This window comes from Zalophus californianus, chromosome 4, assembly GCF_009762305.2.
Source record: "Zalophus californianus isolate mZalCal1 chromosome 4, mZalCal1.pri.v2, whole genome shotgun sequence".
NCBI lineage: Eukaryota > Metazoa > Chordata > Mammalia > Carnivora > Otariidae > Zalophus > Zalophus californianus.
In genome coordinates, this window is record NC_045598.1 from 86,665,610 (window position 1) to 86,953,967 (window position 288,358).

Here is a 288,358-nt window from a genome sequence, read left to right on the forward strand (position 1 = left end):
TATTGATTTTAACTTTTTGCTGTTTTTTTTCATAACTGCTCAGCTGTGCAGATGGATGATTGTTCATTAGTATTCAGTTATTTTTTTCTAATATATCTACTTAAGATATGAATTTCTCTCTAAACATAGCACTAGGTGTATCTCACAAGTTTTGCTGTGTAATATTTTAATCACTTCAATTCAAAATACATTTTATTCCTTATAATTTCTCCTTTGGTCCATGGGTATTTTAGAAGCCTGTTCTGTTTCCAAATATATGATCATTTTCTAGATAATCTTTATATTAATTCCAAGCTAACTTGCATTTTAGTAAGAGAATGTACTCTGTGTGTATGTATCTCATGTATTACTTAAAAATAATGTGCATTCTGAGGTTGTTGGTGTGGTGCTTTATTAGCATCCATTAGGTCAAATTTCTAACGTGTTCAAATCTCTTTACTCTTATTTCTGGAGAGAGCGTTTCACCTTCCAACTATGGATGTGTCCTTTTTTTTCTAATTCTGTCAGATTTTTGCTCTCTGTATTTTGAATTATATAAAAACAAATTTCAAACTATTATTGCTCTGGTGAATTTAAATTTCTGTCATTTTAAAGTAACTCACTTTATCCCTAGGATGCTTTTGGCCTAATTCTATCTTTTCTGATATTAATAAACTAATTTCTACATTTTTTGGTTAGTACTTGAGTGTTTCATATTTTTTCAATCTTCTACTTTCAACCTTATCATTTAAGAGGGCCTGTCATCGCAATATACATCTTCAATTTTTCATTTAGTTTGACTTTTTTTGTTTTATTTATTTATTTTTTTAAGATTTTATTTATTCATTTGAAAGAGGGAGAGAGAAAGAGAGAGAGCGTCGTGGGGGGAAGAACAGAGGGAAAAGCAGGCTCCCTCCTGACCAGGGAGGCTGATGCAGGACTTGATTCGAGGACCTTGGAATCATGACCTGAGCCGAAGGCAGACACTTAACGGACTGAGCCACCCAGGCGCCCTTTTTTGGTTTTTAAATGTAACATTATATCAATTCACACTTGTCATAATGACAAAGGTACTCATATTTTACATTATTCCTTCACATCTTTTCTGTATTTCTCTTCTCTCAGGCTATTTTCCCCCCTGTTCTAACATGGAATTTACATATATTTTTTAAGTTTACCCTAGAAACTAACAAATCACGCTCACCTTATCATGAATGAGATTGTTCTACGATTTTATATCTTTTAATGCTTTTGCCAGGTTTTTATATTAAAGGTGTACAGTCTCATCAAGCAAGTTGGCAGATGTTTTTCTTCCCCCTTCATTTTCTTAAAGCCGTTGTGTAAAAGTTTCTCCAATGTCTGCTAGTGTTCAGCATTAAAAAATATCTGGTTCTTGAGATTTTGTTTGTTTTTATTTTTAAAATAAATTTTCATTGAATTTCTTTAATTAGAGATGAAGAACTCAGGTTTTGATTTATCTTAAGTCTATATTTGTAAGTTTGTTTTTCAAGGAATCTATTTCATAATTTGGTAAATTCATTGGTATAAAGTTGTTCTTATATTCCCTTGCTTTCTTTTTAAATTCTGTAAGATATGTAATGATATTCCATTTAATTTTTCTTTTTTTATTATGTTATTTGATCACCATACATTAAATCATTAGTTTTTGATGTAGTGTTCCATGATTCATTGTTTGCGTATAACACCCAGTGCTCCATGCAGTACGTGCCCTCTTTAATACCCATCACCAGGCTAACCCATCCCCCCACCTCCCTCCCCTCTAGAGCCCTCAGTTTGTTTCTCAGAGTCCATAGTCTCTCATGGTTTGTCTCCCTCTCCAATTTCCCCCCCTTCATTCTTCCCTTCCTGCTATCTTCTTCTTCTTCTTCTTTTTTTTTTTTAACATATAATGTATTATTTGTTTCAGAGGTACAGGTCTGTGATTCAACAGTCTTACACAATTCATAGCGCTCACCATAGCACATTCAATTTTTCTTTTTTTTTTAATTTTTTTATTGTTATGTTAATCACCATATATTACATAATTTGTTTTGGTGTACTGTTCCATGATTCATTGTTTGTTCATAACACCCAGTGCTCCATGCAGAACGTGCCCTCCTCAATACCCATCACCAGGCTAACCCATCCCCCCACTCTCCTCCCCTCCAGAAACCTCAGTTTGTTTTTCAGAGTCCATCATCGCACATTCAATTTTTCTAATGTTTGTAATTTCTTTCTCTACTAAACTTTTGAGATTTGTATTAATATTTTCAAAGAAATAACTTTTTGATATCCTTTTTCCTCCTGTTTTTGTCTTTCTAATTGATTTATATTATAATCTTAATTTTGTCCTTCCTTCTACTTACTTTGGGTTAAATTACTTCCTTTCTTACTACTTTTTAAGGTAGTAAGTATCTCAGGTCATTAATTTTTATAATTTTCTTTTCTATTATAGGTATTTAAAACTACAAATTTCTCTCCAAATCATGCATCCCCAGAACAAATTCCACTTGGTAATGATGTGTATTTTCCATTTCATACATCTCTGGATATTACCTGCTAATATTTTTTGGGATTAAAATGTCTATTTTCATTTCCTTTTACAAAGGGAATACATATATGTAAATGTAAATATATACTTGTTAACTAGGAATGAATTAAAAGGAAATGACAGGCTAGTAATGTTGAAATTTTAGAGTATAGTGGAGAGTAATTGAAGTCTTCATCTTGTGCGAGAAAAACTGATGATAAGAAGTAAGAGTATATTTTGTTTTATATTTCTCTAGGAGTCCCCACTAGTCTTAGATTTCTTCACTTAAAGGGCATTTCCAGTGGTGTCTGGGTGGCTCAGCTGGTTAAGCATCGGACTCTTGGTTTCAGCTCAGGTCATGATCTCAGCGTGGTGAGATCTGAGATCGAGTCCCTTGGACTCAAGAGTCTGCTTGAGATTCTCTCCCTCTCTCTCCTCCTCCACCCCTAACCTCCCCCACTCCAATAAATAAATAAATAAATAAATAAATAAATAAATAAATAAATAAATTCTTTTTAAAAATTTCTATTTATTTATTTGAGAGAGAGTGAGAATGACAGAGATCACAGAAGGAGAGGGAGAAGTAGGCTTCCCGCAGAGCAGGGAGCCCGATGTGGGGCTCGATCCCAAGATCCTGAGATCATGACCTGAGCTGAAGGCAGACGCTTAACCAACTGAGCCATCCAGGTGCCTTTTTTTAGGGCAGAAGTCTTTTTTTAAGGGCATTTCCAATTCTGTCTGCTGCTGGAACCCAGGGTGCACTAGCAAGCTAAAAGTTCCATATATCATCATTCATGTATTTTAGAAATGGGCAAAAGAGGGACAAAAAGAAGAAGTCCTCTTCTACAATAATCTGAGTGTATGAAGTGCTACTCTTCCCAACATTAAAGGGAATATCAAGTTATAAAGCATTCAAATTCTTGCATAATAACAATAATTTTCCATACATATGTTTACATCTTCAGCTTATGATTTCAATCTAAGGTGCCTCTGTGATTCTTTTTGTAGCTAATTTTAACATAATAATTAGAACTGATGTGTAACTACACCAGATCTCAGCTACTCCTACAGGATACACTTGTGTATACTGTAATTACAACTTATACTAAACCTACCAAATGAGAACATGAAAAAATTATTATGTACTTAGTTACACACATGCCATTTAATCATTTTTTTTCTAAAATTAGACAATATCTGTTTCTAAAAAAAATCAGGGAAATAAAACCATCAAATGATACACTGGCAACAAGTGGAATTTTCAATTGTGATTCCTTAATAGTTTTTAAAAAAATAGTATAATATGGTCTTTCATAGTAGTTGTTTTCTCTATCCTCTCACATTCCAGATGTCAAGAAAAGCCTTTAACTATATTTGCATTGTTATCATTGCATTGCAAATATTGGTTACCTAATTATCATGTCAATTAACTATACTGCACTTCTTTAATGTACGGAGCATATTTTTCTCATAATTGAACACCCCTAACCCCCAATGCCCTGCCAAGTGCTGGCAGAAATTAAGTACTGAATAAGAGTATTGTACAAATGGGAAATTAACAAAGTAGGAGAAGGCAGTTAATCATGTTTTGAAAGCTTAGAAGCTCTTCCAGGCAGAGAAATGGACCAAGGGCATTTGAGATAGAGAAAGTTGTTTGCAAAAGCGAGTAGGTTTTATTCATTTATTCACCAAATATTTATTGAGCCCATTATACATGCTAGACTTTGGGATATAATCTAAGGCAATAACATATATGGTCCCAGCTTCCATGAAGCTTATGATTTATGAAAAAAATGTGTTCAGCTAATAAATCACTCAAAAACGTGTTGCTATAAGATGAAATAAGTGTATAAAGCAATATAAGTATATATAATGAACGGAATTAACGCCTTCTCCCGAGTCAATTGAGCATGTTTTATAATCCTAATTTGTCTCTACTGTGGAATTATTTATAACTTAAAAAAATTAGTCATTCTTAGGGTTGAAGCTCTTTCATATAGTGTTACATAATATGTTATGTAACATTAATGCTGTCTACTTATGTATATTATATCACTTAATGTGTAGAGCAAGATGCTCACAGCTAAAAATATCAGTTCTTCCCTCCAAACCCATGTGCTATTTAGGTCATACATTTTACTTTTAACATATGCTTTAAGCATACAATATATCACTATTTATGCTTTAGACAAAACTATCTATTACAGCTCTTAAAAGTAAGGAAAAAAACTGAAATCCCTGCTTTTATTCATTTATTCCATATCAGAGTTCATCCTTTTTAGCTTATCCCCCTTTCTGTCTGGTTTCATAGTCCTTCTGACTGAAGAATTTTCCTTAAGATCTCTTGTGATGCAAGTCTACAAGAAATAAATTGTGAGTAAGTGTGTGTGTGTGTGTGTGTGTGTGTGTGTGTGTGTGTGTATAAAGCAGATATTTTTTCCCTCACTTTGAAAGATATTTGGGGGTGTATAGAATCTTATGTGGGCATTTTTGATTTATTTATTTTGCAACACTAAATATGACAATTCAGTGTATCTGGCTTGCATGACTCCAGATGAGAAGTGTACTGTAGTTCTTTGGTTCACTTTATGTAACGTGTCTTTTTTCTCTGGCTGCCTTCAAGTTTTCCCCATTTTCATATTTTCAGCAGTTTGAATATAACAAGAAGGTGTGAAGCATGTCTGTATGTATGTGTCTGTCACAATTTTGGAAAAATTTTTGCCATTATTTCTTCAATTATTTCTCCTCTCCCTTTTCTTTTTCTTCTCCTTGTGGGATTCCAAGAATACATTTACTAAACCAGTTAATATTGTCCAACAGCCCTTGGATCCTCTGTTTGATTTTCATACTTTTTTTTGTTTTTGTTTTTTACCTACCTATCTTCGAGGTCATTAATTTTTTTCTTTTTTTGTGGGGGGTTACGTTGAGCATAGGGGCTATTTTTAATTGGCTGTATTGGGCATAAACATGTTGAAGGCATTCCTTATCTTTGTTACTGTTTTTGTTTCTAGCTTTTTCATTTGTTTCTTTCTTATAGATTCCACTTCTCTGCTAAATTTACCCGTTTCATCTTGCATGCTGTCCACTTGTTTCATTAGAGATTTTATCATATTACAGTAGAATCTTGAATAAGTTGGGGTCGGGACACCAACCCCCTGTGCAGTCAAAAATCCACATATAACTTTTGACTCCCCCCCAAGAGTCTATTGTAATTTTTTTTGTAAATTCTTTTTTTTTAAGATTTTATTTATTTATTTGACAGAGAGAGACACAGCGAGAGAGGGAACACAAGCAGGGGGAGTGGGAGAGGGAGAAGCTGGCCTCCCACAGATCAGGGAGCCTGATGCGGGGCTCGATTCCAGGATGCTGGGATCCTGACCTGAGCCTAAGGCAGACACTCAATGACTGAGCCAGCCAGGCACCCCTATTTGTAAATTCTTTATTTTGGCTAATATTGACTGCAATCACTACTACCACGGATTTATTATGGCTGAGAGGAGCTATTCACTAGCTATTCCGCTGTTATTAAACACTAAAAATTAGGGAAAAACTGGAGGTTATTTGGAATGGGATAAGGAGAGGAGAGCAGAACCTCAAGGGAGAACATGAAGTCCTACCCAGCCTTGTTATCCGAAATCAGTAACCACGTCAGATCTAACTTAAGTGCCAGCTTCTCCGAAAAGGTTTTCAAAAAAAGGTCGCATAACAGTTATTCACTGGACAAAAAATGTTGATGTTTCTAGAAAAGGTCTTGACATGAAAGACCCAACTTAAGAACAATTATACATAGCACCATGACAGAGCTGGGCTCACGGCAGCCTGGCACCAATTAAAATGCTACTGTGGACACAGAAATCTGTAGGGGCTAGCCTTCACTCACAGATATATGTGATGTTTTACAGCATAGAGATGTAGAAGTCTCTCTTCTGTACGTAGATGTCGTCCGGAGGAGACTTCTTCCTGCTGCCACATTCAAGGAATTTCTTAATTGTAGGGATATTACTTATTTTCACTGTGAACTACTGGGGATGCAGACAGGATAGCGGGGGCTTTTTCTTCTAGAGCCAAAATGATTTGGAGCAGAATCATGTCCACAAGGCTCAGCAGATTACCAATAAGAAATCATTTGCCATGATCCCTTAAAACCTTTTCAGACTCAGACATGCATCTAATTATAGCCTTCTAGGCCATGTTAACTGGTTGTTTTTGTTGATCATCTGGTTTCAGGAAAGGATGCATGATAATCAGTTCCAGCAGATCTAGCATCCCTTCCACGTGCATGTCAATGAGGGTTCTCTCCTTGAGGTCTTCCCCAAAAGAGACGGTGCTTCCCCACTATGTAGTGGAGAATGCTTCCAATCTGCACCAACTTCATTCTATCAATTTCACCCATTGGCATGTGTTGAAACAGCAGGTGGTTACCATCCTGCAACTTCTGCAACTGTTCTTCTGTTTCTAAGAATACTTCATCTGACTCGACTCCAGTGGCAGCTAAAACCCATCTTGTGGATTCCATCAGGTCTCTTCTGTTCGGATAGTGGAGCTTGGGCTTCCCCGCCCTGATGGCTTTTCGGGCTTCCTGGAGTCCACGTAGAGCATCCAGAGCCACCCAATGTGTTCTGCAAGCAGTCTGCTGCCCAATAGCCTATTGTTGACTGGAAGTCTTACCAATTGCATAAATAGCTGATTAACACATATTTTGTATGTTATATGCATTATATACTGTATTAGAATAAAGTAAGCTGGACAAAAGAAAATGATTTAAGAAAATCATAAGGAAGAGAAAATATTTTATAGTACTCTACTGTATTTTTTTTTAAATCCATGTAAATATAGATCCATATAGCTCAAACCCATGCTGTTCAAGGGTAAACTGTATAACATTGATTTTAAATTTCTGCTCATAGCTTTTCAATATATGTCTCAAATATGAGCCCAGTTCTATTGATTATCTTCGTCTTTTGGAAATGCATTGTCCATTTTTTGCTTTTTCATAAACCTTGTAATCTTCTGTAGAAAGAAACTAGACATTCTATATAAGAGAGTAGATGCTGAGGTAAACAATATTTGGGGGGCTAGAAATTAGCATTCCTTTCCTTCTACTAGATCTTTACTGTGTGGATTTGAAGCCATCTAAAGAGAAGTGGTTGCTATTGCTACCCTCAGGGCACCTTGGTCACCTAATTCCTCTGGAGATAATGTGTGTTCAGGGTGGGAGTGGTTTTCTTTATGGTTTTATCCTTTCTGATTCATCCTCAGCTGTAGATCTTCCCCTTGAGGTACGCCTGAAAGAGAGTTCCTCTCCAGTCTTGCTCTATCCTGGTCCTCTTCCAGGAGAACTGTTGATCTGTTACTCATTAACTTTTAGTCTGGTAGTAGAGTGTACTCACCCCTCTCCAGCTATAATTCTGGACAAGCATGTATTCTGATCCTTCCCTTACTGTTTTTTCACTAGTTTTCACTAATGCCCTGAAAGCTGTGGTGTTCACTGCTCTTCTGCCACAGTAAGTTCTGTAGGGGCAGATGGGGAAGGAGTATTCAAATGGGGCTTGTGCTGCTTCTCTTACTGACACTGCCATTCCTCTTCCCTAACCCTGCACCATGAGGGACTCTTCCTCAGAACTTTCACCAGTCTTTTTGTGACTATCTTAAGAGGTGCATGTAGAAAAACCTACAAGTAGGTGTTGACCTTCCCCTATACACACAGCACCTGAGGCCTCCAAACTCAGACTAACCTGCTCTCAGCAGCTAATTTGTTAGCATCTCAAGCTGCGTTCTTCTTATCAGTACTTGGCTACCTCATCCCAGGTGAAGAAGTGCTCATGTCCTGTCTTTTCCCACAGTCTTTGTTCTCTCCTCAGATTTTGCATTAGTTGGTTGTGCCATGACCTCAGTTCTTTGGTTCAGTAAAGTTATGGACTTGCATTTTGCCTGGGTTTTTTGTTTTTGTCAGGGTGATGGCAGCACTCTTTCCACCTCTCTTTAATCCAAGAAGAAACTGGAAAGCCAAAATCATAATTCTTAAGGTGATATTTGAAAGATGAGTAAGAGTTTACTAGTGAAAGGGGGGATGCCAGAAGAGATTTTCCGGTAAAAGAGACATCATGCAGTGTTATGAAAGAGCATGATATTTACAGTGGATGGAAAAGGAGCAATGAGAGCAAGGTGGTTGAGCATAGATAATGAAATAAAGATGGGACTGGGGGAGACTGGAGAAGTCGGGCAGGTCACGCCATGCCCACACCTTGTTTAATCTTTATCCTATGAACAACAGGAGTTCTATAATGTATTGTGAGCAATTTTCAGAGTTCTGTTTTGAAATATTTATCCTGGGTACACCCTGGAAAGCTAATTAAAAATCATGTGGGCAGACCGATGGGAAGATACCACAGGTGTCCAGGTAGAACAAGATGGACCCTTGGAATAGAGAAATAGGAGTGGGTATGGAAGAAAGACCTCTCTTGAAAATAAAAAGAGAAAGAAAGAAAAATGAAAGAAAGGTAGACTTTTTGAAGAGTCTGACACATATGGAGAATGGGGAGTTCAGGGTGGCTATTACACAGGTTTACGATAGGACTTTTAGGAAATTAGGCTGGAAATGAATTAAGATGAAACCGTGAAAGACCATGTAGGCCGCACTATGAAGGCTGTATTGATTTCTTCTATATGTACTAATTGGATCACAATAGGCTTTAAGCTGAGCTGTGACATGATCATATGAGATTTGGAGAGATACAACTTAAATCACTAAGCCATGATCTATGTAGATGGGACATTATTACATTCTGAACAGTAAATGCAACATTATAAGCCTGTGTTCATATGAACATATATTAGAATGGTAAAACTAGACAATAATTGTCTTTACAAACAAATGAATAGGCTTTTAAGACAAAGAAAATTTAGTTTTCTTACCACCATCCACTGAGCAAAATAATCTGCCAGTAAAATATATTACTCATGAAATAGGAATCATATCCAACATAAAAGTTGTTTTGAAGATGATGAAAATGAACCAATTGATAGATCAAAAGTGGTTATATCTGACAATTTACCTTTTCTTTTCATGGTTCAAGAAAGGCGTAATGAAAAATTCATTATATTTTATATCATAGCAAATTTATAAATCCTGGTTTAAAAGGTAAGCATTCATTACATGTCATTTTCCTAGTTTTTAAATGTTATTTTCTTGATAGATTCAACCATCCAGCCACTAACGTATTTAAGCTCTTAATGAGCACATACTGGGCACTGAAAATGTGCTTGGTACTGTGGAGGCAGGGGTTCCAAAAAATTAGATGACATACATTGTGTTTTCAAAGAGTGTCCAAAAAAGAAACAGACATTGCAGCGCACTGGAGTTAGTTACAAGCTGAAAAGTACAAAGTAAGGATGAAGTACCAGTGAGACTGTACGAAGCAGGTTGGGGGCTTTATAATAAAGTAAATGAGGCAAGACTTTTTGATATGAGTCATCATACATTTAGTTCAAATCATTTCAGCAAAACGATAATAATTACTCTGTACCAGGCCCTATGCTCAGTGTTTGGGCTACACATATTGATAAAATCTAGTCAGTGATTTCAAGAAACTAATATTCTAATGAGAAAGACTAACATTGTAACATCCAACTATAGTATCAAATTCTAGTAACAGTATAAACTAATCCAAAATGAGAGTTGGAATGAGGATTCACTGGGGAAGTAATTAGGAATGAGAACTGAAGGGTAAATAACGTCAGGAGGAGTGAAATGTTAGATCGGTACTTCCTGGCAGAGGACAGAGCATGACAAAGGGCAAACAAATAAGCCTCTATTTTGTGCTCCCAGGGACACTCTCTGATGTGTAATTTACATGCACTACCCTGCAATCATTCTAAAGAATAGGCATTACCACTTCCCTTTAGAGGTGTGAAATCTCTGACCCAAAGAGGTAGTAGCTTTTCTAAGATATGTCAGGCGGCTAGGCTGTCTGAGGCTATCTTGTTTAAACACCCATGTTCTCAAACACGTGATAATGAGTGAAATGATATGGTGTATCAGAGAACTGTACGTAGCTTAGCATGGATAAACCCTATGCAAGAATATGCATATTTCTCTTCTCTTCGTATGTTACCATTCCCATTTGGGTTTTGTTTTTGTTTTTTTTTTTTTTTTTGGTTTTGGCTACTTTTTTCAGGCTTGTCATCGGAACCCCATCTCCACCAGCCTGCCACATATTGACAGACAGCAAACCTTACCTAATCTGCCTTACCTGGGGATATGAGTAGCTAGATGGAACACCAAGAAGGACTGCTTTATGGATCCCAAGTACCACAACCATTGCTTCTGGTCCCATCTGAATGTTGTCTCCTCTAGCTCGACTGAAGCTTTGCTCATCAGATTTGGAAATGCCGCTTGCTACAGACTCATGTTCTGGGCCCCAGAACAATTTGGGGAGGTTTGGCAACTTTGCTATGTTGATGTTCCATCCGTGAACACAGTATATCTATTTTTTATACTTTCTTTGATATCTTTCAATGTTGTGTAGTTTTTAGCTTACAAATCCTGTACATATTTTGATAGATTTACACACCTAAGGATTTCATTTTTCAAAAGTGTTAAATGATATTGTATTTTTAATCCCAGGATCCATGTGTTCATTGCTAGTATATAGGAATACAGGTGATTTCTGTATGTTAATTTCATATCTTTCAACTTTACTGAATTAATTTATTAGATCTAGGATTTTTATTTTTATAGATTCTTTTGGAGTTTCTATGTGGACAGTCATCTTATCTTCCTTTTTAATCTGTGTCTCCTTGTATCTGTGTTTGCCCCTTTTCTTGTAGTATACCTAAGTCTTCCTGAATTAAGATCCACCTCAATCTAAGTGAACTCATCTGCTTGGTTATATCTACAAAGACCCTATTTCCAGATAAAGGCATATTCTGAGGTTCTAAGTGAACATGGATTTTATGCAACAGAACTAGATATATCCCCTCCTCAAAAAAAGGAAAAAAAAAAAAAGCTTGCTCTCTCCACCCAAAGGAATATGAAAGGGGAAGTTTAACAAGGCAGAAAACTTTGCAACAATAACTGCTCCAGTCCAACCAAAACATTTTGGCCCTATATCCATTGACACAATGAAAGCCTGAGTAAGGACAAATAAGGTAAACTTCTATCCTTATCAGGTTGTAACAGGCTCCCCATTATCCCTACTGGAATAGTGTCAGAGAGGACAAACTAGAGAACTGGAACTTTTAATCTCTACTGGTTGGTAATGAGGCCCTCCCTGCACCCCCACCTCACCTGTGTTGTCAAGGGAAGCCAATGGGAGCCTGAATTTCCACTTCCCACTGGTAGTAAAGAGGCTCCCATCTGTCTCCACTGGAGGGGTGTCAGAGGTTCAATGGAGAATGAAGACCTTCATCAATGCACAGCAGGAAACCACTTCGCCATATCAGTGGAGACTGAGAGGGAGGGGATCCTGATTTCCCTATGCCTGTAACAAGGTGTCCCCCCCTAGATAATCTGCTCTCTTCTTTTGACCTTTCAGAATCTCCTTATATTTGCTTTACCTAAAATGTATAGGGTTTTTCAGTTGTGCTTAGTGGGAGCAATAGGAAAAAGTAGCTCTACTCCATCTTCCCAGTAGCTCACAAGTCATTCCAAATTGTAAACTACAGAGGAGTTTTAGAAAATTTTGCTGTTTAACCTCCATCTTTAACTTTTTCTTTTCCTCAAGAAATTTTTAGGGAGGACATGGTAAAAAAAAAAGTGAAATTAAGTAAAAATATAACAGACTGCATGATGTGCCCCTTTAGGATGTTCAGCACAGGTGGTCTTTCAGACCATGGTTCCAACCCAGGTGCATAATACTCCATGCCAGTCAATGGTCAATGGAGGGTTTTTTTTTTTAAGATCTTATTTATTTATTTGACAGAAAGAGAGAGCGTGCATAAGCAGGGGGAGTGGCAGAGGGAGAGGGAGAAGCAGGCTCCCCGCTGAGCAGGGAGTCTGATGTGGGCTTAATCCCAGCACCCTAGGATTATGACCTGAGCTGAAGGCAGAGAGTAGTCCAGTCAGTTATATCTAGATTGTTCCAAATTCTTACACAGGAATCCCTGAGAGGATATCTTTGTTTTTTTTTTTCCTAGTCCAGAGTTTTAGATTTCTTAAGTTTCTTTATAAACAGCAGTGATTTTTTTTATTTATACTGATTTAATCTGAGTCTGAAAGAGTAACAGCCATTCAGCAGTCTCACAAAACCCTCTGAAGGACAGACACTCAGGTTACCCCTTATGTGTGAAAGTCATATTTTCTCTTTCATGATATTGTTCTTTGTCTCTGGCAGAAACTCTCCACAAAGTCTTCTTCAGATACTTAATGCAGAGGTAAATAAACTAGGGATGGCCCAATCTTAAATTACTGATCACTTCATTCGCAAAATATGTTTTTGTGATGCTTAATTTTATATGTCAATTTGACTAGATCACAGGTGCCCAGATATCTGGTTAAGCATTATTTCTGGATGTATTTATGAGGATACTTCTGGAAGAGATTAGTATTTGAATACGCAGTAGACTGAGGAAAGCAGATTGACTTCCCCAGTGTGGATTGACTTCATTCAATCTGTTGAGGGCCTGAATAGAACAAGAAAGCAGGGAAGGGAGAATTCTTTCTCTTTGCCTGACTGCATGAGCTGAAACACTGATCTCTTGGCCTTGGGGTAGGACTTAAGACCACCTAAACTCATGCTTCTCAAACCTTTGAACTTGGACTAGAACTTATGCCAATGGTTCTTCTGGTTCTATTCCTCTAGAGAACCCTGACTGATACAGTTTTCATTATAATGCCATTATCATGTGGGGTCAAGTAGGAGAAGATAACTTTGTAAGGGTAGCTTTGATGGAGACTATTACCAACTGAATGGCCCACTCTTTAAATTCATATGCTGAAGTCTCAACGCACCAATGTGTTTTGGGAATGGAACTATTGAGAGGCAACTATGGAGTGCTGAGGTCATGAAGATGGGGCCCTCATGATAGGGCTACTGCCCTAATAAGAACAGACACCAGAGGGCGCCTGGGTGGCTCCATCCCTTAAGCGTCTGCCTTCCCCTCAGCTCATGATTCTGGGGTCCTGGGATGGAGTCCAGTGTTGGGCTCCTTGCTCAGCGGAGAGTCTGCTTCTCCCCATCCCTCTACCCCTCCCCACTGCTCATGCTTCTCTTTCTCATTCTGTCTCCCTCTCATGCGTGCTCTCTCTCTCAAATAAATAATTAAAATATTTTTAAAAAGAGAGACACCTGAGAGCTTCAGCACGTAAGGGCCCAGTGAACAGGCAGCAAGCCAGAAAGAGGGCCCTCACCAGATCATCCCACAGTATAGCCCATTTTATCTCCTTGCCTTATGTCTTACCTCTAATGAGATCTGATTCCCTTTCCTTGATATCCGAGTAATCTTTCCAATTTCTCCTGAATTAATTAATATAATGGCGTTAGGGCCTTTGCTTCTTGTCTGGACAATGAAGTCCCTCTCTGGTCAAAATTTCCTAATCTCCATCCTCTTTTGCCTCTTCTTGTTCAAATTATGGGTAGTAGGTTTAGGACTCAAATGTCTAGGAGGGCCAGCCCACACAAATTCTAACAATGTAGCGCCCTAGCAAATTAGAGAATGTGTGCCCCCATCGAAAAGACGCAGTTGGTAATTATGCGCATTTTGTCAGATCCTCTACATTTTCAAGAGCATACAGAAATTCCAGTTTCCAAAGGTTAGCTACAAATTAAAAAAAAAATTAAAAAGGATGGGTGTGAGCCAGTGTTATTCAAGCCAAACAACACAGGTCTCAGGGCCAGATTTGGCTCTTTGGCCCCCAGTTGAGGACTTCTACCATAATCCCTTTAATGATTTCTCCCAGGGGTGCTAGGGGTTAGTTAGTATACGAATAGTTCTCCTGGTGGCTCCTGTTAATATCCCTTAGCTGCCTCTGGAGATCAGGCCAATTTAAGTCCTGCTTATGGTGGAATCCTGGCGTAGGTCTTTTTTTAGGTCCGTCTGGCAAACAGCCCCCCACCCCCACCCCTACCCCTCCCACCGGCTCAAAGAATCACTGCCCAGCGGACTGCGTGCAGTAGAGCAGGGCTCCTCCCAAGGACAGGACATAGGATAACTGCCCAGATCGCTCTGTCCTGGGGGTGAGTCTGTCCATATTGAATAGTTTATGACGCCGCAAGCTGGTACACGGCTCTGCAGCCTCCTCTGCGCAGCGGGCGAGTGCATCTGTCACGGAGCCTGCAGACATCAATACTATTGTTCTCTTAGGCACCAGGATTTTATTTTCCTTAATACTTTATGTACTTCATTGAACACTATTGAATTTTCTTCTGCCTGAGTTAGGCTCTGAGACGAAATAATCAGCAGGTGCTTTCAATCATTCTCTTGATGATTGCTTGTTCCTATTTCAGGTATCGTTTTATCTCTTTAGTACTGGGTTGGATTTTCAATTTGGGTGGTCAGACCCGTGTTTCTCCTCACTGAAGAAGTTCCAGGAAGTCTCTGAGGCATGTCTTACTATTTTAGTCCGTGTTTCTAGTGGGTGGGTCCAGGCTGGGCAGCAGCCTGCGGGAAGTGCGGCCAGTCTAGCAGAAAGTTGCAGAACCACATGGAAGAACTGGATGGTGTGGGAAAAGGAGGAAGAAACAGAAATCAGTTTAACCATACTACAAAAGAAAAAGAATAATGCTCAGGTGTTTTGGTCTTCCAAGATTTTTCTTTCTTGCCCAGATTCATGATATAATTTCCTTTAGTTAACACAATTTCTCTCTGTCACTGTCATTGAGATGGGCAATTTCTATACATTCTTCGGGTCTCATTTACTCACAGATACTTTCCTGGGGTCCTAATCAGGGTTAGAACCCCTACCGCAGATGGCCTCTCCTCCCTACATTTTGCCTATCACAAAATTAATTGCTCATTATTATTATTATCAATATTTAATTTTGATAATATATGGCATACCTTTAAGGTCTCAAAGGAAAGGAGGTTCTGTCAGTCTCATTCCCTGTAAACCCATGAGAAGAAAGAAGTAGTGTATGTTTCAGCCGAATCTATTCCACGTTCATATAACCTTATTCATATTTAATTTTTAATTTCATACAGCTTAAGAACATTCAGATTCTGTTATTATTTTATAGTTGCACAGAGTAAAACAGCCCACTTTACTTTCCCAATTAATACTTGTTGGTCATCATTACTCTTTCCATCTATATGTGTTTCTTCTCATCTCTAAAATATAAGGTAGAGAATTTAGTTTAACAATCAAAAGTTTAATATTGGATGATGCACTCTGAAAACAAAATCCCTTGTATTGTGTATTGTGAATGTGTGATTCAGAAATGTTAAGGTCCTGGGAATTCAGTCAAAGTGTCTCTTGTCGAAGAAGATAGAACTAATAGTTTATACTTATGAGCCTTTCATCAGATTAATCAGACAGCCTATTTATTTAATACCTCATTTTAGTTTACTAAGCGTATTCTAACAAAGTGCCACAAACTAAGTAGTATAAATGACAAACTTATTTTCTCACAGTTCTGCGGAAGAGAAGTCCAAAATCCAGGTGCGGTGGTTCCTTCTGATAGCTATGACGGAAGGATCTGTTCCAGACCTCCCGCCTTGGCCTGTAGATAGAGGGCTGTCTTCTCCTCTGTGTCTCTTCCACATTGTCTTTCCTCTGTATTTGTTGTCTCTGTGTCCAAGTTTCTCCTTTTTATAAGGACAACGGTGATATTAGATTAAGGCCCACCCTAATAGCTTCATTTCACAACTTGGTCACCTCTGTAAAGACCTTATCTCCAAATAGGATCACATTCTAACGAACTGGGAATCAGGAGTCCAAGGTATGAATTTTTGGAGGACACAATTCAGCCCATAACACACCTATTATATGATTAGAACTAATTTTTAGACTCTAAGGAATATGCATTTCATACTCCTATGGGGTAGACCAAACCAACACTCATTAAGAAAGAGTGTATGATACAAAGAACTATGTAACTGGGGCTAAAATTGTGTGGAAAATATGTTTTATGTTCTAGGAATTCAAAAATAAAAAATAAATAAAATAGTAATGTGTACTGGAGTAATCAGGAAACATCTGAGACTCTGATAACAATAAACAGTAAAAACAAAAAGCTGAACTTTAATATAGAATTTAGAGAAGTATAAGAGATGGAAAATAGCATATAAGGTAGAAGGTAGGGGTGAGAGCACAGAAGTAAGAATGATTAAAAGTGTAAGACATATTCATGTCGCAGTGAGTAGATGAGCTGGTGCAGGTGGAGAAAGCATGTTGAAGAAAAATAGAAAAGAAGGTTAAGTTAGGTGGGAAATGAAGTTTAGGCTAAATGGAAGCACCTAGTGTATTTGAAATCTTGGGAGCAGAGTTTACAATTGATCAGCTATGAAATAGGAAGTCACTGAAAGTTTTTGGGCAGTAGATTGACAGTGATTGTGGTGGAATGCAGAAATCCTCACAATCTTTTACTCCTTCCCGCATTCATGAACTTTCTTATGTAATTGTGCAGGTCCTCGCATTAGGAGGTGAAGACTATTTTCTCTTTGCAGTGAATATGCTGGTCTGTGATTTACTTTCACTAATGGAATGTGGCCCAATCAATACCATAGAAGTTTTGACCCTGGCCTCAAATTAATTGTTGTGTTTTCTTTCTCTCTCTTTTTGTCTCTCTCTGTCCCTCGGTCTCTATCTCTCCCTTGTGATCACCTGTGAAGAAGCCTAGTATAGTGTGCTAGAGGATAAGGTACCATGTGAAGGAAGCCTACCACAGACAAGGTCATTTGTGATCACTAGCCCTCAGAAGACCATTCAGTTGCCTGCAGACACATGCATGACCCCAAGAAAGCAAGATCAGCCTAGCCAGATCTAGCAGGCCAGAAAATCCTCCCATCTAACCTATAGACTCGTGAACAATAATAAATACTTAATAAGTAGAGATGGGCAATTAGAATACAGAGTAAAAATTAAGGAACTGATCTAAGAAGGAGCTCAGACTAGGATACTAATAACAGTTATATAGGTAAGGGAGTCATGAAAAACATTTTGAGGAGAAAACAGGCAAGGTTTGTGAATAAAAAAACAATGAGAGGGAAGAATTAAGGAATTTTATTTGGCTTTCTGCCAAATACTTAGATAAACTTTTGTCTTTCCTTTAAACATAGTTCTAAAGTGATTTTCTGTGGCTCACATGAGAACTTTCCTCAAGCTATTTCTTTTGTCACTTTGTCAAGATAAACCTAGTCATTTTGGGGTTCTAGAAATGATAAACTCTAATCAAATATATGGCCACTGTTAAACATTCCAGAAAAATGAAGTATTTGGTGGGGATGTTGGGTTTAAAATATAAACACCAAAGATATCCTGCTTCTTGGGAGAGAAGCTTGACTTTTTGTTATGGCAAAAGCTAAGAGGTTGCATAAGAAAACTTAGGTCTCTCAGTTTGTAAGATTTCCACATGTTCCAGTCCCAGAGCATGTTCAAAGATAAAGTCAGATGAAACAGTTCTGCTGTCCAGCTGCCAAACTCGTAGGGCTTCTTTACACCTGTCCTAATCTAATCTGCATCCTCGTTTCAAAGGATGTGCCATCCGAGGAGGGAGGGAGCTTTCAAGACAAGCATGGGAAGCACACCCCCACAGATAACAACAATGAAGACATGAGTTACTCTTTGTTCTAACAAGAAGTGAAGATAAAATTTTGAATATTTGATAGCTTAATGGTCACGAATATATTCGTCGAGGACAGAAGAATGGCAATCTTGGGTTATTTAAAAACATCTTTCATCAGATGATTAGTTAATTTTATTTTACATAGGTCTATGTTAATGTGTATAATGTAAACTTTCCTTCACCAAATTTCCTTAGAAAATGATAATTTGCTTATAAAGAACTCTTCTCAGACAAAGCATTCATTAAAAGAGAAGACATTAGGGGCGCCTGGGTGGCTCAGTCGGTTAACGTCTGCAAAAGCTCAGGTCATGATCCCAGGGTCCTGGGATGGAGCCCAGCCCTGCATTGGAACCCTGCTCAGTGGGGAGTCTCCTTCTCCCTCTCATCCCTCTGTGCCTCCACCCTGCCCCCCCCCACCGCTCGTGCTCTCTCTCAAATAAATAAATAAAAATCTTAAAAAAATAAAAAAAATAAGAGAAAACATTACACTTAGGTAAAAATTAGTGAGCGAAGAAGAACAGATAAAGAAGAAATGATGTCTTCATTTCCCTTGGATTCTTCAGTTCCTGGGATTCTCTGAAGATCTACATCCGTGTATCAGCTTTACTTTTGTTTAACAGACGTGTCGCTTAATGGTGGCAACAAAGTGGAGACTTCAGGAAGCCTAGTGTTTCAGATGACGATGCATATGACAGATAGAGATTTGCATCACTGTGAAGGATTCTTGCTGAGAAGGCTTACATCCTTAGTAACAGATGCCAGGGTACAATTAACCTAGCACCGAGCCTGCCTCCACATGCTCTATTTGAATGAAGTCACTAGAATTAGCCTGAAGATCTTCTGTTTTTAATTTTGGTGTCTATGATTCATCTTTCCTTTTTGTTACAAATGAGAATTTCATGTGAAAATAACTAATTGCCATGCCTTTTGCTGGTGACAGGACCAGGGTATCTGTGCAACTTGTTCCCAATATGTGATGGTTAAAAAAGAAACACAGAAAGAGCAGAAGCTCCATTTACCTCCAATATAAGAAAAACCATCTATCAAAGTTGATGCTTTCTAGACTCTTTGATTTTTTTTTTAATTTAGAAACGGGGGCACCTGGGTGGCTCAGTCGATGAAGGGTCTGCCTTCAGCTCAGGTCCTGGGATCGAGGTCCAGGGATCAGGGTCCTGAGATCAAGCCCCATATCGGGCTTCCTGCTCAGTGGGGAGTCTCCTTGTTCCTCTCCCTCTGATCCTCCCTCCACTCATGCTCTCTCTCTCTTTCTCAAATAAATAAATAAAATCTTAAAAAAAAAGTTCCATCTTAAAGGTCAGGCAACAGAGGACATATAGATAAGATTTTTTCATTTGTCTATTTACATGTTTAAATATGTGTGCCTACAATGCCATGATCTTTTTACAGCTAGATAATATTTTTCATATAAATTATATATAATTATTTACATAGATTTGCTTATTCTTTACGTCCCAATTTTTACTTATGAAAATTTCAACATCAGAAGACACAACTATATAATAAGTTTTAGCAGTTGATTTCTCTGTAAATGTGTTTTCTGTGGTTGATAATGTACATGAACTTTTATTTATGTAGGAGACAGGTGCTTGCCCATAGTGATATAACCATGTATTGTTTAAGCAATAACAAGTTGTTTTCATATGTATTCTGCAATACTATATGAGATACAATAGGAGATAGAAAGCCAATTGATAGGGTTGTGCCAGATGTCATTTGTTTCCCTGGGACCCATTAACTCTTCAGATTTTAGTAAATATAACTTTTCTCTGATTTTATGACTTATGTCCTTAAAGGCTAGGCAAGTATAGCTTATTTTAAGATGTATCCAGTCATCAGAAGGAATGAGATCTTGCCATTTGCAATGACATGGATGGAACTGGAGGGTGTTATGCTGAGTGAAATAAGTCAATCAGAGACAGACATGTATCATATGACCTCACTGATATGAGGAATTCTTAATCTCAGGAACAAACTGAGTGTTGCTGGAGTGGTTGGGGGTGGGAGGGATGGGGTGGCTGGGTGATAGACATTGGGGAGGGTATGTGCTACGGTGAGCGCTGTGAATTGTGCAAGACTGTTGAATCACAGATCTGTACCTCTGAAACAAATAACGCAACATATTTTAAGAAAAAAGAAAAAGAAGAAGATAGCAGGAGAGGAAGAATGAAGGGGAGTAAGTCAGAGGGGGACACGAACCAGGAGAGATGATGGACTCTGAAAAACAAACTGAGGGTTCTAGAGGGGAGGAGGGTAGGGGGATGGGTTTGCCTGGTGATGGGTATTAAAGAGGGCACATTCTGCACGGAGCACTGGGTGTTATGAACAAACAATGAATCATGGAACACTACACCAAAACAAATGATGTAATATATGGTGATTAACATAAGAATAAAAAATTTAAAAAAAGATGTATCCAGTAAATGGCTCTAGAATATTTTAAATGATAAAATATAGTACTTTCTTCTTTCCAATTATTTTATACTGGTCCTTCCTTTTAAGTCATGCAGGTGTTATTACTGTAATCCAAATCCTTCTTATTGCTCACTTAAATTTCATCAACAGCCTTATGGCATTGGGTCCTTATCATCTGACCCAACTTATAGATCCATCCAGCAGCATAAGATGCCCACTAGGCAGTTCTGAGAAACTGCCAAGATAGTCATTCTCAACATTACTTTCATTATGACTTTGCTTTACTCAACAACCAACATTCCTTCTTTATTACCTACTGCATAATATCCAGACTCTTTGTATGATTTTTAAGCCATTATAACCCAACCCAAAATATAGGACTTGACATTACACCATGCCATTGGGGCTGTATCAGACTCCTTGTCCTCTTCATGTTCCACACTCACATATGCTTCTGGAATTCTCTCTTGGATTTCCTCCATAAAGTGGTCTTCCTTTTCTCCCTCAGACACTCACATCCAGTTTCTACAGACATTTTGTGGACCTACCATCTTTCTCATGAAACACACTTACAAACCAACATTTATTGTTCCTTCAAGTCCTCCAAAGGTCTCTGTATAGTCAGAACCTTGATAATAAACTGTTCTTTTAGATGTGATGGTTTTCTTTCTCTTATTAAACTATAAATAAGGATACAGTGCAGACACTTTATGACATTATTCTTTTGTAAAGTTGATATATATATCTTTGATAGAGACCTGTCTTCATCATGGTGCTAAATTATATTCTTGGTCATTGATTAATTGATAATTAAATGACTCAAGATTTCTGATATCAATCGGTATTTCATGGTTCAAAACCACTTGACTCTATCTTTAGAAAATATCTACTTACAAATTCTACCCCTCTACCCCTACTTGGCTATCTCCCTCCTACCCTGTCATGTTCCCCCTTCCCTCTCCCACTCTATTCCTGGGTTGCGGGTTGAAGGGCCAGAGTGGGGTGGTCGGGTCTGGAAGTTTGGGGAGGGGAGGCCCCTGCACAGAGAAAAAATTCTGGTAAGATTTTCAACTCTTTCACCAAAAATCTAAAGTAAAATATTAACTTACCTAGTCATATCTATTTTCTACTTTTAGTTAAATAGTTAATACCTTTAGGGTTTGTTGTTGTTATCACTGGTTTTCTTTTTCCACTCTTATTTTTCTCAGTAGTGAGGTAAAAATCTGTACAGCTATGGGGAAATAACTAGGTAATAGTTTATCTAGTATGCAAACTTTGTTTCTATATAGGTAAGAAATTTTACTTACATAAAAATACAATTCAGGGTTTTTAAATTACATTTTACTTTATAGAATATTAGCTATGATTATTTTTACTCGTTAATTTCATTTTCCTGAAATAGATAAGATGCCAAAACTCATGTCATTAAAGAATTGGTTACACAGACCTTTCCACCATGTTGGTCTGAGGAACCTGCAAATCCATCTCTTTCTTAGAGGACTTGTTTGTTTCACTTAATTTAGTCTGGCCATCCCACATAGGGTGGGCACAGAAGTGTATGTTGCTTCAGGAGAAAGTGTCTTTTTGCTTTGGACCTACTCATTTCCCTCAGGGAGTTGAAAAATAGCAGGCAGACATTTTATTTATACCTGAGACCCTAAAGTGATGGTGAATCAAGCTGGAAGACTCAGCTTACTTCGTGCCCTGGGTTGTCCCTAGAATAAGATCTGCTACTAGGACATATGGTCTGCTCTTCAAAATCTTTCCATTATGGAAAAAAAAGGCCTACTTCTTTATTTCTTCATAGACATATATAGGTAATTTAAAAATAGGAATGTATTCCTCAGTGTTTTTGTGTAACTTCATATACATAGTATTTTAGGTAGAAATGCCATCATAAGGTTATTATAAAATAAGTCTTAGTTGTTACATAAAACATTTCTGACGTTATTTCAATTTACTTTTTTAAAAAGGTTTTATTTATTCATTTGAGAGAGAGACAGAGAGAGAGAGAGAGCATGAGCAGGGTAGGAGAGGCAGAGGGAGAGGGAGAAGTAGACTCCCCGCTCAGCCGGAAGCCCAACACAGGGCTCATCCCAGGACCCCGGGATCATGACCTGAGCCGAAGGCAGATGCTTAACTAACTGACCCACCCAGGCGTCCCTCAATTTATATTTTTAGAAAGAAAGCATTAACAGTGGTTCTGTAATTCTTTTCTACCTCTGCTTTGATCTTGACCAATCTCCTTATAAATATTGACTATGGATTTACTAGCTAGAAGGTAAATGGGGATCCTGCAAGGGTTGCTATGTATTGATTTTGAGCATGGAATGCTTCTAGCAGGATACACTTCAGCAAGATTTTCAATTGTAAATAATCCTGTCATCTCTGGATCTCTGAGGGGCAGCTGCATGAGGAATTATTAGTTATATGACCCTTCCATCCATAGAGGCCTAGCAATGGGTAAAATTTGAGAGACTCTAAAGACTACTCAACTCATCCTTCTGGAGAGCAAAACACACGCTGGGAAAATAGGATTTCAGAAGCTGTGTCTGATGGGTGTGCCGTTCCTGGGTATTTACATGGCTTATGCAGCTCCTCCTGTTTTGTATCGTTTGTGACCCATTTGTAAAGCTTGGATTTTATGGGATCCTATTCGCTACTTTGGGCCTCTATGATCATGCAATTTGTATAATGTTTTCCTTTTTTAAAATTAAATCTTTATAAGCGTTCTGTGATGTAAATAGCACATGTGTTCTTAGCTATGGTTTAGAAAGGAACTTTCTAGTAGAGGTAGGAAATCCAGAGCAGTAGCAACTATTTATTCAGCTCTTGGTATTTATCAGTGTGCTAGGCCCTTCATTAATTCACTTATGTCACAATTACTCAGCATAGAGGACTAAGCTTCAGGATCGTTGTCTTTCATGGACACCATCTAAGCCCTTGAGAGATCTGCTAGAAATACGTTCTCATGATCATATAATTTGTAAAAATTTGCCCAAGTAAGATCCTTTAACTGTGATCTGTTAAGAATATTATCTTTCCACTCCAACTTCTCTTTGGCATTTTTTTCTCGTGTTGGGTGGTGTGGAAAGAGGCAGCAAGGGGGAATTCCAATTAGGGACTCATTTATTCAGGATTTATAGGCTAGGTTTACATGGTGAGGTATAATTATATGGCTTATAATTTATATTTATGTAAACTTATTGCCAGTAATCCTAGTGTAGGAATGGCTTTCTGAAATAATCTTATCACCCACTGTGTTATAACACAAAAAGTAGGAAGACAGAATTTGTATCACGACATGCATCTGCCTTGTGGTGCCCAGAGCCTGAAATCTATTGGTAGTAGAAAGAAAACAAGGTATAAAATGTACAGAAATCAGAAGCTAGACTGTGAAAAATTCTCACATATTTATAGTACATATATGAAATAAATGTATAGAGCTTTTCCTAAATTTAAAATAACCTCAAATTTTTAAAATACTTACCAATAACAAGAAGTGAAATTGAAACAGCTCTAAGCGATTGATAAGAAACATTTTTTAATCTAACATGTTAGAAAAACTTATTCTTTCTACTAGAAATTAAATTACAAAATTCTCATATGAAGAGGCACTCAGAGATTGAAGCCAAAAATAAACAAAGAGAATAAAAGTATTACAAACATACTTCAGAGAATTAATGAAAACATTGATTTTTTTTTCCCGATTGTCTGATACTTTTGGTATGGGTCCATTTTTTATAATTAATAATTTGTTGTAAGACCTTCATTCATTTAAAATTATAAATTCTGTAATTTTTTTGTATTTGTAATTTTGTATTTTTTTTTTAAAGAGTAAAGCCAAATTTTGTGTGCATCAGGCCCAGGATCCACCCATGCCAGGATCCATCCAGGATCAACATTATTCTCCAGAGTTTATACATGCTTGGGCCAAGACTAGAATGTCATATAATACGCTTTTTCTTTTCCACTGAGCTTCTTTTTGTTCAGATTAAATCAGGTGTAAGGGAGAGAAAAAAATCCAAAGCAATAAAGAAGACCATCTATATGTGCAAGGAATAAAAAAGGATAGGCAATTCAGTTATTTATTCATTAATTCTATTGAGTGCCAAATTTGAGGCTGTTTTGTTTAAATGGGCAAATAATACAGCTTCCCCAGGACAGGTCAATATGCAAAATATTCTCTCTTATTGCTATATATTCATTAAATTGGCTGATGTATGGAATTTTGCTTGATAAAAAATATTACTTTATGTATAATTTAGAGACTATGTAAAAGTTCTGGAAATATTTCTAGTTCTGAAATTGTGAACATATGTTTGAGACTTTGCAAAATGTTTAATTATGAAAAATATCTTTCTGCAATTTTAAGTATAACCTACTTTAATTTTGTAAATAGAGTATTACCATGTGGTGTTTTTATTTTAGACATGTGGAGAATTTAAACAACTTATCTCTGAAGGAAAATATTCTTTTCCAAAAGTATAAATGATTCTAATCTGGATGGTCAAGAAACAGAATCAAAAGCCTTTTCTGCAATAGAGAGTAATTTGGAACTTATTTAAGAAAGAGAATGACCAATCCAGGTAGACAAGACTTGAGTTTATTTATACGATTCATATCGCCCTTCTTGAAAGGACATTTACAAACTTGATTTCAAAAGTAAAAGAACTTCTGAATGACACGTGTTCACGTTTTAATTCCAGTATTACAGGTATACTCTTTTGTGATAAATTATCAGTTGAAAATGTTCCAGTGAAATCTGGTATCAATTAATTTAATACTCCATATAAGAAATAAAACATTTATTTTTAAGTCTTACATATATTACTTAAAATAGATACAAAGTTCAATTTGTAATTTTAAAATTTTACTGCTATATCAAGCTACCTGGAAGAAAATACCTTAGTGGGAAAAAAAAATGTTTTGATTGCTTTAATAAGTATGACTTTTAAAACAAGCACTGTTAGTAACAATCCACCCATATGCTGTTTAAGAATTAGGCAAGTCAAATAATGTATGATATTATTTTGAAAGAAAAGAAATAGTATTTGTTGGGCAGGTGCAGGTAAAATAATATTTGAAGATTATTATAATATGCAACTTGGAATCAAATTCAAGAAGTTGATCGATTAAAAATTATAACATTGAACAAATTCATAAATAATTGCTTAGTTCCCATCTTTTAATATTAATCTGCATGACTGAAGCACACTGAAAACAATGAGATGAGATAAGATAAGGTAGTAAGAAAATTGTACATCTGATTGTTTGCTTGATGGAGGCATCAGTTTGTTAAAATAGATTCTCATACACATTTTCCTGTCCAAAAATATAAACTTGCTTATTTTCCATATATACAAGGATCCTGTGAAATCCTGGACTCTGAAAAGAAAAAGGCTGAGGTATAGCATTGAATAAAGCATCAAAATGCATGATATTTTTGGCTGAAATTCAGCAAAGTTACTGTCAGTAGAGAAGAGTTGATCCAAGTGTGCTTCCGAGAGTCTTCTAGGTTTTTGCCCCTCTGAGAAATTTGTTGGCGACATCAAATAATTGAACTCTTCAACATCAATATATACAAAGGCATTTTATTATTAATCAAAGAGAGGGAATTAGAGTCATCAGAAATTCAACTTTATTTTTTCATAATATATTTATTGCCATCATAGTTCTTCAATTGTCATAAAATTAGAGTCAGGTGGAATTTAGAGACACGTGCAAGTTTTGGAAATGGACACATAGATAACAGTATAGAACTGTACATAAAATAATTACAATTTATTAAACACACTTTTAGCACATCCTTGATGGATGGGAATGAGCACCATATCTTTTATGAATATATATTGTTCTCTTCTTTTTTCTACAGCACCAAAGAAATCCAAATAGGAAAAGGAGAGATGAAAATTGGGAATCAAGAATAAGACCTGTTTCCATCTCAGCCACACTATCTTGTATTTTTATGATTTTCGAAGCTTTTGTCATGTAAAGATTCTGCCCCCACAAGGGCATCGGTATTTCTAATCAGTACATATATACGTAGCAAGTTGTTTTCTATACCATCCTTATTCAAAAACTTGCATGTGGCATAAAATGGGTTGGTGGCACCAAGGTATTTTTTTCTGTTGATTTCATATGTTCTTTGTCCTAATCTTAGCCAAGGAAACAAACAGGACCAACTTCAAATCCAAACTTCTGATTCTGATCACCAAAGTCATTGATCATTACATCAACGATAGGTACTTGATCAATTTTCGGTGTATTGATTTCAATCACAGTTTTTTCATAGCCTTTTCTGGTCTGTAAAATTGAACAGAAATACAAAGTTACACAATCATTTCATAGTTTTAACATATATGTTATTTTTTTCTTAAGCCTCTGAGTGGAGGTGAGAAGGTAAGAAAGAAGAGAGTAAGAAACAAATTTGCCATTATCTATGTGCAATTAACTCTTGTTGTCATCACTGATGTCATGTGTAGTTTTAAATTTTGAATGCTTAATATTTAGCTGTTATTACCCAACTATAATATTCGGATATATTGCACAGTTGAAGAGAATCTTATTGAATTGATAAATACAGTTTAATATGAAAACTGATGCTAAAATTGGGTCGGGCTCCTTCATAATAATATATTACCATTGTAATCATACTATATAAATATTCAAGGTTTCTTAAGATACAGTATAGAAATTATAGTGGACAAGGTCAAAAGTCAAAGCATTTCTGCTGCTATATATTAATTTTATTAATGATTATCAGTACATAACTATTGGGAAATCCAAACACTTGCTACTTTTAATATGTTTTATTTTCTCTTCTTTGATCTGTGGGTACCCTACTCACTTCGTTGAAGGCATGGGACTATTTCTTCGTAACTGTGACTTCTTCAGTCATCAGCTAAAACAATGACTTTTTTTAGTGTGCTCTCTGGGTCATTTTCTTAAATAGAATTCCCATTTGTGTGAAAAGGATAGTTCCGGAGGATAGAAATAACCAAAAATGATAATAACTGCCTAAACTTGTATAATACAGAACCAACAGACAAGCTCCTTACAAACGAAATACAAGGGCAAGACTTCTCTACGGTATAAATGGTATAATGCTGGTTCCTTTATCTGTCATTTTAGAATCATGGATGAAGGAGACAAATGAAATAAAGTTTTTGATTTATTTTTTTTATTTCAAGAATAAGTAGCTACAATAGTATTCCAGTATCAGGAATAAGTCCATAGAAATAGCATGTGATCTAAGATTACCTTCCGTTACGGCTTTTGGAATATGTGTCTATATGTATGTTTCAGAGTTTGTGTGTGTGTGTGTGTGTGTGTGCGCGCGCATGAGTGTGTGTGTGCATGAGTGCACGCGTGTGTGTGCACATGCGTGCATGAGTGTGTGCGTGTGTGTGTGGATGCGCGTGTGTGTGAATATCAGTGGCTTCTAAGATACTGTATTTTAGTGCCAGTGTTAAGCATCAGATCTTAACAGTTGCCATCCATTCCAGAGAGCAATGTGGCTTAGGGCCAGACTGAGGTGGTTACACACTGCCTCTTACCCTGAGAAAGAAGGCAAAAGCGAGGATACTCACTGCACAGCCATCATACAGTGCTTTGATGTAAGGGTTGTTGTCATAGGACATCTCCTCATCATTTGATCCCAGGAACCGAAGTGCCTTGTCGTAACTTCCCGCTGACGCATCGTACCAGGCGGCTGACTGATGACAGGTGTAGGTGAAATTTTGCCGGGCGGAGGCAGTCAGCAGTTTCAGGAACGTCATTTGCACCATATTAATGGAATTTCCTTCAACATCTAAATAGGAAAGCTGGGAATAAAAGAATAAAAAAGACACGTAAAGATTCTTTTACTCTTTCATGTTATAAAAGGATAAAAATCACTGTTGACAGTGAACTGTGATCCCAGAAGCACGTGGATGAATCCATAGGCACATTTTCACTTAGGGAAAGAAAGTGGGCACAGAGGGTGAGAAGACCCAGAGACAGGATTTTATGAATTGTACGCCCACCCGAGTTACTGTAAGCACTACTTATCTTTGAAAAAAATCACTTTTTTCTATGCTTCATTGTCCTACCCATTAAAAAGTTCCAAAAAAGTGCTTTTGTTTCTAAGAGAGCTTTCATTTTATTTGTGTAGCTTTTTAAATTAATAATTTAAATAAATTTAAATTATAGATTATGAAGTATCTTTCATTATGTTTGTGTACCTTTTTAAATAGTGAAACAGGGGTGCCTGGGGTGGCTCAGTCATTAAGCTTCTGCCTTTGGCTCAGGTCATGATCCCAGGGTCCTGGGATTGAGCCCCACATCAGGCTCCCTGCCCGGCGGGAAGCCTGCTTCTCCCTCTCCCACTCCCCCTGTTTGTGTTCCCTCTCTATGTCAAATAAATAAATCAAATCTTTAAAAAAAAAAAAATAGTGAGACAATGGGGACTGAGGAATCTTGGTGCAATGCAAAGGTTACCTATTTTAATTTTTTTTTTAGAGATAGTGCACATGAGTGGGGGGGAGGAGCAGAGGGGGAAGGGGAGGGAGGGAGAAACAACCTCCAGCAGACTCCCACCTCTGCTGAGCACTGAGCGCAAGGTAGCTAGATCTCTCGACCCTGAGATCTTGACCTGAGCTGAAAGGAAGAGTCCTCGTTTAACCGACTGAGCCACCCAGGCACCCCTTAGTGTTTTTTTTTTTAATCTCACCTACTTCTTTAAAACATTTCATAGTATATCCACTTGGCCCAAAATTTTAAACATGTTCCTGCAGTTTTTATTTTGGGGCCATAGTTTTCTAAGGTGTTTGGGCTTCTATTTACTGCACAGACCTGCCTGTTTGTTCATTCTTAGATGATGTACTTACTCATCACTGTGTCACCAAACATAATGCCCCAGGTGACACAAGTGAATATTTGTTGAGTCAGTAAATACTTATTTTGTGAAAAGTTTTCAATTAGCAATAATCGCACCTTGGATAAACCTCATTGGCTATGATACTGCCACTGTGCAAAGCTAGTAAATACTTATTTTGTATTTAGAGCAGGAAGATAATTGAAAATTACTAAAACTCTTTATTAAATTCATAAATTGTTTTACTGGGTATAATTGAAATACAGGGGTCAGCTGAAACATATAAACCTAGATTTTTTAAAAACGGAGTAGGAAATTTACCTAGACTATAGATTTAGCCGATGTAGAGGTAGTTATCTATGACTTTCTTCCTTACTGTTGAATTTACTTAATCCTTACTGATTAATAGCTTAGATAGTGAGGAACCTTGTTTGGTTGAAGAAAAAAAGGCCACTTGGGAAATGCCCACGAAGGAAAACAAACCAAAACAACAAAAAATAATACCACACACACCGTTCTGTGTATGAATTTTTAACTTCTACACTGGTAAGATGTCCCATGGACATTTAATGTAACTTGAAGACTGCACTGAAGAATTATGTGAACTAGAGAACTTCACTAAAATTGTTAATTAATTTGTGTAGGTTCCCATAGGATGATAACCATAAAACAGCCATCATTGGAAAATAATAGCTTTTTAAAGAACATTAAAAATTGAATAATTACCTGGATAAGTGAGAAACTTTCATTTAAAATACATTCTTATTAATATCTTAACACACATGTATTTTTAAACAGCTTTTATAGTATAAATTTAGTTTTGGTACCTAATCTTAAAATACCTATAACAAATTATTAATAGTGAATTGGTCATTGTATGAAAATATCTAAGTGAACTTGTGCTCTAATCCAAATAAAAGGTCAGGTCAGTCAGTTCACTTTATATCTACATGTAGCAAATAGAAAAAACATTTCACATTCCAAAAGTTGTTATTGAAATAGAGAACAAAAAGTAATTTATCTATTCTCTATACCTGTCATTTCTAACAATCTATTTTTATGACATCTATCAGGTACTTAGTGCAATGCATACTTTATCTGATCACATTATTTTGGTAAGTTCAGCATATTTCCATGTATTTTGATACAAAACATTTAGACTTCTCTAAAATACCACAGTGGTCTAAGAGATATAGATAGAGCAAGCCAGAGAACACATGGAATCCAGGATAGTATAATTTAGACTTTCACAGTCAGGGTCTAGAGATATATAATTTGAGCTTCATTTATTTTATTTTTTTTAAGATTTTATTTATTTATTCATGAGAGACAGAGAGAGAGAGAGAAGCAGAGGGAGAAGCAGGCTCCCCGCTGAGCAGGGAGACCGATGCGGGACTCGATCCCAGGACCCTGGGATCATGACCTGAGCCGAAGGCAGACGCTTAACCATCTGAGCCACCCAGGCACCCTTGAGCTTCATTTATGAAGTGTAAGACAAACCATTTCATGTTGAGGTAATAACATACCAGTTTTCCTCTCTTAAATTCACTAAACCAGCTTCCTGGTTTCTCCTTTGGCCATGATGATATTCTTACCTGTCATAAAGGAACAGGAAAATTAGAGAGTAGGTAAAAGTTAGGAGCAGTATTGTTTACGTACATATCAGTAATTTTCAGTAAGACTAAGATGCCGAAGAAGTTTTAAAACAGTCTATCCTGAACTACGGAAAATGAGATAAAGAGAAAAATTTGAGAGAGAGCCTGTGAATTCCCACTTAGTGAAGACTGAGGCATTTTCTTCCTGTTTTCTTTAATTGCTCAAAAAGAAGGGCGGGTCGGGGGGAATACCCTGCCGATGGCATAATAAGAGCTGTAGGGGACACTGGTGGAACTCTTAGGCAAAACCCCTTGCAAAGGAACCCCTCGTAATACCAGTTGGAATCAGCCATCAAGGCAAGTACCATCAGTATTCCATAGTGAAGGGAAGCATCCTGAAAGCATTCAGCCAGTAACTAAGGGTGCCATGCTATGGAAAAGTCATTGGCAGGAAGCAAGCCTAATCATCTCCTGCTGGGAAGAATGTTTAGAATTTTTAATAGATCTGCATTTATCATTTTGCTTTGTAAACATCAGCAAAATATAAGGGTATCTAAGGCTTCACTGTAGGGAATTTGAGTTATCAGTGTAAGGGGAGGCATTTTCCATGTGCCCTCATTTGTCTGGGGGCTCCAGGAATTTTATTATGCTTCACCACTGGCCACGGAAATGGAAGTTGCTTTGTCTCCTGCCCCTACTACCCACCCTTTTCTCACAAACTTAACCTCTCTCCTAAAGAGATTAGCCACACCTAAAGGACGTTAGCTGCCTTAAGCACTTTCTGTGCCTCTGTATGCCCACACCATTTACTAAGAAGGATGTGATTTATTAAAAGATTACAAACAAAGGCAGCATTTATCACCAGAAACTGGAGAATATAATTATGCTAGTGAGAAATCTTTCCCTGTATTGGTCATTTGTCTTTATAGCTTTAAAGATAGAACTCAAATATATTGATACTGCTGGGTGAAAATCAATAAATGTTTTTGATGAGGCTAAACCTTTAAAAAGCACGCAAAGGCAAACGATGCTCTTATTTTATGTAAAAGATTATAAATTGTGTATTTTGAACATATACAGCTGCGAGTTCTATCACGTGGTAATTGGAATGAAGAATACTATACATGTACTAAAATTTGAGAAATCAGCTGTGCTGTGTCATGGAAAAGCCATAGAACCCGAGAGCACAAGCAGGTGCATAAAGAATACATCTGGGTAAAAGATAAAGGAGGGAAGTATTTGTTAACTCTGTGCACCACATTGGTGTCTTATTCATGTTTATGCAAATGAAATGCTCTAATTACCCTGTAAGAAAAGCAGATAAATGAAAATATGACAGTATAATTTTCCTGTTTATTTCAATATTGCAAAAACATGGCAAGAACTGTCAACAGTCACCACCAAAACAGATTGGTACTTACTCCCTCAGATTTTTTGTCTGGATAAATGCAAGTCTCACCACCAGACGTGAAATTACAGTAAACTTTGAAGGAATCTCCTGAGCATCCTTGGTTAGGATCAATCCAATATTCACCTAGAGGTAGGAAAAAATATGTCATATACAAATACATTTATATAAAAATGGATTGCATTAAATATCAAATTTTATTAGAAAGAGAAATAAAGAAAAATTAATACTGATGGATTTTTTCCTACGAGAATCACTTTTATGCCTTTGGTCATATTGGGGTTTGTGTTTGAATAGTTAAAGAGTGACCCTTTGTCTTGTCTGCATGAAAGCTTTGCCCATACACTCTACCCAGAACACTCTGGTTCCTAGCATGTCTGTTACTTTTAGGTTTCAGCTTAAAGGTCACCTCCTCAAATATTAACATTCAATTTATCCATCGTAATAAGTTGCATGTATATTGGAATCAGATAAGCTTAACTCTAAATCTCATATGTATTATTTACTACTTAAATTGTCTGAGTATAATCACTATATTTTCCTTGGTTTATTCATCTGTAACAATGGAGGTGATAGTATCTACTTAGCCTCAGGGATCATACTTTTGCATTACTTTATAGCATAAACTTCTTGTAGTAAATGTACTCATATCCTAAAAAAAGGTCTATTTTATATATTTAAATGTAGTTTGCTATTAATGTCATTATCTAAATGGTGCAGAACAAATTTTATCATGTGAATGACTGTGACCATTAATTTAGTGCTAGATGAGTAATGATGGTAAGTAGTGGAAATAAAATTATTTTAAAATAATTGACAATATGGTTTTTGTTGGTAACAGCTATTGAGAGACAGCATTGATTTACATGTGACGATACTTTGCTTCCCTCCTACCATTTTCTATGCTGCCACTTCATTTTAAATATTAGTTTGAATTATGTGAATCTACTGATTATTAACTTTTAATATTCTGAAATCTCTAACTGCTTAACTTAGTACTAGAACTCTTAAAAATCCAGTACCAGGGGCGCCTGGGTGGCTCAGTCATTAAGCGTCTTCCTTCGGCTCAGGTCATGATCCCAGGGTCTTGGGATAGAGCCCCGCATGGTGCTCCCTCTCAGTGGGAAGCCTGCTTCTCCCTCTCCCACTCCCCCTGCTTGTGTTCTCTATCTCGCTGTCTCTCTCTCTCTCTGTGTCAAATAAATAAATAAAATCTTTAAAAAAAAAATCCAATACTAGGGGTGCCTGGGTGGCTCAGTCGGTTAAGTGTCTGCCTTCAGCTCAGGTCATGATCCCAGGGTCCTGGGGAGCCTGCTTCTCCCTCTCCCTCTGCCTGATGCTCCACCTACTTGTGATCTCTCTCCTCTCTCTCTCTCTCAAAAATAAATAAATAAAATCTTAAAAAAAAAATCCAATACCAATCTGCTTTATCTTTTACTACTACTGTATATAAACAGGGAAAGTACTCTAATAGTCAATTAGCTTCTACTATATGTCAGATCACTTAAAATATTTATTTAACAAAAACATTTACATTTTTTCTGATTGCACCACTTATAGATTCACATCTGGAACCAACTGAAATCCTTAGAAAAAAAAATACATAAAATAAAGTTAAAAATCATCCAGGATTTTACCAACCAGGATAACCACTCTTAATGGTATATATTATGGTTTTTAGAAATTCTGTGGTATTTTTTATCTTGATTTATTCAGTTAATATTGTCATTAATTTTCTTCAAATAACATAATAATAACTTAATTACTAAGACACCTTTGTTCAATAAATTCAGTATACTATGGATACCATGTACAATTTATCTCTAATTTATTCATCTCCTATTCTTACTATCAGATCCCTAAATCAAGTCACCACAATTTCTTGCCTAGATTAATCCAACAGCTCCTTAACCAGCTTCCTTTGATTCTACTTTGCTTTCTTCCAAATCACTTCAAGTCATTTTCCACTTTGCTCACTATCGTTCAGCCACAGAGACCTTTCGGTTTCTTGAAGACACCAAGATCTTGTCTTCTTCAAAGCTTTCAAGAGACCCATATCCTCTGCCCGGAATACCCTTTTGATTCCTTGCATGATTGGCTACCTCTTGAAAGGTTTCACTTAAAAGTCACCTCCTTAAATATTAACATCCTATTTACCCAAAATCGAATCATCTCTTACTTATATAAATACTCATTTTTTCCACAGTATCTGTCATAATATGTTATTATTAATACTTATGATTTTGCTGTCTCCATTGTTTGATAATAGTAGCTCAAGGGCACTATTCCTTCTGCATATCTATGAATCTCTGTCTGAAGAACAGTGCCTGACCCTGCTAAATTAATTAATATTTAATTGCAATTAATTAATACATTGAAGAATTAATAATGCTAGTTATTATATGGAAACCATAGGGAAATGTAGCCCACAGTGAACTTCCCATTTCCAAAATATACAAAAATTTTCCTTGACTTCTCGGGTTCTAATTAATCATATGTTGTTTTATAACTCAGTACATGTTGTGATCTTTCACATTTGAATTTCAATAATGTATGATTATCTTAGCTAGACCGGGAGTCTGAATCATTCTTATAAATCACTGCATTACTACTGAACTAAACATATCTTTTTCAAATACACATATCATAAATTTGAAGACCTTGGATATCAGTCTGTATGGAACCCTTAATAGCTACCTGTGTTTTAGTTTTAACAGGCTATGCTTGATTAAGATAAGACGATTTTATGACATTCTTCCTTTATAGTGGTGGCTGTTTCTGAATCACATTGAACTTTTCTCTCTGTACTGATTTATTTAGCTCTCAGTTATAGCATTCTTGTATAATTGACAGAGCAAAATAATATTGTCCCAATGGTAAAAAGAGTAACAAAATATTTCCACATAAAGTGGGAAATTTAAGATCACATAAAGATCTGCCTCTTGTTAGTTTAGTAATTATGTGAGTTTATTAACTAACGCAGGATACTTGAAACTGTTGCCTTCTCAGGATGGATATATAAACGTTTATGTTAAATGGTAGATATAATAAATTATCCTGATTACTATTACAAATAAATTGTTCACAGTTCTGATTATTTGTGGAACAATGACATAAAGTTTTGCCCCAAGATATCCGAATTCTTAAATATTCTGTTCACCAAATCATTGCTAAACTGATAGGTCAAATATGATTCAGTTGTGCTATTACTCATGTTAACTCTACTCATATCAATGTAAAATAAGTTAGGTTATAGGATATAAATAATTATATACTAATGTGCACATGCGTGCACACACAAAACCCTTTCTATGATAGTTACTACAGGGAAAATGCATTTATGTTATCTATAGTCAATAAAAAATGATCTTGTCATAATTTAATGAAACCTTATGTAATAGGCAAGGATTCTCCGAAGAGATCTTCAATTGCACAGTGTAAATGACCTTTTCTGTCTACAAGATTGGAAAGAATAATCATTTGCTTTAGTTTTATTTAGGTTCTATATTAAACATTTAACTAGAATTAATGAGCTGACAATGCACCATCATAATTGAGAGGTTCAGTACATTTGCTGTGTCATGTATTATTAACATACCATCTGGGAAGTCAGGATGGCTGAGTTGCAGGTCTTTGCAAGTTCGGGCTGGGTTAGTCTGAGTACCCATTGGAAACTTCATATGTTCGATGTCTTGTTTCAGGGAATTGAGGGAACCAAATATTTCCTCCATTCCATCTGAGTAATCAAGAATATTATCACCTGCATCTGCTTGCATGTTTTCAGCATGTCTTCTTGTTTTTTTGGGTGACAAGATTGGTAAAGGTTGAATGACTTCACCAGGTGGACCCTGTGAAAGAGATAATGTGCATGTAATTGCTTCTGAAGCTAAAAGATTCTGCATAATTATTACTGGTTATGTCATTGTTATAAGAAATTACAGTTGGTTTAGCTTTCCAATGTTTTTCCTATTTTCAAAGTTTTCTCTAATTGCTACTGCATACATATACACATATATAAATATTGGTGTGTAAATTCTGTAAGTTCTTTTAAAAAGAATCTAGTAGGGATACTGAGGTAGACACACAAATCAGATGATTTCTGGACCTTTTTCTACATAAGTAATGTAGCACAGATTTGTGTGGACATATGTGCATTACCTTCTTATTTATTAACTAGTCCTCATTTATGTGTCCTATCTCTGCAACTAGATTTTAGTCTCTGAAGATTAAAACACCATTTTAGGGTTCTTATGCTACTTAATGAGTTGTCTATTGTGCTTGATAATAATTTATATTATGAAACACTAAACTTTGAAAAATACACATTAACTTATTTAAAATATAACTTAAAACTGCATAAATTAAAAAGCTTAAAAAATGCAGCCAGACTTGAATTTGCATATGTGGCAAGAGTAGAACTATACCAAATAGTTAAATCCATATTGGTATGGATCATGTCCCACAAAAACTCATAGGTAGAAGTCCTAAGCGCCCGTACCTTAGAATAAGACCTCATTTTGAAATGGGGTTGCTGTAGATATAATTAGTTAAGTAAATATAAGGGCATTGGGGTGGATCCTGTTCCAATATGACCGGTATCCTTATAAAAAGAGGAAATTTGGGTGCAAAGACACACATAGACAGAAGATGATCGGAAAAGATAGGAGAAGACAGCCATCTAGGAGCCAAGGAGAGGGCCATGGAACAGACCTTCAGCTCCACAGTCCTCAGAAGGAACCGATGCTCCCCATAGTCTGATCTAGGACTTGTGGCCTCTAGAACTGTTAGATAATACATTTCTATTATTTAAGCCACCTTGTTTGTGGTGCTTGTTATGGCAGCCCTAGCAAAGCGGATCTATCACTTAGTAGTTATGTGAAGCCTGGAAAATGTCAGCATTAACAAATGTTACAAATTATTATTGCTTTTATGGTGATCATTATATATAGTAGGAAAACAAATGCCAAGTATCTAAACTTTCGTTTTTATTCCTAGTGTGGTCAGACATATATGTATCTTTGTGGCATACAATTAACTGCTTTCATAAAAATGTGATATAAGCAAGTATATAATTTTCTTGAAAAACAAAAACAAGACTATCATAATACATGGTTAATGGATCCTTATATTCAATTAAAAGAAAAATCTTGGCATGAGAACCTGATTATGTAACTAATATAGTGCTATTTCCTAGAAAAATCAGCACTTTGACAGAATGTCTTTTTTTTTTTCCATCCTTCTTACAAATTCAGAGAAATCACTGGCAGTCTCAGGATGCTAAATGTCAGCACATCAGTCTTGTTATTCTGCACTTACCGGAGGCCCAGGAGGCCCTGGAAGACCACTGTCACCCTTCTGGCCGGCAGGTCCCTGTTTAAAAAAAAGAAAAATAAAAAGGAACAAGATGAATGGGGAATAAGGCATTTGAGTGGACTTCCCTGAAAAACGAAAATCCAAAGGCAAAAGTACTTACAGCAGAGCCTTTGGTGCCCTTTGGTCCTTGAGGGCCCTAGAAAAAAGGCAAAGGTAAAAGTGCAGATTTTACCTTTGTGGAGAATTCATGACTCCTTGGTATATTTTAAAGTTTATTTTATAAAATTCTTTTGTCTTGCACTTACTGGTAAGCCTGGAGGACCAGGTGGACCTATGGGACCAGCAGGACCTGGAATTCCCTATAGAGAGAATCATCCAAATTAGAGTTGTCCTCAGCTATTTTATGCCATGTTTTGCAGAACAAAACACACTGCAAACTTTTGATTATGCAAAATATGTAAGAATAACCTAAAACTTTCCATTGTGAATCTAAGAAATAACTTTAGCAAGATAATCTGTATTTTTTCCCATTTGCTTTAATGTCTATATCTTTATAGATATAAAGCAGCCTTCAGAATAATGATTTGTATATTTTGGGGATTTGATAAATTTTTGTGTAATTAACTACTGAACTGTAATTTTTATGATTTCTAGCTTGTCATATTTTTAATTTATTACTTTAAGGTTAAGTAAATTTCTTTTTGAAAACATCATTGACTTAAAGAGATTAAAGATGGTCTAAATCACCTCCTTGGTCATGTTTAATGGAATGTGCTCAGGTGTGTGTGTGTGTGTGTGTGTGTGTGTGTGTGTGTATACGACTGGAAAGGAGTAGGAGAATAATTTATATCTTTACTCACTCCATCTCCCTTTGCTCCTGGAGATCCTTGAGTTCCGGGGAGTCCTCTGTCACCCTTTTCACCTTGTTCACCTGGAGGACCAATCAGGCCAATTAAACCAGGATGTCCCTTTAGAAGGCAGAGAAAAGAAATTTAACAATACGTGAATTACAACCATCTGTTAAATTATGGTCATAAAATAATGGCACACTAAATTTATGAAACATAAAAGTAAAAAAAAATAGATAAAAACTTTAACACTTTCTGAAGGATATGTAGTATTAAGAACGTGCTTTTCTCTTACCTAACAGGATCATTTACTGCTTACATTAAGTGAGGCTTTTTTGGTGGGGAGGATTATTAGGCAATGAAATGTGTTCTAAAAATAACATCTTTGGTGCTTCATTTACTTAAAATGAATTCCCTCAACTTAGAGACCAATAATGGCCATATGTAATATTGATGAAATAAACAACTGAAAAGTCATTATTTTAATAAGCATCATATTTTATACGAAATGATTTCTACTCTTAAGAGACTCTGTAGTCTTTAAGAGACATTTGGAGATTTAAAAACAATCCAAAAAACATTAATGGTATTCTAAAAAGGCTTATTTTCTTTAATTATTTGTTGCAACTCAGCATACATTCTGGAAGATCAAATTACTATTTCAAAGGTATTTTAGTTTAAATTTTTTATTTTCATGTTTAAAAACATAAAAATGGGCATTTTGTTATTCCATCTGTTTATTTGCTGAAGGGTTATTTTAGTATAACCATATGCTTTCTCCATATGGTTCCTACAAGGGGACATTGAAAAAATATAACACTGAATGCTGATATATTTTTCACTATGACTTTTTATAATTTTCTCTTCTCTAAATTCATCTGGGAAGCAGAGGATTGACAGATTTTTCCTTGGTTAGAAGGACAAAGATATTCTTTGAAATTTCTTTTTGAGTGATTCAATCTGCAAAATTATTGTCTCTGCTATCAGGATGTCAAAATTGTAATAACATGTGCTTTTATTCTCACCTTCTCGCCCTTGGAGCCGGGTTCACCTTTGAGGCCAGGTAAGCCAGGAGGTCCCTAAATAATGAGAAATAATAAACATACATAGAGTAGGTATGAGTTAGAGAATCATATTACTATCCACAGGGCAAATGTGGTTTGGGTAATATGACAGAGTTTGAAAATAATTAATAATGATTAGTGCTTATTTTTCAGGATTCAAAATAAATTTGCTTGTTTAAAACTCCATGGCTTAATACTTAACTATAATTATAAAGCATAATATTGATGTTTGACCACAGAAATATGAAATTAGAAATAAGACATGGTTTATATGGTCTTTAAACTGAAAAAGAAGGATACATTTTTAAATACACTAATTTTAGTATATGTGCTGCCAAAGTGAGCACTAAATACACTAATTTTAGAAGAAGGAATTTCCAAATCATACATCAACTCAATCAGATATTTTGGTGCTAAGCTGAAATACATTACAATGTTTCATGTAAAATTAAAAAAAAAAAACTCAGTAAATTTTTGGCAGTCAAATGACCTTTGATAACCACTTTTTCTAAGCAAACTCCCAAGACAGTATTTTTAACTGTAATTCCTGAAGAATCTTTCATCTAAATGATTTGTAAATTTAATAACAGAACAATTAGCTTTTTCATATAAACATCTCTATTTTACCAATTTAACCTTTTCTTATGTCCAAGGACAAGATATTTATCCATTTATGCTAAATTATATTTTTATGAAAATCGTGGCATGACTTCAACAAGTAACTCTTTGTTTTGACCCCTACCCATGGAATCATTCATATTGATGACTTTGAAACAAATGTTTTTATAGAATAGTGTATTCCATAGTGAAGGCAATACAAAATATGACCCTTGTTCTGAAATTAATGACAAATGAAACTATGCAGGCAAGAGTTTCTGTCAGGAGAAATGTAACTGACACTAAAAGAATGTAAGGATGTGATTGATGAGATCAGAGCCAATATAAGGCTTCAAAATGTTGGTCATTACTACCTGAAATAGTAAGGCAGCCAGAAAAACAAAGCAAAAGATTTCTACAGTATCTCTATGAGTTTGAATTATTTATATCGAATTCAATTTTAGAATTATAGCTTCACTGATGATTTTTAACATGGCACTTAGAAAACAAATTGTTTTAACTTTTACCAAACTATACCATGAGTGTTCACTATTGTATCTTCTTCAAGGCTACCATGAGCAATTTTTTTCCTCTCTACCCAGACACTTAGAATCTTCCATGTGAAAGAGCATGTTAAGTCCCAGTCCGTCATTTCTGTGAATTTAAAGTATTAAGAGCCATGGATGTGATCCAAGTAGCATGATGTAAAATAAAAAGTATGGGCTCAGAATAGGATAGACTTGGGATAGAAGCCAGCCTCTCTTATTAGCAATTTAAATTAGCTAACCAAAAAGAGCTTCAGTTTTCTCATCTATAGATTGAGGATTATAATTCCTGTCTCCTGAGATTGAGTAGATGAGCCTTTTGCACTCCTTAATTTCTCACATCTACACCTTAAACTGAATTCCTGATCATCAGGGGAAAGTAAGAATAGGGTTCGTACAATTAGTACTGTGTAACAATAGTATTTTGGGCTAATATTGTATATATTTATATTTGTTTTAATTATTGAATGAATTTGAAATTCTCTAAGTATATTGATATAAAAGTGGACAATTTCCCTACATCATTCCATTAACAATAGATACAAATTATTTTCATAGAAAATATGTGCAGTTTTAAATGTGAATGTGCCTAATAATATTCTTTTTTTTTTAAGATTTTATCTATTTATTTGACAGAGAGAGAGAGAACACAAGTAGGGGGAGCAGCAGAAGGAGAGGGAGAATCAGGCTCCCCACTGAGCAAGGATCCTGGACGCTGGGCTCAATCCCAGAACCCTGGGATCATGACCTGAGCCGAAGGCAGATGCTTAACCCACTGAGCCATCTAGGCACTCCTAATAATATTCTTCTAATAAGGAGAAAATTATTAATCATCAGACATAAGTTTATATTAATTCAGTTTGACTTTTTTTGTATAAAAATAATCATGCCACTTTGTTAAATCTCTGACAGACGAAACGTAGACGAGAAAGAAATTACCAAATTTACCTCCAAGTATATTCTAAGGCTGGGTTTAAAAACCAGATTTTCATCTTGTTTACTAACACCCCATCATAGTGGATCTCAAAGTGTCGTCCTCAGACCAGCAGCATTAGCATCATCTGTGAACTTTTTATTAGAAAAGCAAACTCTTAGGCCTCATTCAGACCAACTGAATCTGAAATTCTGGAGTTAAGAGACCAGGGATCTGTTTCATAGGTTTGATACTCAGTATGCTTTGAGAGACATGGCTCTGTGTTGTTAGGTCCCAAATCAGGTTAAATCAATATGCAAATCTGAACAGCATAAAGGATCTCATTTATGTTAAAATAAAAGCATTACCTATTTAGTTCTACTAGTTTAATAATTTCTAAATTAAGGGAATATATTTCGCATCTACTCTTTTCTGATTTTATCAGAAATGCATGATGAATCATTAGGAAAATAATGTTGCCCAATAGCACATTTTATTATTTGTTTAAAGTAGTTTTTTTAAGGATTTTATTTATTTATTTGAAAGAGAGAGAATGAGAGAGTGAGCACATGAGAGGGGGGAGGGTCAGAGGGAGAAGCAGACTCCCTGATGAACAGGGAGCCCAATGTGTGACTCCCTCCTGGTACTCCAGGATCATGACCTGAGCCGAAGGCAGTCGCTTAACCAGCTGAGCCACCCAGGCACCCCCCAATAGCACATTTTAAAAGGAATAATATCAATGAGTAATGGAAACACTTAAATAATTTCTTGCGACCATGTCACCACCAGGATAAATGCCAAAGACTCTACATGTTAGAACAAGGTGGCATAAAAAAGTATGAAAAAAATGGTTCTAATAAAAACGTAACTGCATGAAAGAACCATATGCTTGTACCCGAAGTAGAAACCTTTTAAGAATATTGGTTAAACCTGACATAAGTGAATTAAAAGTAAGTACATTCTCCAGACTGAAAATACAAAACTTTGTACAGGCCAGATTTTTTTCTTTCTTAACTTTTCATTTTGCACTCAAACTTTTTTAAGCATATGATATACTTTACAGCAATTTTGCTGTAAGTGGGAGAACTGATAGGAACGCTGCTTGCCGGACATCAATATTCTAATCACTGCTTCATTCAGAGTCTCAAGTCTAACCACACATTAGTTGGCTGACCTTGGATCTATTACTTATTATCTCTGAGCTTCATTTATGAAGGTACTCTAATAGTAATAACTGTATCATAGCAGTGTAATAATGAAAGAGCAACCAGACCTACAAAAGTACTGTATAAACAGTGAAGTATAGCATTTTTGAAAAGTTACAGTCAGTTATCAATCAGCCTTCTCACCACATTCTTATAGTAGAAGCTAAAATGGCAAAGAAGAAGGAAAAGGAGAAGTGGAGGAGGAAGAGAAGAAATACTGGAATTCTGATTACTCAGGCTTAATGAGAAATACACTAGACATTGTGTTTATGCATTTTATTTTTTTATTTTTTTTTAAGATTTTATTTACTTATTTGACAGAGAGAGCACAAGCAGAGGGAGAGAGAGGGAGAAGCAGGCTCCCTGCTGAGCAAGGAGCCCGATGTGGGACTCGATCCCAGGACCCTGGGATCATGACCCGGGCCGAAGGCAGCCGCTTAACCGACTGAGCCACCCAGGCGCCCCTATGTTTATGCATTTTAAATCATTTCTATAAATGTACATAAAAGAGAGGAAATGAGGATTAATTCCTCTAAGCTAATAATTTCTTATGAACTTGCAAACATTATCTGAGGATGAATTTACCAAGCAAAATCAGGTTCTTACCATTTTCATCATTTGGAAATAGAAATTGGTAAAGTTATGATGTTGATCGCAGTTAAAAATAACCGTCTGAACTTGTAACATATCAAAACTATCAATTCTGCATTTAAAATTGTTATTCCAAGTACATATTTTCTATTTCCTATTTAGGATATTGTAAATTGAAAAACCCTAGGGAAATACATAATTCATAAGTGGAAAGGAAAACAGGGATGGTACATTCTTAAGTGTCCAGAATATACAATCAAACATTTTTCCCTGCAGTATTATGCTTTACAGAATATTTGCTTTAATATGCATCTCACAACTCTAGTGCATTGAAGTTTAAAGAAACGGTAGATTCTGCACTTTATTTAGAATGTAATATTGTGAAATAATGTTTAGTTTGGTGAAAAGCAAATGCTTTATTATTTAAACCTGGTGAATCATTATGGAATGCTACACGTCTCAACCCTGTCTACAGATAGTTCAAAGGTAGCATTAAAAAAACTCAAACTGAAATTCAGTAAGCCATCCTACCATTTTTTTTCAGGCACTTACGGTTTGAAAAATAATGGTATCAGATATTTTATTTATCAGTATGTGAAAAGAAGGAATGTATAATTAAATTATGGTAAATTTTCACCTCTTTTTCTTGTTGACTACTCAAAAATTTGATTCAACTTAAAAAAAACCCTTTTATTATTCTTTATATAATCTCATCATTGTCCTTAGCTTTCTGTTAGCTCTCATATGTACTATTTAATCTATCCTCAGTTCCATATGGTGATTCTAAATATATATGTACATAAAATTCATGCATTTATAGAAGTTTAATTTTTACCATGAAAAATGTTTAACTTTTAAAGTGAAAAATACTGTACCGTATCTAAACTCTAGTACAGCTGATTACAGAATGGGCAAGCACCAAACGCATATCATTTTAAATGTTCTAAAAGATCCGTTTCACTCTCACCCCAAAGAATTTCCATTCTAAAGGTTAATATAAAGTTGTATATAAAATACCTATAAAATACCTTTTAAGTAAAGAAAGTGTATAAGGAGGTATATAAATACTCTCTGATAAAACAAAAAGCCAGAGAAAAAGGAAAGACATCCATACTGCTAACCGCTCTGTTAGATAGAGTGCAATTGCCTAATTAGGTAGCTGCCTATCTGGAATGATGAAAGCACTGGAAGTTGTACTTACTAAACAGCTAAGTTATGTTTAAAAGTTGGGAAAGGGGAATGTTTTCTGACTAGTGGACCCTACAGCAAGAAGTTTCAGGCACCTTCTAGAAGGGGAAAAGGGACCCAGTAGGTAGTTGCAGAAATATAGTGATAAACAGGCTTCTGAAACATGTGTAGACTTGGATATGGATGTGAATATATTTATAATTATAATGAGGAAAAACACATTCTGGAGAGAATATTCAGATGAATTTCATATGGATTAATTTCAGAGACAAATGAAAATTCGTATGAGTTCTGAAACCTCTTATTTTTACCTCCCACATTTTTAAGCCTAGCATACACATTTAAGCCTCTCTTTTCCTTCTTTAATAATCTTACCATACTTCTGATGAAGGAAAGGTCCCCAGAGGGAAGGGCATTTTAACAGTCTTACTCTGAATATATTTAGCATTCTCTGCTTGATTCTATTATACTACTTACTTACTTTATACTCTAACTGCTGTAAGTCCACATAATTAGTTGGTCCTTTATATTTGCTTTAAGAGTCAGTGTCTTTCAAACAAGTTTATTGATGGTACATACGCATGAATGAGGTCAAATTTAGTTACTTTTTTTTAAGTAAACTCTACCCTCAATGTGGGGCCCGAACTTAGGACCCCAAGATCAATAGTCGCATGCTGTATGGACTGAGCCAGCCAGGCACCCCAAATTTAGTTACTTTTCACTAAGAATATGAAATTGTTTATTTTTTAAAACATCATTTCATTCAATTAATAATTCTTTATTTGGTGCTTCTAGTGCCAATTAATGGTCTAAGTGTTCTACATATAACTTACTTAATTAACATAAGAATCCCATGGGTAGAAGATATTAATATCTTCATTTAATTCACTTAAACTTCATAATATCCCATGAGATAGATGCTATTGATATCCTAATTTTACAGCTCAGGAATCTAAAGCTTAGAAAAATAAATAAATAGCTTTCCTAAAGTCATCTAGCACGTAAGTAGAAGTGTTTGTTTTTGAAACTAGGGAGCTTAACTTGAGAGTCAATAACCATGATCAAAAATTGCCTACTAAAATAAATTTTTCTTAGCTGAGTTGAAAAGCTCATTAAATTGCCATAAAAAGCATCCTGAAGATGGTTTCTCTGCCCATCCTCACTTCATGAGAACCAACTAGCATTTTCATTAAAGTTAGATATTGTCAAATTAATTGATGCCTTGAAAAAGCTACAATCTATTCACATTATAAGTGCTCTCTGATTAAACAAGTAGCCAGAGAAAGGCATGGCACCCACACTCTTAAATTCTGATGCTTTTCACTTCACTCTGCCTAAAAGGGTATGAGTTGTTCTGTCCCTTGCTCGGTAAACTCACATTTACCTAAGAGTCAAAAATATAAACTTTTACAAGCTGGAGTCAGGTGGTATGTCTGATGGTTTTATTTTTAATATTATCTGAAGGAAATCTCCAGCATGATGTTTTTTATTTCATCTGGAGAAAGGTCAGAATACTTATTGGAAAATCTGAAATAACAAGAAAAAAAATCTCTGGCAAATTTTAAGGTGATATTAAGGTGAATTATTTTTTTTTCCAGGCTCTGACTCTACAGTTAAGAGTTTACCATATCTAAGGAGAATATTCCCTAAATAGTGGCGCAGACATGGAGCCCACTCTGCTTCAGCCAGGTCCCTGTTCCATGCTAATGGGGTCATGTGCAGATTTGATAATCTCCTGCTTGAGGCCACTCAAAATTTGATAACTTTTATCTTGATACTAAAATAAATGATCTTTAACTTTTCAGTGAAATTTAAAAAAAATAATCTCTGTAACACGAAATATTTGGTATATTTTGTGGCATTTTTACTGAAAGGGATGGTCAAAATTCCTCCACAATAATTAAGATTATGAATCCCAGTTTTGATGGCTTTGTGAGTATGTATATCTGAGGTAACTAATATGTTCATGATAAGAGGTATTTTTGTAAAATATAAATTGCTCTACAGAATGAAGCATTTGACTATTTCAACCAACATGCATCATACTTGCATAATGCTGTATGTATTATTAGCTATTTTGATTAATCCCTTTACATGCAACTACTTTTGGACAATGAATTTCAAATGCCTCTACCATAATATAGAATCTGTCACCCAGAAAACAATAATTTTTTATTAAAGGTTTTATTTATTTATTAGAGAGAGAGAGCACAAGTAGACAGAGAGGAGGTAGAGGGAGAGGGAGAAGCAGGCTCCCCACTGAGCAGGGAGCCCGATGAGGGACTTGATCCCAGGACCTTGGGATCATGACCTGAGCTGAAGGCAGATGCTTACCGACTAAGCCACCAAGCGTCCCAGAAAATAATTATTTTAAAGGCAAGGCTTGGATTCTCACTTCTGCCTAAATTCTGTAGCGAGGATAGCCTTGGAATCTATAATAAACTCCCATCTATGAACAGTATGCTGGTCAGCTAAATGCTCTGTTGCATATCTCAAGCATGTTTGCACATAGGGTTTGTGATAGTAACCAGGCTCCAGTTATAATAATTATGCCTTTTTTCACTAATGGAGGTTAATGTTTTATCTTTCAGTCCGTATGACTCATGAATAGAACAATTTATTTGGTGAAGGAATCACTATATGCCTGTGCCAATGTCATTCTTTTAAATGAAGTGCCAGGAAACTAAGTGTAATTGCCTGCATTTGGGGAAACTGTCCACATTTGGAAAAGAACTGGCTAGACCATTAGTGGCATTTTATTCAGAGTGGAAATATTTTCTTTTATCCAAAGGACATAAGAAAGGAAAGATCTGATCAAGTGGCATATTTTCCAAATAACCTATCAGTGAGGATTACTTTCCCCTTTTTAGGTCTAAGTAATACGCTTCCCTGAATATTGTACAAAATATAAACTTATTTACGATATAAAACATCAGAAATTCTAGCTTATAAACAATTTTATTTCTGGAATTCTCCCTTGCTAAATAACAGGAACCATCATACTCACCACAGGACCAGGAGGTCCATCTTGGCCTGCAGCTCCAGGGAGACCTTGTTCTCCCTATAGAAAATAAGCATATTTGATTTTTTTTTAATTAACAAAAGCATACATATCTTTTTTTATTTCAATTTTGGAAATCCAAAAAGCAAGCAAGCAAACATCACCTATGAATCCAATCACATGGAGAACATCTACAAATGTTATAAGCAATTTTGAATCTTTTTACATGGGGTATGTCTCTATGGATGTATGAATAAAAACTGTACATCTTTGAGTTCTTAGGGTTTAGTGTCTATTCTGCCTTTCTGTGTTGGAATTTCACCTTGGACTTATTAAAATAAATGACATATTTAAATATCTGAAGAGTATCTGGCTTTAATCACTACATAATATTTATGGAATTCCCATAAAACATCCACACCTTATGAAATAATGCTGACATAAACATTTTCATTCAAAACTTTTTTTGGGGGGGAAATAAAACATTTTCAAAATGGCATCTTTTAGCAGAGATGCTCACCACCGGGCCAGGGATGCCCCGAAGACCCTCTGGACCAGGCTTTCCGGCAGGTCCCTGAGGACCAACTGGGCCAGTTTTTCCAGGAGGACCTTCGGCACCTGCTTCTCCCTGTTAGAAAATAAAATGTGTGAACATGTTAATAATGAGAAATGATATTTTTTTATGTTATTAAGAGTACTGAGATAGATGTTGTTCAATTTATGCACAAGCCATTCAAACATTGTATATTTTACCTTAGCACCTTTTTCACCTTGTCTTCCCTCTGAACCTGCAGCTCCGGGAGGACCCTATAAGCAGAAAATTGCACTTAAAATATATATATTGCATATAAAAGTAACGTAACTGAAATTGTGCAAGACTGTTGAATCACAGATCTGTACTTCTGAAACAAATAACGCAACATATTTAAAAAAAAAAAAGTAACGTAACTGAGGACTTATTCACAAATACTCCAGTTTAATCTGTAACAGATTCTAATAAATTGTGGCTGTCTACAGTTATTTAGGGTTTAAAACACAAAGAAAAATCAAAACCCTTTTCGATAAAAACTTGCAGTTAGCATATTTTTTTATTTTACATTTTTTAAAATTTTATTATGTTATTAAAAATAAATGAAGCACAGACTGACAGATAATCACATCATATAAATGTAAGGAAATGGTGAAGATACATTTTTTAAGAAATGCTGATGACTTAGTCACCCTTAGTGTGTTGAATACTCAGGTATCATTTATTATATTGTGTAATTCGGAATTAATTGCATGTATTACATTTCCCTTCCATCCTTAAATGGGTTTTAAGATTTGCTCCTTTCTCAATCTTAGAACATCCATATGTTATGCATTCTTATACGATCATGTTCAAACTAGGGCAGCGCAACGTTTAAAATCTTGACTGTCAGCAGAAATTTTATTTTCATTTTCCGGAACTATGCAATTCACATAAATAAGTGACATAAAAATAGTTATCACTTTTTAAAATCTAATATTAGAGCAAGAGCAGGAAAAAAAACCCTTCACACTCCATATGGCATCCAACAGCTTAAGAGAATATTCTGGTCTTTGCCTGACTTTTGCACAGCTCCATAGATTGCTATGGAGAGATGATAATTATTAATCAGTTTAAATCTATTCGTAATACTGCTCCTCGACTATATACATATCTTTGTAAGATATCTGTCAACCCAATTCTCTTTAGTTCTTTTTTTATTAGCTTTGTGACTTTAACAATTTATTAGTATTCCTGAACTTCAGTTCTTTTATCCATAAAATATTACCAATAAAATCCTCTTGCTATAGAATTGTTGTTAAATTTAAATGAGATAACACATGTGAAAGTATTTTTCAAGCTTTCCAGTGTAGTGGTAGCAAATGCAGATATGGAATCTGGTGCTTAAGAGCGTAAAGCCTGGACTCAGACTGCCTGGCTTCAAATCCTGGCTCTGCCACTAATTAGCTTTGTGATCTTTAGAAAGTTATACACCACGTCAGAGCTTCAGTTTACTTCTCTGCAAAATGTGGAGAATAATAAGAGCTATTTCCCAGAGTCATCATAAGAACTCAATGAGTTGAGAAATGTAAATGGTGTATAACAGTGCCTGGGACATAAAAACGCACTGAGCAAACATTGGCTGTTGTTACTATCATTACTAAGATTATTAGATTTTTTTTCTTATACATTAAAGTATTTTACCTATATTTTTCACCATGTTGGCAACCTAAGAGTCAGGTCAAACAAAACAAACCTCAAAATACATTTGTAGCCACCACCATGTCAACAAATTACTTTTTCCATACATGCTGTTTATAATACCTGAGAAATACAAATTCCATGTTTGAAACTCCTTGTTTTAACTGGAAAATTTTGAGTTGGCTAAAATATAAGATACACTATGATCCTGTAATACATAATCAGATTTTGAAATCTGATAGTCATATTTTCTTCTTACATTTACATAGTCATCTGTGAAATATAAAACATGACATTTCTAAATCTTGTAACAAAATGATGAGAAAAGAATCATTTATAATATGAACACTAACATTCAAGGTATCAAAGAAATCATCAATTTTTCAAGCTAAATAGATGTTATAATTCCCATTATATCTAAATTTTGTTTCTATTAATCACATTAGATCCTCACTTACACCATTTCTTAGTACCTTTCAAATCAACAAAAACAGGGCACTTGGTTTGATGGCCCAATGAGAATACAATAAAAAGGCTTTTGGCCTCTAGAACTACCCCCAATATACATTTGCAATACTTTATTCTAAGACACATAAAATTTACAATTTTATTATGAAATATTTCATGTCCACTAATCAACTGAATTTTTATTACTCCTTAACAAGCATTAAGATTCAATCTAATGTTGAAATTTTCTGCACAAGTTCAAACATAAGTACAGTCTAAAAAAGAAACTCCATGGTCTCTAAGAAATTACATTTCATTTTTCCCCAGACTCTCCTGTTTTCCATTTGTTTACTTCAATTTTTGCAATGAATTGTACTCAAAATCAGCAATTGAAATTGAGGTTGGAGGTTGGGGAGGGTAGTGGAGATGGTGTTAATTGGTGAAAATAAGGTTAGGCAGGAGGATGACTTTCTTTCAGATGCCATATTAATATGCTAATGGTAAGCACATGCTAGTCTTTCGTATGGTCTTTTAAATCCACGTTTGAAATGAGTATACAGCACTTCATCAAACTCAGAGCATTCTGTGAACTCATTTATCTCAGAGAGAATCAATGAACGTAGCATTGGTCATTATTTTCTCAATATCATCACAGTAATGCCAAATATGATTAGACATATATTGTGCCTCAATCCAAAGGAAGAAATGTACAAATTCTGAAGCAGTCTCTTGAGGCAGCAGCATTATGTTAAGAATAATATATTCTTTTTTTAAAAAAGATTTTATTTATTTATTTGACAGAGAGAGACACAGAGAGAGAGGGAACACAAGCAGGGGGAGAAGGAGATGGAGAAGCGGGCCTCCTACTGAGCAGGGAGCCTGATACTGGGCTGGATCCCAGGACCCTGGGACCATGACCTGAGCTGAAGGCAGACACTTAATGACTGAGCCACCCAGGTGCCGCAAGAATAATATATTCTTAAAACTTAAGTGCTTCTTTTTAATTTCATGCTATTTATGAAAGAGGGTTACTGTAAACAAGCATCAACTTCAAATAATTCCTAGTGTAAAAATGTTGTCATAAATTATTTTGGTGTGATGTTTAACATATTAACATATGCAAATCTAAACAACCATAATGACTTATGATTTTGGATATAGAAATTATGAGATTCAGCTGAACAATGGGCTTTTCCTTATTCTATGAAGGTTTTTCCTTAAACTAGTGGCATCAAGGTATGGAGTCTTCTCAAAGGATTGCATTTACACACATGAATATTATAGAATAGAAGATTTATAAATATCTGGCTTTTAAAAAAAGCAAGTCATCAGCTGTCTAAAAATGTAACAAAAATATTGCTTTTACTGCAAGGGAGAAAAGAAAATCTGAGTTTGAGGAAGCTAGAGAATTTAAATACAAGTAAACTACAACACAAACACAAAATTGTGATTCAAATAGAGTTTCTCCAACCCAAAATAATTTCTTCCCTCTTTGAATGAATGCCTGATATCTGTCATGGTGGAAATCTATATTAAATGGATTTTCTCTGTTCTTTATCTCATTTTTCCCATTTTCATTTCTTTCTTTTTTTTTTTAAAGATTTTATTTATTTCTTTGTCAGAGAGAGAGAGTGAGCACAAGCAGGGGAAGTGGCAGGCAGAGGGAGAAGCAGGCTCCTCGCTGAGCAAGGAGCCCATGCAGGACTCCGATGCAGGACTTGATCCCAGAACCCCGGGATCATGACCTGAGCTGAAGGCAGACACAACCTACTAAGCCACCCAAGCGTCCCTATTTCTTATATATATGTTTTTTTCCAGATGGTACAGATTCTTTTTAAAAGAAAGACTGGGATGAAAACAGAGAAACACACTTTTTCTAGGAGAAGAGGAAAAAATTAATAATGCGTATGGACAAATTCTTGTCTTAGTCATTTATTTCTTATATATCTGCATAAACAGATGGTCAAGGACTTAATCTAGCAAACTACTTGCTGTAATTTCATTAACTAATGCGTGTTCTGATTGGAAAACGCCTCCTAAAACATGAGACAATAAAACAGGGCCCAGTTCATTTTCTACCAGTAGCCACTGTTACACAAATTTTTTTCACCATGAGAAATATACTTCATATTAAATACACAGCTTAAGCCTCTCTCCACTATTCACATTTTACAACATTATTCTATAATTTTTCTATTCTTCCATTCATGTAAAAAATATTTAAATTGTTCTTATGTGCCAGAAATGTGCATGGAGAATACAAAAAACAAAAACAAAAACAAAAAACCCTGTGAAATCCTAAGGAGTACATGAAGTTTAGTTATGAAGATAGACATCAAAATTAACAAAGACAGTACGTTATAAAATATGCAGAGATGAGGTAGGTGTATAAAATAGGCACAGCGTTCTAGTTTGACAGTAAGGAAGGCTTTCCTAAGAATCTAATCTCTGATCTGAATCTTAGTGTGGGTAAATGTGGGTGGGATGTTTCCTTCTAACACTTTATCTTTTGACCATTCACTTTTATGCATGAGAGCATAGGGATGGAAAGAATATATAATAAGAATATATGCACATATATAACATGCATATATAATAAGAACATAAAACATTATATGGTGTGTATATATATATATTTCTCCTTATTTCTACCAATTAATAATATCAATTATTTTAATTTTTTATTGTGAACTTTCCTCTGGCAATATGAGTTGGAGTCTTTAAAATTCCATTTAACAGGTAAATTTTGTGCATATTATAATATTTAAATTATTTTAGTGACCTCTCAGAGTTTTTTTCAATAAAAGAGCATGGAACTAGCTCTTGGTTTCAAATAGCTAGAATGATAACTTGAGATTAAAATTCCATGGTTTATTGACACAAACTGTACAATCTTCTAGTGCCTTAAGGAAATGTACATTTATTCTTCAGTATTACAAATACACGACAGAATGTACATGTACTACAAATGACAACTTAATTTTCCTACTTGTTCAATAACAGAACCTTGTTTCTCAGTATCACTGCCACTCGCAACATTCTGATCAATATTCTATTAGGAAGGTTTATTATCATTTACTCATCCATCTAGAAAGTTTTAATGGCATTCAGACTGCAGGCAAATAGGCAATAGATCTCAAAATATCATGTTACACTTTGTAATTACTTTCTAAGAATAACAGACCAATGGTTGTTTTGTAATACATTTTTTTTTTCTAACGAGACCATGCTTCAGGGCTGCCAACAACAACAACAACAAAAACAAAACAAAATAATAAGAATCTTATTTAGAATGTTGTTAGAATATAAGAAGAAGGGGGAAGGAGGAAGGCAAAAAAACACTTGGTCAGCGAAGATGTTTAATATAAACTAAATTCATTTCTGGCAAAGACAAATGCTTGTAAATATTGATTCGGAATTTATACTGCTGAGGGACAAAATGAAAATCTGTTCATAAAATATGTACATGAGGATGTGTAGTATGAAAATCCCCCTAAAACAAAGCTACCATTAGAAAACAACAGGATCCCAGGGGCTCCGTGCCTTTGGATTACTGAAAGGGGAATGAACCTAAGAAATGTATTTTGTTTGCAGGGAGGTCAGAAAATAGAGTAAAGGTGGTGCAGGGGAACAATGTACATTGATATAAGTGCTGTAAGAAGCAGGTCAACAAACATGGTTTTATTATGAAAATAGTACAATTGTAAGAAAAAGACAGTTCAAGTAAATCTCCTACGATCTACTGGAGCCAATTTTTTTAACAATTCTATTTATTTCTATTTTCCTGTCATCTTTGGTTAAAATCTGGCCATGTTTCCAAATCAGAGAAGCTTGATAAGGTAAAGCAAGCTAACATTATGTGCAGACTGATTCTTGAACTCTATTGATACTTGCATTCAGGTTTTTACCATGTTTTTAGCTAGTGCTAGACTTAGGCATCTCATCTCCCTGTAGTGCACCAAGAGCTGAAGTTCAGGCTTCCATCCGTCTTTTGGAGCGGCCTCCGTTTGTACAGAGGGGAGACCTTAGCACAGAGAAGTGGGAAAATACTTCTCATTGTGAGAGATTAAATCTGTCGAAGTGTGTTCTATTTTAATAAGAATTTTGACAAATGTACGAAATTACCCTGTTCTCCACGACTTACATATTTCAGCATCATTGTAATGTGCTGCCTACAGCTGAAGAATATTATGTAAGTTTATACACACAGTAGATAATGAGTGGATGTTTCAAATAAAGAATTTTAAGAACTTACTCTTTTTCCAGGAGGACCTGGTGGGCCAGCCTCACCAGATGGGCCAGGAGGACCCTATAAATGTGAAAAATACCTTTTAAGCAGTTGAGTATTGTTTTATAGCTCAGAGCATTCTTGGACATCTGGACTGAAACCAAACTTCTTTCTTCATCTCCCCACATCTACCTTTCCTTGATAACCTCATCTCTGTTTCAGGTACCTAGACTTTCTCTCAATATCTATTATTAGAGCTGGTAAGCTCAGATGGAAAACTTTTCCATAGCTGGAAGAAAGTGAATCAAATTCCTCCTTCTTCCAACTGTTCTTTTAAAAAGTGCTAACATATCTGACAAGCAGCCGGTAGACATACTAATGAACAGAATCATATGATTAATAACTTTACTCACATCACATACATTTGTGAAACCATAAAACTGTTACCTCTACATTTCTTCTTGTATGGAACTCGCATTTCTATGCCAAGGAGAACTCAGCACATTGGGATATGACCATGTGTCCTATCTACACAGAATAGCCTACAAATATCCAGTGGGGATGGCTCTAGAGATAATGTTATGTTAGGGGTGTGATTTGTCTTTGGCTCCTACTTAGCTTGTGCCTTCCTTTACCTCTCCCTAAATAACCATAAGTGGCCAAAGCCCCTACTGAGTCATTCTCAAATTAAAAAAAAATAATAATAGTAATAGTCCAATACAATGCTGAATTCATTTAGATTAGTAATTGCAGTACAGTCATGCTAATGATAGGCTGATAACATGGCTGTCTTCATTTCAGCCTTATTTGTGTTTTTAAAATAACTTTTTATTCAGTACAAATAGATAGATAGCTATATTTGACATAGTATGACAAAATCACAACTATGGTATTACTACATTTTTTTTTTATTATGAAGGATACTTATAAATCACATCAAGTAAGAGACTCCATGTAGGTTTGACTTTGAACTGAAATTCAAATATAACTGATAATCCTTTCAAAAAAATGTGTACCCACATAGCTATGCTTTTGAAAGTCTGATTATTTCTTTAAAATGTCTTGAGACTATGTAAAGATCTAATAAAAATAGTGTGCTTACTTACCTGTTGACCAGGATCTCCATCTTCACCCTTGTCACCACCAACACCATCTTGACCCTATGATGGGCAATAGAAAGTGATCTCAGATATTTCTCACTATGAGTTCACTTTTATTAAAACAAAAAGGTATGATATATTCTCTGAGTCCTTGAGATAAATCATTATGAAATGGACAGATAGAAGTATTACTAAAATCTTTCAGTTGTATTTTAAGGATTGTGGTATCTCTCACTCTTTCGATAAAGATTTGTGAAACTGCCACCACATTAAATTTAAAATACAGGATGCTGTTAATATAAGAAAAGAAAGAGGATGTAATTAGCCTAGAACTGCAGTGCACCTTGCACCATGAACAAATATGGCACACTTTGAGATAGGAATTACAACATAGGAGAGGCTGAAATAAAAACAAAGATGCCGTAGCTTTGAAATAATAGTAATGCTGCTACTCAGTTTGTACAACCCAGCAAAGTCTGGAAAACTAACCCAAATGAAGAAAATAATCATGCAACATAGGTCTAACTGTCCTCAACTATATGGATTCTGTTGTAGCTGTGATTGCGGTTTACATTTTCTTTTCCTTTCTATTTTGGGGGTATCCACCGAAGTCATCAAGAATTTTCTTTAATTATTAACAATAGAGACACTGGGAACCACCCCATCAAAATAATTTCTTTCTTTCCCCATGATACTTACTGCAGGGCCAGGTTCCCCAGGAGGACCAGGATCTCCAGGAAAACCAACAGGACCCTAGAACAATGTTTTTAAAAGAGAGAAGATAAATAAAAACATTTTCATAAAGTCATGATATTGCGATGTTTAAGAGCTAAGTCATGGCAAAACCATATGAGAAGATTTCCCTTCTGCTAGAAAATTTTTTTAAAAATGAAATTAATGGAGAATGCTAATCGATATATGAAATGATGAAAAGTCAGCTTCACCAGCTATGGGCCAGAGTTTCATGATTTCTAACCCTTCTATGAAAAGCTCCACCGTGGCTTTGACATAGATGCCACTTTAAAGGGGACCGAGCTCACTTACCGGGTTACCCTTCGGGCCATCATCACCTGGTGGTCCCTTAGCTCCAGGAGGTCCAGCAGCACCAGGCGGACCAGCTTCTCCTTTCTCTCCTCTTTCCCCTTTGGGGCCCTACAACCACGTAAGAAAAAGAACGATTAGATCTTATAAGCTTTAAATCAGAATTTCTTAGCCTCAGCATATTGGATCAGACAACTCTCCCGGGGCCGGGGGCGGGGGGTGCTGTCCTGTGCATTGCAAGATGTTTAACAGCACCCCTGGTCTCTACTAATTTGATCCCAGCGTGTGATATCAAGAGTGACATTCCTCCAAGTGTGACGACCAAAAATGTCTCCAGACATTGCCAAATGTGTCCCCGGGGGTCAAATTCACCCCAGGTTTGAACCAATCTAAATTAGAATGAATACAATCCTAATACAATTCATACATGTTTGTTTGATGTAGCATGGTTTATTTGTTTCTTTTGTGAACAGTCCATGAAAAAATGTATAAACAGCTTATAGTTTTAATGCTCTAACTTACGTCTAACAAATGTCATTTTTTTCAATTTCTATGTAAATCAAAATACGCACAGGATATACAAGATTATTAAACAAAAAGGTTCTGCATTTGTGATTATTTTTAATGGGGAAGGAAAAGTAAATAACTGAATTACAGCTAGGAGTTAAGTTACATGTTTAATATACCCTAAAAAAGGAATTCCCAAACTGTTAACACCCTACATGGACAATAGACTAGCACTTACACCTGTGCCCGCTTCCCCAGGAGGCCCTGGGTTCCCTGCTTCTCCAGGTTCACCCTATGAAGAGGAAAGCAAATGAGCTTCAAAACACAGAAATGGCAAACAAACAAATAAACACAACAACCACAACAACACAGAAATGATGTTTTTACATTTGTAAAACTGTCTTCAATGCTGACCATGACATTTTAAAGCTAGAATTTAAATCATTATATTGTTTAAAAGGCAGTTAGAAGACTTTATTAAGAGGAAGGAACTTTTCTTATTACTGACCTCAGTGGTTTTTTTTCTCAAGTGAGAAGGCAGAACAGGGTAGGCTGAATGCTACAATTCTCATCAGTTAGTTAATAGAGCATTAACCTCAAGTTACCACCAAACCACACAAAACAGACATCTGCATGTTTCCTAACAAGTTCTGTATTTGTTCTGTACCAGTATTCATATTACAATTTAGCTTATTGATTAAAGAACTTTCATTTTTACTAAAATATTAATTTACTTTATCTTTACAATAGCAACTAAGCAAATCATTTGGTAGTATTTGATAGTCCTATAAAATATATTTAGTAGAGATCTAAGAACACAGAAAAATCCTGTATTATAAGATACATAAAGATACTTAGATACTAATTAAAATTGCTCCTTTTGAGGATATACATATTATAAATTTGTTAGCTTTTATGTTCTCCCTGTATAAATAGGGATGGCTGTTTTGTAGCTCAGTAGACAATAAATAAACCTCCTAGGCTATTAGGTTTTTGTTATGAAAGTCTGTTACTAATGTTTTACAGTGAGAAAAGTATAGTATTTTATTCAAGTAATCATCCAAGTGAAATAACACAGTATATTCATGTTCCATGTTTCTACACAAAATCAGTGGAACTAGAAATTTTGAAGTGGAAATTGTTTTAAATGTTTTAAAAAATGGCAGGTTTGAATTCCCTTTAATTTTTAACTCTGCTATTTCCAATAATACTGGTATAAACCCATTGCTCATAAACTGGTTTGAAATGCATCATATTAAATATAAACATAACTCCAGGGGATAGGCTATTCAGTGTACCTAATTTCTGATTCTTCAAGAATATGCACATATTTTAACTTCTTGAATTATCTTCATAGTGATGGAAGATATCAAGTATTTTCTAGGAATTTATTAGTAGTCATATTGTGTGTAAATTATTTTCTCTTTCAAGATGACTAGCAAATTCTACCTGTTACTTTAGATAAACCTTACAAATAAAATATTACACTTATATTATTTACAAAGCAACAAATCAGTCACGTATCTGGGGTTGATGAAATGATATATAAGTAATATTTTTATGACCTATTATTCATATCTCTGAAATAAGACCAAAGCAGTTTGCCATTCAAATCAACTATAAAATGTCCAATTTAAATGCTTTATATTTTAAATATACACAGTATACTGCATGATCTCTCTTATATGTGGAATTTAAAATAGCCAAACTCATACAAGCAGACAATAGAATACTGGTCACCAGGGATTGGGGTGTGGGGGACATGGGGAAATGTTGGTCTTAGGTTACACAATTTCAGACACACAAGATGAATAAGTTCTGGAGATCTAATATACAACAATGTGAATATAGTTAACAATACTGTATTCTCTTAAGACTCAAAGTTAGCTAGGTGTTACCGGATAGCCTTTAAACAAATGGAAACAATACGAAAAAAGAGTCTTCCCAAACTCCAAACCTCTGGCATCCATATTTATCTTCAAGAATAACACAAGATGAAACCATAGCAGTAACTGAAGTACTTAAACTTATTCCTACTGCACCCTCGGGCTTTAGGAAACTGTAAGATAAGCTGAAAAGGCTTTTAAATTTAGAATTTATTTATTAGGAATTATTTCAGAATTTTCTAGGTGGAGAAAACTAAAACTAGAGACTTGTTCTCACAACTATCTAGTCAACATTACAGCCAGAAGGGGATGATGCCGAAGGAAGAAGAAGGAAAGTTGTGTCTGTCTTCATGTGTCTCCTACAGTTTTGCCATCAAAGACCAGTTATCTCTGCTGCTAGTTTTCCTATGACAACTGCGCTCAATGGAAAATATTCTTTAAATTCCATCCCAACTCATTTGCACGTTTTCAACACACAGCATTAAATTTAAAAATATAAACAAAGAGTCAGAAAAAAAATTTGACTGTTTATGCAGTAAGAATTAGATAATAATTTTAAAATGCTTCTAATTTAGTAGTGAAGAAACTATTTAAATGGTTGACCATATAGGATTAATTATAATCAAAATGGTAGAATGTGTTCAGCAGTTATACATATCAAAATACTACATTCTAATCCTATCACATTTCTTTTTTCTGAGCGTTAAATCTTCTACTTAAAATAAATTAAATGCAATATGTGACATGTCAAAAATCTTTGAGACCAAACAACAGAATCATTTTTCTGATTAGGGCAAGTCTATACTTCTTATGTCATCTAATTAATAACTAGAAAACCTATATTTTTTCACTGTGTAATATTTTATGGTATGAAATTTAATTTTCATCCCTCAAAACTGGCAAATAACTTATTTTTTTAAATAAAACAAATAACAATTTCAATTTTCTTAAAAATTCTATTAAGAAATGAGCATGAATGCATAAATAAGAATTCAGAGAATCATTCTGACATTTTCATAAAAAGAAAGAGATGTAAGTGTAATCATTTTCATGAGACAATGAAGCTACTTTGAGAGCAGATATCATGGCGCACGCCAAGTATTTTGAAAAGTGCCAAAGATGGGTGATATTATTAGTAATGAAAATGTAACTCCAAATATGACAAAATGAATGATTAATTCTTTTGTAATTTGAAGGATTCCTTTTTCCTGTTTACGTCAGTTACATCAACCAATCTCTTCTTTTTCAGGAATGAGTGTTGTTGGAGATACTTAGTCTAGTCAGACATACATAGGGGTAGATCCTGACTTAGTTTCGAATGGCAACACTTTGATGAAATTATTGAAACTCTTTAAACTTCAGCTGTCTCAGCTTTAAAATGTGGATAATAATAATACCATCATCATTGTGTTGATTAAAGGAAATAACCTATGTCCACTACTCAGCACAAAACCTGGCAATAAAAAAACATGATATCCCCAAATCATATTACCACTCATTATTTAACTACTAGAGTAGATGGGGTGCAATTCATATAGCTATGTGTAAAATTCTTAGAAAGACAGAACTATTAGAAGCACTTAAAATATCAGCCAATATCATCAAAGTCATCAATTCTTGATGTGGCAAACTGTGCATCACTACATTCCTCGCCTTTCTTTAAATAAAAATTTTATTTATTTATTTGAGAGAGAGAGAGAGATCAGGAAGAAGCAGTGGGGAAGGGCAGAGCAGGAGAGAGAGAGAGAGAGAAAGAGAAAGAGAGGCAGACTCCCTGCTGAACAGGGAGCCCAACGCAGAGCTTCATCCCAGAACCAGGAGATCATGACCTGAGCCAAAGGCAGACGCTTAACCGACTGAGCCACCCAGGCGGCCCCATTCCTCACCTTTTCTCCAACACCGCCAACTGAACCAATGGATCCTGGGGGTCCTTGTGGCCCCTGCAGCATAGGAAAATGAGTATACAGTTATCCTTATTCTTGCAATAAAAATAAGAAATTCATAAATATATGTCTAGTAGTTCTCAAAGAAGGAGAAATTTATGCAAGAATATTCCAAATCATTTGAAAGATGGGACAAAGTGATGCCCTTTATTGAGTTGCCAAATTTACTGGTTGGCAATTAATTATATTAAAGTGATTTTCAAATTCACGAGAATTTTGAAGATATGGCAGAAAACTTTCCAACTCTAGTCATGCTGGTGGATACAAGGAACATAATTTCAATTTCTTTGCCCATCGAATAGGCCAGAATAAAGGATAATTTTGTAGATTTTTGGAGTAGATCAAAGTACGACTCTGGTTAAGAATTATGTAATCCATGCAAAACACAGTGTGTGAACCATTTCTTAGCCTTTATATTACTTAAGGGGAACTAAAACCCAAAACCTCTTTTAGTACATCTGCTGCTAGTCTATTTTACCCAGTTCCGGCCTGACCAAATTAAAAGCAAGCATAACAGAAGAGCAATTGAAAAAAAGAATAAAGGAGTTTTTCATTGTGAAATCAGAAGAGAGATAACATCAAATTCTATACATTTGTTAATGGTGACAGTAAGATAAATATGGCATTACATTTCAAATCCTGTAATATTGGAACAGTGGGTCAATTATTAAACATGGGGGAGACTGTCTTTATACAATTGAGAGGAAGCACCTTACAAGTAAAAGGTGCACATATTATCATGCACATAATTCTCTAACACGTATCGAATGTGAACTTTGAACTTCTTTTGTACTTGTGGTGACTAGTTCCCTATAAAGCCTGTTTATTTTCCTGTAAAATGAAATGTAGTGAGTAGATGATTTTTGAGCTCTTGTCCACTTAACATTTAACAATAGTGCAATTATCTCCATTGTGTCTTTGCATACCATCTGCCATTAAATAATACTGACACTTAAATAACTTAAAAATAACTAACACATATTTCACAGTTCTTACATCAGCTCCATTGGGACCTTGTGGGCCTCTTGGGCCTGGAGGACCAGGTGGACCCTATAAGAGATGAATATTAAAGTTTATGAGGACCAAACACAACTGCATTTCTGATATTTTCATTTTCAATCAAGAAAACTAAAAGAAGTTTCATGCTGCAAAATCATAACCAGTGAACCATAGTAGGATTATAAGTCATTCTTGATGGGTACGACATCATGTTAGCAAATGACTTTCTACACAAAGCTATGGGGAAATTAGGACTGCAGGCAAACAATTTGATTAAAAATTAGAAAATTAGGCTATTACTACTATCTGGCACAATGAATTCATAATACAACAGAAATATGTTATAGTAGAATATGCTAGAGTGTTAGATTAAAAAAGGAACACAAAGTTGGAACAAGAAATTGTGCTTGAGTAGATTTAGAATTTATTAATCCTATAAAAGCATTTTTTATTTGTATACTCTTTTTTTGTGTATGTCAGCTTTTATGTTCTACATGTTAGAACTGAAATAAGATTAACTATTTAGTTGTCTTTCTAAAACAAATGTTCTTTTCCCTGGTCATGCATTAAAATTACCCCAGGGCACTTTTTGCAAAATACTGATGGCCAGACCCCTTACCTCAAGGTTGTGATTAAATTAGTCTGTAGTGAATACCAGGGAGTTAGAATTATTTCTAAAGGTCACAGTTTATTCTAATGTCATTGCTCAAAATGTCCTTACTATTAGCTATTACTAATATGTCAGAGAGAAATGCATTAATGATTCAAGGAACCTTAGCAATCCTACCTAGAAAGGAGCTCTCAGTTTACCTGATGCTGCTTAGAGTATTAGTCAGTTCTTTGAGTCAGCAATGTTTATTATGTTCCCTGTTTTTTAGCTTAATGTGATAAAAAGAATGATATCTGAAGAAAATAAAATCTAAAATGCAAGTGTAAAAATATCAAAATATATATTTTGAAGGAAGTAAGAATTGGGGGCAATGTTTATTGAAAAGAAGGAACGATTAGGAAATATATCCATTACATTTCATTATAGATTTCAATTACCTTGGATGATTGTTTCCTTATCCAAGGTAATTCTCAATAAACAAATATATATATTTCAAAGTTTCAGTGAACTGTTAGATGTATACTTAGAGCAGAACGCCAGAATCAATAAGTGCAAATTATTTTGTTATAACATTCTAATTCAGATGGAATTCCTTATTAAATTAAGAATTTGTTGCAAAGTACAATTAATATTTAATACTGTGTTAACATTTGCTAATTATCCAAATCATGGGTGACTATTACCTATTCTTTACCTGGTCCACTTCAAAGTCTGAAGCTAAAAACTGATAAAGAACTGAAGTTTGGCAGTTTATATACATGTCAATAACACACATACTTAAAAATAAAAATATAGATAACAAAATATCAACCAGTAATGCCATGTATATATGTAACATTACTCAAAAGCAAGAAAGAGAACAGAAAGAGAGATATTTGCTGAGAGTCGCCAATGGTCACAGGTACATGTTGGGTGGAGGAAGGGGGAGGTATCGATCTGAAAAATCAATGCCTTTGGGACTACTTTTTTCCTATTACTAAACCTGAAGAAAGATATCAATAATGTGAAAATTCACAATATCCATAATATCCTAAAAGATATAAACTTACCATGGGACCAACATCCCCATTTTCACCTTTTTCACCAGGTGGGCCCGGCAGACCCTAAGAAAATATAATAGGAAGACAGTAAAAGTCACTCATGTATTTAAAAAGAAACTTTTGGCCAATTTCTAGTATAAAGCCAAAATTAGATATAAAAGCAAATAAAAACAGAAAACTAAGAAACAGAAACTGTCATCTGTCAAAATGCTTACAATGCAAGTATTAACTACATATAATAAAATCTTATACCTATATTTACAAATAAAATTTATGTTTTGTATAATATTATACTGTTTGATTTTAGTTACAAGCACCAAATACATAATTTAGTCTGGGAATTCATGGACACTTAATCATTTGTTCCATCTTTTATAAGTAGTATATAGGACTGCCATTGCAAGGATTTTCTGAAAAATCTTGTCCCAAATTATTTTAGAACACCCTATCCAAGTGAGGTTTTTATAGTTATGTACCAATTTGACAAAACTCTTTTGAAAATAAATACTCCAGGGGTGCCTGGGTGGTGCAGTTTGTTGGGCGACTGACTCTTGATTTCCACTCAGTCCATGATCGCTTGGTCCTGGGATCCAGCCCCATGGGCTCCCTGCTTAGCCCAGGAGTCTGCTTCTCATTCTCCCTCTGCCCTGCCCCCCGGCTGCTCTTGCTCTCTTTCTTTCTCTCAAATAAATAAATCTTTAAAAAAAAAAAAGAAAATAAATATTCCAGGGTTATTCCAATACATCTCCAGGATTATAAATATCTTCTGAATTTTTACCCTGCTACTTTGACTTCGAGTCCTAGAAATCTACAAGGTCATAAAACCTGGTGTATTGTACTTCCTTTTTTCTCTCAAATTCATTTCCTTTATATCAGGTGCAGTGTCATTGCTTTAGGAAGGGCTTTATGTTACAGAATAAACTCACAGAGCAGGTTACACTCAAATTTTACCTATGTCTTTATGGGAAAATTATTTTACTTCCTCTTGGTCTTCTGAACTAGCTCTTCCATGCAAAATTGTTTATATTTCCTCTTCCATATCTCAACAATACTTTGCACATATTTGAATTGTATACCTAAAAACACAACGATGCCACTTATTTATGTACTTACAATCATAAGCTACTTTACGGTAAGTGTCAATATTTTATCTCTAGCAATTAGCAGAGGATCAGGCAAAAACTAGGATTTCAATAAAATGTTGAATTAGTGAGGAATGAATGAATTCTAAGAAAATAAATCAACAGGAAAACTACATGCAATAAAGTGTTTATTATAACAGGAGCGATGACAATTAAAATTCTCTATTATTCCAAAATTTTAATCATAGAAAACATAGCTAAATCAATTTGGTTACATAAGCTAATGGAATATTATAGGACTATTAATATGATACTAATACCTAAATATTAAGCATATATAATAAATAATAAAATATATATAAGTAAATATGCATAGTATGAATTTATCTGTGAAATATGTGTTTAAAATAAGTATGATGATTATTAGACAGAAATAGTGAAAGTGGCAAGAGTTTTTAATATGGTAAGATTATGGATTGTTTTAATTTTTTAGTGTTTTAGTATTATACCATTATTTATTTATACCTTATACACTCTACACATATTTTATTTTTAATATTTGTACAATAGCATTTCAGATATAATCTATTTAAGAAATAAAAATACACAGCACAAAAGCTCTAAATCTGTGCTGGTACTTTAGTAAAATTATTGACTTGGCACTACACTGCAGTGGCTGCAAATTATTTGACCATGACCCACAGTAATAAATAAATTTCACTTATTATGCCCTAACTGTGCACATGCAAAATGGTTGAAAGATGAGTTTAAAAAAATAATACCTTTAATGCCTAGATGGTGATTTTTGATATTTATATTTATATTTATTTGTATTTTATATTATTATATATATTATATATATTTATTTATATTTATATTTATATTTATATTTAAAATATATATATATTTATAATTATAGATGCTTAACTGACTGAGCCACCTAGGCACCCCTTAAGTTCTTATAAGTTCTTATAGTTTAAAGTTTATAAGTTCTTAAAATTTATAAGTTCTTAAAGTTTGTTAAGTTCTCATAAACACTACATAAATTAGTAATCACATTCCTTATTTTTTTGTCTATGTTTCCATCTCCTTTTAGCATAGAGTAAATCTGATTTGGAATCCCCAAATTGAATAGTATATGAATAGTAGAGTTCATAGTTTTCTTTTATTCTATAACAAAAACAGCTCTGCATTGCCAGCTTCTTTTCATGCATATGAGTATTCCTTTTTCTTTTTTTTAAAAGATTTTATTTATTTATTTGACAGAGAGAGAGAGAGAGAGAGAGAGAGAATGAACAAGCAGGGGGGAGCAGCAGAGGGAGAGGGAGAAGCAGGCTCTCTGCTTAGCAGGGAGCCCAATGTGAGACTCTATTCCAGGACCTTGGGATCATGACCTGAGCCGAAGGCAGATGCTTAACCGACTGAGCCACCCAGGTGCCCCCTATGAGTATTCCTGATATTAGCTCAGTAGAGACCTCCCAATAGAAAAACACTGAAATCTTTCGTTCTTTCTGATGAAGTCTGGTTATAGTTTAAGCTGATTAAGACAGAATGTTCTTATCATTAAAATTAATAGAGACATAATGAGTCAAATTCTTTTGTTGCTGGAAACTAAATGTGCTAAATGGTACTACAGTGTTAATCAGTTTTCATATGCCCCAACTTTCTCCTAAGGAATAATTTATGCATGGAGATATTCTGTTTAAAGGTCTGTCAATTTAAAATCATTTGCCACTTAAGTGATAAAATAAAAAAAAAACAAATGTAAGCCAAGAACTATAGTTCTATAGGTCTTCTTCAAATGCATATAAATTATAAACATCAAATTGAAAAATCAAATCACTTAACCAGAATATTAGATTATTATTATTTATGTATTATAATTGCTAATATCTATTCTGCTATGAAGACTCAGTTAAAGGATACAGATGCAATTGTGAACATGTTAATTACATTAGCATCTTTTCAGATTCCTGATTTAAAGAGGTAGCTGTGGGAAAATATAATCAATTCTGTGGTGAACTAATTTCTTGAGTCACCCTCATCAAAGAGCACATTTCTTACGTTGTAGAAATGAAAGTGATTTTTCATTTAATATTTTATAAATACAAGCTGCAAGGCATCTTCTTTAATCATGAGAACTAAACTCCTAAATTACAACCGTATAGAATCAGGGTAATCAGCGAAATGAGAAAGCAGAAAATGAATGGTAACATGTCCACGGGCAATCTGATTTTGAATGCCTTGTTGTTGTTTTCAAATATGTGTGTTTCTCACACATGCTGATATTTTGTACTCATAATTGCTCATTTATTTTTGTCTAATAAATATAAGAGAGGTAAACACAAATATGAACATGAAGTTTTTGCACTTCCAAGTCTAAAATGAATTATTTTGGCATTAAAATAAAAGCGGAAAATTATAATTATCATGTTCACTGGGGGACATCCATTGACTGTTAGAACAATAATAACTATGATAATATAATTAATTATATTATTTATAATATAATCTGTATAATTATGTATATAATAAGCTTTTAATATTAGAAACCAGTGTTCTGTGACTTTACTTATAAAAATAAAGATAAAAAATAAATTTATATAAATTCAACTTTTATTTACTTTTGTACGACTTCACAAATGGCTAAGGACAGTGAACTAGATGATTTAATTTAACCATTTCTAAAATTGCTAATGTGGCAGAGCTCATACCCATATGGTACCCAAATATCATTTAAAACAAAATTTTGTCATCTTCCAGAGGATCACCAGGTAGTATAGAATAAGCCTGTGAAAGAAGACAGCCAGATGTTTCCAAAGTCTGTAGGAAGCAGTGAACATCACATGGAAGAGTGGAAAAACAACTAAGAATAGATGTCCACTACGCACAGTGTTGCCTAAGAGTCCAGTTGTAAGACATATTTGAATGAAAATTTGAATGATTTGCAATTTCATATTTCTTGTCTTGAATATGCTTCATAAAATGCAAATCATAATTTAAAATAAGTTATTTTAAATGGCTGATCCATTGTTAATTGCTTATTTTACCTATTATTGTTCAAAATTCGCTCTTGACAGTGTCTGTTGGTAGTTGTGATTGGCGGTTTTCTCTTTCTCGAAATGCTTTTAATTTTTGCTGGCTATCTGAAGTACTCATTTTTTTGCTGCGAGACCTGCAAAAGCACCCTTCTAACCTCTCACTTTTAACGATCAGCCTTAAAAAATGTCGTAGTTCATTTTGAAGCAAAATGAGAATGAAGAAAGGAGGTATGATACCTAAGGTGGGGCTAACATTTAAGTAAAATAGTCATTATGGCTAAACATTGTATCCAAGTTCCTACATAGAACAAGGAAGGCTACTTTGTTTTCCGTGCACTGGAAAAGCTGGTGTGAGGAGTAGGTAGACATGACTGAATACATAATGCAGAGAGCATCTTACCTGAAGACCTATGGGACCAGGAGGTCCTGGGAAACCTCTGGCACCCTCATCACCTTTTTGTCCAAACATCCCCTGCTGACCTCTGGGACCCGGCTCACCATCACCGCCCTAGAGTAGAGCCATGAAAATGATCACAAACTGACTGGAAACATCATGATTCTGATACAAGTCATCGTAAAAATATAGCCATTTCTAATTTAATCGAAGCTGGTCTTTTTACAAGTAACCAAGTAAAAAGATTAAATTTCCATTATCTGCTATAAAGACACCATTGTTTGTCCGGTTTACATTCTTTGTTTCTGAAGTATGGCTGATTTTGATATTCTCACGTATACCAAGTGGCATAAAAGCTGTCTAACTAGGGGGAAATGATGTTCAGAATTTACTACAAAGTAAGTACTTTCAACTGGTTATTATTTTTTTTTCTAACGAAGTCACAACATCTTTTGTTTATAAAGATCAGCTTGGTTATTATATTAGATAATTTAAACTTGATTCAATGTTAAACGTAGAAACTCATCACCACACAAAATCAACTGGTTATGTGACAGTTCATAAATTTAATCAGGGAACTGTGGAGACAGAAATTTGCTGAACAAGAAGAATACTTACAGCAATGCCAGGGGCACCAACAGGACCTTGAAGACCTGGGGGACCAGGAGGACCCTGGGGTGAGATAAAAATCAGTAATTTTGAAACTGAAGACAGAAGAGCCTCAGCTATAATAGCACAGAACATTTGGTTCATCAGAATCTATTATGCATCTCCACATTTCTATAGAAAAGAAAAGAAACCTTTTGCATTTAGTGCAGTCAACCATTATTTGTTTTACTTCTTGAGACTCAGACTGGCGTATATTTGCAATCAGCTTTAAATTGCTAGTTATTATTGAAAGCACTCTCATCTGTAATGTGGATATTTAAAAATGGATTTTTATGCTAAGACACTGAAGTTTCATATTTGAAATTTTTCAAAATGCCAGATTTCTTTAATGAGATACGCATGATTCAGAGCACTTAAAAGATTTGTCTAAACACTATCTTCTAAATGAATATTGGGATTGGGGGATTCTATACAGACAGAATGTAGTGATAATATAAAAATGTGCATTTCCTTCATATGAAAACACATGCAAACTTAGTTTATATATTAAGTATACCAGAACTCCTCCCTTTGAGCAATAGATCTCAATATGTTTATGAGTCTTACATGCATAAATATTTCTTCTTAACTGCCCTTTCTTTACATAAATAACTGATCAGTCACTTTAAAAGATCCGAGCACTAAAGAAAAACAGTCATTGTTCATAATTACTGCCACCTGTTGGGAAGAGTACTTAAAGCAAAGATTCTGCAAGCACAGTTCATACATCTTTGGGGTACCTGAGACACTTTCACATTTCCACCAGGTCAAAATCCTTTTCATAACCACACTAAGACATGATTTCTCTTTAAGCCACAGGGATATATGAATTAATGATGCAAAAGTGATGGAGGGTAAACTTTGGTGACTTAGTCTCATTGCGAGGCTTTCAGGGTTGGAATTATTACATAGCTTAATACATAACATCAGAAAGAGGTTTAATTAGAATTGACTGAATCTCAACTGAATAGTTGCCAAAAAGGTAATATAGTATGGATATTATAAGTAGCTAGTACTATGGAAAAATATCCATGGTTAATAGCAAAAAAAAAAAAAAAATAGTTGAATGAATAATGTCCCTCAGTAAGAACTAGGAAACTCACATTTTCTCCTTTGTCACCCTTGCTGCCTTTCTGTCCCGGTTCACCAATTTCACCCTGTATTGGAAAGATTTAAGTTAAAGTTTATTTCTAATATGTCATGCCTGCCATTGCAATTGTCATCACTATCATCCCATTATTAAGTTTTACTTTAATGTAATTATGTGCTGGTGTTTAATGTCACTGTTTAAATTGTAAAATCATGGGTTTTCTCTGCTTCTCTCTTTCTAGTGTTGACTAATATATAGACAACCAAAAGTCAACTGACCTTTGAGGAATATTGCAACTGGATTTTTAATTCACAAAATCAATTTTGTCTAAAAAATCATCACTATAAACTGATAATGGAAGTACACTGATTCTTACAAGAATATAATTACACATTAATCAAAAATTACTTAATTTTTTCCTCTGGTCTTCCAAATGCTAAAATGTTGCACATTATCAGATTACTGGTTCATAAATTGTGTTATGGCATTTCACAATAATATTAGAAGACACATTAAATTCATACACTTAACAACACAGCCCTGTATTCAGTACAGTATTAGCCAACAGGTATGTGACCCATTCTTAAGTCTTCTTTTGCAATATCCAAGACACAAGTCATAAGTGTATACAAATAATTAATTAAATTAGTTTCACATTTATTTCAGAAGCTATATATTTAAATAAATAAGCAATTTTGGCATCTCCTATTTTCCGCCCTACCTTTGTTTTTGTGTTCTCTTTTTTTGTATACATCCCACATACTATTTCGTGGATAGATAATATTACTCACACTAAACTGAAACCTTTGAGCACATGGAACATGTATGACACTTCAAAAAAGCCATCTTAAGATTTGTTATCTAATCTTCAGAAACATATCTAGGATTCTTGAGAAAAAAATTAAATTTTCACAGGAGGTACTAACATGGGTAAAGAATACCAACCTTGTCCCCATCTTCTCCAGGGGAGCCCGCCGGCCCAGCAGGCCCTGGGAGACCCACAGGGCCTTGGACTCCATCTCTCCCAGCGGGCCCTTGTGGACCTTTTTCTCCCTGTATTGAAAATCCAGCAGACCATTACTTTGCTGTGAGAAACCTGTAAGTTAGCTGTTTATTACAATTTTTAAGTGCAACTTCATCAGTCAGCTTCTGGGTTCCATATTTGAGAAAGAAATTAATGTTACCAAGAAAAAATATGTTCAAGTAGCAAATGACGACACAAAGATCCCTACATTCTTTCCTGACTAAGAATACCATCCTTGTTAACAATTTCTAAATCTCAGGCTATGGTCCGCAAAAGTAATTAAGACTCAACTGAGAATTTTTCCTTCAAACACATATTTTCTAATCAAGTATTATATATTGATAAGTCAGATGCTTGAAGTTGTGAGGTTACTGAAATAGCTGGGACAAAAAAAAATCATAAAATGCATTTGCTCATATCCCCAACTTTATGCTTTATGCATCAGCTTTTTCTCTTTTTAACAAATGTGTCATGGATTTTCCTAGATTTTTACATTTTAATTCATTGCTGCTTTTACTGATTCAAAATGACAAGGCTGTTAGTTTTCTTTATTTTTTGACAATGGCATTATTTTCCCGTTTTTAAGTCTACCTCTGTTGTGTAATTCAAGAAAATAGTGCCTTGATAATGACATTATTTTCCATTAAGAGTTCTTACAGAGTTTAAAATAAATTATTTCCTAAAAGTCAAGATTTCCTCAGTTTTGCATAAGGTATATATACCTGATTGCTCTCAGTGACTCATTTCTCTTGTTACAAGGTTTGGGAATCCACAAGTCATTAGTTCCTGCCTTTGTGTTACCCTGCTCCCCAGCCCCCCTTCCCTTACCACTTCCCGTCCCTTCACAATGGTTAAGTTTTATCTGTCTTTTCTCCTGAATATATTTACTTCACTTTACCTCCACCACTAACACCTTATCCCAAAATACCAGTAGCCTTCTTTTGAACGACTAAAATAACCTTTTATCCTTTCTCACATCTATTCTTACCTCCAAACTATTCTGTAGTTTGTATGCTGTAATCAGAAAGACAATCAGATCATCTTACCAAAATTCTTCAATTTACTCGTTTACCATTCCTAAAAATAAACACCATGCTGCTAGTGTGGCCTACCATTATCTGCCTCCTATTTTTTTTATTTTTTTTTAATTTTTTATTGTTATGTTAATCACCATATATTACATCATATCTGCCTCCTATTACCTGCCCAGCAGCATCTAGCCTCCCCTTGCACTTGCTCTCTGCATTCCAACCCCTCTAGACCTTTTTTTCAGTTAAACCTGATTCCATGACCCTCTTGTTACTTGGCCTGAAGATGCCTAGGAGGACCCTTCACCTAGATAATTCCGCTTCATCTTTTACACTCCATCATCGGTGTCCTGTCCAAGCAAAAGACCTGATTCCAGCTCAGTTCCCTCTGCTACAAGCTGACATATACCAGTACATTCCTTTCATATCACTAACCAGGGTTTGTAATTATACACGTACTTAGTGATTCTTTCCTTTCATATCACTAACCAGGGTTTGTAATTATACACGTACTTAGTGATTCTTTGCTTATTATCTAATTGTCCCATCAGATAATAAATCGTATGAGGGCAGAAACTGTCTGTTTTTGCAACCCATTGCATCCCTTTGGCCTGTGGCCCAGAGTGGCCACTTAGGGAATATTTGTTGAATTATTAATGACAACAAAAAATAACAACTTATCTATAAAACAAAGTTAACTTGTGAACTCTGATTTATTCATTTCCTAGATTCCATATGCTCTTGTCTTTCAAAACTAGCCCTAATTACCATTTAAACCATTTAAGACATACCCCTGATGTCACCTTGGAGACTTTTTATTACCTTTAAATCAAATATTACAATATCTCACACCCTATTTATGCTTGTAAGATGTGCTGTGTTATTCATAGCGAATTTCATCATTTTAAACACATCAGCTGATTCAGATACTTTTCCTTAAATTTAGATTTCCTTAGAGCCTAAACCCCAAAAATCGATTGTTTTATACAAGAGTACCCATAAATAAGACAGATTAATTCTTATCTGCCTTCATTATTGTACACATGATCTCTAGCCAAGAACCACCTGCCATTTATTTCTTCTGATTCTGTTCTGCGTGGAGTCAGGAAAAATCTTCCAACTGCTCTACACCACACTAAATTTAGATTCTTCATCTACAACTCTACAAGATGACAAACTCCTCCTCCATTATGTATGCATCTCTCGGCCTTCAATCTACAGGACTATCAGAAACATCATCCATCTTTCCTTAAGCAGTCTTTATTTCATCCCTTCTACCCTTTCACTAATGTTAATAGCTGAATCTCAGCTTAAAATTTTGACAGAAGCAGCTACTCATCCCTATGTCCTATGTTTGACTTGGCATGATCTTGTATTTAGCCTGCACCTATACCCTCAACTTGTATTATAATTCACCAAATCCATCCCTCCTTATTCAAAAGCCAATTTATGCATCTATTTTCTGGTTAAAACCCATCCTTTTTTATGACAACTCTGGCCCACACACAAGATGATGATGATGATGGTTCAGTGAAGACTTATTAACACAATTCTACAAAGTAATTTAGGACTATAATTTCATCTAATCCTCACAAAATATCATGGATATCTTCTTTTTAGAGGCGTTGGGGTATTTAATAATTTAGCCAAGATCATGAACTAAACAAATAATAGACCTGAATTCCCAGTCCAATTCTGATTGGCTGAAGCTGGCAGCTCTAGTTTACTCTGACACCCTTAACTTCCTTAATCTTCACTGATACTTTTCTTATTATTGGTTAAGCGGATAAATATATATGTATCATCATAATAAAAGGAAATGCATTCAATTCTGCTTGTACTTCTACCTACTGCCCCGTATTTTTTAGCCACATGGCTTACTGGGGTTGCTCTGCATGTACCGATCCCATTCCTTTAATCACCTGCCTTCTTTTGAATCCCACTGTAATTACCCGGAGGTCACAAATGCCCAACAGGCTGAGTCCCCATCTCTCTTTTTGCTTTTACTCGGCTTTGAGTATTATTGATCTTTTACAATATTCAACAAGGAGACTCTTTACTCTCAGGCCTACATGATGGTGTGCCCTGGATATATTTTCTATCACTCATGGCTCTTTTTTTTTTTTAGACTTTTTATTTAAATTCCAGTTAGTTAACATACAGTGTAATATTAGTTTCAGGTGTACAATATAGTGATTCAATACTTCCATACATCACCCAGTGCTCATCATGACAAGGGTCCTCCTTAATCCCCATCACCTATTTAACCCACCCGCCCCCACCTCCCCTCTGGTGACCATCAGTTTGTTCTCTGTAGTTAAGAGTCTGTTTCTTGCTCATGGGCTCTTTTACACTATCTCTCTCTTACTTGAGTCTTTCAAAACTCCTACCCATTATGATTCCCCCTAAAGGAGAGTCTAAACCTTTATTCTCCTCCCTCAATACTGCATAACATGGGAATTCAACAATATGCCTCCTAACATTGCTCTTATTCTACGTAACTCTCAGATTTACAATCCTAACACTGATTAATTTGGGGATAGAGATTAGGCCACAGTTACTGCCATAAGCAAGTCATGTGGATATTCCTGGCGCTCGTTTTCCATTTTCTTCCTTCCAAGGAGGTAGATTGGTGGTTAAGTTAGCCAAGGACTTGCCTTCCACAGACCTTCCCATCTTATCCTTTTCTAATGCAAGCCTTAGCCTACTAATAATTATATAACATTTTTATAACACAAGTTGCTCAGAGGAGTTAAGATCCCAAATTTATATTTGGATTTAGGAAGAAGTAAAAGACTGCACTTAACATATTAGCCAACAGTTTCATCAGTTTTTGCTAAACCTCTGCATAGAGGTCAATGGGTACTTTCCCCTAACACTTCTATAACCATGTTATGCTACTATCCCTAACTAGACACCTTCTTCAAAAATACTAACTAATACAGTGCACTGCACTTAGTTGTTCTCAATAACTATTTGTTGAACAAAAGGAAAATAGAAGGAACATCTTGGAATTTTTGTTGGTGGTACGAATAATTGAGAGAGGACAAATGGGCAGAGGATCTTTTTCCCCTTCTTAGCCATTGTATCATCAATCACCAGTGAAACCCAAGCCCAAATCTTAGCTCTTACAAGGAAGGCCTTCTGTTAATAATGTGTCCTCTATTTCACAAAATTAATCTCTTATTATCACTTTCAGAACTTTTCCATATTTTTCTCTTTGCTTCAATATTTTCCTTTTTTTCTCTATAAAACCAAGGTATTTAACCTCTTTAAAACCCAGCATTTTAATATATTATCTCCATAAAATCCTTTACTTCTCTAATTAGTGTATTTTCAATTTGTATAAGAAGAAATGTATATCTTTTTATTCTGTATGCCTTCTTCACTGTGTTGTGCCAAGATATGGGTACCTTGGGTTTTTGAGTGAACTTGTATGAGAAGGCCTAAGTCTGTCTTTTCTATTCCTTTCTCATGCACAACATACTATAAAAGTCCATAGGAAGTTACACAGTTTGTAAGGGGGGGCAAAGAATGATTTTTTCATAGTTGTTAACATCTCAGAAAACGTCTACATTTTCAACATATTTACTAAGTTGGAAATATGTTGCTTTAAAAATTTTCTCAGCAAATAAAAGTGCTTTTTTTGTCACCAAAAAATCTATCTACAGGTGGTATGACCCCATTCTAATATTTCTGAAAGGTCGTAGATCACAGAGAACAAGCATTTTAATTTGGAAACACTTAATATCACAAACAGTAGTGAGAGAAAAATGCATGGACAATGAAAGCAACTTGCTAAAACTAAAGTCTTAGTAATAAATCAGTTAGGTTTAAACTAGGTTATATATATATATTATATATATATATATTAAGACTTAAATATATACAAAAATACTGAACTATTTTTATGTATTATGGTCAACCATTTTATCCACATTTATTGAATGAGTTTGTGTTTTAATCTTGGAGAATGAGAATTTTTTAAGAAAATTAATATGACTAAATAAAAGCAGAAACAGAAACCGAGAAGAAATCTTGACAAAGAAACATAAGCCTAATGAATAGAATATAGCCCACAATCATTGAAAAATAAAATTATTAAATCCAATAAATATAAGATAAAATAATCGGTTAGATATTTCCCATCTCATTCACTGTAGATCAAAACTCAAATTACATGAGATGGGCAGCCACTTTCTGTGGGTTTCATTTACAGACTTTGGAAATACTGGATATGAAGTTGTAATACAAAAAGAGTGAAAAGTACACAGTTTTCTAATATAAAGCAACAAAGTATAGTTTTAATCAAAACTCCAATTTTATTTTTTAAAAGGAGGAAAATCAGAAGCCTTTTACATTAATAATATCCAACTCCCTCACAGGTCTTAGAGTTTTATAAAGTATGGGAAAATGTCATCTCATTTAATTGAATTTGAAATTTTCTCTATTATAAATATAAAAAGAAGTGTGTTTCTATGCCAGGCACATATGCAGAGAGAAGGCAGTGGAGTATGAAGAACTAATATCCTTGAATAAAAAGTAATAACTTGTGCAGAATGGCAGTATAATATATTTTCTCCTTGAAATTACTTACAGGAGCACCTTTTTCTCCAGCTGGACCAGGAGGACCCTGGGGGCCTGGACGCCCTGGCAAACCAATTGGGCCAGCTGTACCTGCTGATCCACGTTCTCCTGGTGAGCCCTAATCCATGGGGAAAAAAAAATATTTTGTTATTAGCGATGGGAAAAAGTGAACTGGCTTAAGAATCACTTATTTCATAGTGGAATCTTATAGTGTAGTAAATAATGTAAAAGTCACTTTCAGACAAATGGGAGATCTCAAATAGGAATGGTTGTACTCATTATTTGAATGATTAATTTCTAGCCCCAATATTAAGCACAGATATTGAAGTTAGGAAAATATTGATAAGATGAACAATTTTAATTTGTAGATCTTCAATATTTTACAGATATCATTCTTTATTAAGTGTTCAGAACTGTTCACAATGCTTTATAAAACATGAATCCAATAAATAACTTATATGATTTTCTCTCTGTATTATTATGGATTGGCAGAAAAATTTTCTAGACTAGTATTTCTCAAAAAGATTTCTGGGCTTCACCTCAAACTTGCTGAAACACAATTTCCAAGTCCTAAAAATGAGTTCAGAAATTGTCGTTGCATTAGACTATGAATATAATTTTTTTTTACAAAATAAAGTTTGATAATCATTATCCCAGAGTTTGGACTTTTTCCCAGAAAATAAGTCCTTAAATTTATCTTGGACTCTGACAGGGATCATTGGTTTTTATTACCAACATTGGCAATATAATTCATATAATTAGGTATGTCCAACTGAGTTTCAAAGAAGATGCCATATATTTTCAACTAATTTACTTTAAAAAATACCTAATATGTAAAATTAAAAAAAATAATAGTGTGGATACTGCCTTCATATTAATTCCATCTATCAACAATTTGAGAAATCATTATTTAGAGGAAGAATAAAAGAAATGCAAACACATTTACCAAATCACATAAAGCTCAAGTATAACCTATTTACTCTTTCCAATTTTATTTAATAAAAAAATAACAAGAATGTTGTCTTTGAATTAGATTCCTAGATGGGTGGTTAAGTTACAATTTATCATTTTCTTTCATGATTGAATTAAATCTGAAATATTAGAAAATAGGATTATTAATAGTTCTCCTTAATAAGATATTCAGATAACATCTTCAAAATTCATAGAAGAAATGACTTATAAAAGCTGGAAAATACAATACCTTAACACTTATTTTCTAAAACTATACTTCCCGTATAATCGGAAATCTTTTTATTATTCAAATATGAATTAGTGACTTTGTTCTAATTTATATTTTATGAGGTAGAGAACCAATTACGTATAAACACAAGAACAGTCATTATAATGACAACAATCTGTATTGACACAGTGCTTGACAATTTACAAATCCATTTTACATTCATTTTGTCATTTTATTACCACGGACATTCCGTAGAGTTGATAGTGCAGTTGTAACCCATCAGTTGTAAAGGTGAGAAACCTATAGCACATCATAATCATGTAGCTGGTCAAAAGAAACTCTGATCCTGGGCTCCTCCAAATGCTTTCTCTACAAAGCCACCCACTGTTTCTCTCAAATGGAGGCATCAGTGACTCCCAGGGGCTATTTAATCAGAATATCTTTAAATTCAATTTTAGTGAAATATTCATTGATTACAAAAGATTACAAAAATATTTACTACTCAATTTCCTGATACTATTTTTCTGGCTAAATTCACAAGGTACATGGAATAGTTTTTTATTTATCCAGGTATCTGAATGCTAACACAATTAAAATGAATTAAGAGAGTACAGATTCCAGACTATTGGTAATAATTTAAGAGCAACACTAGAAAAAGTGATTTTGTATTTCATTTTTTAAATTTTTATTGTTATGTTAATCACCATACGGTACATCATTAGTTTTTGATGTAGTGTTCCATGATTCATTGTTTGTGTATAACACCCAGGCCTCCATGCAGAACATGCCCTCTTTGTTTTGTTTTGCAACCACTGTTGTACTTTTTAAAATTTTAGGGTATCTTAAAATTAGGATATAGAATTTGGAGAAACTTTACTAAAAATATGGCTAAAGAAATCATGAAATTTAAACTTAATATAAACAGAAGTGGCATTTTTGCACTATAAGAAGTAGATATTTAAAAACAAACCCAGGAATTCTTCCTCATGTTGCATAATAATTAGCCAAGAACTGTGTGAAAATTAAATTTTTACCAATTACATATTTCAAATACTAAAGAAGAAGCAAAGGAAAATTGCAGTTAGTATTTTTTTAGATAATAAACATATACTCTCTGTCAAAATGTTTTTTGAAACCTAATCAAGTATTTTTATGGAAAAAAAAGTCAACCATAAGTGGTGTTAAGTGTTAACCAGGTAAAGACTTTGGATGAATGATTTCGGAAGCCAGGGCAGAAGAGAAAACTGAGAGTAGAGTCCTCTAAGTGTTTTTGCGTTCAAGAGGTACTGCCCTAAAAGTGAGAGGAATGTAAAGATTTGTCCCTATTTATTAGAAAGAGGGAGGTCAGAAGGGAAGCCTGGAGGTTGAGGTTGAGGGCAAGGAGGAGGCGGGGAGAGAGAGGTAGGGGAAAGGAAGGAGGAGCAGAGAGACAGGAGAAGAACAAGAGGAATAAAAACAAGGACCCTGAAACTGAGAGAAATGCAAAGGCGTTTCCTGAATTACAAAGAGAGAAAGAAAAACTTCAGTAAAGAAAGCACTCTTTTTTTTTTTTGTAATAGAAAAATATCAACAGAAGATTGTATACAATGTGACATCCCTAAAGATAAATCTCTACTTCTCTGAAAAAATGGTGCGTACAACATGATTGCATTACATTTCTCTTTTAACATTTTACTTGTGAAATCTCAGAAAAGGATTACTACTCATTAGTGTTATCAAATCTAAACTAAGCATCCAATTTAAGTGCTGAGATATTTTATTTGTAATTGACTATACAAAAGAGATGCAATTTTGATTTGTCAGACCATGGAAATTTTTCTCTTTAATTCTGTGTTACATTTAAACCCCAACTGTTGGAAGACTACCCGAGGAAGATGTCACATTAGACTGTGTTGAGGTCAACAGCTATGAGACTGGAATTATAAAAGGGGAGATTCACTAAGAAGCTCAAATGTATATTAAAAAAACTTATTATTTTCCCATTATCAAGCCTATTAAACAATTATTGTGCTAAGTACTCTGTGCATGCAATATAACTTAATTCCAATACAGTTTGCCTATTTTTCAGATAAAGGCCATAAGGGCCTGATGTGCCATGATCCATACAAAGATTTTTTCTAACTACTGAGTATTTCATAAATAAATGGTGAGAAAAAAAAGAATCCCTGATTGTTTGTACCACTATAATTCATACATATTGTGCTAAATTTTAATAAGTGGGAGAAACACAGCCATTTAGGACTACTTCTCCCAGAATGAACTCATATTTGTTGAATACCCTCTAAAATAAGAAAACATAAAAGAATTTATGGCAATAGTTATGTCCTTTGTCCAAAGAGTCGTTCTCTGTCATTGATATCGTTCATTTAAACTTCGTTAAACAGTTCATTAGAATCTTTGCTTTTTGTCACTGTTTCTTACAAGTTTAGTTTTAATTTTCAACAACAAAGAATTGTTTTTAGTTTTGGGAACTATTTAGCACATGTGTGGGACTTTTTCATCATGTTCCACCTGTGGTTTTAGAAGCTAACTTTCTTTTATTATTTGAAGCAAGATTCTTAAATTTTCTTTTATTAAAAATTTTATTTATTATGTTATATTAGTCATCATACATTACATCATTAGTTTTTGATGTAGTTGTCCATGATTGATTGTTTGCATATAACACCCAGTGCTCCATTCAATACGTGCCCTCCTTACTACCCATCACCAGGCTAACCCAGCCCCCCAAACCTTCCCCTCTAGAACCCTCAGTTTGTGTCTCAGAGTCCATAGTCTCTCATGGTTCGTCTCCCCCTCCGATTTCCCCCCCTTCACTTTTCCCTTCTTACTATCTTCTTTTTCTTTTTAACATATAACGTATTACTTGTTTCAGGGATACAGGTCTGTGATTCAACACTCTTACACAATTCCCAGCACTCACCATAGCACATACCCTCCCCAATGTCTATCACCAGTCACTCCATCCCTCCCACCCCCCACCACTCCAGCAACCCTCAGTTTGTTTCCTGTAACTCTTCTTTCTTATATACAGAACTCGAAACAGTTTGGGCTAATGCTTCTTTTTGAGGATATATTTATCCTTCATCTTCCCCCCAAAATACTCATATATACACACTCGGAATTTTTTTTTACTTTATGTTTTAGTATGTAATGTGCAAGTTATTTTCTCCTAATACAGCACATCTTTCATTGTCCCTTTAATACAATATACCTGCTGTTATCTCTCAGTGGTTGGTCAGTCTTATAGTCTACCTTGGGAGGTCTTTGGTCTTTTCCTGTACTATTAAACTTTTAGCCATTCTTTAGGCCCAAGATAACAACCATGTTTTCTAAAAGTTATATTATTCTAAGAATTTAAAGCATGAGACATCCTTCTAAATATTCCTTACACAACTTACCATAGTATGCTAGGTTTTCTACCACTATTTTCTGAAAGAATTAATGTAGCATTTGGCCTGAATTTTGTACTGTAAATATCTCCATGATTTCTTCATTGATACTTCCAAAGCACAGAATATTTACTATATGCATCAAATAATTATAAATAACAGTAATAAATACAATAACATGATAATAGAATTAGAGATATGCACTGGTCTTTCTACAAAACGTGTGAACTTGATAGATATGTTAAAAAATTTAGGATCTAAATGTATTCATGTGTAGTCAATAGAAATTTCCCAAATTTAGAGGAGAAAGAGCATTATGTGAATATATTTCCCTAGAAAATGTGGTATAAAAATTAAGAGAAATATATATTTCCTTAGCTGGATACATTATGCCTGACAAGTTATATAAAAATAACTAATGGCCTTTGCTTAAGAAAAGAATGCTTATTAATTTTCTAGCAAAGTATGTTTAATATTTAAAATTAATCAAATAAAATGTTCATGTATATCAAGTAGAGAAAGAATGCTGATTTGAATCAATGACAATGCTTAAAGTTTGTAGATATTATATGCTATTTTTTATGGCAAAGCTTAAGTATTTTAATTACTCCCTTGGAGCATTCATAAAATTAAATTTCATATTGCCATCTTACTTGTGGAACGTGCATTAAAATTAACAATAAAAACATATTACTTTCCTGCAGTTAAAATATTGCTCATGATCTTGTCACAGCTCATTAACTTTAAAACAGTGAATGAAAACAATAAGAAGAGACATTTTGGATGTATATTTGTGCCCTAAAGTATAACTGTGATTTCTTTTTCCATTAGTTATTTCAAACATTCTATAAGTCTAGATATTTTTAATAACAGCATGCTCTGCAATGATTTTGTTTTATACTTCTATAAATGAAAAGTGAAAATCTCTGATGATACATACCTATTAAGCAAATGATCTTACAAACATGCAAATCTTTTAAAAATATTCCCAAGCCAACTTTTAAAAGAATAAGCCTTCTGAGTCCTTTAGTTCCCAACTGAACCACTGGAGAAATCTCATTAAAAAAAATAAAAATTTAAACGCCATATTAAAAAAAGAACCCATTTGCACATTCTACAAAAAATATAGTTAGGATCTACTTTCTTGTGACACTGACCGGGAATACAAAATATATTATGGTAGGTAGCAGCCCTTGGGAGACTCATGGTGCACATGCCTTTTTTTTCCCATAAAGGGTAGACATTTATAGTGATAGAAAGTATTGCATAGCTGGCTATAGTAAAGAGCAGAGGGCTTTATAATGGTCAGATAAATAAAGATTTACATTTAAAACAAATACATTTGCGTTTACACATAGATTAAATGGATAATGATCAGCTCCACAAAGGTAGGATTTTTGCTTATTTTTTTCACTGACGTCCAGAACTTTGAGTAGTTACTCAAACATAGTAGACCCTAAGTAAATAAACGTGTCCGTAGTATGTGAGTATGTGTGATCTTTCCCTTTCCAGAACCGGGACCACTAATATTCCCATCTTGAGCAAACTGGCTAATCACTCAAATGCTCACATTTCTCACCAATAAAATGGGGACAGAAATAGTTTGTCCCCAGGTTTTTGTGATGTTTAATGTGGTGATACCTTTAAAGTTCTTCGAGCAATGTCTGTCTTAAAAGTATGAATGCAACAGATCTTAGAGAACCGTACATGAACATCTACGTATCTCAAAAATAGATATGCAATTTCAAATGAGTGTAGAAGTAAAATTTTATAGAAGAGAAAACTAAGATCCAGAAGTTTACATGGTGTATCTAATGTTATACTGTTTAAAAAAGGGTAGAGAGTTTTTCACAAAAATGATATCTTTAATCCTAATTTAAACTGTTGGTATACTCATCGTTTACACCCATGACGAATATTTTACACATCAGAAATGCCTAACTGGAAAGAACTCACAGAAAAAATGTTAAAAACTATAGAAATACCATTTTCCCACCCCGTGATTTAAATAGCAATGGGGACATGACAAGTTAAACATTTTCCAAAGGCGTTCAGTAGGTTGTCTTTTTATTTTTTTCTTTGTTGTGCAAAAGCAGAGGCAATAGTGTATGCTGACTTGAACGAATTACAATGACCATATCATAAAATATTGTTATTTATTTATTTATTCTGCTATTTTAATACTAAATATTAACCACTACAGGTCACGTGTTTTCAACTGAAAGATAGACACATAGCAGCCTTTAAAAGGGAGAAATTTGCATTTCTCTTTATAGTTAAGTAACTATATTAACTTTATATTAGCTTAATCCTCTTCTAGCCCCTTCCTCTAAACTTTACAGTGAAAATACAAGAAGGAATAGTATCAGTTTATGTTCTTGGAGCAAAGAGAATGGTGTGATTATTTCTTTAACCCTTCACAGACAGGAGAGCTCCCAGATGAGTATTTCCTGTTATTTTCACTGGGTGTTTCATATTCTGAGGAGCATTTATAAAGTAAATGAAAGTGGTAAACAGAGAAATCATCTCATCAACATTCAGTTAAAAGGCAGCCCACTAGAGAGTTTTATAGAAGAGAAAACTAAGATCCAGCTTATATGGTATGTCTGAAGTCATACCGTTAAAAGAAGGGTGGACATTTTTTCCACCCTTTTTGTATTTAGAAGCATAAACACAAAGTTTTACAAACAAGAGCTATTCAAGTAGAAGGAGGGAAAAAAATCTGCCCTTTCTTTTAAAGACAACTTGACCTTCAGGACAAAACAAATCGAGGAAATTCACACTCCCCAGATTATATGTATTTTAGATCATACAAGCCAAAAAGTCAGGAAAATAACAAGCATTACCAGAATTTAAAGCATAAATACTGAATGATTAAATCCAAGTCCTGTAATATCTCAATCTTTGGTAATTGATCCCCATCATCTCTATACTTTGTTCATCCCTGGTTGGATGTCATAATAGGTTACCTGGATTCCAACAGAGAAAATGTGCTCCATCTTAAAAAATATAGTATATGATGAATTAATCAGGAGGTTTAATCCTGCTTAGAATTTATCTATTTCTTGGATCAAGGACTAGGTAAAAGCCAGCAAAAAGAAGGTTCTCTGGAATAGGGCATAAAAACAAAATTAGAAAAAGATAGGAATTATGATAGGAAAGACCTATAAACTCCTAAGAAAAAAATGACAAGAAAAAATAATAGCACATAAAGAGGAAAAAAGAGTCAGAATGATCAGCACATAGTCATGAAATAGAAGTCATAGGAAAGGTGTAAAGTATGTATGGCACAATTTTGAAATCTTGGACATTTACCTTTTAGAAGCTAGATGTCTGGCCCCCTCCCACACATTTTCTCCATATCAACTCCTACCACTCTCAGGGGAAAAATATGTGGTTGTAAGAAAAGAGGTTGTAAGAAAAAGAAGGTGTTTTTACTAAATGTACCATTCTATTTTAATCTCCTTATTTTTAGAGAAAGAACTATTGGCAAGAAGGTGGTTCCATGTCAGAAAAAATATACAGAGAAGAGATTATTTAGGGAATGCATTTTCCTTGATTTTGTTTGGTGCAAACGTAGGTGGTAGGTACAATCTGAGAATCTGCTTGCATAATATATATATATATGTATATATATATGTATAGTGTGTTTACGTAAATACAAAACGTTTACTCAAGTTTATGTTCAACATGTGAGAAAAAATGCTTCACTGCCTTCTTTTCTTCTTTTCAGTCCTTTGTTGCTTTCTGCTTTGTGTGTGTGCATTGAGACATCCACTTAGTGAGTAAACCCCCTGAGATCAGAAAACATGCCTGTGCTTTGATTGGCATCTATTACCAGCTCTTGTGTACAACATCATGCAAACAGTGAGCACTTCGGTTTTGCCAGACTTTAAAAGCCCAAAGTCACAGCACCCTGTTGGGATCATATTGTTTGTCTTCAGTGGGAACACAAAAAACGGTTTCTTAATACACAATCACTTCAAGTAGCACAACCTTTAGAATACTTGCTTTCATTGATAAAACTGATTTTTATTTGTAGTTATAATTAGAACATTAAAAAATCATTGTTCCCATCTTGTGTTCTTTGTGCTGTATTTTAATATATTACTTATTATTTATTATGTTATTTTATCTATTCCGTATCTGTCTTCTTCAGTATACCATAAGTTCTTGTAAGGAAATATCTGTTTAATGAATCTATTTAACTTGAGCTTAATAGACTGGTATATTCAGATATTTATTTAATTACAGTTTTTCTGTAAGAAAAGGTTTTAGCAGCTTACAGGGAAGACATAAAAATATAAGATAATATAAATAAAAAATAGACAAGAAAAAAAGGATTAGACAAGAAAAATAGACAAGCAAGTAACTTTTTATTGGCAAAAGATAGAAGCAATAATATTAGTAATCTAAAAATGTATACAATAGACCAAGGTTTTTCCCAACTTCAGGCCCTGATCTACTCATGGGTTGTGAAATCAATTTAATGGGTCCTGTCCAGCACTTTTAAAAATAATTATAAGATATAAGAAATAATATTAAAGTATATCACATGTATTTTTTGATAGAATTGAATTCAGAAAGTTACAAAAACAGTGATAAAGCAAAACAGTTTTTTTTATTGGATCTCAATTTTAACTCCATGATTTTTGTAAGTCAAAGTCAAAAGAGAATTTAGTTTCACAATTCATAACATTTAAAAGTAGAAAAAAAAAAGCTAGCTGGCTGCTCAAGAAATTACAAAGATTTCTACAGCTATGATTAGTAAGAGATTTCTTCTAAGGATATTCATAGCAAGGGCTGTGCATCAAGCAATCTCCCATATCCTCAAATAGATCGTTTTGGTTGGTATAACACCACATATCATAGTTCCTCCAAACATAAGCCAACGACATCTCAGCTGGACCTAGCAGAGTTTCAGTAAGCCCACTTCTGTAGGATGTCAGAGCAATGTGACAGAGCTAGCCCGAAGTACATTTCTGACTAAATGGATTATGAATAAAGAGAATGGATGTCAAAAATATTTATAAATAAACAGATGGGCACAAGGATGGGTGGATGACTATGAAATATTATATTTTGCTTTGTATAGATCAGAATATGTAAAAAATAGTGTATAAGGTACATAATTGTGACATGAACAAACTTTAACAATCTCCCTGTGAGCAAGAACTGTTAATTGATAAAAGCCATACTTTAGGGCCTTTAGTTTTAGTTCATCAATATCCTGTGCAATGAGGCAATTTATTTCTCTAGTAATCCAGAAACACACAGCACACCTAGGCTCCTTGAAAATTGTATTCTAGGATTAAGAAGCTGAAGATTCAATACTGTACTGAGAAACATCTATAGTCATTAAGGATTCAACCTGTACATCTGTTTAAGCAGTTTGAACTTTCATTCATTTAAATTAAGCTATGGTTATAAGAACCACGTATAGGAATACTAAAGCCAGTTAGCTGTGATATTAACTCCTATAACTCTCTTCCTTTTGAAAAAAATATTGTTCACAGCACCAGGGAAGGATTACGAGGACTGAGAGAGAGGGGGGTAAAGAAGTAGAGAGATTGAGAGAGGGAGAAGAAGGGAGAGAGAGGAAGAGGAAGAACACTTAATTAAGCAGATTTTGCAGAGTGAGAGGTATACATATCTGGAAATGAGTTTGTGTAATGTGTTATCAAGACCTTTTGTCTCCAAAGGACTATGAACCTGGGTCAGTTGTTTACCTTCTCTAAGTCCCAGATCCTTTGCCTTTAAAAATGGAATGATAATATCTACTGGGTCAGGCAGCCAAGAATCAAATCAAATAAAGATTATGAAGTTCCTAGCATTAAGAGTTGAAAGAATAAACACTTCTAACATTACTTCATCTCCCTTTTCTATTTCCTTTACCTTTCACATTCTTTATTCACATTCTTTCTGCAGAGAATCCATCACTTAAATATTTTTGCTTTAATATGAATAGCCAAAACCTTCATCCCTCTCTGTTAAGAATTTCAGTCCTGCACTTACCATGACCTGATCAGTATCTCAAAGGCAAAGTTAATATAGATGGATATAAACTCAGACCCATCTACTATAGAATCAAGAAGTTTTACAGGATATTTTTGTATACCTTTATCCCTTATGACTTAGAATTTCATTGTCTCTCACCAAGTGACCAGATATATGCTTCTGATATTTTGATGTCACTCTTTGATCAACACTGCAAAATAGAGCTTATCTTTCTTGCCAAAGAAGTCACCACTCCTTGTGTTTCCTATCAATTGCAAGGTAACACCTTGCAATTGATAGTAACACCATACAAAGTCTTGAAGTTCAAAAGATAAAAATTAACACGAACAAATTTTCTGAGTAAGTTATGGTTTACATCTAGAAAATCAACAGTTTTTCTTTTAATCTTTTCATTTGGAATAAAACTTTTTCCAATCAAATTTCACATGTACATAATTGTTTTAGAAGGAGTAAACCAAGGTTTGTTTAAAACTTGTTACCAGGAGTGCCTGAGTGGCTCAGTCAGTTAAGCATTTGACTCTTGATTTTGGCTCAGGTCATGATCTCAGGGTTGTGAGATCGAGCCCTGTGGGGGGCTCCACACTGGACGTGGAGCTTGCTTAAGATTCTTTCTCTCTCCCTTACCCTCTACCCCCACTAAAAAATAAAAAGATAAAAAACTTGATACAAAGCATAAGTTATCACCATATACCTCTTTACTATAATTTATAACAATTAAAGCAATAGCACAAGGAACTAACACATATGAATGATGTCTTTAGTTGTTTCTTTTGCATCAGCTTTGAGGAGAATTTCAATTGGTTGATGCATACAGAATTGGATATGTGAATTTATTATAAGAAAGGGTATTAATTCAAAATAAATGAACTCACAAACCTCTGTGAAATTCAAAAGCCTCTGTGGAGCGTTTCTGTTAGCAAAGTAGAAAAGCCTTTTAAAATCTCTTGTGACTGCTGAGAGGTTTTGGGTTTCCACGTGAGAGTGTTTTGTCTTTGTTGTTGTTGATCCTGACCAGGTAAAATTGCCCCGGGCATGGAAGGCGTCACTAAACTGTCATTCTCACAAGGACAGAAGCTTGAGGTCATCACTCAGCTTTCATCTTTCCTCACTGCCCACATCCAGTCTTAGTAATAAATCCTCCTTACCCTGCCTTCCTCCTGTTTGTTACATCTGCACTGTCCTTTGACTTCTCACTGGCCTTATCACTGGCTCACTCATATCATGACATTGATCACTGAGCGTTTATGCTCATCGACTCTCTCCCATTTCTGTTATACGTTACATACTAATAATGACATTTTCCCTAAAATTGGCTTTTACTCCAAAAGACTGTATTTCATTTTTTTCTCCACTTGCTCCCAAAACTTCAAATCTTCAAATTACTTCAACTTACCATTTTAGAACTTCAATAGTCATATGCCATTCATATATCTGCTTTAGCTTTAAATTATGTAAATACATAGCAGAGTGCCTGGATCCTAGAGAGAATTTATCAAATTTTAGTCCTTTTCCCAATGTACTTCACTTTGGTAAAATCAGACATTCTCTAATACCTTATTTTATTTTTCTTGCTCTTAAATGATCTTGAAATCTTCTGCCCTCCGTGAAGCCACCTCCTGCAAGAGTTTTCTTTGCTGCTTTCTCTTCTTTTCCTCCCGCCCTTGCAGAATTCATATTTATGGTTTGTATGCCATTAGGCATTTAATCATTGACTTTCTAATAATGCTGCTTAGTGTCTGGTGTGTTTCTTTTTGTGAAATGGTTTATCTTAAAGTCACTTAAAGGGATATATTCCATGCAACTTAATTGTACATGGGGAGGTAAGTAGTAATTGCCAAATAAATGGTGTTGAAGCCAACTAAATAAATATTAGATTTTCATATCATATGTAGAATGCAATTCTACATTTGGTCAGATAATTGTTGATTACCATTCTGTTAAAGTATATCTCTTGTATATACTATGCACCCTACAAATACACAGATATTAACTATTCCAAATACCTGGGATATAGCATTATTTGATTGGGCCCTAAAGAATAACTTCAATGTAATCCTTGTAGTCATGACTCAGGTTTCACAGATACAATAATTTGATCTTAATATATATACATATTCCTAAAATAAAATCACTTCAGATCCTGAAGATCTGATTAAATGCATTGCATTGTGCTGAATAATTTGAAGATTCTATGCTCAAATAAAAACTTTTGTCGTATTCAGCTGTTGTTTCTGCTAGTGCTACCAGCACTGACTTAAAAGGATATTATTAAATGTTCTCTATAATTTTATGCATATAGAAGGTCAAATATATTACTGAAATGCTTATTTTTCCTTTTAAAAAATCTTTACTATGCGTCCATACCTACCTTAATCATTATAACATGACATTTATGTGATCTGCAGATTAAATATGTTAATCAATCTGCCAAAGGTTATAATGCCATGTCCTCAGTATTAGTTATGCTATATACACTTAACTCCAATATCAGGCTTTCTGATAATTCAAATAGGTAGATTTGGAAGGATTACTGTATGTCAGCACTGCGCCTTAATGTACCAAAATAACACAAAAACTCACACTCTACTGAGAGAGATAACCGATTATATTCCAATGTAATTTCTAAAATGCAAACCATAACAAAGAGCACTAAAGGTGAAAAAATTTCACCAATAAATGAAATGGAGGCAAACTGTCCAGAGACGACTTTATAGAGATTTAACATTTCAGCCTCATCTTTTTGGGTGAGTAGAATTTTTGTTAAGTAGAGAAAGGGAAAATGGGGTTTCCTGGAAAAGGGGAAAAGTAAATAGTATTCTCTCTGCAAAGTATAGAAGATTGTGGCAGTTTGAGAAGCATGAAGTTCAGTGCATGAAACTGGGTAGAACTAGAGGGAGTCAACAAGGCAAATAAAACAGGCTATGGTGAATGGGACCAAGCTGTGAAGATGACTCATTGGTCATTATAAGGAGTGTGTTTCTGAAGGCAGCGTAGGACCACGAGCTGCGGAAAAGCAGAGGGAGGGCATAGTTAAGGATATGCACCTGTAATTCTCAAACCAGTGGGCAAAACTGAAGAGGCTAAGTAAATGGAGTCAGGGACATGAGTTAAGACACTACTGAGCAAGGAGAGACAGGAGAGTCTGAATAAAGGTAGGAGCAGTGGTGATCAAGAAAGGGGGACAAATTAAAGAAACATTTTGGGGGGGACTAATAAGACGTCAACATTTTGTATAAGGAAGTTGAGAGAGGATTTAAAGCCATATTCAGCTTTTCGGCTTGGTGAAATAAGAGGGAGAATAAGATGAGGCCACTAAAGTTGGCAGTTTGGCTGTTTTTGGTAATCTTTCGGAGTACAGGTGAGAACAAAGGTAAACTCGGGGGCACAAATGAAGGCCGTATTCAACTGATTTCAGAGGGATTGATCCGTATCTCAAAAAAGGAAAAGGTGAAGTAAAGATCTGATATTTGCTCATTTGCCAATTATTTCATAAGGTTACATTAACTAAATAAAGCAGTCTGGATAACACGTACATGAACGCCTTTCCAGCTTAGGAGAGTTTTGTAAAAGCATTGACAAAATTCAAGTCTCATCAAATACTCACAATAAGACAAATTATGATTTATTCCCTTGGTTATTAAGAAGCAAGCTAGCTCCTTTTACCTCCTAACAGCAGCGGTGGAGTAAATATTTCCAATCATCTAAACTCCTCTGTTTCTGCACTCAGTAGTGCATGCAATTAGTAGAAACCAGGCATTGACTGATTTGATTGACGTGTGTTTATTTTCTCTCCTACACACCGTGGGATCACAGCGTGAGAGTAATGAAAGAAGAGCTATAATTTGCAACTATGGGTAGCATGGCTATTTATTATAATCATACTTACAACTGGACCCGGTGGGCCCTGGGGACCTTCCCCTCCTTTCAGTCCAGGTGCACCCTGGGAAATGAGAATAAAAACAATGAAAACGAATCAATGTGACTTGAATATAAATAGGAGATGTATGACTGATAAAACGAAGATGGTAAGAAGTGTTTTAGACACAAATATACATTTCTATATATATTATGATAATCAATGCTTAGGCTTACGCATCTCCCCTTAATTACTTATGAAACTCTATTTAGTTAACTCCTAAGAAAAATGCTTCTGATAAGCAATCTCATTTACATGTTTATTCTATATGTTGATTATACCTGAGCTCCAGGAAGACCTCTTTCACCTGGGAAACCACGAAGTCCTGCTGGCCCGTCTTTCCCTGAGATACCTTGAGGACCTGGGTCACCCTAAAGAACATAATACACATCAATCATAGAGAGTAATTTCTACATGTTTCTACATGCAAAGCTGTTATTGTCTCCAATCTGTAAGTAAAACCTAAATGTCACTCAATAATGAGAATATTGTGTGGAATGCCATATGCATTAAAATGAACTGACCACTACCTATATTTAAAAACTGTGTATAAATGGATGGCTTTATGGTCAATGGACCTAAGTGGTCTTATGTTATCATTCAGTCACACCTTGAAGAACAATAAGCTGAATATTTTACCGGTATATCTTTCTGATCCATTTAAATACTGTGCTAACGTGAAGAGACCCTATGGACAAATGACGAGAAGCTACAGTGAAAAGTAAATGGATGCCTTCAGCCAATAAGTTTCCTTGAGCATGTCATACCTTCGCACCTTCTTTTCCTGCAGCACCAGGAAGACCCTGCTCACCAGGAGGGCCCGGAGGGCCAGGATGTCCTCGTTCGCCTATCGGACCAGTCTCGCCAGTTGGTCCCTAAAATGGATCAGCAAAACCTCATTAGATTGCTCTTTTGCTTTTGGTAAGGATAACACAAATCCCGAAGAAGTAGTACTCCCTTTCACAGAAAGTTATTCTCATTTATTTCCATGCTGTCCTACAAAACAGAAAAGCAGCATATCTGGGAGAAGTCTGAAAAGAGTAAGTTCATCCTTGGTTAAGACCTGATTTACATAGGTAAATTCAAAGAGCTATTTTCTTCGTTCAATGCCAGAAGTGCTTCGGAGTGAAGCCAGTCAAAGTATTGTTAAAAACTGCAGTTTTTAACTGGTTTCATCCCATTCCCTCTTTTTATATAAGATGTCAAATGCGGTTAGGAGTAAAAGAGGCATTGGTACCACATTGGTAGCTACTCAATGAATCACTGCTTGATAATAAGCCTCAGTCCCCTGGAACCCAAACAACCGAAGCAGCTCTCCTTGGAATTTCCATGACTAGAGACCTCTCTATAGTTAATCTATATGCATTTGACAAAGTCTAGGGAACGTAGCAGGGAGATCTGGCAGGCCTGGAGTTTGGGCTGGCAGTTCCTCCCGGCCAAAGGCTGTAACAAATAGCCCGCTGCCTTAAATTGCTACAAATGCCAAAGTGAAAAATGTCGGGTCATTTATGTGTCCCCTGAGTGGTGCTGTTCTGTGGTGCTAAAGTTTAATGAGCTTTCAAGTGTAAATAGAGAATGGTGGCCAGTTGCTCTCTATCTCCACCTGAGAATAAAGCAAAATGAAGGATTTAAGTTAAAGACATGTAAAGGGAAAGTTTCCAGATGCTAAGGTTGTTAAACAGTGGAATGTGTTGTTGAAGTTGCTTATGCATTATCATTCCCTGTTATTTCTCTAAAAATGCAACAGATTCTTAGCCTCTGGTCTTGGATAAAGAACGTAGCTGCCTCCTATTTCAGTGTAAATTTCTAGGTTTAAATTCTTTTAATTATATGTTGCTGAAAGTCCCCAATTTATCATTAAGGTACAAACATTCCCCCAAAAAGGAATTTTTCTTGAATATCTGATCACTGGAATTTCAGTAGTAAGCAAGGTAAAATTGATCCTAATTTAATGGCTCTATCACCATTGAGACAAAAATGAACAAGAATTCACATGACTACAAAAAAAGGAGTGAATATCAAATATCACAATCAATATTGTTCCTATTAAATCTATTTTCCTATTAAACTTCTTTTGTCTGAACATGAAAATTAGGTTATTGAAATCAGGAATTGGATTTTCTCTCTTAAAAGAACCAATAAAGAAAACTAACTCAATGGAAACGCATCCTCAGTAAAACACCTGATACTTTAACAACAACAACAACAACAACAACAACAACAAAGATCTCAGAAGCCAGATGTCTACATTTGGCTTTTCAAAAGCCAAATGAATTTTCAAAAGGGGTAAAGTCCTGAAATATTCAGTTAAGTCCCTTGATATAACATTCTAGTTGGACTTTAATTCCATTTCTATTCATGGATATTGAATGTAATAGGAATCATTCTTTAAATTATATTTTTTCACAGAAAATTGCCATGAAGTTGCTTGAGATGAAAAAAATAAGGGTAGCTAATTATTGAGGGAGTATTTTTTTAATCAAAACTGGTAGGCCGTTAGGAATTTTTCAGCATGGAGGCACCTGGGTGGCTGAGTCTGTTACCGACTCTAGATTTTGGCTCCGGTCCTGATTTCCGGGTCATGAGATCTAGCCCCGCAAGGGGCTCCATGCTCAGCGCAGAGTTTGTTTGAAATTCTCTCTCTCCCTCTTGCTATGCCCCTACCCTCACTTGCATGCATGCTCTCTCTCTAAATAAATACAAAAAATCTTTAAAAAAAAGAGTTCTTCAGCACACACACACAAAAATTATGCCAAAAAAATCATGCATACTACATTTTTCTTTTATAAAAGAGTAAACAGCATTTCCCTTGGTTCAGGATTCATCTCTGGAATTAAATGATTAACCACTCCAAGAATTCATTTTTGCCTTTGTCACCCATATTCCTAGAAAAAAGATGCAGTTTTTTGTTTCTCTGCTTATATGTGTGTTTGGATGTGCACGCTTGTGTGTTTGTGTGTGTGAATGCATGTGTGGGTGTATTTGAGTTACAAAGTCTTAAGAACCAATTATAGTCTGAGAAAAAACTATTTAAAGCAATTAAATAATTAAAACACTTATTCAACTGCTCCTGCTCTTTTGCTATGATTTGTTATTAGCAGGGGTAAAATTCCAGCTGAGTAAACTAAATTTGTTCTTTCCATTCAATGCCACTTTTCCAGAATAAATATTTTCTATTCTCACAAATTATTCTATAATTCAGTATACTGCATCCATTTTTGAGACTCTTTCTGCCACCTGTGTTGAAAAAGCTATCTGTCTTTGTCATTATTTAGACATATTCGAAGGTTACAAACTAATATTTTATCATTGATGGATATCATTTTTATAAAGACAAAAATCTTAAGAAACATGCAATATACTATAAATATTACAATTTAAGGAAAAAATCTGTGTTCAAAGCTTTATATTTCTAACATATTATACATCTAAATCTAATTTATACTCAGAAATCTGAAGTCATTTTGTAATTTGAAATTCTGGGAAAAGATGATGGTCAACTTTTCTAATAAAGCATTTTGGTGGTTTTCGCAGATAGTACTGTGATCAGGCTTTCATGTTAACTTCATTGTGAATTTTCTGACTTAATTTTCGTTATTTGTTTTATTCTCATTTATTTATGCAGCCAACTGAAAAAAATCTCTTCAGCTAAGTAATAGCTTGCTGAAGTTTATTTGAGGTAGGCCAGTTGCATTTATTTAAATGTGATGTAAAATCTAAAATACATCACTTTGAATCATAATAAAATGGGCAGATTTTATACAGCATAGAAAAGATGAGAACATAAACAGGAAAATAAATCTTATTAGAGAAATAAAGTAAAGGGACATACCTGTGGTCCAACGACACCCCCTGGCCCAGGCGGGCCAGTCTTGCCTTGAAATCCCTAAGGAAAGAAAGCATAATCTGTTAAAGCTATTCATGACAAAAGCATAAATTAAAATCTGGTAATATAACTCACATTAAAACAAAGTCACTTTTTGGCTAAAAATACTTATTTTTAAAATTTGTTTTATTTTATTGTTTTTCTTTATTTATTTTGGGGGGTGAGCAGAGGAAGAGGGAGAGAGGGAGAAGCCCAAGCATGAGCCGAGCATGGAGCCAGACATAGGGCCCAATCTCACAACCCTGAGATAAGGACCTGAGCCAAAATCAAGTCATATGCTTAACTGACTGAGCCACCCAGGCACCCCTAAAAATACTTATTTTTAAATGCTTAAATATGAGTTATTATATTCCAGTTTTCTTAAAAATTCTAAATTTACCATCCTCACTATTTCACATTATAGTCCAATGATTACTTTCAATAAACTTAAAAAAGAAAAGAAGATAATGAGATGACGATGGAGGGAAAACGTATTCTGAGCTCTATTCTACCTAGTCAAACAACAGCGAGAATTTTAACATAGCAATGTATATGGATAAAATAAATGATGATTTAGACATTCTTGAAACAGTCTACTGGTTCTATATAGAGATAAATCTATGGGCTGTGATATTAATGCATTTTCCTTTCCTGCATTCCAACATAAAACAAAACAAGAACAGAATCAAAACAAAATCAAAACAAAAATAAAACAGGATGTAGAGTACATTTATAAAAAGAACACTGTGCATGATTCGTAATCATTTCAGCATTTTATCAGTATTCTTTCTTAAAATCCCCCAAAATACAGTTACAAATATACCTTGTAAATAATGCAGCCATTAAGATAAAATCTGGGGATGTAAGCAGCAGGTAGTCACTAAACAAAGCTTTGAGCATATATTTTGGTGTCTATATTTCTCTAGACTCATGGGTTATTCATTCCATGTGACTGTTTTATGATTGGCAAATTTCCTTCTCATGTAAGTTAACTTACATTTTACAGTTGGAGAAGTAGCTTAAAAATACAGGGAGAAAAACCTTCAGAACTGAATTAAAGCAAATAGTGTTCGCAAAAGTATTCACGGCAACATGAGACTGGAAATAATAAGATTGAAAAGCAAAGGGCAGACACTGTAGTCCTGTGTTTGTATTGCAACCTTCCAGAAAACTGACGAAATTATTTATAATAACAAAATTGTATAAGTAGAAAAAAAGGAAAAGAACCTGTATTTGTAATAACTTTAATTGACATTTCAGGGAAAGAAAACAGATTCCTTCTATTTTTTATTTTGTTTACATTTTTTAAATTTTATTATGTTATGTTAATCGCCATACATTATTACATCATTAGTCCCTGATGTAGTGTTCCATGATTCATTGCCTACACACAACACCCAGTGCTCCATTCAGTACATGCCCTCTTTAATACCCATCACCAGGCTAACCCATCCCCCCACCCCCCTCCCCTCTAGAACCCTGCTAGTTTATCAGAGTCCATAGTCTCTCACGGTTCGTCTCCCCCTCCGATTCCCCCCACTTCATTGATTCCTTCTATTTTATTAAATCCATTAATCCTTAAGATCAACAAGGTTTGTCTTGAGATACCACTTTTAATAGCAAAACAGGGGCTCCTGGGTGGCTCAGTCAGTTAAGCGTCTGCCTTTGGCTCAGGTCACGTTTCGGGGTCTTGGGATCGAGCGCCGCATAGGGCTCCCTGCTCGGCCAGAAGTCTGCTTCTCCCTCTCCCTCTGCCTGACACTCCCCTTGCTTGGTCTCTCTTTCTGTCTGTCAAATAAATAAATTAAATAAATAAATAATAAATAAATAAATAAATAAAATATTTAAAAAAATCTTTAAAAAATAGCAAAACAAATTAATACAAGGGAAATATATCATGGAATATGTTTTACATTCTAGCCATGCTGATTTTCTAACCTTTCTCTGAATAGCCATACTCCACATAGTTTCAAAGCCTATTCCCTCTGTCTGGATTACCCTTCTCCCAATTTCTGATCACTAAGTTTGACATGAAGATATAAATGCAATACTGAACTTGAAAAAAAATTTAAAGTCTTACAAGGTTTTTTTTTCCTCAGTAACCGTGAGAGCAAGAACAGCACACAAGAAATGACTGTAATAATAATTAATGAAAATCAACTGATTAAAAATCAATGCTTAATTAGGAAATTCTGTGAAAAATGTGGAAAGAGAAACCTTGGGTGCTAGCGCATTTGAGTAGGTGACTGATTTGGGAGGGGCTGGAGGACGGCCGGTTTTTATGTCTGCTCCTTTAATACATTAAGAGTATTTGCAAATATCCAATAAATGTGACACAAATAAACCATGTACAAGAAAATTTTATAGTTCACAATGGAGTGTGCTGGTTCAATATTGTCATATAATAAGACTATACTTGCCATTTAATTTTAGAAGAACAAGTTAAATTATGTCTTTCAAAGTCCCTGAAAATGGAGATCACTTTGCTACGCTGGGTCTGCTGTAAGACCCAATAAAAATGTTAACTCCTACTTTGATAATCTGTTGGAGACTAAGTTAATTTTAGGATGACTGTAGGATTTGGCAGGTGTGTTCCTGAGACAAATTTGGGTTGTTTCAGTATAACAGAAATTATTTCAAATTATTGCCAGTGGCCTTAAAAAGCTTTGAATTGTAAAACATCAGAATGAAACTTCAATTCAAGACTTTCTCACTGGGGACAAATCTCAAATACAAACAAAAGAATTCCTCCGCGAAAATAAGGTAACACACATAGAGCAACATGGCTGTTCTAGATTCTGACTCTTTCTTGTACAAGGCAATCCTTTGAATTCCGGTCAGCACAGAACAAGGTGAGAAAAAAAGGTTCCTGACTCTGGGATGATTCACTCTTGCTCTTAAAAGTGGATTTGAAATCAGGAATACAGTTTTCCAAAAATAATTCTAGACTTTGTCTATGAGAAACTACTAGAGGAGAATATCCATCTTAGAATCACTTAGTTAATATGCTATTTTAATATGCTTTGTTTAAATCGAAATGTTATAGGGGCACCTGGGTGGCTCAGTTGGTTAAGTGGCTGCCTTCAGCTCAGGTCATGATCCCAGGGTCCTGGGATCAAGCCTCGCATCGGGCTCCCTGCTCAGCAGGAAGCCTGCTTCTCCCTCTCCCACTCCCCCTGCTTGTGGTTCCCTCTCTTGCTGTCTCGCTCTCTGTCAAATAAATAAATAAAATCTTTAAAAAATATAAAAAATAAAAAATAAATTGAAATGTTATATATAATAATATAGTTCCTCTGGTAGAAGCAAAAGGTCTTGATTAAATTGGAGACAAAAGGGATTTTACAATGCCTATTCTCTAGGTATCCCTTTTCCAAAAGACAGTTTGAAAATATTCCAAAGTTACTCCCACAAAGCTATGCAATGACTTAGTTAAAAATGATTGACTGCAAGATTTGAAGGAGAGTAGGTTTGCAAATCTGAGTATGGATCCTCCATTAAAGAGTTTATTTTATTCCTTTTGATGGCTGCATAATATTCCATTGTGTATATATACCACATCTTCTTTATCCATTCATCTGTCAATGGACATCTTGGCTCTTTCCACAGTTTGGCTATTGTGGACATTGCTGCTATAAACGTTGGGGTGCGTGTACCCCTTCAGATCCCTACATTTGTATCTTTGTGGTAAAAACCCAGTAGTGCAATTGCTGGATCATATGGTGGCTCTATTTTCAACTTTTTGAGGAACCTCCATACTGTTTTCCAGAGTGGTTGCACCAGCTTGCATTCCCACCAACAGTGTAGGAGGGTTCCCCTTTCTCCACATCCCCGCCAACATCTGTCGTTTCCTGACTTGTTAATTTTAGCCATTCTGACTGGTGTGAGGTGATATCTCACTGAGGTTTTGATTCGGATTTCCCTGATGCCGAGCGATGTTGAGCATTTTTTCATGTGTCTGTTGGCCATTTGGATGTCTTCTTTGGAAAAATATCTGTTCATGTCTTTTGCCCATTTCTTGATTGGATTATTTGTTCTTTAGGTGTTGAGTTTGATAAGTCCTTTATAGATTTTGGATGAGATCTTGCCATTTGCAACGACATGGATGGAACTGGTGGGTGTTATGCTGAGTGAAATAAGTCAATCAGAGAAAGACATGTATCATATGACCTCACTGATATGAGGAATTCTTAATCTCAGGAAACAACCTGAGGGTTGCTGGAGTGGTGGGGGTATGGGAGGGATGGGGTGGCTGGGTGATAGACATTGGGGAGATATGTGCTACGGTGAGCGCTGTGAATTGTGCAAGAGTGTTGAATCACAGATCTGTACCTCTGAAACAAATAATGCAATATATGTTAAAAAAAAAAAGAAGATAGCAGGAGGGGAAGAATGAAGGGGAGTAATAAACGGAGGGGGAGATGAACCATGAGAGACGATGGACTCTGAAAAACAAACTGAGGGTTCTAGAGGGGAGGGGGCTAGGGGGATGGGTTAGCCTGGTGATGGGTATTAAAGAGGGCACGTTCTGCGTGGAGCACTGGGTGTTATGCACAAACAATGAATCATGGAACACTACATCAAAAACTAATGTAATGTATGGTGATTAACATAACAATAAAAATTTAAAGAAAAAAAAAGAGTTTATTTTATGCTCCTCATGCAGATGTAATTCCCGGGAGGAAACCCAAACAATTTTACTCTTTGGTCTCAGTAAATCATATTTGATTCTGCTTTTGAAATCCAAGACTTTGAAGTTTACAATCTAACTAAAATGAAGAAGTTGTTACACTAAGCATCGTTGCTTGGTGAGCAAAACAGGAATTGAGTTGCTGCTGATAGATTGTTTATCCTATGCAAAAAAACATCCTGTTTTCAGATTTGTTGCTGTGTGTGCACTACAGTGTAACTCCAAATATGTCTTCATGCTGGCTGCATGCCCTAAAATGACTTTGAACCACACCGTCAAAGCTAGTCTATGTTGTGATTTCCTTAAGATATCTGGATAAAATTAATCAATGGTGAGATCCAAGAATTGAGTCCAAGGAAACATGCTAAGCTGTGATAACTTCTGATTAGACTACATGACCCTGGAAAAGCCAGACACATGGTTTGGTAACAGTGGCAGAATAAGTAAACAAACCCACCAGGATTTTTAAACCATACTAAAGGTGCCAGTTTCCCCTTTGCCCAAATCATTGTTATTCACATAAGTTGTTCAGACAATTTATTTAATGTTATAGTCCTCATAATTTTAAAATAAAATTCAGTTACATTTTCCATTTACATTTTCCTACTTGAGGCGAAAGGATGCATTTGACATTGTTTCAACCCAGTTATAGACTTATGGTTCCAACATCAGAAAATATTTCATCCCTTTGTTCTGGATAGAAGAATGTATTAAATGCATGGCTTAGTATAATGTGTTTCCTTTAGAGAGTGGACGTATGATAGGGTTGGACGGAATATATCTTTAAACAAATACTTCTGTAAAAGGGTCAATGTTGACAACCTTGTAGAAGTGTCGAAGATAATGGGGTCCTCTCCGTCATCCCTAAAGTGCCGTTCTTGACAATAAGGACCGTCAAATCAAGTAACACCACATATCCTCAAGGATATTAATTTGTGGTGGGATACAAATTTGGGTCTAATTATGTATTTTATATATATATATATATTTTTTTTTAATATATATGAGTATGGATTCTCCATTAAAGAGTTTATTTTATGTTCCTCATGCAGATGTAATTCCCGGGAAGAAACCCAAACAATTTTATTCTTTGGTCTCACTAAATCATATTTGATATATATATATATATATATATATATATCAAATATATATATTTTAATAAAAGTTTCAATGAAATTAGTTTCTCCATTGTCCATAACCTAATAAAGGAGCTATTAATAATAAAATAACTTTCTGTGAAATGATGAGGTACTAGAGATGGAAAATTTCAATCAAAACAGTGGGGTCACTTACAGTCTCTCCACGTTGTCCAGGGTGTCCTGGTAGGCCATCCTTCCCAGGTGGACCCTGAAATCACAAATATTAAATACCACATGTCATAAATATTTCTTGAAATTTTTTATACTTTAAATATAATCTGTTGGGCAATTTTCTCATAATATTTTCATTAGGTATCATATTTTGAGGTCATGTTGATTTTATATACAGTAGTATGTGTATTTATCCTCTAGGATAATTCTATCTGTAATTGTGACCAAGAGAAAATTATATTACTCCATTATGAACATTTTACATCTAAATGATTTCATTAGCATCTATTTTTTAAAAACATATTCATACAGATCTGTATTTTTAATTTTACAAAAAGTTTTAGTTCTTCGGTACTTGACAAATGAGTATTCTCCCCTCTTTTTGGTGATCTGTTCCTAATTCAATTTCCTGTGCATCAAGATTTGGATAGCAGAAAGATAGTGTCCTCTAGTGGTAGTCTGAGCTTCTAACGGATAAGAATGAAAAGAAATACAAACTTAGAAACAAGGGCACTTTGTCTCCCAATTGCTTCAAGTAAAGGAAACAAGGTAAGGCGCTATGCTCAATTTTCGAAGTCATCAGGGCCAAATTTTACCAGTCGGTTTTCTTAAATATCCTCTTGGACACATAATGTTTGTTAAGCACTGGACAGCAACTCTGCTATGTTATTACTTTCTCTAAAGGATGCTGTCTGTGTCATGACTGAAGAAATAAATGAAGCAATTAACTAAGTACTTAAAGTAAACAACTCTGTGCAGTTCCTGTGTTTTAGATACTTAGTAGAAATAGATTGCTTCTTTAGTCTGCAATATGGATTATTCACCCTACTCAGTATTGGGGTCAGATTTTAAAACAGGTTTAAATAGGTATAGGCCGAAATATTCTCACCCTCCGGATAAATGGAGAGAAATAATTATTTTAATAACATTTTTATTGATAACAGATATACCTCTCACACTATGTTAATCATTTAACTAAGTCTATTTATCTTAAAAATACATTATTTACAAAAATCTATTTTCAAATATAATTATTTTTATACTGAGTTAGAAGAAAAGGCTTTGTTTCAAAAGATTATTTTCACTGACAGCTTTGTTCTTCTGAAGTAAGACTTTTTTGACATTGGCTCCCACAGCTCTTTCTGACAGTGTCCAGTCCCAGCTCTGCTCCCTGATTTCATCTCATCCCTGGCTGTCATGTGAATTAACAGCTCTAATTAATGACGGTTCTTATGACACTTCACAAGATTATTGCTTGCTCAGTGATTTGCTCATGGTTCCCAGGATCACCACAGTGATTCTAGTGTCATCTTCTGAAAAGACCAAAACTGGAATGTTTTTAACCAAGGCCCCAAAACATTTCTTCTTTCATAACCATCTATTACATACTTTTTTTGTATTAGGCATCTGGTATACAGTAATATAAGAGTTAGCTCTGCCCTCAGTTGAAAGGTGAAGCACAGAAATAAGTAGTTAATTGATAGTAGATTCCATGTAAATTCAGTAATTTAAAACAGCAAATAAAAACAAATTCTGTAGCTTGTTATTATTTTGATACATATAGGAATAAATGTACTGTCATTTGGGGGCAGGAGTAAAATTTTTAACTAAAAACACAGAGAGTGGCAGCTAAAGGATAGTAAATATGAATGAGGTTTTTTTTTTTCTCCACCATACTAAAATGCCTCCCAAATGAAGTGTTTTGCCATCAGCATAAACCATTTACATGTTTTCTAACAAATCTGTAAATATATATTTCAATATCTCATTATATTTGCTGATTTGAGAAGCATAGATTACACTTTGATTGCAAAATATTATAACCCTTAAAAATGGTGGTCTTGGATCAAAATGACATCATCTTGGTATGAATGCAACATGATTTTTAATGACTTACTTACATATTGTGAGGGAACAGTATTAATAGACTACATAAAGAATTCGTATCATCATTTTTCTTGATTTAAGTATATATTTCAAATATTAAGTGATTAATTCTAAATAATTATAATGGCCCCACGCTACCATCCAATAAGATAAAGCAGAATAATTACCAAATAATTTCACGGCATTAATTTTAAAATAATAATTGTATTGGTCAAAATAGACTGTCCCTTTGATGTTGTTGAAGGGCAGTGGCAACAAATTTACTGAAATGAGAGTGTGCAAGGCAATCTGTGAAAAGACACTTATAAATAAATGTTAAGGAAATTTTTTCACTTCCCATTGGAACTGAATTTTTATTTTTCCTCTTCTATAGACAGAATGTATCTCATAAGAGTTGTGTTATAAATCTTAATCACCTCAAGTTAAAATTCTTCTTACACGGGGTAACTATATCTTGACATTGGTAAGAGATTAACAGACTCTAAACATGAACATTCCAAGCACTCAATACCTAATCCATTTGTGAATGTGTATCTGTGTGAATTTACATATAAAAACATACACACACACACACACACACACACGAACACACACATATACACATTTTCTGATTACAATGAAGATGAGCCAATTAATTTGGGAAATTGAGGAAATAGGAAACATAGGAAAATGAGCTTGGCTCTATCCCTCCACCTGAATTTCTTCTTTCCATATGAAAGAGATGAAGGCATTTCTGTCCTAAATGTTATAAAACTGTATACCAGAGAAATAATAGGTACTTTTATTTCATGTTCTAATGTTTCACTTGTCACAGAGACAGAGTATAAAAATCATTTTGTTTAGCAGTGAAAGCAATGTTCCTTAACAGTGTCATGTCTCTCCAACTAGACTGCATGCTTCTCAAGTGTAGGCATTTATTATATTTCTAATACTTCTTAGAGACAAAATGCATGCATGATTAATGGCTCAAAACTTGTTGAAAGATACATGAGAGAATGGGTTGAAAAAGTCTGAGTAAAAATGGGTCAAACAGTTTTCTTTGACAATAAAATTACATTACATGAAGGAAACAATTCTTAGCAATATGTACAGTATGTACAAATATAAATGGTATGATAATGTGGAAGTTATACATATCACTGCTTTTTATGTTGCTAAACAATGATCTATGCACATGGCTTCAAAATACTTATGAAAAACGTAATATGTATACAACCATTTTTGGAACTGTGTTTTCACTTCTCTACATGTGAAACTTTGCAAGACAAATATTACATTTGGAAAGAAACTGAGATAGTGGGTAAACAACATTATATGCAGGTAGTTTCGATACTATCCTATATTTAATACTAGCTATTTGCATTAAGCTTTTTAAAATACTATAATACAGATAACAGTCCTTTTTTGATATGTTTGCAGTAATAAAGCAAAACTGTTAGTGTTGAAATAATATTTTCAACACAGTGTCTAAAAATTGTTGCCAAAAGAGATTGCTTCAACATTTAATATATACTGTAAGTCAGTATTTCGTGATAAATAATTCATTTTTTTAAAGATGTGAGCTAAAGTCACATTTGAAAATTATCAGTGAAATTGAGAGTTATCCAATTCAATAACAATTGGATACATATATGCATTATAAATTATTTATAAATTATTTTCAAAATGTTTAAAAGTATAACATAATCAGATGCAACATTTATTTAAATTTTAACATCTTAGTTTAGAATTTTCTGAATTGTTTCTTTAAGCAAGATTGTTATTGAGCTATATTTGGCTAATTATAATTATTTGAAAATAGAGAATTGGGATATATAATTTTTGAAATATTGGCATATATAAAAAGTCCCATATAACTTCCTCATACAAGGTGAATGTTGTGGTTTTGTCAAAAAGATTCAGTTCAAAAATCAGTTTAGAATATTCAGTTGAAAAATGTATATCAATGAGCCTCCAAATGTAAATATCCAGAATGTGAGTAAAACTAGTAATGATTTAATTATCTGTATTATTACAGTGAAAAAAACATTTGATTCTCAAATTATTGACTGAAAATTTTAACTATACTTAGCTTCCTGCTGAGTAGATCATATTCAAACTATGTTGGTCTTATTTTCAGCCAAAATATTTTTTAGCTTTGTTACTTAAAATATGGCCCATGGAGCAGTAGCATGGCATCACCTGGACCCTCGTCAGTAATGTCAAGACTCAAGATTTACCCCAGACCTACTAAATCAAATCTACATTTTTAACAAGATACCAACACAATTTGTATGCACATTAAAGTTTGCATAGCATTATTTAGTGTATACCAGAAGAGTGGCTCACAAAGTTTAGCATGCATCAGAACTATCTGGAAAATTTGCTAAACACAGACTGGGCCTCTCTCTTGGAGTTCTGATTAGCTGAGTGAGGTGGCATGTCTAACAAATCCCCAGTGGTGCTATGATGCTCTGATCCGTGGACCACACTTTGAGAGCAACTTCCTTAGACACACGGGTGCTATGCCCTGGAACTTTGTGTTGAAATTCATGTTGAAATCCTAAATCATATGTTGGAATCCTAACCCTCAGAGGTGATGTTATTAGCCACTTGGGGCTTTGGGAGGTGCTTAAGTCATGAAGGTGGAAGCTTCATGAATGAGATCAATGACATAAATGAGGCTCCAGAGCTCCCTAACCCCTTCTGTCACATGAGGATATATTAGGAAGTCTGTTATCTCAAAGGGGGCACTCACCTGACCATACTGGCTCCCTGATCTAGGACTTCCAGCATCCAGAACTGTGAGAAATACATTTTTGTTGTTTATAAGCTATCTGGTCTCTGTGTTTGTTCTTTTGTTTGGTTGGTTTTGGGGTTCTTTTTTTTTTTGTTATCAGAGCCAGAGTGGACTAAAACAGTGGGTAAGTTGATTCTAGTTCTCATTAATAAATTGAGTAGGTCGCTAAGAAAAGAAGCAGAAAACAACTGAGCGCTGAGCATGTCCTATGTTCCCATGAATATTTAAGTATGAGAATAAAGGATTTCAATTAACTTTGTGAAGATAATTGAATACCTGAGCAAATTTTATAAAAGAGGTATAATTCAGGAAGGGTTGGCATTACATTGTTCAAAAGAATGCATTATAGAGACAAAAGTATTAAATACAAATTAACAAATTATAATGAGATATAAGTAATGTCAGAATGCTAGAGAATGTTTAGGTAGTGGTATTTTGAAGGACACAATGAGTGATGGAAGACCAAAGAGAAATACTAATAAAACAAATATTTAAGAATCAGTAACAGTTTTTAATGCCGTCAATAATATTCATTGCTGAAGAGGAGTATTTGAGAGAATAAAACCCATGCATGTTGTTTCCATCTTTGATATACTTTGAAAGGATATTTACTAAGATATATTTGAATTACATCAGAAACACTCAAAAAACTGAAACTGGGTAAATTGAACAAATTGAAAAATGTATATTCTTTGACACTATGAATTACAATTTTGTTTTTATTAGAATTTTCATCAATATTTGTATCTAAAAATTGTTTAAAATATAAACTATGACTCTCAAAAATTTGAAAACATTGTCCAATGGAGAAAGATGAAGAAAACCTATGGCACTTACAGGAGGGCCTTTTGGTCCAGGGAACCCAACTGGACCCTGAGGTCCTTGAGGGCCCTGAAAAGAAAAAGCAGTGCAGAAATTTGAGAATAGGCCTTGAAAGATACATCTTTGTATTTTACTGTTTATTTGTACTGATGCACCGAAACACAGCATACCGCTTCTTCACCGTAATGACAGAACTGAGGTAATACAACAGGATAATCTATGCTAATCTAAAAGCTAAATGCATGATTTTTCACATTATTCAGTACTCAAAACCACGCATTGCATCAATGGTCTTAAATAAAGAACACTGTAAATATTTAGAGTTCATATTAAAAGTGAACAGAACATAGATGTATCAAGAAGTTCCACAGATGCTGGACTTTTAACACTGGTTGGAAACATGCCCCAAAAGAGAGTATTTCAATTCCATAGCTCTCCCCCAAAAAGTTATTTTTTAAAATTGATGCTATAAATATTCTGGCTCCAGTCAAACAAAACTAAAAGAAAAAAACAAGTGGCTTATTCAGAAAGACCTTTAACTATATTTAAAATTTATTTTTGAAGATGTCAATATCTCGTTTTACTCACATATAAACTTCTTTGTAGACAAGATGAAAACACTTCATTGTATAATCATTCTCATTAACATTCAATCCAAATATACATTTATAATATTGTTCTTAACTTGATGCTTAATTAACTATATGATTCAACACTCATATTTACATATCTTTCAAATGCAGAAAGTAGACCTTACTATAGAGACAGCAAAATAATTGATAAAGATAATCCTTTAGGTTCCCAGAACATAATAATTAAATTTCTAAAAGAAATATATATAAAATGGAAGAAAATATAAATAAGATTTCTTAAGTAACTCAACTAGAATGGGATTTATATTTAAATAAAAAATAAAGTTTACTAAAATTAGTCTTTAATAGAATTTATTCTTTTCAACTTATCAGTTTAGCCTCTCCAAGGGAAATGTCATTATCATTTTTAAGCCAATGCTAGTTCAGAAATCATCACAAATTATTGCTATTACTAGCATCTCATCTTAAAATCGAAAAGAAAGTTCAAAGTTAGATATGTCATTAAATAAATAGATATCACAATGCGATTACCCAAAATGCTGGGCAACTTTCGGGACTCACAAATTTTGGTACTCTTATTAAAGTATGAAACTATCATTTTTCAGCATCTATCATAACAACTTAAGAACATTATAAACAAAGTTTTATTTTAAATACAAAATTTTAAAAGCAATGTTTTTTAGGTTATGTAGCAAGCTCAATTTTTCTAATTTCTTAAAATGTCATTTCTTTGCTTTCTATATTTTGGCTCCTTTTCAAATAAAATTTGCTTTTGAATTTAAATTTCTTTAAGGAAAAAAATTTCAAACATCACTTCTCTAGAGAATATAAAGAAAAAGTGGCTCTTTATAAAATTCCATAAAAAATGTATGTTCTGTCTGTATTAATCAAAATAGTTTCCAGATGAAGTGGAAAATACATACTCAGTGTAAAGATAGTGTTGGAACCCAATCAGGTTTTGCCAGATAAAATACCTAGTGTCAGTGAAATTTGAATTTTAGATTAATAAGGAATAATTTAATATGTCCTAAAAATTGCAAGGGACATGCTTACACCACAAACTCTTGTTTATGTAAAAATTCTAATTTAATTGAGTGTCTTAGTTCTTTTCTTTGTTTTCATTTTGTTTTGTTTTGCTTTTGCTAAATCTGGTGATCTTAGACCCAACCAAAAGCTATGAACTAAGTCTTTAATAACAGACATCCATGATCTGCAAATCGTTAGTAAGAGGAATTCTATTAAGTTGCAGAATATCCTAATGAGTGTGTGTGTGTATATATATATATATGTATATATATATATATAATCTTAAGGCATGTATATAATATGTACATATAATACTATGTATACTTATAAACAAATATATTGTTAAAGAAGTCATGGGCGAAAATAGATATTTCCATTTCTAGTCCACTGGTACTACAAAACTCTCTCCCTAAACTTCCCAAGTCATATATTATGAAGAAAATATTTGATGATATTATTTCTGTCATTCATCAACTATGCCTAAGACATAACTAAATAGTTGATGATAGGTAAAATCCTTTGCAGAAAATGAGGATATATGAGGGATAAAAGGTTTCATCAACTACACAGAACACAGGAAATATGTTCCATATATTTAAAATGTATGAATGCTATTTGAAAATGGTTACCAGCTTACTTTAATTTTTTTATAATAACCCTTACTTTGATCCTCAGAATATACCCTTCTTACTTCAAACTATTTTTACAAGTAATCATGCTGTTGGGCCATAGTGTTATGTTCCAAAATTGTAAATACATATGCTTGATCATGATATTTTGGAATGCATAAGCAAAATATGAGCACAAAATAATTTGTACTTTAAAGATAAAACTCCTGGTTTTGCTATAATTTGTGAAATGGTTCTACTTCATTTAATGATTTAGTCATTTTAACTAAACTACATTTTCTTATTAAGATGACTTTGACCATAAAATTTTTCAAATGTATATATTATTTATGAACTCAAAATGTACAGAATGGACTCAATTTGGGAATAGTTCACCAACAGTGAGAAACATTTAGTAGAAGTTTAATTCAATTAAATATGAACCAAAGCCTTGAAACAACCATAATTAAATGTTTATTCTTGTGTCTTATCTACTGACACTTCTGTTGCAAATAGAAATGCTCCCCCCAAAAAATTACTTATTCTCAGATTTCTTTGTATAAACATCACAAGTTGTTTCTGTTTTCCTTTTTGTGGAAGACCTATTATAAATTTCAAACAATAGTATATAAAAAATATATTACTATGATTGCATAATCCTGAACGTTGTTATACAATATTAAGAAGTGAATCTAATTTCTTTAAGAGTGATACAAAATTAATTCTTAAAATTCTTTCAAGAAGATAGCTTTCAAATCTCTGGCTACAAAAATGCTGTATTTTGCCAGAAGAAAACAAATAAAGGGCATGCTTACTCATGTATATTTAGCTTTATTTTATATCAATTGAAAATCAATTTACTAAATAGTTTTTCTATTTACTGGAATAGATGTTTTATCTTGATTTGAATGTGTATTGATTGTGACTTAATGGCTACTGGGAGCTTGCATTTTACCAGCATAATGCTGCTTCCAGCGCCATGGACAAAATGAATATCAATAGGGAAAGCAAGGGGAGTGAAGGAGAAGGCACAGGTGTTATATGGATATTTTTTTAAAAAAATTGTTTTTGGCTTGAGTTTAAGAGTGACATCATAGGGCAATTATGCACAATATTACTCTCATTTCGATAACAAAATTAGTAGTACATAACTGATTCTGCTTTTCTTAAAAAAGAAGTCAATGAAAAATATAGGAATTTTTAAACTCTGACTAGATTTCGCAAATCACTGCAGACACAGGTACCTTTTCCCAGAAATATAAACACTTGCAAAATATTAATATTTATTTTATATTATGTTACTGTGTCATACTTACTCTTTCACCAGGAGGGCCTGGAGGGCCATCACCACCTGAAGTGCCCTAACAACAACAATGAAAGAAAGAAAGAAAGAAAGAAAGAAAAAGAAAGAAAGAAAGAAAGAAAGAAAGAAAGAAAGAAAGAAAGAAAGAAAGAAAGAAAGAAAAGAAAAAAAAAAATCAGTTTTGATTTCTTCTCCTAGCTTTCGTCCTCTGGAAGAGGAATTGAAGGCAAACCCAAATGGAATGAGTACTCATAATACCTTTGGGCCGGGTTTCCCAGTGGGGCCTCTCGCGCCTCTTGAACCTCGAGGACCCTGCACAGGAGAGCAAAAGATAAAAACTGATCCTCTGCCAAGCACATCCAAAAGCATAGGATCAGTTTTCATTTTTGAAGACAATTATCTTGGAAAATTAAATCCAGACTAAAAAATGAAAATCATGATTTTAAATCGAGGCACCCACCGTTGGACCACGCTGACCCCGAGGGCCTGGTTTGCCAGCAACGCCCTGCCAAAGACAGTTCAAATAGTTTCAGTATGCAGCGAATTACAGTCCACTGTGAGCTGAGAGATAGGTACTCATGTGAGAACATTTATATTCCATAGTCCAGGGCAATATACTTATATACCATACCCGGGCACCTTTCTCTCCATTGGCGCCTGGAAATCCAGGAAATCCCGTGGAACCCTACAAAAATAAAAATAAGAAACAATGAGCATGGTAACTAACATTTTTAGCCATAGGCTGTAAGCCTTTCGGAACACACAGTCTCACAAGCTGGTAATACTTAAATTAGAAATAGAATTTTAAGATACCATACAACCTCTATGCATCTATTTGAAAATGAACTTACAGGGACATCTGAAATCCTGGAAGCATTGAAAGCATGAATTGACAGAAGAGATTTTAGTTTTTAACTTTAAAATAATTAAATACTATCATTTCTCACATTAGAAAATAGCAAAAGGACATTTTATATACAATAATTTTGACTTACAATTCTACATTCATGAGCATGAATAATTAAATGTTAAAATAAGAATTTTATAAAACAGTTTTCCTGAATTAACATTATTACATTTGTAGGCTTATCACTTTTTAGTTTATTTTTATACCTTTAGAACTAAATAAAATCATAAAGACTAAAAATCTTCCTCCTTTCCTGTTTGATGTTTGAATGTGGTTAGATCTAGCTCAGAGTCTAAGTCAGAAAGTCCAGGATTAAAATCCTGTTTTTGGAATTCCAAAGACATAAACCCAAGACTTACGTTTATCATACATTTACCTAAGTAAGTTGGGTGCATTACTTATCCTCTTTGAGCATAGTCTTTTCTCCTACAAAATAAGGGCACTTACCCACATCTTATAGGCACTTTGAATTTGTGGGAGGTTAGGATAAAGGAAGACAAGGTATAAAAATGCTAATAATAGATAACAATAAATACTGGTTATTTAGAGATGTAATAAGCACAGTAAAACATCATGTCATTTCATCCACAAACAACTACATTTTACAGATGTAATATAATTCTCCCATTTCACCTTGTGCCTATGTCCAGATTTTCAACTGCTCAGAGATTCCTTTGAACATGACTGTGATTGGTTTGCCTCATCATTGCATCATGAAATAGAAAGATTAAGGTTCAGATCCTTTCTCCTCAGCTTGCTAACTATGAGACTCTGGAAAGTGTGGGAGGCCTTCCAAATATTCACTTTTCCTATTCAGACCACTATATAAATTAAATGCAATAATGTGTAAAGTATCTAGCAAAGAGTAGTAGACACTCAGGTTTTACAGACTTCCCCATATGTTAAGGGAGATATAACAAAGCCTTCTTTCACTTGAATGCATCCCCTGCTTTTTTATCCATTCATCTGGATTGAATTGCCCCTAAAATGATATTTCTCCAAATGATATGTGGCCCCTTCCATATTGAAATAATCCAGAGTGATTCCATATTTTTAGGATCTATCTCTCTGGCAGTAGGATCCAGGAATCTGCATTTTTAACAATTTCTCCGGGTGATATATACAACAGATACCAATTGTATTTCCTCCACAAATCAGGAAAATCATATGTGAAGCCTTATGGGAGCTGATGATCAAAACAATAACTGCAGTATGCACTGCTAACCTTCTTCTTATGATCCATTTCCCAATATATTCTAATTCATGTCTATAGAGATTACTATGTGATTCACCTGAGGACAATTGTTAGGACATGTAATATTCACATAATGGGGAAATAATGTCTGCAAATTACATTTTTAAAAGGGCTTTCAAAGTCATTGCTCTTTCTCTATGGACAATCAGATAGATCTGGTAGAACATTAGTATGTGACTACTCTAGGAATCTGACAAGCAAGTATAATCCAATATGGAGATAATCTACTCTATCAGATTTTATTTGAGAACAAATATTCATTTCTGTCTTGAGTAGAATAGATAACTAATCATATTTATAGAGACTCCATTCAAGCAAATTGCTCTATGCATCAATGTAATTTTTAATAAATTTATTTTCTTACATAGTTTCTGCTCTAAGCAACTTATAAGAAAATAACAAAAATGCCCAATCCACCAACTAAACAGTTTATAATATATGGGCATATTCTTCTTCTTTTCTCACGTAAGGGGTTACCACCAAAATATATAATTTCCATGAAAAGGCATTATAATGCTTTTAAATGGAAAGAACAAACAGCAAACAAAATGCCCAAAAGTCAAAGGTTCATGGTGAAATTGATTCACCAATTGTGAAGGTTACAAAATTATTTCAATGCTGTTTGAAATACAAAGAATCCTATGTTAAAATAGATTTTACTTTTTGAAGTAGCTATCATTTTATAGTACTTACAGTGATGCAACTTTCAAATACCCATTGTGATTTATATTGCTAGAAAGATATTAAATAAATTATATTGTTTAATTATAGTCCTTAAATTGCTTAAAAGAGATTAGCAGCCAAATTTCACTTTTAGCACAATATAGATTTAAATCTACTCAAAATTCATTAGCTTCCACATAGGAAAAAAAAATGTGAATCTATCTTTGATCTTTGATGAGCCCATTATTTTTTGTTTTAGAACCAAGAAACATAAATCATTTTTGATCACAAAAAAAGTTGTTATGAAGTAAAGTAATATAAAAAAATAAAAGCCAGAGTTTCAGACATTTTGGTTAAAGAGTAAAGAAAAATGTCTGATTCCTCTAGGAAGAAACATTTCTCTATAGTCATACTGGTACATTTTGTTAATAAAAATAACTCAAAGAATATTGAACAGAGTATTGTCTCAGGAAAAAAAAAACAGAAGAAAATAAGAATGTCAAATAAAAGAATATTGTGTTCATTCAAGTAATATGACAGTTTTCTGTTTTTAAATCAAAACACCACAACTGCAATTCAACTATGTAATTAGATCAAGAAATCTTCAAGCAATCTAAGGATAGCTTAAGGTTGTGGGTTATGGGTTATGCAGTGAATGTCGTTTTTTACTCATAATGCTTTTGAAAATGCTTGACATTTGAAAGGAAGGTAGCTAGGAAACACGGTAGTGTATTAGAGACAATATTTAAAAGGTAGAACTTACTAATCAGTGTTCTAAATGTAGCTAAAACCTTTAAATGATGCTCGTGTTATTCTTTTTTTTTTTTCACTAACTGCCTTTTTTTTGTTGTAGCATTCCATCAGTCAACAAAACCAAAAGACCACCGACAGAATGGGAGAAGATATTTGCAAATGACATATCAAATAAAGGGCTAGTATCCAAAATCTATAAAGAATTTATCAAACTCAACACCCAAAGAACAAATGATCCAATCAAGAAATGGGCAGAAGACATGAACAGACATCTTTCCAAAGAAGACATCCAAATGGCCACCAGACACATGAGAAAGTGCTCAACATTCTCGGCATCAGGGAAATCCAAATCAAAAGCTCATGTTATTCTTAAATCATAAATGAAATGAATCTCATTTTAGAAGGTCTCAAAGCATTATGTTTACCTCCTACTATACAAGGAAATGGGTACTTTCTAGAAACCCAATGAAAAGTTATAAAACAAAGCCACGTGGCAAGCCTAATATAGTGTCATCACATGACAATGAGCAAACACAAGTGCATGTAGTTCACATTTGTCAAGAGAAAGGACATTCTGGTTTCCCAATGATTATCTGTGAAACTTATCAATAAATATATGTTTGGGGATTATTATATAACTAGGATTTATCCTCATGTACTATACCTGTCAAGCCTGAATGGGTCAGAGAGAGATAGATGAAAAAGAGATGATAGATGATAGATAGATAGATAGATAGATAGATAGATAGATAGATAGATAGATAGACAGATAATCTCACGGGTGTATACCCATCTTAATAGTAATAACCAAAATGTATATATTAATTTATTTAACCACTTTAATTAAGTAGTCAGTGCATGAAGTACAGCCTTGACAAAGTTTTATGTTTAGCTTGAGGAAAAGTAGTACACCAAAGTAAACATATTTTTAAACCCATCTATTTGTATGCTTAAAATATGTATATTTCAAAGAGTTAAAAGTAGCACTCGAGTTCTATAGTGGATTGAATGGTGACCCTAAATCAATATATCCAATTTTCAAATCTCTGGAACGTGAATGTTGCCTTATTTGGAAAAACAGGTTTTCATATGTGTAAATTAAGTGAAGGATCTCGAAAAATGAGATCATCCTGGATTATCCAGGTGGTCCCTAAGTGCAAAGACAAGTGTCTTTATAAGAGACAGAAGAGAAGGGCGCCTGGGTGGCTCAGTTGGTTAAGCGGCTGCCTTCAGCTCAGGTCATGATCCCAGGGTCCTGTGATTGAGTCCCGCATCGGGCTCCCTGCTCAGCAGAGAGCCTGCTTCTCCCTCTCCCTCTGCCTGCCTCTCTGCCTACTTGTGCGCTCTCTCTCTCTCTCTCTGTCAAATAAATAAATAAAATCTTAAAAAAAAAAAAAGACAGATGAGGAGACATAGGAAAAAAAAAAAAAAGGCTATGTGAAGGCAGCAGAGATTGCAGTTACGCAGACACAAGCCAAGGACTGCCCTGGGCTACCAGAAGCTAGAAAAGGCAAGGATAGACTCTCCCCTAGAGCTTTTGGAGGGACTGGGGACCGTGCTGACACCTTGATTTTAGGCTTCTGGTCTCAAGAACTGTAAGAGAGTAAATCCCCATTGTTTTAGGTCACCAAGTCTGTGGAGATTTGTAACAGTAGCCCTGGGAAACAAATACCATGGAAATGAGAGAAAATAAAGATGATGAAAGATGTATTGTAATTCTTTTTTGTTTTTAAAGCATGTGGCAATTCCAACCCTTAGGGTACTAGAAATGAAATCAAAAGCTATTCTCCATCACCTATCATCCCCATTATAACTTCTAGATATACTAGTATGTCACACTGGAATAGTCCTTATTCCAATAACAAGGAAGTAGCTGACTATGCCTTCCTTTCATGACCCTGTCTGCTAAAATACTCCAGTCCATAATCCCCTACACACCAGGCACCAACATACCCCATGTCTTTCCCTTGTGAAATGATATTTTAAGGATTTATCATCTCAGTGTTACAAACTGAAAGGTAATTATGTGTGATTCATTTCTACAAAATGTAGAAAAAATCAACCTAATTGCTTTACCTTTGGACCTTGTCTTCCTGGATATCCTGGTAATCCTGGAACACCAAGTTTCCCCTAAAGTTAAAAAAAATAATAACAAATAAAAATTCTAAGTTGAATTAAGTATCAGTGATGAGTTTAGTCATTTTTCTAAAAGTTAGAACTACATATTTGACCGCTCAAAAGGAAGATTTGCAACTTTTCACCATACTTTACTTACATTATATTTCCTCATTTGAATAGGGAAAATTGTTTTGGACATATTTCTAATTCCATAATTTTGCTAACTTAACTTTTAAGTGACAGTGCCTTCTTTGAGGACACAGAACCCTGAGCTAAAGAGAATTCTAGGACTCTTTCTGAACTCTTAAGCATGAACAAAGAAATGCCTAAGCTTTTTCAACATTAAAACTATTTAAAGCTAGTTGATGTAGTTAGAACTACATTTAGTCTTTATTGTTTCAACTAAAGTGAATCTTTTTGATAAAATTATTTCATTTCTCACGGTAAATATAAAGCAAGCAATCATGAGTTATTTAACTATCTCTCACTGAATAGCTTAAATAACTATACAAGAAATTCTGACCTATTTTTGAGCAAAGTTTCTTCTTTTATTCAAACATCTGGATAAATCTGGGTTATTAGATATATCAAATGTTGCAAACTACAGCTAAATAGTGATGATTTTTGTGGAGTGTTAATTCCTGTGGGTGAAGACTTAAATGTGCCACAATTTTCTTCTAGTGCAATGAGATTACCTTTCATTCTTAAAGTGCTAAAACAAATGGTAAATTACCTTTACCAAAGTCCAAAGATGTGTAAGAAATACCAAGAAGGTTAAAACACTATACTGGGAGGGCACCTGGGTGGCTCAGATGGTTAAGCATCTGCCTTCGGCTCAGGTCATGATCCCAGGGTCCTGGGATCGAGTCCCACATCGGGCTCCCTGCTCCTTGGGAGCCTGCTTCTCCCTCTGCCTCTCTCTCTCTCTCTCTCTCTCTCTGTCTGTCTCTCATGAATAGATAAATAAAATCTTTAAAAAAAAAACACTATCCTGGGAAAATTGCCCCTGGAACAAAGCATTACTTTAAAAATACAAGTAGAGAGAAAACTAAATTAAGTTGAATGAATTGAATCAAATATGTTTGTGGAATTTTACTTTGACTTATTTTCCTTAAGATTTTACAAAAACACACTTCATATATAAAATATTATTTACCAAACTCTTAAACATTAGGAAGCACATAGTATCATTACTTTCCATGTATATTTAAACAAAAGAAGAACAGAAACAAAAACAAATCCAAATTACTACATACAACGGTAAAAGATGAGCAGTAACACTATAAACAATAAATATTTTACTGGATGAATCAAGGCAAGAAAATAGGAATATAGTTTATGACCTTGTTATTAGAGATTGAACTAGAGTTGATCAACGCTGCATAGGGAGGCAGCCTTCAGATGGAAAATATGCAAACAAGCCCTAAGAAGCATGCTCATAATGATGTCCCTTTGGATATATTAAGTTATCATATCTGTTTTATGCCACCGATTTCAAGGTTAATGAAATTCTCTAATTATGATCATAAAGCCTTTGTGTTCTATGTTAATCACTGTATTACCATATAAACTCTTATTCACTTTAGAGTTATTTCAAAATAAATCCAGACAGAAAATTTGTTTGCATTTTCAATATGAGGATAGGCAACTTCAATAAAGGGAAAATAATAATGAAAAAAAAAGAAATATTAAAAATGAAGAACTGTGGGGTAAAGTCCTGATACCTCTGAAGAGATGGTGGGATCATTTATACAAATCAAGTGGAGCAAAGATGAGAGGAAGGTCCAGAAGAGTCTAAAACTATTGACAAGTGAGTACTTGAAGTGGAAGGCCTTGTAAGCCCTTGTTTTCTCCCATTCTTTCCTTCTCCTGCCTAAACACAATGACATTATTCATCAGTTCATAATTGGCAGCTGGGAGGGTGAAACTGTAGAAGAACCACTAGTCAGGATTCCTAATGACATGGGGAAATTTTTTTTTACTTATCTAGTCACAGTGCCTGTATGATCCTCATACATTTTTCTTCTGAGACAGGATGGCAAGAAGGGAAATTAAGATTTTATTAGGTAGTATGGAATTTCTATACTTTATAGAATAATGGTGTGCTCAGTATGGAAAATCTGGAAAGTAGATATACATATTAAAAGGAAGAAAATCGTCTGAATTATACCACCAAGAAATAGTTATTATTTATATTATCCTTTAGTGTAATAGGATAACACCTGTCACAGACATTTCTCGTTCCTTTTTAATTTAACTTTGTAGCTACATTTATAAGGTGTTCATCACCTCACTAAATACTCAGTGGGGAAGGCATAATTTCAATGTTGTGTAATATTACATGTAAATGTAAATGTAATGGTTGAAAATATTTTTTGACATATTACATATAGCACAATGGCTCTGAAACCAATGAGATTAGAATTACCTGGGATGTTTTAAAACATGGTGATGCTTGGGTTAACCCCAGACTAAAATTAAAATCTCTTAAAGTTGGACTTGGACAGCAGGACTTTTTTAAAAACACTTGCTCTTTGAAAATGCATGTTTATGTGAAAAAAATAGAAAGTGTACATTTTGGCTCGAGGAGTAAAGATGATTCCACTTCTTCCAAAACAGTAAGTAGACTACCTTTCATTGATTCTTTGATCCTTTGTTAATCACACTCAAATTTTCAACCTCTAATGTGCAAGAGCTTGAAGAGCTGTTGATTCTGCATAGCCAAGGAGAACAGAGGGGATGGGCAACAAGGAAGAGTGACAAAGGATAAATGGACCCATCTAATGGTTATATTCCTAACAGTATATGGATATGCTTGAAAAGTAATAGAATCTTCCAGATTTCTGACATGGATGACTAAAAATATTTTTAAATGAAAATGAAACATCATCTGCAAGAGCACTTGGGAATTTAAAGTTGTTCACTGACCTTTTCTCCTGCTTGACCAGAAGGACCAGGGTCTCCAGTTGGACCTGCTCGACCTTTGGGTCCTTCAGGGCCATCTTCTCCTCTTGGACCCACTTGACCAACTTCTCCCTGAAATAGAGTAATGACATTCTTATAATTTAAAATATATTGGAGATTGAATAACAGAGAGTATAGTCTATCAAAAAGTCATATTCTTCAACTCCTCATTTGTTTATGCATGTTTTATTTAGGGCAGAGAGGTTTGAAGATCTTTGATTTCATCAATCTTTCCATTAGTAAATAAACAACTGAATATAGTCTGACATTTGAAAACCTACGAAAGTCCGATGTTACCATGTTTTATATTAAAGTAATTTTAATCTATCTCTGTTGCAGAAACTAAGAAAAAAGTAAAAATCAAGGTTAGATTGTAGAGGGTGGCAGAATATTCAACCCCAAAATATGCCACATGGGCGTGAAGATTATTTTGAGTGGAAGGCAATTGAGAAAAAGCAGAAGCAAGAGAAGGTGCTAAAAGCAAGATACAGATTTGCAAAGGTGCCCTCCCTCCCCTTTCTACAAGAAAGGACAAAAGTTAATCACTGGAGACTGCTAGACTTGTTGGTCCGGAGCCAACAGCAGACACCGAGGAGTCTATACAACGAAATTTATTAATTAGCCTTTATCTACCATTACTTTTCCATATATCTGCCTTCTCACAATTTGCAGCCCTAGAAACTCAAAGTCCTTTTCCTTGTCATGTCTCTTCTTCCTTTGCTAAAATGCCATATGAACCCAAATTCTAGCTACCCCTTTGAGTTAATTATCATGGAGCGTTCCCGTGTGTAAAAGTGAGGCACATGCTAGAAAACTTCTGTTTGTTTTTCTCTTGTTAATCTGTCTCTTGTTAATCTAATTTTACAGGGCCCCAGCCTAAGAACCTAGAAGGTTAGTAGAAAAAGTAATTTTCTTTTCTGACAATAGCAATTTTGGAAATCACTGTTTGGAACACAAGAAAAATGTCTTCATTTTAGACTTTGGTTTTCACCTTGAAATGTGTAAGTTACTGCTCCTAATCTGGAAACAGGCATCACATATTTTTTAGGGAAACAAAAATATCCGGCAGTATGCTTCTTTGATATTAGGTAATATTGAGTTAGATATAAAATAAATCTTCCCAATAAAACACTTAGCTTAGCTTACTTTGGGTAACTCCGATTTTTGTTTGTTTTCTAGACACTCATTACCAGAAAAAAAAGTATACCACCTTTACACTCAAAAATTCAAGATCACTAATAATGGAAGTTCAAGAAAGTTGCAAATACATGGTTTCCAAGCAACACAGCTCCCTACGAAATTTAGAAGAAATCTATCAAACTACTTCTTTTAAGCAATATGATCATCAATTTAGAAAATATCTATAAATGGTACTACTCAACTTTGTATACACACACACATATAGGCTATAGGACACATGGAAATTTAATATAAAATCTGAAAGACTATATTCCTCCACAAAAATTAACATGTCTAATTTTCATATTAAAACCAAAACAGCAAAGTCTCAGATAGTATGAACATTTTTATTTATCCTGTGCTTGCTCTATTTAATTATAAGAATATACACACACACGTGCACACATACACACACGCATAAGTGTATGTTCTGGTATGAATTTTCTTCTTACTTACTCTATCTCCTTTAAGACCCATGTCACCTTTGAATCCTGGAAAACCGTCTTCACCCTGAAAAATAAAAGTAATGAATAGGTGTTGAATGATTTGTTTAATGAATCTAAAATATGACTATATAAAATACAAACACTGATAATTTAGGGAAAATTGTTTTGAGAAATGTGAATCATGTTGTGAAACTTCCTTCTCCCTATTCTAACCTTTGTCGCCCATATCCTCTCATTTTCTACTATTATTGCCTTTAAGTTGCTCTAAGAAATTTTTCTCAAATGTGTCCATTAAATTTTCTTTATCTTATGGGGGAAATAACCATTTTCTTTATAACAACATATATCCTATGTCATTTGAACAAAGAAAGAATAAATATTTAAATAATTTAAATAATTATCATTTTAACTTTGGAATACAAGAAATTTTGACTACCAAAAAAATGTCTTTACCCTTAATTTACAAATTCAAACCAAAGAATATTATATCATGCAATTTGTATCATGTGCTTTAGACAAATGCCTTCTAGCTCAACTTGTGTTCTATATTACAATCTCTTTTCAGATAAAGAATAAGCAAACCACTATTATCCTTTACATGTACATAGAGAATGCTCATTATCACAACAGACCAGTAATACTGAAAATTGGGGCTTCTTTAGTTAAAAAGAGCAGATATTTTGACTATGGAAATACTTCATACCATTCTTAGTGAAATCTAGACTTTTAAAACTAAGCTTCATGAACAAACTTACTGTCTCTTAATTCCAAGAAAATTATATAAAAAAATTAAATTTCTAAGGAATAACCACTCAATTTTTCAATAGTATTAACTGAGCATTACTTTGTTCAGAGTATCATGGAGTATTTCAAGATTTTTATTTTAACAATAAAACTGAAGGTAGAACATTTGCATTAATTTTGGTACAAATGGAGTAGGATGGGTGTTCAGAGAAGAAAGACTTGATGGTGATGATGATGATGATGATGATGGTGATGATGATAGTGGTGGTAGCAGTGGTTCTGGTGTTGATGGGAGTGAGGCAAGAAGTTAATTGAAGAAGGTTTGAGAGGGGAGTTAGTATCTTAATTAGGAGTTAGAGAATGGATGTGACTTGCAGAGTTCGAGGAAAGGACGTGTCTGGTTGGGTATGTGAACAGAGCTAGCAAGACTGGCACATATACTTCCACATTCTGCTGCCAAATGATCTCCATAAAAAACAAAATTGATGACATCAATTTTGACTTGAAAGCCCCTCAATGGTTCCAAACTGCTAATAATGAATGTAAGCAGCCAATTCCCCTCCCCTTCTGACCATGATCTAGCCCTTGTTTGTTCACTTTGGCAGTCTTATCTTTGGTCTCTAATCTCCCCTCAACTCCCACCCAATACCCTGAGATTGAGTACTAGAAAAACTGAATTGCCTATATTTCCATTTGTAACTTTTTTTTTTAGATTTTATTTATTTATTTGAGAGAGGGGGGCAGAGGGAGAAGCAGACTTCTCCCTGAGCAGGAAGCCCCATGTGGGGCTCAATCCCAGGACCCTGAGATCATGATCTGAACTGAAGGGAGACACTTAACTGACTGAGCCACCCAAGCGCACCTCCATTTGCAATTCTTGCGTTGGTTGCCATTGTCATACACACACCTGCAAATCCTTTATCTTCTCTTTCTACCTCTGTTTATTTCTACTCTTCTCTCAAGACTCAGTTCATAATTCTGCTATGAAATTTCTCATGACCTCAATCTCCACCCTACCCCCCACTCAAAATTAACCCCTCCATCCTGTGTGCTCCCTCTAAGCATTTATTATTGTAACAACATGCCATTCTGCATTTAGTAGAGCATAGATTTTTCTTTTACTAAATGGTAGAAATAAACACTTATGCCCAATTAGCCTCTGCACCTCCAGAGCCTTGTACATTTTTGATCCTTAATAACCATCCATGATATTTAATGAACATTTACTAAATGGACATTTACTAAGTGAACATGCCTCAGTGTGTGTTTAGCAAGGTATGTTAAGGTCCAGAAAATAATCAGGTAATTATGGATATATGAGACCTAATCCTAGAAAAGTGATTCCATCTGGTATTTCGCCTAAACCTAAAAATTCTAACAGGTCTAGAAGTTTCCTTTAAGACAAAAGCATGAGGTTTTCAACATCCTGGCTTAAAAGTGGGATGTTCGTAGGATTCTCTCTGTGCTGAATGCAATTGGGCAATAATAGAGGCTTAAAAGCTGAAAATGACCATTTAACTTCCTATTGACTATTGTCTCCATTACTTTCTCCCTAGAGAGAAGGGTAATTACACAGTTGCCAAATTTAGTTTAAAGAACACTGCTATGTAAGTCAAAAAATCAATAACAGTTTTTAGGATTTTTCCAAGCAGAAATTTTTGTTTCAGGAGAGAACATATGGACTAGATGCTATTTCTGTCATACTTTTGTTTTCCGTTCACAATTAGAAAATAGAGAAGCAAATAAGAAATAAATTAGATGACTTAAATATTAGGTATATCCTTACAATAAGTGGCAATTTTTTAAAACAAGTGACCCTATAAGTTACTAAGTCCTAAACTATTAGGTCCTAAAACTATTAGGTCTAAATTAATCTTCAGAAAAGAAGAAACAGTTTTAGAAGATGCGTAAAAGAGGAATTCGTCTATGCCATTTGGTTCATTGGATTATGTTGCTTAAGGTCTAAGGAACACATCTGTCTGAACAATGGAGAATTTAAATCCTAGTTAGGGTACTAACTTTCTATTTCACCTTTAGTTAACAATTAAAGTTGTTATGTGTAAAAAGAAAAAAGTTTCAACTTCCTTATCTCTTTTGAGATAGTCAATTATAATATTTTGAGATGGTCAATTATAATACATACTCAGAAAAACAAAATAAATTATAGATATTAAAATTCATGAAGATTTAATGATTTTTCACCGAGTCTGAAAATAGGGACAACTCTTATCATTAGAAAAATGTTTCCATTAACTTTTATATAAAATTTCTCTAAACCTAGATTAGATCAAATAACAGCTGTAAATAAAATAAAGGATAAAATAAAAGGTATAGCTGAAAAATACCTGAGTGATTTTTTTAGGACAATGTCCTCATTTTACAGATTTAAAATAAGTCTCAGAGAAATGAGACAATCTGCCTCAGTTTACCAGTCTGGTTAGTATGAGAACTATAATGGAACTCAGAACTTTAACTCTCAATTTAAAATTTTAATTCTTTTTCTCTACATCTACTTGTTGCTTCTAAGACCATACACCATTCAAAACAACCAATGATGTCAAATTGTTTTTCTACATATAAGCAGTACACATTTTTTTCCCCTGCTTGTTTCTTTTCACATGTATCTTGTCATCTACAATTTTATTTACCTCTGTCATTTTGCCATTACCCCTTTTTCCAGCAAGTTCACAACTTCCCCATCCCAATTAAACACCTTTCCTTTAAACACTGTCTTCCTAAAAATCTTTGGAAGACACTTATTCCAGATCCAAATCTGAATTGATACTTAAATGTTTTAACAAGAAAAATTCCAGGGGCACCTGGGTGGCTCAGTCAGTTAAGTGTCTGCCTTCAGCTCAGGTCATGATCCCAGGGTCCTGGGATCAAGTCCTGCATCGGGCTCCCTGCTCGGCGGGGAACCTGCTTCTACCTCACCCTCTCATCCCAACTCCTGCTCTCTCTCACTATCTCTGTCTCTTTCTCAAATAAATAAATAAAATCTTAAAAAAAAACGAAGTATTTTAGAGATGATACATATATGTGTGCATATATAAATATATATATACATACATGTATATATATATATATATGTATGTATATATACATTTTTTTGCACAGGCCATCTGCATATAATTACAAGTTCAACCTTGTCTGATCAATCATTGTGCCCTATAAAAAAATCCCACATTCTTTCATCCACCTCTGCCTAGTTTTAATCTTTATTTCCTTCTCATTAATACTTTTGCTTTGTATACAGTATAATGTATAAAGACTTCCTCTTCCTCCAAATGATTTAGGGTACTTCTAAATTTTGCACTGCATTTCAGCTTAAGAACTTTGGGGATTTTAGTAAAGACAGAAAAGAATGAACATTCCTCTGTTAAACATACAACTGGATATTGTATAAACCCTGTAGCTAATTGTTTTTTTAAAGATTTTATTTATTTATTTGAGAGAGAGAGAACGAGAGATAGAGAGCACAAGAGGGAAGAGGGTCAGAGGGAGAAGCAGACTCCCTGCCGAGCAGGGAGCCTGATGTGGGACTCGATCCCGGGACTCCAGGATCATGACCTGAGCCGAAGGCAGTCGCTTAACCAACTGAGCCACCCAGGCACCCAAACCCTGTAGCTAATTTATTCATAAGGCAACTCTATGATTTAGAAAAGGTAAACACGCATAAGAAAAAAAGGGATACAGGATTAATTCTGTTTATGACATATCTTTGCTTCTCTTCTATAATTTAGTCCTCATCCCAAGATATAATATTTCTTCAAAAAAATTTGCAGGATACACAGTACAAAATCAGGCTTGCATTGTCTGTTATCAAGTAATTATTTAATATATACTGGCAAATGAAATATCTGCCGAAAAATTTTAAATTTTTGGTCTAATAGATAAATGGCAATTAAAATCCCCTAAATAAATTATACTTTACCTTTTCACCTTTAGATCCCTTGAGACCTCTGACACCATCTGCTCCCTATGGAATAAATTAGAAGAATTAAATGATTATAATATTTTGCATTGAAATTAAATGGTGTGAAAAAGAATAACATTTACCTTTACTCCTCGGGGACCAGGATAGCCAATAGGACCCTGTGGACCAGGTGGACCCTAAAAAAGACCCATTGCTATTTAAATATAGAATACATTGAAAGTGCTACTCATTCCCACACTATAATTTTACCAAATAATCTACAAAAAGATGACATTTTTCTACTATTGGTAGAGATTACTTAGGGAGTTTATCATTTGTTTCTAAAGTCAAATATGATGAACAAACCATGCGACTAGCCCTACCTACTCCAAATTTATCGTATCATATATTTATGCAAAAATAAGATAAACATTATATATAAAATAAAGTGAATAATTATATAATTAATAACTAATTTTCTAAACCTGAAAATGTCTGGTGTCTTCAATGTCTACAATAGACAAATATTTGTAATAGAAAACTGGTATAACTTTTGTAGAATTCACGTCATCAAGAAGATGATCAAAATTATATATTTTCCACAGCTGGTTTCATTTAATAAGTTTAAGTAAAGGAAACAATTTTTAAAAATATAATATATAATTTCTATAGTAATGCTGTCTTTTAATGCTATTTTAATGAGTCTAAAAGTAGCAACTCTAAACAAAATGATCCTACCCGCTTCTCTTGTAATCCAAAATAGTATTAACAATAAATAAGCTCTTATTTGAATATTTTATTTAGATATTTTGATAATCATTGCTCTTACAATTAAATCTACTCTTTTCTATAAATCACCAGAGAGTAATAAGTAAAGATAAAATTAGGGTGACATAAACAGTTTATTGATATTTAGTAATTCTTATCCAATTTCATTATTATCATTTGTGGTAATTTATTCCACTTATACTACATATGCAGAATCTGGATTTATCTCTGATCATGAAAATATTTATTTAAAAAGTAGAGAATACAGTCTAGTTTATAAAATTACTAATACAAAATTAAAACTATCTATCTAAGACACATCTGCTTATTACACCTTAAACAAAAATAACTACCAGGACATGATTTATATTTAAATGACAGCAAAAAGTCTTTAGAAAGTAATGACATGTTAAAAGGTAGATACAAACTATTTTCTGGTACTTACTTTTCAGTATTCCTATCCCTACGTGATCATAGAAGAATATATATCATAAAGATGACCAAAGTAAGGCATTTTCTCTTAGACATAAGGCAACAGGACATTTACATGGATACTTTGTAACATACCAGAGCACCCTTTTCTCCAGACTGGCCTTCTTTCCCAGGATGACCCTATATTTAGTAAAAACATAATACTGGTAAGATGTAATATTAACGGTAGCTTATAACACTACAAAATTTTTCCTTTTTTTCAAGTCTCTTGTTTCAAAAGATATTGAACATTTGCATCAGGGCATATGGCTTTAAATAACATTAGAAATTGCATTTGGAAGGAAACATAATAAGCTTATATTTTATGGATATAAGTTTCACCAACTAGTAATGTATTTGAGAGAGTTTGGGACAAGTACATAAAATGATACAGAACGTCCCTTAACAATTCAGTGCCAGTATCAATTAGTTCTTTCATAAAGGTATTTATTTCAATATGACTTCTATTTTGCATATTGATCAAATAATCAAACATACATCTTCAAAAGGCAGCTAAGGCATATGAATGGGACATTTGAAAATATAGCAAGATCACAAATACTAATAGTTTTAATAATAAAATTATTGAGAGTCAGTAAACAAAAATGTGTAACTCCATCACAATTATAACCAGTAAAATTTTAGATCCTCGCTCAAAAATATAAGTAGTTTGAGGAAAATAAAAGAAACGTAAATAACAAATTTTTAAAAATAACAACTGCAGGGGCACCTGGGTGGCTCAGTCTGTTAAGCGTCTGCCTTTGGTTCAGGTCATGATCCCAGTGTCCTGGGATCGAGTCCCGCATCGGGCTCCCTGCTCAGTGGAGAGCCTGTTTCTCCCTCTCCTCTCTGCTCATGCTTCTCTTCTCACTATCTCTGCCACAATCTCTGTCTTTCTCTCTCAAATAAATAAATAAAATCTTTTAAAAAAACAACTACAGTTATTATATAATTACACATTTTTATTGTTATACATTGGGGTACAATAAACATTGTTATATTTCTAGAAAAGGTAGAAATCTCTGAAGGTTGAGGAATTTTCAAATGGTGAGAAATTACTACTGGACCCTCAGGAAACATGTACTTTGAAAAATGAGAGAGAATGGGAAAGTGCTTCCTGGGGGGGGAAGTCAGGGGGGAGGCCACAGGAAAGGTTTAGCAATAAAGACATTTTGAGAATGCTGAGAGTAAAGGGAGTAGATCTGCTTGCCTGGAACTGATCGTTAGCGAGGAAGTAGGAAGATCTTGAGATTCTGGCACCAGAGTACTAGAATGAGTTTATCCAAGGACCACTGCATGATCCTTAAAGATTTTGCAATAGGGAAGTGACATGATGAAATGGTATTTTTAGAGGGATCAATGTTTCATTACTGGTTTAATTTGTTTTCAGGAAACCACTTCTAAAATACATGTAAAATCTATTTTTGACGGTAATATATAGAAATTTTAATGACAAGTAACTATTACTTACAGGAGGCCCATCAGCACCAGGAAGTCCTGCAAGGCCTGGTTTTCCTTGTGGTCCCTAGTCAAAAGGGGGAAAGAGAACATTTTATTTTAAAAAATGAGAATAATGAAAAGTCTGGCTTTTACATAGGAATATACTATTAATAAAATTCTTAACAAGTCTCTAGCTTTTATCTATAAGCAATAAACATTTAAATGACTTTTAAATATATGTAGAAAACATTATATTGAGATAAATGAAAACCAAATTTTACATATGTCAAAAACATGCTAGTTTTCGGCCGGCTTTGTAGTCCTAAATGTAGCTTCTTTTAAATTAGCAAATTAGTTTTTGCCTACCACAATAAACTAGAGCTTAGAGAATAAAAAGAAAGACAATACAGGTCAGGGATATGTTGATTTATTTCCATCAAAGATATTAATAAGTGCCAATTCAAGTAATTATATGGTAACATTGATGGAACATAACCAATTATTAAAATGTGTTAAGAAATATGTTATATTGTGACAGTTATTCATAGGACACAAAGAAAAACAAATCTAATATTTTGATGTCAAAGGACATAAGCTAATATGCAACTATTAACACTAATAACTATTCTACTCATTACTCTAATTTCTTTTTAACCATGGATGGTTTCAAATGTCTTTTAACATGCCGTTACTACAGTTGGAGCGTAGTAAGAATGGCTACCACAAGAAGTAAACTTTTCTTGATAGGAAAATAGGCATTCTGCTGAGAATAATTAACTTATCAAGTCTCCAGAGCCCAAACAATTATTGCTTACTGGTCAAGTAATTAGGCAGAATTTAGAAAGAATTGAAAGGGAAAAGCTATATACGCAAGCCTAGATATCAGACACCATATCCATTTCCATTCTCAGAGAGTTTTTAGGAAAAGTGTTATATTTATATAGACTGATAATCTAGAGTTTACAAGAGATGTAACTTAAATCACAACAGAACAACAAAAAAATTGAGGATAACCTTTAAATTGAACAATTTATATTTTATAACTGAGGTGAACTGCATCTCATTTGAAGGATTTAAATGTTTCCATTTACCACTCTGCAAAGTCATTTCCAGTCAAGTAATCTAACATGTCATGACCATTGTAAAACACTATATTTTTAATGATAGTATTTTGTCTGTCACATAAATTATCTTTTGCTTTCAAGACAATGGTCTTATTTCTTCAAAAAGAGATGTAAAATACAAATGCAGAACTATTCCAGTAATTACTCTTACCAGCAGTTGTGATATTTTATGATGATGACCTATGGGCAAAACTACATGGATTTTTTGTTGTTGCTATATTTAAGGGACTAGAAATATTAAAAATCTTGAGCTATAAAATGATTCTTAAAAAAATTAAGTTAACCATTCTGACTGGTGTGAGGTAATATCTCACTGTAGTTTTGATTTGTATTTCCCTAATGATGAGTGATGTTGAGCATCTTTTCATGTGTCATATTTTTTAGATTTTAATAAAATAATGAAAACTTATTGTGTTTCTATGCATTATGTTAAGCAATTTATAGATAGGTAGATGATGATGGTAGATGATAGATAAGATACACAGTCCTTTTTTTTTTTTTGATATACAGTCCACTTTAAGTCTCAAACAATTCCATGAAGTATCCTTGTCTAAAGAGTTTGGGTAAATTAACCAATGTTAATATGTGACAGAGTTGCAGTATAAGTGAACCCAGATCCATATCCATGTTCAAAGCCCTTGCCTTTGATATTTATTTTGTGTCTTGTTATTTCATTCTTAACTCAGAAAGTTATATAATATTATTTGTTTTCTCTAATGCAATTAATATATGAGTGATGTAAATTATGACATCATAAATCAAATCACAGGAGACATTCAGGATATTTAAATTATCAAAATGTCAGGATAAAGAATATAGTTGTTTTATCTAATTTAGTTAATTGACAACATATATAAAATATTTTATCACAAATATAATAAAAGTACAGGCTATAACTTAGGACAAAAATATAAAAGTTAGCGGGAATTTAAAATACATGACAATATTTATATTTTATTTGTTAGATTATACCATGATCCAGCTGAAAACACCATTCACCCAATTTTGGGAGACAAGGTTCTTAAGCCAGAATGAACAGAATACAGTGTATCATAAAGAAAATAAAGTAATATAGAGGCAAAATAAAAAAATATACATCATAGATGCAGTATAAATAGAACAGGCATCTCTCATGTTCTTGAGTTCCTTTCTTTTGATGAAAAGAGACTGTCTTTGAACCCACAAGCTGGATACATTCAGATTGGAAAAATAAGCTGCTTGGCCTGAAGACAGCCCTCTTCCTACCACAAGTACAGTGAACCAGCTCCTATATTTCACCTTTGGCTCGGCAAACGGAGTTCAGATATCCTAGTTTACCTTAAAAGCAAAGTCCTCTTAAGGATCCAATTCACGGTAGAAAATTTAATAGACTTACGCTCAAATACAATTTGTTATGAATATGGTATGTTCATGATGAGCTAAAGTATGGTAAAAGATGCCCAAGTTAAAATTTCTGGTCTAAAGTAAAGATTTGAAATCACTTTGGGTACATCTTTAATTCACAGGGCACTTTCCAATAGATCTCTGTACCATACAGAAAATATGCACAAAAAAGTACCTTAAAGACCACTTAAATTTGATGTTAACTCTCACAACATAATAATAAGATAAATAACTCAATTAGAATATTACCAAAGTATTTGAATAGATATTTTACCAAAGAAGATACAGAAATAGCCAATAAGCACATGAAAAGATGCTCAACATCACTAGTGATTAGGGGAATGCAAATTAATACCACAATGAGATACCATTTCATGCTGAGAAGAGTGACAATAATTAAGAAGGAAAGCAAACATTCATGAAGATCTGGAGAAACTAGAATCCTCATACATTGCTGATAGGAATGAAATAATGGTGCAACTACTTTGGAAAACAGTTTGGAAACTTCCTCCAGTGTTAAGCATTAAATTTACCATATAACCCAGAAATTCCACTTCTGTGTGTCTACCCAAAAGAAATCAAAATAAGTTCCACACAAAGACCTATATGCAAATATTCATAGCAGCACTATTCACAACAGCTCAAAAGAGTAAACAACTCATAAGTCCATAATATGGATAAAGAAGTAAACAAAATGTGGTGTATTCCATTAATGGAATGCATTTTACAGTGAAAAGGAGCAAAAGAACTGATGTATGCTGCAACATGAGTAAACCTCAAAAACTTTATGCCAAATGAAAGAAGCCAGACACAAAGGCCACATATTATATTCATTTATATGATTAAGTTCACATTTTAAATTCATTCATGTATTTCATTCATATTAAGTGTCCAGAAAAGGCAAATCTACAGACAGACAGAAAGCAGAGTAGTGGTTGTCTAAGTTGGTGGGTAGAACAGAGAGTGCAAATTGACATAAAGTTTCTTTCTGGGGTGGCAAAAATATTCTAAAAAAATTTGATTGTAGCACAATTCTGTAAATTTACTAAAAATCATTGACCAGTACACTTAAAATGAGTGAAATTTTATGATGTGAAATTATACCCCAGTAAAGCTGCTTATTTTTAAAAAAATAATATTTTCACAGAAATCAATGATAATAAGGGGAAAGGGTATTAAAAGGAACCAGCTAACACTGAACTGTAACCATAGGGGACAGGAACTATTAGTTAAGGAATCCAGCAGAAGAAATCAGGGAGAGAGACATCTTTTAATTAAAGATTTATTCTTGTTTTGATCCAGACATTGAGTTATTAACAAGAACATCCTTTGCCATTTATACATGAAAAATGGTGAGAATGATAACTTTACAATTTTCCCTTAATCAGATCTTGCTAGAAACCCTTTGTCGCAGGCAAACCTAATGACATTTTTTTTTAAATAATGAGAAAGAAAAGGAGAACCAAAATGAAGAGAAAACACTCATTCATACCAGTGCATTTCTAAAATTAATATAGCTGAGAAGGTCACATTTGGAAACTATCCAAATGGAACTATGTGATTTTTATCATTTATAGTTCAGAGATGTATGAATGACTTACCCCTCTCACACAGTACTCTCAAGGTTTTACTCCAGATTAATTCCTTATGTACTGAGCCATCTCGACATCTCATCAAAAATAGAAGGCAGGCTTTGCTTCTGCCTAAGGTTGACAACCCAAAATTGGTGACTAGGCATTACCAGAACTACAGAGTAACTTACTTTTTCACCAGGAGGACCGATTGGACCTTGTGGACCAGGAAGACCCTATTTTAAAAGAATTCATTTCATATGTCAGGAACCACATCATAAGAATACGTTTTTTTTAAATAGAAAAATAACCTTCTGTTTCACATGAAATGAGTCATGAGAATCTATATACATTCCCCACACTTCCCAGAAAGTTTTGGAACACTGTGAGGCATTTTACACAGGCTACTCTTCTGGCAGTGGGACTGTAATACGATCCTAGTCAGAAACCTTCTGCAGGTGTGGCTATCCATGCCGGCATTCCATGAACACTGAATGATTCATTTTATTCTTGGAAAAAAGGGGCCTCTGCAAATTTGATCAAATTTTTCAAAAAGGGAAAAAAATAATTGTCTTCCTACTTTCACATTGCAAACATTTCTAGCCCTACACAGGAAATGTTGAGGCTGTCCGTGTTCTCATGAAAAGATACCCTCTTACCTCATTATCTCAAAGGAACTGCAGTGGTTTGGACTTACCTGAGGTCCTGGATTCCCTTGCTGCCCTGGAGGTCCAGGCTCCCCTTGGGGACCCTGCCAGAGAAAAATGGAGAGTCTTTAATAGGGCAAGTTCACATAGTTGTCTTTTTTTTTCTTCTCATTTGAAAAACAGTCCCCAAATCAATTTTCCCCATGGAGAATCTGGAAAATCTCGTAAATATTAATGCTAGCAGAAGCTAATGGACTTAGCAAAATATTGTAAGAATTTTTTTTTTTAGATTTGGCAACAGAAGCGGTTTGTTAGTACCTAGATTGCAGATATGAGTTATTTTACAGATGGTTTCTACATACCATGTTTCCTTTTGGTCCTGGGGGGCCATCTACACCCGCAATACCCTTCAATAAAGACAAAAAATATTTATATACATATTTACATATGTGCAAATATGCTGTATAAGTAATTACATATATAATATATATAAGGATATTTGTAAGCTTAAGTGTTACAACAGAAAATTAAAAAAAAATTAACCTAGTAGCATGACACCCACTAGCCTGGGGTAACTAAAAATCATTTTAGGATTTAGAGATGAGGAAAAAGGCAAGGTCTATACTCTCTTATCTATGTCCACATTGGAGACAACCTAGCAGCATTTTCCACTGTGTGTTGGAAATTTGACATGAAACAATAAAGTAGATAAACTAAAAAGAAGAGAAAAGAAAGAAAGAGGGTAGGGGGAGAATAATCAGTTTAACTGATAGACAGGATCATTAGGTCTTAGAATATAACAAAGCAGTAAATACCTAGCTGTCTACTGAAAGCTGTCATGGTCTTACGCTTTAAAATATCTGACAACAAGCTTTCCCTAGAAAATTCGGAATATTTCCAGCAATACATACAGGCTGCCCAGTAGGTCCTGGAGTCCCCCTTGGTCCCAGCAGACCTCGTGGGCCCTAGAAGGAAAAAAAAAAAAAAGCATGTCCTCATTAGAAATGCCCTCAAAATACACCTCTTCCTCCAAAGAAATTTGAATATAATGTTCAGAGTAAAAATATCTATACATCGTCTATTAACACGCTGCCTGTGGTGTTTAAAATACCATTTTTATGTAACACAAATATCTCATGTTTATACTTATCCAGAAATCAGAATGGATAACAGGGAGTTTTAGCACATACACTCTGTCTCTTTGATTCTATAAATCTACATATGAGTCACTTGGGAAATTTTAAAAATAAGAAGTAGCTTAATATTTTTGTCACTTCTGTGTCATTTTCTGACTTGAATGGCAACCCTGAATCTTATTAAATCTTATTATTCAATCAGATAGACTATACGAATCAAAAAATCCTGATTTTCTTGTTTTATATTCCTTCTTGAGAGAATATTCATAAAGGGAAAGAAAGAAACAGGTGTTTAAATAAACTATATATGCGGATAATAGAAATCATTTTCCTAAGAGATTTTTAAAAATTATTATTCTTGAAAATTTATCAATTTCTTCTCTTCTTTTTCTCCTCCTCCATGTGCTCCACCTCCTTTTCCTTCTTTAGAAAAATGAGTGCAGTCATTTGCTGCCTCTCCTGTTCCCTTGAGCCTGTCAACTCAAAAGCGCTATAATGTGACAAGCTAGGACTGAAATCAAGAGGCTTGGCTCTAGTCTGTGTTTTGATTAACTAGCTCTGGGTAAACCTTCCCAATTCAGTTTCCTCATTTGTATAATTTGGTGGAAAAAAGTAATATAATCTAGCACGTTTTATCCTCATATCTGATATATACTATTTTCTTGTTTCTTCTGGTCGTAAGATCCATTTATTCTAAATATATACATAGATTCTGGAGCTATTGATCATATTAAAAAAAAAGATAAAGAAACAGCAACAAAAACTAGGTAAGATTTTTGGCTGAAAAGATGTTCTATTCCACATTTCTTTCCTCTCCATTGTCTCAGACTTTCTCTATAACAAAGCTCTATGTGCCCTCCTTTTAAAATGTTTTCCTGTAATGATTACCTGGTTAGTTAGCTTAAGTAAGACTGCTAAATCACCTGAGTTTATTCCTGACTTTATATGTATGATACCAGTCACTGTTCTTCCAAGACAGAGTATTATTTTAAAAACAAAGGAAGTTGCTTACAGCTTCACCTGGAAGACCCCTCGGTCCTATTTCTCCATCTTCTCCCTGTCATCGGCAAAATGAATGTGAGGATAACACAGTTAGAAAACACATCGATTCAACACGATTTTTTCTCTTATGTTTTAATTTCAGATATTTGTTAAAAGAAATTAAGTTTAATATACCCTCATCCCATCTTCTCCAGGAGGACCAGGAAGACCTTGGGGACCCCGTTCACCCTATTAAATAAATATAAATATGATTAGAAAATGAAATAAAGCAGATGTTTACAAATCTATCCTACAATGATCCTGCTAAATATACAGATAATTTGTCAGGGAAACGTATACTTTCTTTGTCCTCCTAAGAACACTGCAGAGATAAATTATAATTTCATATTAACTGACTTTATATATTACTATGCTAGAAAAAAATGTTCCTTCAATTTTAAAAACAAAAAGGTTTGAAAAAAAAACTAAAATAATTTTCAGACAATTATTACAAACTAAATCATGTAGAAAATTATTTTGCTGAAGATTGTTTTAAACAGAGATATACTTTAGTGATTTTAATGTAATTTAAATTTTTTCTGCTTCTAAGATTCATAATAAATCAGCACAACTAGAGACAGCTAAAGAGATTTTGGATTTTTTAAAAAACAAAATTGTGTATTTCTCTTGACATGGGGTAGGTATACACTAAATATCTTCCTAGACATCCATAGTGTTCTCTTTTCTGTTTTTCTTTTCTTTTAATATGCTCCAATTTACATAAAGTTTGTCTTATCTTCATTCCTAACTTCTGGAGAAGAAAAATGTGAGGGTCCAAAGCTTTTCATTGTCTGAGAGACTGACTCTTTGCTTAATTTCCCCTAAAAATATCCAATGAATTCTTGTTCAGCATGGTGGTTTGTTTAGCTTTTGCAAATTATAAGCTCTTGCACCGGATTGCAAGCTCATATTATCACAAGAACTAGCCTGTGGTGTCTCTTATCTATGGGCACCATCTAACTTAGAATAATAAAATACAGTGCCCAGTATATTGTTATATTAATGATAGACTGCCTAAAGTGGACTCTCTTATTTCCACAAACAAAATGTAAGGGGGAAATTAAGGTGATTATGAAAAAATTAGAGGTAAAATTAAATCTCCACACTTGTCTTTCTATGAATACAGTATTTTCCACATACATAAAGATTCTGCCCAAATTTATATTTGCATGATTAATGTTTAAAAATAATTAAAGAACTTATATTGTTATTGCATGTATAATTCTATTTATCTTTCTTCAAGTATGTAGTAGATGTAATAATTTACTAAATTACTGGATGCACAAATATTTAAATTAATTTTCTTTTTTTGATTTCTTAAAGTCTATAGATTCTAAAAAAATTCATAATAATCCTGTATTATCCCTGTATGCAAAGAGACAGAATGGTATATCTTACCCTGTGACCTTTGTCACCTGGCAGACCCGGAAGTCCGTCAAATCCCCGATCCCCCTGTAAAATCATCATCATCATCATCATCATTGTTATCATCATCATTACATTCCCACCCTAATTCTATACCGTAATGTAAATGTGAAATATTCGTTCATATCAAGAAACTCTATTTTAAAATATAAAATTTTCAGGGGTGAACTGACATACGAGATCTGAATATACAAATGTATGACCTCCTGACCTTCGCCCCAGGTTCTCCTGGCATTCCTCTTCCTCCATCAGCACCTGGACGACCCTGAAAATGTCAAGAACATGACTAAGCAAAAAGGATTCCTCCTGGCACAGAGTAAAAGGAAACAAGATAACTGATAATTTCAGATGCCCTCAAAATACACAATGAAAACCAGTCCTACCCTTTTTCCAGGTTTTCCCGTTGGACCAGGCGGACCTTGAACACCACGAGGGCCCTATATCAAAACATTGCAATTTATTCATTTTATGGAATTCTCAATCAATAAACTGAATCAACTGGGTAAGATGGTTTTAGAAATTTATATCCTCTTAGCTTTACCTCAGTCGTTTTAACATAAGAAAATTAATTCTCATGTAAAAGTTCAAATAAAGCAGAAGATAAGAGAATCAATTTTTCTGAAAGGCTTCTTGCAAAAAAAAAGTCATATTATTTTATTACATTTATAGAGACATCTGATTACAATTAAACAAAAGAAATACAAAGTGATATTTTAACCTTTAAAAAAATCCTCACTCACTTAATTCTCAAAACCTTAGGGTTTTACGTTTCTCTTGACTGAAAACACTCTTAACCATCAATCTCATTCCTCTTTTCTTTCCAAACGCTTTTTCCTTCACCTTTCTCTTTATTTTTTGGAGATCCTCTTCCACATATTCATTCTTTTATTCAACTTATCACCTGGAATATAATTGCCTTTTTTCATAGTTGAATCTCCCATTAAATTGTTAACTCCTGTGGTTGTAGACTAAGTCAGTCTTTTCTCCATTATACTCCTACAACTTAGCATAGTGCCTGGTTCATGTTTCTTTCCATCATCTACAAAATGCTGGAGGATGATTTGGTGATCCCAAATGCAAATTATTGCCTGGCACCATGCCATGTCAGATTAAAGGTTAAAGAGTCTCAAAATTTTTCTTTCCTTAAGCAGTACAATATGTTATGTCAACAAACAATGTCTTAGGTGGGGCTTAATACATATGTTTTATAAAATAAAATTACACAGCTAATAATAGATGAAATGTAGTTTTAGCATAAACAAATAGGCCTTTATATTTAATTAACTATATCCTTTTTGAGGTTAAATAGTGTGCATATAATGAGTGTGGGAGCCAATATAACCCACATTTAAAATTGCAAATAATTTTTATCATCACTGTACAATCTTGATTATAGAAATATGAAATTCAAGTTGTCTAATAATTAGAGTTTAAAAGAATATAGCTTTTTAAGAAAATTATTGTTGTGAGATGACTTTATCTTGTAACCCAGTTAGAAGGCAAGGGCAACCCGAATAGCACAAATCTTAGTTTTTAATGAAAATGATCCTTCTTCATCTGATATTGTATTTCTTTGGACTTGAGTCAAGGAAAACCACAAAATCCATGACAACTACTGCAAACAATGTTTTCGGATACAACTATTTTGTAAAGGGTGAATTTGATAAAAAAATATAAATTTTGCAAAAGTTTAAACTCCCTAGATTTTTCATATAATGACATTTCAGTATTTTTATGCAGTTCTCAGTTAAGTTGCAATGCTTTCCATCCTTCCATGGTAATATTAACCAACCATGAAAAATAAGGCTGCCATATTCTGAATCACCCAATTATCTTTCTGAATTTTCTTTGATTTTTTTCTAATTCCAAAATAAACTATAGTGCATCCATACAAAAGAATACTACTCAGCAACAAAAAGGAATGAACTATCGATGCACACATCAGCTATGATGAATCCAAAGGCATTTTGGTGAATGAAAGGAACTAGTCTCAAAGGTTACATAATGCATGATTTCATTTGCACAATATTCTTGAAAAGAAAACTGTAGTAATAAAGAACAGATCAATGATTGTCAGGTATTAGGGGTGGGAGGGAAGATGTGACTGTAAAATGTTGACTCCAAAAAATTGCTTAAGGTTATAGAACCATTCTCTATCCTGATGATTATGGTGGTGATGACAAAGAATATATATTGGTGTTAAAATTCAATTTCACCTTGTAATATTTTAAAAATAAAACCAATTTTATCTTATTATTATTTAAAGTTTATTTTTTTTATTTAGAGAGATGGGGAGAGGCAGAGGGAGAGTGTGAGAGAGAATCTCAAGCAGACTCCCCATTGAGCGTGGAGCCAGAGGCGGGGTTGGATCTCAGGACCCTGAGATCATGACCTGAGGTGAAACCAAGAGACAGCTGCTTAACTGACTGAGCCATCCAGGTGCCGGCAATAAAACCAATTTTACTTTAATTTTATTTTTTTATTGACATATAATGTATTCTTTTTATCAGGAGTACAGGTCTGTGATTCATCCGTCTTACACAATTCACAGCGCTCACCATAGCACATACCCTCCCCAGTGTCCATCACCCAGCCACCCCATCCCTCCCACCCCCTCCACTCCAGCAACCCTCAGCTTGTTTCCTGAGATTAAGAGTCTCTTATGGAATAAAACCAATTTCAAAAGAAGGAAAAAAAAATTAGTGAATGGTCACTGAGAGCTCCTCCAGCCCCATCTGAATTTCTATTTATTGAGTATATCACAAAGTATTTTCATTTAAAAATAAACGTATTTATAGGGGCGCTCGGGTGACTCAGTTGGTTAAACTTCCGACTCCTGATTTCAGCTCTGGTCATGATCTCAGCGTCCTGGGATAGAGGCCCATGTGGAGCTCTGTACTCGGTGCGGAGTCTGCTTGGGATTCTCTCTTTCCCTCTCCCACTGCCCCTCTCCCCTATCGCACTCTCCCTCTCTCTCTAAAATAAATAAATAAATAAATAAATAAATAAATAAATAAATAAATAAATGTATTTTTTTAAATGTCACATTTTGTTTTTCTGTTTCTGAGAATAAGTAGGCTTCATAATGTGCTTATATTGACTATTTTTACCTACTTACTATCATTAAGTGAAAAATGATACTTTTAATTTGCTACCATGTAAATATAATCTAAGGTCTTTTTAAAAATTTCAGCTCTGATGTTCTCAATTCTCATAATTTCCGCAGTTCTACAAAAGGTTTGAAGTTAGCATCTTTTAAGTATGTTAAATATTCTCTCTGAAAGTATATGTTAGATTTACTCTCCACAGAAAATATCGTGGGTTTGAGGCAGGGCCACTAAAAAGTACAATTGCAGTAGTTCTGCCCTGCTCTGTACAATCTCAAGCTAATTTAATATTCTGAAGGCCTATTACTATCAAGCCTTTTCCATCCTAGCTTATTATCCTCTTTTAGTATTGTTTAAATTAATCAAGTTATTGGCAGTCAACTGGCCACTAGAGATTTTTCAATTAAAGGAGGTAATGTGAACTTAAAAGTAATATAAGTAATTTCTTTACTCATAAAACAGATGGCAGATACTTCAATTACCCTACAAGATAAAATGAAGTCAAAAATAAAATAAAATAAGTGAGATAGACTGTTCTATTTTTTTTACCTGAGGACCTGGATCACCACTCTCACCTTTGGCGCCAGAGGAACCAGGCCCCCCCTGTAGAGAAAAAGTAAGACTATAATCATTTAATTGAGTAGTAACTCCCTAACTACTTTTATCCTACCATTTTCACGTGAAATAGTCAAACACTATTCAAAATAGATTTCATCAAATTCGTATAATTTTATTAATTAATACAATAAAATTTTCAAGCCCTTTGAAATACATCTCTTCTCAGATTTATTGTATTCCAGTGTGTAAACTATATTTAAAAGTCTCTATTTTACACATAACTACACAGAAGCCAATTTCATGAAATCACATTGAAATCTTCTTTAATGTGTGTACCATCACAGTACTTATAATGATACATAAGGCACTATTTATTATTATACTGTGATGTAGTACTAGACGCAACACATTTTTACTGAATCAGATATACACTGAATCCATTTATACAGCAAGGACTTGGCAAAATGTTATTGTTTTTGCACTCAGCAATTTCTCAGACACTGAATTCTATAGCAATAAAATGTCAAGAACAGATGCTACAACTACCATAATTGTCCTGAAATAATGTCAAAGCATCTTTTCCCAAAGTGGTTTGTTTATTTCCCACAAGAATAAGTCCTTATGACAAAAACCTCTTAAAATGTTTACATAATTCAAAAAGTGCAGTTAAAAACCTGGCACATTAACTGGAAAAAATATAAAATCACTTTATAAAAGTGTGAGTTTTTAAAAATAAATACTAGTTCATTCCCCTAAAAAGCTTTAGGACATTAAAATTGAACAAGGTGATGATAGTTACTTCATGCAGAAGAAGTATACTTTGGGTGTTTAAGAAGTTTCTGATTTATTTAAATCAATATATATTCAAATAATGGTGCATTGAATCAAACAAAAAGATCAAAATCGTGCTAAGTCTGGAAATGTAAGCTCTCTAGAGCCTCCTGGTGGCTCTAAAGGAAAATAACTGTTAATCTGACTCCTAAGAAATGGAAAGTCAAGTAACATGAATATTCTAATCTTGAAAATTAAACAATAATAGCCTTCACGCTTCTAATTAAGAATTCTTGCAACTAAATTTTTTTCAAGAGAAAACCTGGGGTTCTATATTAAATCAGATTATTAATCACTGAATTGAACACATTTATAGGACAGTCATTTTGTTTTTAATTAATTTACTGCATTATATTCTCTGTATATAAGCACTACCTACTCAACAAATTATAATTGCTCTGTCCAAACACTTACTCTAAAAATTATCATGCAATAACTGACAGTAACAGAATAGAAAAAATAACCACAATATTTTCTACGTTTCCTGGATGTTTTATATTATAAGCCTCTATTTGTCTAGGAAAGCAATCAGAGAAAACAATTGAATAAAGAATTTTTCATTGGAAGAATGTTTCTGTTTGTTTCTTAATATATTTATGTAGACTTTGTTTTTTTATATAAGATAGTTTTAGACTCTAGAATCAACAGGTATTTAAAAGTCTATCATAATTTGAAGTTTTGGAGCAAAGGATAATAGAAGAGAAATTGGTGAAAAGCAATATGATGTTTAATATATCAATATTTACTTTTAATATTTAAGGAAGCTAAACCTTCCCATAACAAAGACTTAAGTAGTGAAATCAATTAATCTTGTTATCCAATGTATGACATTGAGAAAGTGTACGTGGTTGCCAATCTTTTCTTCTCGCCAACACACTGTGAATGACTGACCCTCATTGATTGGTGAAAACAGGAACTGCTAATGGAACATGCTTTCATTGCTTCTGCTATTCACTGCCCTGACCCTCTACAGACCCACTAAGGCTTATGCTTGTCAGGATGATATGAAGGAAAATTCCTTTGGAAAATGCAGTTTTAGAGATCCTGGAGTGATATTCTTAAATTAAGTGACATATGGCGGTATTTCCCAAACATGTTTAACCATAAGAATCAGCCTGGCACATTCATTAAAAATATAGCTTGCTACATCCAACCTTGAATCTTTATCATTAGAATCTCAAGTTCGGGGCCCCGGCAACTGTTATTTTTAATAAAACATACAGGTCATTCTTCTGCCCCCAGATTTATAAAGCATTAGCATACTGCTGGTTTTCCTCAGTCATGTGAATTTGAATTATCACTAACAAATGATTAAATATTAACTCTGTTTCTTCCTTTGTTAAGTAACAGACTCTTCATGTTTCTTATTATTTTGTCAGAACGTATGTTCTACATGTACCTATATCATTGAGTGTATACCTGAGTGTATACACCTTCAAAATATATAACCTCTACAAAAGTTTAAGACTGAATTAAGAGAACCATAAATTTATGTAAACTACATAACAAATCTTTGAATAAAATACATGCAGAAAACTATTGATCACCCTAATTAATAAGATCAGTAAAACAGATTAAATAATTAGAAGACTATTAACTTGATTCACACTTGAATAAAATTGTTTTGCTGTGTCTACTAAGTAAATAAAATGTAAGATTTTAATGTTCACAGTAATAATTTTTATAAACACCATTATTCCCATAAAACATATTGAAAAGATATAAAATCATATGAAAGAATAGGAAGAATGTCTTTTTTTTAATAGAAAAACAAATACTTAAAATAGAAATTATTTATTCAATTAATTCTAAAATCAATCAGAACCGAGGTTGGACTCCTACGGTTTTTTCTTTTTCTCTTAAGAAAAAATATGACTTGAGGAGAATCTTTGTGTTTTTCTTATGAATTATTACACTGCTTAACATTTGGTAAAAGTTTCAAGATATTTGAAGATATTTTTTAAAAACCACTTGGAAAATATTAGCTTATTAGCAAGGTTGCATGGAAAAATAAAACACTGTCCTCTTCCAAGAGTCTCCAAAAGACAAATTAATTTCTCTAATATCTGAAGCACTTTGTGGAATATTGAATGCAAACAGGTTTAAGCCAAGTATCCTGCTTGCTTCCCAGATTATGGAACAATTTAACTGGCCTCAAATATTTTTTCTTTCTTAATGAAAATTCTATTTAACATAAAGTTAAGTCTCAATAATTTAATGTCAAATTGAATTTTAATAACTTGGATATTATACAAATAAATTGTATTTATAATTTGAAAAATTAATAGATAGGTGACTCGATTATATTTTTCATTGTATTTATTTGATTTGAAAATTCTTCATTGAAACTTTTCTTACTAAAACTTACTGAGGACTGAATTGAAATAGGCTTTTAAAATGGCAACAAAATCAAGTATAAGTAGGTATATGTATCCTATTTTCATCAGCTAGATATATGAACAATGCTTGGCAAACTTGCACAAGGAACCACTAATATGCGATTTAAACATACATTATCTTATTGAGTAACCTACCACAGGACCCGGTCTTCCAGTTAGACCCATTGGGCCAGGTGGACCTCTCAGAGCAATCTAGAAAATAAAGGAGATCAAACTCAGGGATGGTCTCCTGGACAAGCCTATTAAACCACAATATTCATTTGCACAAGCTACCTGTAAGTAACAGATGATCAACAAGTATAATAGCTACATGCTAGAAAGAGTGCCTGATTACTGAAGAATTGCAAGTTTCTAGAATGACAAATGACCTAAATAAATATCAGATGTTCTTTAAGCTGTTGTATCTTGTATACACTCTTGTACCATATATTATTATGATTTATCCAATGATAAAAATTAAAATGGATTTTAGTATAAGATACCTAATGTTTTATAATTTTTCTACTCTGAAGCGTACTTCAGAATAACATACAGACTTCTCTTAAACATTCTGGCACAATTATGATTGAAAATCATTTTAGAGATGAACAATTCGAGGTGCTTTAAATAAAAAGTTTCTAGCAATATTTTAGGAAAAACTATGACAACTAAAGTCAGCAAGCAAAATGATCAGAAAATATGCTAATACACTTCTTTTTAATAAATCTCAAATTTGACATTACAAGAAAAATACCTTCTTTTTGTATAATCATGGGCATGATAGATTGATTACATGCACTATTGATACTGAATATTAGAAATGTGAAATTAGCATACTTGAAAAGCTGGAACAAGTGGAATACAAAGGGTAAATATTTGATAGATGTTAAATTAGTATGGTGAGCTATTTTTGAATATTAGTGATTCCAAAAGATGAATATTTAGATTATCAAAATAGATATAAAAAATACTGTAATAGAAACAATATGTAAAATCATATTAGAAAAGTGCACGAGATGAAAACAGTAGGATCTCCAAAGTTCCACTACTGACTCACCATGAGATTTTTGACAATATACTTCTTAATCCTTGAGATTAAATATCTGAAAAATTGGAATTATAATGCTTGCTACCTATTTCCAAATAGGTTAAAAGGACTATAAAATGAGGAATTCAATGGCCTCATAAAACATTTAAGAGCTCAAGTAATTATCTTAGACTTGTTGAAAGTAATATAATTTATAAGATAAATTATAGGAATCATTAGCAAATTATTATAAACATTTTTAGGTAAGTGTTATGCCAAGGTATAGTAAACAAATTTTTAAATTTTTCTGTCTTTATACATGACATAACCAAATAATGGCATCTTTTCAGATTGACAGACTTAATAAATATATAAATGAAGAGTAAATTATAATTGTCACTTATGTTTTCAGATATTTTATACCCTCATAAATTTATAAGGATAGACTTATAAATATTAAATTTTATATACTCATAAATTTACCCAAAGTTATCACAGAAATGATTTGTATCACTTAGAAAGTGGGTCCATATCCATACCAAATGTAAGCCCTTTACTTTTTCCTTAAAAAAAAAATCCTATACTATGAATAAAAGTATTATATGACTTTCAACTCTTTCCTAGTCCATTCTTTAGACTTTTTAAGTAAAGTGAATTTAAAAAATAAATACAATTATAAGTCTTATAAGATATAGTGGAAACTTTCAGCTGAGGAGGATTACAAACACTGGATTTTGTAAAAACGTTATAGACTATGATGATTAAAACTTAAATACATATTTAAATGTTTCTTTCTTATATGAGAATGCTTACAAAAACTTAATTTGCTGGATTATTTGGGATATCCTGAATAATTTATTAGATTAGCAGGAAAAAAATTATTTCAAACCTTATTCTCTTACTTTTTCTAATCAACAACTTCTGTCTTAACAGACAGAAACTGTATGTGAGAAATAGAGAGCTCTAGGTATAAATCCATCAGTACTCTTTGAAAAAAAATTAGAAAATTTGTGTTACGGTTTGTGTGTTATTGCTAGAATTATAAATGACAATACTGCCAGGGTCAGTCATTTAACTTTAATATTCAGTTAAAGAAAATATTCCTACTGGAAAAATAGATTATAACCTCACCATTTTTTCTGTCTAAATTCAATGTACTATCCAGAAGTATTTTGTTTATAATAGTAGCATCCTCCGGATGCACACACACACGCACGCATGCCCACACACACACACACGTGCGCACACACACACAATCTGACTTCGAATCAGCTTATGGGAATACATGTTCATTCTTTCTTACCCGAGCCTGCTGAAGAATCGCCTGGGCCTGAGCTTCCTGAGCAGAGATGGTTGGTCCTTTGGAACCATCGCCACCATAACGAAACTAAAAGAGAACATGAAGCTGAAAATTAGCCTTTGTCAAATAGGTGCTTTAATCACTAATTAAAAACTATTTACTGAAAATGATGGGATTTTATAGAAGTACACGGTAACTTATATGAATCAAGATACTTAGATTTTTTAAATTCTCCTGACCATAATGGAAGTTCTCTGGACCATGTTTACCTTATGTAGAAGAGAGAGACTTCCAATTTTAAATTCCATAATCTCTGAAAAATCTGGAATGAGTCATCATATATTTTTTTACCTGTACAAATGCTACCTATTTCTATTTACGCATTTGTAAAAATTCCAAATGTCCTCAGTTCAGTGGTGGTTTTAGATCAATTGCTATTTTGTTGAGCAAAACCTTTGGAATCTGTATGAATACAGAGGAAATCATCCTTGAGATATATTCATTTTGTTTACCTTTTCTTAAGTAATTATAACAGGAAACTCACCCTCCCAGTATCTTTCCATAAAATTCTAAAAATCTAAAGCTCCTTTTTAAATTCTAACTCAAAATGCAGCATGAGTCAATTTCTTACTCTACCTTATTATTACTTGAAATTTTATTACATTTAAACAAATTAATCAAAGTTTTTTTCCCAGAGAACAAGGGCAACTTTAAAAAAAAGCAATCTTATGGTAAAACAATTTTTGAGCAATGAATAATGACACTATAGATATATCTTCTTTAAAAAGTATCAACTGTTATCTCTATGGTGATAAATAGCATATTAATATTATGTTAAGTAACACATGAAATGCATGTTAATCATACGACTCAGGATGAAGCACATGATTGGAAATATTAAGAACAACCTCTAAGCTTTGTTGTCAAAGTTGAATCAAATAATGAAATCTTAGTTCTAATGCAGAGATTTACCAAATTTTTGTTTTAATAAAATTTCTTGTCATTTCTAAAGGCTACTTGGTTTCAAGTATCTCTACCTCATACAATGGTTTTTAGTTAATTGCTCTGTAATACAGTTCAGCAATATTTTTCAACAATAAGATGATGAAATATTAAGTCATCTTTATAACAATAAAAAAAACCCATACCGGTAACATTAACATGGTACCAGGAGGACCAGGTAGACCATCAGCCCCTGGTAAACCAGGACGTCCTGGGGGACCCTAGGAAAGTAAATCATCAAAATTAATAAATAAAGAGTCAAATTTATTAGAAATAGAATAACATGTAATAACATTAGTCTACATTAACTAATTTGCATTTGTTCTCCCCTCCTTGGTTAATCTCCTTTTAGTAAGTACCTAGAAAGAGATTTTGTTTTTGTTTTTAGGTAGGCTCCATGCTTAGCATGGAGCCCGATGTGGGGCTTGAACTCATGACCCTGAGATCAAGACCTGAGCTGAGATCAAGAGTTGGAAGCTTAACCGACGGAGCCACCCAGGTGCCCTGAAAGGGTTCTTTTTCATTGCACTAGTTTTACAGGATTTTAATAAAGCAAAAAGTTATTGGCTACTCAGGGATGGAAGAAAAACAGGGAAAGAGATTTTACAAGAAGAGCTTGGACTGACTTAACACAAATGGTCTATTTTACCATGTGATCCAGGACATGCTCTTCAAATTAGAATTCAGGCTTATTAACTCAGTCTATCAGAATCCAACTAAATACTCATCAGAATCCATGGAAAACGTGTCTCAGCTGAGACTAAAGAACTGAATCTAATGTAGCAGGTTCACCTCAACGTGGACATTTGTTGAAAATAAAAGTTTTCTTATTAATTATAACATAGATAAGTGCATATTCTTCATCCTCACTTCTAAAATTATAGTTAGAGAAGTTCACCAAAATGTTAGACATTGAGTTCATAGACTTCTCCCCGCCTTCCAGTGAGAAGGATAACATGTGAAACTGGTAGAAAATATTGTAATTATTTTAATCTATGTTATATTCTTTTGTTATAAAGAATCACTTCACTTACCCTCTCTCCAGGGTCACCAGGGGGTCCAGTGGGGCCCTGTAGACCAGGGGGACCCATAAGACCCTACAGAGAAATAAACCATGATCTGAGTCAGATCTTATTATCATTCAGGCAAATTCATCCTACCAAAATCAAAGAAGAGCAAATTTTATATTTCATAAATATACACTTATCTCCCAAACAATTGCCCTATTTATCTTCCTATGAAAAGACAACATATAGGAACCACTCTGTAGCTAGCTCAGTGCTTCCTCTATGAAGCTGCTCTCAGGGTGGAGGCAGACATTCCAAGGAAAAGTAGGAAAGGAGAACACGCCAAAATAAAGTCCCTGAAGCAGAAGTTGGTTCCCAGTTCTTAATGAAGAAATGGTATACTCAGACAATTAGACCTCAAAAATGTGATAGCAAAATTGAAATGTAGAAATCATTTAGCTTGGAGGCATTTTTACATTTTCTTTTATGGATAAAAAGTATTTAAAGTTATCAGCATAACATATTTATTTCAGATGACAAGAATTTAATTAATTCCACAAAAGACAGCAATTTCTTACAAAGTCTGATCAGTACAACTACCTGCGAATAAAGACACACTAAGCGACATCCGCCACACTAGGAAGTCACAACGGAAACTGATAATCACTCCATTCAGAAGCACAGATAAGGCAGCTACTGTCTACTTAGAATTCTCAACTCCATCTATTGAGATATAGCTATACTTCTTTAATAAAAACAAAGATGACTTTTTTCACTATCATAACTTTCAGATAGAAAGTTGAAAATGAGGTTAGAGGATGCAGAGGTATTTAAGCAAAAAAAAAAAGAAAAGAAAGAAAATTAAACAAAATTTAATTCCACTGCTCAAAAGAATAACATTTGGAAAGCCAAATCAGACAGCATTCAAGGCCACCAGGCCCTCTGAAAAAAACTGTTTGCCTCTATCATTCAATACTCAAATTAGTATAAAATATATAAATTCAATAATGTAATAGAAATTCTATGTCTGATTATTTAAAAAAATCAAGACAAAAATAATCTTGACACAGTTACATACCGCAGGTCCTGCTGGTCCGGGTGGTCCTTCAATAAGCATCCCCTATAATAAAAGACAAGACTGAGAATCACTACTAATGAAGTGTAACCCCTAACCTCTCATCTAAGCAGCTCTAACAAAGCACCACATCATGGCATTTCAAAAAGTAAATTCTCTATTTCTACCATATAAAACCAATTACGAACAGTTTTGCATGAGGAAGGGAGAGAGTTTAAAATGATAAGAAAACATAGTCTCCATCCTCGGAGAACCAGTGAACTAATTAGAAAAGAAATAAATATTCAGAAAAGTAATATTAAAAAGAGAACATGCTACATGCTCCTGAGAAGGACAAAGCATTTTTCTCTAGCACCTGGAATAATGCCTGGCACAAAGCCAGAATTTAATAAATATTTACTGCGTGAAAGAAAGAATGGAAGTTAAGTGGCACCTAAGCCCTTTAATTCAGGGAAAGGAGAAAAAAGTCCAAGCAAAAGAACTGGGGATAAATACGAGATAAGCTCTTCAGAAGACAAGACGATAGAGTACTGTTTCAGGATAAGAAACTCATTCCACAAAGTTTATGATTCTACTGCCAGAAACTGGTTTATCATTTAAAAAGCTGGTTGTAAATTTTCAAAATAAGGGCATATTCATTCTGAAAAAAATATTTTAAAATTCTTTGGTGAATATGTGGCACAATTTCTCAGATTTTGGAATAATACAGTAGATAGCCAGCGATGTTCTTATAGACATATCTTTTTAACCTTTAACTCTCCCCCCACCCAGTTTTTCAGTTTTTATGTCCTTGCAACTTCTGAAATGATTTTCATGATCTTGAGGCAAACAGTTAAGCATATTACTTTTAGTTCTAATGCAATGGTTTTCCCAAGTTGGTGATTAGGGAGAACAATAGTAAAATTTCTTTCCAGTAAGAATTTGCTTTCTACCAATATCTTGAGTAGTAATAACATTAATACAAATTTTAAAAATCACTTTTGGAGTGAATTCGACCATTTCTTCAATGGGAGAAAAGGAAGTGAATTTTAAAAAGGAATATTTTCATATCATAACATGATATTATCTGGATATGAAACAAGAAAGTATCTAGGTCAAATAATATATTTCTAATAATGTCAAGTCAGAGAAATTGAAAGGAGTTAGAAAAGCTAACATCTGGTTATGTCCCAACCACCAACATTCGAACCTCAGCAAGTTACTTAACCTCTCTAGGTCTCAGATTCCTTTGTTGTAAAACGAGGGAATTAGACTAAACAAACTTCATCCACTTTCAAATTCCAAAATTCATGTCTCTATATTTTTTGGTTGCTTGAAATTTCACTTGCCAGAAATAGTCTCACTAACCCACTTATTTGTGGCACATTTTAGACATTTGGACATTAGAATTTTTAATGGCAATATACAAGCATATATGATAATGTAAGGTGATGATGGCTCACAATATAAATTAATTAACTGTACCAACCTTTACAATGTATTCACACCAATACTTACAGGTTCAACTACTGCTGGTTCTCCTTTCTGCCCTTTTTCTCCATATCCACCATGGCCATTTATCTGTTGAGTGAAAAATTCAAGCAGCCTGTCTTTAAGTAGATAAGGGCATTTAAGTATTTTTTTTTAAAGAAAATTTAATCATCTATGTGCATTTAAAAACAACCTATTAGAATGTGTTTTTTAAAATAGAAACTTATTGCATGTTTAGATACTGAAATTATAAAAAGGAAAGCATAATGAGCATTAATACAATTCTTGAATGAGATGAAACAATTGTTTCTTAAAGACATATTACAGAAAGATAAAGGCATCTGTAGACTTCAATTATTATTCCAAGGCATTAAGCAAAAAGTGTCATCAAATTAAGTTTAATGAAATAAAGGTGGGGGGTGAGGGGTGGGAGAAATAGGTGAAAGGGGTCAAAAGGTGAAAAAAAATAACAAATATGGTACCGTAGTGAGCATCACCAGAACATTTTTTTTTTCAAAATTAAAAAAATAAAATAGTCTAGAAATCAGAAATAAGACTGACTACCCAGGGGCACCTGGGTGGCTCAGTTGTTAAGCGTCTGCCTTCAGCTCAGGTCATGGTCCCAGGTTCCTGGGATTGAGCCCCACGTCAGGCTCCCTGCTCAGTGGGGAGTCTGCTTCTTCTCCCACTCCCCCTGCTTATGTACCCTCTCTTGCTGTGTCTCTCGGTGTCAAATAAATAAATAAAATCTTAAAAAAAAAAAAAGACTGACTACCCAGAATAATAACAATTTTAATCTTGGATACAATTCTATTCAAGACTATACTTTCAAATGAAGACTCCCATACTGTAGGCAGAGCTACAACTGCTGAAGATTCCCATGAGGAAGAATCTATCAGGATGTCCTAGTAGTGATAAATATTCACAGTTTACATAGGACACAACTTGTATTTTACACCTAAAAAGACATCAAGGTAAATGTGAAAATGCTCCAAAAATAAGACACACAATGACACAGAGCGTAATACTGACTTACGCTTGTTTCTGTGATATCTGTTTCTGCTGGCACACCTGGACCAAATTCTTCATTAGTGGGACTTGTTGGTTTATCTTCATATTCTTTATATTCATAAAAATCATATTCGCCTAAATCTCCATCTACCAGAAGGTCAGGGTCCCTGCCGTCTATTCCTTTGTTTTCATATAGTGTATCCTCGGAATTTTTCCTCTGGGAATCATAATCCTCTCCAGTTAGATATTCTTCAGTAAATACTTCTTCAACTGGATTTGGCTATTAATTTAAGTTGCAAGGAGTTGAAGAACATGAAGTTTACTGTTAGTAAAGCAAGGTAAGCATTTGCAATTACAGTTTGATGGAATGTGACGGGAAGCAATTTAAACACTACTCAAGCAAGCCTGAAGGCCGAGAAAGAGAGCCTTTCAGTATCATTGAAAGAAATATTTTTGTACATTGGTATGTACAAGGAAATATTGCTTTCAAAGTACTTTTCCCAGTAAACTGCAAGTATTCACATGGATTCAGCATGTGTATTTGCTTGTTCCATTGGAAAAATAAAAACTTGTTAGTCAACTTTATATTTATAGTATGAGACTTGGACAATGAGGTTTATTTGCCTCACTGGGAAACATGTTATACAAATTTTCCTACAGCTAAATGACTCAGGTATTCGTCATACCCGGCATGATAAGTATTTCACAAAGTTAAACTGAATTGTATACTCATTTTTTCATGATAGGAATGTATGCATAACATGACACTCAGGAAGATTGTTTGATTTATACCTGTATGTGCTTAAACATTTTCATAGAAAAGAATGAAAAAGGGTAAGATATATTAATTTAATCATAAATATCATACTCCTAACAAGTTTGAAAATGTAAATAGCTATTAAAATCCACCAAGATTACATTTTCTCAAGAAGTTTGCTGTCATGAAAATGCATGATTATTGGTCAGATGAAATAAATTCTAATTGTATCATCTCATGATACAATTTTCACTTTAGAGGAGTCTCCTCCTCACAGAAAACTCATGTTGCGAATACCTTTCATCACAACATGTTGAGAAGCTTGCTCAATCCCAGGAGCAATCAAGAAAATGATAGCAGTCAATTCAGTTCAATCAATTTGCGTTTGCATGAAGCAAAGAGTCATGCAAAACTTGAATTGACTGATTTTAAATGACCTGTTTCTAGTAACAGTGAACCAACGCTATTGTTCCTCTTACCTCAGTAAAGGGATAAAAAGACGGAACTTTTCACAAGTTATAGAGTCTTCCACAGTGAGGTGTATTAAGAAATATTACACACTTAAAAACTTTGGACTGTGATTTAAGAGTGTCAATGAGCTTACCTCATTTGGTCCAGATACGTGCCTAGGAGCTTCAGTCTGGTAACTTTCCTCTGTTCCATAGCTGTATTCTTGAAAATCATCAACGATATTTGCCTAGTGATGAAGTAAAAAAAAAGCAATTATAAAAATGTAAGGTAATCCCAAATTTAGGGAAATCATGATTTAATTTAATTGGGTTATCGGATTAGCCAAATGAGCATTTATCTAGTTGGGTTAGGACAATGACTCATCATCAGAGATCTTCCAGCTTATCTAGGACAGATCTTGATTGCTTTTTCTTTGCTACCTTTACCCCTAGTTTGGCTTTTGCTGCTGCTTGGGAACTTTTCTTCTTCTTGGATGCAAATTTTTCAGATTTAGGGGGTGTAAACTTTTTGGACTTTTCCTTTGAGTTAGTGGCCACTGTCCTCGTCTTCTTTTTGAAATTGGATTTCTTTTTCTGTAAAACGTGGTGAAAGATGGAATGGGAAACATAAATAAAGTGAAAAGGGAAATGAAGAGCATGGACAAAAGGAAGGACAAGCAAAGCAAAATGAGCATCATTCCTTCAGGACAGCTACTGTCAAATAAAAACCACAGTTATTGGTTCATAGAAATCAGGTGAATGAAAGGCTTATGATGAGTTTGAGGAACAGGGGACATAAGAAACCACGGAATGACAAACAGCAGGACACCATACACAAAGGCGCTACTTTGTTTTTTTACCTCAGTTTGTGCTATTGTCTCCTCAGTTACAGTGGGTGTTTCTGTTACAAATTCAGCCTCCTTATACTCTGCTTCCCCATACTCATAGTCATATTCCATTATATCCTCAGGTGCATACTACATCGCAAAGGAAAAAATATCAGGCGATTTTGTTAGTTGCAGGTAATACTAACAACAAAGTGGTAATTGTCTTAACTTTTACTTATGGTAAAGGTTAAGAGGCAAGGGAATGCTGTTATTTGAATGTTATTTTGTATTACAAGAAGTAGTATACTGTCCTATACAGAGTATAATAACATAGGAGTGAAAAGGAAGTTTTCTAAGAGCAGAATCATGGTTAGGATTGTGAGGAAACTAAAAATTTTGAATATTAATTCAAACTTAATGAATATTCAAAACTTTTAGTTAATGGCTTATTTCCAACACAGCAATTATGTACTTGGCCACAGTTGTTAACTACTCATGTTAATTTTTATTTGTAAAAATTGTTACACAAGGATTTGTTAAAATTCTCTAAGAATTTTACTGTAATGTCAATGGGTACTTTTTTTCATTAAAGCAATACATGCTTAAAATTGAAAATATGGACAGTAGTCTTTCCAAGTATGAAAGAATGTTCATGTAGTGAGACAGAAAGGAAATGCAAGGAACATAAGGTGAGTCTAAACAGAACACTGGAACTAATGAAAAGATAAAATCTAAAATTTATTCAGAAATCTCTTTTGCTATAAACTTAAGATCAAAATGAGCACAGAACACTTGTGAGACAGTAAAAGATTCAAAATTAGATCTGTTTCTAGTTAATACATTATTTCTGCTTTTAAAGATACTGTTTTTTTCCTCTATCAAAAAAGCATAGCACTTAGACCTCGTAAACTATTTAAACCGAACTCACATTGGAAAATAATGTTTTATACTAGATTCTTCTGTATTAAAATAACTTAGTTGGAAAGAGGTATGTTTCTTAATAGAGGGATGAACAAGACAATCATACATATTGAGTGATAAGGAAAATAATGTATTGATCTTCAAAGCCAACTATCTCAAAACTTTACTTTGTAAACAAGAATATAGTTATTGTGAAACCTATATTAATCCTTGGTTTAATCAAAATAACTGTAAATACACTAAGGTCATATACACATAAAATATTAAGCAGCAAACTCAACAAGCTGAATCATGTATATATATATATATATATATATATATATATATATATATATGCGCTAAAGGCAACCTATTTAGAATTCCCTCAACATTATATTTGGTAAAATTCCCATTATACTCCAACTGGACTTCTTGGCATTTTAAAATGGCCACAAAAGCCTTTTTGATCTGCCAGAAAAATAACTGTTGACCATATGTCTTTTAGAAAATTGTGATCACTGTGCCCTCTAATGAGCTCTATTAACTACAGCAATGCAAATGAGTGCAAATTTCACAGACCTATAATGAGACATGTCCAAAACTGATCTCCTGGCAACATTATACATCTGGCCTTTGATGAAATACCCTCACTAGAGTGAACTTTCTAGATGGTTCGGCTGAAGGTCATATTGAAATATAAACATAGTCATGTCTTTCATTTTCTTTATGATTGTCAAAACTCTTCTTTGATTAAATTAATTGAAATGGATTCATAATTTTATCTACTCAGTAATAGTTTCATTTTCAATGAATATACATACAAAGTACTTCAACAAAGCTTTATTCTAAGTGAATTTGTACAAAATTTGGTAAAATAGCAAAATGCATGTATAGAATACTGAACACTTGTTTCTTCGTGTCTCTGCAATCAAGATATAATGCCAACTACTTCTAGGAAAGTTAATATAACATTATTAATAACATCATTAAATAAATAAAATGATTAAATATTGAATTAAGATACATATTAAAAAGACATTAATGGAGATTGAATATTGTATAATATATAATTTTTCTGTGTTATGGTCAATCATGTTGCAATAAGAAATATTAAATGTATATAGCTACTAGCTGCTAGTTTCAAGTAAAACATAAAAACGAAAAGATTTGACAGTCTATCTATGCTGTAGAGTTTTAAAATTAGGCAGACTTTTCAAAATCAGGTGCATCTATAATGAGTTTTAAAAACGTAAGACAATAAACAAAGACACAAAGGGCTGATTTTTCAAATGCACAGTTTAATGCATCTTAAATGAAGCATGGTACTCAGAAATATATCAATATATACCAACTTCATGTCATTTTTTTTTCCTTGTAGGAGGAAACATCTAACCTCCATAAGTTTCTCCTCTTTTTAAGTTCTTTCCAAATGAAGACCAACCAGACTAGTTGTGATTATAGAATACTAGAGGAAATAATATTCTTACCTCCTTAGACACGAAAGCACATCTTTTTCTTAGAGTCTTTCAGGAGTCAGTGAAGAATCACTGTTTCTGTTCTTATCTCTCTTTTTTAAAAGATTTATTTATTTATTTTAGAGAAGGGTAAAGGTGTAGAGAGAGGGAGAGATCTCAAGCAAACTCCCCACTGACCATGGAAAGCAAGGTGGAGCTTGATCTCATGACCCTAAGATCATGACCTGAGCCAAAACCATGAGTCAGACCCTCAACAACTTGTTTATCTAAACAACATCCCCTTGGTGGTGGTATTGAGTCTACTGGGCACTAGTGTACATGAAGCTTTATAACCTATTTTTGGAGATGATCCTCTTTACTTACTATGGAGTTTTGGGCTGCCTTGAAAACAGAGAGAACTAGTTGTAATCAGTGAGATGAATATATGCAAAAAGACATGCAGTGATGGAATGATTTCAGTTTTGATATGTAACCTAGCATTAATTACAGTATGTGAGGAGAAAGGGACTTCTAGCAATGTCATAATCTGTTCTTATTCAATTTGTTAGAAAAATAGTGGCACCAGTAAATATCTGTGCATCTACGAGAACTAGAATATATGATAAATACTAAGTGCAAAAAAAGATTAAGGTAATACATTTAGGGAAGTCAGTTGGTTTTTAAATTTCTCTATAAAATACTATCTTGCCTTGCTTCATTTTCCTTGTTCATTCTTTATAAAAAAGAATGGCAATTGCTTACCATGTATAAGATACTATAGTTTGCATAATACATTAAGAATACATAATACATTAAGAATTACCATGTGTAGATTTCACATTTAATTTCATAAAATAGAATAATCTAACTTGAGAAAATCCCCAAACATCATAATTTTAATATTAGTTACTCTTCTATATAAATGGTATTGTGTAGGTTCAAATGGAATTAAAGTTTGATGATATTACTACCATGTTTAATTCTATCTACATTATGCATTTCACTGTATGATGATGTGATACTGTGGCAAACACATGAAAATACTGAACCTTAAGAATGACTTAGAAGATGTTATTTAGAGGGTATGAGCTAGCCAAAATTACAAGTTGTAAAAAGCACACTTGAGTTAACTGATAAAATAAATTGACATAGCTATTAATCCAAATTAGAATAACGAATATGCAATGTCACAAATTTATTAATGGAAAATAAGCACTATAAAGTTCAACATGTATGGGCAATGCTCTATACTGCACTTTATGTTCTTTACTCACTGGCAAATAACATTGCTTCCTATGTTGTACAGGAAGAACATCTGTAGATCAATTATTAAAATGCATATTTGAAATATAATTACATATTAATGGCCATATGTCAAAACTAATATAAGGGCTGTTCACTAATTTGGTTAACCAGTTTATTTCATAAGCGTATAGAATGGCTATATGATTGAAGTATCAACGTAATTTACAATTTGAAAAAAAATGTGAGTCGATTCTTCAAAAAAACTTTTCATTGTAATACATTCAATATAGAAACCAGTAAGAAATGCTGTACTTATTATAGCATCACCCAACTGGATTTCCATGCAGCTTTTATTATAACAATACACTGTTTTCCTCCTCAAACTCTCCTAGTAAAAACAAGTTTGACTTCTTAACAGAATGTTAAGTATACATTATCAACAACTAAAGTAGAAAAGGGCAAATTTACTTTTAAATTTTACTTTTTTTATCCAGATAAAAATCGATAAAAACCATTTTGCTTTAAAATAACTCAGTTTAACTTACATGATAGCATTAAAATATAGTAATAAAACACCTCAAGGTGATATATTAAGAAAGCATACCTTCATTCTTCCAAAAATCAGAGCCATATCTGTTGCTAAAAAGAACAAAACTTATCTTTCTTAAAATAAGAGCAAAATAAATCTCAGCAATCTCGAACATGTATAACATGTATAAATGTAAATTTTAATACTGAATCATCATATAATCTCTAAGGTATAAAAGCACTAAACCTGATGGCATTTTACCTATCCTCTTGGAATTCACACAAAAAAACTGTTTAAATAAATCCTGAGGGAATAAAAAGAATGAAGCACTGGAAAACTGTGAAAAAAGCAAACACAACTACCCAAGCAATTTCTTTTTTCTCTCATATTTGCTTTTCTGTCAGCTTCTTAAGACTTTATCCTGTTTTAAAAAAAACATTAATATTAAGTCATGGAAAAGATCAGTTCAACAGAATTCACTATCATACTTTAAAAAGAAAAGTGATGTCAAAAAAATATATCTCAAGCAGTGAAATGGCAAAATCCTAACTGAACTCACATGCAGAAACAAGAAGTTAAAATAAAAGATAAGATCCTAACCTCTTCTGAGTAGTCAAGCTCAAAAGATGGCACCAAATAGTACACTTAGAAAGTAAGAAGAATGCTATTTGAGCTATTTTCCCAAACATAAAGGCAGCTTTGATATTTTCAAACGTCCAAACCCCTCTTCTAAAACTTAACACACTTTGAGAAAAAAGAATCTAAAACTGTTTTGCTGCCAACTAAAGGCTAAATTCCTTCCAGTTTGCTTGCTTTTTAATTTCCAGAAGATCCACATTAAAGGATCTTACCAAAAAATCTGGATAAAGGTACACTGTATTGCATTTTTTTGTTTTTTGGGGATATTCAGTTCTGCCAAGCTTGCTATGGCTATGTGAACTTATTTTTTGGTCTGAAAGAGAATAGGGTCAAATTTCATTATGGTAAATTTTTTTGCAAAAATGGCCTGGAAGAATGGTTTTACACCTGAATTTCAAATAAAGTGACATAATATGAGTCAAAATACATGAATAGTTTTAGTTACTGCATTCAGATAATACTGCTTTCCATTTCATTACTCTTTATGTCAAATTTTGTGGAAGGAAAAGAAAGCATATATATCAACATAGCATAGCCCAATAAGAAACAGAAAAAAAAAAATTCTCTCTAAATACTCAACACAACCTGAAACTTTAAAATAGCTCTAATGTCACTTTCTCATCTGCCTGAATTGCCAAAAGCAAGTACACCAGAGGATATATCACCCTTATCTTGAGGCTGTGTTAATTATTTAACTGCCAAGGGCAGAAATATAGCTTTTAGATATTTATGTAGCAGAAATATAGCTTTTAGATGATTATCTTTTTCTCACCTCCTCCAAAATGAAATATGCTTATATGTACAGTATACAAGTGAGGTATCTCTATTTATAAGAAGTTTAAGTAACAGAGTACTTAAGAGAAAAAACACCCCAAATCATCTTTAAATCACTCTTCCTAGAAATGTTAAAACACTCTTAAATACAAAGTATACCTTAATTAAAATCGAATAATAAAGCCTCAGAACTACAGGAGTAGGTCTGTACCATTGAAATGAGAAAACAGCCCTCATATTATGGTCCTCACCTCATCAATCTGCGGTTCCTGAGCCTGAGCAGCCTTGGGCACTGAAGAGTCACAGTCTGGGCTGTAATGCTCACAGTAGTCATACGCGGCTTTGGGGTCACCTATGATCAACAGCTGCTGGATGTCCCCCTGCCCAGAAAGAAACATGGATGTACTCAGCATATTTGGATACACATATATTCAGAGCAAGATTTACCCAAGACAATGTGTAGTTTATTTTTAAATACCCGAAGAAGAACTATCATTTACATTCAATGTTAAAAACAGTCTTATAGAACAAAACAAACAAGGAAAGGGAAAAGAGAGAGACAGAGAAACTCAGAAACAGACTCTTAACTATAAAGAATAAACTGATGGTTACCAGAGGGGAAGTGGGTGGGGGAAGGGTGAAACAGGTGATGGGGGTAACAGGGTGATAGGTATTGAAGAAGGCATGTGCTGTGATGAGCACTGGGTGTTGTACTTAACTAACGAATCATTGAACACTGCATCAAGGACTAATTATGTACTATACAGTGGCTAACGGAACATAATTAAAAAAAAAGAAGAAAAAAGGGATTAAAGAGCGAACTTGTCGTGATGAGCACAGAGTAATGTACAGAATTGTTGAAGCACTATATTGTACACTAATGTAATACCGTATGTTAACTATACTGGAAATAAAAGACTTAAATAAAAAATAGTCTTAAATGATTAAAAAAAAAACCTCACACCTGTTTTACAAATCAGCTGTAAATATTAAGCTATTATTCTATTATTCTGTGGTTCAGAGAATCTTTACTATATGCATCCACTTGTTAAAACTTGATTTTACTGCATTCACAGTTCACACTGCATAAAATAAGACAAATAAAATACAAGTAATAAGCTGATAAAAAAGTAAATAAAAATTTAAAACTGTAGATATATAAAGATAGTAATATATTTTCAATATAAAGTAAAGAGTTCAATCAAATTAAACGGAATTATTATTGTTAGGCAAATTTATATGAGAGTCTACTACTGTGTTCTGGTAAAGGAGTCAGTATCAAAAGGAATTCCTACTTACAAAGATGAGTAAGAAATGCAGAGACCAGAAAAAAAAAAATGCGGAGACCAGAAAAATTCAAATTATGAATAAGAAATTTGGGATATTTTTATTAAGAAATAATGGAACATTGAAGCATACATTAAAACTCACTTATTTTGAATTCTGCATAATTTTAATTAAAAAACATTACAAATAATTAGTAATAGAGTTATCTAAAGAGTTTAATTTCAGGAGATTCCGAAACTGGTTCTGAAAACTTACAGAAAAATTGTAATATCCTGCTCCTGAAGCAATCTGAATATTTCCACAGGGTCTAATTCAACACAAAACTAGTTTCATATAAATCCATGAGTCATGGCCATATTAATTTAGAATTATACTCAGGCCCAGAAGAATTTTTAAGTTAATATCCATTTGACTTGATGATTCAAGTCCTTGTAAGTTTGAGCACATAAGTCTGATTCACAGAACTCCTGATTCCATTTTGAATAATTTCAAAGTTATTCCAGCTTTTCTGCATTTTGTTAACAGGAGTTATACAGCCTATATAGCCTAATGAAAATATAGTTATTAAATTTAAAAAATCTCTCACAATGAATCTTAGGAGAGAATTCCTAGCACTTCTGTACAACAGTTGTTTAGTCATTTCATTCTATCATTCATTCAAACAGTGCTTTAACAAACCATAAGAGACTCTTAACTATAGAGAACAAACTGAGGGTCGCTGGAAGGAGGTGGGCGGGGGTGGTCTATATGGGTGATGCGTATTAAGAAGGGCACTTGTGTGGAGCACTGGATGTTCTTTGTAAGTGATGAATCACTAAATTCTACTCCTGAAACCAATATTATGTTAACTAACTAGAATTTAAATAAAATTTGAAATTTTAAATAAAAAATTGAAAAAAACCCAGCCTTTTAAAGTACATATAGCATGTTAATATGGTCAGGTAACACCCAAATAAAAAAACATCTACTTTATTTCCCAGTAAAACATAAAAGAAAACAGAATCAGCAAATATCCATCTGAAAACTATAATGTTTATAATACTCATACTATTGTTAGTGTTTCAACCTCAAAATTCTTTATTTCCACGTCATAAGGCAATATAATCAATCAAATTAGATAATTTCAGAGATTTTTTTCAAGATTCTTTTTTGTAAATAGATAGGAAAGTCTCTAACATTTCTTTTATGTCCTGATTTTAAATATGCTCACAGGAAACTAATATAAGTTCTTAAAATTTATTGATAGCATTTCTTAAACATTAGCTGATCAATTTGGAACATTGAGTAGCCACAACTGAATTATATACAAATAATTATAGAGTTACATAAATGAATAATAATAAGTAACAAACAGAATTTTGAATACACAGTTTTTCATTCTGCTGTTAAAAAATAATAATAATGAGGCATCATTGAGTACGTCTTGAGTGCTGGCATCACTGAGAGTTTCAGTTAGAAATCCTGACTCTTGAATTTTCTCCCAACTTTGCCATTAACTATGTGGAATTGTGCAAGTCACCTCATTCATCATTTGTAAAATGAGCACATGTAGAGAAAGTACCTAAGGTCCTCTCCAGAACTCCAGAATTCCATATTTAAGTATAAGAAATATAATGAACCAAGTGAAGCTGTTGCTAAAACAGAAAAAAAAAAGTTGCCTATCTTATAAGCTTATGGTATTTTTTAAATAGTATATTTTTGAGAAGAATTCTGGTTTTCTAAGTTCTTACTTGACTTCATTAAATGGAAACCTGCCAAGCTTTCTACTATAAATTCTTATTTCAGGTGTTTAACATTTAGCCATAAAATACACTACTGGAAAGAAACTGAAAAATTCAGTTAAAAAGCTACAGTATAATTTTCCCCAGAAGGTGTTTTACAGTTTTAGGTTAATCATAGGACATGTTGTGAGAGTCTATAGATAAACAAAAGCACCCTGACAGGTTGAATAAACTGTAAATATTTAGATTCAATAGTCATAAAAATCTCCACAGCTGGAAAAGGGTGAAGTTACCATATAATATTGGCATCTGCTGCATGCAAACCATGAAAAAGACATCCGCCTCCTCTAATGATCTACAAAGCCAAACTTAGAGTTGATGCAATTACCTTGCTATCTACATCTGTATCAACTAGGTCTCTGCAGTAGTATTTGCACAGAGACAGGATGAGACTAAGGTGGAAAGCAAAGCAAATGTAAAAAAACCAAATGGCACCCATCTCCAAAGGTGAGGTTCTTCTAAATGTCACATAGAGTGCCAAAAGATCTTGCCAGTTAATAAGTAATAGCATATCTTCCTTTTACAACTAAAATATAATGCACAAATTTTAATAATTTTTGTTGGTTTGTTTTCCATTTTTGTTTGTGTTTGTGTGTGTGTGTGTGTGTGTGTGTGTGTGTGTGTGTGTGTGTATCTATAAAGCCTTAGCTATTTCTAATTTTGGTGCAATGAATAAACTACATCACGCTCTATGAAATACATAAGTTAATACACATTTAGCTTTTTTCCCCACGTATAAGCAATCAAATTTATTTTAAAAATGTGGTATAAGAGATTGGTCTAATGTTTTAAGGTCAAATGTCAATGTGTCAATGTTAAGTGTCTGAATTTTCAAATTCAACTCCTCATCCGATGTGAAGCCAACCAGTGTTTGGTGGAAGTCAGTTCCCAGGCTAAGGATCCACTGAATTGAACATCACAGCAGCTGATTCCTGAGAATACACAATGGAAAACCAGGTTCTGATCAGCTGTCATGTTCAATTCAATGTGACCTGTGAATGGATTATATGTTTAGAACAAAATAAAATCACAACAGCAAGGAAATTAAGCTATAACCAAAACAGCAAATGGAGAGGCTGGATCAATGTTCAACTATCACTGTTCAAATAAAGAACTCATTTTTAAGCAGTTTATCTATAAATAATCTCTCTTGAATGTCAATCTAGCAACTAGTATCTGTATAATACCATGAAGCTTTTATTTTTTTTATTTTTCTAAAGATTTTTTTATTTGAGAGAGAAAGAGAGCACACAGAGGGAGAGGGAGAAGCAGACTCCTTGCTGAGCAGGGACCCCGACAGGGGGCTCGACACCAGGACCCTGGGATCATGACCTTAGCCGAAGGCAGACACTTAACCAACTGAGTCACCCAGGTGCCCCACCATGAAGCTTTTAATTCCACTTGTAATCTTGGAAGGCTCAAAATTTTAATATTAAAACGTGGATGTTGCTTATATTCTAAGGGAATAACTTACTTTTGATACTATCAGGAAAAATAGACTTCAAGTATCTATTGATGATGCACCTCACTGAATTTCATAAATTTCTAAAATTAAAAATTTCGTCTCCCCTAATACTAAAGTAAATCACACAGATGCAGTTGTGTTATAAAATCAACTAAACTCCATATTTCCCATAGCACATTCTTGTCTCCATTAACTTGCAACAAGGAGATATTTCAATGGGAATGAATGTTTTTATGAAATGCTTCTTGGAAAATCTTAATGATATGTTATGAGCAAATAGAAGTTAGCTTGATGATGAAGATGCAGAGAGAAATAGCACTAAATAGAAAAAGCCTCTTAACCAAAGCTTTGGAGGTGTGAAACCGCATTACAAAGTCAGAGAAGTAACCATAGTACCCCATAGTTGGAAGGAAGGCCCTATGTGATGATAATGAGTAGTGAGGGTTGAGAGTGGAAAGAGGGAAAGGAGGAACAATTTAAGAAAACCTTGTGTGAACTGAATTCTAGAAGTTATGGAGTGTCATTCAAGGATTTTGAACAATGGAACAAATTGATCGATGCTGTTTTTTAATGAAATCATTGACGACATAGGGAAGGATGATTTGGAAGCAGCCAGTTTGGAAGCATGGGAATCTCTTAGGAATCCATGTAGTTAAGTGCTGAGAAATTAAACTAAGCCGAGGCATGAATGGACAAAGGAGACATAGAGTTGACATATTAGGGAAAAATATCTGCAAGGTTCAGAAACCCAATGTTGATAATGGGGTGGGTTGAGAAAGGCAGGAAAGATGGAGAAAAGTGCATTGGAGGAGAATGGAAAGCAATTCTTTAGTTTCTGGAGTGAGCAACAGCCGGATGGCAAAATCATTTACTCAGTTAAGAAATTTAATCAAAGGAAATATTTGGGGATGAACCTCTTAAGTCTATAAAATGGAATGATAATTAATGATTGTTTCCAGAATAAGTTCAGTTTTTCTTCTAAGGAAATTGCCTTCATTTACTTTTGAATTATGTCCCTCTACCTGCAGATTGTAAGGTTTATCACTGAAGCCAAACCGAGCTATAGGAATCAGTAAGAATCAGGGAAAATTTCCCTTTATCTGACAGTCCATACTTCTCTTTCTGTAGCAGTTTATACCCATTTTCTCATTGCTAATCAAGGATGCAATGAACTTGCCAAACTTAGTGTTTTGGGCTCAACTGTGTGTCCCCCAACCAAACCAGATTTATATAATATTTTATATAAGTTTTATATAAGTCTTAACCTCATAGTGTAAACTTATTTGGAAATAGAACCTATAAAGAGATAATTAAGGTAAAATGAAGTCATTAGGGTGGGTCCCCATTCAATACGACTGGTTTCTTTATAAGGAGATTAGGACACAGACACAACCCCAAAAAAACTGCATGAAGACACAAGGAGAAGAGAGTCACCTACAAGCTAGGGAGAGAGGCCTCAGAAGACTCAATCCTGCTGACATTTGGATCTCAGATATTGAGCATCCAGAACTGCAAAAAAGTTTAAGGTTCTGTTGTTTCAGACAGTCAGTCCGTGATATTTTGTTATGGCAGCCCTAGAATACTAATACAGACTGAGTTAATACTAGTTTGCTTTTATGTATACCCTGTAAGTGTTGTCTTTATGACAGAATAAAGAACACTTTTAAAAAAGTAGTTTTGTTTATTTATAACTAAGGTAGTATCTGACTATGTCCAGGAACTGGTAATAAGTTGATGCTGTAGAAATATTGGCTGATTTAATGTGGCAAATAGCTAGAACTCAGGGTAATCCTAGATTATCATACCTAACAGTATCACCATGTGTAACTATCCCTCAGTCCATTGGAGAAAATATAAAGTGAGGATGATAAAAAAGTATAGTCCAAGTATAAAGAAAGAAGTTGAAGGGAGAAATTTTTAAGTAAACTTATCAGAGGTTTAAAGAAAATTCATCAAATTAAATTATGCCAGAGTTCATACTGAGTTTAAGTATCCATTTATTGGACTCCGTCAAAAAGCATTTTAATTATTAAGTAAAAAGGTAAATAAGTAATCTACAGATTTAATGAAATTCCTATCAAAATATCAATGACATTATGGAACCACAAAAGACCCCAAATGGAACAGATCAATGGAACAGAATAGACAGCCCTGAAATAAACCCATGCTTGTACAGTTAATTAATCTATAACAGAGAAGGCAAGAATATACAATGGGGAAAAGACAGTCTCTTCGATAAATGCTGGGAAAACTTCATCGCTACATGCAGAAGAATGAAACTGGGCCACTTTCTTACTCTGTATACAAAAGTGAACCCAGAATGGATTAAAGACTTAAATGTAAGGCCTAAAACCACAAAACTAGAAGAAAAAATAAGCAGTAAACTCTCTGACACTGGCCTTAGCAATATTTTGGGGGGATCTGTCTCCTCCGGCATGGAGAACAGAAGGGAAAAAACAAATGAGACTACATCAAACTGAAAAGCTTTTGCACAGTGAGGGAGACAACAAAACATGATGGACTCTGAGAAACAAACTGAGGGTTCTAGAGGGGAGGGGGGTGAGGGGATGGGTTAGCCTGGTGATGGGTATTAAAGAGGGCACGTTCTGCATGGAGCACTGGGTGTTATACGCAAACAATGAATCATGGAACATTACATCAAAACAAATGATGTAATATATGGTGATTAACATAACAATAAAAAATTAAAAAAAAAGGCAAGCTACTGAATAGAAGCAAATATTTGCAAATGATGTATCTGATAGAGATTAACATCCAAAATAGATACAGAACTCACACAATTGAATATCAAAAAACAATCGGATTAAAAATGAGCAGAGGAATAGACATTTTTCCAAAGAAGCCACACAGATGGTCAACCGATACATGAAAGATGTTCATCATCACTCATCACTAGGGAAATGCAAATCAAAGCCATAGTGAGATGTTATCTCATACCAGTCAGAATGGCTTTAAAAGTATCGAAAAACAAAACAAAACAAAAAAACAAGAAATAACAAGTATTAGTGAAGGCATGGAACAAAGAGAACCCTCATGCACTGTTGGTGGGAATGTAAATTGGTGTAACCACTAGGAAAAACACCAGGGAGCTTCCTTAAAAAATTAAAACTAGAACTATCATATGATCTTGCAATATTTTGATCTTGCAATATTGCAATATTGCAATAATATCACTTGTCATTTATCCAGAGAAAAGAAAAACGCTAATATACACAAAGAAGATATGGTGTGTGTGTGTGTGTGTGTGTGTGTGTGCATATGTGTGTGATGGAATATTACTCAGCCATAAAAAAGAATGAAATCTTGCCATTGGCAATAACATGGATAGACCTAGAGTGTATTGGGCTAAGTGAAACAAGTCAGGCAGAGAAACACAAATACCTTATGATTTATTTGCATGTGGAATATAAAAAGCAAATCAAATGAACAAACACAACAAAACAGAAGCAGACTTACAGATACAGAGAACAAATTGATGTTCGCCTAGGGGTGGAGGGAGAAAGGCAATTGATGAAATAGGAGAAGCGGATTAAGAGGCACAATCTTCCACTTATAAAATAAATAGGCATGGGGATGTAATGTACAGCGTAAAGAATACAGTAAATGATATTGTAAAAACCTATGTATGGCGACAAATGGTAACTAGGCTTATTGTAGGAATGATTTCATAATGTATATAAATATCAAACACTGTTGCACACTGAAACTAATGTAATATTATATGTCAATTATACTTCAATAAAAAAGCAATTCCTTGTTGTACCTCTAACATCATATTAATGAAATTATATTCGAGTTCAACTTCATGTCAACAATGGAAAAAAAGAACAGAAAATGTATTCGCAACAGAATTATATATGTGTATATTTGTATTTACATCAAAATTATATATCTTTTGTAGTTTACATTTGTTTCACCACAACTTAATTCCTCTCCCAAAATAAATGTATCTGATACTTTATACAAGGATCTATTTTCTTAAAAATATAATTGAAAATAATATTTAAAAATCTAAAAACAGGATTTTAAAATAAAATGGAAATCATCTTCAGACTTATTTTTAAAAATAATTTAAAAATAATTTAAGAAAAAATCATCTGAATGAAAAAAACAGCAGCATCATTTAATATTTTTAACTTGTATTTTAACACACTTAAAGGACAAGTTCATATAACTAATGTCAGCATAAAGGTCAAATATGGCCTTTGCATGTAGGTATGATTTTCATTGCCTGTCTCACAAAGTTAACAGCAGAATTTGACATTTACTTTATATCTCATAGCTTTTGACTTGGCAATAAATTTTGGACTTATTTTTAAAGTAATTATCATCTCTTGAATATGAAAAAACATGATAGACTATTTTCATCATTCCATAAAGAGTTTAACAGTTGAACTGGCACATCTACTCCTCTAAGCAAATAAGCCTGATATTTGGAAATGATTTATTTTTACATAACAATTTAGCATCTCCTTTTTCTATTGCCTATTTTTAAGGCTAGAGAAAATATCTCTCAGCAGATGAAGCAAAATCACTGGTTGTAGCCTCTCTATACATTCATTATTTTCGTTCTATATACAGTGGTACTGTCCAGAAAAAAAAAGAACTTTAAAGAATATTTCCTTATGTTTACTATGTTCCACTCCTCTACCATGTAACAACGAATGATACATTTCCTTTAGTGCACTGAAGTTTTATGACATCAAAACTGGCCATTTTAATAAGATATATAAGCCTAAGAGGATTTTAAAATTATGCATATAAATATATAAAACAATTAACATAACTTTTACTCTTTTTTAATTTTGGAAAAAAAGATTTTTTCCATGTCAGTGTGAAAACTTCTTAGCTCATGACAGAATACAGCCAATATGTACATATATCTATTGAACAGTGAAAAACAGGGGGCATGCACACAAAGCTGAAAGACAGAATTCCTTATTGAAATGGGAATATGAGGAAAGAACTATATTTTTCTTGAGTGCAAAAGCAAACCTGCTATGCAACATTCCTAATTTTAGGAGGTACTGTATACCTCACAATTTTGGGACAAGTTACATTTTTTCCCCAAGACAAAATATTTTTCTCTTTTATATATTAGTATATGTGATAATTTTTGTTAATAGTCACAGATACATTATTAGCCAGAAAATAATTGCTTTTCTCCTACAACTTTTCATTGTAACTGACACAGGAATTTAACAGCCAGATAACTTTGAGAATCTTTTTCCTTGGCTGTTTACCAATCATTCATCTATGTAGTCAGCAAATATTAAAGCAAAGTAATAGGTTAGTTCTCTGGATAAAAGGAAGAGGAATAAAGAGGGAAAACAGACTCGGAGTCTATTCTCAGATAGCTTATAGTTTCGTAAAGAAGATTAATAATACACAAAACATCACATATAAGAAACATATTTCTTTAGTACCTACTATACTTCACTTATGAGGAAGAAAGAAAGTGGACAGCCAGGGGGTGGGGAGAGTGGGACAACTTCCATATGGGAAAATTAGAGGAATGATCCAGAAAGGCTTGGCATAAATGACACAATTAATGATAAAGTATCCAGTTTTTCTTTTAAATATAGAAGTGATAGATACTCTCTGTTGGCCCCCCAAATTCTAATTACTTACACTTCTCTTTCCTACTCTGTGCCCCAAAAATCTGACCCTTAGAGCCCACCTCATCAGACTCTCTTGCAGGTTCCAATTCAGACAATGGGAAGTTACTACCAAGAGTTCGGAAGGTGGGGAGAGAAGGAGGTCAGGTCGTTTTCCTCACACTTCCCAGGATTATCACAGCCGTCTGGCCCCCTTACCACTACTGCCATTTCTGGAAAACACTTCCACATGGCCCCAGCTTTCAATGAACTCTATACCACTGTTTCTGCCCTTCCCTCCTTAGCCCTAGGGAAATAATGCTCATCACCAGGTTCCCCAGCCTTCCTGTTCACTCCTCAGTAGACATTGTTTTTTGCTGGAACACAGGGTGGACTCACAGAGAATGTGAGAAGTTAGAGAAAGACCATATACTCAAAGACCTTGAAACAGTAATTGGCATCTTCCCTTTTCGTATGCACTAAGTTTAAGGATTCAATCAAGACAAAAGGTGCAGTTTATCGTCTAGGCTCCTCCACTTAATCAGCCAATCTATATTGTTCAATTAAAGCCACTGGAATATAAACTTCATAAGAGCAAGAACTCGTCTGTTTTGTTCTCTAAGATTTTCATATTTCCTGGAATAAGCCTACACATCCTGGATACACAATAGTTTGTTCAATAAATGGATCTCTGGGATATTAATTTGTTCATCATTACAAGACTTGAGTTCAACACCTGTAAATTGAGAATACCGTTATTTGTCCTGTATTTCCTAGAGATTCTTTAAAAAATAATATGTATTTAAACAGTTTTTAAAATGTAACATGTTCACAAATATAAGGTATAATTATTATAGTATTTGAAGGCAATTAAAGGAGAACACATCTTTGAATGGCAAACTTCTAGACAACGTGTCTGTCGACACTATAAAATCTTTTTTTTTTTAAAGATTTTTTTTTTATTTATTTATTTGAGAGAGAGAGAATGAGAGATAGAGAGCACGAGAGGGGAGAGGGTCAGAGGGAGAAGCAGACTCCCTGCTGAGCAGGGAGCCCAATGCGGGACTCGATCCCGGGGCTCCAGGATCATGACCTGAGCCGAAGGCAGTCGCTTAACCAACTGAGCCACCCAGGCGCCCCTCAACACTATAAAATCTAAGAAATGTTGCTGAAGAGTCCATTTGTAATTGTTCCAATAATAAATTCCAAAAAAAGGTTGAGTTTCAGGAGCCTTAAAGTCACTATTCTATAAGAAAAACCCATCAGGAAAAAACATAATAGAAGAAAAAGAAAAATACATTTAGCTAAGCAGTTTCCAGCAAGTGCCACTGTAAAAGCAATAGCTTAACAAAACTAAACAATGTTTCCATAAGATACACCCTGGACACTAAAACTTCTGTTCACATTTGATATTAGAGCTTTATTGTAAAGTATGAGCTGTCTTTGTAGAGGTTTTTGATTGTATATCCAGGAACAAAACTGACATTTAACCTTAAAAATAGCATAGAATTCTCAATAAGTAACTACCATTATCAGAAGATTAATTGAAAAACTAAGCTTCTGGTCTACTCAGACTTCCGAATCTGCCAAAGCATTAACTCTCATCATAGTTTTTTTTTTTTTTTCAAATATGCCATATGGTTAATGATTCTTGCTCAACTATTTTGTGTGGAAAAGGAAAGCTGCGAAAATGCTTAGAATTTTAGTGTAATTGAAAATGAATCAGAGATCGAATCTGAGCTATAATTCAAAGGAAAGAATGAGGGAAACCACATAATCATAGACAGAACTGCTACCCACACGAGACTTTTCATTTCTCGGTGTCCCAAAATCGGCTTAAGAAATCAGTTTTTAAGAAAATGAATAGTGTTCTTATCTTATTCGAATGTAGCACTATTTGAATGTACTAGCTAATTACCTAGTAATACAGAAAATGCCTAAAATTGATTGAAGCACTAAAATAAAAAGTGCATATTTATCTTATACTTTCTAACAAGGTTTCTTACTAAACAGTAACTACCAACGTAGCTCTATTCAACACAAAATAATGAATAAAAAGATAAAATGGTTAGAAAAAAATGAAACAAACCTTTCCTCCTGTTTCTTTGTTTGATATAGATGATCTATATTCCTTGAATTAATGTATTAATTCATTAATACATTAATGTATTAATGTATTATTGTATGTAATGTATAATGTATTAATGTATCATTAATTAATACATTCATTAATGTATTAATGAAGTATTTTATTTCATTCATTAAAAAAATATTAAGTTTCAGGTATTACTATAAACCCTATGGATATAGCACAGAGCGCCTGCCCTTTTGGAGCTTATGTTCCAGAGGAGAAGAGAAAATAAACAAAACATAGTACATCAGAAAGTGATTAAGTGCCATAGAGAGTATAAAGAAGGATAAGGAAGATGTGTCAGAAGGTAGGATGCTATATTACAAAGTGTGATCCCGAAAGGTTTCATTGATAAATAGATATTGAGACAGAGACACGTGAGGAACTGAAGAAATAAAATATGCCGATCTGTAGGGGACAGCCTTCCAGGCAGGAAGACTAATGGATGTCCAGGACCCAAGGCTGGAGCAGGCTTGATGTGTTCAAAGAAAGGATGCCTTGTTGACCAAAGAGAGAAAAGGGGAGAGGAATCATTGATGAGGTCCGAGAAAAAAGAGCAGATGGTGGGACTGGATCTCATACGAGCCTGTAGAATACTGAAAGAACTTCAACTTGTACTATAAATGATATGAAAAGTCACTGTATGATTATAAACAGAAAAGTGACATTCCTCATTCACGCATCCATTATTTCAACCAAGTGCTATCTGACAGAAATAGGTTTGCTCTTCTGTGTTTATTTCTTTTAAAGATTTTAAGATTTTATTTTATTTGTCAGAGAGAGAGAGAGAAAGAGAGAGAGCAGGGGGAGCGGCAGGCAGAGGGAGAAGCAGGCTCTCTGCTGAGCAAGGAGCCCAACGCAGGACTTGATCCCAGGACCCTGGGTTGAAGGCACATACTTAACTGACTGAGCCACCTAGGCATCCCTGTGTTTAAGATTTAGAGAACAGACTAACAGATGGGCAGGACAAATGCAGGGAGATCAATTAAAAGGCTCTTGTAATTATCCAAGGAACAGGTAACACTAATATTTATAAGAGTAGATAATAATTTGCTGACACTGCATACTTGCCACTCTTCTAAGAACTAAGTCTTATTGTAAACAGAAATGAACTAGGTTATGCCTTAAAAAGATCTCATTTCCAAAAAGCTTACATAAAACATAATTTAATAGTCTATCACATTCTTATATTCCTTTGAGCAAATAATTTTACATTAACTGTGTGTTTATTCTAAAGCTCGAGAAATATAGAAATATGGTGAGATAAGAATATTTTGTCCATAGGATAACCCATAAATATGGCCATTTAGCCAATTTAAAGTTTTGTTTAAAGCACATAATTCATAAATCACAAAAAAAGAAAATTAAAGACTTTTAAACTTAGCCAAGTTTCCAAACAGCTCATGTTACTGCCTATGCAAAGCTTAGAGTATTAAGTTCCTCTCCCCCTTAACTCCACATAACCCATCAGTCCCCAAGTCCTATCAGTTCTACCTCACATTAACAACCTGAAGCAAGACCCTTCTTTCTGTTTCTTCTGTCACAACTTTGTCTTTACTCTAATACCTTTCATTCGAACTAATGTTTCAACATATCAGGGTTTGGTTTTTTTCTCTCTACCACCATCTGATTCTACACTAACTCCTTCACTGCCACACACACACACACACACACACACACACACACACACACACACACACACACACATGAGTTTTTAAAAAACAAATCTGAATTCCTCTACTTAAAGAGATATTTCATGATCTATGGTTTAAAATTCAACCCCTCAGCATGGTGTAAAATGTTGCCCACAAACAGGCCCTAACACATTCAACCAGGTCATGTCCCAAATGCCCCCAAACCCATCACATTTCTTAGATCTCCTGTGCTCATTCCAAACTTTCATCTTTTGCTCATGTTCCCTCATCTTTAAATATCTCTTTATTTTTCAACATTTTGAATATAGTTGTTATTCCCTCACTTGAACATTTCTATATCTTTATTATGGACTCAATCATGTCTTACTACAACTATTTATTTATGTCTCTATATCGATTATTTAAGCATAATGTTTGGCCAATAATGTTTATTCTGCTTCAATGGGGAATAGTCAACTACTTAACAAACACCTAACTTTCAAATGGCATTTGCTAGCCTACAGCTATCCTTGCCCTTTTTCCTCCCAGGCACTTCAAGTCTTCACCGCCACCAGGGCCAGCACTCATTCACGTATTTACTAATCTTCAGTGGCTATAAACAATGTCAAACTTTGTGCTTGGTGCTGCTGCAATATCTAAATTAATAGACTATAAATCCTGCTTTCAAGGAATTTATAGTCTAATGAGAAAGTTATACATTAATAATTATAAAACAACATGATAACAGAGATATGACAAGAACACAATTTAAAATGGTTTATTCTTTGAGAAGTTAATAAAATGCTGCAGACTAATAATAAAACTTAAAAGGGAAAAATAATAAGGAAGACAAGTATCACCTTTCACCAGGGTAATCAGAGATAACATTTTTAAGAGGGACAAAATAAAATGTGACATTGTATTGTGCACTGTTGGCAGTGGATAATCCAGTGATGCACTAATGAAGAAGTAAAAAACTGAACCAAAATGGCAATGTTCCTCTTAGAAGACAAGCTATATCCTGTATAACTGGTACTTCGGATTTCTATAGAGCTCTGAAATCTAAATCCACCTCGAATGAATGCTACATTTAGTTTCTTAAAATAGTTTCAACTACAAATCCTGCTTAATATAAAATTATACTAAACTATCAATAAAATCCCCAAATATAGCCTGTTATCTGCCTATCACACTACAGTGGTGCAGATCACAGTTTGAATGGCAACAGTATATCACGAGGCTATTGTATAATAAACTACAGTGATGTCTAGAGAAGACTGCCAAAACCTCCTGCAGCATCACTGAAGCATGGTCATAAATAATGTGTCACATTTTTGTGTGTTGACTGTCATCACACTTGTCATACCAACTCAAAGTGCAGCAAGAAAGAAAGTAATTACACATCAAAGAGCCAAAAACAGATGTTCCTTTCAGACTTGGTTATGGATAACTCTCAAAAAAAAAAAAAAAAGGATTAACCCAATGTTGGACTTTGATCTACTAGTATATGTGGTCAGTGTTAGACTTAAATATCTCCTAAAAAAAGAAAAATCAAAAGGTGACTACCTTATTTGTCATCACAGTTCTGTAAATAATTATTAACACCAAGTCCAAATAAAATCTGACAACTTTTAAATTTGTCCACGTAACAAAAATTTGTTTTCTAAAACTGCTAGTACAAGATACTGTCATTCAAATTCATTGGACTATTTCTGCATGAGAGCCATAAGTTCCCTTTTTAGAAATTACTGCACACATATTTAGTTTTCTATATATTAGAGAAATTCAACATGTCCATGAATACAGTGCATTTTTAAAGCAGTGTTGTTGCTGAATCCTAATAGTATATGGGTGTTTAGTGTGTGCCTTGGGATTTTTTTGCTCTAGTTTGCATTGAACTTGTGTTTGTTACAATCAAGTTCTACTTGGACTGTGTTTGAATATCAACCCTATCTAATTTGTACCTCATGTTTGGTATCCACATTTGTTACTTCTCTTAAAATTGTACATAATTCCTGAAATTTAGAAAATAAATAATTTTGATGTCTTACTACATTGCACAATTAATTACAAAACAGATTCCCAACAATGCTCTCAACAATTAAAAGAAGAGCCACAGTTACATTCCTAAATATACATGTTCACTGAGGATTCACAGAACAAGAACAAAACTAAACAACCGTGGTACATTCAAAGCTTTGTTGTTTTTCTGTTTTCCTGACTCTGTGCTATTTTGACAGACTAAGAAATATAATTCCATTCCAGGATGACATTTCATTTTTTCTTTCAGTGGTTGAAGTCTTCTTTAAAATAATACACTATAAGCTGAAGTTCTTCACAAAGCCAGATGTAGCTGCTATGCTAGCTATGTATCTGCTGTTTTCACCTAATTTCAGAAATAATCAACAGAAGTTTATTTTTCACTTATAAGACACTAAGTATTACAAGACACAGATATAAAAGTTTTATACATGTTAACTCACTTAATTCTTCAATGACTCTATGAAAGGAGTGCCCCAGGTATCCCATTTTACAGATGAGGAGAAAGAGACAGAGAGGTTGGGTGTCTTGCCCACAGTGTCCAATGTGGTTAAGTTCCAAACGCAAAACTTAAACCAGGGCTATCTGGCTCCAGAGTCAATAACATTAAGTACTGTGAACGTGGTTAAGAAAGCAAAAACTTGGGGCATCTGGGTGGCTCAGGTCATGATTTCTTGAGTCCTGGGATTGAGCCCCACGTTCGGCTACCTGCTCAGCGAGGAATCTGCTTCTCCCTCTCCCTATGTCCCTTACCCTGCTCATGCTCTCTTTAAGCTCTCTCTCTCTCCCTCTCATATAAATAAAATCTTTAAAAAAAAAGGCAAAAACTTCAACATCATCATCACCTTTTTCATTTAACTATTTCTGCACTTTTTAGTTGCTGAATGATAACTTTGCCTTCATCTTTCATTCCCCAAATGAAACAATGGAAATGAGTTTATGATCTGGGTTCACTCACATCTATTTTTCTGTTCCTAAAGTTTGTATTGTATGAAAGATCTCCTAAATATATGTAAAGTAAGAATAAAATTTAAAGAAATAATTAGTGAATATAGCTTTCTGTTTAGAACCTAGATTGAAAGCATATAATGATAATTTTTAAATATAGTGATAGCTTGATTTTTTTCTTTCTTAATTAAAGAAGACCCATACAGAATTAGAGAAAAGGAAGTACACAACTCTAGCCCCCTTCCACGTGGCAAAAGGGAAATACACATCTACAGCCATATATAGACGTCCTGCTCCATCTAGTGGGGAAAAAGAACTGAACAGCACTGGTAAGCTTCACAATCCAGGGATACAGGTTCACTAAAAGACAGATCTAATCATAGACTATAGAATGCTTCCCCTCCCCTTGCACTTTACCAGTATATTACTGAAGTCTTTACCAAATTTCTTTTATCCAGTACATAATGTCTTTTTCAATGAAAGGTTAAAAGGCATACCAAAAGGCTAAAATCACAGTTTGAACAGACAGAACAAACATCAGAACCACAATCAGATATGGCAAGATTTTGGAATTGTCCAACTAGCAATTTTTAAGAACTACTAGTAATATTCTAAAGAAATTATGGAAAAAAACAGAGAATATGCAAGAACAGATAGATAATGTAAGCTGAAAGATGGAATTTCTAAGTATGAATCAAAAAGAAATGCTAGAGATTGAAAATGAAGAATGTCTTTGATGGGCTTATTAGTAGAATGACTGCACATGTCTGAGAAAAGAATCTCTGAGCTTGAGGACATGACAATAGAAACTTCCAAAAGTGAAAAACAAAGAGAAAAGAAATTGGGGGAAAGAAAAGAACAGAATATCCAAGGAGTGTGGGACAACTACAAAAGATATAACATACATGTAATGGGAATATCAGAAGGAAGAGAGTAACAAAGAAATAATAGAACCAATAATGACTGAAAATTTGCACAAATGAATGTCAGACACCAAACCAAATATCCAAGAAGCCCAGAGAACCTCAAGCAGCATAAATGCCAAAGAAAAACTACTTCAACTTCAGAAAACCAATAATAAAGAAAAATCCTGAAAGAACCCAGAGTAAGACATCCAAATTATAAAGAAGCAAAGACCAGAATTACATTTGACTTCTCTTCAGAAGCTGCACAGCAAGAAGAGAATGGAATAAAATATTTCAAGTGCTGAGAAAAAACCCACCAACCTAGAAATCTGTATCCTGCGAAATTATCCTTTAAAGTGAAAGAGAAAGACTTCCTGCGAAAAGCAAACACTGAGGGAATTCGTTGGTGATTGGTCTATCATTCAAGCAATTTAATAAAGAAGTTCTTTTGAGAGAAGAAAAATTATATAGGTCAGAGTTTCAAATGTAGACAATGAAAAGAAGAGCACTGGAGAATAAATAAGTAAAAGTAAAATAAGACTTTTTATTTTTCTTATTCTTAATTGATCTAACTGATCAGTTTGTTTAAAATAATAATAGCAAATGTATTTAAATATGTATGCATAAGTATATATATATATATATGATTCCTTTATTCATATATATACATATATATATATATACTTACGAAAAAATGAAACAAATGAAAACAATGATACAAGGTACAGGAGGGAGGAATTAGGAATATTCTATTTTTATAGGTACTTGCACTACTGTGAAATAGTATAGTGTTATTTAAAGATGGACTTGGATTAATCAAAAATTACTTCTGGGGTGCCTGGCTAGCTCAGTTGGAAGAGTGTGTGACTCTTGATCTTGGGGCTGTGAGTTCAAACCTCACGTTGGGTGTAGAGATTACTAAAATAAATAAATAAAATTTCTAAAAAATGTATATTGCCAACACCAGGGCAACAACTAAAATAAGTTAAAAAAAAGTATAATTAATAGGCAGAGAGTGAAATGTAATTATATAAAATGCCCAATTTAAACAAAAAAAAAGGCAGAATTGTAAAAGACAAAAGATGAACAAAAAATAAGGTCAACAAACAGAAAACAGTGCCAAATATGGTGGATATAAATTCAATTGTATCTATAATCATTTTAAATATCAATGGTCCAAATATACCTATTAAAAAACAGATTGTCAGAGTGGATCAAAAAACAATGCCCAACTATATGTTCTCTACCAGAAACCTACTTTGACTATAAATATAAATATAGACTAAAAGTAAAGGGATGGAGAAAGATATACCATGCCATCACTAGTCAAAAGAAAACAAGAATATATCTATTAATTTCAGACACAGTAGACTTCAGAGCAAGGAAAGTTATCAGGGGTAAAAAGACATATATATATATATATATATATATATATATATGAATAAAGGAATCAATTGTCAAAAAGAGATGATAGTCCTTAATGTGTATGTGCCTAATGAGAGAACATCAAAATATGTGAGGCAAAACCTGACACAATTGCAAGAAGAAATAGATTAATCTAATATTATAGTTGGAAACTTTAACATCCTTTCACCAGAAATGGACAGATCCAGCGGCCGAATATTAATAAAGACACAGTTGAACTGAATAGACTATCAATCAACTGGATATAGAGTTGACCCTTGAACAACATGGGAGTGAGGGGTGCTGACCTCCCACACAGCTGAAAATCCATGTATATTTTGACTCCCTCAAAACATAGCTATTAATAGCTTACTGTTGACCAGAAGCCTTACTGATAACATAAAAAATTGATTAACACATATTTTGTATGCTATATGTATTATATACTGTATTCTTAACAATAAAGTAAGCTAAAGAAAAAGTGTTGTTAAGAAAATCATAAAGAAGAGAAAATACATTTACAGTACTGTACTGTATATATCGAAAAAAATCTGCATATAACTGGACCCATGTAGTTCAAACATGTATTGTTCCAGGATAAACTGTAATTGACATTTATGCACTACTTCATCCAAAAACAACAGACTACACATTCTTCACAAGCTCACCCTGGAACATTCATCAAGATAGACCACATTCTGGGCCATAAAACATGAACAATTTTAAGACAATAGAATCATATGGTATCTACTCTTAGAACACAGTGGAATTAAACTAAGAATAACAGAAAGATATCTGGAAGGTTCCAAAATTCCTGAAGAATAAGCACCATAGTTCTAAAAAACACATGAGTCAACACTGATATCTCAAAGGAAATGTAAAAGTATCTTTGAACTAAATGAAAATAAAAACACAACTTATCAAAATGTGTGGGATGCAGCAAAAGCAGTTCTCGGAGAAATTCATAGCATTGAATACATATATTAGAATAGGAGAAAAATCTAAAATCAATCACCTAAGCTTCCACCTTAGGACACTAGAAAAAGAAGAGCAAGTTAAACCCAAAGTAAGCAGAAGAAAAGAAATAATAAAAATTAGAGCAGATACCAGTAAAATGAAAAACAGCAGTGTGTGTGTGTGTGTGTGTGTGTGTGTGTGTGTGTGTGTGTGTGTGTTTATTTCAAGTAAAATCATTACATCTCTAGGTAGGTTAAGAAAATAAGAGCGAAGATGCAACTACTAATATCATAAATGAAAGAGGGGACATCACTATGTATCCCATGGTATAAAAGGATAATACAGGAATACCTTGAACAACTCTATGCTCACAAATGTGATGGACTAGAAGTAATAAACCAATGTCTTGAAGGACACAATCTACAAAAACTCATACAATAAGAAATAGATCATTTGAATAGGCTTATATCTATTAAATAAATCAAATCAATAATTAATAGCCTTCCAAAACAGAAAGCACTGGACCCAGAATAGGTCACTGGTGAATTCTACAAAACATTTATGCGAGCAATTATACCAATCTTCTACATTGTCTTTCAGAGACAGAAGCAAAGGGAATACTTCCTACCTCATTATATGAGGACACTATTTCCTAAACCAAAGCTAGACAGAGACTTTACAAGAAAACTACAGACCAATGTCTCTCATGAACATAGATGCAAAAATTGCCAGCAAAATATTAGCAAACTGACAATGTATAAAAAATGACAATATATAAAAAGATCTATACACCAAATGAAATTTATCCCTGGTAGGTAAGGCTGGGACAACATTTGAAAATCAATTAATGTAATCTATCACAACAATAGGCCAAAAAAAAAAAAACACATGATCATACGGATAGATGCAGAAAAAGCATTTTCCAAAACCGAATATCTATTTATGATAAAAAAAAAAAACTCTCAGCAAACTGGAAATAGAGGGAAACTTACTTAATTTGATAAATTAAAAAATCTATGTAAAACCTAAAACTAACATCATACTTACTGGTGAGACTTGAAGCTTTCCCACTAAAATCAGGAACAAGGCAAGGATGTCCCCTCTCACCACTGCTTTTCAATATTGTACTGGAAGTCCTAGCTAATGCAATAAGACAAGAAAAGGAAATAAAAGATACAGATATGGAAGGAAGAAATAAAACTATCTTTGTTCATAGATGACATGATTTTCTATATAGAAAATACAAAAGAATAAACAAACAAACACCAAACAAAAACTCCTGGAACTAATCACTAATTAGAGCAAGGTTGCAGGATATAAGCTTTTTTTTACACAAAAGCCAGTTGCTTTCCTATATACAACCAATGAACAAGTAATTTTGAGATTAAAAACACAACATCATTTGCATTATAACTTAAAAAGTGAAATAGGTTAAACCTAACAAAATATATACAATATCCATATGAGGAAAATGGCAAAACTTTGATGAAAGGTATCAAAGAAAAACTAAGTAACTGAGAGATATTCCATATTCATGGATAAGAAAATCAATATTGTCAAGATGTCAGTTTTCCCAACTTGATCTAGAGATTCAATATTCTCAGTCAAAATCCCGGGAAACTATTTTGTGTATATTGTAAAACTGATTCTAAAGTTTCTAACAAGAGGCAAAAGACCCAGCAGAGCCAACTCAATATTGAATGAGTAGAACAAAGTTGGGTGGACTAACATTATTTCACTTCAAGATTTATTATAAAGTGACAGTAAAGACAGAGTGGTATTGTTGGGAAAAAACAAATAGGTCAATGGAACAGAAACAGACTCACATAAGTATAGTTAACTGATCTTTGACAAAGAAGCAAGGCAGTACAATGGAGCAAATTAGTCTATTCAACAAATGGTGTTGAAAAAACTGGACACCTCACATGTAAAAAGGTGAATCTAAACACAAACCCTTCACAAAAATTAACCCAAAATGGGTCACTGATCTAAATGTAAAATGCAAAACCTAAAACTCCTAGAAGATAACATACAAGAAAAACCTACACGACCTTGGATATGGTGATGGCTTTTTAGATACACCATCAAAAGCATAATTCATGAAAGAAATAACTGATAAGCTAGACTTCATTAAAATGAAAAACCTCACCTCTGTGAAAGACAGTATCAAGTGCATGAGAAGACAGGTCAGACTGACAGAAAGTGTTTGCAAAAGACACATCTGATAAAGTACTGTTATCCAAAATATATAAAAAACACTTAAAACTTACTAGGAAAATTAACAACCTGATTAAAAAATGGACAGAAGACCTTAACTGAGAGCTTACCAAAGAAGACACACAGATGGAAAGTAAGTATATGAAAAGATGTTCGACATGTAATCAGGGAAATGCAGACTAAAAAAAATGAGATGCTACTACATGCCTATTAGAATGGCCAATATCTAAAACGGCCAAAATGCCAAAAATGTTGAACAGGAAATTTCATTCACTGCTGGTGAGAATGCAAAATGGTTAGCTCTTTTGGAAGACGGTCTGGCAGTCTGTTACAAAACTAAACATATTCTTACCATATCAGCAATCACACATTTTGGTATTTACCCAAAGGAGTTGAAAACTATGTCCACACAAAAACCTGCACACAGATGTTTATGGAAGCTTTATTCTTAATTACCAAAAACTTGAAAGCAACTTGAAAGATACCCTTCAGTAGATGAATGGATAAATAAACTGTGTTACATTCAGACAATGGAATATTATTGAGCACTAAAAAGAAATGAGCTATCAAGCCATGAGGGACATGAAAGAAACATAAATGCATATTACTAAGTGAAAGAAGTCAACCTGAAAAGACTATACCTGTATGATTCCAACTATATGACATTTTGGAAAAGACAAAACTTTGGAAACACTAAAAAGATTAGTGGTTGCCAGGATTTAGAAGAGAGGTAAGGATGAAGGCGGAGCAGAGAGGATTTTTAGGGCATGAAATTATTTCACAAGTTACTACACTGGTGAATACATGTCATGATACATTAACCAGGATCCATAGAATGTACAATGCAAGACTGAACCCTAATGTAAACTACAGACTTTGGATGATAATGATATGTCAGGATAAGTTCACCCATTGCAACATATGTACGATAGTAGAAGAGGCTGTGTGTGTGTGTGTGTGTGTGTGTGTGTGTGTGCGCACGCGCGCGCACGTGCGCATGTGTACATGCACAGGGGTACATGGAAACTGTCTACTTTTCACTCAATTTTGCTCTGAACCTGTAACAGCTCTAAAAAAAAAGTGTATTAATGAATAATTTTCAAAAGACAATAAACAACTCAGATAACCCAAATGTTAAAACTCTTAGAGACTTTAAAATATCTATTATAACTATAAAACACTCGATCTAACAATTTCATGACACACTTTGTTTTTAAGGGCATATGCTACATTCACCAAGATAGACTATATGCTGGGCCATAAAATAATTGTCACTAAATCTAAATGGAATGAGATCATATCAAGTTCATTTTCAGAGGAAAACAGACATCTACACTGAAAACCAGGAAATCTTGTGAGAGGAATTAAAGAAAAGCAAAATAAATGGAAAATTATACCGTATTCAGGAAATGGAAAACTCAATGTTTGTTAAAATATGGATTCTCCTCATTTTGATCTGGAGCTTAAATGAAATTCCGATTAAAATCAAATTCTATTTAAGTGGAAACTCAATTTTATTTTAGAAATTGACAAGCTTATTACAAAATTTATATAGAATGCCAATAACCTAAAGGAGCTAACACAATGTCTACAAAGAATTAAAAGTAAGAGCAGTTACCCCACCGAATATCAAAACTTTCTATTAAACTACAGTAACCAAGATAGTTTGGTATTAGTAAAAAGATAGACAAATCAATAAACTAGGATAATAGTTCAGTAATAGATCTACTCATATGTACTCAACTGGCTTTTGACATAGAAACCACAGCAATCCAATGCATAAAAGTCTTCTTTATAAAGGATGAACTGGATACCCTTGTCTAAAAACAATCAACATTGACTTTTACCTCATACCATACACAAATATGAACTCAAAATGTGGCATAGCTTGTGTGTAAAACCTAAAACTACAACATATCTAATAACAGGAGAACATTTTTGTAATTTTGGTGTAGGTAAAAGTTTCTTAGAACACAAAAAGTGTAAAACATAACAACAAAATTGACAAACTTTATCAAAATGAAAAGCATTCACTCTTTAAAAGGCACTGTTAATGAAATAAAAAGGTAAGCCACATGCTGGAAAATTATTGGCAAAACTCTATCAAAGTACAAAGGATTTATAAAAAAAAAAACTCTTAAAACTCCATAATCAAAACATAGCAGCCAATTTTTTTAAATGGGCAAAAGACACCTCACAGAAGAAGATGCAGAAATAGCCAATGAGCACCTGAAAAAAATTCTTGACATCATCAGTTTTGAGGGAAATGTAAACGAATACCACAATGAAATACTACTACACAACCACTGAGAATGGCTAAAATTTAGAAGACTAACCATATCAAGGGTTGGCAAGGACACAGAGCAACTGAAACTTTCATTCACTGATGAAGGGAGTGTAAAATGATTTAATGCCACTTTGGAGCACAGTTCAATAGTTTCTTTGATTTTTAAAGTTAAATATGTATTACTAAATAACCAAAGCATTCCATTGCTCAGTATTCAACTAAGACAAAAATAAATGTCCACATAAAATTTGTACATGAATGTTCATAGCAGCTTTATATGCAGGAGCCAAAATCCGGAAATGATCCAAATGCCCAGTAATAGGATGAATGGATGAACATATTGTGGTTTATTCATACACTGGGATGCTGCTCAGCAGTTTTTTAAAAAAGCAAAATAATGATATATATGAGACACGGATAAGTCTCAAAAACATTATGCTGAGTGATAAAAGCTAAGCTAAAGAGAGGTATACTCAGTATCATTCTGTTTATTAAATTAAAAAAAAATAAGCTATAGTGATTTTAAAAAAGTAAATTAGTGATTGCTTGGGAGAAGAAGACATTGATTATAAAAATCCATGAGGAAACTTTTGGGTGTGATGGCCATGTTTATTTTCTTGATGATGATGGTGGTTTAAGAGGTGTAAACATATTTCACAACTGATCAAATGATACATTTTTAATATTTTCAGTTTACTGTACTTTAATTATATCTCAATAAATAGATTTTTAAAATCTCAAGTGTTATTAGCTAAATGCATCTAGACTGGGAAAAGTCTACCTCCATCCTGTTGTTGTTCTATAGGAAAACCATGTCTACCAACATCATTTTTTAAAAAGCATATACCTTGGAAAATATACATAGTGGAAAGATACACAGGTATCAGAAAGTGGTAATCAAATTCTTACTGGAATATTTGAGATAGCTATTATTACCTTAAGGTAAGTTTTCTGGTCTTGTAAAACCACTGAAATTGTGTAGCTTTTATAAACTATTATTCATTGATTTCTCCCAAGAAAACTGAATGCCAAAATCATTCTGAGAAGTTTGAAAAAATGAAAAATTTCATCAATAAGCTTTTCCACTTAAATTGTCATTATATTCTTCTCATTGTTTCAAAAGAAAGAAATAATCTGCCCAAAGGTACAAAATTGTCAGAAAATATAAAAGACTTGTAATAACCTGCTTTGACCATTAAAAAAGAAAAAAAGATCGAAATAACAATGTTTTGAAAACTTGAGTTATAATGGCTACAACTTGATTTTAGTAAAGAAATTTCCCTATTTAAAAGACTACAGAAGTAATTTTATTGATAATGAATACAGGCAATGTAGTTAATTTTTTAATTTAGCTTTTTCTCACATCTTTGAAGTGTGTTATAAAGCTAGAAAAAAAAAAAAAAAACCCTGAGGTTGTGGATTAGTGTTGGTTAGATATTTTGTGCCTGCTTGAAAGTATTCATCTGCCCAGACCATGTCTCCCCTGCTAGGTTCTGTACCCAGGTGCTACCTTTTTAGAGAGAGAAAATTTATCTAATCCCCACAAGATACCTTGTAAACAAACACAAGCCCAGGAACCAAGTACTTCATTTACAAGATGAAAAGACCACATAAAACCTTTTACTGATACATGGGTCACTGTTGCACTTCCATATCAAAAATGTATATTTGACATGTCATGGTTGTAAAATGATAAAAAAAGAACATAAGTAATAAGAAGAAAACTACATGGTAATACATAATTAACACATAATATATAACCATATATATATATAATACTAGTATTATAAGCACTTTACATACATAAGCTCATTTTTTTAATATATATACTTACTGGGGAGATTACATTACTATTCCCATTTGAAGAATGAGAAATTAAAACTTACATAAAGTAAAAATAAATAAATAAATAATAAAACATATAATTACGTAGAGAAATGTATTTAAGCTATTCTGGGATTCAAAATCAGATTTTTCTGATTCTATAATCAATTTTTATATTCACTCTACTAAGCTGAAATTATATAATCTGAATTATGACTCTATATATTCATTTTGTCATTTTCATATAACCTAATTTTTTATACTTAAAAAAAATTTGTTTTGCTTTTATCTGTTTGATGTTGAATTCTTAGAAGTCTTCAGACTATAACTCAAATATGGCCACGTTTAGTATTTTTTGCCATTAACAGTAGGCAATATAGGGTAATAAATGTAGGATAATACAGAGATGATAGAGATGAAATTATATACTAAACAAATTTGCATCTAAATTGGAATGACACCATTTCCAAAGAAGTGATATTTTCAGTTTTTGGAATAATGAATCACTGATCTCTTTATATCATCTTCACCATTACAACTGTATCAAACACTAAAACAATGCATGTATGGTACCATTCCTATCTCTTATCATTTTTAGTTTAATTTCTACACATTCACTTGCAGAGATTCAAAAGTCTAGATAGATACCATAGTGGAAAACAAAATGAAAAGAAAAATATTTGAGTAAATTTTTAGAGAAAGATATATTAACATCATATTCAGATAAGATGAACTAATTTCCCAAAAGGAGTCAGAAAGTTTTATTGTGTGATTTTAAAATCTGTGTTTGAATTATTTCTTTTCTTCATATTCTTTTTTGAAGTGGGAAATACTAAATTGTTTTGGAAATTCATATACCCATACAATAATATAATTTAGGAAATAAGACTTGAGTTTTATGTATAATGACTATTTGGATAGAGTGATAAAGGTAAACCTTACAGTGAAATGTCTGCATTTATTTACTTTTTCAAAACTAATTACACTTCATATTGAATAAATGTTCTTTTTAAAGCTCCATAAGGTTTCATGAAATTCCAAGATGCAAAGCAGCATAATAAACTTATTTTTGCTGCTCACAGTCACACTCACTAAAGAATTCATTAATGAGTCTTTTAAAAATTATTTTTCAAAAAAAATGATTTTTCTTAATAGTTTAGCAGTTTTTCCAAATAAACAGCTGGAGTTACTCCAGGATTACAATGTGGTTTATGGATTAGAAAATTAAGAATTAATCAAATAATATATATATTAATCTTTTCTTCTAGTACATCTGTCCTTGGTAATTTACTAGAAGCCCTTTTGGCCAGAGGGGTTTTGGTTAGCAGTAGTGAAAACATACGGAAATATTTTAGGGAAATCATTTTTATGTATTCTAGGAGTTGATACTGTAATCAGCCTATGAAACACAGAGGCTATTGTTACATATTTTAAAATATGTAACATCAGATTCAATTATTTACTTTGAAAAAAGAACATATTGTGATAGTTTAAAACTATAATTCAAAAACTCTAAACTGCACCCCAGTGAGCGTGAGTATAAAATATGGGAAAGAAAGTGGAGTACAGTCTGTGCATGAGGGCTGGGGGGAGGGTGGCAAAGGAAGGCCTGTTTGAAAAAGAAATCTAGTCAACATGTACATATAACAAATATCTTTCAGGGCAGTAAATTTTGAGAATATTACTAACTAATTTGTATTTTTAATACATATTAATTAATTAAATAATGTTAATTTTTTCCTCTTCTGTATTTCCTTTTTTTAAAAGAATTATTTCATTTATTTATTTGAGAGAGTGTGTGAGCATGGGGGGAGGGGCAGGGGGCAGAGAGAGAAAATCTCAAGCAGACCACGCTGAGTGTGAAGCCATACTTGGGGCTCGATCCCACGACCTTGAGATCATGACCTGCCAATATCAGGAGTCAGTTGCTCAATCAACTGAGCCACCCAGGTGCCCCTTCCATATTTCCTCTTTATAGAGTCTTATCATCATTCATGATGAACACAGTTTTTTTTTTTAAGATTTTATTTATTTATTTGAGAGACAGAGAGAGAGCACAAGCAGGGTGAGCGGCAGGCCGAGCAGGCAGAGGGAGAAGCAGGCTCCCCGCTGAGTAAAGAGCTGGATGTGGGACTCCATCACAGGACCCTGGGATCATGACCTGAGCCAAAGGCAGATGCTTAACTGACTGAGCCCCCCAGGCATCCTTATGATGAACAAAGTTTACTCTTAATTTCCATTGCTTAAGTTCCACAGGCTCTGTAACTATGTATAGCAATAGACTGAACTAATATATGAAATGAAACCATCCACTGATACAGTTTATCTGTATTACTCATTTATGTTTCCAGAAAAAAAGGTTGTGTGTATTACAAAAATAAGTTTAGTCTGTGAAACTGATATTCGTAGTTTAATTTTAAAATAGAACTTTGCTAGACTAGAAATTAAGTAAATTTGTTTATAATATTCATCTAATAAATAAATATTTATTATCATTTCTGTGCAATCAATACATGATATTGGAAGATCTGAAAGTATATTATTATATATTGCCTGAATGAGTTTATCATTCAGTTTAGTATGATATAATGTGTTAAAAACATTTTGTTTGGAGTCAAAGTTGAGACAAGTTGAGAAAAATCAGAAACAAACAGAATATCAATTAAATAATCTGAAAGTGTCACAAATGTTAATTATATTTAAAATTATACCATAGGTTATGTATATAAGTACAGGAATACAATATCCTCCTGCACCGAATGTACATTGTTCTTTCTATGAAAAATAGTCTGTGTGTATGTGTGTATATGTGTGTGTGTATATTCACTAACCAACCAAATACAGAAAATCTTCCATGTAAACCTTGCCTATTAATTTGTAATATATTACAGAGCTTTACTTTATTATACTTTGAAAAATAAATTACTCAGAAATTGTATAAAACCAGATCAGAGTACTGAATAATGTCTCAGGAGGGCATCTCTTTATGAGGTCAGGACTCAGGTCTGTTTGTTCTGTTAATAATTGACTAAATGAAAATTAAAGGACAAACTACCAGACCCAATGATTGAAGGTTTAAAAGAATGTGATTATCATAATTGGTGAATTATAATTGGAAGGAAACTTTTTACTATGACCTTCACATTACTTAAAAAAGTGATTTTAAAGACATAAGTTCAGCTTTTGCAATATGATCTCTATTTTATACCTTGGAAACATTAACAAAGAACAGAGAAAGGCAGAATATCTGACTTGTACATTTCCCTAAATTAATCTCCCAGAGAAGGAAGTGAAGAAAATGTCCTTTTCTCCAAAGAAAATAATGCAAAGTAGCAAGAGTAAAGCCATTTGCCCTTCCCAGGAAAATAACATGCCTGTGTTCAAATCAACCAATCTCTGTAATGTTTCCCAGTCCTTACAGCCACCGTTGTCTACTCATTCTCTTACTGAACAATAGAAAACATCACTGCTACACCCGCAGGGGAAGAAAGTAGGTCACCCTTTCGTTTTCAACATTGCTTTATAACATATATTGATTGTTACAGTTATTAATTCAGCTCATCTGATTTAACAACATTCAGCTTCAAATAAAATTTGATTTATTTTTACCTCAAAAACTTCTTCATCCAGAATCCTTGTTCCAAAAACCGTGATTCCGTTGGTGTCAACGATTGCTCTCTCACTTCTATCAAGTGGCTTTGTGGTTTTCTTCTTACAATCAACAATCATTGTCACAGTTTTCTTCTCCACGCTGATTGCTACCCGATGCCACCTAAAAAAGCCAAGGAATTCTTTTGTAAGCTTCAAAGACATTGTTGCCACATCATTATTCATGTTAAAATACAATGTACTTTCAATTGTGAAAGTGAGCTGAAATTGTACAGAATGTAGGCTCATTTTTTAATCAATCAGTTAACAGGTGACTACTTACTGTTTACCCAGAAGAGTGTTAGGTACTAAAAAGGACACAAACAGTATAAAATACACACCAGGGGTGGTTGTCTATGCTGATAAGGAAGTGCCCATCCTTTGCTTCACTTTGTGCAGTTGCAACAAAAGCTTAATCTCACCATGTCCTGATGAGCATATTTGATAAGATCAGGGGTGGGATATGGGGTAAGTAATAGTTCCTATGTACGTAAATGCTTTCTTCCAAATGGATTTCCACTTAATTTTTTCCTTTTTTCTCTAGAGATCCCCTGAGATGAACTGTAAAAGGGTATGTCTCCTAATTGAATGACTGCTCCATCTGGAACAACTGAACGTCCTAATTGTACAACACAATGTGCTTCTCTGTCTTTATTCACATTTATTTCAAGTGCTTTCATTTTCTTTTTCCACTTTAATTCCAAGACAGTTATAGATCACTACTGTGGGCAGGATCCAAAACTGAGACACAATACCTTTCCTTCTTTCCAGGGTTGGCCTGAAGTGGGAACACTGAAAGAAAGCATAGTCAACGCATGTGTGGAGTGAGAGTCTCAATTCACTCTGAAGCTACTGTTCCAGCTAATTCAGGGCAGCGATGACAGGCTTAGGGGGTAGACATGACCAGCCCTTTGGAAACATATACACCCTAATCTTCCTATAAAATGGTGGGTTTTATTAACAGTATCTGGTGCTAACATAAACCACTGAGTGAGGCTCACTTGGATTCTGCAAGCCACTCTGGTTTATATTTTTTTTTTCCACATGAAAAATGCTAGATTAATATTGCAGAAGTGTCTAGGACTACATCCATAAAATAAAATACCCCAAAAATTGCAGGAGCCTTCCTAAATGTCTGTTTCATGTGACTTGGCGTCGCTACTGATGAGGACCAAATATATTTCCATATACACTTAGTCTTTGGTCTTTCCATAGCACATTCAACTAGCATAGCGGTCTGCTTAGTTTGAATTGAGCAAAGATTTATTTTGGAGCCACTTAATACTGTGAGAGTAAAATTTACACGTATTTCTGCCAAGAAGCCTGTGTCTTAACTTAAACCATCTCTACTGTTGTACGTATGTGCTTTTCATTAACAGAAAGTAAAAATGATTTCCATTGTTAAAAGCTGATTAGGGGCGCCTGGGTGGCTCAGATGGTTAAGTGTCTGCCTTCGGCTCAGGTCATGATCCCAGGGTCCTGGGATCAAGCCCCACGTCGGGCTCCTGGCTCAGTGGGGAGCCCGCTTTTCCCTGTCCCTCTGCCTCGCTCCCTGCTCATGCTCTCTCTCTGTATCTCTGTGTCTCAAGTGAATAAATAAAATCTTTAAAAAAATAAAATAAATAAAAGCTGATTAGGACTCTAAACTTGATCTGATTGTTGATTAATTTCAGCTCTGATGAAAATGATACGTCATAATCATGGTGTTATACATAATAGCCAAAATACCAAACCACCCTTTAGTTTTGGAATCATTTTTAATTATTCTCTTTCTCATATGCTTTACATTCACATCATCAGAAAATCCTTATATTCAATGTATATACAGAATCCGACTATCCAATCTGCAAGCTCTCTCATCTAGACTCTTAACTGGTCTCTGCCTCCTCTCTCCAGCAACCGGAGTGATCACTTTAAAATACAAGTCAGATCAAGTCTCTGCCTTGCTAAAAACCATCTAACAGTCCTAGCACAAGCTGAGGTCCTTACTCTGCCTCACAGGGGTGTGCCCTGGCCCTCTGACCTCACGCCCCACTTTTTGCTTTCTTGCTCCCTGCATGAGAGCCCCACTGCTGCCTCTTTCCCGTTCTTTGTACATGTTCTTCACTCTGCCAGAAACGTTCCTCCTCCCCAGCCCCACATGGTCCACTCCTTCACTTCCAACAAGCCTTTGCTCAACGCAACCATATCAAAGAGATGCTCTGTCAAAAACAGTACACCCTTAAATTCCTTACCCTGATTTATTTTCATATCATCACTTTTCATATTAATCATTAAGGATAGTATGTAAATTGCTCATAAAAGCCTAGCTTTTCCTGCCACTGAGATGAAGTTTTCTCCATGGTCCTGACAAGGATACACTGAGTGTGGATTTTTTTTTTTCCATCTGCACTGCTATTTCCTTCTTACACCTATAATTAAATGTCATATTTCAGATAAGGTTAGTTTTAGAAGCCTAGATGCAGCAATAAAATACCAAGTAAATTTTTTTGAAGATTTTATTTATTTATTTGAGAGAGAGAGAGAGGTAGCGAGAGAGAGCACGAGTAGAGGGAGCAGAGGAAGAAGCAGGTTCCCTCCAAGCAGGGTGCCTAACGTAGGGCTTGATCTCAGGACCCTGAGATCATGACCTGAGCTGAAGGCAGACACTTAACCGACTGAACCACCCAGGCACCCAACCAAGTAAATTTAAAAAACACTTATTTATATTTAGCTGCTCCCTAAGTGAAAGGCAATATTCACAACACAGAATTCAGAATTCAGCATGATTTTCAGAAGAGTATGATGGTTACTAGGGAGTCTAACTCTCTAAGTTCAAACCCTACTTCTGCCACTTTACAAATATATGATCTCAGGCAAGTTACTTAAACTTTCTGTACCTCAGTCCCCTTATCTGTAAAATGGGTTTATCAACATTATTTTCTTCAAAGAGTCGTGGAAAATTAAATGAGTCAACTATGTATAAAGAGCTCCCAACAGTACATAGCAATATCGAGTATTATAAAAAGCTTCTTATGATTGTCAATATTAACATGCTTGATAATAGGTAAATCAAATCGGGTCATTCCTCTGCTCAAAGAGTCTGCAGTGACTTCCCATTTCACTCCAGATAGAACCCAGAACGTTTGTATCCATCTACAAAGTGTTATACCCTTTGGCCTCCCATGGCTTCTCCATCCTCCTCATCCCACTCTGCTCCTGCCATGGTGGTAACCTTGACATTGCTTAGACCAAATCAGCCACACTTGGAATCAGAGGCTGTGTATTTGCTTTCCCTCCTCTTAGAATAGTATACTTCTAGTTGTCAGCAGGGCATGCACCCCAGATTCTTCACCAGTCACTTTCTTAGTGAGATTTTCCCTGATCTCACTCCTTAAAATTGCACCCTCCACAACCATTCCCTATCCTCTCCACTGCTCTATTTCTTTCTCTCACTTATCATCACCTGATATGCTCTTTATTCATATATTTTTAAATTGGACATCATTTGTCTACCCAGACTGCAAAAGAAACCATGTAAAATTAGGTATGTTATGTTTTGTTCATTTCCGTGTCTCCAGTCTCTAGAAAAACTGCATCACACTTTATGAATATTTGTTGAATGATTAAATGAAATAATTGCTTTCAATATAGCTACAACATTGGATTATTATATTACTTACTTCCCATCAGCAATGTTAATAGTTCTGAAGAGGGGATAGTCTTCTGGGGCAGGTTTTCCAGTGTGGTCTTCAAACAGGAAAACAGGTGATCTCCCAACCTCAACACCAATTTGTTGAATACCGTGCTCATTATATATAGATAAAAGGAAAGACTGAATTCCTTTTTTGGGTTTTATTGTAAATAATATTGAAAAATCTTCTGGAAAATTTCCTCCTGAGAAAAGAAAGCCAAAGGGTCAGAAATTCCAAATTCCCAAATTATTACTTTTTTTTAAACCTTTCTAGGTAGCCTTAATAAGTCATGTAAATTCAAACGGTAATAACAATTCAGATTAAAAAAAACAAATGGGAAGGAGATAATAATAAGCTTTCTCTGAAATAATTGTCCCAGCTATATTCAAGCTTTATTTATTTTTTTTAAGATTTTATTTATTTATTTGAGAGAGAGAGAATGAGAGATAGCACGAGAGAGAAGAGGGCCAGAGGGAGAAGCAGACTCCCTGCTGAGCAGGGAGCCCCATATATTCAAACTTTAAAGCCACTCATTTAAAGCACAATGATTATGTAAAATTGAATTAAAAGGAAACAAAATCGACCAAGGTGTCAGTACAATATTAAACACACAGTAAGAACTTTTAAAATATGAAAGTACCACTTCTGGTGTAAGATTTGTATTTTCAGCCTTGTCTGATCTGTGGCCATACACCCTCTTTTTAAAGAAGGCACTGTAGGGCGCCTGGGTGGCTCAGTTGGTTAAGCGACTGCCTTCGGCTCAGGTCATGATCCTGGAGCCCCGGGATCGAGTCCGGCATCGAGTCCCGCATCGGGCTCCCCGCTCAGCGGGGAGCCTGCTTCTCTCTCTGACCCCCTTCCCTCTCATGCTCTCTATCTCTCATTCTCTCTCTCTCAAAGAAATAAATAATAAAATCTTTAAAAAAAATAAAGAAGGCACTGTAAGGACACAATATATGAAGGAATTTTTTAAGTCATCCTTTAAAAGCTGAAGAGTTGCTGATCAGTTTTTCCTATCACACAAAATGCAGTTTCACTAATAGAAAGCTTATGTCATTACACATCACAACTATTAGATACTTGGTTAATTTGATTCTAAATTCAAGAGGACTATCTTTTTTTTTTTTATTCTTTTTCTTCCCCCTCTTACCATCATACTCCAAATATCCAGCATGGGGCCAAATCTACATAAGTGCTTAGTAAGTATTTATTAAATAAATATGTCAGTTAAATGATTATCACAAATATATCTCAGATAATTAAGCAATGTCTACTCGTATATTTTTATAAAAACACTGTGTATTAAATTTCACATTTTATTCTTCAAAAATACTTTTACATGTATATCTTACTATCATGAAACATAAGTAAAGCAGGCATTATTGTTTGAAGAATGAGATTATTTCAGTTAAAAAGTTGTCCATATGCAAAACTGATGTATCTGTGCATGTGTAATCAATGATGTCTGGGCCAGGAGCTTCCCTATGCAATCCATTCATTCTCAATTCTATACTACATGGTAAAAATACTATGAATATAACTGCCATGGTTTCAAATTCAAAAGATTATAGGAGACAAGCAATTCCACTTCTAAGAATTTATTGGAATAGGAACAATGCTTACGTGTAAAGATATGTTATGTCAATTCACCAGAACACCATTTATGATCCTAAAATATTAAAACAGCCTACAATGGTTGGGACTGGCTAAATAAAATACAAAACACCTATATAGCGTAAGTAGTCACTTAAAGTGGTAGGAGACATTTTATGAAATTGAAATTATTTAAAATGTGGAAATTAAATAAGAGTATGTCATAGAGAAAGCAGTCAATTAATGTTAACCATTTAGTTCTATAATATCTATATCTTTATCCATATCTACCTATATCTAGATAAATAGATATCTCCAAACTAAAAAGTGTTTATTTAAAATTCTTAATTTTAATTTTTAAAATAATGTACCAAACAACTTTGCTATATAACAATTAGGCCATAAAAGCTTTGCTATCACAGGAAAAAATAATAAAAACATATATATATATATATATATATATAGTTTTGTTTCATTTCAGCATCATAAAGACATCTAATTTTGTATTTCTATAAATCAACAGAAGGAAAATAATCATATAAGTAAAATGGAAAGGTAATAAAACACATCAATTAATAAAGCAAGTTTTACCTGCTTGTACTATAAATAAAAATCTAGGTAGGTAATTCAGCCTGCTATTAAAGAAGCTCAGTAGAAAAGAAACCTTTTCTTCAAATAAGTAGCTCAGAATGTTGAGAATCACAGGCATTCTTTCCCTAAATGCACCTCAATTATTCAAATATCTCTTACATCGAAAAAAACAAGATGCTAAAATATTATGAGTTAAGGGAAAACAGTATTTTTTCATTTTTGCCAAAACATTATGAATTAATGTCTACGTGGAGACATTTAGGGAAAAAGGAATTTTAACAAAGAATATATTCATATAAGACTAAATAGATCATAGCAAATTCTAACTAATCATTCAATTTGTACAGCACTGCTTTTGAAATTACCAGCTGCTAACCACACTAATGAGTAAAATCTTTCAATTATAGCAGTATTTCCCAATTTAAAATTAGGCAGTAAGATTTTAATCATTATCTTTAAGCTATGACCTTTAAAAAAGAAAATGTAGTTACCTAAAAAATCATGACTGGATGTCAAAATATTCACAGTCTAACCTAGGTACCCCACCTTAGTTTCTTCCCTATAAGACATTAAACAAAGTTGTCCATAACTGACTAAATGTCTCAGAGAGAATTCACTATGGTATTAGTTCAACAACAAAAATGCAACCACTTCTATAAGAAATTGTATCTAAAATAACAATGATCAGTATTATACATGATAAAGTAAAATGTGAAAATTTTCAACTTAAATAATATGTTTTGAAATGTATAAATACAAACTAAAAATAAAGCATCCTCTGTTGAATTACTGTTGTTAAAGAAAAAATGCTATTACTACTTTTGATATGCACGTATGTATACATAAATAATATACATGCAATAATCATAATTCACACTGAATATATTAAGTTCAATAGTGATTCTTAAAATGGCCTTTTAGTATCAATAGATATTGCATGCATGAATAAATTTTGTATGAAAAAGGCACAAAACTTTATTATTTGATTTTAATTGTTTTAGATTGTTGTCAATAGATTTCCATGTGGAATATGTCTCCCTTTAACTAAAATCCTTTTTTTGATGTAGCCTGGGTGATCAGCAGGATTTTGAAAATGAAGAGGGAAGGCCATTTTTGCATAGTAGGAAAGCTCATTTTACTCTAAAAGAGGCAGGGACCGTCTCTCAGCTTCACATCATTCACTGGTTCTGTGATTATATTCAAATACTTCACACTTCTAAACCCTAATCCGTAACTTGGGCTTAAATATTCTTCTTTCCAGATGGGCATGAGGACAAAGATCAATATACACTTAAGTTTCTTGGATAGTATCTCTCCCACAGCACGTGTTCTAAAGAGGGCAGAAAGCATTTGCAAATTACAGCTCCTATTCAGGTCACATGTACAAGGTTTTCAGACAGTTAAATTAAAGGTCTCAGGTTAGGACTTTAGCGGACATATGCTTTAATTAAACAGAATTTTACAGTGACTATCTGATAATCCTCCACCCCTACCCAGTGTTGAAGTTTCCACTACCACTGCCTACTTTTTTCATTAGAGAAGAAGTTGCTATTATGTCCCCAAAATGGAAGAAAAACTATTCCAAGTAATTTTTCAAAGATCCTTTTTACTTATTTGATAAAGAATAATATTCACTCCAGATTTTTTAACTATGAAAATGTCTTTGACCATTTTTATTAACTGCCATTTTGCATTATTATTCCTACCCTGTAGGAAGATTAAGTTTAAATTCATTTGTATGTGTGTGTGTGTTGGGGGGGAGAATAAGGTCCCCATTAGAGGTGTCTCCTCCTATCTGAAATACTCATTATTAGAATTATATGCCAAGGCACAATGTTATGAGAAGGTGAAAAAGAAAAATTGATATAAGGGAATTTTGTTAACTCTCATGGAAGGAGATCCAGAGGCATACGTTGTATTCTCTTTCAATGAGTAACACAACAGAAGTGATTGAACGAATCAAACTAACTACCAATTTGGAAGGCAGAAAAACTGACCCTGAGATGATGAACCAAAGTATAAAAAAATAAAAACTAACTTCTTGAGTATTTCTAGAGCTTTTCCATTAGTGTATTTTTCCCTGTTTTTTTCTCTTGAAAATTTCCATCCCTTTCCTATTTCTACATTAGAGTGCAGATAAATAGAAAAGCAACATAATTTTTACATTTGCAACTTTTAAACTTGATTTTTAAAAAAAAATTTTATGGTTTTAATAACTATTTTAACTTTTTATTTCCAAAGTCAGAAAAATTATGCATTGACATTCTTTATATTTGCAGTTTGTTACCTCTGTCCATCACAAATTATGGCAAAACAAGAAAAATTTGGGAAAAATCAACGATTTAATCAAAATTAATGTGTTTTCAAAAATACTTTAAAAATGTCCATCCATCAAAAATACACTATCTTGTTCTGTAATTCTTTAGTCCCTTGATTTTTAATTTTTCTATTGTTAAGAAATAGTTTTATGTGACAATAGGGAATTCAAATCCCTTCAGGTAGAGACAGTAGGGAGGATAATATGAAGAATGTAAATGATTAATTATTTCTAAGAGGATCCCAAAGCACCAACAAGAAATACCTGATAATATAAGGAATAATGAATGACCTTGGCAACAGACAAGACCTGGATTAAATACTGACCCCTTGTAATTTGGACAAATCCAAGAACTTCAGTGAAACTCTATTTCCTCTTCTGTTAAATAAAGATGAGGACGTTCAATTTAGTATAGTTATAAGAAAAAAATAATTGACACGTATCCAATAGCAGACTTGTTAGGAGTTGCTTGCCTTCACAATGTGATGCTCAGAAATTGTTTTATCACTCAACTCCTTTTCCCTATTATGCTGATTTGCAGATAATTAGTGTTACTAGGTCAATCATGGAAAGAAAGAAAGAAAATATTCACCAAGTGTTTTTCAATATCATTATAAAAACTTTCCAGGTGAAGATTTACAAAATCTCTAGTCCCAGATCTCCTTATAACTGTGAGATGTAACTAGCATTTACTATATTTGAGATAAAAACAGATTCCAAAAAATAACACAGAATAATCTGCTTTATAAAATCTGCTGAAGAAGTATTTCTTTCAACAGAAACTTATATTAAGTTTAAGAATGACACTCACTAAGTATTCTAAATCCACATGCCCATTCAATTCACATGGGTAGTCATTAAGGGTGAAGTTGCCAAGTTCCCCCCAATAAATAAATTCTACATGATTATATGCAAAAATAAGCTAGTTAAAATATTGTCTTCAAGTTTTGTCGTCTTGCAATAAAATAATAAATTACTAAATTTTCAAATGAGCATATCTTATGTGATTGTGCTAAATTAAAATTGGCAATCATTAAATCATTAGCTATTTTCCTTCAGTCACCTTAGTGAACACAATGTATTCGGCGTCCCGTATCTGAAAGAATGATGTCTGCCCCAATAATTTTGCATTACACAGCATGATAAAAAGAAAAATAATAATTTGCAAAGGAGTAATAGTTGTAGTAATAAAGTGAACATACCTGAAAATAACTGTTTTGTTGGAGCACTGAGTTGTGCTTGCTTTGAAACTCTGTAAGCAGTATCCGAACCTTGTGAATTCTTTCTGTTTGTGCAAAAGCCTGTTGTTTTTGATATTCCCTCAGGAGAGTTGTGAAAATCTAGAGCTTTTAGTACATCAACTGGAGCAGCTGAGAATAAGTGAAAAGTAAAAAAAAAAAAATGAACAAATAATCTGATATAAAAATGAGTATTTTTAACAGGTAAAATAGTTGTTCTACTTCTCAAATCTGTCACTTGCCACTTTCCCTAATATTTGGGTGGGGGATTGAGGAGTGGGGCAGCAGATAAATTATAACCTATAAAATTCTCAAATACAAAATATCTCAAATCAAGAATAAAATTATGGAACAGCAAACAGAAGATATTCATATGTGGGGGGTATACGTAGATTTAGAATCAAATATATATACATATATATTATGTATGTGTAATGTAATACACATTACATATAATATATAATTGAATATATGTGAAATTGCAACCTGTCTGATGCATCTCAATTACAATTTCTAGTCTTTAATCATTCTAAGTAATTGCCTTATTTGGAATTAAAGTGAAAGCCAGCATCTGGACATATTCCATTAATTTCTAGTAGATTTATTGTTCAACTATTCATAATCTTAAATACAGGTGATTTTGAAGGTTCAAATTCACAATGAATATTATACATAATTGTTGTAAAATGTGCAATTAATAAGCCATATTGTATACACAAAGAAGTTAAAAGTTGTTAAAAAGAATAGGTAACAAAACATAATGCTCTTGTTTTGAGTGCTTTCCCATGTTAGCTATTTCCAAATTACATATAAGCAGATAGCCCGTGTGAATACTGTGTACTGATTATGTATGTGTAGCTGTGCATGTGTATATGTATCTGTGTGTAATTTGTTTATTTTTACCCTCTAAATTTGCCAGAGAATCTTCACGGACGTTGCTTCATGCTTCATGATTCAGATTGGAAGGCCCTGGAGACTTTGGATAAAAAATGTAATCTTTGGAGAAAAGTACAATAAAGTGTAATCCGTTTGGATAAACTTGATGTTTTAAACAGCTTCATTGGAATGTAATTCACTTGCCGTGTAATTCACCCATTTAAAGTGTATAATTAATTGATTTCGGTATATTATACTATCCACTTTTTTAATTGTGGTATAATACAAACAACAAAAAATTCGCCTTTTTAACCATTTTATGTACAATGTGGCAGCATAATTACATTCACAGTGCTGTGCAACCATCACCACTCTCTATTTCTAAGACATTTTCATCACCCGAAAACAGAAACTGTAACCATTGAGCGATAACTCCCTATTCACCACCTCTGCCCAGGCACTGATAGCTAACAATATACTTTCCGTCTCATTTCTTGATTGGATCATTTGTTCCTTGGGTGTTGAGTTTAAGAAGTTCTTTATCGATTTTGGATACTAGCCCTTTATCTGATATGTCATTTGCAAATATGACCAGACAATTTTCCAAAGAAGACATCCAAATGGCCAACAGACACATGAAGAAGTGCTCAACATCGCTCAGCATCAGGGAAGTCCAAATCAAAACCTCAATGAGATATCACCTCCCACCAGCCAGAATGGCTAAAATGAACAAGTCAGGAAATGACAGATGTTGGTGGGGATGCAGAGAAAGGGGAACCCTCCTACACTGTTGGTGGGAATGCAAGCTGGTGCAACCACTCTGGAAAACAGTATGGAGGTTCCTCAAAAGGTTGAAAATAGAGCTACCATACGGTAGATCCAGCAATTGCACTACTGGGTATTTACCCTGAAGATACAAAGGTAGAGATCTGAAGGGGTACGTGCACCCCGATGTTCATAGCAGCAATGTCCACAATAGTCAAACTGTGGAAAGAGCCAAGATGTCCATCAACAGATGAATGGATAAAGAAGATGTGGTATATATATATATATATATATATATATATATATATATATATATATACAATGGAATATTATGCAGCCATCAAAAGGAATGGGATCTTGCCATTTGCAACGACGTGGATGGAACTGGAGGGTGTTATGCTGAGCGAAATAAGTCAATCAGAGAAAGACATGTATCATATGACCTCACTGATATGAGGAATTCTTAATCTCAGGAAACAAACTGAGGGTTGCTGGAGTGGTGGGGGGTGGGAGGGATGGGGTGGCTGGGTGATAGACACTGGGGAGGGTATGTGCTATGTTGAGCGCTGTGAATTGTGCAAGACTGTTGAATCACAGATCTGTACTCCTGAAGCAAATAATGCAATATATGTTAAAAAAAAAAAAAAAGAAGATAGCAGGAGGGGAAGAATGAAGGGGGGGATATCGGAGGGGGAGACGAACCATGAGAGACTATGGACTCTGAAAAACAAACTGAGGGTTCTAGACGGGAGGGGGGTGGGAAGATGGGTTAGCCTGGTGATGGGTATTGAGGAGGGCACGTTCTGCATGGAGCACTGGGTGTTATGCACAAACAATGAATCATGGAACACTACATCAAAAAAATATATATACTTTCTGTCTCTATGAAGTTGACTATTCTAGAAATTTCATATAAATGGAATCATACACTATTCTTCAGAACACTGAACATAGAATTACCATATGACCAAGCAATTCCACTCCTAGATATATACCCAAAAGAGCTGAAAGCTGGCACTTAAACAGATACCTGTGTGCCAATGTTCACTGAAACGTTTTTCACAATAGCCAAAAGGTGGAAACCACACAAATTTTTATCAATACATGAACAGATGAACAAAACATGGTACATGCATACAATGGAATAGGATTCAGTCATAAACAGCAATGACGTTCTGATACATGCTACCACATGGATGAACCTTCAAAACATTACACTATATGAAATAAAGCAGACATAAAAGGGCAACGTTTTAGACCATCAAATTCCCTGATCCACAACTTAATATCTACTTAATTCACTAAGCAAGCCAAAATAGGAGTCATGTGGTGTAAGCATTGTTACAAAAACAGACTTTAGACTCCATATCGTTCAATATGCCTATATTCTATTGACTTTTCCTCCTTATTCAAAAATAAAAATATTCAGAGAAGGCCATGTGTTGGCCATTGTATTACTGAGCATGTCTGAGATGTAAGTCCCTATTGCAAGTGTTTAAGATTCCAGTTCAGAAAGAAAAGAGATCACTTCTGCCTGGAAGTGAACCAATATTATTGATTTGAAAAGCTCAATTGTTAGTTAAAAAAACAAAATTGCCCTCAAATTTCAAAATTGGGTTTTGTAAATATACTGTTTCTAGGAGGACTTAATGAGAATAGAAAAGGGACTGATTTTAGAAGCAGAAAATACCATCACAATTTATTACATTCCATAGAGGATGCTGTTCTTTGAAAATTGTAATTTCAACTAACATATTTTTACAATAACTATCAGTTAATCATAGAATTCATGAATGAATGAATGAATGAGTGCTTGTGAGCAATGTGTATGTGGTCATTTCCTTAGTTAATTAAGATTTAGGGGTATTGACTTCCATATGTACAAACATATGTGGATGAAGCTTTTCATGTTTCCTTTTAGAATATAACAAGTGTACTTTCCTTTAACAATACTCTACCTATTTCATCAAGCCTCTGAATGAAAATCAACCTACTATCCAGTAGAGTACACATGGTTTCAAATTATTTAAAAAAAACTTTTTCTTTATGGAAGTCAGATATTTCAAAGGGATCATTAACTCTATCAAATATGATCCTCTCTAGGTCAGCCTTGGAATATTTAAAAGAATCACAGCATTCAAGAACCTTTTTGCAGGAGTCTTGCTCATGACGGTCAGTTTTTTTAGGCCAATAGGAACACCTGCCAATTCTTAACTTTCTTCTTTTCTCTTATCAGAAAGTACAACAAGAAAGTAATAACTATAATGGCTTCCATGTCTAGAAAGTCTAGTATGTGCCAGTCACTAGGCTAAGTTCTTGACAGGCTTTGCAAGGCATATGTTCTGATCCCCACTGTGCAGATGAAGGAATTGAGAACCAGAAAGCAAACTAAGGACACTCCTAAGATCTGGACAAATATCAAATCCAGGCTCTTTCCACTTCGCCACCTTCATTGCTATGCCCTGTAAAAGAAACTTAAAACATAAATATAATATACTAAAATTATCTTGAGACAGTTAATTGATTCCTGATGTTTATATTTGTTTTAAATTAAACTCAACTTATGTTTCAGGGTATAAATGACTCTGAAAGAGACTGTTTCTACACGTCACAGCATCTTATCTGCTTATTTTATCTTATCTTCTTGCTCTGAGCCATTAGCAAAAGGACATCAGGGTAAAGACTCAAGGACTGACCTGAACACAGCTCTGAAGGCTGTAATTCTATGAAGAAAAGGACGCAGTCCCATGGTCATGGTCCCAACTGCTCATGGGTAAATAATACATGAAATAAACCACACATCCCTTCTCTCCAGAATATCTTTTCACAGGATGACCTTTTCCAAGAGCACAGATTTTGTCACATTTGTTCCTTCCTACTTTGAAAGTAATGTGATAAAAACACATTCCTTCTACAGGATTCCAAAATAAGGGCTCTATTTTTAAAGCCTCACAAAATTCTTTGTAGAGACACATTATATGAAATAATTCACTCTTCAAAAACCAATGAAAAAAGAGGGACACAGAGAAAAGATTTCAACTAGGTTTTTTCTTTTTCTAGAAAAGCATACCAAGTTATAAAAATGTAAAAATGTAAAATTTTTTCCTTCAAATAAACTAAATAATAAATTAAGACACTTTGAAATCTGCCTGTTATTTGACCTCATAACTGCAGCATTTAACAAATTCTCCTAATACGGATTCTATGATTTTATACATACACACATACATTATACACACACAGGGAAGTTATTCTTCATATTTTATTAACTGAACTGCAACTGCTTAAAGAGTAAAAGCAGTAATTTGTCATAGCTTAACTTGATACATCTAAAAAGGTGAAATTTCCATATTCAAAGCAATTCTTAAATGCCCTTAATATTGGAATCATTTCTATGTTGCCAATAGCTGATGCCACAAACCATGATTAGAACTTCAGATGTATCCAATTAGCACGATATTTTGTTCAATAGTATTTTTCCTGCCTTTAACTACATACTCTTATATTTTATTAAATGGGAGAATAAGATACCAGAGCCCAGCGCATTACTCCAATAGCCATTTAACTGGTTTCCACGTCTCTTCTCATCAGTCTGCACACCACAACTTGAGCAAGCTTCCAAAACTCCAGGCTCTATGTCACTTTACTGCTTAAATTCCTCCAGTGAACCCACTAACTTCCAGAGGGAATGCACAGAACCCACACATAAAATCTTGAAGGTCTGAACACACGCATTTGTCCTTCTAGTATCACCGTAACTGCACCGCCACCATTTTCTTTTCATTGTCATTTCCCCTAACTCTATCCTCACTCAGTGCTCTAGTTATACTGAACTTAGACTGCCCAGAACCCCCTCCCTCCATCTTCTTTCTCTTGCCTCTGGGACTTTATAAATCCTATTTTCCCTATCTGAATCATTTAGCTTCATTTCACCTGAGGAAAACATAGGATATAAATGATGTATAATCTGCTCCAGAAAGCTATCTCCCAAAGCTGGGTTTGATATACTCACCTCTACGATAACACTTTTCACGTTTGGTTTTAATTATTTACCTATACTTGAATTTTTCCCAAACTAGAAGAGAATGGGTATGCACACACCCACCTACACACACGAGCTACATAAAATACTGGCTGAATGTGAAACACGATAATGTGAAAATACTAGAAGCAACTTTCTCTGAAGCCCATAGGGGTCTCTTGTCTTAAAACAAAAATTTCTGAGGGCCTAATATGTCTTTTCTATTATGTTCTGCTACTCTCCTGGACACCCCGACTCATTCACTGATTAGTCTGTCCCAGGTCTTTAATCCTTTCCGTCTGTTGCTTTCAGTGTCCACATGGATTACTGATCTAAAGTCTCACAATGCTTTGATTGTTTCATCTCTAATTAATTCCTCCTTTAAATTACTTCACACACTCCCATGACCAATAAGGAGTAAATGACACCAATACATAGTGTAGAAGAGCTGGAATGATTTCGAATCCCATCCCTGGCACTTAGCATGTGTGTGATCTGGACTGCTTTGTGCCTCAGTTTCTACATCTGTAAGATGAAAATAATAAAAAATATTTACCTAAAAGAGTTTTTGTGAGTTGGTATTTGTGGCCATGCCTTAGAACAGTGGCAAGAAAAAACTATGCCTATGAGTTAAGCCCTTGCTGACTATTTTCATTGTTTACATGGTGAAAAAATTAAAAGCAGAACAATATTTTGTGACATGCAAAGGTCATATGAAATTTACATTTCAGCATTCACAAATAATATTTGTATTAGACTACAACCACACCCATTCATTTATCTATTGTCCATAGCTGCTTTTGCCCTACAACAGAGTTGTAACGCTGTGATAGAGATCGTATGGCTCACAAAGGCTGAAATATCTAACGTGGTTTCTTTTAAGCTGAGTCCTGAAGGATGGGTAGGAGGTTATAAGCTATGAGGAGGGTGACAGAAATACCAGATAGGCAGCACAGACACAAGACAGTGCAGTGTACAAGGAAGTGAAAGTAATCATGGTTGCCTGACAAGACATCAACACTGAATAAATTTAGATGTCCAAATTCTTCATGGGTGCATCATGGCTGCTGAGGACCTCTTGAGAAAAACCAGAACTCCACTATGGATATTCACAGCCACAGTCTCCAAGTGAAACGTTTACACTAACTCCTACCTATTTCTCCAACCCCAAATGTAATGCTCCAGCTGAAATAAACTTCTCTTAGTTTCTAAAATATACTGTGATCCTTTTGTTGGGGATTTTTCAATCCTTTCTCAACTGGCTAAGAATAGCTGACTGTTTTCCAATCCTAACTGTCATTAGAATCTCAAGGAGAACTTTTACAACATAAGAACGCCTGGGTCCTGTGTAAGAACTAATGACTAGAATGAAGGGGGGAGCGGGGAGGGCAGATATTCATGTTATAGAAGTTTCCTAGATGAATCTAATGGGCAGCCAGGATTAAAGCCAGGCAATTTGAGACCTAATCAACCTTTTGACCTCAACCTAACTGTGACTTCCTTCAGGGAATCATTACTTATCTCTCCCAGGCTGGGTTCTGGGATCCACTCATATGATCCCAAGTACTCTATATTTCCCTTGGATAACTCCACACTCTATTTTGTTTGCTTGCTTAATTATCTCATTTTCACTCAGGCACAGTGTGTTTCTAAACTCCCCGTTACAAACTCATACTGCCTAATTTCCCTCCTTCTCTCTCTGCTAAACTTGTAATTTATTGTTTGATGTCTGCCTCCCCTGATAGACTGTAAACCCTCTGACAGCAAACATCAGCACTATTGATGTTCACTGTATTATTCATTAATAACATAGCAGCTGACACATAATAAATAATCAATAAAGATATGTTTAATGAATGAACAAATACATGAATCAATGAGCCTCAGAGGCAGGGTATAGCTGCTCATTGATTCATGTATTTGTTCATTCATTAAACATATCTTTATTGATTATTTACTGTGTCAGAGTTTCTTTCTCAACAGTCTGAGAAGGAAAACAAGTGTTAGAAATGGCCTTTATAAACAGCACCTAAAAGAGCTTCCCAAATCTGATTGTTTCCATTTGATGCAAGTGTGGCAAGAACTCAGTTCTTCAGTTCTAAAGTAGGTGTTTTCCCATTTCTCTTTATTCTTTTCACTTATCTTCACCTTGTACCTCACATCACAGGCCACATATGAAACATATCATTATAGGGAGAAAGAAGCAAACTAAAACACAGAAAGAGTTATAAACCATCTCCTGGGGCACCTGGGTGGCTCAGTCGTTTAAGTGTCCGACTCTTGGTTTTAGCTCAGTTATGATCTTGGGGTGGTGAGATGGAGCCCCGCACCAGGCCTCATTCTCAGTGGGAGTCTGCTTGTCCCTCTGCGCCTCCCCCCACTCGCACTCACTTTCTCTCTCTCTCAAATAAATAAATAAAATCTTTAAAAAAAAATCTCAGGGCACCTGGGTGGCTCAGTTGGTTAAGCGTCTGCCTTCGGCTCAAGTCATGATCGCAGGGTCCGGGGGTCGATCCCTGCATGGGGCTCCCTGTTCAGTGGGGGGAGGGGGGCTGCTTCCCTCCCTCCCTCTGCAGTTCCCCCTGATTGTACTCTCTCTCTCTCTCTCTCTCTATGTCAAATAAATAAATAAATAAAATCTTAAAAAAAAAAAAAAACTAAACTAATATATTAGGGGTGCCTGGTTGGTTCAGTCGGTTAAGCCTCCGACTCTTGATTTTGGCTCAGGTCATGATCTCAGGGTTGTGGAATCAAGCCCAGCATACAAGGCTCCTTGCTCAGCATGGAGTCTGCTTAAGGTTCTTTCCCTCTGTCCCTGCCCCCCACTCATATTCTCTCTCTCTGTCTCTCTCTAAAATAAATAAATAAAAATAAATCTTTAAAGGAACGAATATTTTAGTGTCTTTCCTCTGATACTATTTCTTCATTTATTTCAAACACATATATGCTATACACCAACCTTGTATTGCAAACAAACATGAAGCATTAAAAAATAAAACATATTGACCTAATTGTCCATATTTTTAAAAAAAAGTATGAAAGTTCATCTTTAAGTGACTATGTAACACAAATAATGTCAATAGAAATCACCTAAATTTCCTATATCCCAGCACAACTCTTTGTAGCTGAAACGATTAGACTTTTTGTCTGTATTCTGTAATCTAATCTTTGTGCTCAAAATATAAAATGGGAGAAGTGAACTGCTTGAATACATTAATAAATTTTAAACTTATAAGATTATAGTTGTAGAATTTACACTAAATATTCCTGGGCATGGGAAGTGTTTAGAGTTCATTTTACCCCCAAGAGGTTCTATAATAAATTTATATGTTTTGTCATTTTAAACCCATGTTTAGAGAGTATATTTCCCTTCAGGAAAATAATGAATACAATAAATATACGTATCTCAAAGCTCAAGTTTTTGATGAGTATCTTGCAAAAACTGGATATTTGGTACTCAAACTAAGAATAGCATCAAATTGAGAATAAAATGGACAAAGACGTGTAAAAAAGTAGCCTGCGGTTTCAGGAATTTTATAGTTAATTTCATCAACACCAGGCACCTAACAAGCCTAATGATAATACCATTTCAGAAAACAGAAACCCAATGACCAAATGTAAATGTACTTCCTTACAATCCCATGAAAATACCAGCTTAAAAAAAAGTCAGTTATGCAGTGAAATTCAAGATTGGAAAGATTGGGGTAAAAGAAATACACAATGAAATATTCTGAAGTAGAAGTAATGGAAAAATTGTGGCTCCCACCACAATCCATTGTATCCACATCCCACTATTGACTGTTTATTCTAATTCTGACCTACCCAGTGGTTGAGAGAAATGTGTAAGCCCTGTGATCCTAGCTGAGATTTAGTATTGATTGGAAATAAGAAATAAATTTGTTTTGAATATCAGCGTGTGTATGCATTTCCTTAACAGTATTTAATCTGTTGTAGGTTTTATGTCTTCACCTGCAAATATCACCCATCTACTTTTTAAGTAACCACAAGTCCCACATTATCACCCTGTTACACCAGCTAAACAAACTCTCATACCATTTCTATACAACTATAATGTCTTAAAACAACTGAATCGATATGCAGGATGTTCATCAAATAAGTAAAATGCTTTTCTATGTGGAATTTAAGTGTCACTTTGACTATGTCTAAATATGCAAAATAAAATTTAAAACTATGGCAATTATGTGGATAAAAATGGCCTAGAAGCTGCCCAAATACTTTAAGGCAATATTTGTACTCCTTGTACTCCAAAAATATCCAATTCTACATTTGATAGAAAGCCTTAAAATAAAATCTACACCTTTAATTTAAATGTCATTACTTTTTATAAATGACAAATATTTGATTAGTACTAAGAAGAAAAATAAATCCATAAACGAGGTTTGAAGAGGCATGGATTTTAGTATCAAATCAGAAAGACAGGAAAGGGCTCAATAAGAAAATAATGTTTGAGCAGTCTAGCAAGGCATAAGAGGATTCTCTATACTGATATTTTGACAGCATAGCATTCTAAGCAAAAGGAATAGCAAGTGCAAAGGACCTGAGATAGGAGTTGCCCCAAAGGGGAGGAGTTGAAGGAAATGCAAGTAGACATTTAGGTTGCCAGCAGAGGAAATAAAAAGGGTATAAGAGATAAAGTCAGAGAAGAAAGGGGGAGGCAGGTTGGAGGCAATTGTATAGATCCTGTGGTATGTTCACTGAGGTTAGATTGTATTCCAAGTGAGATGGAAACCTACTGGAAGTTAAGGGAGGGGAGTAACATGAACCAACTGGAAGTTTAGGGAGAGGAGTAACATGAACCAATGAATCTTCCAGGCCACTATGGCGCTGTGCTGAGAACAGAGTACAGGGGCACTAGAGTGGAAGAGAGTGCAGAAGAAGTAATTCCAATCCTCAAGGTGTAAAATTTTGTCAATTTTGCAATCTTGGACTGAGAGATGAAGTACTGGGTCAGATTCTGGATATATTCTGAAAACATAGCAGACAAGGTTGCTGATGGGTTGGATATGGAGTATGAGAGAAAAGGAGTCAAAGCTACTCCAAGTATTTTAGTTCGAACATCATGACTCATTGTGTTTCCATCAACTGAGACGGAAAGATTGTGAGCGGAACAGGCTTCAGGAGGGGTTCTACGATTCAGTTTTGGGTATGTTAATTTTGAGACAATTTAATACATTCCACTGGAAATAGCTGACTAGGCAGTTGAGTATATGAGTCTGGAATTCAGGGAAAAGATATGGGGTAGAAATAAAACTTTGGGAGTTGACAGCCTATTAACATTATTTAAAGCTATAATTAGTTAATTATACTTATTTTAAAACTCTATTAGATATAACTTTCTGTGAAAGAAATCATTATGACTTAAAAATGATTATAATAAATATTTATAATCAAATAATCAAATAATCAACATAGAGATCTTGGTCCAATATATGAATCCTCAGAAACAGACAAACAAAACTACCTAAAACATGCTACAAGTTGGGTAATAACAAGAACGATCACATTTAAGGTTTAAAATGTTAGGCTATATCTTTGTCTTATAACAGATTTTATAAATACGTGTACACATTTTGTTTAATGTACTCCCTTATAAAACAGGAAGATTATTCATTCATACAGTTTTCAATTCCATAAAGGCCATAACCCCGTATCAAGTGTGACTTAAATGTACTAATTTATCTTGGAGAAATCCAGGTGACTTTACAGTGGGTTGGCTATTGCAGAAAAGCAGCAAGGCCCCAGTTCCCTGGTTATTTTTCAGAAGATCTAGTGTTTGCAACCAAGGGGAACCACCTAGTAGGGATAGGTATCAAAGTATGTACTGACTCTGCCAACTTAGCAGCCTCCCTGTATTCTTTAATTAGTCCCATGATTCTGTGCTATGCAAAAAAAATATATCCATACAGTCTTGTGTTATGTGGCCCTAGCCCATTCTCCTAACCCCAGCTCTCTCCTGATAACACACATACCCCATGAGAATAGACACTGGCATACTGTCTTTGTAGTCAGGACAACTAACATTGATGGCACATAGAAGAGAGTTATTTAATTTTCACGGTTATTGAACAGCCTCAATCCTGAACTTTCTTGTATCATAAAAAGCTTCTATGAACTGAAAATTGAAAGCAGAAATCATATCACAACTCTGAGGATGGCAAAGGAAAGAACAAATGCCTGTTAAGAGTATGATACGTAAAAAGCTTGGCATTTCTGATGTACAAGCGGCCAAAGCTATTAAAATGTTCATTATAAAGCTTAAATTATAGTTTCAATACAAACACTTGACTTTCATGTTGAGAAAAGCAATATTTGTTGGCATTTAGTTTATTACATGCTATGGAGAAAAGGATTTTTAAAAAAGCATGAACTCTATCATAATCAGTTGATCTATCCAAATCAGTTTTTGCCGAGTCACTGCTATTGGGTGGTTGGGTATTTATCAAATGAATTGCACACAGCAGACAAATAATCTTTTACTTGACTTCCAGTGCCCTTTTATACAAGCTAGACACATTTCCATTTTTGCATTTATTTCCTGTTACAAAAGATTCATAAACCTTTGGATGTGCATCAAAATTATCTGTGAAGATTTATAAAACACCTATACTTGGATTCTATACAAACTCTACTCAATCAAAATCCACAGAGATGGGACTGGAAATGATTGTGATAGCAAGTCAAGGCTGATTGTCCCTGTCTTCTTGACTTTAGTATAATCCCTTGCTTATGATGTCATTAATTCATATGATAAACATTTATTGGCCATCTATTCTGCTCCAGGTATAGTGCTACAACACAGAATTTCGTACATAGATGAAAAGATGCATTCCCTTGGAGCACTGGGTGTTATGCACAAACAATGAATCCTGGAACACTACATCAAAAACTAATGACGTGATGTATGGTGATTAACATAACAATAAAAATTCAAATTAAAAAAATAATGAAGCTGAAAATATAGGTTGAGTCATAAATAATACCCCTCAAATTTTACTTCTTTAGAGAACATGTTACTTATTTTCCTTAGTAAAATTTGTTTGTATTTTGGCAAGTGCCAATTTGCTTCAGTGAGTCATTCTCAAAGTTTTATGTTCTAAAATTTTGTCAGAAAATAGATATTAATAATTTGCTTACCAAACATATTAAGAAGGATTTATGGAAGTATAAAATAGTTTAAGTTTACAAATATGTTATATATTAGTATAAAAGAAATCATATTTGCTGGAAATGTTTTCAAACTTTCACTCTCTTTTGATATCAAGCACTGCTTTCCACTGGAGTCTGTGTATTTTGAATGTCTGGAAGTCAAAATAGTTTGTTTTAACTCCCACTCTATAGTATTTCCCAGCTGTGTACTTATATGGTATAATAAAAGGATTTAACAAATGGGCAAAAAAAGATGCATGCCTTGTTTTCATTTTAGCATCAAAAATATCCTGTGATAAGTATTCAGGTTTGGAGTAAGTATAGTGTGCTTTAGAATGTTATGCAAGGATAACTACCTCAGTCTTTATGGTTGAGGAGAGGTACTCCTTTAGGAGATAATATCTAAATCCAAAAACGTACTGGTAAGCGGTTTGGAAGTGTTCAAGGTGGAGATCATAGTTGCTTGGAGGCAAAACAGAGATTGATATTTTCAGGAAATCACAACAATATCAGCCCAAAACTGTTCAATACACTTCTGTGGACACTGGCAACAACTGATATATATATAACCTTATATCATATCTCGGGTTTTTAGTTAGATTATTGAAGAGCAATTCATTAGAGCTTCAACCGACACTTTCACTTCATTCAGCAAAGATTTATCAAACACTAACTATGTGACAAGCTCTGTTCTATGTGCTTGGGACACACTAAAGCAGATAAAGATACCTAGCCTAATGATTTTAGTGTAACTAAAATATACAATGGCTAGGAATAGAATATAAAAAATACGTAACATTCTTCTAAAAACAATTCTACAACTGCAGTCTCTTATTAAGCACTGGAAACTTTATATACTCCTTGCTTAAAGATGATACTTCATCAGATAATAATTATAATATATATGATATGCAAATTACTTTCTAGAATGAGTTTACTGAAATAATCATAAAGCAATAAATATAGATAGGTTACTCTTTCTAATAGTTATTAAGCAAAATCAGAAACCCATAACAGCATACAAAACAGGTAGAAGTTTCAAAATGAATACATGACAGGAATTTTCCCAATTATTACTTTAACAGACTGATACCACTCTTGGCTTAAATTTTCTTGTTCACCAGCAGACAGTGAAATGATGATTTATGTTGCTGTCAAAACAAAAATACTGCTTCATATGGTGTTTTTCTCTACGAGATTACTATGTTAAAGCAAACTACAATTTTAGAGGTAATATAGGCAATTAGTGGCTTCAAATATTTAGAAGCATCTTTGAAGAGAATGTGCAAAAACTGTTCTCCAAATGAGGAAAGCTAGAGGGATATCCCAATTCATTCACTTACAGAGAAAAAGTAAAGAAAGAAGGAGGGATCTAATTACTGCTAATGACAAGACATGAGTAGGTCACTTCACACCACTTCCAAGTTAACTAGATTTAACCTTGTTCCAGTCCACTGGGCAAAGTTAAGAAGATAATTTATAATCTAAATAGTGACTGTATTATATAATGTGCATTCTGGCATCTCGGTAGACCCTAAGTACAGAAATAAAACTAAATCATAGTCATTACCCACCAGCAACTCTTACAGGAAGACTAACAAATGAGTAATTTTTTAAATAATGATACATTTTTTGCACACTATGTATCTTTTAGTTACATTCTCCCAGTTGATTACATCCCCAACAGCTTTTAGATAATCAGATCTGACACTTTCATACTGAAGGTAATAAGCATACTACCATATATCAGTCTCCCAAAGTAGAATAAGACCTCTGGTTCCTTGCAATGGATCCTGATTAAAACAGGCAGCAATTTGTAAGTGTCCTTATTACTTAATGAAACCAAGCCAACCCCAATCTGAACCTTGAATGCCAACAGATACAGCTGTCAACTTCTCCTTAAATAAGTCAGAGGAAACAAAGTAACGTTTGCTGGCTTCTAGCAACAACCTTTAGTGTTCTCTCATCATTAGGGCTTATGTTTGCTCTTTTTTTTTTTTTTTTAAGATTTATTTATTTATTTATTTATTTATTTATTTGAGAGAGAGAATGAGATAGAGAGAGAGAACATGAGGGGGGGAGGGTCAGAGGGAGAAGCAGACTCCCTGCCGAGCAGGGAGCCCGATGCGGGACTAGATCCCGGGACTCCAGGATCATGACCTGAGCCGAAGGCAGTCGCTTAACCAACTGAGCCACCCAGGCGCCCCTTATGTTTGCTCTTAAAATGGAAAGAGGGCTATGGCCTCCACCACTGAACCTTAATGAAGGCTGAAGAGCTACCTGAATTATAACATTGCCTTTTGCCAAGTCCTCTTTATATTTCTCCTTGGTGGCATTCAAGTTATTCACACAATTGACATGATGCTTACTGTGGTGCAATTGCATGATTTGACCATTAATGTTAGGTTCCAGGGTACAATAATCATAAGTCAGGTGGCTGTGTGGAAACATTAGAACACACAATAAAGTAAGCATGGACAAATGATCAAAAGCACGGGCTCTGGAACAGACTCTCTAGGTTCAAATCCTGGGTCTATCACATAGAAGCTGTGTGACCTTAGGCATGATAATTAACTTCTCTCTTTTTCAGTTCCTTCATGGGTAAAATGTATATTTTAATATTAGCTTACTTCCAGGGCAATTGTCAGAATAAAATGAGATTCTATGTGAAGAGTGCTGGGCGCCTGGGTGGCTCAGTTGGTTAAGCGTCTGCCTTTGGCTCAGGCCCTGATCCCAGAGTCCTGGGATTGAGCCCCGCATCGGACTCCCTGCTCAGCGGGAAGCCTGCTTCTCCCTCTCCCTCTGCCACTCCCACTGCTAGTGCTCTTCTGCTCTCTCATTCTGTCAAATAAATAAATAAAATCTTAAAAAAAGGGGGGGGCTAACAACAGGACTTGGCACATAATAATAGGCATGTATTTAGTGTTAGATCTTACTATTCTATCTGCCTGGAGATATGAAGCCTGATCTAAATCTTGAAGTAGGAGAAGACATTTGCTAGATGGATGAGGAGGGAACAAATATTCCAAAGAAAGAGAATAGTGTGTTCTAGGACAGGGGAGAATACGGGCAAGAGATTTAACATGGCTGAAGTGCAAGGGAAATGGCTGGGGTCCCATCCTGAAGGCCACTCTACATCACGCTAAGCCATTTGCATAATATATTTATTCTCAAAACCAGGGAGTATTTTGAAGACTCATCAGCATTCAAACAGAAAAGTGACAGCTGGCTGGTTGTGGTCCACTGCTGACTAGCCTAAAAAGAGAAGTCAGGGAAAAGAGCAGTATAATACGCATGGCTCTTCTTTCTCTGCAGAGCTCTCCGATACGAGCACAAAGTGCAAAAGTGCTTTAGAGTTTCTTATTAGCTTTGTCAGGAATTGCACCCGTTGCCCTTTCCGGCAGTCATCCTTTTGGGAAGTTGTTTGTGAAAAGCTGAACCGAGAAGGGAAGCCAAGCACCTCACACAGTGGAAGGTTCACGCCTGTCAGCCCGGATGCCAGGTAACCAGTCAGACCGAGGAATAAAGATTCCATGGACACTATGAGCTCAAGTTCTATGAATAGGGACCTTCATTTGCCTGTACAGTACAGGGCCATTCAAGAGCAATTAAATTTGTTTAAAATAGGAAAGAAATGCTTTTTAAGGAAAAAAAAAAGGTTTGAAGGGATTGCAAAAGTTGATTGTGCTAAAGCACTCGGACACAGGTTTGTTTTAGTTCTCAATTGTCAAGTCGTATTTAAGCTGGTCTCTTACTCTGAAATATGATAACCTTTCTTTTCTCTGAGTTCTTTCTCCTAAATTAATAGCACTGTCTCTAATTCCATTCGCAGCAAGCAAAGAGTTTATTTTACCAGATAACAGTAGGTCTGGTGATCAGCCAATGTCTAAAGAACCACTAGCCAAGTCAGTAGTAGGCCAAAGACTGCAACCAATAGACACTACTCACTAAATTACTTTAAAATCGACTTTCATCTTCTCTAACAGCTAGTATTATTCAGGTTGAGTTTGGAGACAATGGCAAGTATGGATAAAAAGACCTATAAAAATAAAATTATATTAGGGTTTTGCAAGAAAAAGAAATGGGTAGGCACATTATAATATGGGAGACAATTTAAGATGAAAAAAATTAAAACTTTATGTTCTGAAATAAATTGCAAGAGAAATTAGAAGAAAAAAGTCCAAATCTAAGAAAGTCATTCGAAAAGCTACACTGCAATCTGCATTTAAAGTTATCTCTTCCAGGAGAGAATTTAAGGAACACTGCGACTTTTTATAGCATCAGTGTATACCTCTCTTTCTCCTTTGCTAAGGAACAAAACTTCAATGGTCAAAATAAAAGTTCGGTTTCCCTTCACCACTCCCAGCTCAGGTCACGTTTCCCCAGTATCAAATGAGTGAAGTGGAGGAGTAAGAGCAGAAATGCAGATCAGCTCTCAGCCCCCACTCTGTAGTTGCCTTGAATCCCTAATGATTACACCATTTGCCCTTAATTACTGCTCCAAAGGTAGGAGGAAAGAAAAGTGTGTTTAGGATACAATGGAATTCTGGATTTTGAACACTTGCATATAATCATTAAAAACTATATAAAATGATGGGGATAACTCAGTACTTATAAAACCCTATATTCATATAAATTGTTAGCGTTGATCATGAGTATAAACATTAGCTTCCACAGTATCTTCTTCAGGACGGTAAGGACATGTACTACTTTCCCTAAAGATAGGAAAAGTCTTCATTCGGTGGAAATACTAGATCTACCACTGTTATTGCCATCACAACCAATATCATGGTAATCTCTTAGGAGTGTCTACTTCCCTATAGATTAATGTCCGTTTATTCTTGAGGCAGAAGTTGTTTATGTAGTCTCAGATGCCTAAACAATCCGAAAGAAAAATTCATTAGAATTTGCATTACTAAGTGCTCTCCTATATTTTCCCAAAGTTAGCCACTTGGTTGGGAAAAGATTATCTATTAAACAAACAAGCCATATCAAGTAATAATCAGTTCAATATCTGGTTTAGTACCAAAACTATACATATATAGAGTATATTTCATCCAATCAGTCTAAAATCAACTCGGAAGGCATAGAAATTTGACATCATTAGTAATAAATACATGATATATTATTAAATGAATATATTATTTGAAGTAAATATACAATTTATATGTTTATATTATATAAATATATAATTTCTTAGCTTCTTGAAAATTCGAACTGTGCCTCATCCTCCTCCATTAACAACTTTGGAGTGCATAAAAAACTACGTTCCTAATCCAGCAACAAACACACACACAAACGATATTTTACAAACTATTATGCTTTCTACTCTGATACCGATAATCCTATAGAATCACATAATTAGGTATATTAACAGTATAAATGATCAAAAATCACCTTTCTCCAAACTTAGGAAATTGAGGAATTTTTAAATGCGTTCTATAACTCTGTTTCTTATCTGATTTTCTTTAAATCAATCATTTTCACTTAATCCATCTTCTCACTAAACTCCAACACGTAGAGTTAAGCAATATTTGGTCATTCCATAAAGTCGCAGACCTACTATTATTTACAGGTATTTTTACCACTATTGCAGACCTTCACTATGCTTACCTAGAAAAACATTGAATATTGTAGAAATATTTTTATGTTTTTATGAGAAAAAACATTCAGCGAATAACTTTACTCTGCCTTGGTTTTCTCATTAGTGAAGTGAGAAGATAGTAAAGAGAAACAATCTCTACAATAATTTCTATCTCTAACATTCTTTTTAAAAAATCTAATCTAAACACCTTTTCTTCCTTTGAAAGTTCAGCTTTTTATTACACAGACACCCAACCAAGCTTGATTTGAGTCCATTCATTATCAGTCACTATCAAATAGACAACGCTTCAATAAATTAACCATAGTGAGGAGAGTTTTTTCAGAAAAGAAGCAAATTTTAAAAAAGAAAGGTGACTGTTTAGTTTGGGGTTTTGTTTTGTGTTTTGTTTTTAAATTTTTTAATTTTTTGTCAGAAATCCTACCCAAAAATATGAAAAGAGATTCATGTTTGCCTGGCTACCTATGTTTTAGGGATAACTTAACTTGAATAATATGCTCTTTCTATGTTAGTCAAATAAGGCAAACGCAGAACCTAAAATATTAATTAAATTGTAAGCAATTATACTACCTAGGTATATACATTTCTCATTTTCAACTTCACAATTTTGTTAAAAAATATGAGAATACCTTTTAGAGAGTAATTTTTATAGAGTCTCAGTTAAGTATTTATTATGAAGTAAATTGTCACTTTTAAGATATTAATAAACTTAATTTCAAAACTAGTAGACAATTCTGTGAAAGTGTCTATATTTAATTGATTATATATGTGGCACCTAAATCTGTATAAAACAAACAGTAAGATGCTTCTCATAAGATACCTGGTTTTCTTTATTGTTTTTCTATTAGACTGTGTCAATTTTTATTTAAAAACCAAGAAGAAAGACAATATAAATAATCCTAGCAGGCACTGCATTTGTTATCAGAAGTGTATCTGACCTTTTAACTGATTCATGATTAAGTAGCCACAGGGACAAACTTGATCTCTTTGCAAAGCTGGATTAGCACATACTCTGGAAGCCAGCACCATTTCACCTGCTGATCCTGGGCACTCAAAACACTCCAGCAACGCTCACTATCAATTGCTGACAAGCTTTGAAAGGCACTCATAAAATTAATCAACTTTTTTCAAGACACACTATTGGTTTAACCACCAAAGGTTGAATACCATTTTAACTAGTAAAAAATGATTCAATTAGATACTATTTTTCTTAGTATTCAATTATAACTTAACTTGTTTTTAAAGGTCTTAAAACCATCACTCTGAGCACAGCATCGTCACTATAAATTCCAGGTAAATCTCAAGTCTCTCTGTAATAAGCAATGGACTAATTGATAAAGAAACCCATAAATTTCTGAGATAAAACATTTATGTTAACCACAGGGAAATATATGAAACATAAAATTGAAGTTAACGCAAATGAATATATTATAAAAATAGCACTCTTTTATACTAAATCATAATAAATACTAAAAATTTTTAATAGGCATGTTAAAGATGACCAAGTTATAGGGTTTGGATTTGCAAAGTAGAACAATATGATTCTGTGTGAGATTATAAATTTTCTTTTAATCCATTCACTCCAAGAACTATTCTTTGTAAGGTAGATGCTTTAGGATGCTAACTACACTTTCTTTAGAATCTAATTTATTATGAACTCAGAACTCTTTAAGTCTTTAGTGTCTTAAATCCAAGAAATACAAATTTTAGATGAAAATAGGCTGTTTTAAATTACCTTTCGATTCAGCCACCAAACTGCACCCCTGCATCTCACCGACATTAATAAATTACAGTACATAATACCTTTATTTAGAAACTGGAATGAAATCATATCCATTGTTGCTTCAATTGTAAATCTAATGGCTAGCATAAGAACTGAACACTGGGTTTGTTTTTCCTTGTGTGATGATTCAGTCCAGTGTTTCTTTTTTAAGCATTAGTATACTATTATTTCCTTTTTGAAGTTTATTAAGTGGCAAAAATGCCAACAAGAGTAGATTTGTAAATATTACTTAGTGGGAAGTGATAAGCACCTAGCAACTTGATGATGCGAATACCGAATCTTACGGTCTGAATATCGAAACACTCTTGTAACTTTTAAGACAGTTCGTCAGAAATGACAAACAAAAACAACATATGATCCTTAAACTTTGCTATTTCCCACATTATTTGGCCTTATAATAATAAACAGGGTTCTTTTTCCACCATTTACTTGATGTGGTACTGGGATGTTTGTTTAAAAGTGTTTCAGATCCGAAGCTAGACTGAAAAGAGACAATTTATACAATACAGGTGTAGAAATTTGACCTTTCTGATATCCTTAGAGCTTTAAGGAAGGCCAAATGTGGAAAAGAAACATAAATATCTTCACTGAAATAATCCCTGAATGTCTACAATGGTGCCTCTTGAGTGTATATTTCATCCATCTTCATTGAAGAAAGTTTGGTTTCTATATTTTTAAATTCAGAGCTGGCATTGCGATACATTTGTCCATATGTGTGTGTAACAAGCTGAAAAAGAAATAGTAGATCTGTATTTTCTTAATGGAGTGTTCTTTTCCAGCATCACTGTGATTAGAAGGATTTTAATAGGCCCTAGGTTCTGAGGTAGATGCTTAAATTCCAAATAATAAATAAAACCAGCAGAGGGCAGAACTGCTGACGGAAATGACCAACCCAGCTGGTGACCAGGTACCAAAGGTAAAAAGCAAACTTTTGATGGATTCCACTTTCAAAGCCTCTACTATTTATCCTTGAATATATTGAAATGAATGAATCAAAATAATTGGCATAACTGGTATCCAAATTGAAGCACAATTTAAATTTGAGGCTGTGACTGTATTTACCAGGAAAAGCCAAGAGGAAGAATAATCCAGCATTGCCTGCTGCTACTCAGGAAGGTGAGCACCACTAAGCTTGCGGAAGGAATACAGACCTGGTTTCCCAGAGTTCGGCCTCCGGGAGCGCTAATTCCCATTAGGGAGAACTCAGATCTTGGCATCTACCGCGGACAGACTCAGGTTTCTGCTAAAGCCTGCGCATTTGGGATTGACAACTTCTTTCTCCCTCAGCCAATCCTGGCCACCCTCCTTCCTACCCCCCACTTCTCTGTGCACTCGCGACAAAGCTCGCTTTTCTACTCTAAGCTGTTTGGGCTCCGTTAACTCCAAAGGCCTTTGCCCGCCAGTCGTGTCTACAGCACCTAACGGACCGCTCCAGCCAGATGCCTTTGCGGGAAAGGGCGGGGGAAGGGGAGGGAGGAGGCAGAGGGGAGGAGTGAAGTCGCTCTCCCTTCTTGGGTACTGACAGGGCTGCAGTCTTCTGAGCAGGTCTGGTCATTGAATATTTGGTGGTGCCACGTAGGAACTTTCCCTTACCTCTCCCCTCCCACCCCATCCCAGGCCCCCTCCTCTTCCCTCCCAATCCCTATTCCTCCTCCCCCAACCCATTTGCTTGGCGAGTTTCATCATTCTCCAAGAGAACTGCACGTCCAACCTGCAAGAAGAAGTGGAGGTTGGGGGTGGGGGTCATAGGGGAGAGGAGTGGACTGAAATTCAGGGAGAAGTGTTTTCCTTATCTTCAACGCGTTCCTTATAAACTGCCAATTTTTTTTCCACTTAAAATCTCTTCAAAATGACACACACAGAGTGTTCTCAGTCTTCTAGATTCATCACCTCTGCTTTCTCTTATATCCCGAAAAGTAAAAGAGCCTGTCTCTCACTTTGCTTCACACAAAGAACTTTATCAAGGTTCATTTTATACCCTTTCTCTATATTTTCTCCTCAGCTCACCCTTAAAAAGATATTCCCATTAGTTAGAATCTGAAGAAACCAGAAGATGTGTTCAAAGGGCAGTCTAGGGACTATTCCTCAAACAAAAGCTTTGTACAACTGCCCTTGTGTTCAAGGTAATATTTTTTCTCTTTTCAAAAATGCTGGAAAGTGGTGAAGGGCATTTCAGCAGGCTCTGTGCCTGACAGATCTTTTTTCCTGCTACCTCTTCTCCCATTACTGTCCCGCCTACATCCATCTCTCTCTCCAGCCTTCACTTCAACCTAGTGGCAGCTACAATCTGGATTTTATTTAAAAGAATTGTTTTGGGGTTTTGAGGGGTGGGGGGTAAGGCGGGGGAAGAAGGGTAAAGAGGGGGAGGGGCACAAAATGACAAAGACCGACGGCACTCTCCCACCTCCCCAAAACCATTTTTTTCTTACCTCCTCTGACCTCTCTAGCCTGGAAGAGGAAAGTCAATGCGAGGGTTGTTATGGTGAAATTCCAGAGCCACCGTTTCGTTTTCCACCTAGAGGACCACCGCTCCATCTCCGAGCCCCGCACTCAAGTGTGAACTCAACCCACGAAACTGCGATTGCAGACCCACTTCGTCCCTTCCAAGGTATCGTCGGGGGTGTTTGCTACACAGCCATTGAGGAGGGAGAGGGGGAAAAGTCAAAGGGCTTTTTCTTTAAAATTTGATGGTTTGCTTCCTTCCTGTGTCTCGCCCCCTCCTCTCCCTCTCGGTTGGCCCCGCCGGCCGGGACCCTCCGATCCGTCCTCTGCGGGGCCCTGCCTTCAGACTGAAGGCAGATGAGGGGCTTCAACCGAAAATCTGAGAGGACTGCGTGCCCCTAAAGGCTTCATGCCGTCAGTGGGCCGGACGAGAGGCTCTGGGCAGCCCCCTCCTCCGCCCACTCCCCTCCAGCGCCCCCCTTACCCCGAGAGAAATTGACAAGCCGACTGAGGGTCAGACCCAATCACACGCCTCTCGGGCGGCCGCGAGCCCGCCCCTCTCTCCCTTTGCCCAAGAGTCAGGACTCTGGGCTAGCCCAGCCCACCAACCACCCCCCATCTCCCCTCTGCTCTCCTCCCTCCTCTCCTACCCAAATCCCCGAGAAGAAATGGGAGGGAGTTACGCGGGACGCGTGCTTGGCTCCAGCACTTTGGGAATGAAAGGAATTGCAGGAGAGCCCCGGAGCCCACAGAGTTTTCAAGGAGCTTCTGTATTCAATAAAAACAGCTACTTGTCTACTTGCACCCGTCTGTTAGCCTCTCGTTCGTCGGCGGGGGAGGGGAGGAGCCCAGCGTCTGATTTGCCACACCGCTGGAGTTCTGGGCTGGCAGCCGTAACCTTATCCTTGTGCAAAAATCTGCTTCTTATAGCAGACGTGGAACCAGAGGACTCCTTGCTCTGCCTGCTCCGAAAAGTATTTTTATTTTTATTATTTTATTTTATTTTATTTTATTTTATTTTTAATTTTTAAACTAAGAATTAGAAGAAAGGGATGAAGGTGAGATGGAGGGACCCAAGAGGTCAAAACCCCTGATCTTATAGTGAAGCTGTCCTTCGAGTGCTGAAACTGACAAGTTTCTCTCTTAAATGTTTAAATTCTGCACTACCTTCATTCAGAGTCTCGTCTCTTAAAGAGCTGAACTGTACTCATGAGGCAGGAGGAGAAAGAGATGTATGGGAGCTGACATTGAGGGGGTGAGTAATTTAATTTTCCAGCTGATTCTGACCTGATCTCGAATGAGGGGGCAAAGAGGGAGGAGAAAATACAAGGAAGGCAACTAGCAGAGATCTCCAAGCGTTTAGGCCCACAGGTCCTGTAAAGGGCCTCAGAGGAGCTGAAAACATGGTCACTCCCCAGAGACAATAATAAGGGGCAGGTTTCTAAATTCCTTCTACTTACCCTTCCTCAAAGTAATCCACTTAAACCTGGAATAGAGATTCCCTGGTCATTTTTTCCAAGCTTAAATTACTCCCTCCTGTTGGCTCCTTTTTGCTCCTTAATATTTCCTGAGATCTCTTTCAAAAATTGTCTGGAACAGTGCCCAACAAGGTAGCCAGCATACATTAAGCACTTAGTAGAGATGGACTGAGTGAATGAATACATTTTCCTGTTGACAAAGACTGGACGCTATGACCAGGACCTATACTGAGTATTTAAGATGTTTCAATGCTTAAGGATTCTAAACTAAGTTTGTGAGGCGCATATGTCCACTAATCTCTAGGAACCTAGTTTTCTATTAGTAATCAAAATATACCTCATGATCCATTAGATTAATCAGATAATCCATGTATGTGGTTTAGAAGTTGGAAGGAAGGTTTTCAGAGACAGGATGGAGGCCCAAGATGGAATTGTTTAACAACATAGAAGACGCATATAAAATGAGGAAAGCAACTAATACTAAAGCAAAATAATACCTGCAACATGACTGTCAGCCTCTGTGACAAAGAAACATTCCCACATCAAGAATTTTACCTCTTCAATAATGGTTTAAAACAAACAAACAAATGAAAACCCCACTTTATGTTAGAAATGCTATTGGCAGAATGTTTGAGATGCTTTATACTAGCTGCAGAGAAATATCACCAGCTAGCTTTTCAGATTCCAACTCGAGTTCATATAATTTCATAAAATGATTACATATTATATTGTGTTTAAATGTGGAAAGTACAATTACAAAGTAATTATGATGGAAACATGGGTCAATTTACCATCTTAATTATCCTTCATCTTCTCAAAATGAAAAATTCAAGTGTATTTTCAGTTGCCAAATTTTCTGAAACACGATTTTTCTGTTCAATTCTTTGTATACTTCTGAACTTGTTTTACAGGTCTTCCCCTTGATGTAAAAGAGCAAAATAAATACAAAGTTTAGAAATATGTATTTGTAAGGCTGCCAGATTCCTGAATCAACTCAATAGCCAGAGATAGTTAACAAAGCTTGGAGCAATATGTAGGAATGATATTCCAAATTGTTTCTCAGTAGCTCTCCTTATTTTCCTGAGAGTTCCATGGCCTGATACTGTTCTAGAAGGTGAGAAATAATGCAGTCAGTCTAGCACGCCCCACCTTCTGTTCACATCTCAGGCCTTCTCACTGGGGTGAAAGGGTCCTTTTAGGCAAAGTGTCTCGAGTGAAAAGAGTTATTACTACCTTATGCTTTCTGTACTCTGTGGTCTAAATTCCTCTGGCCACTGCCCAGCTAGGCATAATCTGGGTCTGAATTAATGCCTCTGGAAGGAAACATAGTAGATTCATGGTAAGGAGTAGGTAATTATGTCTAACTCCTGCAGTTTGTAGCCAGCAGCCAGACCTAGAGCCTCCCAAGGAGCCAGCTCATAGATTTACAGGGGGGTGAATTCAGCAGAAGGAAGGGTAACACTGAACAACAAAGGGAACAGAGGGAAGCTGGAAGGCACACACCTCACCACCTTCAACTTCTCAAGGCATAACTTCCAGAAGTATCACTTCCTAGGTCATCTTTCAGCCAGTCCTTGCGGTTCATACATAGATTCAGAATGTAACAGAATATGGCAGTTTCCTTGACATAGGTCTTTAGTTTGGAGCACAATTAGCTATATGACATTTCCTTTTTTGTCACATTAAAAAACAATGTTTGGAGTTGTTTGCTCAACTTTGTAGAATTCATTCTGTTTGTAAGCCTTTCAAAACCTAGATGGAAATGGTATAGAGAAAAAAATTGGTCACTTCTTTTGTAACAGTATTTTAGGTTGACTGTCCATATTGGCTTCTCAGAGAAACTAAGATAACAATTTGATAATTGAGTGGGAGGTCAGATTAGGGGAATTTAAATGTTCTAGACAGTCTTCAGAGTTCATGGAGCTTTAGTGAACATTGTGAAAAGTTCATAGATCTCCCTTAATCTCTTCACGTATCTCTAGGAATCAGGGGATACAGATTGAGAACCCATGTTTTAAATATGGAGACCTCAATAACCAACCTGGGAATGAAGAAACCTGGTCCAGAGCTGGATGCCCAGAATACAAATAGTAATAAAGTATTGGAAATAGACAGAACTCTACATAATAAGACCTAAATCACTACAGGTAGAACTAGGGGAAAGAAGAACTAGATTAAGCAGTAAAATTTTAGAAAAGATGCATCATCTTTTAAATCATTCTTCTTTTCTCATATTGATGTTTTGTCCTTCCTATTTTTGTTACATATAACATAGATATTGATATATATATATAATATGTATAGTATATGTAAAGTATACACATATATGCCTACTATATGTATATACATTTTCTCCAAACATTTTACTATAACTAAAACCACTGCACCAAATTTGACCTATTGAATGAGAAATTATTATGGGGGTGGGAAACTCTCACACACATCAGAAATACTTAAAACTTTTAAAAGAAAATTGCTGTTGAATATAATCCCTTTCTTACTGTGCCTAATGGTTTGTCTTTCTTGCCCTTTTCTGAACTTAGGTCAATTATTTTAAGAAAGAAATGACTAAGCAGTTTGACATTTATTTTACAGTTTTTCTAATACACGAGAGGCTAAAAATTAGGCTCTGTTTAAAAATGGTGTTAGTCCCTCTTACCTCACAGATGGGCCATTGTACTGTAAAAAGTGGGGGTGGGGAGAGGACAGAAAAGTTTATTTCCATAGTCCATCCTCGCTCACAAGTACCCCATAGTGACGACTGGGTATTTTTTGGCACCTTTCCTGTGAAACAACTTACAGAACTTCAGAGAGATCCAGATTTAGCCCAATTTCCATGATAAAACAGACTCTTCATGAAAAGTTTGGTCTGTTGGAGTGCTGAAGGAGCCAACTCAGAAATGACTGACCCATCCTGTTTAAAATAACCTAAAGAAAACAAAATGTAAGTGAACCCACAACAAGCAAGGAATATATGGCCTTGTACATGCATATACACCTCTCTTAAAATATACTTTAGTTAGCTATATTCGTTATCCTCGTTCTTTGTCATAATTGTCCAAAGTAGAAAAGAGGAACGAGAACAAAATGATTCAGGGTGAAAACTTGGATATGTTTTGGACCTTTGTCAAGATATTTTTACTCTCTGTATCTTTTTTTTCTTCTTAATTGAATAGATTTGGCTTTTATTAAGCTCCTGTGTGTCAGCAAAAATATAGCACAACTTTTTACAGAGTGGTACAGGACAGCATCAACATCCCTATCAGTAGAAGTAGAAGGTGGGATTTTAAATATTTCAATGAACCACGTGTCATGGCCAAAAGAAGTACCACACCAATGATGTATCCCAGGGATGTTTCACTGTATATGGTGCCCCATCTATCATCCGAGTTGTAGTCATCTTGATTCACACTGGCTGTTCCTAATAAAATAAGGTTGCTGAAGGTAAGGATTTCAGCTTCTTTAAAGAGATTATTTCCCCTTAAGAATTTACCCATACAAATAGTGTTTTTTTTTTTTTTGGACACTTATCATCTCATAATATAAATAATAAAAGGAACCAAGATGACCACATCTATCATTGTACGTTCCCAAATAAGTAGACTCCTTTTTTTTCCCACCTCTACTCTGCCTTCACAGAGTGATCCACCCCACTGGCATTTGTCAGTATTTTTGACTTAAAATGATTATTATTTCCAGACAGCCATATGTAATCTGTTTTGTGCCTCCACCATTTGTACCAATTCATTTCATTCTGGAACCATATGCATGTGCTTTGGAAACTGAAGACTCACAAAAACAGATTTCTGAATTATATGCAATATTGCTGTTATTTTTATATGACAGTCTTATACATTCTCTTGATGCAATAACAAATGCCAAATACAAGATTTAAGGCTAGTGAATATGGTTAAATATCGAAATAGATCTGATTTTTAAAACATCTGTGATGAATAACTCCACACTTAATTTGTTTTGCAGATTCTCAGTATTTAATACCCTCCCAATATTATATTCTCTGCCAGTGCTGGTATGGTCAAGTTATTGCACATTCAAATGCTGGACAAACAATAGATCCTATTTCAAAAGTTTTCACAATGTAATCTGTTAAGACTGGAAAATCACATATGGATTTAAATGGTTGTAAAACAAGCAATATTTCATATGAAGATATGCTTTTAAATGCAAAACACCTTTGTCACTATAATAACTTTTTTATTCAAAATTCTTATTTTGTTGTTTTGGTCTTCATATAAGGCAGGGATGTGGTAATCTTAATAGTTTCATTTTAAGGTTGAGGTTAGGCATACTCAGAATTCAAACTAGGAATACAGAAACAAGATGTGACAAAAATTTTATTTCACACTTCTACTCTCATTATCAATTATTTCCTTATAAATAATGCATTTTTAGAATATATCTTTTTGTATTTTATAGTAGTCACATTATTTTTCTTATAAGATTAACTATTAAAATGAATAAAATCCCCAATACTACAAATCTTAAAAATAAGGAAAGGTAATGTTACTGACCTTATTTATAGCTTTTAAAAAAAATCTATAAATCTAACTAAAGAGTTATATCTTCGAATACATTTCTAAGAAATAAAAAGCTTGTTCTTAAAGATAAATGAAGATAAGTTCTGTTTATCTCAGTGCCAGTGCTCAAGTTTCACTCTCTTCTGGAATTTTAAAATCACTTTATGACTTTATACACTTTTGCAGACAGGAAACACTACTGACATTAACCTTAAGTCATTTTATACTTTCTAAGAAGAGAAAGGAAAAAAGGCATTCAATATGATAAACAGAAGAAATATCATTATTACATTAATATTTTGTAAATGTGTGGAACATCTTGCAAATTATAAGTATTACATAAGAACTTCTAGTTCAGGTCGCCTGGGTGGCTCAGTCAGTTAAGCATCTGCTTCGGCTGGTCATGATCCCAGGGTCCTGGGATCCCTGCTCAGTGGGGAGTCTGCTTTTCTCTCTCCCCCTGCTTGTGCTCTCTCTCTCTCTCTCTTAAATAAATAAAATCTTAAAAAAAAAAAACAACTTCTAGTTCAAAATTTTAAAACTTTGAGGCACAAGATATATCAAGCCTTAGATAAATATCTCCTTCTATACTACACATTTCCTTCTAAACTACACATTCATTCTATGTTGTATCTTAACATCTTGGTTTCCTCTTCTCATTGAACTCTGCATGCTTTTGTTTACACTTAATCGTGCAGTTTAATGAACATTTAAAACACGAAAGAGTCTGTTTAAGTGATTTTGCCCATTATTTTAAAGCATTGGAAATTTAGATATGAGTCATTATATTCCTGAGACCCAAGATGGGATTGGATCCCCAGGAAGATACTGGCAATATCATGGGACTCTTACCAACCTGGAAGGAAGGCTGAACACCAGCGCCACTGATGAAACAAAATTTTTGAGGTGTAGACAATCAAGACAAAGTTCCACATATTCCTTGAGGCATGGTTTACTGGAATATTTTACTATATCAGTGTTCAAACTTCAGACGGATCCATTCTGCTGATACAGTCTCATCAAGTTTAGATCTCCTCCTCATTTCTACCATTTCATGATAATAGGAATTGTGTATGGTTTGTGTCTAACTTCCCGTGCACTTTGATATTACCAACAACCATCACTGCTTCCTATAGTCTCCATCGTCTTCTCTTATTATTCCTACCCAAAAATTCTGAAGCAGAATATCTGAGTAAATTTTGCTGAATGGGTAAGAATGAAAGAAGGAAATGTCAAGGAATTCATATAAGGATTTCAAATCATTGATGACAAATAAAAATTTTAATTCATATATAAGCATATTCATATTGTACTAAAAATACAGACCATGGTAAAAAATAGTGCCATGAGTTATTCTCAAAAATATGTTATATATAGGGATAGTGATTTTAAATATTTGAATGGGATATTGGCTAAAATCCTAGAACCTTAACATTCGGGTAAAGAAAGAAAAATCTATTAATAAGTCAATTAATTAGGAAATAAGGGATCCTACTTTGAGAATAACTGTTATTGCTTATAGAAAGTGATTTTTTTTAACAAAATCTATATTCTTTAGTACTGTTTTAAATGGATTTTATTTGAGATTAAACTTACATAAAATTTGATCATGTAATGATCGAAATGTTTTAAATACACACATAAATCACACACACACACACACACACACACACACACACACACACACCTTGGTAGCTCACATAAATAACTTAATGAAATGTAACCATTATCGAGACATTTTGTGATGGATATTATAGTGCTCTGAACAAATATGTACTTATTTAGTCTCTGACTAGAGACCAGGAAAGATACTGTTTATTGAAAACCTGGCTCAGTCTTCACCACCCTTTTCTTTAGCAATATTCCTGGGGAATATTTAAAAGGAATGCCTATCCACCTTATTTTTCTCATAGCCTGTGGACATCTTTGAGTCCATTTACATTCCAAATCTATTACTAAGACATTTTCCTGAATCTTGCATTGTCAGAGAATTTTATTCCTCAAAATTTCAGGACAGGGATGAAAGATTGAGTAATTTTGCAAGAAAAGCAATCAGCATGGGAGAAAATTATATATCTTAAGGGAGAATTCCAGGGCAACTAGAAGGAAAAGATGAGGAGAGAACACAAGGGAAACTGGAAAAAATAGACTTTTAACAGTCATTGTTAAGTGAGAAATGTTGAAGAAAGGGAGAGTTGTCTAAGAACAGGTTTGAAGTGTTAGTCCATGATATATTTTATTACACACCCTTTTCTCCTTTCTTTTTTTTTTTATTTTTTAAGATTTTTAAGTAATCTCTACACCTAATGTGGGGCTTGAACTTTCAACCCCAAGATCAAGAGTTGCACACTTCACTGACTGAGCCAGCCAGGTATCCCACACACCCCTTTCTCCTGCTTCAAGGACAAACATTTAGCTGAGATAGCTCAGCTCATTGCCTGTTACCCTAGGACTGAGATTTGTACTGTTGGCTTCCCTGGTTATCCGGCCTTTGGATTCCAACTGAATTATATCACTTGGGTCTCCAGCTTGCAGAAGGTAGATCATAGGACTTCTCAGCCTCCATGACCACATAAGCCAATTCCTGACAATAAATAAATAAATAAATAAATAATTTATAAATGTTTATTTTGTATATCATAAATGTATAAATATATGTTTATATATGGTTTGGCTTTATTTTATTGTTTCTGACTGCTCAACTTTTCTTGAAGCTCTTTCAGAAAGATTTTATTCTCTTCCTCCATACTATCCAAAATATTTGTTTCTAAAAGACTGTTATAGATAAACAATAGTTGTAAATAATGTAAAAAAATAATCAAAGAGCACATGCAGAGAAATCAAGATTTATATAATAAATATTAGAATCAAGAAATTGTTACTCCTCCATATATTTCAATTATAAAAGTAATAGAATCTAGAGAAAATGTTATCACACTGGCAAATTTGGTACAGACCGATGTTCTACTTTCTAAAGTAAGTGGTATTTGGGCGCCTGGGTGGCTCAGTTTGTTGAGCGACTGCCTTCGGCTCAGGTCATGATCCTGGAGTCCCGGGATCGAGTCCTGCATCGGGCTCCCTGCTCAGCAGGGAGTCTGCTTCTCCCTCTGACCCTCTCCCCTCTCATGCTCTCTCTCTATCTCATTCTCTCTCTCAAATAAATAAATAAATAAAATCTTTAAAGTAAGTGGTATTTTAGGAGTGATACACAGCTGTAGATATGAATATACCAATATATGTCTATCACTAACAAAAAAAGTAACAACAAGACAAGTTCAGGATCAAGAACATTTTTTATTTACAGCTGTAAGAAGCAGGGATGTGTACATAGCTTCAGGTAGGACAGCAATAGTCTGCTTTTATTTATCGGAATTAAGATATTTTTGAAAGAAAAATGTTTTAGTCTGCTTGGGTTTTTATAACAGAAAATACTATAGATTGGGTAACTTATAAACAACAGAAACTTATTTCTCACAGTTCTGGGAGCTGGGAAGTATAAGATCGAGATGCCATCAGATTTCGTGTCTGGTGAGGACCCACTTCCTGGTTCATAGATGACAATCTTCTCGCTATAACCTTAAATGATGGAAGGGGAAAGGTAGCTCTCTGAGACCTCTCTTAGAAGAGCACAAATCCGACTCACCAATTTTCCACCTTGTAACCTAATTACCTAACAAAGGCCCCACCTCCAAATACCATCCCATTAGGGATTGGATTCCAATATATGAATTGGGGGGTGAGAGGACACAACATTCAGTCTATATCTAATGTCATTCATTGCACCTATCAGATAACAAAGTAAACTAGTCTTATTTTGGTTCTTGTGTAAAATATCCCATAGGATATATGTCAAGCAAATCAATTGAAATCTGTATTTACTATTCTGAATGGTGACCCATACTTACGACAGGCTTAAGCTATCTCAATCATAAAATTGTGATAAATCAACTCCTCCATAAGTGGAAGAAAAATTTCCTTTGTGGCCTAACCTAACCAGAGAAGATTCCTATTTCTCACAACCAAATGAACTTTAATGATTAGGACACAATGTTATTCAGGTTGGATATGGAAAGACGGGCACAATTTCAATAGCTGGTGGACATTAGCTATGGTAGGTACCAGAGAATATTATGAGGACAAACCTGAAATAAAGCATTTTAAGGATTATATTAAAAGAGGTGGCATCAGCTTAATGCAAGTCTCTATTTCACTTTTCTTCTTAGGAGTCCGGAGCATTCACAACACCCGGTTGTCAGATAGGCAAACCCATATATGACCATATAAGCAACTATCACAAAACCACAGAATTTGCCAGGGATTAAGCCAGAAATAGCACTCAAAAAATTGAGCTACAAGTCCCACTCTTTAACCGCTAGCACCACTCCCTTCCCACAGTACATTTAGTGTGAAACAGTTTTTTGGTTTCTTTTCATGCTGTAGTCAACTGAAGTAGGGTGGAAAAAATTAAAAACAGTCCATGCACTAAAAATGCATTTTTCCTCCCATTTAAGGACCTTGAATTTTTTTAAGTGATTGAAGAAATTTTATGAAAATTAGAAACCCAAAATGTTGTTTTCTACTATTTTAGTAGTTTTCTTCTATTTTTTCACACTGGAGATGTTAAACAAATAAGGGTAGACACTTTTCATCTGTGCAGGAAATTAGACTATTTTCAGAGAAAATCTCTGAGAATAGCATCTCTGAGAAATAGCATCTTTTAGAGAGGGACTGTTAATAAGGAGCCTGTTTTCTTCAGATTCTTCAGCCAGACAAACTTTGACAAGGAAAGATTATCAAAAAGATAAAAGTAACTTTGACATTTTAAGTCATATCAGACTATTAATTTGTAGCATTTTTTAATTTCTTCCAGAGTGATGATAAATTAGCATTTTTACAAGCAGAGAATTCAGAGTTAAAAGCAGTTTGGTGTCTAGAGAGTCAGTAATTTGTGAAAGAGCCTCTTTTTCCCCTTTCATTTCCTGTTTTTGAACTCCCTCCACTAAGCAGCATTCAAGCAAAGAGTAGCACTGTGCTTCAGCACAAATGACTAAAAGTGACATTCGTTATTTTATTTATTTACTTTTTGTTTCTTTGGGCAGCCTGCCTGCAGACAGTGGGACTTGGCGAACTGCACTGCCTTGCAGATGTGCTAACTTTAACTTTTTTCTGACAGAGATGATAGCTTTAATGACGCTGATTTAAATTAGGCAGGAGATTTGACTCCTGGAACACTAATTGAAAATATTTGTCTGACTCAAGGCTAATCGTTCAAAATAAAGTTCTCTATGGTCATATGTGTATCACATTTTTAATACTTAGGTAGAAAGCAAGTCATTAAATATGTTTTTAAATTTCAATAAAAAATCCCATACCAACAAAATTTATTTGGGTGTTCAAAAAGACAAGGATAGTTTTAAATGTTCTTCATTGCATATTGCTACTTTTATTCTTAAAATGTGTATCATGTTCCCGTAAGTATGCTTAATGCTAATACTAAATAAGGATCAAGAATTTTGATCTGAGTAAATTGTGATGAATTCACTTTTTGAAAAATAATGAAGGCATCTCAAACTAAATATTTTCATCTGAAAAGGATTTAGTATAAATGAGAAAAGTTTTGATTAAAGAAAGAGTATGAAATTTAAGTTTAACAGTCATAAATAGTAATATTCAGTAAATCTTGACCCTGAAAAGGGTCCTTCTAGGGTATGGTCCTTGATTTCCCAGAGTTCAGTCCTAGAGTAATTTACTTTGGTGTTTCAAACCCTGCATTCTTCTCTTCACCTCAGACCAGCTGAGCTTTGAAGCCTTTGAATTCCTCTTTCATAATTTCAGCTCTTCATGGTGCTTTGAAATGCATATTTTCCAGAAATAGAGTATTAGTCACAAAGAAAGGAGTCAGTTTGGTTTCATGATCAGATTTTTTCCCCCATATTTAGGTTGTCCCATAATAACTGATCTTTGAAGCTGTGGAACTGGGTTTCTAGACTCACTTCAATCCGGGTGGAATTTTCCATATACCTGCTTAGATTCTATGGTTTCTGGTAACAACTTCATCATTAATTTTGTCTTACCCATTCATAAGGATAGACTTAATTTTCAGATCAAACACTTGTTCCATTGCAATTTATAATTTTATAACATTTTCCTCTGTGACTTGTTTTGACAAGAATTTTCTGAAAATGGTAAAATTAATTTGCCAAGCAGGATATCAAGAAACTGAACTTGTGAATGGCGTTTTCCTGCTCTTTATATCTCCAGGAGGTAATTCAATATACTAAGTCTTCAATGAAAATTTGCTGAGTGCATGAATGAATAATGAATCAAAAAATTTTCTGTATTATTTTTTAAGTACACATTCCCCAGAATATAGCATTTGACCATAACTGTGCTGGTTGCTGTTGGAAACATAAAATAATTTAAATTTCTATAGAAATTTCACCAAAAAATCAACATACCAACAAAATTCATTTTGGTATTGAAAAAGACTGTAATATCTTTAAATGTTCTTCATTACATGTTGTTTCAAAGAATATCAGACCTAAAGGAAATATTGAAGATTTTAAAAATTCAATCAACTTATTTGATAAACCAGGAACTAAAGATAGATTAGTTAATGGCGTTTCCTCAATTCACATATATAGCAACATATGTTGGTGAACTTGCTTTAAAATCCAAATCTCTTTAACACCATGTTAGTGTACCTTCTACAATGGGCAAAATCGTTCCCTTTCATACTATCCAGCAAAGTAAATATAAAATTATCTCAAACACACATACACACTCACATATTTATAAGAAAAGATAGTTAAATATATTTATTTTATTTAAATCATATTTTCCTGAGGGCGGAGCAAGATGGCGGAGGAGTAGGAGACCTGGATTTCATCTGGTCTCGGGAATTCAGCTGCATAGGGATCAAACCATTTTGAACACCTATGAACTCAACAGGAGATCGAAGAGAAGAACAGCAACAACTCTCTGAACAGAAAAGCGACCACTTTCTGGAAGGTAGGACGTGCGGAGAAGTGAATCCGAGGCGATATTTGGCAGGATAGATGGTAGGGGAGGGGGCCTCTGTCGGCGGCTCCTGGCAAATGATAGAGCAACAGAGCACAAAATCAGAATTTTAGAAGTTGGCTCAGCTGAGGGATGTTGCTCCAGTGGCTAAGCGGGGAGTGGAACTCTAGCGGGACAGTGTGGTCTCAGGACCCTCAGGGTCAAGAAAGACCGGGGGTGCCTGAGCGCAACAGAGCTCCCAGGCATCAGAGCAGGGAAGCCGGCTGCAGAGACGGAGCCGAGGTGTGGGGTGTCAGCTCGGGGTGGCCATAAACTGTGATTGGCGACACAGTCAGGGCACTGCTCCTCCAGCGGGGACCCAGCAAGCAGCAGATCCGGGGAGACTCCCCTTCCTCCCCTGGGAGGAGTGGCACAAGAGCACACCGCAGGGATCTGCTGGGTTTGGAGACTCCACACCGAGTCGGGTGCCAGAAATAGAAACGTTGGGTCACAGGCTGGGTGAGCATGGAGTGTGGTCGGACACCGGGGAGACAGGAGTGATTGATTGCTTTTCTCTGGGGGTGCACTGAGGAGTGGGGCCCTGAGTTCTCGCTCCTCCGGGTCAGAGATTGGGAGGCCGCCTTTTTCACTTTCGTCCTCCAAAGCTGTACAGAAAGCTTGCAGGGAATGAAAGCTCCCAAGGACAAACCCGAGGAGATTACTTAGCCAGGACCCGGCAAGGGTGGGGCAATTCCGCCTCCTGCAAAGACATTTGGGAACCACGGCAACAGGCCCCTCCCCCAGAAGATCAGCAAGACCAGCCAGCCAAGACCAAGTTTACCGATCAGTAAGAACGGCAGAACTCCAGCGCTAAGGGAATACTGCACATAGAATTCATAGCTTTTTAACCATGATTCTTTAGTCTTTCAAAGTTAATATTTTTTAACTGTCTTTTTTTTTAAATTTTTCTTTTTCCCTTTTTCAACCAACATCTTATCAATCCCTTTTTTAAAAAACATTTGTATTTTTTATTTTTAGAGTCATATTCTATCCGTTCATAGTAGTTACCCTTATTTTTGGCATATATATATAAGTTGTTCTCTCTTTAAAATTTTGAGATACAGTTTCTTCTAACAGATCAAAATATACCCTAAATCTCTAGTATATGGCTTTGTTCTAGTCTCCTGCCTGATCAAATTCTCTCCCCTTCTTTTTTTCTTTCTTTCTTTCCTTTTTTTAAATCCTCTTCTTTCTTTTTTCAAACAACATATCAATTCCTTTTACAAAATTTTTTATAATTTTCATCTTTACAGTCATATCCTATACCTTCATCCTATCAACTCTTATTTTGTACATATATAAGTTTATCTTTCTTTAAAATTTTGGGAGGCACTTTCTTCTAAGAGAACAAAATACACCCAAAATCTAGTGTGTGGCACTGATCTATGCACCAGCCTGATCATATTTGATCATATTCTGTTTTTTTGTTTTGTTTTGTTTTGCTCGGTTTTTGTTTGTTTTCATCTTTTTCTTTTTCTTTTTTCTTTCTTTCCCTTTCTTTTCCCCCGGTTTCAGGTCTTTTCTGATTTGTTTAGAGTATATTTTCTGGGGACGTTGTTACCCTGTTAGCATTTTGTTCACCCATTCATCTATTCTCCTCTGGACAAAATGACAAGATGGAAAAAATCACTTCAACTAAAAGAACAAGAGGTAGTACCGACTGCCAGGGACGTACTCAATACGGACATTAGTACGATGTCGGACCTAGAGTTCAGAATCATGCTTTTAAAGATACTAGCTGGGGTTGAAAAGAGCACAGAAGTTATTAGAGAAACCCTTCCTGGAGAAATAAAAGAACTAAAATCTAACCAAGTTGAAATCAAAAAGGCTATTCATAAGGTGCAATAAAAAATGGGGGCACTAACTGCTAGGATAAATGAGGCAGAAGAGAGAATCAGTGATATAGAAGACCAAAGATTGGAAAATTAAAAAAAAAAAAGAGAGAGATAAACAACTACTGGATCACGAGGGCAGAATTCGAGAGATAGGTGATACCATAAGATGAAATAACATTAGAATAATTGGGATCCCAGAAGAAGAAGAAAGAGAGAGAGAGGCAGAAGGTATACTGGAGCAAATTAGAGCAGAGAACTTCCCTAATGTGGGGAAGGAAATAGGCATCAAAATGCGGAGGCACAGAGAACCCCTCTCAAAATCAATAAAAATAGGTCAACACCCCAACACGACATCTAATAGTAAAACTTATGAGTCTCAGAGACAAAGAGAAAATCCTGAAAGCAGCTCAGGAGAAGAGATATGTAACCTACAATGGTAGAAACATTACATTGGCACAGACTTATCCACAGAGACCTGGCAGGCCAGTAAGGACTGGCATGATATATTCAGAGAACTAAATGAGAAAAATATGCAACCAAGGATACTATATCCAGCTAGGCTGTCACTGAAAATAGAAGGAGAGATAAAAAGCTTCCAGGACAAACAAAAACTAAAGCAATTTGCAAACACGAAACCAGCCCTACAAGAAATATTGAAAGGGGTCCTCTAAGCAAAGAGAGAGCCTGAAAGCAGCATAGATCAGAAAGGAACACAGACAATATACAGTAACAGTCACCTTACAGGCAATACAATGGCACTAAAAATTCATATCTTTCAATACTTACCCTGAATGTAAATGGGCTAAGTGCCCCAATCAAAAGACACAAGTTATCAGATTGGACCTAGAGTTCAGACACAAGACCCATTGATACGCTGTCTGCAAGAGACTCATTTTAGACCCAAAGACACCCCCAGATTGAAAGTGAGGGGGTGGAAAACAACTTACCATGCTAATGGACACCAAAAGAAAGCTGGGGTGGCATCCTTATATCAGACAAATTAGATTTTAAACCAAAGACTCTAATAAGAGATGAGGAAGGACACTATATCCTACTTAAAGGGTCTATCTAACAATTGTAAATATCTATGCCCTTAACATGGGAGCAGCCGATTATATAAGGCAATTAATAACAAAAGCAAAGAAACACATTGACAACAATACAATAATAGTGGGGGACTTTAACACCCCCCTGACTGAAATGGACAGATCATCTAAGCAAAAGATCAGCAAGGAAATAAAGACTTTAAATGACACACTGGACCAAATGGACTTCACAGATATATTCAGAACATTCCATCCCAAAGCAATGGAATACACATTCTTCTCTAGTGCCCATGGAACATTCTCCAGAATAGATCACATCCTAGGTCATAAATCAGGTCTCAACCAGTACTAAAAGATTGGGATCATTCCCTGCATATTTTCAGACCACAATGCTTTGAAAGTAGAACTCAATCACAAGAGGAAATCAGAAAGAACTCAAATACATGGAGGCTAAAGAGCATCCTGCTAAAGAATGAATGGGTCAACCAGGAAATTAAAGAATTTAAAAAATTCATGGAAACCAATGAAAATGAAAACACAACTGTTCAGAATCTTTGGGTTGCAGGAAAGGCAGTCCTAAGAGGAAAGTATAGAGCAATACAATCCTTTCTCAAGAAACAAGAAAGGTCTCAAATACACAACCTAACCCTACACCTAAAGGAACTAGAGAAAAAACAGCAAATAAAGCCTAAACCCAGCAGGAGAAGAGAAATAATAAAGATCAGAGCAGAAATCAATGAAATAGAAACCAAAAGAACAGTAGAACAGATCAACGAAACTAGGAGCTGGTTCTTTGAAAGAATTAACAAGATTGATAAACGCCTGGCCAGACTGATCAAAAAGAAAAGAGAAATGACCCAAATCAACAAAATCATGAATGAAAGAGGAGAGATCACAACCAACACCAAAGAAATACAAACAATTATAAGAACATATTAGGAGCAACTCTATGCCAGCAAATTAGATAACCTGGAGAAATGGATGCATTCCTAGAGATGTATCAACTACCAAAACTGAACCAGGAAGAAATAGAAAACCTGAACAGACCTATAACCACTAAAGAAATTGAAGCAGTCATCAAAAATCTCCCAACAAACAAAAGCCCAGGGCCAGATGGCTTCCCAGGGGAATTCTACCAAACATTTCAAGAAGAATTAATACCTATTCTCCTGAAACTGTTCCAAAAAATAGAAATGGAAGGAAAACTTCCAAACTAATTTTATGAGGCCACCATCACCTTGATCCCCAAAACAGACTAAGACCCCATCAAAAAGGAGAATTACAGACTAATATCCTTGATGAACACGGATGCAAAAATTCTCACCAAAATACGAGCAAATAGGATCCAACAATATATTAAAAGCATTATTCACCACAACCAAGTGCGATTTATCCCTGGGCTGCAAGGTCGGTTCAACATCCGCAAATCAATCAATGTGATACAATACATTAACAAAAGAAAGAACAAGAATCATATGATCCTCTCAATAGATGCAGAAAAAGCATTTGACAAAGTACAGCAACCTTTATTGATCAAAACTCTTCAGAGTGTAGGGATAGAGGGTATATAACTCAATATCCAAAAAGCCATCTATGAAAAACCCACAGCAAATACCATTCTCAATGGGGAAAAACTGAGAGCTTTCCCCCTAAGGTTAGGAACGTGGCAGGGATGTCCACTATCACCACTGCTATTCAACATAGTATTAGAAGTCCTAGCCACAGCAATCAGACAACAAAAAGAAATCAAAGGCATCCAAATCAGCAAAGAGGAAGTCAAACTCTCACTCTTTGCAGATATGATACTTTATGTGGAAAACCCAAAAGACTCCACCCCAAAACTCCTAGAACTCATACAAGAATTCAGTAAACTGGCAGGACATAAAATCAATGCACAGAAATCAGTGGCATTCCTATACACCAACAACAAGACAGAAGAGAGAGAAATTAAGGAGTTGATCCCATTCACAATTGCACCCAAAACCATAAGATACCTAGGAATAAATCTAACCAAAGAGGCAAAGGATCTGTACTCAGAAAACTATAAAATACTCATGAAAGAAATTAAGGAAGACACAAAGAATGGAAAAACGTTCCATGCTCATGGACTGGAAGGACAAACATTGTGAAGATGTCAGTGCTACCTAGAGCAATCTACACATTCAATGCAATCCCCATCAAAATACCATCGACTTTTTTCAAAGAAATGGAACAAATAATGCTAAAATTTGTATGGAACTGGAAAAGACCCCGAATAGCCAGAGGAATCTTGAAAAAGAAAAGCAGAAGCCAGCGACATCACAATTCCGGACTTCCAGCTCTATTACAAAGCTGTCATCATCAAGACAGTATGGTTCTGGCACAAAAACAGACACATAGATCAATGGTACAGAATAGAGAGCCCAGAAATGGACCCTCAACTCTATGGTCAACTAATTTTGACAAAGCAGGAAAGAATGTCCAATGGAAAAAAGACACGTCTTCAACAAATGACATTGGGAAAACTGGACAGCCACATGCAGAAGAATGAAACTGGACCATTTCCTTACATCGCACACAAAAATAGACTCAAAATGGTTGAAAGACCCAAATGTGAGACAGGAGTCCATCAAAATCCTAAAGGAGAACACAGGCAGCAACCTCTTCGACCTCAGCTGCAGCAACTTCTTCCTAGAAACATTGCCAAAGGCAAGGGAAGCAAGGGCAAAAGTGAACTATTGGGATTTCATCAAGAGAAGAAGCTTTTGCACAGCAAAAGAAACAGTCCACAAAACCAAAAGACAACCGACAGAATGGGAGAAGATATTTGCAAATGACATATCAGATAAAGGGCTAGTATCCAAAATCTCTAAAGAACTTATCAAACTCAACACCCAAAGAACAAATAATCCAATCAAGAAAAGGGCAGAAGACATGAAGAGACATTTTTCCAAAGAAGACATCCAAATGGCCAACAGGCACATGAAAAAGTGCTCAACATCGCTCGGCATCAGGGAAATCCAAATCAAAACCTCAGTGAGATAGCACCTCACACCAGTCAGAATGGCTAAAATTAACAAGTCAGGAAACGACAGATGTTGGCGGGGATGCGAAGAAAGGGGAACCCTCCTACACTGTTGGTGGGAATGCAAGCTGGTGCAACCCCTCTGGAAAGCAGTATGGAGGTTCCACAAAAAGTTGAAAATAGAGCTACCATAGGATCCAGCAATTGCACTACTGGGTATTTACCCCAAAGATACAAAGGTAGGGATCCGAAGGGGTACACGCACCCTGATGTTTATAGCAGCAATGTCCACAATAGCCAAACTGTGGAAAGAGCCAAGATGTCCATCGACAGATGAATGGATAAAGAAGATGTGGTCTATTTACACAATGGAATATTATGCAGCCATCAAAAGGAATGAGATCTTGCCTTTTGCAATGACGTGGATGGAACCGGAGGGTGTTATGCTGAGTGAAATAAGTCAATCAGAGAAAGACATGTATCATATGACCTCACTGATATGAAGAATTCTTAATCTCAGGAAGCAAACTGAGGGTTGCTGGAGTGGGGGTGGGGTGGGAGGGATGGGGTGGCTGGGTGATAGACATTGGGGAGGGTATGTGCTATGCTGAGCGCTGTGAACTGTGCAAGACTGTTGAATCACAGATCTGTACCTCTGAAACAAATAATGCCATATATGTTAAGGGGAAAAAAAAGAAGAAGATAGCAGGAGGGGAAAAATGAAGGGGGGGAAATCAGAGGGGGAGACAAACCGTGAGAGACAATGGACTCTGAAAAACAAACTGAGGGTTCTAGAGGGGAGGGGGGCGGGGGGATGGGTTACCTGGTGATGGGTATTAAAGAGGGCATTTTCTACGTGGAGCACTGTGTGTTATGCACAAACAATGAATCATGGAACACTACATCAAAAACTAAGGATGTAATGTATGGTGATTAACATAACAATAAAAAATTTAAAGAAAAAAATTAAATAAATCATATTTTCCTAGTGACTATATGAGAACAAAGACTTTAAAGAAATGTAGTTACTTTTAGTTAAATCATATTTTTTCCATGTGTGTAAATCACTGTTTCTCAATCATTTCAGTCCAAGACATATCTATGAACTTGCCAAAGTAAATATGAGAGCGAGGGTTCTTTTATTCCTTAATATCATTAAAAGATATCTATGATATTGGTAGCCCCAGTTATAAATGTTTTGTACCTTCATGAGCACATACCATATCTCTCCCTACCTGTCTCCCCCATACCTTACAGCTTGTTTTCCCTTTCTCCATTAAATATTAGCAAATGGATGGGAAGAATCCATAATGCTACTCTACACAGGTTAACCTAAGATTTTTCTTAAATGTAGTTAGGAAACACTGATATCAGTTATTAACTTGGAGCTGTATTCTGACCAAAAGGAAAAAGATGACCTCAAGTTATACCATATGAATGCAGTAAATGTTTAAAAAAATACTCACATGAAGGAGTAGTGCTTTCTCAAAAATATGATTAAGATTCCCCAAATTTGCTAGTATTATGCAAGAAACTAAACTCTCTTAGCCTGAAACTGCAGGGAAGACTTAACTTTAAGTGAATTCTTTGAATATCCTGTAAACATAATTTCATTCTGCTTCTTCTCTAAAGGATTAGATGGGATTTAACCCTTCCAAGTATTAATTTTCTTAAAAACTAAGCCTTCAGCTGAAATTTATTATTTATTTAACATATAATCGTCCACATGTTTTAACATCACTAGTAGTATTTTAAAGGGTGTTTGATACTTTGGTTTATCTAAAAGAGTCAGAATTATTTCTTGTGTACTCACACTGTTAGCTCTTCATTTAAGTTGCAACTAGTATGCTCTCCCTCAAGTAGTTAATAAAAGTTGTTATGAATAGCTTTGTATTTTATTTGTTTAGATTAAAGACCTTTGGAGATACACTATGACCTTATTTTATAATAATTGAAGTAATAAAGTATAAGTATAATCAAGATGACTTTTGGTAATACAAAATCCTTAAGTTCCATTAATGATGTTATATTTAAATATTCAAATACAAGGATTACCATCTTGCTTGCACATACAGTGGAAAGGTTAGATACTCTCCAGTATCTTTGGATGGACAGGGGTGGAGTGTGGGTGGGACATTCGGTTTATCTAATCCCTCCAGTCAACCTTTTTCCAAAGCTTCCTGTATTCTCAACAGTACTTTAAGTCCTGTAACTTTTTCTTCCCATCCAGATTATTTTTCCACACCAGATATTCCCTGATTGCCTGCTACAATCAGCAATTTTCTATGGAATCCTGTGTTTTTCAAATCAAAGTTCAATGCTAGATATCCTTGTCTTTTTGAAGTTCCTGAACCACTCCCTGCCTGCCATTATGTCACTAAGACTTCTACACTTCCTTCTTTTAGCTCTCAACTCCAGTCTCATTTCTGTACCCAACAGATATCCAAGGAAGATCTACTACTTCATTCTGTGGATTTATTAAGGAGAGCAAATTAACTCTTTGTCTGACCTTCTTTGATCTAAACTATGTCCAGGGGACCTTGACTTTCAAAACTAAACGTGATCTTTATTGTTTCTTCCTTAAGAAAGGAAACAACTTTATAAATAAAACCAAACCTGTAACCTTATCACCCCGAATTTTCCTTATCAGATTATAAATATGGTTAGTTGAATGATTTAGTTGAATTTTTAATGGCAAATTAAAAGAAAGTAAACACTAAAAAGTAAGTGAAATCATAACTTAGACACAGTGAAAGAGCCATTGAGAGTCCATTGATTTGCATTCTTTCTTACTATGTCCAAATCATTTCAGAAATATACTTGTTAAACCAATGCTTAATGATCCCCAGAAAACATTTCATATATTTCCAATGTATTGTAGTGTTTCACAACTTTTATGTACAATTTCTTCTAAATTTAAATCTTGTTTTGTATTGTAGTTTGTGAAAGTGGAGAATAATTGCTCACCAACATTGATAAAATGCTCCATAAACCATTTGATCCTCTAGAAGGTTGAATTTTACTGAGTAGATTAGATCAGTGGGTTTCTTTAACATTTTTTTTTTCCTACACATGGACTAAATACTTATCACTTAACTACTCTTTTCTGTGTTTATAGAATACTCACCTGGCTTATGAATCCTTATGAATTATATTTAGGGTGAGTACATATACAAATAGCCTATAGCATTACCTATACATATTATATATATGTATATATATATAATCATTACCTATAGGTGAAAAATTAGAAACAATACAGTATAGGCTATTGACATTATTAAGAGTTAAACACTGCCAGATATTTTACTATGTTTTTGTTATTGTTGTTGTTTTAAAGCTAGAATGGAAATTCTCAAGGACTAGAATATTCTGTTTCTTTTGCTCACTGATGTATCTCAAGCTCCTAAAATAGTGCCTGTTACATAGTAGGCACTTAATTTATATTTGAAGAATAAATGAATGAATGAATGAAACTTTAGAAAAAAAGTGAGTGGTTCAGAAGGAAAAATAAATGATAATAAAGCACTTTATAATGTCTCAAATATAGCTCCTTTTTAAATAACAGTTATATGAAAATCATGTTAGCAAAATGTCTCTTTTATAATTATGAGGAATTATTACCAAATCTACAGAGTTAATGATCACTTCTATGGTGTATGGCACTCAGTAATTTTATATTGTTTGAATTGTGTACAGTTCCTGTATGCAAGTTGTCTAACCTTGCTGGTAGTTTTATCTTCCAAATAAGAATAAGCTGTGGATTTCATCAACAGCTCTTTGCTCTTTGCTTATGGAAAGATTTTAGTCACATATACATGATATTTGAATAGAAGTCCTCAACTCTATTTTTTTAATCATATATTTATAATTTCTCAGCCACTTACAACATGATTAAAATTATTTAGTTTTAAGTAAAATTTAACACATTTCATCACTGGTTTGACAAAGTACCACTTAAAACCTTTTAAAGAAGTGTTTCCATTCACACTTAAAAAAAAAGAAGTGTTTTAATTAATATCTTGCCTATTTCTAAAAAGGCTGTGGCACCCAATGCATTCCTAAATATTTACATATATCCTGTACATTTTCTATAAACTCAGCATGGATAAAATTTTATTTGTCAGTATAAATGTTGACATGGAAATCAGTACAATTTGTAAAATGTTCAAACATTTCTAGCCAAGATAATAATACACTAAACCCTCTATCAAGATCCAATTTGTGGGACAGAACCTTTTTAAGCATTTAAAACTGAGATAATATAATTCACGAAATGAATCCATGAAAGATGGAGGACCTATGAAGCTAAATATTTATCCCAGAGATTGGCAGCCAAAGAGGGTGCCAGTCCTTAGGGTGGAGGGACATAAAGGAAAGTGGCATGAACTCATCATCCAGTGAACCAGAATGAAAGTAGCTAGAACCCCAGAGCAGAAATTGCTAATGCCAGTGATATCAGTAGAGAGGGAAGGAAAATGTCCCAGTTTCTCCCTGTATTTTATCCTCCAAGCTTGGCTAACACCTTCCATTGGCCATACACACTAGAAGCTGGCTAACACAGCACTGTAGGAAATGACTCTTGCAGGGATTGTTTGTCCCGTGAAACAAAGAAGAGTCAACAAAATGGATCTGAGGGCAGGCAAGCCAGAACCTGCACAAACAAAATGAATTATAGCTTGGGAAAGGATGAAACAATGCTTCATCTTCAGAACACCCAAGATATTTGCTGAAAAATCATTAGAACTCCTCTTCCCTCTCATGCTCTCTATCTCTCATTCTCTCTCTCTCAAATAAATAAATAAAATCTTTAAAAAAAAAGGGGGGGGGCGCCTGGGTGGCTCAGTTGGTTAAGCAACTGCCTTCGGTTCAGGTCATGATCCTGGAGTCCCGGGATCGAGTCCCACATCGGGCTCCCTGCTTGGCAGGGAGTCTGCTTCTCCCTCTGACCCTCTTCCCTCTCATGCTCTCTATTTCTCATTCTCTCTCTCTCAAATAAATAAATAAAATCTTTAAAAAAAAAAAAGAAAAATCATTAGAACTCATAAGGCAGTTTTTTTTTTTATTTTACTGACAAAGGTTAATGACTTTGTTAACCAATACTAACTAAAAAATAGGAAGTGAGAGGAAATCCCATTCACATGGCAACAATTCCTACTGCTACCCCTACATTATTTCCAATGAAGAGGACTCATTCCTACCCCACTCCTACTTTGACTTCTTCTTTTAACATCATCACCATGAGTGCTACTACTAGCACTACTCCTACCATTAGACATGACAATAATAAATACCAAGGGGTGGACATTTAGGTAAATGGGAAAAGGCTCCATGAAGAAAACAGAACATCTGAAAGTCAGGGGAAAAAAAACCTGCATTGAAGACACATGTTCTGATATTTGAAAATCTGAATTTTGCCAAAGAAGTCTATTCTTACTAAATTAAAGATTTATAACAATTTCAATCAAACTTGAGCAAAACGATCTTGAAGTTCATCTGGAAAAATAAGAGCAAAAATATCAGATATATTTGTTTTAATTGAAGAAGTATGATGGAGACTTATACTACCTGTTATTACAATGAAGTGTTTTTTCATTCATTTGTCAAATATTTAATGAACTCCTTATTATAGGCATTTATGACACAGCAGCAAAGAGGGAAATCTGTTGGACAAGACAGAAAATAGACAAACACGTAAGTGAACAATATAATTACAGATTATGGAAATTTCTCTGAGATTGATTATAGAAGTCCCCAATAGATGGAATGACCAGGAAATGTCCTTTTGAAGAAGTGACATGTGATCAGAGACATCAAGATGAGAATCAGCAAGCTCTTTGCACAGATGAGGGAACAACATTCCTAGTTCAACAAACTGTGTGATCTCAAGCAAGTCCTTCAATCTCTCTTTCCTGTTCTTCATCTGAAAAATGGGAATACTATAATAGCTACCTTATTTAAATGTTAAGGAAAGAGGTTATGGTGTGTGAAGTACATACAACAATGTCAGAAACACAATAATCATTCAGTAAATGTTGATAAGCTTTTCATAATGCCTGAAACTCTGCTAAAAATGGATAGACATGAACAGAAAACCTAGGCAAAAAGAAATAAAAATGACTAATAATCACACTTCATATACAATTTATTCCTATTAACAATCCAAAAATAGGGGCACCTGGATGGCTCAGTTGTTAAGCGTCTGCCTTCGGTCATGATCCTGGGGTACTGGGATCGAGCTCTGCATTGGGCTCCCAGCTCAGCAGGAAGCCTGCTTCTCCCTCTCCCACTCCTCTTGCTTGTGCTCCTGCTCTATCTCTCTGTCAAATAAATAAGTTAAATCATTTAAAAAAAATTTTTTTAATTAAAAAAAGATCCAAAACTAAAAGGGAGTCATATGGTTTTGTTCATTATACACATTTAAGACCATTTTATTTAAAGTAACATTAAAGAGTAGACTTACAGAATTCAAAACCATTGACTTTTAATGGTGATTAACATAACATAATAAAATAAAATTAAAAAAACATTAACTTTTAATTTCAAAATTGTCAGAATGATGGAAGGTATTTATCTTAGAATCTTGGAGTAATTTGTATTTCTTAATTGATTTAATGCTTAAGAGGATGCAGTGGAAAGCAAAGAAATTTGGTTATTGGAACTTGTAGGCAGGAAACAGGAAGTCTGGGTTCCATTATGAACCTTCACACTGAGTTTCTCCACCTGCCACCTTGAAGCACATTGAAGCTTTCATTTTCTTATATATAGAAAAAATATGGGGGACACCTGGGTGGCTCAGTCAGTTAAGTGTCTGCCTTTGGCTCAGGTCATGATCCCAGGGTCCTGGGATTAAACCCCAAGGCAGGCTCCCTGCTCAGCGGGGAGACTGCTTCTCCCTCTCCCTCTGCCACTCCCCCTGTTTGTGCTCTCTAATTCTCTCTCTGTGTCAAATAAATAAATAAATAAAATCTAAAAAAAAAAAAAAACTAACATGGGAAAGAAGTTTTAAAAACTTGTAACATTTCTCAGTATGAAATATTTTTGCATACCCCAAATCTGAATTTGCATTTGAGTTATCAATAATGTTTTTTATGGTTCTCCAAAAAATAATTATGGTATATACAATTGGGGAAAACATAATAGGCTAAATAAATGTCAATGTGCTATAAGGAATGCCGAATCAATATCATTGGAAACACTGGACCCTGGAATCATGACCTGAGCCAAAGGCAGACACTTAACTGACTGAGCCACCCAGGTGTCCCCCATGTTTTTTCTACATATAAGAAAATGAAAGCTTCAATGTGCTTCAAGGTGGAAGGTGGAGAAACTCAGTGTGAAGGTTCATAATGGAACCCAGACTTCCTGTTTCCTGCCTACAAATTCCAATAACCAAATTTCTTTTTTTCCACTGTATCCTCTTAAGCATTAAATTCAATTAAAATTTTTTGCCTTTGAAATTTCTTTTTTTTAAAGATTTATTTATTTGAGAAAGAGAGAGCACGTGGGGGAGAGGGGCACAAGGAAAGGGAGAGAGAAAATCTGAGGCAGTCTCCTTGCTCAATCTCATACCCTAAGATCATGATCTGAGCTGAAATCAAGAGTCAGATGCTTAATTGACTGAGCCACCCAGGCACCCCACCTTTGAAATATCTAAGTAATGATAATAATAGAAGTATAATAATAATAATCACAACAGTAAATCTCCTTTTCAGTTATACCTGAAATATCAAAATCACCAAAAGGAAGATACATAAAACCTATATATTATTTGGAATTTCCAAGACCCCAGGATCCAAAATGGGGCCTTAAGGCATGCCCTGTGAAAATCACATGTTCTTTGAAAGTTTCTGCCAATTCTTGAGGGTTGCCACTCTTGTGATCTAACACCGGGAAAAGATCTTCTTCCCATGGGCAACCTACAACCAGTGGTGTAACAGAAGTGTAAATACCATAGTCTCCCAATCCAAAGCAATTCTTAAGGCCTATCCGGGTTCTAGAATTCCCTAGATTGCAGTTTAACAACTGTTATCCTAGTCTTCCTTCACTCTTCCACAGGTATTTATCTTGAAGGCAGTCTCCAATAAATATTCTACAAGCAAATCTGTTTAAATCTATTTCCTGGAAACTTTACCTAAGAGGGTTGATGTCAGAAGTGGCTTAAGGAAGCAGGAATTATAATGGGATTATGGAGTTGAATCATCATTTGTTTATCTGGCAATGAGGACCTTCTTACTGGTAGTAGATAAAACATGATTAACCCCTTGCATCATGTAAATGTGCAGTTGTTAAAATTTTCATCTATGATAAACTAGAATGGGATACTGATGAAAGCACATACACTAGCAGATGCAATATTTCAGCCATATCAGAAGCTCAGAAGTAAGAGCCATGAAATTGGTTGGCTGCTGTTGGAGGTAATTGAGAAATGAAAGGAAATTCTAAGTATGAGATGATTAACCACCAGACTAAAGACTATGCATAAAAGCCAGAATGCCACCCTGGTAGTTAATACAGTAACTTTCACTTTTTTTGTGAGTGATTGGCAGGAAAAAAACAGCATCAGGCCCCAAACATAATTATAACAGAGTTCCAGAGGAGATTGAATACTCAATCTGGGAAAGTCTGGACCAGTAAGAGCCCTGATTGGAGAAATGTGAAGGTTTAAGACATGAAATAGATACATCTGACTCAATGTTCCAGAAAACCTTGAATCAAATAAGATTCTTCTGAATCCCTTAGAAATGTAAAATTATCTTACTTTATTATGATCCACTCTAGAGTATCTCTTTTCTTGAAGAAAAAGGAAACATATGCACTACTCTCCTCCTTTTCTGGGGACGACATAACTTTTATATTCCATTATAACCCACCCAGGAAGTGCTGGCCCTGCTAACAGAAGAAAGAGATGACACCCTCTTTGAAGTGGCTGCAAGACCTGGTAAGACCTGGTATGCATGAGGTTAGAGTTTGCTAGATGAAGGAGGCAGCCATTTAGGAACACTCTCTTGTATTACAGGAGTTAACCCTGGCAAGAATTCTAGGAATACTGTAGAATAGAGCCTGGGTGCATGCATAAAGCTACAATTCATACTAAATGAAATAGAAATGCTAGAACTTCTGTGGAAGACAATAGAAGACAATGAAAGAATGCATCAAATAACTCAGAGAAATGGGCATACTAAAATGGGGGTGAGGTGCAGCCTGGCTCTTTATACAGTCATGTGGCTGGTGAAGTGTTTATTCAAGACAACCATTGTTGAAGTGGATGTCTCTGCAATCAAAACTTAAATCAGCCACTTGCATTACAAAAAAGAGAAAACTCTACTGTCAGGGAATGCTACAACTCTTGTTTCTTTTGCTGTGCATAATTTTTTTACTTTAATGTATTCCCACAGGTCAAATTTTGCTTTTTGCCTATCTTTTAGGTGTCATATCCATGAAATCATTGCCAAGATCAATGTCATGAAGTCCACCCCCCACATTTTCTTCTAAGTGTTTATATTTTCAGGTCTTGCATTGAAATCTTTAATCTATTTTCAGTTGATTTCTATGTATGGTGAAAGATAGAGGTCCAATTTCATCCTTTTGCATGTGCATATTTGGTTTCACAACATTTGTTAAAGAGATAATCAATTTCCCCATTGTGTGTTCTATCCACTCTTGTGGAAAGATATATGTTGTCCATATATCTATGGGTTTGTTTCTGTGCTCTCTATGCTGTTCCATTGGTCTATATGTCTGTCTTTGTGCCAATACCATACCATTTTAATTACTGAGCTTTGTAATATATTTCAAAATCAGGAAGTGTAATACCTTCAGCTTTGTTCTTCCTCTTCAAGATCACTGGCTATTTGGATCTTTTGTAGTTCCATATGAATTTTAAGCCTATTTTTCTTATTTCAGTAAAAATGCCATTGGAATTTTGATGGAAATATCATTGAATCTGTAGATTGTTTTGGGTAGTATTTTAACAATCATGAGCATGGATGTCTTTCCATTATTTGTGTTTTCTGTAATTTCTTACATCAATGTATTATAATTTTCAGCTTAAAATATTTTATCTCTTTGGTTAATTTTATTCCTAAGTATTTAATTATTCTTTTCTTTGGCCGGTTGGTTCTTCAGAAATGTGTTATTTAATTTCCGCTGTTTGTGAATTTCCCAATTTTTCTCCTGCTACTGATTTCTAGTTTCTTGCCACTGTGGTTGGAAAAGATACTTAATATGACTTCAGTTTTCTTAAACATTTTAAGACTTGTTTTGTGGCCTAACATGTGAGCTATCCTTGATAATGTTCTGTGTGTACGCAAGGAGAATGTGTATTGTGATGTTGTTGTATGGAACAATCTGTATATGTCTGTTTGGTCTACAATGTTGTTTGAATCTGTGGTTCCTTACTGATTTTCTGTCTGGTTGATCTATCCATTGTTGAGTGTGGGATATTGAAGTCTCCTTCAATAATATTTTAAATAGTTTTATTATAATATAGCACAAAAATAATACCGTTATTGTAAATAACAAAAAACCCCACTATTATTGTATTCCTGTTTATCTCTCCCTTCAGGTCTGTTACTATTTGCTTTATATTTTAGGTTCTCTGAAGTTGGGTGCATATATATTTATAATTTTAATATCTTTCTAGTAAATTGACTCTTTTATCATTATGTAATAGCCTTCTTGATCTCTTGTGACAAATTTTTTACTTAAAATTTATTTTGTCTGATAGAAGTATAGCCACCCTTGCTCTCTATTTTTTTAAAGATTTTATTTATTTACTTAAAGAGAGAAAGAGTGAGGGAAAGCATGAGTAGGGAGGAGAGGGAGAGAGAGACTCCCTGCTGAGCAGGGAGCCCAATATGGGGCTCAATCCCAGGACCCTGGATCATGACCTGAGCCAAAGGCAGGTGCTTAACCCACTGAGCCACCCAGACACCCCCACCCTTGCTCTCTTTAGATTACCATTCACATGGAATATCTTTATTCATCCCTTCACTTTCAGTTTATGTGCATCCTTAAAGCTAAAGTAAGTCTCTTGTAGACAGCATGTGATTGGATTTTGTTTTTATCCATGCAGCTGCTCTACGTCCCTTGATTAGGGAATCCAATCCATTTACATTTAAAGTAATTTTTGATAGTTAAGGGCTATTGCTCTTTTACTTATTGTTTTATATCTGTTTTGTAGTTATTTTGTTCCTTTTTTCCTCTCTTGCTGTTCTTCTTTTGTGACTTGAAAATTTTTTATAATGATAGGCTTTCATTTCTTTTTCCTTATCTTTTGGGTACCTACTGTAAATATTTTTGTGTGTAATTATTATGGTAAAGGGGTTTCTGGACCCAACTCCAAAGTGTGTGTGGGTGGGTGAGGGAGGGTTCCCACATATCCACAAGCTATTTTCTGACACCAGCTCAAAGTTTTATAATTCAGTTCACTTCTGACGTTACTTGGAGATAGCATCAGATCCCACAGGTTAAAGGCTTAGTCCTATAAGACTTCACCCACCCCACCCCCCTCACTTCAGGTGCCAGTCACAAGTCCAGGTTATTACCTGTGCTTTTCACTGACTAGCTATAGATTGGAGGTTCCAGTGACACCCTCCTTTGGTTTAATTAATTTGCTAAAGCAACTCACAGAACTCACAATATTTTTTTTTTTTACTTATAAGATCACCAGTTTATTATAAAAGAATATAACTCAGAAACAGCCAGATGGAGAAGATGCACAGGGCAAGATATGGGGAAAGTGTGTGGAGTTTCTAGACCTTCTCCACGTGTGCCACTCCCCAGCACCACCACATGTTCATCATTCTAGAAGCTCTTTTTCTGTTGTAGGTTTTGGGTTTTTATGGAAGCTTCATTATGTAGGCATAATTGATTAAATCATTAACCACCAGTGATTGGACTAAATCTACAGCCCCTTCTCTCTTCCCCAGAGGTTGGGGAGTGGGATTAAAGTTCCAACCTCTAAACACATGGTTAACTCCCCTGGCAATGAGCCCCCATCCTTAGGTGAGTTCCAAAAGTCATCTCATTAGCATAACAAAAGTTACCTTTATGGTGCTCATCACCTTAGGAAATTCCAAGGGTTTTATGAGCTTTGTGCCAGAAAAAGGGTTAAGACAATATATATATTTCTTATTATTAATCACAATATCACATATGGGAATACATGAATCTCATATTTAGAACAGTATTTTTTAAAGCGAATAACAACTTAAATTCACTTGCATACAAAAACTATATACTTTTATTCCCCAATCATACTTTATGTTATTGATGTTGCTATTTGCATATTTCATATTCTGTTTCCATTAACTAGTCATTATTATTATAGTTATTATTTTGTCTTTTAACTTTTATACTAGAGTTAAAGGTAAGTTACAGTATTCTGAATTGATTATATATTTGTATATATTTTTCTTCACCAGTTACTTTATCCTCTCCTATGTCTTCATATTAATAATTAATGTCTTTTTGTTTCAACTTGAAGAAAACCCTTTAGCATTTTATGTAAGGTAGGTCTAGTGGTGATGAACTCCCTCAGCTTTTGTTTGGGAAAATTTTTATTTCTTCTTCACTTCTGAAGAACAGCATTGCCAGGTATTGTAACCTTAGTTGGCAGTTTTTTTGTTAGCACTTGGACTGTATCGTCCCACTTTCTCCTGGCCAGTAAGATTTCTGCTAAGAAATCTGCCAGTAGGCTTATGGGGACTTCCTTGTAATAATGAATCACTTTTCTCTTGCTGCTTTAAAAATTCTCTCTTTGATTTTTGACAATTTGATTTAATGTGTTTTGGTGTAGACCTCTTAAATTCAGTCTGTGTGAACTTCATAAATCTGGATGTCTATTTCCCTCCCCAGATTTGGGGAGTTTCCATTTATTACCTCTTTAAATAGACTTTTTTCCCTTTTCCCTTTCTCTTTTTTCCCCTTTGGGAATCCTATAATGTATATATTAGTTTACTTATTGATCCTTCAAACCTCTCAGATTTTCTTCATTACTTTTCATTCTTTTTTTTCTTTTTGCTCCTCTGACTGGATAATTTTAAATGACTTGCCTTCAAGCTTGTGATTTTTTCCTTCTGTTCATACCAGTCTGTTAAAATTCTCTAGTGAATTTTTAAATTTAATTATTGTATTTTTCAGCTCCACTATTTCTTTTTTTTTAACTAGGGTTTATGTCTCTTTGTTGATATTCTCACTTTGTTCATGTATTATTTTCCTGATTTTATTTAATTATCTATCAGGGTTTTCTTATAACTCACTGAACTACTTTTAGGGCATCAGCTTGAATTGTTCATCCGGTAACTCATAAATCTTCATTTATTTTGGGTCAGTTATAAGAGATTGATTTTTTTCCCTTTGATTGTGGCATATTTTCCTGATTCTTCATGTTCCTTGTAGAGTTGCATTGGTGTCTGCTTATTTGAAGACATATTACCTATTCCCAAACTCACAGAGCAGTGCCTGCTGTAGGAGGACACTGTTTTCTTTCCTTTGTTCCTAGTGGTCTCAGGTACCTAAGCTGGGCTGATCTTTCAATGCTCAGTATAGGTGAAATAGAAACCAGCCCCTCAGAAGAGCACATCGTAAAGCCAGGAGGCCAGAGAGTAAGGAACACATCCCACTCTCACTTTATCCTTGAGGGAGAGGTCACAGGCCAAAGCGATCTTCTTGGCACAGAGCTAACTGGTTTGAGAGAAGAACTAATTCAGGCAAAGTGAATGTTCTTTTCTTATATATCTTGGTGTGACTTTTTACCTCCTTATGTTCTAGAGGTGCTGCAACTTCTTAACTGTATTCTGGATTTCACTTAAAGCCATTTTGGCCCAATTATAATTGTTGTATCAGTGATTCTGTGGAGGAATGAGGGCTGGGACTTCTTGTACTATTATCTTGCTAATGTCACCTCATTACTATTACATTGATATTTGGTCTCTCTAAACTATAAAATATTAACAATATTGTCAGTGAGAGGCATATGATAGAAACAAATTCATTATTTTTTAAAATGTTGACTTTATAAGTTACTTCATAAAATATAAAATAAATGGTTCTAGATTTAATTATCTTGATACTTTATTTTAATTGCTGTAAGTGGAAAGAGTCTACTCTAAGTATTAATGATATTTACTCTTCCACTCTACCCATGACTTAGGTGAATGTTTTTCTTGAACTCAGCAATGTTCTTGCAAATTTCAAAGTGTTGTGCATCTAAATGTCTTTAAAAATAATTTCAAATTCACTGAAAATCTTTACTTGAAAGATTTTAGATAGTTGAAAAAATATGTTTCCATTTCTGATGAATGCAGATAAGAAAGTTTTGAAGGTGACACAGGTGGGCTTTGGCACTGACTGCATGACAGAAACATTTCCATACATTTGTTTTCAAAACAATTTCTCCATAGCATAATTTTCTATTCAAAAGTTATAGCTTTTTTTTAGTCATTGTTAAAATGTCATCTTTACCTTGAAGTGTGCAAAAAATAATTAATTATTTATTAGGCTGGGCAATGCTGACATCCACTTTATAATCTTTAAAAGTTTGGTAAATCTTTTTTACCTCGGTGGCTCAGTTGGTTAAGCATGTGCCTTTGGCTCAGGTCATGTTCTCAGGGTCCTGAGATGGAGCCCCATAGTGGTGGGTTCCCTGCACCCCTCTCCCCCAGCTTGTGCATTTTCTCTCTCAAATAAATAAATAAAATCTTAAAAAATCTTAAAAAAAGCTTGGTAAATCTAAATTTTAGGGGTGATAATGGAAAAAAATGTGTAATTTAGTTGTGTTCACAATTCTTTTAAATAATTTGCCACCAGATACTTTTATGATCACTCCCATTACATATGAAATATTATAATAAATCAACTATATTTTGTATGCGTTATAATAAAACATTATTTATAAAAACAGGTGAGCTATTGTTTTCTTACCCTTTCATGTTTAGATGAATCAAAATATTTGCTTTGCATACATTGCAAACAAAAGAGGGAAAAAGATGACATATTTTACAGTTGGCTATATTTTAAAAGTCTTTTTTAAATTGAAATTATCTGCATTGATGACATCTTTGTGTCCTTTCAGCTACAACTGCTTTACTGCTGTGGTTTGCCTGTGAATAATTTTGAAAATGAATATTTCATATAGTAATATTGCTGAACATAACTTCAAAAATATCTTTTCTTTATTGCTTTCAAAGCAGGCACACTAAAATGATTATACTTACACTGTTTTTCCAAGAAACATTATTTTTATTAAAGATTCTTTTAAATCATCTCCAGTACATCTTTCTTTTACTGGCCACACGCAAAAAAAAATAGTCCTTTCAGTTTTATTATTGAGGCAGATTGAAACATAATCATAACCTGAGAAATGTTAGAAACATCTGTACTTTCCTTCAGCAGAAACCTAGTGCTGTGCAATTTGTTTGAATTTCTTTTTCTCCAAATTTTTGGCACTATTTTCTGTTTTTTCTAAAGTACTTTCTGTTAAGTAAATACATTTTAGTTTTTGAGACATATTGTTTTGCTGGCATAATCTGAGCCATCTTACTACAGCAAGAAGAAAGGAAAAAAAAATTACCAAATGGTATGAGATTGTTTTAAACTGAAGTGAAATTTCTATAACACAGAATTGACCATTTAAACTGAACAATTCAGTGGCATTTAGTACAATCACAATGTTGTGCAACCACCACTTCTATATAGCTCCAAATTATTTTCTTCATTCCAAAAGCACAGCCCATACTCATTAAGCATGCATTCCTTATCCTCCCATCTCCCCAGCTCATGGCAAACACAAACATGCTTTCTTTCTATAGATTTAACTCTTCTAGATAATTTTATATAAATAAATCACACAAGATCTTGTATGTCTAGTTTCTTTCACTTATCATAATATTTTAAGGTTCACCCACATTGTAGTATGTATCAGTATTTCATTTATTTTTATGGTCAAATAATGTATACATCACAATCTGTTTATCCATTTATCTCCTGATAAACATTTGGGTTATTTCCACCTTTTGGCTATTGTAAATAGTGCTGCTATGAATATGTGTGTACATCCATTTGTTGTAGTACCTGTTTCAGTTCTTCTGGGTATATATTTAGGCACAGAATTCTGGGGTTATGTAAGAATTCTGTGTTTTACTTTCTGAGAACTACCAAGCCATTTTTCATAGCAGCTAAAAAGTTAATGTTCCCACCAGCAAAGTATGAGGGTTGGTTCTAATTACTCCATTTTATCACCAACACTTGTTTTCATTTTTTATTATCATATCCATTCTAGTAGTTATGAAGTGATATGTCACTGTAGTTTGGATTTACATTTCCCTAATAACTGATGATGTTAAGCATTTTTCATATACCTGTTAGCAATTTGTAAATATTCTTAGAAGGATTGGTTACTTAAGTCATTCACCAATATTTAAGTAGTTTGTCTGTCTTTGTTGTTGAGATATAAGAGTTCCTTATATAGTCTATATGAGACCCTTGTCAGATATATGATATGCAGATATTTTCTTTTATTCTGTAGGTTGTCTTTTCACTTTCTTTATAATGTGTCTTTGGAGACACAGAGGTTTTTGTACTCATGAAGTCTAATTTATCTATTTTTCCTTTTGTTCTTAATGATTTTGATGTCATATCTAAGAATCCATTGGCAAAATCATACAGATTTATCCCTATGTTTTTATCTAAGAGCTTTGTCAATCTATTTTGAATTAGTGTTTGTATATGATATGGGGTAGGATCCCAACTTTATTTTTTGCATGTGGATATCCAGTTGTTTCAGCACCATTTGTTGAAGAGACTATTATTTTCCCACGAAGGGTCTTGGCATCTTTTTCAAATCAATAAATATGGGTTTATCTCTGGATTTCAGTTTTATTCCACTGGTCAATATGTCTATGCCTTTGCCAGTACCACATTGTATTGTTTACTGTAGCTTTGTAGTAAGTTTTGAAGTTGTAAAGTGTGTCTCCAACTTTGCTTTTTCAATATTGTTTTGGTTATTTAGGGCCCCTTGCAATTCTATACGAATCAGAGGTCCAACTTCTCCATTTGGCAAAGAGACCATTGCCATTGATAGGGATTGAACTGTATCTGTAGATCACGGGAAATATTACTATTTAAAAATGTTAAGATCCATGGACATGGCATATCTTTCTGTTTATGTAGATTTTCTTTAATCTCTTTCAGAAAAGTACAATATTGAAAAATACAATGTTCTGTAGTTTTTAGTATTCAACTCTATCATCTCCTTAGTTAAATTATTCATAAGTATTTTATTATATTTGGATGTCATTGTAAATGGAATTTATATCTTAATTTCCTTTTGGACTGTTCATAGCTGGTGTGTACAACTAATTTTTGTGTGCTGATCTTGGACCTTGAAAACTTTAAATTCACTTATTAGTTCTAGTAGTTTCTTTGTAGATTCTTTAGAATTTTCTATATATAGATCCATGTTATCTGTGGATAGAGTTAGTTTCACTTTTTCTTTCCAATTTGGATGTCTTTTATTTTTATGTCATTTTTTACTGCCTAGTTGCTCTGGCTGTAACTTTCAGTAAAATGTTATATAGCATCAGTGAAATCAGTCATCCTTGTCTTGTTCCTGATGTTAGGTAGAAAGCTTTGAGTCTTTCACCATTGAGTATGATGTTTGTTATATAAATGCCCTTAATCATGTTGAAGAAATTCTCCTCCATTTTCAGTTTTCTGATAATTTTTATAATAAAATTATGGATTTTGTTGAATGCTTCCTCTGTCAGTTGAGATGATCATGTGATTTTTTAATTTTGATCTATTAATATGGTTTATTACATTGATCGATTTTCTTAGGTTAACTACCCTATATTCTTGGGATAACGTCCATTTGGCCATTGTGTATGATCTTTTTAATACCTATAGGATTAAGTTTGCTAGTATTCTGTCAAGGATTTTGCATCTATATTCATAAGGAATATTGCTTTGTAGTTTTCTTTGCTTATGGTGTCATTGTCTGGCTTTGGTATCAGGATAAAGCTTCCCTTGTAGAATAAGTTATAAAGTGCTCCCTTCTTTTCTGTTTTTTGAGTAGTTAGGGAAAAATTACTGCGTATTCTTTAAATGTTTGATGATTTCACCATCAAAGCCATCAGATCATTGACTTTTCATTCTTGAATGCTTTCATTACTGATTCAACCTTTCTACTTTTTATGGATCTATTCAGATTTTCTATTTGTTGTTTAGGTAATTTGTGTGTTTCTAAGAATTTATCTATTTCATTTAGTTTATTTAATTCATTGGCATAAATTTTCCAATAGTATTATATTATAAGCTTTTTTATTTCTATAAAACCAGTATTAATATTCCTGCTTTCATCACTAATTTTAGTTATTTGCATCTTTTTTTTTCTCTGTCATTCTAGCTAAAGTCTGTCTATTTTGTTGATCTTTCTAAAGAACCAGCTTTGGTTCCACTGATTTTTCTACTGTTTTTTCTATTCTCTATTATCTCCATTCTAGTCTTTATTATTTCATCCCTTCTGCTAGCTTTTGGTTTTGTTTACTTTTTTTCTAATTCTTTAGGATGTTATGTTATCAATTTGTGATCTTTCTTCTTTTATAAAGTATGCTGCTTACTGCTATAAATTCCCCTCAGAGCATTGTTTTCACTATACCACAAATACTGGAATATTCTGTTTTGTTTTCATAAGTCTATAAGTATTGTCTCATTTTCTCCATGATATCTTCTTTTGACCCAATTGCTTGTTAAGAATATGTTGTTTAGGGTCGCCTGGGTGGCTCAGTGGTTAAATGACCAACTCATGATTTTGGGTCAGGTCATGATCTCATGGATTCTGAGATCAAACCCCATGTCAGTCTCCATGCTTAGAGGGGAGTTTGCTTGAGATTCTCTTCCTCTGCACTTTCCCCCACTCTCTCTCTCTCTCTCTCTCAAATAAATAAATAAATAAATCTTTTTAAAAAAATGTGTTGTTTAATTTCCACATGTTTGTAAATTTTCCACTTTTCCTTCTGTTATTGATTTCTAGCTTCATCTCTTTGTGTTCCAAGAAGATACTTTATATGCTATCAATCTTCTAAAATTTATTGAGGTTTGTTTTGTGGCCTAAAAAAGTTTTATCCTGAAGAATGCTTCATGTGCACTTGAGAAGAGTATGTACTGTGTTTTGTTGGGTAGAATGCTTTTTATGTCTTTTAGGCCTAGTCAGTTTATAATTTTGGTCAAAGTCTCTATTTTCTTTGGTCTTTTGTCTAGAGGCTCTATCCATTATTGACAGTGGGTTATTAATGTCTCCCAACTATTATTGCAGGACTGTATATTTCCTTTCAATTATGTTATTATTTGTGACATATACTTTGAGACTCTACTGTTTGGTTTGTATGCTTATAACTTTTATATCTCTTGATGAATTCATCCTTTTATTCATATATAATTTCTTCCTTTATCTCTTGTAACAATTTTTGTCTTGTAGTTTATTGTATCTGTTAATAGTATAGCCATTCACGCTCCTTTGTTTAGTGTTTGCCTGTATTATCTTTTTGGCACCTCTTTTGGATTGTTTGTGTCTGCCACAAAATTCATATGTTGAAATTCCAACCCCCAATGTGATGGCAATATCAGTGGGCCCCTCATGATTGACATTAGTGCTCTTATAAGAAGAGACACAAGAGCTTTTTTTCCTTTCTCTCTGCCATATGAAGGTTTATCTATCTTTCTATCTATCTATACATACATATATAGCCATGGGCAAACCAGGAAGTAAGACCTCACCAGACACCAGATTTGCCAACAAACTTGATCTTGAAAATTTCAGGTTCTAGAACTGTGAGAAATAACTGTTCTTTAAACCACCCAGTCAATGGTAATTTGTTATACCAGTCCAAACTGGCTACCATTATTTTATTTTCAACCTATTTGTGTCTTCGGATTTAAAGTAATTCTCTTGTAGACAACATGGAGTTGAATCTTTTTAAAAAAATTCATTCTGTCAATTTCTGTTTTGATAGGTAAATTTAATCATTTACTTTTAAAGTAATTACTGACAAAGAAAGTCATCAGTATCTTTCTGAATCCAGTGAGAAATTGATCAAGGAAGCATTGGTGAACATGGTAATTAAATTCTTGTCCTTAGCAAACAAAACAAAGACAAAAATAAAAACAAAAAAAAATCACCTGTACCACCGAGGTATTGTCAATAGTATGGTGCTGCTTCCATGCTTCTTGGTTCTGTATTACAAATGCCCAGGAAAAGACTGCAACAGACACAGTAATATGGAGAGCCTCATCTCTGAATCAGTCTTTTGTGAACTGGGATCAAGACTTTTTTCTTTAAATTTAGCAAAATGACTTTCATAGTGTCCATGTACATATGAGAGCAAAGATAATTCCCAGAAGTGATTTTTTTCAAAGATTTTATTTGTTTATTCATGAGAGACAAGCACAGAGAGAGAGAGACAGAGACAGAGACAGAGAGAGAGAGAAAGAGAAGCAGAGGGAGAAGAAGGCTCCCCATAGAGCAGGGAGCCCAATGCGGGACTCAATTACAGGACCCTGAGATCACAACCTGAGCTGAAAGCAGACACTTAACCCACTGAGCCACCCAGGTGCCCAGCTTAGAAGTGATTCTTGGGCAGAAAAAACTATAGGTTTCCACTAGACTCACCATTCATCTGTTACTTAACATTATCTATTACCTATAATTATGTACCAGATATTGTGAGAAGAACTTACAACACAAATATAAACATATGGGCATTTTTACCTTCAAAGAATGTCCAATCTATGTGAGAGGAAGATAAATAACAATATGGGTGGAAAAGAAATTATATGCAGTGAAAAGTACAAAGGGGAACAATTAATTCTCCCTGAGAAGAGCATGAAAGTTATATCACACAGAATTACCTCAGGTTACAAATAACAGAAAACTGAACTACAACCACTTAAATTAAAGAAAATAGTTTCTTGTTTGTTTATCACATGGCGAAGGTAGGTGGCTGTTGAGATTAGGTCAGCAGTTCAGGGAAGGATGTCAAGTTCTTTCCCTCAAAGTCAAAATGTAGCTGTTAGAACTCAGCCTGGAAGTCAGTAAAGTCTGTTTCTTTTTATCAAAAAAAAAAAAAAGAAGAAGAAGAAGAAAGAAAGAAGAAAGAAAGAAAGAAAGAAAGAAAGAAAGAAAGAAAGAAAGAAAGAAAGAAAGAAAGAACAAAATGGAAAAAAGAAAGGAAGGGAAGGAAAGGAAAGGAAAGGGAAGAAATGGAAAGGAAAGGAAAGGAAAGGAAAGGAAAAGAAAGGAAAGGAAAAAAAAAGGAAAGGAAAGGAAAGGGAAAAGAAAAGAAAAAAGAAAGAAAAGAAAAGAAAAAAAAAAGCTTTCCCAAATACCTCAAGCCAACACATGTTTATTTCTCACAAGATCAACCATAAGTTTAAAGAAGACTTTGAAAAAGTGAGTATTTGTCTTCCCCAAGACCTTTAGAGACCTTTCCACTAATACCCCCATACACCAGAGGACCATTGAGACTGTTTCTTCTAAAATCTTGCAGCTGTTTGCAAACCTCTGACTGTCTGCACTCCATATTCCTGCATCCTCTCCTCATTTTCCAATCTGTACTCACAGTTCTCTATGAATATTGTACATGTCTTTGCATGACCTCCAATGGTTCTTCTTCACAGTCTCTGCACTATGCTCTTATGAACCCTGTACTCATGATCAAAGAACTCCCCTTCATTCTCAAGTTCACAACAAATCCACTTTTTTTTGCCTGACTGAAATTGAGTCTCAGAGCTTTCCACAATTTAGAGTCAGTAGGTGAAATTCATTTTCTTTGTTTCACAGCCACTGCTTAGAGATCCTTGCATAAAAACTCAGGCACTTTTGAGGCATTTGACATTTTAGCTATTTTGTCCTCTACCCTTCCACATTGTTTTGCTGCTATGCAGCCTGATTTTGTAATTAATTTAGGATTTTTCTCTCCATTTTAACCTCTGTCATTGTCCTGAAAAGATTATAAGACCCAAATGGATTGCAAAACGAACACATTGCTCTTCCCCCAGGTCAATAGTTGGTTAGGCTCTGATAAAACTCTCAAAGATTAGGCTCTGGGCTCTTGTTTGTTGGGAGATTTTTGATGACTTCTTCCAATTTCCTTAGTGGTTATAGGTCTGTTCAGGTTTTGTATTTCTTCCTGGTTCAGTTTTGGTAGTTTAAACATCTCTAGGAATGCATCCATTTCCTCCAGATTATCTAATTTGTCGGCATATAGTTGCTCATAATATGTTCTTATAATTGTTTGTATTTCTTTGGTGTTGGTTGTGATCTCTCCTCTTTCATTCATGATTTTATTTCTTTGGGTCATTTCTCTTTTCTTTTTGATAAGTCTGGCCAGCGGTTTATCAATCTTATTAATTCTTTCAAAGAACCAGCTCCTCTGAAACAAATAATACATTATACGTTAAAAAAAAAAAAAGAAGATAGTAGGAATGGAAAAATGAAGGGGGGGAAATAGGAGGGGGAGACGAACCATGAGAGACTATGGACTCTGAGAAACAAACTGAGGGTTCTAGAGGGGAGCGGGGTGGGGGAATGGGTTAGCCCGGTGATGGGTATTAAAGAGGGCACGTACTGAATGGAGCACTGGGTGTTATACGCAAACAATGAATCATGGAAAACTACATCAAAAACTATTGATGTAATGTATGGTGATTAACATAACATAATAAAATTAAAAAAAAAAAGATTAGGCTTTGGTGAAACAGTTTCTCATAGGAGCAGAACTTATTAGGAACAGAATGCTGTTGTGTATTTTAGTATGGTTCCTTTTCCTCTCTTCCTGTCAGACGCATGAGTGGATTTTTCTCCAATATTCACTGAGAGTATCTGGTAGAGCTACTGGCACTAAAAATTACAAGTGGGAGTTTTTTGACTGGCTCCCCATGAAGTTTTTGACTCAGAATTCCCCACACCGAGCCTCTAGCAATTCATCAATTACAGTTTAGATTTTCTTATCCTGGTACTACTAGTTCCTGCAGGGGTTTCTGCTCATGGATTTCTGTGCCAGTAAGTTGTGATTCTCTGTATCTTCCTGTCTGCCTCTCTAATTTTGGGGGCAGCAGTTTCAGCAGTTTGCTGTGAACTTGCTTCTCCAATGGGTATAAGAAGAGTTGTTGACTTTTCATTTTTTTCCATGTCTGTTAGGATGAATTTCCAAGTCCTTTACATATGGAAACCTCAACTCTATGACTTTAATTTTTAGTGGTCTAACTCATGCTAGAAATCTATCTCTACAGCCCAAGCTCTAGAATTTTCTGAAGTGTTCTCTTTTTATTTTTTTCTTACATTGAGAAGATGGAATTTCTGGGTATAATTTTCCAAAAGATAAAAATGGCCAACGGTGTCTATATTTAAATATTCCTCTGTATTCTTTCAAATGTTCTCTAAATTTCATTCAGTATCTACTAAGAGCTAAGACTTAGGCACTGGTGATGTAGTAGCAAAACAAAATGAAAGAGAGAAAAGCCCCTTCCTATCTGGATTTTCCTTTCTAGGACAGGAGACCAAAAATCAACAAAATAAACATGTATTAAAGGCCTACCTCATTTCACGCACCTCACTTTATCACAGTCCGCAGATACTGCATTTTTTTTACAAATTGAAGGTTTGTGGCAACCCTTCATCAAGCAAGTCTACCACCACCACCATTTTTTCCACCATCATTTGCTCACTTTGTGTCTCTGTGTCACATTTTGGTAATTCTTACAATATTTCCAACTTTTTCATTATTATTACATTTGAATTGCTGCAATCTTATGATACTGTAATGGCTGAGAAGAAGCCTCTATGTTATGAGCAAAAAAAAAAAAAGTAGTTTCTTGAGCTGGAAGTAGTTTCTACTCCTGGTGAAGATGCTGTGAAGATTGCTGACATGACAACAAAGGATTTAAACTATTACATACTTAGTTGATAAAACAGTGGCAGGGTTTGAGAGAATTGACTCCAATTTTGGAAAAAGTTCTACTATGAATAAAATGCTATCAAACAGTATTGCATGCTACAGAGAAATCACTTGCAGGCGGGGGAAAAGTCAATGCAGCAAACTTCATTGTTTTCTTATTTAAGAAATTGCCATAACCACCCCATCCTTCAGCAACTACCACATTGATCAGTCAGCAGCCATCAACATCAAGACAAAACCCTTCAGCAGCAAAAAAGATTAGAATTCACTGAAAGCTCAGATGAGAGTTAAAGCATTTTTTAGTAATACAGCGTTTTAAAAATCAAGGTATGTACATTGTTTTTTAAAACATAATACTATTGCACACTTAAAAGATTATAGTATAGTATAAATATAGCTTGTATATGCTTTGGGAAACCAAAAAATTAATTTGATTCACTTTATTGTGCCATTCACTTTATTGCAGCAGTCTGAAACTGAATCTGCAATATCTCCAGGGTAGGCCTGTGTATTAAATAATGAAAGTACTACAAAGGAAAAATAAATCTGGAAAAGCGGTTGTCAAATGTTTGTGAGATTTCAGTTGGCAAGATAAGGAAAACCTCATTAAGAAAGTATATTTAAAACAAAGAAAAAGTGAGGGAACGTGCAAATAATGAGGAAAGTACTCCAAGCAAGGCCAACAAGTGCAAAGTCCTTGAGGCAAGAACGTGTATCACAAGTTATAGAAACAAGGACACCAGTGTGGCGAGTGTGGAGAGAACCATGAGATCTTGAGGGTTTTAATAAGCACTTTGATTTTTAATCTGGGCAAGATGGAATGCTATGGAGATTTTTGACCTGGCCAATGGCATCATTTATCTATGTCTTCACAAATAATTCTGACTTCTTTGTTGAGAATAGACTGCCAGAAGGCTAAGGATAGAAATAAGGAAGACTAGGAGGAGGAGGCACTGTAAAGTTCCAGGTAAGAGGTGATGGAAACTTGGGCTGGGATTGTGGCAATGGATGAGAGAACTGGTCAACCTGCAGAAAGATTTTGAAGGTAAACAGGATTCTTAAGACCAAAGATTCTAAAATTATTATAATATGATACTAGAGGGCATTACTTTGATATATTACTCTAATTTCAGTGAATTTTGAAATAGTTTATTTGAAACCCCATTTTATATAGATACTAGCTCAATAATACTCTATTTCTCTTTTTGATAACAGTAATGCTCAAGTTTAATGGATTCATTAATTTTTACTAAGTTTGAGGAATAAACACCAATTTATTTTTTAAACGAAAGAGCCCCAGTCTCCACATGAGGAAAATACTTAGGGAAAATAATTTTTTCATTTACCAAATGACACTGGTAGATATAAAAGCAGTGGAACTTTTCGTCATCTTTTTTTTTTATTAAATTATAGCATATGTCCAATACAAACCAAAAAAGAAAAAGTACACCTTCAAGAATTTTTACAAAGTAAGCCTGACTATGTAACCAAAACTCAGTTGAAGAACTATAACATTAGGAAAATGGAGATTGTTCCCTTGTGAAAATGCCATCTGGTGACCCTTCTGATTATTTCTCTCCCTCAAGGAGTAACCACTATTCTGACTTCTAACAATATAAATTAGTTTCACCTGTTTTTTTATAATTCCATTATATATTAATTTGTATCTTCTTTCACTCAACAGTGTTTTTGTGAGATTCACCCAGGTCATGCATATAATTGTAGTTTGTTCATTTTTGTTGTTGAATATGGTATTCCATTATGAACCTACCACAATTTATCCATCCTAAGATTGCTGGGGATTTGGGTTATTTCCATTTTGGTTATTATATACATGTTCATATATTTTGGTGGTCATAACTAAAAGTTCTCTTGAGTAGATACTGAAGAGTATACAGGGTGTGTATATGTTCAATTTAATAAATAGTATCCACCTGCATAGTAATTTCACCAGTTTACACTTCCACTGGCAGTAAGGGTCTATTTCTGGGCTTTCTATTTGGTACTACTAACTTATGGGTCTACCTTCTCACCAACACCACATGTTCTTGGTAAGTGTAGCTTTTCAGAAAAACTTGAAATTGGGTAGTGTGACTTCTTAGACTGTATTCTTCTTGTTCAGTATTATTTAGGGCCTTTTCTTTTCCATATAAGTTATAGACTCAATTTATTAATATGCATAAAATGGCTAGGTGGCATTTTTGAGATTATGTTGAACATATAGATCAAGTTGGGAAGAATTGGCATCAACACAATTTTGATTCTTCTGATCCATGGACATGAAATATATTTATATTTATTTAGATCTTCTGACATTTTCTTCACAGTTTTATAGTTTTCTGCATGTGGATTATTTTGTCAGAAAAGTATTTTGCAGAGGGAGAAGAGAAGATGCTATAGTAAATGGTATTGCTTATTTTAATTTCTGAGTTAAACATTTTATTGCTAGTATATAGAAAACCATTGCCTTTTGTATACTGGCTTTGTATCCTGCAATCTGGAATATGGTTTTACTATTAGTTCAGGATTATTTTGTAGATTGCTTAAATTCTCTACAGAGGCAATCAGTTTATCTGTATATAAAAAATAACAGTTTTATTTCTTTATTTACAATCTGTATATCTTCTATTTCTTATTGTACTAGCTAGAATGATCAATGAAATGTTGAATATGAATGGTAAGATCAGACATCTTTGCTTTGTGCTTGATCTTACGGGAAAATGTGTTAAGTCTCTCACCAATAAGCATCACATTAGCTGTAGGTTTTCCTTATATACCCTTTATTAGGTTAAGGAAACTCCCCCCTTCAATTCCTAGTTTTTGAGAGCTTTTTTTTTATGTAAATGGGTGTTGAATTTCATTGACTACTTTTATGCATCTATTTATATAACTGTATGTTTTTTTTATTACTGTGTTAATATAATAAATTATATTGATTGAAGTGCAAATATTGGGTCAGCCTTCCATTCCTGCAATGACCCCGTTGGTTATGAGTTATTATTCTTTATATTTATTGCTGGACTAAATTGATAATATTTTCTTAAGGATTTTGTTTTTAAGTTCCTGAAGAATACTGGTCCATAGTTTCCTTTCCTTGTGAAATCTTTTTTTTTTTAAGATTTTTTTTTTATTATTCATTTGAGACACAGAGATACAGAGAGAGAGAGAGCATGAGCAGGGGGAGAAGCAGAGGGAGAGGGAGACGCAGGCTCCCCCCAGCCTGGGATCGAGCTCTAGGTGTCCAACAATGTGCAAGAGAGACACTGTCAATGCCCTCATGGAGTTTACAATCTGTTAGAGAAAAGAGATCCTCAAAAAAAAAAAAAAAAAACCTCACAATAAATGCAAACATATTTGTATATTGTGCTATGCAAGAGATGAAGCTACTATGATAGGAGCTGAAAATAGAGACATTTAAACGGGCCAGGGCAAGTTACCCTAGGTAGTGGTACTTGACTTGAAATCTAGGAGTTATCTAGACAAAATAAACATGAAAGAGTTAAGTGACTGGAGGGAGTATAGAGGGTCTAAAGGGCTGAAAGGAGACTGGTATATCTCAAGTGAAAAGAAAAAGAAGGAACATGGGGGCAATATGTCTTTGTGGATACCTGGGGCTGAACTATATAAAAACCTCTTGGTCAAGTTATTTTAAGAACAATGGAAAACCAGTAAAAGATTTTAGACAGGGTATAAAACTGATCATATTTGCATTTCAAAAAATTTGCCCTGTTTGTGCTGTGAAGAACAGACTGAAAGTATGCCAGAGTGGATGTCTGGACACCCTTGAAGGAACAATTGAAGTATCCAGGTCAGACATAATGTGAGCTTGAACTTGAGTGGTGGTGCAACTAGGTTAAATATAGACTCAAGACATGTTTTAAAGACAAAATTGACATTTTAACTTATTTTTGTATTTGTAAGTTAGTCAAGCTGTTGACAGAAGACTTGCGCATATAATTTAACCCCTCTAGGGTGAATCTTTGTGGGAATATGTATTTCCCAGAATGTCTTGCTTTCAGTCCTTCATGGGGAATGAGGATTTTATGTATGAAATTTGGGACAAATATGGGTCATATCTCAGAACAAATTCATATGTATTTTGGGAGACATATCAAAAAATACATGGAAAGAGGTAGATGGGAGAATGAACAAAAGACATTTTGTGAAGTGGTTAAAAAATTAAAAAGCAGTGATTTAAATCCAGAGGACTCAGAATCAAGTTGTCCCTGCTACCACATTATGGATCTTAAGTTGGGGAACAGGTCACCTAATGCCCAGATTTTAACTCATTGGTACCACAGAGCAGAGATTCAGGACATGAAGTCAGGGATTCTGGGATCAATTTCCTTCCCCAATAATGTTTAGTTAATATAAAGCCAAGGAAGAAATCTTAAATCTGTTTATTATGAAAAATGATAAAGACGTCATGTTGATCTTAGCAAATTGTCTGTCTTGTTAATTTTAAGATTGGTGAGCAATTGAGTGTAAACTCGTGCTTTTTAGGAAAGATTTAACTGGTCTAAATTGGTATAGACATTAGTGTTTTTAAAGCATAAGGTTTAAGAATACAGGTTCAGAATAGGTGATGGGGATTAAGGAGTGCACTTGTGATGAGCACTGGATGATGTAAGGAATTGTTGAATCACAAAATTGTACACCTGAAACTAATATTACACTGTATGTTAACTAACTGAAATTTAAATAAAAACGAACAAACAAAAAAGAATACAGGTTTGGAAACAAGTCTGATTTGTTTTAAAGTCCATATTACTACTTCCCAACTAAATGACCTTGGAAGAAATACTTAAAGTCTCTTGGCCTCAGTTAATTTATCTATAAAATGAAAAAAATAATATCACCTCATATAGTTGTTTAAAAATTTAATGAGTTAATAAATATAAGGCCCTAAAAAGCTGCATATATATATATATATATATATATATATATATATATATATATAGTACCCAATTAACATTTACTCTTACCTTTTATTATTCTTGGTTATCTGTAAAATTGATATAACATACCCATTCATAGATATGGTGAGGTTTAACTCATGTTTAACCTCATGTTTAACGTGTTTTCAATCTCCAAAGGGCCAGTAATTCCATGGTAGGACGTAACTGTGTTTCTCCTGAAATAGGCATTCTTAGAATGTATATTATTCTTAGAAATAGTGTTAATGATGATAGCCTAAGCTATATATTAAGAGGTAACACCCCATATGCTTACTGGTCAGCAAGAAATCCTGTGCGTATCATCGTTAATATTCAACCTGTAATTTACTATGCAGCCTGACCCTTTATAAGTGGTTTGCTTAGTTTTAGTTGGGGTCTCTTAAAAAATAATCACCTCTTACTCTGTAAGTATAAAAGTTACTTGGGAATTCCCTTACTAAATTTGTCTTGTTCCAAAAATAGCTGAATAATTTCAGTTGAATACTTTTTATTTCTGAATGAGGATTTCTACCTCGTTTATTTAATATAAACTGTGAAATTCTCTAACTACATCTTTGTTATAAGCCACTGCAAAAGATTTAGAAGACATCTAGTTTTTAAAAAATCATATTTGACACAGATATTAGCTTAAAAAAACATGTCAAAGAAAAAGATATGCGTAATTTGAGAGAAGAATTCTGGGTGTAAAGAATATTGTGCCTATGAGTACTCATAAAAATTGTGAATTAGATATGAGAAAAAAATAAAGGGGAAAAGACTTTGAGCAAGGAGTACTTTATAAATTAAAAATTGCACGTGAGAGACCAAACGATGCCAATAGTTAAGATACATTCTTGGGAGCGCCTGGGTGGCTCAGTTGGTTAAGCGACTGCCTTCGGCTCAGGTCATGATCCTGGAGTCCCTGGATCGAGTCCCACATCGGGCTCCCTGTTCCGCGGGGAGTCTGCTTCTCCCTCTGACCCTCTTCCCTCTCGTGCTCTCCATCTCTCATTCTCTCTCTCTCAAATAAATAAATAAAATCTTTAAAAAAAAAAGATACATTCTTGGGAACATCTCCCAACACCAACTTGCCATCTCTAACCCTAATTTTGTGTTATTTTTGAAATTTGCTTTGTTTTGTTTGTTTGTTTTTTAAAGATTTTATTTATTTATTTGAGAGAGAGAGAGCAAGAGCAAAAGCGAGAGCGAGAGCAAGAGAGCATGAGCCAGGGGAGGGGCAGAGAAATAGATTCTCCACCGAGCAGGGAGCCAGATGCAGGACTCAATCCCAGGACCCTCGGATCATGACCTGAGCCAAAGGCAGACGTTTAGCCAACTGAGCCAGCCAGGCACCCTGTTTGTTTGTTTTTTAAGATTTATTTATTTATTTGACAGAGAGAAAGAGTGGGGGGGGGTGGAGTGGGATAGGGCCAGAGGGAGACAGAAAAGGAGAGACTCTCAAGTAGACTCTCTGCTGAGCATGGAGCCCAAACCAGGGCTCGATCTCACCACCTGAGATCATGACCTGAGCCAAAACCGGGAGTCAGATGCTCAACCAACTGAGCCACCCAGCCTTCCCTGAAATTTACTTTGTGAATGATATATAATTATCTATGTTACAAATTCTGATACATTTGTATTCTATTATCTGTGAGTATAACTTACTCACATATCAGAAAAGTACATATATTTCTAAAAGTCTAAATTTTTTTTAAGATTTTATTTATTTATTTGACAGAGAGAGATACAGCAAGAGAGGGAACACAAGCAGGGGGAGTGGGAGAAGGAGAAGCAGTCTTCCCGCTGAGCAGGGAGCCCGATGTGGGGCTCGATCCTATGACCCTGAGATCATGACCTGAGCTGAAGGCAGACATTTGATGACTGAGCCACCCAGGCGCCCCTAAGAGTCTAAATTTTTAAAAGTGTAAAGTGTGCTTACATAAAGCAAAAAAAAAAAATGCATGTCCAATATATTTATTACTAAATACTATAGCATTAGCATGAATCCTCTAATTTCAAAAGATATTTTGTTATGCTTCTCTTGACTTTTGCAAAGTGATTGATTCAAAAATTGTTCAATGCTATTTTTTAATTTTATATAGCAAAGAATGAAACTCTTTCAAGGTCATTGCTGATCTAAGATTAGCTGGGTATCTATTGCTGAAAAATAAACCATCCTTAAGTTTAGTGGCATAAAACATGAATCATTTTATTATACTTACAGCCTTGTGAGTCAGAAATTCAGATTGGACACAGTTTGGATGGCTTGCCTCTGTTCCATGATGTCTAGGGTCTCAGATGAGAAGATTAAAATGGTTGGAGGTAACTTGAATAGCTGGGGACTAGAATCATATAGGTGCATTTTCAATCAATTATCTTGTGCCAGGGCTGGGATGACTAAAATTCTGGTTTAGCTGGCACTGTCAACCAGAATGTCTATGTGGTCTTTTTGCGAACATGAGCTTTCTGATGGTATTGCCTCAAGCTAATAAAGATTCTTTCATGATGACCCAGGGTTCTAAGAAAGAGTGTTTCAGATAACAAGATGACACTGTATGGCCTTTTATGAGCTAGTTTTAGAGTCACATACCATCATTTGCATCATATTCTACTAGTTGAAGCAGTCACTAGTTTGCCCAGATTCAAGGAGAGGTGGCATAGACCCTACAGCATGATGGAATAAGTGTCAAAGATTTTGTGACCATATTTCAAAACTGCTACAGACATGAATAATAACTATCCTCACCACTTTTGAGATTTTGCAAAAGAAAAGTTATTGTGAAACTCTCAGAACACTTTTAGAATTTAGATTTTGATTTACTCAGAGATTCAGTTCCATCCATTCTAAATTCCAGATTCCCATGTCCTTTAACTTGCCAATGCTCATGGCCCTCTCAATTACCCTCTTAGCAAAATTGCTGCCAGTAGTCTTACAGATGCATACAAGTACATATTTTAATCTAAATAATTCAAAATATAGAATATTTTTTAAAGATTTTATTTATTTATTTGAGACAGGATGAGAGAGAGAGAGAGAGAGCACATGAGAGGGGGGAGGGTCAGAGGGAGAAGCAGACTCCCTGCCGAGCAGGGAGCCTGATGTGGGACTCATCCAGGGACTCTAGGATCATGACCTGAGCCGAAGGCAGTTGCTTAACCGAGCCACCCAAGCGCCCCAAAATATAGAATATTAAATAACAATTTATTCTCTTCAATTGTCTGCTATACCTAATACTTAAAGGATACAATCTACATTTAAAATATCACTCAGTAAACAGGGATTTCTGAATATGTCTTGTGAAGAGCATTTTTCATTTAATACAGATTGCTATATCCAAGACAGTAAAATAATATTTGAACTGTCATACTCTCTTTTCATGTGTTTTGGAAGCTAGAAATATTCTCTTTCGGAGACCTGGACATTGCAATGGTATTTTTAAAATGGAATTCTACATATATTTCAAAAACTGACAAAATACTGGAATGCAACATGTTAATGGAATGAATGAAAACATAGAGCAATGTATTTCACATGGGTAAGTTTCTTTTAAAGATACTACATCTAAGATGGAATGTCATACTTTGAGAAGAATATCAAGGAATTGGAGAGTATACAGAGAAGTCAACCAAACTGATGATTTAGAAAAAAATAGCATTTTTAAACTTTTAAATTATGGAGAAGCAGGTTCCCCACTGAGCAGGGAGCCTGATGCGGGGGCTCGATCCCAGGACCCTGGGATCATGACCTGAACTGAAGGCAGATGCTTAACCATCTGAGCCACACAGGTGCCCTATTCAAATCATTTAAATATGTGAAATGTCACACTGGATTTTTACAAAAGCACCAGGATTTCTTACATATAAGGGAAATGATATCAGACAATGCAGCCAATTAGTGGAAGAGTCAGGCGAAGAATTTTACATAAGATCACATGACATTGACTTCTCTATGAAAATTAAATCATTATGATCCTTTTAAGGATTCAGAAAAATTATGTTTGTGTCATAAGCTTTCTCCAGCAAAATAAATGAGTTTCTTTTTTACCTCTAGGGTAGGAAAAAAAATAAGGAAAAATAATTAATTGCCATAGAAACATCTACATTAGGTTTGTATATGTAAATTAATAACTTGGGACTCAGAAGAGTGTAAAAACACTTGTAATATCTCAGAACAAAGACTTCTAAAAGGAGGCTTGTATGAGCTTTTTATTAAGCTATGCTGCCTCCTGAAACTTGATTTAAATGAGAGTGATGAAACAAAATAGTATCAATCTACAAGGACAAAGAAAAATGATGCAGATGTAACAACAAATATGGCATATCAATTAAATTTCTAGAAGCCAGAAAATGGATAGGAAGTGGTGAGTGATTTAGAAAACTGGGTAAAAATAAAACTGAGGTCTACCAGGAAGAAGCCAATAAGTACGGCTTTCTTTTCTTTTTTCTTTTTTTTTTTTTTTAAGTAAGTCTTTCTTGACACAGAATCCACCAAGGCTTAGGGCTCAGTCACCAGGCACCTCTGGAGAAGGGATGTTGGCTAGTTTGGAAGTCTATAAGAGATATTTAGACCCCCCTGAAATTTCCCCTGTTTGAAGAAACAGGTAAATTCCCTGATGAACCCTGGCCTATATGTGTGTATATATATATATACATATATATATACACACATATATATATATATATACACACACATACATATATATATAGTGTATATATGTATGTATATATATATATAGTCCCTGTCTATATTTATATCTATATCTATCTATATAGTCTATATATATAACTAGACAATCTCTGTATTGAGAAATAAATTAAATTCAGAAATAAAAATAAAAACTAGGAGTAGGCATAAAGTACTGTTCTTTAAAAGATGATACTGGATGATTAAATGTCAATATAAAAGTCCCTTCCACCTCTGGATTCTCAAAAGACCTCATTGCATTGCCCTGTGGGAATTGAAGCTTGGGAAAGGAGCACAGGACAATGATTATCTGGCTACTGTTTTGCTGTAATAAACGGTCCCTTTTCTCTGACTCATTAGTTGTGTGTTTTCTGCCGGGATTCCATGAAAATGAAGCATGCTAATATGTTACCTTGCAATTAGGGGGAAATAGCAGCCTCTTCACAGTTCTTGCAACCACCAATTATAAATCAGGAAATGAGGTTTAATGAGGTTAGAAGATCTGTTCAAGGCCACACAACTAATAGGAAGGAAAGCTTGCATATGAACTATCTATGTTACTCTAACTTCAAGAACAGATATGTTATTTGGGTTAATGCTTTTGAGAAGGGAAACGTCCAGGTAAAAAGAATTGAGGGGCAGGGGATTATCTGTGTATCACTTTCACATGGGATATATCAAATTCTCAGTAGCATGGCTCTTAAGAATTACCTGTAAATTCTTCAGAAGGGTAAGTTTTACCTTCTTTTAAAGCAAGTGAAACTCTAAGAATGGTATTCTTTAAAACCAGCAATGGACCCTTGAGCTGTATTTTCCCCAAATATCATTACAGTATGTCCCTTCTTTTGAGAGAATTCCAGATGGCATCAGTTATAGCAATGAGGTATTAAAGCAGTGTGGTATTAAGGAACACTGGTCTTCATGATCCTTAGCTTCATAACAGGAGTGGCAAGTGTTTAGGCCAAACAGACAATAAAAATCAAACTGAAAAAACCACAATGTGATTTCAAACATGTGAAGCTGCCACTGTGACTAATGGTTAGCCTCACCAGCATCTGTCTTTCCCACTTCTTCTGATTGCCTTCCAACTATGAGAACCACAGGAATTAACTCCAGGCAAATAAGGCAATGGAGGTGTGATGATAATTTTTGCCACAAAATAAATGAGCTGGTCTGGAAAACTCCACCTTCAGAAGGAGATTTTCACTTTTTGTTAATACGGTATAATCTTTTCCTGAGATACCTGCTAAGTAAAGCTCAGAGCTCAGTTGTATAGTGGGTGAAAAAGAGAAGATATATATATATGTGTGTGTGTGTATATATATATATCCTAAAAAACCTAGAAAACCACATGCACTTTAATACTTTTTTTTTTCTCTCAAGCTCTTAACACAATGCTAAAGAAAGAAGTTTAGATATCCAAAAAAAAAGTTTATCAATGAAAATTCAGGTCTATCTTGGACCCCAAATTCTACCATTTCTCCTGGTTTCTCAGAGCATTCAAAGGAGTCCAGCAGCCACAAAGGTTTGGGAGAAGTAGAACAATGATACTATCTTGCTGATCCCTCCTCAGTGACAGTCTTCAGTTCCCAACTCTGTTTACAGACATGCAAACTGAGTCTTCTAGACATTTAGGTGACAAGACATACAATTATGTGGCATACTCAAACCCAGTAGGCCCTAAACTCCAAATTGCAATATTTCTATTTTTTTTTTTCCTGGCTTCCCACTGGAAAATGCCATAAAGGAGATAAGGACAAAAAAAATACTAAAATGTAGGGGTTCCTGACTGGCTCAGTTGGTTAAGTGTCCAACTCCTGGTTTCAGCTAAGGTCATGATCTCAGGATTATGGGATTGAGCCCCGCCTTGGGCTCTGTGTTCAGGACAGAGTCTGCTTGAGAGATTCTTTCTCTCCATCTCCCCCTGCCCCTGCTCATCCTGTCTCTCTCTCTCTCTCTCTCTCTCTCTCTCACAAATAAATAAATAAACAAATAAAATCTTTTTAAAAGGCATTAAAATATAACAAACAATACCAAAACCCATGTTTTCCTTGTTTTGAAGTTTTCCATGGTCAGCCCTATATAGTCCCAAAGAATCAAAAGAATAATAAAAGGTAAATTGAAATCACAGGTTATTTAAGAGCAAATTAGGACAAAATCAAAACTTCAATATTACAATTTTAGTTGAGGTCTTCTCTAATTATTTCTTTCATACAGAAAAAGCACTGTGCAAATGACTGTAAGAATTATGTCACTACATGTCCATTAGTATGTAAGCATCATAAGATCATGAGAAAGGTTTATGTTATTTACTGGTATATCCTTAGGGCATGGACTGATGTTGGCTATCTAGTAAATTATTAATAAATATAAGTTAAATATGTGAATAAATGAAAATGATTAAATCTTTTCTTCTTGTCTTCAAGTTCAATTTCAGATAATTCTATCTACCATTCATTCCCACCAAAGTTTGTGGGCCAATCCAGATCATACCTCGAAGTAGATTAGAAACTCCATCTCTACCAGTGATAAGATCTAGAATTAACCTTGTGGCTTTATCTAGATGCACCATGAGGCCACAATTTGTGTTTAGGCTACTTTGAGCCAGCTAAGCAGCACATTTCTACACTATCTTCCACTATATAAGTCAAGCCTAGATGAATAGATATCTTCTAGGATCAGTGATCTCTCCTCTTGGATAAGCTCTGGTCTGTAGTCTAACCCTATCTTCTTTACCAAAAGTTTGACTGACCTTGTATTACAACAACTTATTTGTTTGCTACCTTGCTATAGATACCAACTACCAGCCCTCACCCATCATATCAGACCTATTAGATAACATGCAATGATTTACATTATTTAATGTATTTAAACTTTTCCATAAGTTGTACATTCTTCAAAGGAAATGACTTTTAATTTGCTCAAAAAATGTTTTGAATACTTTGCTATGGCTCTAATATATTTTCAACAAATTCTTGTTCATGGACTAAACAAATTTTGTCTGATAGACAATATGTAGAACTCATATGGCTGAGAAAGAGAGAGAGAGGAAGCAAGCTCTTTTGTGTCTCTTCTTATAAGGGCACTAACACCATCATGAGGCTCTATCCTAATGACATAATCACCACTCAAAGGCCCCATCTCCAAATCTCATTGCTTTGAGGATTAGGGTTTCAATACATGATTTTTGGTCAGGACACAAACATTCAGTCCACTGTAGTACCCTAATCAGAGGGTCAGCGCAGACTAGAGGGGATAGAAAAGCTTTCTGAGAACATGGGAGTGAACCCCAAGCCTTATAAAGAGTGGGGAAAGTAATCAGGGGAATAGGTACTCTAGCATACATACAATAAATGAAAATATGGATATTTTCTGAAAAGAAATCTTAATACAGATTGTAGTACAGTCCAAATAATGTCAATGTTGCAATGTTGTCTACTGAATGTGTATCAAGAGTTAGAGAAAGGGAGAGAGAGAGATGAGAAAGATCTGGAATTGGTGATAACCAAAAACATTGTGCTTACTGGACATATAAGTCATCTTCCAAAAAGGTGTATTTTGTTAATCAAGAACTTAGCAGGAAATAGGTTGAAGAGAGTTTAATTAGATTGTGAGGATATAAAGAACCATCAAGGGCCAGTAAATCATCCAAGGACTGGCAATGGTGGGAAGTCATTAACACCCCTAGACCTGATGTGACAAGGGGAGGGGATGTTGTTACTGTTATGAAAACCCAGAGAGAAAGCCTTGAAGAAGGACTTGAGGTGAAAGTCACAAACAGAAGAATAAAGTTACTGGCAAAGCCACTACCTGGTAAGGGCTGGGTTAACGTTAAGTACACAGACCATTTCTCCTCTCCCTCTTCCACCTCCTATTATTTCCTCTTGTTAACACAATGGTTCTCAACAGGGGCCATTTTGCCCTACCAACAGGACATTTGACAATGTCTGGAGACATTTTCTGATTGCCCAATAGAGGGCATTTAGTGGGTAGAAGCCATGGTGCTGCTAAACATCTTAAAATGCATGGGACAGATCCCCACAACAACAACAAAAAATGATCCAACTCAAAATATCAGTAGTGTCCTAGTTGAGAAACTGTTAAAATAACCAAATCTAATTGGAAGCCAAAGGTAAGAGGACTAAATGATACAGCCTCTTGGGCCACAAAGTAGTACAGAGAAGGGCAGAGAAAGGATCTAGGGGTAGAGATGTGTCAGAGAATAATGAAAAAATATATTCAATTTTTTCTATGTATTTACTTTCAAAATACTCAGCTAGTTTGATGGTAATTCAATAAAAATATAATAAATTAAAAAAAATTGCTGTACAAAATAATATGCCATTTGTTGCAACATCTTGTAATTTAAAATGTCAATTTTAAAAGATTATTATTTTTTTTAAAGATTTTATTTATTTACTTGAGAGAGAGAAACAGTGAGAGAGAGAACATGCTGAGAGGAGAGGGAGAAGCAGACTCCCTGATGAGCAGGGAGCCCAAAGCAGGGCTTGATTCCAGGACCCTGGGATCATGACCTAAGCCAAAGGCAGATGCTTAACCAACTGAGCCACCCAGGCATCCCAAAAGAGAATTTAAATTAATTTATCTTCATAATTCTAAAAGTCTTAATCCGATAGTTAGGGTAAAGTAAGAGGAAAACACTATAAAATGTATTTGTTTCCTTCAGGAAATGGATCAATAGTTTGTTGAATTTTAACTTAGAAAATACATTTGATATATTTAATTATTGAATTCATTTTCCATTGAGAATAACTGTGATATTAAAAACCTGATATTTTTCTTTAAAATAGCACACTTAGTTAAATATAAAGGAAAAATATGTAGGAAGATAGAGTAAGGTTTCTAACCAATTGAGAGCAGCTCTAACACTCAATAAAGGAATAAAAGAAAGCTTTTATTCCTTAGGTTTTACTACAACATGGTTCCCAAATTCTTTGCTACCAATTATTTAAATCAAAATTATATGGTGCTTTTTTGTTATGAGGTTTTTATTTTTCTAAGTTGTGTCTAAGTGATGCTAAATGAAATATCAATTTTCTTCATCTTTTTAATAACTAATATATGGAAAACATCTGGTTATCTGGTAACATAAATCATTGATCAAAAGCTTTTGTTTATTTGTAGGTATTTCGAATCATGTGTACACAGTCATTGTGTGACAGGAATGTCATTAGAATCAGAATTTTAACTAGCATGTAAAGAGGTAAGAATATGATTTCCAAAAGACTGCATTTTAAAATTTAGGTCAGAAGCTCAATATTCCACTGGCAGGTGATTGTTGCATATCACAATTTTTGTAACAAGAGAACTCTTGTGTAGCGAAGAAAGGGAGTTCCTGTAGTCTAAGCCAATCAACGTTATAATATATATCCAGTTCACACTGCTTTACAGCCAGTAATTCTTTCATATATATTTAATTTTCAGAAGGTTGATTGTTTGACCATGCCTTCACCTCACTGCTCTGATAACTGAAACAGGTGGTGCTGATCCCAGCAAATTCAGTCATTGTAGCCCTGAAATGATTTACTTTACACCCTCAAAACAAACCTTTCCAGCTCCTCAATGGTGGTTTACCAGGTGTGAATGCAGACTCTATGAATGACTAGTGACTACATAATTTAGGTGCAAAAGAATAACCATTATGGCATTTAGATCCTTATCATTATGTTGCATTTCCTGTGCTTATTTCACAGTAGCTGGGAGACCTGCTCTTATAATAGCTCATCAAAATAAAGGTACCAATCACAAAACCTACATGTTTGGTTTTGTGTGTGGAGATTTTAAAGTTTATTATAAATCCTTAGCTTTTTGCAAAGAACATATAGGGCCAGCCTCATGCTCAGTTGTTAATTAGACAAAATATGTCTTCATATTATACTGGCAGCTCATTTCTCTCCTGTCCACATATTCTAAATGGAACATTTTTGCTTGCATACCATGTAAAAGAATTTTGAAATTCTATACACCCTCTCATTCATTTTAAATTTGATATAAAAATGACTATGATTTAAATAGTAGTAAAGGATATGTTTTCTGTGTATTATATTTGCGTTAGTGCTTTAAATGCATTTTACCCTAACCTCAGAATAATAGATTTAGCTCATTCAGTTTATGAAAAATGTCACCACAAAATCCAGTTGGCGAAGTCAGGGCTTGTACCCCCATGTTCTGGTGGAACTGCCCTTCCCAGTCACCCTTGTTTCAGTCCCAGTGTGGTGGACCTCCCCTCCCCCAACCCAAGACTGGCCCAAACCCCTGCCAACACCATGTCTCCTGACCTGGAAGTTCTGTGAGGTCTCAGATCTGATGGCAGTGGCAGTTCATATTTCACAGGTAGTCCAGAGCACACCTAGTTAAAATGTGCCACATTCAAACCAGGGACCAAACACTGCCCACAACAGGCAAAGAGAGCTTCTGCAGATGACTGGCCTGAAGAATAAAGAGGCGAGGACACAACAGAGCACACACAGCACACATTGGAGACACTCCCAGAAGTGCCAGGCCCTGGGGAACAGGAAACACTACACTGCAGGGCACTACAGGACCTCTTCTTCATTACCCTCAAGAGCAGGAAACACAGCTGACTTCCTTAACACACAGAAACAGGCACAGAGACTTACACAAAGTGAGAAGACAGAGTAATTCATCCCAAATAAAACAATAGGACAATGTCATGGCCAGAGATCTAAGTGAAACAGATATAAGTAACATCCTAATGGAGAATTTAAAGCAGTGATCATAAGGACACTCACTAGACTTGAGAAAAGAGTGGAGGACATCAGTAAGACCATCAACACAGAGACAAGGAGTAACATAGATAAAGGGCTCAAAAAACAAAATGAGAAACATGCTTGATGGGTTGAACAGCAGGCTGGAAGAAGCAGAGGAATGAATTAATGACCTAGAAGACAGAGTAATGGAAAGTAATCAAGCTGAACAAATGAGAGAAAAAATAATTATGCAAAACAAGAATAGACTTAGGGAACTCAGTGACTCCATAAAACATAATAACATTTGTGTTATAGGAGTCCCAGAAAAAGAAGAGACAGAAAAGGGGGCAGAGAATTTATTTGAAGAAATAATAGCTGAGAACTTCCTTAATCAGGGGAAAGAAACAGGTACCCACATCCAGGAGACACAGAGAATCCCAACAAAATCAACAAAAGCAGATCTACACCAAGACATATTTTAATTAAAATGGCAAAAATATAGTAATAAAGAAAAAACACTAAAAGCAGGAAGACTAAAGGAGACAGTTACATACAAAGGAAACCCCATAAGTCTACCAGTGGATTTTTCAGCAGAAACTTTCCAAGCCAGAAAGGAGTGGCATAATATATTCAAAGGGCTGAATGGGAAAAACCTAGAGCCAAGAATATTCTATCCAGCAAGGCTATCATTCAGAATAGAAGGAGAGCTAAAGAATTTTCCAAACAAATAAAAACTAAAGGAGTTCATTACCACTAAACCAGCCCTGCAAGAAATATTAAAGGGAACCCTTAGAGTGGAGGGAAAAAAAAGACCAAAAATGACAATATGATGGTAGGAAACACAAAAGGAGTAAAAATGAATATTTCTGTAAAAAAAATCAGTCAAGGAACTCACAAAATAAAAGGATGTAAATTATGACACCATATGCCTGAAACATGGGGAGGAGAGGAATAAAGGATTGGTTCAGACTTAAACAACCATCAACAGACTGCTATTTGCAGAAGATGTTATATACAAATCTAATGAGAACAACAAATCAAAACCCAGTAATAAATATGCAAAGAATAAAGAAAAAGAAATCCAAATATACCACTAAAGAAAACCAGCAAATCATGAAAGAGAGAAAGACAAGAAAGGATCAGGGAAAATCTTCAGAAACAACCATAAAAGACGTAATAAAATGGTAATAAATACATATCTATCAATAATTACTTTGAATGTAAATGGACTAAATGCTCCAATCAAGACATAGGGTGACAGAATGTAGAGAAAACAAGACCCATCAATATACTGCCTACAAGAGTCTCATTTCAGACCTAAAGGCACTTGCAGATTGAAAGTGAGGGGATGAAGAAATATTTATCATGCAAATGAATGTCAAAAAAAAGCTGGAGTAGCGTTACTTATGCCAGACAAAATAGACTTTAAAACAAAGACTGTAACAAAAGACAAAAAAGACCCTTTATAATAGTAAAGGGGACAATTTAACAAGAAGATATGGTAATTACAAATATTTATGCACACACATGGGAGCACCCAAATACATAAATACATAAAATGGTTAATAACAAACATAAAGAAACTAATTGATAATAATACTAGGGGACTTTAACCCCACTTACATCAAAGGACAGATCATCTAAACAGAACATCAACAAGGAGACAATGGCTTTGAATGACACACTGGACCAGATGGACTTAACAGATATGTTCAGAACATTCCATCTTAAACAGCAGAATACACGTTCTTTTCAAATGCACATGGCACATTCTCCAGAATAGATAATATATTAGGTCACAAAACAAGCCTCAACAAATTCAAAAAGATGGAAGTCATATGATGCATCTTTTCTGATCACAATGCAATGAAACTAGAAGTTGACCACAAGAAAAAATCTGGAAAGACCACAAATACATGGAGGTTAAATAACATGCTACTAAACACTGAGTGAGTCAAACAGGAATTAAAAGAAGAAATTAAAAAGTACGTGGAAACAAATGAAAAAGAAAACACAACATTTCAAAATCTTTGGGATGCAGCAAAAGAGGTTCTAAGAAGTTTATAGCAATACAGGCTTATCTCAAGAAGCAAGAAAAATCTCAAATAAACAACCTGAACTTACACCCAAAGGAGCTAAAAAAAGAACAACAAACAAAACCTACATCAGCAGAAGGAAGGAAATAATAAAAATTAGAGCAGAAATATATGATATAGAAAATAAAGAAAGCAATAGAGATCAATGAACCCAGGAGTTGGTTCTTCGAAAAAAGCAATAGAATTGATAAATCTCTAGCCAGAGCTATTAAGAAAAAAGGGAAAAGACCCAAATAAATAAAATCACAAATGAAAGAAGAGAAATAACATCAAACACCACAGAAACACAAAGAACTATAAGAGAATATTATAAAGAAAACTACATGCCAACAAATTGGATAACATAGAAGGAATGGATAAATGCCTAGAAATATATAACCTACCAAAACTGAAATAGGAAGAAATAGAAAACTTGAACAGACCAATTACCAGCATGGAAGTTAATCAACAATCCAAAAACTCCCAACAAACAAAAGTCCAGGACCAGATGGCTCCACAGGCGAATTCTACCAAACATTTAAAGAAAAGTTAATAACTATCTGTCTCAAACTATGCCAAAAAATAGAAAAGGAAGGAAAACTTCCACATTCATTCTATTAGGCCAGTATTACCCTCATGTCAAAAACCAGATAAAGATAACACACACAAAAAATCAAAACTACAAGCCAGTATCTCTGATGAACATAGATGCAAAAAATTTTCAAAAAAATACTAGCAAATCGAATCCAAAAATGCATTAAAAAAATCATGCACCATAATCAAGTGGGAATTATTCCTGGGTTGCCAGGCTGGTTCAATATTCCCAAATCAATCACTGTGTGATGCATGACTTCAATAAAAGAAAGGGTAAGAACCATATGATCATTTCAATAGAAACAGAAAATGCGGGCACCTGGGTGGCTCAGTTGGTTAAGCGACTGCCTTCGGCTCAGGTCATGATCCTGGAGTCCTGGGATCGAGTCCCACATCGGGCTCCCTGCTCAGCGGGGAGTCTGCTTCTCCCTCTGACCCTCCCCCCTCTCATGTGCTCTCTCTCTCTCATTCTCTCTCTCAAGTAAATAAATAAAATCTTAAAAAAAAAAGAGAAACAGAAAATGCATTTGACAAAGTACATCCTCCATTCCTGATAAAAGCCCTCAACAAAGTATGTTTAAAGGCAACATACCTCAACATAATAAAGGTCATATATGAAAACCTCACAGCTAATACCATCCTCAATGGGGGAAAACTGAGAGTCAGGAACAAGGTCAGGAACAAGACATGTCCACTCCCACCATATTTATTCAACATAGTACTGGAAGTCCTAACCACAGCAATCAGACAACAAAAAGAAATAAAAGCATCCAAATCTGCAAGGAATAAGTCAAACTGTCACTATTTGTAGATGATATGATATTCTATATAGAAAACCCAAAAGACCATCAATAAAACTGCTAGAACTGATAAACACATTCAGTAAAGTCTCAAGATACAAAATCAACATATAGAAATCTGTTGCATTTCTATACAACAATAATGAAGAAGCAGAAAGAGAAATTAAGAAAACAATTCCAAAAACATTTACAAAAATTATTTCCAAAAACAATAAGATATCTAGGAATAAACCTAACCAAAGAGGTGAAAGAACTGTACTCTGAAAACTATAAAACATTGATGAAATAAACTGAAGACAGCAAAAAGAAATGGAAAAACGTTCCATGCTTATGGATTCAAGAACAAATATTGTTAAAATGCTTTACTACCCAAAGTAAGCTACATATTTAATACAATACCTATCAAAATACCAACAGCATTTTTCATAGAACTAGAACAAAAAATTCTAAACCTTGTATGGAACCACAAAAGACCCAAATAGCCAACACAATCATGAAAAAGACAAGCAAAGCCAGAAGCAAAACAATTCCAGACTTCAAGTTATATTACAAAACTGTAATGATCAAAACGGTATGGTACCAGCATAAAAATAAATGCACACATCAATAGAGCAGAATAGAAAATCCAGAAATAAACCAACAACTATATGGTCAATTAATCTTTGACAAAGCAAGACAAATATCCAATGGGGAAAAGACAGTCTCTTCAACAAATGGTGTTGGGAAAACTGGGCAGCAACATGCTAAAGAATGAAACTGGACCACTCTCTTACACCATACCCCAAAATAAATTCAAAACAGATCAAAGACCTAAATATGAGACCTGAAATCATAAAAATCCTAGAAGAGAACACAGATGGTAATTTCTCTGACATTGGTCATAGCAACTTTTTCTAGATAGGTTCTCTGAGGCAAGGGAAACAAAAGCAAAAATAGACTACTGGGACCACATTAAAATAAAAAGCTTCTGTGCAGCAAAAGGAAACAATCAACAAAACTAAAAGGCAACTGACAGAATGGGAGAAGATACTTGCACAGGACATATCTGATAAAGGGTTAGTATCCAAAATATATAAAGAACTCATCAAACTCAACACCCAAGAAGTAAATAATCTAATTTAAAAATGAGCAGAAGACATGGACAAGTATTTCTTCAAAAAAGACATACACATGGCCAATAGGCACATGAAAAGATGCTCAACATCACACATCATCATGGAAATACAAATCAAAACTACAATGAGATAACATCTCACACCTGTCAGAATGGCTAAAATCAACAACACAAGAAACAACAGGTGTTGGTGAGGATGTGGAGAAAAAGGAACACTTGTGCACTATTGGTGGGAATGCAAGCTGGTGCAGCCACTCTGGAAAACAGTATGGAGTTTCCTCAAAAAGTTAATAATAGAACTACCCTACGATCCAGCAATTGCACTACTAGGTATCTACTCAAAGAATACAAAAATACTAATTCAAAGGGACACATGCACTCCTATGTTTATGGCAGCATCATTTACAATAGCCAAGATATGGAAACTGCACAAGTCCATCAGTCCATTGACTGATGAATGGATAAAGATGTGGTATATATATTCAGTCATAAAAAAGAATGAAATGTTGCCATTTGCAATCATGTGGATGGAGCTAGAGAAATGCTAAGGGAAATAAGTCAGTCAGAGAAAGACAAATACTATATGATTTCATTCATATGTGGAATTTAAGAAACAAAACAAATGAACAAAGAGGAAAGAGAAAGAGGCAAACCAAGAAACAGACTCTTAACTATAGAGAACAAACTGAGGGTTACCAGAGGGGAGGTGGGTGGGGGGATGGATTAAATAGGTGATGGGGATTAAGGAGTCCTCTTGTGATGAGCAAACAGGTGATTAAAATAAAAACTTAAAAAAAAAGAAAGAAAAACTTCTTTTTGGGTGTCTTTTTCAAACAGGAAACAAAAGCATTATATGTGTAAGACTGATAAAGCTTACACTTTTGATTTCTTCTACTGATCATACTTCCACTTGAATCAACAGTAACAAAAATGTTATTAAACAAATTATTTCACCTTGCCATGAAGGGAAGAATCTATTTGGAGAAAGAAAAGGAGAAAGAGGCTTGAATTAGGCATAAAACTCTTACATAAACCTAAATTATGAATGAAAACTTTAAGTTGAATGGAAACTTTTATAATGTCTTATGCAATGTCCTTTCTTAGAGTGTGAAATTGTTTAAACCTTAGTCTAGAATTTCCCTTTGCACGTGAACATTTACTTCTCATTTGTGCCAAAATCCGTTCATTCAATTCACACTTATTGGGTGTCTTTGACCTACTGTCACCATTCCCATAGGTTCTGTCTCCTCCTGGAATCACATGTATCGATGGGTTTTAAGTGTTTTATATGGTCACCTTTTTAATATATATTTCCTTTCTTTCCCCAATGTTTTTATGAAGCTCATGACTCAATACCAGAACAAAACATTTCTTTAAATTATATAAGATTGGTTGAGGGGCGCCTGGGTGGTTCAGTCGGTTAAGCGTCTGTCTGCCTTCAGCTCAGGTCATGATCCCAGGGTCCTGGGATAGAGACCCATGTCCAGCTCTCTGCTCAGCGGAGAGCCTGCGTCTCCCTCTGCCCCCAACTTGGGCTTGCTCTGTCTCTCTAGTGCTCTCTCTCAAATAAATAAATAAAATCTTTTTTGGGGAAAGAAGATTGGTTGATTTAGACATAGAAAATGTAGATCGATAAAAATTTTAAAATTAACAATACACTTAGAAGTTTAGTTCATGGCCTTTCATTATACAACTAAAAACATCATTGAAAAAGCACATTAGCATGAAGTCTCTCAGTATAAGGTGTGAAAGTAAATATCAGGGTGTTACAATGTTATACTTTTTTGATACTTACTATGTAGATTTAACTACTTGACACATTATTTTCTTCATACTTTTAACACATATATGTGTTGCATAACAATGAATCCCTTAGTTTACTTCTGTTTTAATTTCTTTTAAATCATATGAGAAAGTATGTATTCTATTACAAGATTTTTATTATGCTACATTTTATGTTTATAAAATGCAGCTCTGTTGATATATGTAGATGAGGCTCATTTATTATTGCTGTTGTTTTATATCATAATGTGTAACTATACCACATCATATTTACCATTCTCAGTATGACAGATATTTTGATTTGTTTCCAGTGTTTTTGTAGTATAAACAACTCTATAAATATTCTTGTACATGTCTCCTGGAACATAATTCTGGAGAAATCCATGGTATATACATCCAGAACTGAAATAGTTTGTAAGATGTGTAAATGTTAACCTTTAAAAATCATACCAAATTGTTTTCCAAAGTGAGAGTCCTGGTTATATGCCACCAGCAGTGTACATAAATTGCAGTTATTCACATTCTTATGAATACACATTAGCTAATTTTTTCATTTTCCAGTTTTCCCATACTAGTAAGTATAAGATGATGGCAGTTGTGGTTTAATTTGAAATTCCATAATTATGTTTATTGCACACATATTTTTTCTTCCATGAAAATAGTATTCATATTTTCTCATTTTTGGGAGTTGAATGTACATTATCATGTTGCTCTTTAGATATCGTTTATATGTTCTGAAAATTAATCCATTATTAGTTATGTGGCTTACAATTGATTCTTCCTAGGCTAAGTCTTGTTTTTTCCTCTTAACATTTTAAAGCTTATAAAAAAATGTAACATGTATAATTATAGTCTTTTCAGTCTTCCAGGCTATTTATATTAGATGCAATAATACTGGAGGCATGATAATTATTCTAACATTTTATGAAATTTTTGAGGAAGAATAAATCTACTTAGAGGATAAAAGACCCTTCCAAAGTCAAATTAGAATGTTTTTGAAATCCAATTATGTTCTAAGCTATGCTTCATGGTCATGATTTTGGTTTTAGAACACATCATTTTTAGAACACTTCTCTTTAGAATAAATATATTTTCTTGCATGAGGATTGGATCCAGCTGGTATTTTTTTTTTTACCTCTTGGAATATTTGACATATTAATTGAGTCTCCTGACTCTAGATTTTGGATTAAGATGCCCTTAGTTACTTCTTATTGGCACTTGAGCAAGTAAAATCAATAATTTTGCTTGGAAACAAACACATTAGAGGTCAGTGAAATCTATAGTTGCAAGTATAATACAAAACTAAAATATTACATAATTTAATGGTTACTTTATTTGTGTTAGAACTATGGAAATAAAATCCAATTTTAATTTTTAAAAAAATTTGTATATATTATGAATATTGGATTCCTATTCATTTCAAGTAGCATCCAATAATCCATTATTTAGCGTAGCATTTTGGTGCAAAATGAATAAAGACTGTGTATAAACTAAATTGACTCATGTAAAACAAAGAATGTCTACTTTTACCCCAAACTTCTGAATTTTAATAGCAAATGGACTGCAAGAGCAATGAAACATTTTTCCATTAATGAAAATATTATTTTAAACAAAAAGAGATGGAATTGCATTATAATTAAGCTCCTCATGCCAAATTTATTATATGTTCTAAATCAAACAAAAAAAATAAGAGTTTGCACCATTAGTAGGTCAATCTTAGAGCACATATATTTTTAATAAAACTCTCTATTGCGTTTGCAATTGTTTATGTAGCTTCTTCATATGGTCAGCAGCTGGGAGTTATGTAACATCAAGACCATGAAAAGTTCTACATAATTCTCAGTGTTCTCCTTATGCAAAATCATAACAGTAGCAGAGTTAGGAATTTAAGCCTTAGATGAATAGTGCATTTTAATGCATTCTGAGAGAAATGACCTTAAGTGTTCTACAACAATAGCAAAAATACCTGAGCTATTCACAAGGGCTTTAAAACTGAATGACTGATGTAGTATATCAAAAACTAATGATGTAATGTATGGTGATTAACATAACATAATAAAATCTAAAAAAACTTTAAAAAAAGAAAAAAACTGAATGAAAGTATAAAAGTTGGTGCAGGGATATGGGATGATAGTTGAC

At 34.5% G+C, this 288,358-nt stretch overlaps 1 protein-coding gene and 3 pseudogenes across 5 annotated transcripts; all 4 read right to left on the reverse strand.

The window, feature by feature from the left end:
• Window positions 1–6,405: 6,405 nt before the first annotated feature.
• LOC113926470 lies at window positions 6,406–14,792 on the reverse strand (annotated as a pseudogene).
• Window positions 14,793–25,310: 10,518 nt separating this feature from the next.
• COL11A1 (collagen type XI alpha 1 chain) lies at window positions 25,311–221,291 on the reverse strand. Of its 5 annotated transcripts, none has more exons than XM_027571497.2 (68): window positions 221,236–221,291; window positions 220,573–220,770; window positions 197,894–198,061; window positions 192,179–192,392; window positions 188,478–188,640; window positions 158,622–158,750; window positions 152,863–152,979; window positions 152,158–152,250; window positions 150,822–151,076; window positions 149,813–149,875; window positions 148,319–148,360; window positions 147,268–147,330; window positions 146,380–146,454; window positions 145,235–145,318; window positions 143,061–143,117; window positions 139,687–139,740; window positions 136,414–136,467; window positions 136,242–136,295; window positions 136,004–136,057; window positions 134,741–134,794; window positions 134,577–134,621; window positions 133,340–133,393; window positions 132,791–132,835; window positions 132,479–132,532; window positions 131,973–132,017; window positions 127,735–127,788; window positions 126,360–126,404; window positions 125,168–125,221; window positions 125,043–125,087; window positions 120,375–120,428; window positions 118,704–118,811; window positions 115,734–115,787; window positions 110,711–110,764; window positions 110,540–110,584; window positions 110,338–110,391; window positions 110,093–110,137; window positions 106,565–106,618; window positions 101,045–101,098; window positions 95,032–95,085; window positions 91,967–92,074; window positions 91,481–91,570; window positions 91,170–91,223; window positions 76,704–76,811; window positions 71,000–71,107; window positions 70,068–70,121; window positions 68,935–68,988; window positions 68,323–68,430; window positions 63,809–63,862; window positions 62,147–62,200; window positions 61,094–61,147; window positions 57,560–57,613; window positions 56,818–56,925; window positions 56,473–56,526; window positions 55,780–55,833; window positions 54,701–54,754; window positions 48,543–48,596; window positions 48,310–48,417; window positions 47,796–47,849; window positions 39,711–39,764; window positions 38,698–38,805; window positions 38,143–38,196; window positions 37,998–38,033; window positions 37,841–37,894; window positions 36,123–36,372; window positions 32,538–32,650; window positions 31,048–31,116; window positions 28,257–28,490; window positions 25,312–26,970 (listed from the first exon to the last, which is right to left on the reverse strand). In XM_027571497.2, exons 2-68 carry the CDS (start codon window positions 220,676–220,678, stop codon window positions 26,824–26,826), a joined length of 5,421 nt encoding a protein of 1,806 aa, XP_027427298.1. In that variant the 5' UTR covers window positions 220,679–220,770; window positions 221,236–221,291; the 3' UTR covers window positions 25,312–26,823. The 5 variants fall into 5 exon arrangements, with proteins under 5 accessions (XP_027427330.1, XP_027427316.1, XP_027427298.1 ...); XM_027571506.2 differs by lacking the exon at window positions 221,236–221,291 and adding an exon at window positions 221,070–221,111; XM_027571529.2 differs by lacking the exons at window positions 152,863–152,979; window positions 221,236–221,291 and adding an exon at window positions 152,444–152,596 and having other exon boundaries at window positions 25,311–26,970; window positions 220,573–221,059.
• On the reverse strand, window positions 29,534–29,685 carry LOC113917064 (annotated as a pseudogene).
• On the reverse strand, window positions 212,372–213,179 carry LOC113914592 (annotated as a pseudogene).
• Window positions 221,292–288,358: the final 67,067 nt, after the last annotated feature.

Excerpts from the sequence above, each read along its gene's own strand:
- COL11A1 (XM_027571529.2), bottom strand. The coding sequence starts at position 220,678 with ATGGAGCGGTGGTCCTCTAGGTGGAAAACGAAACGGTGGCTCTGGAAT. Across the intron at positions 48,597-54,700 it reads CAGGTCCTCCTGGAAAAAGA|GGTCCTCCCGGAGCTGCAGG; the intron begins GTAAGTTCTTAA and ends TTCTGCTTATAG. Across the intron at positions 38,034-38,142 it reads CTGGTCCTCCAGGCTTACCA|GGCCCTCAAGGACCAAAGGG; the intron begins GTAAGTGCAAGA and ends CCTTTTTTCTAG.